The sequence below is a fragment of the Pseudorasbora parva genome, chromosome 16 (assembly GCF_024679245.1).
Source record: "Pseudorasbora parva isolate DD20220531a chromosome 16, ASM2467924v1, whole genome shotgun sequence".
NCBI classification, from domain to species: domain Eukaryota; kingdom Metazoa; phylum Chordata; class Actinopteri; order Cypriniformes; family Gobionidae; genus Pseudorasbora; species Pseudorasbora parva.
Window position 1 is genome coordinate 33538175 of NC_090187.1, and position 250140 is coordinate 33788314.

Genomic DNA, 250140 nt, shown 5'->3' on the forward strand with positions numbered 1-250140 from the left:
TTACACCAATGATTTGATGATTGCACTAAGCCATATCACACTCTCTCGGTTCAACACTGACTTTTACTCGCATTTGCTGCTTTGAAACCTGGCTATGCTAAGAGTGTCCCCCTGATGATGCCATGATTTAGTTATTGTAAAGGCAATTTCATGATTTCAATAATCAAAAATCACTATTACCGCTGACAAACCCTGTCTTTTTGTTTAGAAAGGTGGGTGAACATTTTTTATACTAATAAATAATAAAAAAGCACATCCGTAACACACCGCACTGCCAAAGTATGCATTATAAAGAAAAACTATCGTATTAATCCCAAATTTTTGAACGACAGTGTATATACCATATGTCTGGTTTTATGAGTATGAGTGTGTGCATTTACCCTTTCACTGCAACAGGAGGCTGCTCAGCTTTGTTTTTATTAGTGTTTCTTTGTGCCGAGGGGGTTGGTGAGGGCGAGGAAGAGAAGGATCGCGATCTAGACAATGGAAAATAAACTGATTAATAAAGGTAAACATTCACAGTAAAAACCAGCCATTTATAAATGTGTTATAATGGATGTATTGAAAGTCATTAAAATAGCAAGACAAATCATCATATCTTGCCTAGAGCGGCTTCCACTGAAAGAGCTGTGCTGAGAGGAGTGACTTGAGTAGGAACTCATTGATGAAGACCGCGAACGAGATCGGGAACGGGAAGAGCCAGAACCCGTGAACGATGAGGACCGGGATGAAGACCTGGAAAATTGGAGTAGATAAATAAAAGCACCACCATTTAGCTTTGAGAAGTAGTTCACCCAAAAATGTATTTATTTATTTACTCACTCATTCCAAATCTGTATGACTGTTTGTTCAAAAACGATATTTCGAATTACATTTTGTCCATATAATAAAAAATCAGTGGGGTTCAAGCGTCTTTCATTGTATGTACAAAAAGAAAATCTAAATATATTGTATGTTCCAAAAGAAAAAGTCAGACATGTTTGGAACGACATGGGGTTAAATGTAAATGATAATTGACTATTAAAACTATTATCTTACCTAGATGAATTGGAAAGAGAAACTGAAGATCCAGAGGGCCTGTGTCGCCTACGGCCACGCGGAGGGGATCCCATGAGACCAGGTCTTCTCCTAGGGGATTTAGACCTGCGCCAGGGGTCCTTCCATTCATCTGGCCTCTTGGGCAGTGGGACCATCTCCTTCTTAGTTGGTGGCTCTAATGGCCCTCTGAAAAGAAAAGCAGAAAACATAGATTTAGATAGAATGCACCAATAGGATCTTTACCCTGGCAAACTCAAACACTTAACAAACACTTGAAGATGAATTAAGATGAAAAATCTTAATGAAAACCTGGTTGAATTTCCATATTCTCTGTCAAAGAAAAAAGCTGTCATTGACATGGTAAAGTTAACTTAGCACAGATTTGTCATCTCACTGAGACTCAAGAGAAGTATAAGTGTTCCTCAAGAAAATATCTGTTCCATTCCCTGAAAAACAATAGAAAACCCTCCAAAATAGGCATGCCAATGGTCATTAGGAAATAATACCATTATGTAAACAATATAGGTAATGTTATTATCAGATGGCAAACGTTACAGAGACTTCACCATGTTTAAGTGTTCACAGGGAAGTGGAGTTACAGTGATAAGACATTTCCAAATTGAATTATTACTTGTAAAATGACAGTAAACTCAAGACAGTTAAGCAAATGACAGTTAATAATGACAGTTTATCAAAGTCATTTTGGATGTACATGAAAGCAGCAGGCAGACTATATCCTCTTCGCTTTGGAAGCCATCCAACTATTCATCAGGAAGCAAGAGCTGCCAACAAGCTTCTCATAAGAAGCATCAAGTGTCTATTCATTCATTTTGGTTTATGGGACAGTCTTATGCAAGTCTGTGTAACAAAAAGTACATGTGAGACTTTCCCATTTCTTCCCCCAAAACAGACCTGGAAATCTAATTTAGTCAGCTATAATTCAAAAACAATTGATAATGTAGTATTTCATTTATTTTCATTTTTACATTTATGCATTTGGCAGATGCTTTTATCCAAAGCGACTTACATTGCATTCAAAGTACACATTTGTTTTGCATTATTGTCAGTTCTTGCTTTCCTTGGGAATCGTACCTTGGCGTTGCCAGCACCACGCTCTACTGGTTGAGCTACAGGAAAGGGCATTTATATCATTGGTAAACTTTAGCCAACTTAATTTAGTGCTCTAATGTCCCATGTGATTTTACTAATTAAATAATAACCACTGACCTTGCTATGTAATGTACCATGTCTATGGATGACACTGAAGCTAATGTAACATGTCTGAGTTTTAGTTGGCTACCATCCAAACACCGTACCAGAAAAGGGAGATTATATCAATGATATAAAACACTACTTCATATTTCCTGCACAATTCCTGCTCTGCAGACCAAATAAACATTAGTTTTCTGGCAACTAGATATCTATCTGTCAATCTTAAGTGTCTTTATTTCCCACAGAAGAGTGGGGAGATTTCCCCCTTGCTTCTGCTGAAAGAAATGAGAACCGTTAATAGTATTTCTAAGTTATGCCTTAATGTTTTTTGGTTACTAGCTAGTAGTTAGTAGGGTTAAGAATAAAAAAAACAATCGATTCATTAAGGCATAACTTAGAAATATTATTAAGGGTTCTCATTTCTTTCAGCAAAAGCACAGGGGGAATCTTCCCGCTCTTCTGAAGAACAACTTTTGTAACATTAATTAGCCTAATCTATATTTGTTTTAATTTAATTTTTTGCCCTTTGTTGGCACTAACTGCTCTAACAGCAACGTGTTACAGTGATAACTCATATTTTAAAATAATATTATCAAGTAGGCCTATTTTATTTTGGTCTGCAGCCTAATAAAAGTTAAATCAGACAGAAAAAAAATCAGTAGCTTAACTACACCAGTTCCTGAATAGTAATTTGAATAGTGTAGGTTACAGAATGAATAAACAAAAATGACAATTTGTGTAATTAAAAACTATTTTATTAATACTATTTAGTAGGGATGGAAAAATACAGTTAGTCTACGGTTCAATACATACCTCTGTTTTTAACCAAAGGTTTTTCGGTTCTTTTTTTTGTTGCTATTCTATTCTTAGGCGACAGGAACAGAAAAAGGTTAAGCAGAAAATGTTTTTATTGCAATACTCTTTCTTTATTTTACATAAAAGACTTGAAAACCCTTACTTAAACTTAAATCTTCACTTAAAAAACCTTTGCACACATTCCCAGTGTATTGTATAATATAAAATAAATATATATGAATATTTACAGTGGCAGCTCAGAGATGTACAGTAGCATTTAAGTATGAAATTGAATGAATGAATAAATGTAAGCTTAAATTAAAACTACATAAGCTTTTAATAAATGTTGTATTTTAAAGACTCTGTATTAAAGGGCTTTTTTATTAACATAATTTTAGAGGTGAACTGTACCTTTAAGGACAAGCGGTTCACTAGGCTGCGCTGCGGTCAATTGAAGACCCGCTCACATCTCATATGTAGACGCACGCGATTTTACTTTCACTTTAGATATAACCGACAGTGTTTATATGTTAACCTTGTGTGTGTTTGACAGAATTAGCGCAGTAAGATTGTCCAGTAATAACGTGTGTTTGAAAGAAGTTTAGTGCGCCTACAATGCAAAACAGTGCATGCACTGAACAGTCCGGCAAGGCTTTAAAACGCGGCTAACACCCCCAAACTTTAGTGCATTTGATTGGATATTTGCTCAAATCAGCATGTAGACTCACAGGTACACTCAGAAAGAGCTGAAATAAACTGAGAGGAATATTTCAAACGGAGGGAAATGGAAATAATTAATTAAATGCAAAACCAAAAAAAACGCAATTCACCAGCGCGTACTGAACCGTAAATGCCGTACCGAACAGTTCAATATTATATTGAGTATTGTGACATCCCAAAATCCCTAGTTTTATTGGAAACAGAAATTACGATGTTTTGAATATCCCATGCACACGTTCGAAGTTTCAAATGAAATGGAGAATTAAAAAAAACTTGACGTCATCGTATTGTGAAACACCGCCTCAACATAAGATAAGTACCAAAAACAATAAATAAAATGGATGAAACCTGCAACGGATGATTGTGTTTAAGGTGCATTTTAGGGGCGGCACAGTCCACAAAGCCCACGGTTCGGTTCGTATCATGGTTTTCCGTTCTGTACGGTTCTTGTTTTTTTGTTTTATTTATTTTATTTTACTTATTTATGTTGTTGATTGGTTTAAATCTGTAGCACTTTGATATTGTTTAATATAAAGTGCATTACAAATAAAGTGTTTTTATTATTATTACTACATGAATGAATGAAGCAACAAACTAATGTGAGTAAAAATGTTTTTTATATGTGATATTGAATTTGCTCAGTCTGTTTATTTTTTTTTTAAATAAGTACCAAAAACAATAAATAAAAAGGATGAAACCTGCAACGGATGATTGTGTTTTAGGTGCCTTTTAGGGGCGGCACGGTCCACAAAACCCACGGTTCGGTTCGTATCATGGTTTTCCGTTCTGTACGGTTCTTGTTTTTTTTCTTTTAATCCAGAAATGTACTTTAGCATATGATATATTAATTATCCACAATTTAGGATACAGTATTAAAAAAAATTGTGTTATATCATTCATAGCCTAATCATGCACAAACTGAACTTGACCATCTCTGAGGAAAGTGATATTTTGATACAGCAAGAGAGAAGACATTATTGACATGCTTTTCATTTATTTGCCAAAAAAAGGAGAATGTGTATTGCTATCTCTACAGGAACTTATGTGCCTTTTTAGCACACGAAGAATGAACTGAAGAATTAACCATATCCAGCGATTAGGAGGGCCAAATAATTAAAGAGACTCGTTTACTTCCGAGACTTCAGTGTGGCACGCCCATAAAAACGCCCGAGGATATAGGAGAAAGCCTCAAAACCAGGCTAGAAAATAGCCTATTACTTATCCATTATGATGTTTTTGAATGTAAAAAGCACGCAAATGTCATAAGTTGACCTCAGACAACAGTATATTATATATATATATATATATATATATATATATATATATATAAGCCTGTTCATGACACCTTTAAATTATAGTTTTTTTCTGAAAAAAAGAACGAGAAAAAAAAAAACACTGGGTTTGGGTAGACGATATAACCGGATATCGCAAATTTATCGCAAAGGCGATAATTGATCAAATATTTTTTACATATCGCCCAACCCTACTCTCCAATAATCCCATGTGGATGTTCAATTTCTATGGGTATACATAACTTGAGCTATGCTAAATCAGACAGTCAGAAAAGTTCACAACTGAGTTCCAGTCCATTAAAGTCAGCAAACTTTAGAGGTCACATCGCCTGACCAGCTGGCCCTCCAGTAATCCCATATACAAGTTTAATTTCTCTGGATATTCCAGCTCTACTTACACGAAAGCAGTTAGGGCAAAAAAGAAAGAATGGGAGTTTTTGAAAAAGTTGCTCATTAATCCTTGGGTTAATTGAAGATCATTACATTACAGCATTAGTTAAACTAAGGGCATTCCATATGTACACTTAAAAGTATGCCTTTAAATGACTAACATGATCTAGGTCTAGGAGCTGGAATGTCCTTCTGGATGACGTCAAAGTAAACAAACCTAAGGCAGACCAAGTATTGCAGAGTACCTAAAAATAGAACAGACTAGCAGAGCTATTTTTAGATGTGGAATCTGAGCTCACTTTCCTGTTTGCACGGGGAAAAAAAGGAAGAACTTTATTCCGTGAAGAAATACTTGCAGAGCGGTGACATGGTAAATCCCCATTTAAAAAAAAAAAATCTAATTAAAAAATAGGAGACAAATGATTAGTTTAAAATGTTTTAAGTCATACTTTATGTACATTTCACTAATATGCCTGAAGTAAAATGGCCTGTGAATGCTATTCATGAAGATTTCCAATCGACAATAAGGATAAAGTCTTTAGGACAAAACACCATTAAAGTCTAGAAATCGTAGTAAATGTATTCAAATGGAGACAAACACACACAAATTACATCCTGTATGTAAATTAAATGCATCTTCCCAGAGAAATCAAAGAAGAATCCTCACCACTAACTCAGAACCTCCAGAATGAGGTGCCAAGATGTTTATAAAAAGCAAATGCCCTTCTCCAAATTTCTCATTTGAGGCCCTAGGCAACAGATTCCTAACGAATGAGTAAAATATAAAAGTAAAGAGTTAAAAAGAACAATCACTCACACATTTATTCAAACTTATTAAATATTGCATATCATTGAAAAAATTAAATGTATTTAATCTTGTTGCTTTACATAAAAATAAAAAGGCAGTTACGTGCCACGCAATTGGCTACAATCCTTGGACCAGTGGGTTGACCTTACAATCTGATAGTGTTGCTCGATTATGGTAAAAATAATAATCATGATTACAGTTGCAAGAAAAAGTATGAACTGCTTGCAGAATCTGTGAAAATGTGAATGAACAAAATAAGAGCGATCATAAAAAATGCAAGTTATTTTTTATTTTGTTGCTCTAGAAGAAAACAAGATGCGTTAAGGAGCCGGGAGTAAAAAACGATTGAATTTGAAGATGAAGGTACATTTTATTTAATTTGTCTTCAGGACACATAAGCATATTCTGTTGCTTCTGAAGGGCAGTACTAAATTAAACATTTATATTTAAACAAAATTTAAGAATTGAAAATCATCCTGTTCAAAAGTTTTCACCCTCTGGCTCTTATGCAACGTTTCTCTTTCTGGCGCATCCGTGACTGTTTGAACAATTTTTAATAGTTGTGTTTGAGTCTCTTGATCATCCTCAGTGTGAAAAGATGGATCTCAAAATCATATAGTCACTGTTGGAAAGGGTTCAAATATGCAAAAGGTGCTGGAAATGCAGCAGGTTTATTAGGTTGTTGTCACTAAGAGCAGCACGGATCCAATATACTGTTACACACACATTTTCCTTCTCAACCGTTCACATTCACATAACCGACTGTGTTTATGAGGATACTTGACATAACGGCATTTCAAAATATTTGTGTGTAGGCTATTTGAGCGTTTAGGCTCCATCTTGGAGCGCACGCACAGGTGGCTGCCAAGGGAACAGCATCTTTGAGGCAACTCTGAGTCACAGCGCGCTCAAAACACAAAGGGAAGATATATCGACGAGTAGTGTATCTATCTAAGTATATATCGCAATATTTTATTGAGCCGTTTCTTTTAGCAGTTTAATATTTCAGTTACCGTTTGTGAAGAACAAAACAATCTAGTCCAGTGTTATGATCTGGTACAAAGTAACATGATTTACAGCAATGAACTCCAAGACAAAGTCCTTTTATGCAAAACCATAGACCGTTATCTTCAGATCAAGCATAACAGAAATATTGAATCATCTTGGAGTGTCATTGTTTAATCGAATGGCTTCACAACACTTACAATAATGTGCACGAAGCGTTGATGACGCTTTATGTTTTTATGCCTTTTGTGGGGCACTGGTCTTAACAATAACACAATATTATACGCACGGTATCGGATTTGGATTGGTCCTGTTAGACCAATACCCAATCCAGCAAATAATGGTGTATCAGAGCCGATACCGAGTATTGGATCGGTGCATCACTAATTTGGATGTTGTGTGTAAAAAAAAAAAGTTTGGCTAAGGTAGGAACGAAAGCACACCGCTGTGAAGGAAAAGGTGCGCTGGACGGAATGTCGACGCAGCACGATAATTGTTTCATCCTATCTTGTTTTCATAAATGTTGAGAGCCAAAATGGAAAAAAATAAAAATAAAAATCAACAACAATAAATGAATTGGCAGATGAATTGATTGAATGGCAGATGAATTGATTGCACCTAAAATGCAGACTATTGTTCATGCATTTATGCTATTCTGGTCAAATATTTTGATGAAATTAGACTCCTGCAGAGAACATGTAAATGTTTAGGAGTGACGTTATTGTATTCTTTTTCCTTTTCAAAGTAAACAACTTGCTTGTAACCCAACCTTGAGATGATGAAACTTTCAGGTCACACCTCTTTGAGCAAAGGATAAAGGTGTGCTGTACTAAAATCAGAATCGCACAGTAAGGAAGCATTAAGGAACAATGCAACAATGCAGATCGTCAGATCACACAGGCTGACATAAATAAGTTACCTACAATTCAAAGTCCAATTATACACTACCGATCAAAAGTGGGGTTGGTAAGAATTTGTAATGTTTTTGAAAATTCACTGGCGCTCAACAAGACTGCATTTAATTGATTGAAAATACAGTAAAAATAGTGTGAAATCACTACAATTTAAAATAGCCACTTTCTAATTTAAAATGCATTTTAAAACTGGATTTTCAGGATCATAAGTACAGTCTTCAGTGTCACATGATCCTTCAGAATTCGTTATTATATACGGATTTGGTGCTTGATAAAAATTTCTTATTATCGTTTTATATGTTAAAAACAATTGGCATTTATTTGAAACCACAGCATTTATTAGAAATCAATATATGTGGAACATTATAAAGGTCTTATGCCATGTTTGATCAATTCAGTGCTTTTTTTCTAAACAAAAGTATTATTTTACACAAACCCCCCCAGAATTGTAGGCTAGTTTTTAAACCATGTTATTACTTTACTCACAATTTGCATGCATAATACACTTTGTCAATGCATTGAGACGAATTGCAGCTCCAAAATATTATCTGGACTGTTTCTAAACGTGAGCATGTGCAAGAATCACCATAATATTTAATCATCGCTCCGTGTCAGAGAGTATGTGTCAAAAGGCCCCAGGTGTGCTTATCTCATCAAAATAAGCATGCTGTCATAAAGTGATGGAATTGTTCACTGACGTCTTTTCACTGGTGCCTTTCCAATAATCACTAACAGCTCTCTTTTTTTGTGTAAAATAATACACTGCAAAATGCCATTCAAAACAAAAGGAGAGAGACAAGACTTCTTGTTCATATGTGTGCAAATAATGTAATAAAACATCTGGAAAAGCAAAGGTGCAGGACTGTCCCAAGCATGGGGCCCAGTTAGAGAAGGGGTTTTCAAACTTTATGATGCCAAGGACCCCCAAATATGATGAACGTTTATGAGGGACCCCTTCATAAAATCTATTTATTCTGGACAAATATTTCCATTTATAGCTTCAAGACAAAATTTGTCTCATGAAATTGATCCCTGCAGAGAATGGTGGAGGAAATCATTGCATTGTTTCCTTATCACAGAAATCAGCTTGCTTTAACAACAAAGGTGTAACCTAACCTTCAGAAAATGATGAAACTTTCAGGTCACACCTCTGAGCAAGTTACAAAGGTGTGCTGTACTAAAATCAGACACACACAGTAAAACGCATTAAGGAACGATGTAACAATCCAGCTCGTCATATCACACAGGCTTACGTAAATAAATAAGTAACCTACAAGTACAACCTACAATTCAATGTACAATTATAAACTACCGATCAGACATACCGCTGTATCAGAGTAATATGCGCATGCATGGTGCTGGTTTATACTTGGAGCAGGAGTTGTGTGAAATGTGTCCGTAAAACCTGATATATGCTTGCTCCGCTCTGGATCTGGAACTGTGATCTGCATTGGCGGCATTGTTAAACTCATTGCGGCATTCCGTGCAGAAAACTCTCTCATACATGTTACGAAATTAAACAGTCATATCTTGCAGGTGCCGGAGGTGAAACTCCAGTTCTGACCTCACTGAGGGGAAAATACTAACTACAAACAACATTTTTGTGCTATACTGAGAAACATACAATTAAGAGATGCCTATATGAACGCAAAGTTCAAAGGCAGATGTGAACAAACACCACCGAACCGGTCTCGTCACATTTGAATTCTCTGCTGTGATGCGAAATGAGTCTATTCTTATGAATAATACAGAGAAACTGATGACCCCCAGCCAAAGCAGTAAATCACCACTCCGGATTAACACAACACATTCATGACGCTGGTTCACTTATTAGTAAACATGAGCGCTTTTCATTGATGTGCAACCTGTACATAACTGTTAAAAGACACAGTTAGTCTTATTGTTTACCATGTTTTAGCATGCCTAATATCAATTAAGCTTACTGCTGTGTGCACTTGTCTCATAGTAGCAGCAGACTGAACACAGGAGCATTATAACATAACTTTAAACACACTCAAATGTATACGATAAAACAGCGCATTACCCCCCATACACGACCAGAAGAAGTGGAAGCTGTCGTCTGTGACGACATAAAAGCACTGTGAAAACCAGGCATCATCAAGCTACACCTTTGTTTTAAATAATCGTTCTCTAGCGGTGAAAAATGGCATATTGTAGCTTTAACATTTAAAAAAAAAAGTTTCATGAACCTTTAAATAGATTTTTTAAAATAAATGTTAGAATCTTTAAATGACACTTTGATCAATTGAAAAGTATTAATTATTTATTCTTCTTTTTATATATATAACTACAAGCTTCCTGAAACCAAACTTTTGAACGGTAGTAGTAAAACTACCTGTCTGTACGGTGGCTAATTCTGGACATGAAGTCAATGCATAGACAAAAAAAGAGGAAAAATTAATTCTTATTACACCGTGACAAATTTTTACCCCAGAAAAATGGTTCCTAATAAGATGGTGATCAATGATGGTCAATAATGATGGTAATAAGACAGTCACCATTCATTAAGAAGAAGAATTTGGAATATGCCAGAAAAGTAAACCACAAAAGGTCTTCCATCTACATGTACATTTACTGACAGTGATCTAACTACATCAACAAGATCTATATACTATAAACAACCTCTCTGACAACAGTCATGTTTACAAAGAACAAATCTGAATGAAAACATCATATTTCATCACTTCATCCGTGTTATATCGATTTATCACCTTTGTGACGTACAATGATGAAACCTACAAAGACAACATGAAAAATGACGCAGAAGCACAATTCCAGTATTGCAAGAGCTGTCTGACAAAAACAAAGAAACAATATAACCAGTTTAACCATTCTATGCTAAAAATAGGACAACAAACAAGTTTGTGTTTTGATTGTTTTACCTCTATTTATTTTATTCTTGGCTTAGCATAGTTCCAGTTCCCTTTAAGCGTTTCTCTTTCTCCACAGGTGAAAACATGTTTAAGTACACAAGAAAACGTGACAGTGATAGTAAGCGTAGAGTACATCAGCGTGCAAAGTGGTTAAAACTGCCAAGTTAACAATCAATTGTGGAATGTCACATGCAGCGAATGATACAAATTAAGTAGAAGCAGAACAAAAGATCAATACATAAAAATGAAGGGGCGACACAGAGGAATATACCAGACACCGACACAATAGAAAAGAGAACCAGGATCAATTCCTCTTCTGGCCTCTCCACATGTTTGGACAATCCTAATTCCAAAAAACTACATTTCCATTTAAAAAACAAAAATCTCCAACATCAAGACATACTTCACAGTAAACATAATTATAAATAATTTGAATTATGACTGAATTTGAAAACGTTTTTATTAGGAAAAGCAGGTACTCTAATTGACAATTAACACTTTTTAATTGCAAAATGGATTTTTATACTGTAGGCCATGACACAACATTTTCGCAATTTTCTATTGACAGTTTTATCCTGCCAATATGTTATAGTTAATGTAATAATGCAATATTGTTAATGAAATTTATTTAAGATAATCTGAGAAAATTGGAAGTGTGTCAATATATTGGATCCGTGCATTTGGTCTTAAAGTGACAGCAGGCTATTATAAGCGCAGCTGTCAGTGTCATTAAAGGGACAGTTCATCCAAAAATGAAAATGTGATGTTTATCTGCTTACCCCCAGGGCATCCAAGATGTAGGTGTCAGGGGCTGTCATTTCTTAGAAAAATCTAACTTGAACGGATATCAAATATCAAGCTATGTATTTCAATATATTCGAATATCTGCAAGCCTACATTGGGTCATGGGCCTACGCTACAATAGGTTTAGAATGCCCTCTATTGGATGAGATGGCAAACAATAATAAAAACAAAATGGTCTAATCATAAGCACACTTTTGTCATTCTAATTAGAATAATTCCGATTGAAACATTTAGTGGACTGTTTACATGAGATGTTATCTAAACACATCTGGTGTTTGCATATGCTGACATTCAATTGGAATTGTTTTGTGACACGCGCAAAGTTTGTCTGCCGCATTAGAAATGTCGACGCTGTCCTCTCCAGCAGCTGGAATATGTTCACGCCTTCACGGAAGCCATAGCAACTCTCAACGGCCACAAGGACTTATTTACTCAAGAGCAGAGCATATTTAGTGAGCAATTACTTTTGTTCTTTACATTGTCATTATAAGTGATTACTGTCACTTTAAGAGATTTTCTGCTGTCACACATGATGAAGTCGCAGTTACAAAACGCGTGACTGTCCCCCACCTGCTCCTCTTGAGTTTTTTGGCAGGAGTGCCTTCCGTCTCTATCGTTAGTTACGTCCATCAACCGTCTCTGTTTTGTTTTTTCCCTGTGCTGTCACTCGTCATCTCACCTCACACACTAACCTTGCGACAACGGCCACCTACAGTACTGTAGGCTACTGCAGCTGGCAGTTATCGCGAGGCTACTTACAGAGCTCAGATTGGAAATGTTTAAGTTTTTTTTACTCCGGTTTTATTTTATTTTAATAACGCAGGTTAAAATACGGGAGATTTACGGCAAAATACGAATACGGGAGGACGGCGGGAAAGAAGGGTAAAATACAGGACTTTCCCGGCCAAAACAGGATACTTGACAGGTATGATAAAAGGCCCTAAAGACTTCGTTACAAAGCCCACCTAACTACAGTGGCTCTACAATAATTTTATGAAGCGACAAGAATAATTTTAGTGCGCAAAAAAACCCAAATAACAATTTATATAGTTATGGTCCGATTTCACAAAGTTTTGAATGTATAGGCATCATTGTATCGATTTATGATTCGGATCGTCGCCGATTGGAATCATGAATCGATACGCTGATTCATAACCGTTCGAAACTTTTTGAAATCGGCCTTTCACTATACAAGTCGCTAATTATTAATCATTACTTCCGTCGTGTAAAGTCAAAAACCCGGGTCAATCATAGATGCATAGATGCCTCATTCGACCGATCCGTACATGCACTAATGAGGATCTATATCTATATAGTGACCTTACTCGGCGGAAGTAATGGTGTTGGGAATACTAGATGAAATTCGTCTGATATGAGTTGGGAAGTTGACGATGAATCGATGATTGATTAATTGTCGAGAATACATTTTACAATCCTTTCAGCCCTTTCATTAGATTAAAAACCGCTCTCATTAATTTGGTGAGGAACATGCTGTTTTGAGCAGCAATTGCAGCATTGAGCAGCATTTGTCGTGCTGTTGGCTATAAAGCCACTGCTGTAGATGCATATTGCAGTATTAGGCTAACGATTAATCGATTTCTTGATCGTTAATTTAAACAACGATCGATCATGGGAATTTACATACATTGATTTCCCTAGATATGAGGTAAAAAAAAAAAATAGTTCGGTTTTTCACAGAAACTGATCGATTCGTGTCTTAAGACATCTATGTGTCGCCACAAGCCACAGGGTTTAATATGGATTCGTATGTCTATGTGTTTTTTATTCTCATATTGGCTCTCATAGAAAACACCCCATTGACATGCATTATACCAGCAATGGTTGGAGTTAAAAATCTACATTTGTGTTCTACTGAAGAAACAAAAAGAATTTGTGGGTGAACTATCCCTTTAATTTTAATCAAACAACAAAAGTGTATCAGTATAGTTTTATTTAATGTCATGTCAGCATCTGTGACTCTCTCAAACAACAAAAACTGACTGAATTAATTGAGTAGCTTTAATAAATATCAATGTATATTTATTCCATTGAGTGAACTACAGTGGCCCAGTAGTGCACAACACAACAAAATTCATAAATTCACAATATAATGAAAATCAAGCCACAGCACTAAGAAATCGAGCCACAACACAACAGAAATGCTTTTCAAAAAAGACATGTTCAGATTCTAAAGTTGTGTTCTGACTAGTGCACAACACAACTTTGGAATCTGAACATGTCTTTTAAAAATGCTAAAAGTAATTTTAATTAATACAAATTATACGTTTCAACCACTTGCCGGAATTGACAGACATTACCTTAGGCGACATGCATTCTCGAGTATAAATATGCAGCTATAATCCATGCAAGTGATCTTGAATTAGGGTTTTGAATAGGGATGAACAGGGTCACGATTTTCGAATATTGGATTAGTTGATTTAATTATAGAATATTGAATAGGTTGTGTGAATATCATCGTCCTGTATTTAGCTGTAACTTACATTACCTGTATGTTTTTGGTGCTGATGTGGTGGTGACTTGTTCATTTTAGGCTTCTCCTTTTTATATTTTAGATATTCTTTAATTAAAAGAAACCATGAGATGTGCTGCGCTGGTGGAAACAACACGAGACCACACGACTGTCAAGACTGGTTCGAATCCGCGCCAGAAGAAGCGGCGGGTTCCTTTAGCGCAGCTGCAAGAATTATGGCATTTTTACACCTGTTCAATTCGTTATCTCTGATCAGATGTAATTCGATTGTTAAAAGATCAGGAGTAAATGACTTTCTAAATTCTTTCTAGCCGGATTAATATCAGACCGCTAATACAAATAAATGATACTGTGCTGTTTAAGCATGAGCTGATGATGAATTAAATGCAGCTCATATCTGTTGCTTTTGTTGGCGTGAACTCTTTTAAATGTGCATATAGCGCGGGAATTGAAGATCAGATTTATATTCATTTATGGCAAGACATCCTGCCTTTTTGTTGTTGTTGTTTATTTGTAGATTGTAGGCCTATAGGCTATTTCGTTTGCGAGCAGCATCAGCCCATTCCTCAAAAACGTGTATTTAATGTGGTGGTGATAGTAAACATATAAACTAACATTGTTATATAAATGAAGTGTTTCATATCTATTGACTTTAGGCAGGACAAGTCAAGTGTTGATTTGAGAGACTAAACTGATCAAACATGAGATTAACTCACTGTCGGCCGCTGGCTTGTCACTTTTAAAAACAACATTTTTAATTTAACAAACAAAATCTAAAAAAAATCTAAATTATTAAATAAAGAAACTAAACAAATTATAATTTCTTTGACATTAAAAACAAAACTGAACTATTTTAGTGGCTGTAATAGTGTGTAATCTGAACACACACTATTACAGCCACAGTTCGAATAATAATTGAATAATTCCCATCAATCTTCGAATATTATTTTTGCTTGAAATGCCCATCCCTAGCTTTGACAGTGGCAGTTTTTTTTTTTTACCACCGTGGTGGTCTAGGGTTGTGGCGGTGAACGTGACAACCGTAGAGCGCCACCGTGGTGGTCGAGTAGCACCAGCGGTGGTCGGGCCAAAAATTTTTTTTTTGTATGTGAATGCGAATTACGCAGCTATTATGACAAGAGTGAATCCCCTGTGAACGACGTAAATTAGGATTTGGGAAAATAAATAAGAGATTCCATGTCCAGTAGAATAAAATGGAGTAAGCCTTTTGTATATCTATATTATCCACCCCTATTATCAGTTAGTCAAATGTATTGAGGTACAGTTTCAGTTATGAAATAGTGTTGCATTTCCATTATTGCCATTTCAAATTTCAATTTCCTTAAACGAATCAGTCAGTATCTTAAACCCTAACACAGTTAAGTAGAAATGACCCAACATTATGAAGACACACACGCACAAAAAAAAAAAACTTGCCTTGACAAATTCAGGTAAAGCCTAATACGGTGATCATGCACACCTTTCAACGTCACAGGGAGTTGCTCTTGTGAGCAAACAGAGTCGATCTAAGATCACACTCCTATCTTCACCACGCCTAGGAAATGGTTCACACAGTGAACATCCAGGTTTAATGATTTCCTTCCTTCATTCCTTTGACAAGCCAAAAAAATTCCCTTGTTTCATGATCACGTGCTTGCTACTATAATGAATGTTCACCATCATTTACGTCAGGTCCTTTTAATACGTAACAATAGATAAGACTTTCACCTGTGGTGCAGGTAATACAAAGCTATGTAGTAATTCCAAATTCATGCAACATTTTGCTAGTTGCAGAGGCTTGTTTCTACACTGTATTGACATATTTCATGAGGATATTAAATGAGAAAAATCCTACCTTGACTTACAAGACTTACAACATATACTGCACGTTACACAATTACACACAAGATTAAATTACTGCTAATCAGGAAACTGTAAAAAGAATCTGAATAATGAACATGAATGAATAACAAAAACATAGTTCTGTCTCAAATTCACACTATTTGTTAAGCTAATAAGGCCACTCAAAAAAATAAACAAACCCCCACACACACACAACATTTTTTCTGTAATTAATTGCAATTAAATCTCACCTAACGTTACAGTTTTTTATATTTTATGGTGTAATACTTTCACATTTAAATCTGTATCAGTAATATCAAAATACCATAGGAACAAAAAAGACTGCATATTTTAAATATTTTGTTTAATGGCATTTTTACTATGCATGAAGGTCAGTTTCACTGATACCAGTTCTGATACTGATGTCCCAATTACATGATTTTTTTCCTTCTTAATTATAGCCATTCAACATTACATATAATATAATTGAAAGCTATCAGTTCAAACACGTTGTGTTTAAACTAAACTTAAGCCGTGCCAATTTAAACATTCAAGAGCAAGATGCGAAAGTGAACACTGAGGAGATTTGCGTGTGCGCACTTATCTGTAGCCGCACAGACAGAGCATGGCAAATATTGCATTCTCTTTCAAGTCCTGTGCTTAAACGGACAAATTTACACACAAAAATGTGTCAACATGCCCGTCTTGGTGAGTAATCATAACGAACATAGTAGGTTATGTATTAAGTATGTGAATGTGACAGACAGGTATGTGCATCATTTCTTAAAGGGAAAGAAGCCTTTTCCTTCTGTCTGTTTTTAATGTTAATCCAACAACAAATGACAAAGAAATCACTCTCCACTTTTGACTGAATAGCTTTTTGTAACGTCAATAATGATCAATCCTTATTTAATTTACAGAGTAAATATTTGAATACACAATGTTATTTTAAATTTGATTACTTTATTACGTTTCTGTACAAGTACTATTTATATGCATCTTTGCATTTGTGCTGTTGCTTTTAATTATTTGTTCTTATTTTGTTTATTTTAGTTGCCAAACGTACTAATTACCCTGAACATAGAACATACAGAACCTTCACAAAACCCTGACCCTAAAACAGCGATACAAACCAAACTGTGAGTATTTAGCCCCTTTCCACCGCTATCTGACACATCCTATTTTCTTACAACTCTTTACGTTCATTTAACACAACTCATTAAAGAAGACTATTCTTACGAGGGTACTTGACAAAATGGAAATTGTGAAAGTGTGAAAGAACGGTGTGGTTGATAAACTTCGATAAAGGTTTATAAATTATATACTATATTATTATTATACACAGATAAGGCATAACATTATGATCACTTTCCTAATATTGTGACAGCTCGATTGAACGGAGATCTGGGGCATTTGGAGCCAAAGTCAAAAGCTCAAACCATTGCTGAACTTTTTTTGCTTTGTGGCAGGGCGTATTATCCTGCTGAAAGAGCCACAGCCACAAGGGAATACAGTTTCCCAAAAGGGTGTACATGGTCTGCAACAATGCTTAGGTCGGTGGTGCGTGTCAAACCGCCAGCTTGCCTTCTTCCCATAGTGCATCCTGGTGGCATGTGTTCCACAGGTCAGCGACACACAAGCACCCGGCCAGCAACAAGATGTAAAAAAAAACATGCTTTATTAGACCCGGCCACCTTCTTCATCGGTGTATTTATTTAAATATTATAATATTTGTCTCTGCATAGCGTTCAAAAAAGGAGAAAGTGTTTTAGCAACGAAAAATTAACCTTCAGTTTTAATTAACAAAAGGTAGTGTGTGGGTTCACGTTATCACTTTCAAATAAGCTCAGTGGAACTGAAACTTCATGCTTATAAATCAATGACACGGGGGAAAAAATTCAGATCATGTTTTTTTTCAAGTTCACATAAAAAAATGGGGAGAGTTACATCAGTTCCATGAAATTTTAGAAATTTGAGACAAATTCTTTGAACAGCATTCTTTGTCAAAGTCAAACAAAGTGTGATTCTCTTCTTACCCTGCCTGGTAATGACTCAATGCAAGTATCAAGGGACAGATTCTTGCATTTAACTCCCTTTGCGGAATTATGAGAAAGTGATTTACACAAGTGAGTCGGAAATTTGCTGTGTGGGATCTTGGCTTAATTAATGAAATGTGAATCTCTTTTTTCACCAGGAAAAGTGAGAGCAGATATGAAGCAGAAGGTCAAAGGAAGAGCACTGGTGTGTCCATGAGATACGAATCTCCAAGAAAATTTCCCATAAAGTGGTTATAATCAAATATGGAATCTGAGTCTGTGGTTAAGTGAGCACAGTGATAAAGAAATTATTGTGAGGGGGAAAAACAAACAAACTTGAAAAGACTATTGTTATAATGTCAGGAAATACCAAAATGCCTAAAGACTTAGAATGCGTATTCAATTGACAACTGCAACTTAGGACTGGGCGGTATATCGAGTTTGTACAATACAGCAATATATTTTTTATAGAAAATATGGACTGAGGCAATACCGTTTATAACGATATATAGTAGATTGATACGAACGCATCTGAAAAATAGCAGAGCGCAGAATGAGCTGATGCAGGGAAAGTGCACGATACAAATTGTCCTCAACATGACATGCTTTATATTAAGGGATTTAACATAACTGAATCTATTTGGATATAGTTAACATGTATAGTTTGAAGCAGCTAACCCTGTCAGATGCTCTGAGAGATAGGCTAATGTTACTTGTGCTGACTGACAGATAAATATTTGCGGTTTTTAATGTTTGAAATGTGGTGCTTTCCTCAGTGCATAACTTACATTTCACAGGTATATTCTCCATCTGTGTTAGAGAGTTATGCAAATATCTCAGGAGAGGAAGAGCCTTCTGCAGGTGAATCTCAGCTAAAGGCTTCCGTAACGAGTACAAGTAAGTATATTTTTATGAATGTGACATTTATAAAGGGGTAATACATATAAATATAGGCTAATATGCTTTTGTTTTTATTTTCATTTTTAGTTAAGTGAATTTAATAACAAAATTATTAATTTTGTTTTTAGATTGTAAACCCCCAAATTGCACATAATATATTGCATAGTCTACATTACATTCAGTGTATTTGTTTATAGCCTTCAATATCAACATTGTTTTTAGGACATCACTGGGCAGGATGTGAAATAAAATTGTTATTAAATTTAAAAAAAATGTTTTGTTTTTTTACATCCAAACAGAAAAACGTAGAAAATATACCAGCGATAATTTATGATGTACTTGCTCATACACATTTTGGGGAAAAATTAAATAATAATTACATCATGCACCTTTTATAAAGAATAATAAATACTATAAGAAATGTATGCTCATTACATATTATTTGTTTAAATTTAACACCATGTTAGCATCGAGGCTATTTACATGGCAAACAAGGTCAATATCTCAATCCCTCATTAAATACTGTAAAGTGTTAGAGTGTTTTTATTCTTTTGCACTTTTTTAACAGGATTTTCCAGGTAGTACTAATGTACAGACAGTGATATTAAAAGACAGGCAAGAAGATGAACACAACATAAGCGAAACAAGGTTTCTCGTCAACAATATATTGACCGTGTTCTGTATTCTGTATCTTATGGCATGCACAATTGTGATAGCGATCACAAAACACAAACAGTTCTCATGAACAACTCAATGCACAAGCACAACAGACCAAACTAATGACATATTACAATTATGATAAGATTAGAGTTATAGCAATTACAAAGCGCAAACCGTTCTCATGAACAATTTAATAGCACACGAGAACAACTGTCCAACTAACGACATATTACTATTATGACCGGATTAGAGAGTTATAGCGATCACAAAAACACAAACCGTTCTCATGACAACTCGATAGTAGCTATATAGATCATGAAAAGAGGAAAAAAACATATATTAGGAGCATAGTACCTTACTTCTCAGGCACATTTTGTGAGCTGATGCTTGAAACAGACAGTGAGGAGATTTAGATGCTCCATACGGTGTGGAAATGAACGGGTCTTTCTTTATAATCGCTGAAGTGAGCGACAATACGATTGCAAATGAACAAACAAGCGAACATGACGCATAAGCATATTCAAGCAAAAGCCAGCATATATTCATTCTCGGCTAATGCCCATCATGGGTGTTGTGTGTTTTGAATAATGGCGTGCACTGAGCCTCTCTTCTAACCATCATTATTAGACACGCCCCTTACCTTCTGATTGGCTACAAGTTTGTTATTGGACTCCGCTCGAGACCTAGTGCAGCAAACCAGTAGCTTATTCTGTTTTGTAAAACGGTTTTGATATAACACTTATCCCACCTTTAAGTGTGAAACCAGACCAACAATGCAGTCCAACATTTTGAATATTCCAATCTAATATGATTTCTGACCTGTAAGGTTGCCAGAATAATAATCTTACATGTAGGTTTGCTCAGACCGCAGCAAACCTACCCAGTGTGAAAGCACCCCACCCACCCCCAATCAACATGGAGTCTGGTGCACATTGTAGCTTATTTGAATAGAAGCTTGAAGAGACAATATGATCAACATGCAAAACAATAACCAGTTTGTGTCAATTACATTCGAATTTTATCCTACCACAACAACAGACCAGCATATAAAAAAGGGTTGATCACTCAATTTACAACACAACAGTCTTTGTGAATGATTGTATAGAACCCCCCCCCCCCCAAATGCAAATTATGCACTCGTTGCACCGGACTTCAAAAGAGACTAAAAACATATATATATATATATATCCCCAAAAGATGCATAGCAGCCAGGCAATCAAAGTGGAACAGGTTTTTAGTGCACAAAATGCATCAGAGGGTTTGTGACCCCTTCGTTATTAGACTTTGTTCCATCTAAGAAAGTAGGAGGCTTGAAACTGACCTGGGTGGCATGTTTGTGGGCGAACGTGGTTTGAGTGGCTTCTCTTTCTCATCCTTTTTCTCCCGTGGCTCTCTGGGAGGCCGCTCTCTCGGCCTTCCCTCCTTTTCGTCCCGTTTCAGACGATCTCTCTCCCATTCCTCCTTCCTTCGGCGGCTCTCTTTTTCCCGCTCCCGCTCTCTCTCCCTTTCCCGTTCTCTCTGCCTGCGCTCCCTCTCACGGTGGTCTCTCTCGTGCTCCCGTTCCCTCTCCCGGTGGCGCTCGCGTGGATCTCGCTCCCGTTCTCGGTCCTGAAGTACAAAAAGATAATGTTTTTTCAATTTTACAAATACAGGTACACAGCCCTCATGAATACTTAATTCTGCTCAAATGCAGCACAGAACTATTTTTGTATTATATATAATTTTGCTGTTAAATTTGACCAACACATCATATACATGCACACTGTGCCTATTTAAAAGATAAGTAACATTGCATGTTAGTTTTATGTTAAAACCCCCTAGGAAGAAATAACATAAGTAAAACAGATGAACACTACATCAGTATGTACTCACAGGGTAGTACGGCAGTGGGGTCTCTGTGTACTGCACTCTGAAATTCTCATACTGGCCTCCACGCCAAAAAGCTTCCATCTCATAATCGTAGTATGGGTCACCATATGGATCACTACCATAGAAACGGTTGTTAAAAATACAGTTGGGAAGAGGGTTTAAATGAAGTGAGGACTGGGGTGGGCGATATGACAAATCTTATATCATATGACGTAATTTTATTTTGCGATGACAAAATTTATATCACAATATAGTTGTTCTGCTTTAAATAAGTTATGATATAAAAAAGGAACCACTGAAATTTCATTATTCTTACCACCCTTTTCAATATATTTAAAAAAATGTAACTGTATTTTTATTTATTTTTCAAAAAAAAAAAGGTTTACATCATTAGGAAAAACAAAAGAAGACAAAACACAAAAAATAGAACAGGGGGTATACCTTTTGTTTTGGTGCAAGTCACCATTTTCAATATTTAAAAAACTAACACCAGCCTAAAAAAACTCAAGCTTACTGAAGACAAGTAAATACTGCACGCATCTCTCAGAGGGCGTAATGAAACAAGCTGTCTTTCGCTGCTTATTGCAAATCACCTGCTTTTAAACCACAATGATTACAAACACTTGTAAACAGTGTTAAACAGAAAACAGCTTTCGTGACTGCATAGAACAGCATTGTCAAATGAGCATAACTGCGATAGAGACGACGGTCTAAATTCTGTACCGGTTGGCAAATTTCTGCTGGTTAATTGGGTCTACTGGTATATCTCCTCCAACCAAGTAAAAATCAAGTGGGTTACACTTTGTATTGAAAGGAAGCATTTCATTTATAGTACTCACCCATATCCTGGATCTCTGAACTCAATATCACTGCAATGCAGAGAGAAAAAAAGGGTCCAAATTAGAGGACGGGTATATAGAGTACATGTCCATGAGCTTTGTTTTAATCAACAAGAATGCAAGTTAAAATTTACATGAATTTGTAAAGTAACATAATATATTTTAGGTGCAGAGACAAGCAATAATGTATTTTTTTTTGCCATTTGGAGTGGTCCTACAGTGTGATGTTTAAAAAAAGAAAATAATAAAAAATGTAAAATAATGAGCAAAACAATAGTTTTAGATGGGTAACAATTAACCATAGGTATTTCACATAAACTACCTCCATTAGGGCTGCAACGATTCATCGAGTAACTCGAGTTAATCGAATCAAAAAAATCTTTGAGGCAAAATCATCTGCCTCGACGCTTCGCTTAGTCCATTTAACTACACACAGATGATGCAGAAAGACATTTTTTGTGTAAGGACTCGGAGTATGAGCGGATTGCGGTTATATCCGCGGTTCAGGTGCATAAACATCCCAAACATTGCAGGTGGATGAGAGAAATCGTTAATATGTTGATTTTAATAAAGACGCGGAACTCTCATATCACGCTAAAACGCAATGAATGCGTGTCGTTCTTTAACTTTCGTTTTCAGCTCATGTCGAGATCAAAGACCGCAATGCGAGAGAGAGAGAGGGCGGGCGGGCATCAGCACTGGTAATATCATTTAATATCGCTGTTTTTAAATGAAGACAACTGTGTGTTGAGCTTCAGGATGCGACGCTGAACATTTAAGTTTCATTTGCGGCAGTTCACGCGTCAGCTGAGGATGGAGATACGAGCAACTCCAAACACATGAACTCGATGGAGTTTGCAGCTTTGCACATGGATCACCGTCATTGTGATGTGTGTGAAATCTTTAATGAGACTTTATATATCCTACTTGATAATATCTTCGAAATGCACCATTAGATGTTCTCAATACTAGGCGCAACAAATATCAGAACAAACTGTAACGCGCGTGTGTGTGTGTGTGTGTGTGTGATGAGCAGCGCTCGTGCTTTCAGAGCTCAGAGCTGCGTGCTTTCATTGATTTGTGTAATTTAAATATCACACTTTAATCATATTTATAGCTACTAACTTAAAACAAGCTGTGTTACAATGATGAATGATTAGCTCAAAAGATCAGCATGCGTGATGTACTTTAACTGAATTAAACATATCTCGCGTTTGATCACGTTCTAGCGGTTATTCCTCCGTGTGATGTATAGGTTGTCGACCCTGGTTTATGTAAATGTAATTTTGCCCAAATATTTTTTTTTGTTTTGTTTAGCAACCTACTTCAGTGTAGCTAATATGTGACGATAGCATCGCGCATTCGCGCTTAACACGGAGGATTTGAAGTTGTGACCACCTGATGCGGATGGATGGTTTGCTTCTAACAGCTGATTCGGTGACGATAGAGCTGATCCGCTCATCTCTTGCTCCAAGTTAACCTGTCCAATACATTTTGCTTCAGTAAAGGAGTAAATAAGATAGTAAATGCTTATGTCATGCCTGAGCTGAAGCTGATACATGAAAGTTAAGTTGCACAACATGAATACAATGTTTAGTTATTTATATTATTTATAGAATATTTATAGAATATTAGAATATTTATATTATATAGAATTTATAGAATATTTATATTATTTATATTGGCATTATTGTTATTTATATTACTACTATTTAGATTTATTGGTTGTAGGTTTAGTTTTAGATTGAACTATGTTTACCTTTTTAAAGTAATTTGAAATAGATTTTTATTTAATATAATATGGCAATTGTATGCATTAAAATTGTTTAGTTTCACAGTTATTAATGTATGCAATTTCAGCAATAAAACTTAATTTTTCTAAAAAGAAGACAAATTAGATGTTAATTTTAAGATACGCGTCTTAGTGTCTCTTATTGCTCTTTAATAAAGAAAAAGTAATTATTATCCGATTAATCGATTAATCGATCGATTAAGTGGTAGATTAATCGATTACAAAAAGAATCGATAGCTGCAGCCCTAACCTCCATATTAAATTTAAGAGTTAGTTCACCCAAAAATGAAAAACATTGTCATTTACTCACTCTCATGAAGATATTTTGAATAAAATTAAGAGATTTTGGTCCCCTGATTGACAGTCCACACAACTACCTCTTTGATGCTTCAAACTGTTCATAGAAAACATTAAACAAATCCATATAAATGTATTGGTTCATGTGAATGAAAGCCTAAATTCAAGCTTCATCATATAAAGCAATTGTGTCTCTGACTAAACCACTCAATTCATATGGATTTGTTTTTACAGTATCTTTAGGAACTTTTTGAAGCATCAAAGAGGTAGTTGTGTGTCCTGTCAATGGAGTTACAGAAATCCTTCAGATTTCATTCACATATCTTCATTTGCATTTCGAAGATGAACAAAAGTTGTTCAGGTTTGGAACAACACGAGTGCGAGTAAATGATGATAGAATTTACATTTTGGGGTAAACTAACCCTTTAATTAAGCAGAAGAAACTTATCAGTGACCATAACAAGTAGAAGAGATCACACTATTAAGTTATTTATAAGTTATGGTTTCTTACCCAGCATCTCTGATCTCTCTGGTTATACGATAGCCACGTTCCCTGAAGAAGTCATTTTCTTTGTCAAAATCTCTATCATCTTCACCTATGGTTACAGTAAAACGTTTTTCCTCAAAATCTGGTTCCTGCTCCTTACGGATGGTGGCTTTCTTCAACACCTAAAGGGAAAGTAGAGCTTCTGTAGTTGGAACAGTTTGATTCATCTGGAAACTTACCATGTCTTTCATGCATAATGAAAAAATATCTCTAGCATTAGAGTATCAAAACGTATATTATGTCATCTCAGTTACAAAGTTGACACAAAACCAGAACACACTAAGATTCATTTGCATGGAGGACTGTCAGTCAGGAAAAAAGCCGGTATATTACTTACCTAGACATGGTCCTTTTTACATTGTTGACTCTCAAAAAAAGTAAGGTGGTAAAAACCGTACCTCTTTGGCATGTCTAAGGCCTCTTTCCCAGGCACTCTCAACCGGAGGATCTATAGGAGGTGGAGGGGGAGGCAACTCTTCCACAGCAGGGGTTCCCTGGAAGACGATTCAAATGTTCAGTTGAAATTTAAACTTTGTTTTTTATTCAGGAAGAAACAAGATAGTAGAAAATTTATTAATTAAAAAGGATGCATACCCAGGGGTTAGCAGGCATGAGGGGATGTGGTCCTCCTCCTCCTGGAGGAGCTCCGTTAGGAGAGAAGGGGTCTGGCTTGGAGATGAGGGAGTAATTGCCTTTATCATTGACTCCTGGATGGATAAACCTACAGATCATGCCCCATGTGCAGTTACCTGTCAGAGACCAAAGAGAGGCCATTATGATATTTATTTGTATTTAATTTTTTTTAAATATTAACATCTAAACAGTCTGCTGCTTTGCAGGATTTTCTCTGCAGATACATTTGCTAATAGGAAAGATACAGTGTTCAATTGCTCCCCCTGCTGTTGTAATTTGGGCATACACAACAAAAATATACAAACAACAAAATGCAAATTACATGAATATCAAACTTAAACAACTTCCCTTGATGATAAAAGTCTTTCTATTATTACCTACATGAATAAAAAAAAACAGTCTATACTAAAAAAGTATGTCAAAGTTAGTTCAGATATCAGCTGAAAGACAAAAAACCATCAAATCTTTACTACCACAGAAGTGGCTCTCTTTAAACAAACGTCTAAAACGTGTGAACAGAATACCTAAAAAGTTCTCTTTTAGATCTCTTCTCTTCTCTTTCACGCTCGAACTGACAAAAACATACAATTATGCCAAAATTCATTTTGTGTCAAGTATCTTCGTATGTAAATTCTTAAATAAGTTAAGTGCTAAATGAATGCAAAGAGTTGAGAGAAAACAGGATGTGTCAGACTGGGTCAGATATGGGTCATGTACGTCCAGTCTTAAAGTGACAGCAGTCTAATAAACTTACTCTAGTCTGTGATTAATGTGAGGACTAGTCCACACTTGCAACTGACACCATTGCAACTGGAGTTTCTAAAAAAAGTTTGGTTTCGGTGTCTGGATACTGTGTTTGCACGTGGACGAACGGCCAAACCGCAAAGAAAAAGCTGCAATTTTGAAAATACCCGTGTTCATGTGGACAGGGCCTTAATCAAAGAAAATCACTCACTACTCGACTGAATAACATTTGTAGCTTTGTATTTTAAAGCCTATTAAATGTTAAAGTCAATAGCTTTCAATTACACTGTACTGCTGAATAGCTATAATTAATGACTAAAATTGAAAAAACTAAATCCATGTAATAGAGACATCAGTATCAGTGAGACTGGCCTTAATTCAGCAATGAATAGCCACGTTTCCACCATAGGAACTATACCCAGGAACTTTGGGTGGTACTTGGTGTGTTTTGAACGCAGGAACCAGGGTCTAATTGAAGTTCCGGGTAAATATTTCCCCCTCCAAACGGCCCTGCTCGCGAGGTAGTATTTTTTCAAAGTTCGGGAACTTTCAAGGGCGGGACTTGGGCGCTGAACATGCTGATTGGTTTAGCATTTTATTTCAACCGGCTTTTGCGAGGTTCGGCCTACGTTCTGTAAATATCAGTCTTGCTCTCTGTCTGATGGCGCGCGTTCCGTCTCAGCCATCTCACGTGCAATGTCCGTAATGAATGATAATAAAAAACATTGTCATTTTAAATCTAGCTTTACAAGCTTTCTGAATATGCTGCATATTTCTGAATCTGCATATTAGTGCTCTTTTCTGTCGTTGTTAATTACCTCTTTAGTAAACCTATACATAATCAGCAAAAGCAGCACAGCTTGAATCTCTTCCATACTCGTTATAAATTTTTTACAGTCTATTTTTCACCATGTAAACGACCTGACCGATTACTTTTAAGTGTGCGTCCTTACATGACGTGACAGCGCGCGCCGCACTCATGTTGACAAGAGAGGAAAGCTCATTTTTCTGAGGGGTAAACTTTATATTTCGTAAGTTATGAAGATATTGTTGGAATAATGACACAGCGAGGCAGTTTTTACTTTAACTGTGCTTCTGAGATCATTATTACACTTTACAACAAATAAATAGCTTATATAATACTGTATTAGTCCTGGTGGCCGTTAAGAGTTGCTATGGCTACAGTTAACACATTCCAGCCGGTGCAGAAAACAGTGTTGACATTTTTGATGCGGCAGACAAACTGCATGTGACAAAATGATTGCGATTGAAAGTCATCACATGTAAACACCAGATCGGTTTAGATAACGTCTCATGTAAACAGTCCACTAAATATTTCAATCAGTACGCAAAAATTATTACTGTCCGTCACTGACTTGGAGGAGCAGTCGCGCGCAGTCCTACATCACCGGACTAATTTGTCTAATCTTCACGGAACTTTAGATCGCGGTGGAAACGCAGCAGACAGCTGCAGGTCTGGGGGGGAGAAAATTTCCTGTAAAAAAGTTCCTGGTACAAATTGTTCCAAGGTTGTTGGTGCCAGATAGGCTGGCCTGAGTATTTCAGAAACTGCTGATCTACTGGGATATTCACACAAAATCATATTTAGGGTTTACAGACAATAGGCTGAAAAAGAAAAAAATATCCAGTGAGCGGCAGTTCTGGGGGGCGAAAATGCCTTGCCAGATGCCAGAGGAAAATGGTCAGGTTCAAGCTGATAGAGGGGCAACAGCAACTGAAATAACCTCTTGTATGCAGAAGAATATCTCTGAACAGCAGCAGAAGAACACACCTGTGTCTCTCCTGTCAGATAAGAACAGTAAACCGTGGCTACAATTCTCATAGGCTCAGCAAAATCGAAAAATAGAAGATTGGAAAAAACATTCTCTGATCTGATGAGTTTCGATTTCTGCTGCGAACATTCATATGGTAGATTCTCGACTTTGGTATAAACATGAAAGCCTTGTATCAACGGTTCAGGATGCGGGTGGTGTAAAGGTGTGGAGGACATTTTATTGGCAAACTTTGGGCCACTTCATTTGTCTTGCTATCGCCAGACCAAGCTTAATTTAAAATTGAACATTGGTCTGGGGAGTCTGCTGTGTATTTTCTACTGCACAAAAGGTGTAATAAACGAGCATTATTTGAATGACTCAATATGAAATTGGATAGTCCTTCAACCAATCAGGCCACAAGAGGTGTGATCAACAGACAATGACCCGTCGTTTCTCTATCCTTCATCGTGTTAAACCCCCCAATATTGCGCAAGGTGGATAAGCCAGTCTACGATTGGTTCCCGCAAAAGTGTAACAGAAGCAGAAGAAATGAATGTACAGGTTTCCAGACTGAGTTGCAGGGCAAAATCAAATCGCGGGCAGATCCAGCAGGGTTTACCCAGTCTACCCCTTCATACCAACTGAGCATCATTTAAAGGCTACTGCCTACCTGAGTATTGTTGCTGAACATGTCAATCCCTTTATGAGAACAGTATACCCATCTTATGATGGCTACTTCCAGCAGGATGTCAAAAAGCTCAAAATAATCAAATAAAACTTGTAAAAAAAAAACGAAAAACAAAGCGGAGCACCAGCTTAAAGTGCCATGCTAACACAAAAGCCACAAAAGCTACTAGCCGATTGTACACACTGGATTAACTGTGCAGAGGGACCAAACAGCAAAGCTTTATTTCCACCAAAGAAACAAGTCAGACGAGTCCCCAGCGCGAGGTTGTTTTAAACGACCCTTATTTTAATAGATATATCCAAGCCGCCACGTCATGCAGTCACACAGAGGTAATCATCGTGTTTAATTCGTCTTTCCTTCATTACATTTTTTTTTACTATATCATGAATTGATATTTTGCGATTGTCAAATATGCGGAAGTTAATGTGTCTTGTTGTTTAAACTGATCATGTTAGTTGATATAACACGTGATGAGTATATAATTCAGAGGATCTGTTGTCATCAAGTAAATTCATGAATTTTCCCCGAGATACATAGCAGGTGGCCAGTGAACATGGGAGAAGAACAAACTTTGTTTCATGCACAATGTGTATCTGATGTGAACAAAATATTTATTTAAATTATAATTGAAAGCATTATTATTACACCTTCCATATCAGTGTATGGCATACATCCGTCATTTTGTAAACTATACATGTCTTTATATAGGCTAGTAATTAATGTATATTTCTCTGAAAACTTAAAATAAACATTATGTGGTGGAATAGTGATGTATGAATAGTGATATATGAAAAGCAATGAGCGCCAGCCAAAGAGCAGAAGCATATTTGAATTTATCAGTGACGGAAACAAACCAAAATAAGAGCTTTTTTCAGGTGAAATGTAAAATTAGATGAATTATTAATAAGATGATTAAGATGAATACGCATGGATGACAGTTTGTGACAGTAAGAGTTCAGTTTATTCCCCTCACACTGCCATGGATTTTCACAAAGCAGAGGTCACCTTTCTTTAATTCCAAAAGGAGAGATTGACTTTTGTCGTTATTATTATTTTGTGCTGTATTATTTGGTTACTGTGTTATTTCTAGTTCAAAAGGTAACAAAAGTAACACTTTAAAATCTAAAGTGTTCATGTGATTTTTATAAATTGTTGTGAAATTAATGAATGCATAATAATCGTGAAACCGTGATTATTTATCAGACTATAAAATACCAACAATCTATAATTGTTGCATCCCTAGTTCTGAAGGCAAAACAGGTTCCAGTCCGGTACTAGCAAGGTGTACCTAACAAAGTGGCCAGTGAGTGAGCGAGTGTGTCTGTAATGCTGTTTTAGAAGATTTATAACCACTTCGAGAAAAGACATGAATGAAGAATTACCTTTCATGAAAAACCTGCAGATGGGTCGGGGTCTGATCTTTCTGTCCATGGGGTCCTTAACCTCCCCTTCTTCAAGGTCATCATCCTGACATGAACAGGAAAAAAAACCTCTTACAATAGCAAATAATAATGGCTGGTTATTGATGTTATTGTTTTAATACAAATTTAATACAAATACAAAAAAAAATGAGCAAGGATGTATTCAATTGATCAAAAGTGACAAGTGACTTGATCACAGTTACAAAATATTTCTTTATCAAATAATTCCTATTTTACGATATTTTTCATTAAAGAATCCTAAAAAAAAAAAGGTATCACCGTTTCCACAAAAATATTAAGCAGCACAACTGTTTACAACATTGATAAAAATAATCAATGTTTCCTGAGCACCAAATCAACATATTAAGACTAAATCAACATATTAAGACATATTAAGATTTCTGATGGTTTACAGGAAACAGAAGACTGGAGTAATGCTGATGAAAATTCAGCTGCCATCACAAGAATAAAGGACATTTTAAAATATATTAAAATAGAAAACAGTTATTTTAAATGGAAATAATATTTTCCAATATTAATGTTTTAAATGGATAATGAATAAATATTCATGATGGCTTTTTCAAAGAACATAAAAAAATCCAACTGCCCCCAAACTTTTTGAAGGGTAGTGTAAACATATTTTATTTACATATTATATCATTAGTATATTAGGTGACCACTTCATATTAAGAGTGGGGTGTCATTTCTTTGGATTCTAGAAAAAAAGATTTATTCAATGGCTCCTTCTACTGTTATGGTCAGGCCAAACAATCCACACACAAAAGAAATCTGTGCATTATGCAAAACAAACTACCGCAAATGTTGCATTAAAAACTCCCGCTACTGGTAAAGAATACAAAAGCTTCATCATGAAAAACATTAAAACTGTAATAATTGGCTATAGAGTGGTGAACTGAGACAGAACAGCTCCTACAATCAAATGATTTCAAAATACTTACATCTATCTCTCCCTCATCAATCTCCCCATCATCTTCCTCTTTCTTTTTATCACGGAACGAATCCCTCCTGCCTCCCTCCCTTGAGTCCTCAGATTTTCTCAGCGGTGTGTCTTTGTCTGGAGGCAGAATTGGTTTTCTTTCCTTTTTCTTCCGTCTCCTCTCCTCTTCTTCATCCTCCTCTTCCTCCTCTTCTCCATCCTCCCCAGCGGGACCCTTCTCTGCATCATCCTCCTCAGGAGCGGCGGCGCTAATCTCTTCTGGAACCTCCTCGTCATAATCCAGCTCATGTTCGTCCAGATCTCTGGATACAGAAGATTCATCCTTCAACTCATTCACTACAATCGCCTCCCTCCTCCGCCGCCGCCTCTCTTCTTCCTCATCCTCCTCTTCCTCAAGCTCTGCACGGCCAGGCTTGGTGGTTGCCTCATCCTCCTCATCCCGTTCCTCCTCGACTGGGGTGAAAGGTCGCTCGTGTTCTGGGCCGGGTGATTCAGGATCCGGTGATCTCGGCGTCTCAAGGATTTCTTCTTCCTCCTCCTCTTCCTCACGGCTAGCATTCTGCCTGCTTCCTCGCACCGTCAAACCAAGGTCTTGTTGGTGGACGTCTTCTCTCTCCTCCCTGTCTATCTTGTAGTCTTCCAAGTCTGAAACATCCTCTGGATCTTCTCCGACAGCAGCTACTCTGTCTCCAACCTCAAAATCTGAGTCTCCTCCTCCCTCCTGTACATCATTTTCATCGTCATTTAAAAGCTCACTGTCTGACACTCCCTTGTCTATGTCTGCTGGGGACTCGGGCGACTCCAGCAGCTCATTGTCAGAGAGACCCTTCTCCTCTTCCTCAGGAGATTGTGGGGACTGGGTTGGGCTCTCAGGCGTATCCATCAGCAAGAATGCTGAAGCAGACTATCAATAAAAGCAAACAGTTCATTAAACAAAAATACAAATGTATCAGACACATTCAAAACACTCTTCCTAAGTTAACAGATGATTTACCTTATACACTCTAAAGCAGACTTGCTAAAATAATACCTAACATATTAGTGGGTAGATATATAGGTAGAATCTAAACGTAACACAATGAACTATACCACAGCAAACGTTGACAAGAACACAGCAAGGGGCTGTGCTTACTAACACTACTGAAAAATGTTTTTTTTTTTTTTTTTTAATTAATATTAAATTGTTTTTAATATATGCTTTAAAATTATGTTATAAAACCTAAAACCATCCAACAAACAAACAAAAATAATGTCAGTGTTAATGCTTTGGCTATCTGACGGTTGACTTAATACTAAATATAAAACAATTTATAAACATTGAAATATTTATATTGTCAACATATCAAAAAACGTAATGTTTTAAAAGTTAGCTATCATTAGAATATACATTTAAAAAAAAAAAAAAACTACTGCGGTAGATATCCTCTATAGGCCTATACTAAACTGGCTTTCAGAATACTTCTGTCACTATATATTTTTGAATGACAGTTGTAGCTAACACAAAGTTAAATTAATCGTGTTATTTAGGTGAAACATTTTTACCATGATAATTTTATGCAAAGGCAGTCCTGCATGAATATAGCTTATTAAACGAATGCATTACCCTTCTAGTTCTTCCACAATAATAACACCTCTATATTAGCCTGCTAACGTAAAATAGCTTAACCGCATTCAAACTTTTAAAAACTTTCCATACCACACAAAGGCCAATCAATAATCATCTGGAACTTGTTTACCTTCTCAGACTTAAGGCAATGGATTCATGAGAGGGAGACCGACACGTCTTACTAGCCGCTTTATCTTTAACGGGAGAGCTCGTTGATGGCGATGCGGCTAACAGGCCCGAATCCTGCCCGCACACTAGAAAACGACACCATTTCCGACATTTCCCGAACGACCGCGCCGCTTAAACGCCGAGACTTGAGCTTAAATAACACATCCGATACTTTCTAAATCTAAATTCGCGAGTTACGGCGTTGCACGATGTTTCTTCGATGCACAATGGCTACTATCTCATGCAACAATAAAGCGTTCCCTCCAGCACAACACACGGACATCGCGTATTAAAACACATTCGGTCACCTTTCAAACCACAGAGTCTCGAGAGACAGGGTCTCAGTGTAGGGAGTCACCCGGTCTCTTTCCTTGGGGTGACTGTGTTCAAACAATGAACGATCTGTCTGGAATTCTTATTTTTCTCTACCGGAGAAATTCATAAACCCTGCACGACACAGTGAGAGCGGCCATTACCCAGACGTCATCAAAGCTCGACAAAAAAATGTTTTTTTCTTCTTCTTCATTGAATAGAACACAATTCACAAAGAAGTTATATAAAGGAAGAAATGATTAAACTAATACTTGGAAACAATGAAACATGTTAAGTATACAATACATAAATAAATATACTGACGCATAATATCATACAAACTGGAACAAAAAGTTATAAAATAAAATTAATTATATAAAAAGAGAAAAAATAGGTTTAAAGTCACCAAAAAAAAATTTTTCTTTCTAATATTGCAATATTTATTGTAAATGATGATTTATCTGTACACATCATTATTTTTTTCCACAAACAATTGATATTTAAAGTCACCATGAAAGCAAAAGTGACTATTCTTATTTGTTTGTATAAATATTGCAGTATTTATTAGCTATAAATTATTTACGTTTAATTATTATTATTATTAAATTATTATAAATGTATTATTATGAGGGCAGGCAAACCTGTTACTCAAGTTACAGGACCCAAAAATGTTCGTCCAAGCATTGCATTTGGTCCGAAAGCGTCCATATCCTGCCTGTCAACATGTATTTCCACACTGGTGTAGGTTGGGTGACCAGATGTCCTGAAAAATTTGGGACAGTCCAGAAATCTAAACTGTTGTCCCAAATCCCGAATCTGGCCCTAATTGTCCTGAAAATTATAGGCCTACTAAAGCAAAATATTGTGTAGTTATTGTCTGATAAACATTAAAAACTGTCTGCGAAGGTTGAGTCGTCCAGCAACTAGCCCCCACCGGCTGCTCATTGGTTGCAGCATATTTTTCTAAGTTCTAAAAAAATACCGTAGCCGGCTAGGCTAGTGTGAATAAAGGTCCTGTTTTCCCAGGACACGTCCTGTTTTCAGGTCCTGTCCTGGCCTTCCTGGATGGTGTTTTGAAAGTGATGAAAATGTCCTTCTTTTCATAATTTTCTATTGGGCCATTAAATTGACTGGCAGTTGAGTATTAGTTACAGTGTCGGCGCTCCTGATGCATTTGATGCATTAGGTGCATGATGCATTTGATTTGCATTAGTGTAACCCGCCCGTAACAAAGAAGAGGCTGCGTGCGGCGCCTGCCGTAGAAAAAGAGACAGTGCTTTCAAAGCTAGCTTGCTATTGCTAGCCGGTCCAAAATTGCCTGCCCTACCTTTAACACGCGGCTAGAGAAGAAAAGATTATTGCAACTTCCATTTCATGCCTTCAAGACATGAATTCATGTCTTGTTGACACAGTGGGTAAATTCAGGGCAATTGGGGACACTTTCTGCCATTGAGACATGGAAAAAATGTCCCAATCAACCTGAATTCACACCCTATATTGAAAATCGTTTTTATTTGGTAGGGACCCTACCAAATAGAAAAGATTTTCAAAATGTGTATGTGTGCATGTGTCTCTATCATGTGAGTGTACATCAGAACATTTTTCAAAAGTACTATTCATTTTTTTAGGGGTAGAGCTTGGTGTGCATATGATAGCCCGCATTGTGCCTCAAATCACTCTCAAGATACATGCACGGTGGGTTCTTCCACTAGGGGACGCTATTGTTATGAAGGCATCCAGTTAAGAAGACTTACAGTTAAAAGAGTGCATTTACAACAGTTTTAAAAGATTGCTGGGAATATAAAAAGAATGGAGGGAATAGTTTTGGATGGAAATATGAGCAATGGGTCAAGGAGTGTAATCTGAAGGATGAAGTTATCTGTCCTAATATACCACTACATGGTGTATCAGTATGGAATATTACAGAACCTGTTGTCGAAATGAGATTATTAGATGCCCGGGAAAAAGAAGAAGGGTATAGTAATAGTTTTGAAATCAGTGGTTTTATGAGAGAAACATTTCATTCTTTTGTACAGATTTATACAGATGGATCTAAAGACCCGGTGAGTCAGAAAGTGGGAATAGGAGTGTATATTCCCAGATTTAAATCCCAAATAAGTTTAAGATTAAGTGATAAACTATCTGTATATTCCACAGAATTAAGTGCTATAATAGTAGGATTGCAGTGGGTTGAACAGGTTAAACCAAATAGGGTTGTAATCTGCTCAGACTCTTCATCAGCTCTTAAAAGTATAAAGTCAACAAGAACTGACAGAGAAGACCTGATGGTGGAAATTTATACATTATTGTACAGAATGAAAGCAGAGGGTACAGTAATTTATTTCTGTTGGGTACCAGCACATATAGGGATAGTAGGGAATGAAAAGGCAGATCAATTAGCAAAAGAAGCATTAAATAAAAAATTGGTGGATATTAAGGTACCCCTGGGAAGAAGTGAGGTAAAATCAGTGATTAATAAGGAAATAATTAAAGTGTGGCAACAAAGATGGGAAAATAGTAGTACAGGCAGATGGTTTTATAATATTGAAAAATCAGTAAGGAAAAAGGAAAAGTCTTGTGGAAGACATAGAAAGGAAGAAGTTATGATATCTAGATTAAGGTTTGGGCATACAGGGTTAAACTCAACACTTGCAATAATGGGGAAGCATGGAAATGGTATGTGTGATGAATGTAATGTATTAGAAACAGTAGAACATGTGTTTTTTAAGTGTAATAAATATCATGATGATCGTAATAGTCTATTCAGCAATATAAAGACTAGACCAGTAAGTGTAGTGGACCTATTGGGAAAGGATTTGAGAGATAATCAGGTATATACGGCGGTTTTAACCTTCTTAAAGTGTACAGGATTAGAGCATAGGATATAGATTTAGTAGCCTGCTTTCATCCATCTCAGAGAGTGAGGAGCCCATTGTGGAAACTGGAGGAGCTGAACACGCAGCGTCAGTTAAAGCATGGGATCTTATCCTTTGGGGTGGGTGGAGCAATTAAACAATAAATACAGATACATCACCCATGCAATTAAATAAGTTATACAGTAGGTGGCGGTAATACTCCAACGGAGTGAACGGCCATATAACAAGAAGAAGAAGAAGAAGAAGAAGAGTGCATTTACTAGCGCTTCTATACAAGATCAGATTATTTGCTCGTCATGTCAAATACATATCAGTGCATTTTGTTTTCTCACCAGGGGTTTACAGCCGACGCTGCAAGAGAGCTGTTTTGATTCCACACTGAATGATGTCTGGTAAGAGACGCTTTATTCTCTATCTTGAGAAGTTATCGATATGTCAGTTTCCATAATACGTGAATTTTAAGTGATTTTCTTTCTGCCTAACTCAGTTCCTAAAAGTATTTTAAAGAAAATTTTATTAATATAATATTTTTATTTTTATTTATAAATTATGCAGTTTTAGCTTGTATTGTAAGTATTTTCTATGACAAAATGAGCTATGTTTACAATACCTAAAGTTCAATTCTATATCTATTATAATATATCGAACCTTTCATTTATTGTGATATAAAAAAACAGCATGTTTCTGAAAATAGATTTAGACGTTCACATAATCTTAAAGTCGCCAAAATGTTTTGCAAAATTGATGTTGCTTAAAAATGCGCGAAACTCTTGAGTTATTCGTTTTTACGACGTCAGTCGAGAACTATAATTATTTTCAGAGTATTAATGAAACATCTGCATTGCTGTTCATGCACAAATATGAGAGAGACGAGAACACTTGGCTGTCTACCTAAACCTAGTGTGCTCTCTACCTAAACAGCGTTTTTTTTTTATATGTATAGTGTTTTAGGAATGAGCCACACAATACTGTCTAGTTATGCAGTACAGGTTGTGAGACACAGACGTGTTTGCCTTAGAGCACTTTCTACTGATTTATGATTCTCGTAGTGAGACAGTCCATTAGGAGAGCTACAAATGTGAATGACAGCCCATTTCATAGCAGCATGCCTGACTCTCACCATGAATGAAAATCTCTGAATCAAGCTCAGACAGAGAGAGAAAAGGAAGAGCTCTCTTTATATATGTGACAGTGGGGTATTATAGTGATTCTGTTGAAAACCACTCTTTATTATTTACACATGCTAATAATAATTATTATTAAAATAGGACTTCATAATCTTTAGATTTTTCCCTTCCCTTCCCTTTCCCTTCAATGTCCCTCATGAAAATCATGTTTATATTTTATGTTATATTTTTTATAATTCTACAAAGACTGCATACTATGCATAGAGACACACGCATTTTGTGTTCCTCTTCAGTTGACATGCATGGGAAAACGCAGAGCTCCATATTTGCATTGCCGGAGCTGTAATAATGGAATATGAAATAGAGAAAGATGAAGTCCGAGCTGGGTTTTGCAGGGTTGGGAAGTCGTGATTGAGTTAAATTACTTTTCACATCGTGTCCACCTCAATTTATTAGGGAAGCCCCGAGAGGCAGTGCAATCTTATTTACAAGGCAAAGAGACAGCTGAAAAGAGCAACAGATGTCTGGATTTTTCAAGCTTCTGTGTACCACATTTTTGCCTCATTTACTGGCTTTAATGGATTTAATAACACTATTTTCATACTAGAATTAATGTTCAAATATGTTATCAAAGAATATTGTCTGGTAAACATTGTGTTCTTGCATTATGGTGCATACAAAAGAGATTTACAAAATTTGCAGTCTTTTGTGCAATATAGTTACTCTGAAAAAACGCTATTGAGATCATTTGTAAGATCATTCAATGCACAGAATAAAAACATAGAAGTTGCATTTGATTTAAATATGCTTGGTTATTAAACATGCCATTTGCCATAACAGCTGTGTAGCTTTAAGTCTCTATGTGATTTCCCCTTATCGCCGCGCACCACTTAAAATGTCTCATTTGAATAATTAAAAGCTTCTCATCCTGCCTCAATAATGTTCAGAGGAAGTCTCCTAAAATCCTTACCAGAGCAAGTGTAATGGGAATATTTGTAAAAAGAACAAATAGGAAGTCCGTGTTAGTCTGCATCATGTTATTTTAATATGTGATGCTCCCAGCTCGGTGTACTTCTACGTTCAGCCTTATCTTTTTGTTCCAGATGAAATGGACTGTTATTTAGCAATTAAAAGACTGCTATGAAATCCTTTTAACAGTGATTGAGACTTGCTTTTTCCCTGCTGACTTTTATTCTAGGGTGATCAATTGGATGGGCGATTGCATTAATGTGAGGGAAAAATTGACTCTGGATTTCAATGTGATGCTTTTATTAGAAGGATACTGTTACAGATTAACACAGAAGAAATAATTGGTTGCGGTCAGCAGAGGAACATCATTATGCGGTTGAAGCCAAGAAAATTAAACAAGATACTTAATAAGAGAAAAGAAAATCAATAAAAGCTGGAGCTGAATAGATATACACATTTCTCATACCTCCTTCAATGTTTTGAATATCAAACAGATTCTATTCTGCTTTCTTGCTTTACCATTAATTTGATTTCTGCCTGTTCCTTCACATCTTATATGTAAATATTCACACCAAGAGGACTAATCATGCCAGAAAATGTGAGCTCCAGAATGGACACTCCCACCAACATCTCCCTGGTGGGGCCTGGGGACGCTGTGTCCGAGTCCTTGGAGTATAAGACTGTATCTGTGTTCCTGGTGATGCTGGTGTGTGGCGTGGGCATAGTGGGAAATATCATGGTTGTGCTGGTGGTTCTTACCACACGACACATGCGTACACCCACCAACTGCTATCTGGTGAGCCTGGCAGTGGCGGACCTGATGGTTCTGGTGGCTGCGGGTCTGCCGAACATCTCCGAGAGCCTGATGGCCACCTGGGTGTACGGGCACGCTGGGTGCCTGGGCATCACCTACTTTCAGTACCTTGGCATTAACGCATCCTCCTGTTCAATCACGGCTTTCACTGTGGAGAGGTAAGACCTAAAATGAAATGAAGTATCATAAAACTGAATGAAAATTTTGAATATACTGTAAGTGAAATAATATGAAGATAACATGAAATGACCTTATGAGTATTGATAGTATTTGTGGCTTATTACAAATGGACTTTTTACATTTTTATTTTTATTTTTTTAATTTGATACTTTACTTAAAGACCCTGTTTCATAGAATTGCCTTTACAGGGACTGTATATATATATATATATATATATATATATATATATATATATATATATATATATATACAGATCAGCCATAACATTATGAGCAGGTGAAGAGAGTACCACTGATTATCATCAGTGGGTGGGATGTATTAGACAGCAAGTGAACATTTTATCCTCAAAGTTAATGTGTAAGAAGCTGGAAAAATTTGCAAGCATAAGAATTTGAGTAAGTTTGACATGGGCCAAATTGTGATTGCTAGACGATACTTTCAAAACTGCAGTTCTTCTGGCGTGTTCCCAGTCTGCAGTGGTCTTTAAAAGTGGTCCAAGGAAGGAACAGTGGTGAAGCCAAGGGTCATTGATGCATGTGGGGAACGAAGGCTGGCCTGTGTGGTCCAATCAAACAGATGAGCTACTGAAGCTCCATCTCAATACAGTGGTTCTACAATAATTTTATGAAGTAGCGAGAATAGTTTTTGCACGAAAAATAAAATAAAAACATTTATAGTGATGGACGATTTCAAACATCGCCTCGTAAAGCTTCGGAGCTTTATGAATCAGTGTATCGAATCAGCGGTTTGAATTGAGTATGAGGTCTCTGCGGAACAAGAGTGTGTGTTTTGTGGGTGTTTTTAAATTTGTGGGTGTTTTCAAATTGATGGGTGTTTATAAATCACACAATGAAAATTTTCCCCTTCAACCGACCCCAAAACCTAAACCCTACCCACACTGTGATGTGGGCAAATCAGGTAACACACTTGAAAACGTCCCTCTGTTTATGGCCACGCCCAACTAATGTGTTAACGCATATTACTAACCTGCAGAGACGTGATTTTTTTTCATTCATTAAGGTGCCCTAGAATGAAAAATTGAATAACCTTGCCATAGTGAAATAACAAGAGTTTAGTACAAGGACATCACATACAGTGAGTCTCAAACACCATTGCCTTCTCCTTCATATGTAAATCTTGTTTGTGAAAAACACCTCGAAAAAACAGGCTATTTTCAACATAACGCCACCTGTGACGCAATCGCTGAGATCCTTAATATGTACGCCCCCAACATTTGCATGTCAGCCAATGTTCATTGTCAGGTGGAACTACGCAGTGCACAGCCGTCGGGAGTTCAGCAGATAAACAAGCGTCACACGAGGATAGCGAAAACGGCAGATCGACAGAAATGTAATGTTCCAGGCTGTGCAGGGGATGTGAGGACTTTTCATAACCTTCCCACAGATAAACAATGTCAACAGTCGAGTTGATGTTTATTTACAATCAGATACCGCATTAATGAAATTTAAAGTTGCTTGTTTGCTCGGCCCATTTTGAGGAGGATTCGCTTAGCGTCTAAAACTGTAAGTAGCAAGCAGTAAGTAGTGACTTAATCCAATTCTTGACTGTTTTAATTTAATTTAATTTTAATTTAAACCCATTTCGGATTAAATTGAATGTTTCTTAGTAAGACAACATTAATGATAATATCCCCTGTGTTGTCTAGATCTAACGCAAGATGCTAGTAATGGAAACACCAAGTAGCTCACATAACAGTTTGTCAAATGACAAAGGTTAATATTATTTCCTGTCAGTGTTGTCATAAAATACAACAGTAGATACGTATATGTCGATCCCTTTTGACGGATTGAAATCTAAATGAGCCTATATTTCATTATTAAAACATAACTCAGAAACTAACTGCATTTACTACTACTGTTTAGTTGCTTACAGATCGCTCACTCGAGCCTTGTAGCGAACGTCACCTTCTCCTCCATCTAAGTTGAAACGATAGTCATTTGACAAGGCATCTAGTCAATTTGTTAAATAAATATACATTTTTGAGAACTGAAGTATGCTTATTTTGCAGCGGTTGAGTAGTAAACATGACATTTACTATTTTGAGTGGCTTCTACATTACTTAGTTTTGCTAAATAAATCAACTTTTAAATCAGTATTCTACTGTCAAACTGTAACGTTACTGTAAACAACATATTACGCGATACCCTTCAGTTCAGGATTTAAAGTTGAGAAGCTATCATTGTAAAATCATTGTCATGACGGATGGTATAACGTTAGATGTGTTAGCTGTCATTGAGCAGCAGTGCAGTGAAACAGCCAATCAGAGCAGAACTCTGCATTAATATTAATGACCCTTCCAAATAAGGCAAAAACAGAGCATTACATCCTAGGGACAATTTCTAGGGTTGTAAATGGACCTATAAAACGGTATCTACTAGACAATTTTGACCTTAAATAAGCCACATACCCTCTATTTAGATATCTTAAAGGTTGCCTAGAATGATTTGAAACAATATGTTAAATTGTTCTCTGAGGCCTCAGGAAGATGTGTTTTGAAATTGGTCATCACTATATAAGTCATTATTTAGGTTTTTTTTGGGGGCACAAAAACTATTTTCGTCACTTCATAAAATTATTGTAGAACCACTATAGGGAGATGGGCTTTGTAACGACTTCTTTAGCACCTTTTATGGGTCTTGAGAGAAGAAATGACATTGTGGCCAATGGAGGCCTTTCTGAGCCTTCAGATTTCAACAAAAATATCTCCATTTGTGTGATGAAGATGAACAGAGGTCTTATTGGTCTGGAACGGCATGAGGGTGAGTTATTATTAATGACAGAATTTTCCTTTTTGTGTGACCTAACCCTTTAATGCTGGTTCTGGTAGAAAGGTGTCATACACAGTGTATTGCAGTTTGTTGTGTATGGGGCTGCAGAACCACAGCCCAATCTAGGTACCCATGCTGACCCCTGTCCACTGTTAAAAAAGTGCCAACAGTGGGCAAGTGAGCATCAGAACTGGACCATGGAGAAATGGAAGAAGGTGGCCTGGTCTGATGAATCATGTTTTCTCTTACACCAATACGATGGCCGGGTCAGTGTGCATCGCTTACCTGGGGAACACATGGCACCAGGATGCACTATGGGAAGAAGGAAAGCCGGCAGAGCTTAGCCTAAGCTTTGTTGCAGACAATGTACACCCTTTAATGGAATCTGTATTCCCTGGTGGCTGTGGCTTCTTTCAGCAGGATAATGCACCCTGCCACAAAGTAAAAATGGTTCAAGAATGGTTTGAGGAGCACAACGAGTTTGAGGTGTTGATTTGGCCTCCAAATTCCCAGATCTCAATCCAATCAAGCATCTGTGGGATGCGCTGAACAAACAAGTCTGATCCATGGGGGCACCACCTTGCAGGACTTAAAGGATCTCCTGCCAACATCTTGGTGCCAGATACCACAGCACACCTTCAGGGGTCTAGTGGAGTCCATGCCTAGACAGGTCAGGGCTGTTTTGATAGTAAAAGGGGGACCTACACAATATTAAGAAGGTGGTTATAATGTTATGCCCGATCGGTGTAAATAAAGGCATCTAGTTAGACTATAGTATTACAAATTATTTTCTTTATTTCATGCATCAGATGGCACCATTATGCCATTCAATGGATTTTAAATAGGCCTACCCTTGCTCTATTTTAGAATTTAAATACTGTTAATTGAAAATAGTATTAAATATTGTTCTAATATTTGTATTATTTTATATAGAAATTAATAATTTAGAAGTGAATATTGTCTAATACCATTAAATATACCAAATACCAAATATTAAAGAATAAGTATTACTGAAACAAAATATAGTGGATTACTTATAGTACATTACCTTTCTTTGGTCTGTTTTGACCGACATGTGTGCCCACTAAAAGAAAAATAGGCCTACCAGAGGGTTTAATATATTTAATCACCTAATAACATTTCTATTATCTCTTTGTTCCACAGATACATTGCTATATGTCACCCAATGAGGGCACAAACCATCTGCACTGTCTCCAGAGCCAAACGCATCATTGCCGGGGTGTGGGTTTTCACCTGTGTCTACTGTATGCTCTGGCTCTTCCTGGTGGACATCCAGGTGAACTCTGACGGCCGTGTGCAGTGTGGCTACCGCGTCTCTCGAGACCTCTATCTGCCCATTTACCTTATAGACTTCGCCATCTTCTACGTTATCCCGCTGCTTCTGGCCATTGCCCTCTATGGTCTCATCGCCCGAATCCTTTACCTGAATCCTCTGCCCCACCCACCAGACTCGGGCACCATAACCGCCCCCACTCTCAGGAGGAGCTGCAAAGAACCGGCAGATGCAAAAGCAGGTCGTCAGGGACGGCCAAAGAGTGCGCTTTCCTCCCGGAAACAGGTAGGTGTGTGTGTGTGTGTGTGTGTGTGTGTCTGCATAAGTTTGTTTTTAGACAATTCTGCATTTTTGATATCCACTGAGATTGCAGTCGAGGCCAAACAAGGGGCAGTTCTCTTCTCCTGTACCATGCCTTATGATTATTATCTCTTTTTTTTGTGGAAAGGTCAGTTCTGCTTTTTTTCTGAGAATAATGTTTCACTATACTAAATGTCAGTTTGTGGTTAGAAGAGTGTGTTGATATTTTATTGATGCAGCTTAAAATAGTGTTTAAAAATAACATTTATTTGGTAACATTTTAAAAAATTAAGTCAAGATTTTTATTAAATTTTTTGATGGCATTTTAATTTGTACAAGCCAAAGTGCCTAACTTTGCATAGTTAAAAAAAGAGACAATCATTTAAAACCTAATTGTCATTGGTGGCTATCTTATACTTAAAATAGCATCAGCGTGTGGCGTCCTGCATGCAACAACAAGCACAGCACAATTCTTTGTGTCCGATTAGTGAACAGGATTCCTAGCCACCGATTATTTTTTTATGATTCGGTCGAAATGATTCACTGCTTCAAATTCGCTCATGAATCAGGTTTAAACCAGATCTTTAGGAGTTGTTATTAAATGGATAGTTCACCCCCATTTAAAATAACTTCTTCAATCCCCAATCTTCATTACTTACTCTCTCTGAGTTTATTTCTTCTGTTAAACACAAAAGAAGACATTGTAAAGAATGTCAGTAACCAGATAGTTGACAGCACCATTGACTTCCATAGTAGGGGAAAAAATACTATGGAAGTGAATGAGTTTTTCTGTTTACCGACATTCTTTAAAATATCCTTTTTGTGTTCAACAGAAGAAAGAAACTCATACGGGTTTTGAACAACTTGAGGTTTCATTTTTGGACTATTCCTTTAAGTTCATAACTGGATGTCCATGAGTCATTTTTCTCATGGGTCCACACCTGGATGTCCATGAGTCATTTTTCAGCTATGTCCAATGAACCAGAAACCATACTGTGATGTATAGTTCTTTCCAAGACTTACAGCAATCTATTTATTGGCTTGTTTATATGACAATGGTTAATTTAAGATGCAGAGTTTTCTGCAGTGAGCTTGGTCCAATATTGTACATTTGAACTGAGTGTAAGAAAAGTCTGTTTGGGTGATACACTTTTTACTGATAGCATCAAAATGGAATTTATACTAAATGTGTGTGTCTGAAACTCTGTATAGCCTACAGCACAATAATATATCTGCACACCTACTTTTGTGCAAACAAACTCATACTGTATATGGATGCAGACCAAACATCTGAGCCCAATTTTTTATGATGTGAAAGGGTAGATAATGGCCGAATATCATCATAAAGCAGATCATTAGGATCTATCTCATCTGAAGAGAGGCATTAGGGGCTATCAGGGTCCAGTTTTGGGTCTACATTACCATCACTGCATATCTATGTTGTGACACTGGAATAATGGGCTCTGTGACCATATACAAATACAGATATGACCTATGCCATGCAAGCAATGAAATTTTGTTTTTTTTATGGTTTTTACTGGTTTTATAGTTTTGTTTTTTTATATTGCATGATATACAGATACTTATTAGTCCAGAGACTTTTTTGATAGTTTAGACCTAATTTGGAGTGTTAGACAGGGGAAAACAGATATTATGATGAAATTCGAGCCATTCTATGACTTTACGTGCACATCATGTGTCCCTGTGTTTACCGCAAGTACACTTACAAAAAGTAAAAAATGACATGATCAATAAGTTATGACAACATATGTTTAACTTCAAAATAATGTAAGCCATTTTAAACATATATTTTTTAAAGTTATTCAAGATTCAACTCACTTTTAAGTCAGTTTAATGTAATTTAAGTTGAAATGACTTATACAGCCAAGTTGATTGTAAACTAAAAATGTATTTAAAAAAATTAAAGGGACCGTTCACCCAAAAATAAAAAATTAGCCCATGATTTACTCACCCTCAAGCCATCACAGGTGTATATGACATTTCTTTTTCAGACAAATACAATCGGAATTCTATTAAAAAATATCCGGGCTAATCCAAGCATTATAATGGCAGTGAATGGGAGCCCAAAATTAATGCCAAAAAAAAGTGCATCCATCTATTATAAAAGTAATCCACATGGCTTTAGGTGGTTAATAAAGGACTTCTAAAGGGAAGCAATAGGTTTGTGTAAGACAAATGCCCATATTTTAAAGGTGGTCTGCCGGAAGCTAGATATTTTACTTTATAACGTGTTAACCCATCAATTTACTTCAGAAGGCCTTTTTTAACCCCCCAGAACCATGTGGATTACTTTTATAATGGATGGATACACTTTTTTGTTTTTGGGCTGCAATTATAAAGCATGGAAGAGCCGTTTTTTTTAGTATAACTCCGATTGTATTTGTCTGAAAGAAGAATGGCATATACACCTAGGATGGCTTGAGGGTGAGTAAATCATGGGCTAATTTTCAGTTTTGGGTGAAATAATTTTAAGGTGGCAAGTTTCTTTTACAGTCATGCCAAGTTCTTGGCGTCATGAAAGTGGCATGCTATATTTATATATCTTCATGTTATTTGTCAACTACCTAGATCAGTGTTATTTTAGCATCATTTTTGAGTTTTGAATTAGTTTTAAAATTGGTTAAAAAATATTTTTATTTTAATTTAGTAATTAATAATTTATTGCTATTTTTGGTCGTTTGTTTCTTTAAATATGTCTAGAAATGCTGCAATGGCAACTATAGCAATTTTTTTAAATAAATGTAGTTTTTTTAATATATATTTTCTTTTACTTCAGTTAGCTTTTATTTTAGTTCACTATAGTAAATAGATATACAGATATATTATTCATTGTAGTCCTGAGACTTTAATGATATTATTTTTGAGTTTATTTGGGGTGTCAAAAAGGTGAAACCAGAAATTCAGACCATTCGGTGACCTTATGTGCACGACGTGTCCCTGCGACTCCGTATACCGTGAGTGCTCTTATGTGGAGACGCTTGCGTGCGCCTCAGATCAAAATCTTGAAGATTCAAGAGGGCCCCACTCAAGTGGAACATTTGCATAATATGATTTGTGATGTTCACTCAAGTATGCTTAATACTCCTAGAGATTATGCTCTTTGAGGTTATAAGAGCGGCTCCCTTTCTTTCGCTTTTGTACCTCGGTTGCGCCGCACCTCCAGCCCTTTGATCACTTCATCTGCAAATTTCATAAAGTTCAATACGCTTCAAGATGCCTGTACCACCGCAGTGGTTTAGTGAAGTTATCTCTCCTATGAATCTGATAAAGTCATCACTACAGTAGAGGCTCCCCTTAATTTAACCTAATCATGAGTAGCAGCCGGCTTTGTTTGTGCTGTGTTAAGACCTTGTTTTCCATTGATAAGCAATCACAATAACCAGATATTCCAAATACATATTCAAATTGTCACTGCCAGTCATGCAGTCATTATCTCCTGCTTTGTTAATTAAATGAGCTCCTCCCAGCCTCACACAGCTTCAATTAGATGCTTTGTTGTGCAGACAATTTTGTCATTATTATTGAAAGTCTCCGTCACCGGTTGTCTATTTTCAGCGTGAGACAATAAGTAAGCTCGAACCCCAGAGGACTCCCAGTGAATGTTAATGGGAGGAATTTTGATAGTTATTTGTCGCTTGAACTAAGTGAGGAGACACTAGGGAGGACTGCTTTTTCTTTGACAGTCAAAACATGGTGTGGATATATTCCAACCTTCTCACAGGGGCTTAACAGTGTCTGTTACTGACACAAAGATGATATTTGACTGTGTCTCTGCCTTGTTGTCTCTCTCACTTGTCATGCCGTTTCAATAATGTAATATGTAATGGTTTATTTTTGAGATCTAGATAAGGATGAATTAATTTTTAAATGTAATTCAAAGCACTCTGTCTAAGCATTTTCTCTAAATAATATCTGTAAATATACTGTACACAGAGATGGAAATCATGCATCATTTTTATTGATAATGTGCATGTGTGTTCCTGCATTGAATGCGTAAATATATATTTTCTTTTGATCAACTGAACTTTGCTGCTGCAAATTCTTATAACTTAAATGTGTAACATTACCATGGTAACATTATCTAGCTAACTAACATTGATATGTGAAAATTATTATTAGATTACACAGTTTTCCAGTAGCTATGTATATTTATGAGTTACATTATGGCTAGCATTATGGCTATTATTTGTTTTAGCTTGTTTTTCTGTCCTAAAACATAACATTTATTAAACAATATATAAATATGTATCTTTGTTATACATTATATAATCACAGTATATTATCATTTTAAAGTGTATCTTATTCTACCAAAGAATAAGTATAAATTATTTTCTGTATAAGTATGAATACAGAAAAACGGTAATTTGTAATGGATTTTTAGCAGCCATTACTCCGGTCATCTTCAGTGTCACACAATCCTCCATAAATCATCCTAACATGCTAATTTGATGCTCAAGAAACATTACTTATTATTTTCAGCCATGAAAACAGTTGTACTGATTAATGTCTGTTGTGGAAACCATGACGAAAAGAAAGTTCAAAAGAACAGCATTTATTTCCTGACTTTAAATTTTGGAACATTATTGTAAAAATAATAGAATACAAATAAAAAGAACAGAATAAAAAATGGATGAAACCACTTTTCTCTTTCTGCCTTTTGTCTGTCGCCGTTTAAAAACAAACACAGTCTGTGAAATCTCAGGATTTTTAATCTTGTTATACGAACACTGTAACTTGTTACAAGAAAATATTCAAGACTCAAATGATTAAAAGAAACTATTCAAAGGACTAAGGTTAAATTGGCACATGAACATCTGTTCACACTATTAACAACTTCCTGTTAATGGCATGGAAAAACAGCTTGTTAAAAAATGGTACAATATGTGACCACGAGGAACGTGCTTGACATTATGGTTAGAAATACTGGAAAGGAAGTCTTCTGAATTCAAAAGCTTTGAGTGATCAAAAGGTATTAAAGGGATAATTCAACCAAAAATGAAAATGATGTCATCATTTACTTGCCTTCAAGTTAAATCTTAACCTGTATGAATTTCGTTTGGAACAACTTGACTGAGTAAATGAAGTTCATTTTTGGGTAAACGATCCCTTTAAAGGTGCAATATGTAGGATTTTTGCAGTAAAATATCCAAAAACCACCAGGCCATTGTTATATATATTTTTTTCATTTGAGTTCGTACAATATCCCAAATCCAACTATTAAATTTGGAGAAAATTGCTTTTTTAACCAAGGAACCGGGATGTGTGAGGGATTTGCCTGTCAATTGTGTCATATCTGCGTTACCCTCGGTTTACGGTTTTATTCTGCAGAAACGCTTTACTCTTGTCAGTGTGAACAAGTGTCACAGCAGCCGCTGAGCAAACGCACAGAGTAACATCAGAACATTATTTTAAACTCACTTAAATGTATCTAATATGGTAAACAGAGCTGTTTTTCCTTATACTCATGACTGGAAAAGCAGAAATGATGGCGGTGACTGTGTCCCATCATAATAAAAGTCCCGCTGCTCGTGAGCCATGTGTTAAGTAACAAGCGCTCCAGCGGCCTTGCTCAACTCCACAACACTCGGTCCTGCTCTGCCACATACTACAGTAACGTTAATAACCGCATCCATGAACATGCTTTCTGCCTGAGTCCTATCCCGATCCTTTTCCAACGGCTGTGAGGATTCTGAGCTCAAACTTGGCGTCATGAAGCTACGCCTTTGTTTTGAATAGGCGTCCTCTGGCGGACAGAAAAGTTACAAAATGCAGCTTTAAGAATTTGCGTTTAAACTTTAAACTTATTAACATTGTTGTACATGGGATTATAAAAACTTCAAATAACCAATTTTATAATTTCTCACCTCTTTAGGTCACTAAGATGCTGGCGGTGGTGGTCGTGCTCTTCGCCCTGCTCTGGATGCCGTACAGGACCCTGGTTCTCATTAACTCCTTTGTGCGCACGCCATACCTGGACGACTGGTTCCTGCTCTTCTGCAGGATCTGCATTTACGCCAACAGTGCAATCAACCCTGTAGTTTACAACCTGATGTCCCAGAAGTTTCGATCGGCCTTCCGCGGGCTGTACCGCTGCCATAGGGAAGATGTGCACCAGCGGACACTGTCCATGCTCCACAGCCTAGGAAGAGACCCCCGAATTTGCAGCAACACCAACGGCACCAGAGACACACCTACGAGAATCAGTTCAGTCACCCCTGAGCAGAACGAAAACAAAGGCATGGAGAACAAGAAAAATATGGACAAGCTAATTTGCGATAGTGTTAAAAATGAAATTGTTCCAAGCATCAACAAAAATGCAGTTGAAAACTGCAACATAGAGAAATTGAACACCTCAGTAGACAAGGAGATGCCTACAGTGGAGAACGTGGACATGAGCAAGATTAATGATAATGGGAGAATAATGGAGGAAAGCACTAATGCTACTCAGGATATTATCGCTGACATGAGCAACACAGAGCAGACACGGCTAGCCTGCGGTGAATTCAAATCTGCGCTGGGAGAAGCTGAACAGAATGACACAGAGCTAAATCACAGCACTGTATAGACCACTCCACTATATATGTATATATTTCGTTGAAGTGGCAGGGTTGATCAGTAGAGCCTGGTTGTTCATTTTCAAACCAGATCTTGAAATCGGGACCTTGATGTTATAACAGGCGCAATCCTCTCTCTAGTGGAGGTGGTCATACTGTAGCCCCTCTCTCCTCATCATTTACAAGTGGAACCATTTGGCTGTAAGCATCAGCATCTTTTGCCTCCTAGTACTAGAGCTCCAGCTAGGGTTACTTGATTAAAAATAATATCATATTGCGATTATTTTGACAAATTATTTAACAAATAATTTTGATCTTATATTACTGCTGCTACATCACCCATCAAAAAAAGACTGGAATACGCTACACAACTTCTGAACAGCTTTTAAACACTGGAGCATAATTTTGCCAACTTGTACTTTCAACAGACTTTTAAGTTGTTTGGAACACAGCAAAGTCCTGGAGAAACATGCGCCGCATTGCTAGGAGACACGTGACAAATGCAAACGATATGTGCTCTATCTTCCGATAGACTAGATAGAATCATAATCTGAAGCTAAACAATAGTCCGAGCCTATATCATATGCTTTTGATTTGATGGGAAATCTGGGAAATCAAACTGCCCATACTCTGCAGACAAGCTTAACTTTTCCAGACTGCAAATCAGGCCAAAGATCTGGACAAACGTGTAGTATATTCCAGCCTTGAACTGTTGCTCCTAGACAGCAACGTGATTACTGTGAAATTAAAATGGGGAGCTTTGATTAAAGGGATAGTTTACTCAAAAAGGAAAATTATTTACTTACCCTCATGTTGTTCTCAACCTGTATGAATTTCTTACTTCTGTGGAACATAAAAGAAGATATTTTGAAGTATTGTTTTATTCCGTTTTAGTCCATACAATGAAAGTTCAATGAAAGGGTCCGAAACCACAAATGGTATAGTATAGACTAAAAAAAAAAAAAATTCCTGCTGCAAATATAAACAATTACTCTTTAAAGTCATTATGAAATGGAAATTAATCATATCTATTTTCTGAATGCATCTTATTGTGAATGATTCCTCCATGGCCTTTTAATCAAAATGTCTAACTCAATCCTCCAATGAAATGACTTCTTTTCTCTGGGGATGTTTGCTAGACTTCTCCAATCATTTAATCAGCCTAAACCCCGCCCCTTTCTTACAACTGACTGCAAGATGGCAAGATCTGCTTTCATCCAATCAAAAACAAACATGTTTCCCTTTTTCGATAATCTTTTTCAATTGTATCTAGGTTACCATAAGTAAGTAATGAAATGTTGCAACTTTAAGGGTGTTCACACTTGAGTCCTCTTTAAAAGCACCAAATTCTTTCAGTTGACCCAAAAGTGAACCGAGTGAAAAAAAGACTGCAGTCAAAACATTGGGGCTCCTTCACTGAAACTACATATTTAATTAAAGAAATCGCAGCCTTTTAGTAATCACACAAGGCCATATCGCAATTTTGACTTTAATTTAATTACTTGTGCAGCTTTAGCTCCCGGATGCATCTTCTCTCAACAAAAAACTTTTTTCCCCACTTTGTGTCTTCAAGCACAGCAATATAAGAAACAAACAAACCCCATCCTGCTTTTAAAGCACTGAAGCTAAGTTTTCCCATAAAAACATCCAGGATGCTATGGGGCATAAGATCCATTTAAAATGCTTTCATCCAACAATAAGCCCAAAGCGCCATGACACATTTGTGTTTTCCCACAGCCAGCACAAGACATTTGCCATTGCTGGATGAATTCCATAGTATGTGGAGATGTAATGCCTCGCCATTTGTTCCAGCCCCAAGTAAACAGAGACGGTTCTGTGTGCCCAGCGGTACGTCTGAGCTTTTTAGACCCCATTTACAACCTTGTGGAAGACGAGCAGAGTCAGGCATCCTTTTGTCAGGTGCAGTTATTCACCTTTTTATGTGGAGCGCAAGGAACACCTTTCACACAGAGCAGAGCCGATGTTTTTCTGTTGAAGCAAGCAGACAGTTGTAACCATAAATCATCTATTAACAGAACACATCCTTCCTGGAGGAGAGCCGTGGTGGAGCTGAAGAGTATTCTAAAAGCCCTTTGCTGTTTAGCAAGCGCTATTACACCTCATATTTATGCTGAGACATTTAACACTGGTGTAATTATCTGTTATGATTCATAATTTTCGGACACTGTCATAATTTTGTTAGTTGAAATGTGAACCCTGTGTTGTTATTTTAGTACGACATTAAGTCTTAATGCATTGTTGTTGCTTTGGAGAAGAATGCAGCTCCTCACTGAAGCACCATTTGAATATGAATATGAGCCGTGCAGACTACAATTGAATTTCTGATATATTCTGCATCTGTTTTGCATTTCTTCATATCATCAGTGTAAAGAGACATTTGAATGAACAAAGGTATAATGCTTAGCCTATGAGTTTTTAGACTACACTTGTCTCTTTTCCATAATGTTTTACAATTGTTAATTGCTGCGGTCTTGTTTCTGTGCCAGCAGTGGATTTCCTGTGTGTACTGATGTTGCGTTCACTCCATGTTGTAATAGAGTGATACAGGTATGACGTCTTTTTTTGTAGGCCAACCGGCAGTTAGCATTGCACTGATTCCCTCGAGAAAAACCCAAAAGGATTTTCCCATAGGCTAACAAAAGATTATGATACACGTATTTTTTTGTCCATCAAGATAATTATCACAGACAAACATGACTTTTATACATTTTTAAAGGGTAATTTCACACAAAAATGAAAATTCTGTCATTAATTACTCACCCTCATGTCGTTCGACACCCGTAAGATCTCCGTTGATCTTCGAAACACAAATGAAGATATTTTTGTTGAAATCTGAAGACTCCATTTGCCACAATGTCATTTCCTCTCTCAGGACCCATAAAAGGCACTGAAGACGTCGTTACAAAGCCCATCTCACTACAGTGGCTCTACAATCATTTTATGAAGCCCCAAGAACAGTTTTTGTGCGTAAAAAAAACTAAATGACGACTGAATTTTTCAGTTGGCCAAATTGAATTTCTGTGAATTGTATTCGGCCAACTGAAATTTTTTGATTTGATCAGTCACTAGAAAATGTTCAATTGGAGACCTGAATTTTGTTAACAGTGTAGTGGTGGGTGATTTCAAAACACCGCTTCATGAAGCTTTGAAACGTTATGAATCAGTGTATCGAATCAGCGGTTTGGATCCCCAAAGTCGATGAATCGATATGCTGATTCATTAAGCTCAGAGGCTTCAGGAAGAGATGTTTTGAAATCGGTCATCACTATATAAGTTGTTATTCATAAAACTATTGTAGAGCCACTGTAGTGAGACGGACTTTGTAATGATGTCTTTAGTGACTTTTATGGGTCTTGAGAGAGGAAATGACATTGTGGCCAATGGAGGCCTTTAACCTTCCTACCTCTGTGCTTTAGACAGCTTTTTCAGTTTTTACCTCAAAACATTTTCCTAGAACATTTAAGTTAGAATAGTTTATAAGAGCACATTAATGAGCATAATGAGGCAAATAAAATTTGTAAACATGTACTGAGTTTACCTTTTCAGCGTGATGATGTTTAATCTCCTCGACAGACTCTAGAGTGTGGTAATACTGATGTATTTTATGTCGTTAAATGAAACATGAAAGTGTCTTGAACTTGTGTTCTCCACATACCTTATTTCAGCCATTTAACCAAAACCCCAAAACACATTGACTTTGGGACGAGGGAACCGGAAGTGCTAAAATGCTAACTCGCTTCCGTGTTTTTTGCCTACAAATTGATGTCATAATTGCACCACTGAATTATCGTAAATAAGAGATGACAACACGTGACGCTATAGACCTACTTGGAGCTGTTCACGTCCTCGGTTTCTGACTTGTACATTTCTCTTGTCCTATTAATAAATCTGCAGTGGTCGCATGGTACAAGTCGTATATCTCGAAAATTACGAGTCTAAAGTTGTACTTACAAGTTCTGCGAACATGTGACTGCTTTTTACAAGAATTGTAATTACGACATGGCGTAAACGCATCTTCCCTTGCCCTGCATCCTATCCACCCTAAAAAGTATTAAAAATTACTAATATCACATACTATTTAGGATGGATAGTATGCACTTTGAGATGCAGGCTGAGGCTTGGTGTTGCAGAAGTCATTTCCATTTTGGGTGCCTAGAAAGCTTAATATTAGCTGCTATAAATAATCTGTTGTGGAACCCATGGTTGATATTGTGTACTGCGATATGAAGCTTCTATTTGCTTTTGATTTTAAGCCCGTTCCGTGTTTGCTCAGACTGTGATTGCCGAGTAAAAATCAGAGTAATGTGAAAGTGATCTGTGAGCATGTTCAGTTTTCTGCTTATTTTTAAAAACAGATAAAAACATGCATATGAAATCTTACTCATTTCTGGTTTCATTTGGCATCCTATGTGAAAATTAAAGCTAGATACAAGTGCAGAATTTTAATGAGTTGTTGATTTATTCGTGTTGATGCTGCCAAATGTCCTGAAGGGGAAAAAATGACTGGTTGAAGAAAGTCAAGTAAAGATAATTTCACATTGCATGGGATCTTGAGCAATCAATAGCAACACTGCACTATGCAGCAGGTGTAATCATTTACATATGGGTCAATGACAAATAAGGATGATAAAAAATAGAAATGTTAACCATGTTTAAAACAAAAGTTTGACATTTTGTATTTGTAGTCACACATTTTTTATCTTATTTCCATCTCTTTGACTTTTACTTCATGACTAAAAAAGTAATGACCTTGACACTCAAGAGAATCTAATTTTATGGTTTTCTTGTCACATGACCACAAAATAACACTACTACAATCTGACTGATTTAGCAGACACGTTTTTCAGACATTAATGGCATTTTAAACTACCAAACTTAAAAAGAATTTAAGGTTTCCATCACTTGAAGTTGAAAAGGATATTGATAAACAAATGTACATCATTCAAAAGGTGCGTTTTTTTATTATTTTTGAATTAAAATAACTGGACTAACCCACGTAGAACCAAAGAGACATTTTTTCTATTATAAAACATTTGTATAGTTTTCTTGTAGTCTCTGTCAGTGGATTGCACAGCAATTGGTGCACTTTTAGTGTGGCGTCCTTGTGGGACATGAGCTATTGGGTGTGTATAGTTTCCACCTATAAAGGTCAGCACACACTCAAACACACATGCTCTCCAAATGCTTCACATTCTCCCTTGTCCAATCGATATGCAAAAGAGGCATATATTCTAACATTTCTAGAATGCAAAAATAGCAACCATATGATAATGTTTGGCTCAACATGGAAAGCTTTGCAGGTAGCTTGGCAGCTGGTTGCTAAGGTTACATTCTTTTTCACTTCACTTTTGCTTGATTAGATTGGAGGATTGTAGCCGGGGAAGATAAGACGCCCCTGAGAATGGATTTCCGGCCAGGTGCAGTGGTGCCAATCCTGGTGTTGATAAGCCATCTTTTCAAAACTGAGGTGTCATTCAACAAGATGAGGCTGCGTGAGAGTCGTGTTCATCAGCGGCCCTCGCCTTTTCCACCATGTGCCCTTGGCCTTCCAAATGCTCAATATTAAAAACTTAATAACATATATCCATTATGAGAGTTAGATCTAAATCGTTTTTTTTTTCTTTTCCTGTGCCATCTTTTGTTCATTCGGTTCGTGAATCACCCACTTATGAGTAACTGTCAAAAGTCATTTCCATAGAGAGCTGAAAACAGATTTTCTCTCTAAGAGAGAGTGGCGGGAAGGCGAGCCGAAGTGTTGTGCCTTGACGGAGAAGATGGACAGATAAAATTAGATGAGTTCCTCAGAACGGGAAGCAGAAACACTTCATCAGATTTGCTTATCACCGTCTTCTTCTCATTTCAGCTCTCTCTTCTTTTTTTGTGTCTTTCCGATGGCATTAGTTCACAGATCCAGCTGATGATGTCAGACACCCGTGAACGAATCCTTTCATCACTGAAAGCCACTGTCGAAGACAGACACTTTCTCTTGCAAGGGCTATGATCTTGACTGCCCACTGCCCATTATATTACATTCATTTTTGTTTGTGAGTCTTGTAAACTATAGAAAGAGAGTGCTATATCCTCCTGGGACCCAGGAATAGTCTCATAATAATGTCTCAGTTTTAACATTCAGGGCTTTTCAGGGATACCAAATGTTTGGAAGTTTCAAAATCTCCTTGGTCTTTAAAAATGTCTGACATTAGTGATCAAATGTAGCACTCTTATATTTTAATTTTTAAATCTGACTAATTTTCAAATTGCTTGCCATAAATAAACATCTCAGGAAAATGTTATGGGGTTTCTAGTCAAAATATGACTTTCTGTTACAAAACAGGGCATTGATTTCATACACGTCCACTGTAGAGGACACCAGGACTTTAATCATGCAGGCATTTTGGGAGACACAGGTGAATAGGATATCAATATTCCTATGAAATATTAGATATTATTATGAAAATGTTGCCAGTTATTACTCCCATACGCTTCTTTTGTCACTTTAATATGCAAATTAATTTGCAGATGCATTGTATCGAAAGGCACTACCCATTTATAGACATTTAATTTTTTTATACAACTGGTGTCACTACAATAGACATAGCATATCATATATGAAATAAATTTATAAATACATTTTTTTGCTTCATTTGTTTCAAAGTTAATGGCATGAAAAATATTAAAATCACAAAACAAAAAATCTGGTTCTCATGAGGATATATTTTGCTTTCAAGATAAATTGGTAATATCAAAATAAAGTTCAATCTATACCATGAATTCTTAATACACATTGTTATGTTTCAATTCATAAATGTGTTGTTTTAATGAAAAGATGAGTTAAAAAGATAAGAAAAGCTTTAAAGTAAGTGCAAGTTTTCCTCCTACTATTTCATACATTTAGTGTAATGTCAGGCAGTTAGTTTTAAATGGGCAATTTGTCTGTTCAACCGCACTAAGGAGGTGAGAAAAAGCCTGACATTTAATATATATATATATATATATATATATATATATATATATATATATATATATATATATATATATATATATATATATATATATATATATATATATATATAAAATTAAAATAAAGATCTTTTTGGACTGACTTTTTTTTAAAGCAGCGCAGTCCTACTCCATAAATCGTTTTGAAATGAAAAATCTTCTTATCTTGCAAAACACATCACTTATTTACTGCAAATTAAGTACTTAATATTCTGCCAGTCAAATACAGATGAATCACGTTTTTTAATAATCGTGTCTTTCGTGCTTTAAAAAATTGAATATAATCATTTATATAATGAGGAAGGAGAAGCTATACGTTTTATAGTGGTCTTATGTGCCGGATGTGCCTGCTTTTATATACAGTTCGATAAACAAGAAGTTACCACAATAGTCCATTCTTCCTAACCAACAAAAATAGAACAAAGTCACAACAACATAATGTCATCTTTGATTCAATGTTTTTGAACGAATCGGTTGCGTGACTGATTCAACACTATTACACAGGCTGACAAACAGTGCTAACTGTATTGTTTCTCTTAGTAGACTCATAAAAAGACATTAGACTAATCAGAACTTTCCTAAAAGTGATTTAGACATTCATGAGAAATAAAAGTGACATTTTCAGCCCTTTTCTAAAGTATGAAACATGCCCTTTTAAAAATGACTCACACTTTTACATCACAGCAAGCCTGATAACCTGTATTTTTTTTTTTTTGTCTAACCGTCAAAAACATAAGGAAAGAACCAAAGAAAATGAAATCTATGATTTAGTTTGGTGCTCTTTCAAAGAAACCATATCTGTAGACTGGGGTATCACATGTTCTTGCTCTCACTAAAGTCTTTGCCCTGTCAGATTGCTCGTATCTTTCGGTAGAAAAGCTCAGGATTTGGTGGAAGATCAGACTGTGAGGATAAGCTCTCAGCTAACCATGACACAGATGAAATGATCAAATCTTAGCAAAGGGATAAAGGAGTGAAAGAGAGAATTGTTGAGCTAAAAGTGTCACACACAGAGACATCACACAATAAAGGTATTCGATCTCAGTCTAAAAAGGTTCAATTGCTACAGTGAACTGTTGTGACTTCATCTAACAAATGGGTAACCTTTGCTTTCTTTTTATACCCTTCCATTCACTAGTGATTTAAACATACTGTATTCAATTAATATAAATAAGTAGAGTTTAAGGAACACTGCTTCTATTTAGAATTTTACTCAAAATAGAGGAATTTTTATTTAAATATTCCTTATTCATTTGATGTCATAAGTTGTCTTCATCCAGTGAAAATGCTTTTATTTTGCAGTTTTGCTTATGTTACAATTTTTTCAGTGCAAATTAGCATTTCAATTTTAAAGAAAACCATAAATATTCTTAATTCTTAAATATTCAGTATTGCATTATTTTTGTGGTAACACTTCACAATAAGGTTCCATTTGTCAACATTAGCATGCATTGGTTACCATGAACTATTAAACCACACTTCTACAGCATTTATAAATCTTTTTTTCTTTGTAATGCATTATTAAAATTAAAAGTTGTGTTTATTAACATTGGTTAATGCAGTGTGAAGTAACATGAACAAATAATGAACAGCTGTGTTTTGTTTTTATGGATAGACAAATACAGTAACAAATGTTGCTCATGGTTAGTTCAACCTTATTGTAAAGTGTTTTTCAATCTGTGTTATTGTTCATTTCAACATTTACTAATAACACATTAAAATCAAATCATATTATTTCATGAGCTTGACAACTAACAATGAATAGTTGTATTTTTATTAACTAATTTAGATTAATAAATGTATAGGTTATTGTTATAGTTAATGCATTAACTACTGTTAAACGAATTAGTGTAAAATTACAGTATATTCCAGGTTAATAATTGCAAAAATTTATGTAAACAAACAAATATCATATTGTATTTTTAGTGTATACTTTAAAGGTACCAAGCATGCAGTGCAGCATGAAAATGTTATGCTGTAGAGTTTCTTGATTCTTGTTGGTTTTATATGTGCTGCTGAACCTATTTTTGGTTCACTTTTACTGTAAACCCTAACAAAATAATTAATTGGTTTGAGTACAGCCAACTCAAATTAAACAAATTAGTCTATTTTTTAGAAAGTTCTATTATTTAGAACTTTTTCTTTTGAGTTCACAAAACTGACGGCAGCGTTTACAGTGGGGGTTTAGTTTCAGAACAGATAGTATATTAATGGTCCCGTTCTTCGCGTGTTTTTGAAGCTTTGATTATGTTCACAGTGTGCAATATAACATGAGTTCATGTTTCGTGTGTAAAAAAACAGTATTTTTCACACAATTTACTTATCTGTACAGCGCTGTTTCCTCTGTCCTAAAAATGGCCTGATGATTTCCTTGTTCTATGAATTCCCTCCTTCAGAAATACATAACGAGTTCTGATTGGGCCAGCGCTTCCCGTGTTGTGATTGGACAGCAGCTTAGCGCACTTTGCCCGGAAAGGTCCCGCCTCTTTAAATACTGTACTCATTCAGCAAGTGTTATGCTATGCTAATGCTATCAAAGTATTGTGTTATCAATTAGCAAGATAGCATTTATTTAATTAGCCAGTTAAAGCTAGTCAAGTTTCTACTACTGAAATTTAAGTTGATTATTTTTATTTAAATGTGTTAATTAGCTTACTCAAATATTTGAAGTAAAAAACTATTAAAATGTGTTAGTACAAAATAAAAATCTGCAAGTTCTGTTTACTTAAACTTTATAAATAAGTTATACTTTAAAAAGAATAACTTTTTTACTTTGTAACCGTTTGCCAGCTTCAGGTTTACAGTCTATGTTGGTTTATTTTGTAATCTTCAGAGTTTATCTTTTTTAATTATTATTTGTTTAGTGTCACCATTTGCAGTGTCTGTGCTAAGGTGAGGCTGCAAGATGATGTCATTTTCAAAGATAGTTGCTTCACTATTGTAAAAGATCAATGTACAAACAGTTTTTAATTTGAAATAAGATACTGGTAAATCTTTATGCTATAATAACGCTAAAATAAATGTTGACTAACTTAAAATGTGCACTAACTTCTTGGCTAGACCACAAATTTGAAAATGAAAATATACAGGGTCCAAGACCCCAAGCAAATGGAACACTAATCACCCTTATGGTGAATTCAAAACAGTTACAGTACTAAACTATATCATTTCTTACAATGGCATGGTTAAAGACAACTTTATCATGTGAATTCACAGTAGAGCAGTAGAAGGATGTTAGCATAATTTTGCTGTTTATTAACAGTAATTCATAAGAAAATTACCCAGTATGCATTTATTCACTGTAAATTTCTGACTACCGTAATTTATTGTAAAATAATACTCTTTAAAATTCCTGGCAATTTTTACAGTGTAACATAAATGAAAGCTTTAGCATAAGTTCTGCCGGGAAGACTTAATTGTTACGTCGATTCTATCTATCCAATCTAATACTTGGGTATAAAAGATCGGTACTTACTCATGTTTGAGTTCACAGATGCTGACGCCCCAATTCACAGCCATCCTCCCCACCACCTCCAAGTCAAATCCTTCCCTACTCCACCCCACCACCACCAGGATGGTCCCTTCCATACCTCACGAGGGGGTCGGCTGAGCCTCTGCCTTCGTCTTCAGGCAGGATGTGCAGAGTCCGTACCCTCTGATTGCGAGCTACAGACGGGGCCTATGCCAAAGTACTTTATTGCTTGCTGGGTTGTTAATAAATGGATAATTGTCACAGTATTTATTCTCCCGAGTCTTTCTGGCAGAATTGGACCTTATTATGAAGCATTACCATTTATCTATTTATTTTTTAATATTTCCAAATCATGGTTAGTTAACTAATTGGACCTTATTGTACAGTGTTGTCCCATTTTATCTTTGTTTTTATATTTCAAATTCTAAATCTTAAGGTTAAACTGGAAAAACATCCCCCATTTTCATTTTGGACCCCAGGGTATGTAAGACTCTTAGACCAATTACAGCAGTGATGGTGTCTGTATAGGATTCTAAGGAGCTTTATGTTGAGAGTATTTCTCCTGTTCTCATTAGCTCCGAAGGCATTCCTGCCCTCCATTAACACTGTGTTTCATGCACAGTGTGTCAGTGTGAACAGGCTCTACAAGCCGCAGCTTAATTTGTCTTTTCCAGCCTCCGCAGGGTGCCGAAAGCCAGAGCTGCTTGGCCATGATACTACACCGATCACACAATGACTATGTTGCCTCTAAATCCGGTGTGTGTGGAGGCGTGTGGGTGTGTTGTTGTGATTAAACATATGTTCCTTCTACTGTGAGAAAAAAAAAAGAAAAAAAAAATCGACCTTTTAGACATTGATAATTTAACCCAGCCGAGGAGTTTGGCGTGAAGCGTGATTTATAACTTGATGCCAATGTGGAGGGTGATTACCTCTCCTGTTGTTTAGTGCTTGAGGCAGGGCAAAACTAATTTAATAAAAGAAATGCTGGTCAATCTTGTCTAATCAGTAATATTGATCAGTTCCCATAATTACAATCAAGGGGGAAAGCTTGCCTTTTTAGTATGTGGACGCAAGTACTTTACCTTCTGACCAAAGGTGTTCCATTCCCTAGGGCTCAAAATGATTCATACATTCAAAGAAACAAATTGCAATGCCAGCATTTGCTAAGCAGTTCACTGTTAACAGAGACGCCACCTCAGATTGCAGAGGGTAAAATGCCATTTTGTATACAACGCTCAACAAAAAAGCTCTTTTACAGTAATTCACACACACACACACACACACACACACACACACACACACACACACACACACACACACACACACGTTTGTTTTTGTGACATATGGGGACATTCCATAGGCATAATGGTTTTTATACTGTACAAACCGTATTTTCCATCCCCTTACACTGCCCCTGCCCCTAAACCTACCCATCACAGGAAACATTCTGCATTTTTACTTTCTCAAAAAACTCATCCTTTATGATTTATAAGCGTTTTGAAAAGTGGGGACATGGCCAATGTCCTCATATTTCACCCTCTCCTTGTAATACCTATGTCATACCCATGTCATTATACACATTTGAGTCATCATATGTCACAAAAACATGCCCACACACACACACACACACAGTGTTTCCATGTTTTATGGGGACTTTCGATATAGGCGTAATGGATTTTATACTGTACAAACTGTATTTTCTATCCCCTACACTGCCCCTGCCTTTAAACCTACCCATCACAGGAAACATTCTGCATTTTTACTTTCTCAAAAAAACTCCCTCTGTATGATTTATATGATGTTTCCTTCATGGGGACCAAAAAATGTCCCTACAAGGACAAGGATTACGGATATTGCCATCTTTGTGGGGACATTTTGTCCCCATAATGTAGGGATTACCAGCCCACACACACACACACTTACAGATTCTTTTGTGAATTTGGCTTATTGATGTATTTCATAGGCAAAGAAGTGAATGTTTATCGTTAGCTGTGTATCATTAGTTGTGTATCATTATCATTATCTCCCTGGGTGCCACAGTACTTGTGTGATGTCAAACCCCCGGATCTCTTGAAATCGGGCATGTGGGTTTCACAAGTTGCCGTTCGACTGCACTTTTCTAGGATGTTCCATCTTTCTGTGTTGATATAAAGTTGTAAAGACAATACAATCTTTCCTTTTACGTATGTAAAATGGTTTTGGAAATTGTGACTCAATTCTCAAATACTGTAGGCTAATAGACTACACACTATACCGTTTAAAAGTTTGGGGTCAGTAAGAGTTTTGCTCACCAGGCTGCAAATATTTTGTATGCCATTATATAATACTGTGAAGTATTATTTGTCACAAGTGCATCAGTCTTCCTTCACTGCTACACTCCCTCACTCACACTCTGGACTAGACTTCCCAGCATCCCTCCTGAATCTCACTCATTCAGCCATCAACCGCACACTGCCACCAATCACATTTTTTTTTATTTATGTAAAAGTTTTTGTTGCCGGGGGGCAGCAGTGGGTCAGTGGTTCCGGCTACAAATCGGAAGGTTGATGGTTCAATCCCCGGGTCCAAGTGTCCATGAGCAAGACATCTAAGCTGCTTGAAGAGCTTGATGGGGCCTTGCATGGCAGACCCCACTGTAGATGTATGAATGAGGGAATGAATGGTTGAATGTGAGGCAACATGTAAAGCGCTTTGGAGGCCACGGGTCTGTTGAAAGCACTATATAAATGCAATCCATTTACCATTTGATACATAACTGCCCTGAAACTGATCCAAACACAGCTTTTATTGGGGCCATCCAAATTTATAATCCATAAAACAGGCTGTTTGTATTAGCCCTCGCACGGTCGCTTGGGGCGGTACTTCCGCCTATGTTTAGCGAGACTGTTGGTAGCCCGATTTATTGTAATCCTTATTTTCTCAGTCTGTCAGAAGAGGCTGAAATGTTAGATGACATTTTGTGGTACAAATAATTGTTTTGGTCATTCTTCCAAGATGTAGTATCTGTAATTCCGAAGTACAGTATCCACACCAGTGCAGTGACAGCCTACACATATTACCGTGACGATGCACATCCCGCAACTAACTGCAATGCCAGGTTTCAAACAGAAATGGCAACAAAGAGGCAAAACTAACAGACTGCAGCCTTAAAGGGTTAGTTCACCCAATAATGAAATTGATGTCATTAATGACTCACCCTAATGTCGGGAAACATGAGTTCATGTTTCGCGTGTAAAAAAAACAAACAGTATTTTTCACACAATTTACTTATCTGTACAGCCTGTTGATTTCCTTGTTCTATGAAGTCCCTCCTTCAGAAATACGTGATGAGTTCCTGTGTTGTTATTGGACAGCAGTTTAGCGCACTTTGCCCAGAAAGGTCCCGCCTCTTACCATAACGGGGAGATGCAAGCGCTGAATGCGCGCTCTTCTCCACGTGGGAGAGCAACAAGACCACGGCCCCTATTTTGCGTGTTCTTGTTGGCGGAGGGTTAGTCAACAAACGGTTCTAGTGTCGTCATTACATCCCTGCACTTCCTGCTGTAGTCCAAACCGGCCGTTCGCTGTAGGCTTTGAAAGGGAACTTCTGTTAAATAAAATATCTCGCTTGGCATTGAACTTTGAGCTTTATAATTTTACAGGTATTATTTATGCTCTAACAGCAACATTACACACTAACTAAAGTTTGAAAGATGGAATCGCGAAGAACGGGACCTTTAAGATATTTTACATTTAGTCCGAGAACGTAAACTTAACACACAGCTAGAATAAATTTGAGTGTCTCCTTTCTGAATAATGTATTACTTTCTTTCTCTCTGACCCCAAACTTTTGAATGACAGTGTATTTCAAAGTTTAATCTGCTTAATTGGACGCTTCACTATATGGCCACAGCTGCTCATGGCCATTTTTAGAAAAAGGAACCAAATTTGTTATTTGGTGAACATCTTGTACTGTTTGCACTTGTACATAGGTCAGAAAATAACATGACCTCTCCTTTCATGGCAAACACAAGTGCACCTGCTTCTCTCTCAAAGGTAGTATCATTAGTAAAATAGCAATTGTTATAGCTGCTCACTTGTTTTTGAGCTCAAGGTCCACTTGTTTGATGTCCACACTTGAATGATCTGTTTTGGATTAACACGTTGATTACGCTGCTTGGATCACAATAACCACGTTGATGGCAAGACAATGAGTTGTATGGTAATTTTAAATAAAGTGTAGGAAGAATAAAGGACTGTGAGGGTGGGCTGAGAGCCTGTGTTTTTAAATGTGGAGGACACAAGCTTGGGAGATACATGTGCTTTGTCAGACAACAGACGGAGTATGGCACTTCAAACACACAGGCGCTTTAGGGAAGGCGCACATGCACAAATCCAGTACAGACAAACACAAAGAGCACTTCACATGCTCACATCAGTCGTATGATCTCATACTGTCTGATTATGCAGACATGTTCTCAGTACATTTGCAATAAAAAATATAAGGTACTGAAAGGAATTATTAAGTCTATAGCAATTAAATAACAATGTGGAATATATCGGTCTCCAGCAGACTAGCACTGAGAGCCCATGTAATATAGCAAAAGCATTAAAGGTTAAAAGCATGCTGCCTTTTCAGCTTCATAAAAAGACTATTAAAAAAATTATGAATTTGAATAGGCCTTCTAGAAGGAATAACACTTAGAAGAATATTTCCAAGCAGGAGTTTTGTGTGTGGACCAGACAAAATATTTAAAATATGAGATCAACTCTCGTAACCTAAAAGACAAGGAAGTGTCATTAAATATTAAACTTCGGCTGACAGACAAACAAGAAGCAATTTCAATTCTTCAAACCAACCAACCCAGGGACTTGGACACAAATTACAAAATGATATGTAGTTGTTTAGGAGTAATCTAAAAAAATATATAATATTCATCATATTAATCATATTAAAAAAAACAGTGCTGTTTAAAAAAAATGCTGGTTTAAAAGATTGAGTTATTGTGTGGAAAACGGCATGATTTATTCATTAGGTTGTTTTTGTCAAAGTAAGTTAGATGTGATTTCTGTCCACTTTCTGTTCCACACTGATTTAGCCACAAGTTGACAAACCGCAAGGGGTGGACAGATTGTGGGGGTGTTTATCGTCATGGCGATAGACAAGGTTACGTTAGTCACGGATTGTGTGCAGGTTAAGAAAACCCCATGTGACATTCTTCTACATGGAGTGACTTGAATGTCAGCCGTACTGTAAAGAGGTAATGTAAATGGCATTTTGTGAATGACAGCAGGTGTAAGAAGACTTCCAGTGCATTGATCATGGGAGATGTACTGACATTTGAGCGATACAAATTCAACTATTTGTGCTTCTGCCACTAAACAGATCAGAAGTAAACAAATACACATACACTAAACTGTAAAACCTGCATAGTGCATGGGACCTTGTGAAAGTAGCCATGGAAACAAGTCCAACCTTATATCCTCATGTAGTATTTCACATTTTATCTTTCAAAATGGAACATTTTGTCAGAGTAATTTTTTGTGGGTGTGATCAACTCATAAAGAATTAACTGAGTAAATAAAATGACTCACTTAAATAATTACTACTGTTAATAATTAAATTATAAAAAAAACAGTGCACTTTTTATAATATTCATACTTAATATATTCATATGCCACCATTAATTTTTAATCAGCAAAGAAAATGAATGTTGCGAAGCGGTGTGGAGAAAAAAAGGGTTTAGTGAATGAGGCCATCCCTTTGAGAGATGATGAAAATATCAAAACAAGTCAAGTGAGAGTAGTTGTGCATTGAGGAGGCTTGCTGGAAAGCTTCAGGGTTTAACATTGTGTGTAACTATTCAAAGGCAGTCACATGCCAGACTGGCTCTATGAATTAAACATGGACAAAACACTGGCACAAAGACAGCTGCATGCCCGTGGAGTGGCGATAACCACGTCTTGAGTTGGAGAACGACCTCCAGAGCCCTTTAGCAGAGCCAGACAGAGAAAAACATCCATCAGTGGTTGGAAGATTGCAGGAAGGATTCATGACAGCACATCAGCAGCTCCTGTTGAGCATTTCCTTCTGACCAAGTCTATAAAGGTGTTGCATGGAAGATTTATAGAAGATATTTATATAAAACATAGTGATATAACAGCAAAATAATCCACTGGGCGAGTCTGGGTTTGGAGGTTGCCAGGAGAACAGTACTTGGTGGAGGGGGGATTATGGTGTTATGTTTTTTTAAGGGGTTGGTTTTTGCCCCTAAGTTCTAGTGAAAGGTACTTTTAATGGTTCCACAAGACATTTTGGACAATTTCGAGCTCCCAAATTTGTGGGAAGTTTGGGGATTTGGGGATGGCCCCTTCCTGTTCCAACATGACTGCGCACCAGTGCACAAAACAAGGGCCATAAAGACATGGATGAGTGAGTTTGGTGTGGAGGAACTTAGCTGGAGTGAACTGAGTCCTGACCTTAACCCGATAGAACACCTTTGGGATAAATTAGAGCGGAGACTGCGAGGCCAGGCCTTCTCATCCAACATCAGTGCCTGACCTCACAAATGTGCTTCTAGAAGAATGGTCACAAATTCCCATAAACACACTTCTAAACCTTGTGGAAAGCCTTCCCAGAAGAGTGGAAGCTCTTTTAGCTGTAAAGGGTGGGCCGACTCCGTATTAAACCCTACGGATTAGGAATGTGATGTCATTAAAATGTATATGAATGTAAATTTGGCAATATTATGCAATATATTTTAGTGATATAGGCTATAGATTATATTATGATAATCCAAATTAGGCCTATACTGGATAATCTTACTGTACGTCTGCACAAAATAATAATGACTCGTTGACAGTGCACTCTAGCCTGGATGCCAGACGAATTTAGCCCCGCCCACAACATTTTTAGGACGGGCAGTTCGGTCTGGCATTGCTCCATAGAGACTGAGAGAAACTGTTCAGACCAATGAAATCATCAGGGCGGGCTTTAGACGATGACGGACAGATGATAAACAGTAACGTAATCATGCACGTCATCAAAGGGGCTTGGATTATATTTACTCGAATCCTAAACGGAGAGCTTGTTTTAAATGCATTCACCTTCCTAATTTCTCTCAAAGATGATGATCATGTTGGGTAAGTACTCTGTGTATCAATAAATTCTTTTTTTTACATTTTTTTTACAACACCCACACCGGCTAAGATCGTTTATTCCAGCGCGTGTTGCAGACAGGGTTGCCAAGTTTTTACAACAAAATCCACCAACTACTAGCCCTAAACAATAGCTTCTTGGGGGATTCTCCGGGGAAAAAATGGTGTTTGGGGGTAAAATGTGTGTTATTTTGACAAGATTGCCTGCTAAAATTCGCACTCATGGGTCTATATATCACATAATAGTCGCTTCAACCCTTGGACATAGAAAACAACCGCGGGGAAAAACGCGGACTTGGCAACACAGTGCAGTTGAGCTCTGTTGACATTTGACAATGCGTTGCTTCGTTGCTCTGATTGGTTGTAGGTTTATCCAATTGATGTCTTTCCTGGTTCGGTTGAAACACGCCTCATAATCACAGCCCAATGGAGCGATATCAGACTCATATTCTGACTAGAATTGAGTATGACCACGTCAGGCTAAGTGCACTCTGGAAAAGACTTGATTGTTGATTGTTAATCTCGACTAAAATGTAACTTATTTCTAAAGATGTGTTGTGATACTGTTTGCCTTGCTTGACTTTCAAACAATTCATTTTGGATCATGCTTTCTCATAAGACACACTGAACCCAGCATTTTTTAGTGTCTGGCACTTTTTGGGTATAGGGAACACGCACAATTTCTTGCATATATGGTTTGCAGGTATTCTCTATAGGTGTAATGGATTTTATAATGTACAAACTGTATATTACATACAGTTATATACAGTTTTTTATTATTTTATATATTATAAACTAATACAATTTCCTAAAATATAGTTAGGTATGTTTTTAAGCCATTTAGTTAACAAGGACACAGGAAGGGTCCTCATAAACCACATATACCTGTGCACACACACACAGACAGATGAGGTATGACTCACTGTTGTGAATCAGAATAATATCTTCTATAAGATCTACTGTATATGACTCATATCTGTGGGCAGCAAAGGTGTACAGTAGTTGTGTGTTCTTTATGAAACAAATGTTGCACACTTCTGGCGATTCCTGATGGGAAATTGATTAGCCTTTGCAGTGTGGCAGCAGGTAAATTGTCACACTTAATCTCACGGTTCAACTCTTCTCTGGAGGAAATCCTCCTTCTGGCCCCCAGGATATGCTGAGGTGAGAGGAGTGATTGATGGCTGTTGGGGAGCTCAGGGCACCTCAATTCAACTATAAGTAATCTTAGATCAATGACAACTATACTGTCAGTCAGCCTAAATTAGGTGTATTCTCTTCCTCTGTTTAGGTAAAAACTGGAGAGCCAAGCAGGTGGAAGTGTCAGAAATGTCTCAGAAATGGAAAACTACAGGCTAGTTCATAGAGCAGCACGAATAAAACCCCCCTGGGGTGAAAAGATTTACGAGTCTTTTAAATCAAAAGATTGTTTTACATGTCTGTGTGGTGTTTTTAATATGCTTTAGGAACCATGTGCAAATTTATCAGTCAACAAAACCATTGCTAAATATTTTCTCCTTAAACCTGCAGTGAACCAAGATCGTCTCAAAAACGTGGTTTGAAATCACCAGTGTCTCACATCACAAACATGTTGTAACCAAACATGTCAACGTGTGGTCGGGCTTTAGCATATCATTAACTACAAAGCACGGGTCTCAAGAAAAGCCAGGTTACACCAGTATATTTTTTTCAATTGATATAAAAAAGCGGGTAATATAGCGGGTGAATTATAGCTGATGTAGTATATTACGATGCACTCTCAGAAAATAAGGTACAGTGGAGGGACAATTTCGTTCCTTGGGGAACAACATGTATAACTGTACCTTTAAAGGTACACAATTGGTCCTTACAATTAAACCATTGTTTTTCTCAATTCGGTCCTAGTGAGCCGCTGCCCTGCAGTTTGGCTCCAACCCTTTAGAACATCCAACATCTTTAGAAGCTCTTATTGAGATTTAACAGGTTTAGATTTTCATTTAAAATGTTTGGTCACTATTATGGAGATCAGTGTTTCCTTTAATTGGGCAGTTTGACTTGGAATTTTATGTGAGTTTGTGGTTTTTGTTACAGTGTTAACAAAACACAATCTGTTCAAAACAAAATAAGCCATAAACAAAATGTATCATGAAGAATAATGTTTGACTAAACTCACTGAATAAAAATATTAATAAATAATATTCACCAACAATACTTAATTGCCACAGATCAGACATTTTGAATTCTGATTATTAAAAACATTCTGGGTGTGTGTGTGTGTGTGTGTGTGGGGGGGGGGGGGGGGGGGGTTTGGGGGGGTTTACATTTATAAAGAAACATGACAATGTATAAAATACTCCATTACCTTTTATCTTACACTATCGCGCCGTAGAAGCTGTTTTTGTAAAAATATGCTAACGATTGCATCATAACCAACGCGACTCTGTCGCACAGTTGACAAATTTTCGTATAGACCTGAGGAGACGCTCATAAGCAATCTTTTACTGTCTATGAGACAGTTGGGGGGACGTGGAGACAAAACGTCTGATAAAGTCAAGGGGTAAGAATGGGGAGAAGCCCACAGTGAGCCAAAAGCAACAGGACAAAACATTTAAACAACGCGATTCAGCTTTCACTTTCCACAACTACTAGAAGACTTACAACTGTCAGACAGGTTGCTCACGTCACATCTACGTCGTCAAGCTCAGTCTGAGCCTGCGCAGTTCGCTCAGCCATCAGGAAGTGAGTGCTTCTAATTGACCTCATTTTCCGCCGTTGAAGTCTATGGGATCGCTCTGTCCATTTATTTTACTGTTTATGGGTTTTACTGAGATGTCTCATCCCGTGCGAATTGCCCATCAATATTACACATGTCCTGAGGTAAAATTACTTTACCCCCATGCCCCTAGATAATATAATCCCATCCGAATAGGGCTTTAGTCTTTTCAACCACACAATTTCATTATTTCTGTTACAAATAGCTGTATTATCACAGAAGTACTGGGATAAAAGTTTATAGTTCAGAAATAATCACAGATGTCTATGGTAGCAATCGAAATAGAGCAAATCACCTTTTAAAAGTAACTTGGCACAACTGCATCTATTACATTGTTTTTCCCTTGGTGGCGACAAGTGACTTAAAAATGTATTTGTCATTGAATCATTCATTCAAGGAATTCGTTCAAAAATGCAGATTTTATCCAGTAATGAAACAAGCGATGTATTTATTAATTGAATCATTCGTTTAAACCAGATTTTAAAAAAAATATTTAATTCAGATTAATTAAACATTTTAAATAGACTGCAGCAATCAACACTTTGTCAGAATCTCATGATATTACATGATATTTAATCGAGTTGTCTGTTCAGAATTGTGATCTTTGTTTGAAGAAAACAATCGCAATTCTTAATTTAACCATACTAGTAAAGTCAAGTTGCCAAAAATTAAGTTGTAAACATTTGCTGACAGTTGAGAGGGGCAGAAAACACATCTGCCGGGCTCTGTCTCCATTTATCTGTGTGTACCAGGAGCTGGTGTGATAAAATGATGGCTCAGTGCCAACATCTGATGTTATTACCATCGTTTATGCTCTCTGGTTGTTTTTATGTTTGTATCGAGAGGTCAATCTGGCAGCACAGGTTTCATTTAAACATTTAGCGACACATCTCTACCCTCCCTGTTTAATGTGTACAGTGAGCCACTGAGCTAACATTCATTTTAAGTTTGTGTGGAGGCCTCTATGACTAAACAATGCAAGCATCCAAAAACACAGTTTGAAAATTAAAATGCAATGGCATTATACAAAAATGTTAAACTGCTTGTCATGTTAACCTCAAAACATCACCTACTTCTGGAATGAACTCTCCCCAGCAGCGTGTAATGCATCGTGCTCGTGAGTGGTTGTCATGCCAGCAGGTAGATGCCTTGTGGGAGATCATCAACTCTGTGGTGGGGCCCACCTCTCGCTGCTTCATACTGATCTTTAATTGCCCTGTAATTAAATTAAACCCTGACAGAGAGTCTACCCAGATTATCTGGGTCATGTGCAATTTTCTTCGTCTCTTTTGCTGTGTGCAATTGGCTCCAGTGAGCACTCAAGCGTGGATAAATATGATGGCAGCTCCTTCCACGTGAGCGGAATGTCCTGCATCTACAACACCTGCTTTTTAAGGACTCAGCCTGCCTGGGTTAAAGTGGGCCACTGAATAAAAAAGCAAGACATGGCTGGAAGAAAGAGAAAGAGGGTGTAAATATGTTGCATATACATGGTACTGATATAAAGACAGTTTTTGACCTTGAAGGAACACACTGTTTTTAGAAATAGGGCTTATTCCCCTTCTTTCCTACATTTAGATATGTGGGCAAATGCATTTTTGTCTCAGTGCATGCATTGTTTTATTTTGGCAGGGTCGGCGCTATCTTAGCTTAGCATAATGAATGGAATCCTATGTTGCCAGCTAGCATGTCCCGAGTAAAAGTGATCCAAAAAAACACAAAACACCTAATTACTTCTTGTGGCCTGCGTATTCACGAGTACAAATAATGATGCAGATTAAAGGGGGTCGCACCCCGGACGCAAAGCTTAGGGGTGCTCGGCGCCGTGTCTCAGGTATCTCACACCGGACGCGCACATTATATAGGCGTAAGCTCAATTTTGAATCAACCTCTGACAGAAGAGATGCACCATGAGTGTATCTTGTAGCACAGGGTGAAATCAGTATGTACATTAAAGGGGTACTTCAGCGCTGGGAAGATGAATCTGTATTTAAACTGGGTCATCAATGTAGTAGAAATGTGAAATTATTTTTGAATTTGGTGTCTTCTAGACTGAGAAAAGACAGAAAATATATTTTTGTCCCATGGGGATGAAAGACTACAATTCCCAGAATGCTTCGCTGCCCTGTGAGGCCATTCCCAACACCACCAGCTTCATTACTGTGACTGAGTTAGAGAAGACATTACAATTAAAAACTGAACGTGTGTGTTTAATATAATGAGTGAGTCACCGCGCGAGTGTCACAGCCCTGAGCACTAACTGCACGAGTGATGAGAGCTGAGGTAATCGCGACTACATTCGCGGCATTCATTCACAACGCGAGTTCAGTCTGGCGCGTTTCAGTTCATGCCTTTGCAAGCTTAACTTTCATAGAAATGAATTTGAGAAGTTAAAAGACTTACATTGCTCACCATAGCTCCGTTTAAATGATCCTGTCTGCAAGCTGAGCTCTCCCTGCAAGCTGAGTGTTATCGCCCATCCCCCATGCGCAGATTCAAAACATGCGGTAATAGCTCCCTCTGCTGGCTGTAGTCTTTAGCCTCTGGGCAAACATTCCTCCTATGATGCAAAAATCGTCATTTTGCATCATAGGAGGAATTTTTCCAGAAATAAAATGCATAAATCTCTCGTCTCAGGGAGATATGAGGGGGGAAAGCACAATAATTTGAATATACTCCAGGGTTTCTACTGATACAAAGCCATATGCTAATCGCTGAAGTAACCCTTTAACGATTTGAGGGAAATATAATATACATTTAATATGAAACCTTGAAATGGCGCGGCAGGATTTAGAACAACTTCCTGAGACGCCGCAGACAGGCGGCGAATGCCGCCACTGGTACACTCATTGAAAACAACGTGTTCAAATTTTAGAGACGTAGCACTGCGCGGTGCCCAGCTTCGCGCCTGGTGACTAGGTGATTTACTTGGGACTATATTATGGGGAAGCACAGGCGAAGCACTGCTACTTGGGCGCAGAGATATCACGTCTCTCATCCTCACGTCCTCTAGCTGTTGAGCGATTTCAATGTGTTGCGTGATATTTCTGCGCCCAAGTAGCAGTGCTTCGCCTGTGCTTCCCCATAATATAGTCCCATGTCAATATCTGCCTAGGAAATCGCCTAGTCTTAATCTGCATCGTTATTTGTACTCGTTGTGAATACGCAGGACACAAGAAGTAATTAGGAGGGGTTTTTTTGGATCATTTTTATTTGGGACATGCTAGCTGGCAACATAGGATTCCATTCATTATGCTAAGCTAGCAATGACCCTGCCAAACTAAAACAATGCATACACTGAGACAAAAATGCATTTGCCCACATAATTAAGAACTTGAGTAAGCCCTATTTCTAAAATCGGTAGAGTGTTTCTTTAAGTAAACTTATGTAAACCTTAAGTGTACCTATATGTAAAGTTGGGGGTGGACTAGTAAGAAACCACATAGCAACACCCTAGCATAGTGGCCTGTCATGCTACAATGTACTTATGCTGTGTTGAAAGCCATGTTATAACATCTTTTGTCAGTTGTATTTGTTTCAAAAATGAATACAAAACTTGTCCTAACTGAAAGAAAGTAAGATGACAAAAAGATTTAATCCAATATTTGGTGATAATACCATAACGAGAGATTTATAAGCTATTATTATTATATGCTAGTCATTTTTGACTGGGGACATCACAAGTGTGACAATTTTGTACAACATAAAAGAATTTCAAAACAAACTTCATGGTTAAACATTAAAGCACAGTAGTGCTTTTTCAATGAATTATGATAAAATGATCCACAATTACTGCTTTTTTCACTTAGAAAACAGAGGTGCATAAGCTCAGATTAATGAGGCCTATGATCAATCAGTTCCAAAAATAACACATACAAAACCTGTCCTTTCAAAACTTGTTGAAAGAAGACAAGTTTACAAAAAGTTTAAAGAGAACGAGAGATTTAAAAGCTTTTTTTTTTTTTTTGTAGGATGGTCATTTTTGACCAGGAACACACACTGTAAAAAATTTCACATGCTTTCAACTAATTATTATTTAGTAACTAGTTCCACTGATTTTTACGTCCACTCAATTTGTTTCTAGAAATTGTTACCGGAATTAATATTTTTTAATTGGCTCAAACTTGACAAAACTTTAAAAGTTTTAATTAGGGGCTTCATATTTAAACAGTTTTTATCATTAATAGATATTGCTGTGGAAATCATATAGCAAGGATAACAAAAAATTAAAAAGCATTGTATCTTCTGCATTTATATTTTAATTCTTAATTCTATAATTTTAATTATTTTGCACTTAGTCTGTTAATCTGAAAATTTTACTTTTATGTATTTTTGGTGCATTGTATATTGTATTTAAACATTCAGTGTTATATTTATCACAAAAAGAGGTCTTAAAGCTGTTATACTATGACATTATACTTTTTTTTGCAACTTATTTCAATATCGTGATAATACCGTACCGTGATAAAAGCTTCAGCAATTAATCACAACATGAAAAATTGATACCGGCACATGCCTAGTGCAGCTAGTAGTGTAGAAATGATATGTGGCATATAATAATATTAGTAGTTTATTGCATTGTTTTAAATCATGGACACAGTATCAGTGTCCATCTCTGTGAGCAAAGAAACTGTTACATACGGAGTGTGTGATGCACAAATGTATCACTGCATGATAGTTTACGATTGCACTCCTGAGGTTTCTGAAATAACTTAGTTCTTGTTGCATCTGTGCTCCTGCCAGGGGAAAAGAAACAGCTGTTAAAGTGACTTTTGCCATCAGATTTCTGTTCCAGAAGGATATTTCTCATAGACCTCTACAACAGGGGCAACCTCTGACCTCTACCCTTATGTTGTGTTCGGGTCATATTGACCCAGAGAGGATATTAGTAAATGTTATTGCATTGGACTAAAACTTACTGACTTTGCTCACACAGGGTATAACCACTACACATTTTTTTTTTAATGTTTTTAAAATTTGTTTTTGATAATGATTGGCCTACAAAAAATTGCTTTTAAATATCTCGTTGTCACCAAATATTGTATTTCAATCTTTTTGTCAACTTGTTTTCTTTCAATTAGCACAGGTTTTGTATTTCTTTTTGGAACTTACTGGTCTAGGCATCATCAATCTGAGCTTATGCACCTCAATTTTTGAGTGAAAAAAAAGCAGTAATTGGGGATAATTCTGTCAATATTCCATAAAATATGAAAAAGCTCTACTGTGCTTTAATGTTTAACGAGGAAGTTTGTTTTGAAATGTTTTAAAATTTTGTACAAAACCTACAATAAAATAGCTTAGAAATCATAATCACCAAATATTGGATTCAATCTTTTCTTTTAATTACATTGTAAACCTGAAACATTTTTAGACAATCAGTTACATCAAATTAAGAAATCTTAAGAAGTTAAAGTAAGCAGAACTTGCAGATTTTATTTTGTACTTTTTAATTGTTCTTAACTTCAAATATTTAAGTAAGCTAATTCATACATTTAAATTAAAATGATCAACTTAATTTTAGTAGTGGAAACTTGGCTAGCTTTAACTAGCTAATTCAATAAATGCTACCTTGCTAATTGGTAACACAAAACTTTGATAGCATTACTAAAGTACTAAATACTCATAAAAGTTCATCTGATTGAACTAAATTGTTTAATTTGAGTTGGCTCTACTCAAACCAGTTCATTATTTTCAATAAATTATCACAAAACAACATTCCCATTGTTTATGATACTACACGTGCTTTCAGAAATCTTGTTTCACTGTTGCATTTGAAATAATGGTGTAATGCTTTCTGATCTGTACTAAAATAACTGATTTATTTACATTCATGTCCATGTAATTTCTTCCATTGTAGCACAATAGGCCACTATTCAGAGTTTAAAATGTGTCACACCACTCTTTCAAACAGTGCAGACAAGAAAACAGCAATAAGAGCGATAAAACCATCAGTTTTCTGAGTGCTCTATTTTTGAATTGGACTCCAATTATGTTTCTCGCTCTCCACAGAAGATGACTCTCTCACTCAGTTTTGCTTTTCCGAATGGCCCTCAACATCCAACACCCCTTTCTGGCTCCATCAAATGGCTCAAAGAGATGCATGAAAAACAAATTCTGTGCATTTGAAAGAATAGAGAGGACATTGATTTGGGGATTGAGCTGCTTCAACTGAAAAGAGGAGAGACAAAGCATGTGCATTGAATGTGAGTTACTGAAAAGATGGAGGGAAATCGGGGACAGAGACAGCATGCTGATCGATGGATGGGAGAAAGAGAGAAAAAGAGACAGAGAGAGAAAGTGCCTATGATTAGGGGGAGAACAGCAGGTAGAGGGGGTGCCATTCTTTAGTTATCTGAGCGTCAGGGTCACGGAGGCTTTGAAAAATAACTGCACAAATGCACACATTCTGTAGCCCAGAATAGTGAGGTGAAAATGGCAATATAAACCAAATCATTCCTGAAAAATAAGCCTCATTGGGTCTTCCAACCAGAAGAAATGTTCACCTTTCTCAATTTCTTGGAAAAGACAAGCCCTAAACTCTCTCGTAGCACTATTATGGACAGAAAACATAGCTGTTAGCACTTGAGAACATGTCTCAATTTCCAAATGTCTGACATGTCTGCCAAAGTCTGCCTGACATAAAAACTGCAGCTTATGCTAAGAACATTTCTGTTTTTACTGCTTTAAATATACAGTTCCACCTAAAAATCTTGGGTTAAAAATATAATTTAAAATGGAAAATATACAAAGTTTTAGTATTTTAAGTAATTTTAAACAAAGAAACATTGTGATGGAAAGTGAATCAGAAATGTTTAATATTCTGCACTATTTTTAGGCCACTAATCTAAATAAGCAATTTAAAACATTGAGCTTCTTTGTACAAAAATGTGTGTGACGCACAATACTCTTTGGATTATTTGCGAACCATGCTTATCATCAGGTTTTACACCAATTTGAGGAGACATTTTACTTCAGTTAATATATTATTTCTGTTTTAATCAATATAGCAAAGCTGAATTTTCACTGGAATACTCCAGTCTTCAGTGTCACATGATCCTCCAGAAATCATTCAAATATGCTGATTTAGTGTTCAAGAAACGTATTATTATTATCCATGTTGAAAACAGTTGTGGTGGTTCATATTTTTGTGGAAACCATGATCATTTTTTCAGGATTCTTTGATAAACAGAGTGTTAAAAATTACAACATTTATTTGAAATATAAGCATATTAATGTCTTTACTGTCACTTTTAAATAATTTAATATACCCTTTCTGAATAAAAGTATTAATTTATTTCAAGAAAAAAACAATGACCCTAAACCTTAGATTGGTAGTGTATATCAGATGTTGTTTTTGTTGTTGTTGTGCGGATGAAATAATATATATGGAAAAAGTTTCACTGTAAAAACAAATGTAGGATCAAAAAGTCATTACAACATATGTTTTTACATTGCTTTAATAAGTTAAACAATTTTCAACTTTTACAACATTGAACTAATTTTAAAGATTTTTCAAAAAGATCAAATAAAAGTTGAAGTTCAAATTACTTAAACATCTAAGTGGATTGTACTTAAAAACATTTTAATTAAGGCAGCAACTTACACTGTAAAAAATGACATGTTCAATAAGTTATGACAGCATATGTTTTTACATTGTTTTAACTCATCAAAATAAGTTAAGCAATGCTAAACTTGTTTTTATTAGTTATACAAGATGTAACTCACTTTTTAAAGTCAGTTTAACATAATTTAAGTTGAAATAACTTAAACATCCAAGTCGATTCTACTGCAAAAGTTCAAAATTTGCCTTTTTTTTACAGTGTAGAGAATAGAATAGAACAAAATGGAAGCATCGTCACTTTTAGGACATTTTCGACCACATTGTATATGACATATTCGACTATATATTTACTTAATCTGATAGATGATAGACTGATAGACACAAAAGATGCAGAAAAGGTAGAAAGTTGTGATTTTCTGGAGACTACTCAAACCGAAAAAAATTGAATAACGTGATGAAAACTGATTATTGTGATTGGCAGGGTTATATATCCCTCCCATTTCTGTTATTTGTTATTCTCTCTGATAAACAATATTTGTATACAAAATGTTTGTGCAAATAGGAAATGTTGACTGACTCCTAAATGGAAAAAGGGAGGTAAAAAGAGAAGCTCATTTCGGTACTCTAGACAGGAATGCTTGGATTTACCAGTACCAGTACACATGGCAGATGTCCACAACACACAGTGTAAATCTGCAATGTCTCATGTTTTTCATTGCTATGTTCCCAAACTTGCCTACTGAAATTTACTGTCTAATACGGTGACATTAAATATCCTAAACGATAACTCAGAGCTCCAGTCAGCTGTAGTCTGCATAGTGAATGTCATAAAATACACTGCAGTCTAAAGAGTACTATTCTTTTTATGTTCTTGAAAGAATTTTTAACCTGGCATACACATAAAACACTATCACATTTCAATAATTTAAATACCTTAAATGATTGTTAGGCTGCATAACAATAGCCGGGAACACTTCCCATAACAGTTAACGTACTTGTTACATTGTAAGAGGAATAGCATCTACGCTGTTATTAGTCTGTCTGTCTCATTCGTAGTACCATTGTCAGCCAGATCTGGTCCATATCCAGACCAGATGGTGGACCTGCACCTAGAGGTGATCACAATAGCCCTGAATGTCAGCAGAGACCATGACAACTAGACGAGCCCTAGAGACAGACCACCTGTGAAGACCTCATCGACTAGACAGCCATCAGTATAATCCTCAGCAGATACCAAAGGAACCAGACAAATCCTCTGCACAGACCCATATGGCCAGCTTAAAGGGTCAGTTCACCCAAAAATGAAATTGATGTCATTAATGACTCAGCCTAATGTCGTTCCAAACCCGTAAGACCTCCGTTCATCTTCAGAACACAGTTAAAGATATTTAATATTTTAGTCCGAGAGCGGGCAAGTGTATACACACTATACTGTCCATGTCCAGAAAGGGAATAAAAACATCATCAAAGTAGTCCATATGTGACATCAGTTAGTTCATTAGAATCTCTTGAAGCATCGAAAATACATTTTGGTCCAAAAATAACAAAAATAATAAAAACGATTTTATTCAGCATCAGTCTTCTCTTCCGCATTTGTTATCAAACCTCAAATATAGATTCAAACGGCCATAAATCAGTGAATCGATCAATGATTCGGAATTTCGGATTGCCAATGCCACGTGATTTCAGCAGTTTGGCAGTTTGGCACGTGATCCAAACTGCTGAAATCATGTGACATTGGCGATCCGAATCATTTATTGATCCGAATCATTGGGGTGAACTAACCCTTTAAACTCCTCCTCTCACTGTATGCCAGAGTAATGTATCCCGATCTTCAAGCAGAAGGACCTGGATGAAATATGCTCCACAATTTCACTCACAATATGACTTGTGATGCAGTCTGGAATCAACCACACCATGTTTGTCTGACCAGAGGAGAAAGGGTCCCTCTGAGCCTGGTTTCTCCCGAGTTCCCCCCCTCCATTTCTCCTTTTTTAATGGTAGAGCATAGCAGTATTTACATCTGATGTGTCTCCTTAGCTCAGCTAAAATATATACAGGCTAGAGTAAAGCTACATTTGAAAATAATGAAGAAAGTCATTAAAAACCTACACTGTAAAAAGTAAAAAATAAATAAAAAATAAAACGGAAAATGTACTGGTAAAAACATTTTAATTAAGGCAGCAACTTAGAAAATAGAAAAGAACAAAATAGAAGCATCGTCACTTTTAGGACGTTTTGGACCACATTGTATTTGCAACCCATCTGATAGATGATAGACTGATAGACACAAAAGATGCAGAAAAGGTAGAAAGTTGTGATTTTCTGAAGACAACTCAAACCGAAAAAGTTGAATAACGTGATGCAAAATGATTATTGTGATTGGCAGGGTTATCCCTCCCATTTCTGTTATCTGAAATGCCAGTACATAATCCAGTAATTTTACGGAAATTTCTGTTAACCCTTAAAACACAAACTGATGCAATGTGTAATTCAAAATACAGGTAAAACATATGTAAAAAAAAAAGAAAACAATATGGAAAATTCTTTAATATTTATACAGTACAGTGTGCCCGATTTTTACAGACTTTTTTTATTTATTTATTTTTTACAGTGTACAACATCATTCCTGCAGATATAAAGACTTCCTGAAAAATCCTCACTGACAAAATTACAGGTCCAAGACTCCCGAGGGATCAGAAGTCAAACTCAGTATAGAAAGTATGTTCTTGAAACTTGAAAATGTCAAAGCGAACACAGGCAAACTTGAAGAGCTCGCTCCAAGAGGAAATCCTTGACCTCCTGAGCACTTTGCACTATTGCAGACAAAGAAACGGCTCTTTATTAATACTTATCTATTTAGAAAATCTGAACCCTCCTCTTCCAAAGACACTTTCAGATTGTGCAATACTCATTACATATATATTTTCATTGACTGTCATGCGTTTTATTCAGTAAAGTTCCTCAATTATTCATGCCAACCAGCTGACTCTTTTCCATACAATAGTAAGATGATCAGACTTTGGCAATCCGATTGGATAAAAAAATGTGTTGTTCAAAAGAAGAAACAAAAAAGATTCTGTTATCAGATTAAATCACAAAATCAAATCTTGGTTTTGATCTCGATTAAGTCATCAGTTTGTGTTGTTCAGAACTTTTCAGGGAGATTGAGATACCTTTCATCCAAAGAAATTAGGATTATCCTGATCCCAGCAGGAGAGGGACTACGGACGCACTGCTAAAATGGCTATGGCCAGCTTGACCCTACTTTAAGCTTCAAAACTGCTCTTCAGAATCCTATGGGTGACGTCACGGACCCTACATCCATATCTTTTTACAGTCTATGCTTATGATTTATAGGAATTAAAAAAAGGAGTGGGAAGATTTTTTACCATTATTGTCTGGTTGTGTACACACACACACACACACACACACACACACACACACACACACACACACACACACACACACACACACACACACACACACACACACACACACAACACACACACACACACACACACACACACACACACACATACACCATGTAAAAGGGAATTTTGAAAACTTTCTGTGGTTTTTTTTCTAGGCTTCATTGTGTTTATGGGGCACAATTGTCTTAATACTTCTGTATTTTTCTTATATTTAACCTTTATTCCACACCGCTGTCTCCACTGTCCTTTAAACGGCTCGTGTACTTCCTGCTTCGATTACTTCCATCCCTCCAAAAAACACAATGGTCTTAGATTGGTTAGATGGCCAAATGTAGTTTGATGTATTTTTATTGGCTGAAGTGCCAAGCACAAATTGTCCGGAAACGCCAAAGCCCTTACCATTACGGGCAGAAGTGACGTCTGCGGTGACTAGCAAGGGTTTATGATGTCACCAACCCGGGAAGAAGCTCGTTGTAGTCCAAACCGGCTATTTTTGTATAGGCAATTAACTGCTGTAACTTTCAAAGACAATATCTCCATGTGCATTGACCTTTCAGCACTAACTTTGCGGATACTGTTTATGGGCAAGCAGCAACATTACACACTAACTAAAGTTAAATAAGTGCAATCGCATGCAACCACCCCTTAATAAAACACTAAATGTGACCACACATTGGCTCCCTTCTGTTGTGCTTTACTAGCAGCCTATTGTGCAATGTAACCCCATAGCACTGGTAATCCAGATGTGGTCATCTGAAAAAGTGTATATCTGAATTAGGATTATCTACATTTTATTTTGCTTTGAAAAAACACAAGTAAGATGAGTTACCTAGTCCTGGATAGCAAAACATGGGATTTCCAAATCTAGATAAATTAATCATACAAATTTGAGACAATGTGAAGCTAAGTAACAGAATTTTCATTTTTGATTGGACCATCCCTTCAAATCAGCATCCATCATTTATATTAAAAAGGTTGCAAATACATGTTTCATGTGGCTTAACATCATGGACTAGCTGAGACCTCTTTCATAATTTCAAAGTATAAATCCATTACATGTTTTGGCCGAATGTCTCTAATATTGTAAAATGCATTTAAAAAACATGTTTGAGGACAAAAAGGAAACAGCAGAAGAAAAGTCTGAATCAGATAATAGATCCTCTCTAGAGCACATGAATGGATAGTTTCTAACACAGTGGTCTGTTGGGAGTCTAAAAAGCTTCCACAGTTTTTCAAAAAACATTTGACATGTATCTCCAAATGAATGTAGTTGCTTTCAAAACAATTAACATAGAAAACTAAACACACTCTTCTGTTGGAATATTCACTGCATAATGAAGCACTACATTTATTCTAGCAATGTATTTATCAAACTCTATACTACATCAACACTTCAAGTGTGTTCTCAACAGAGAGTTGAATTCAACAGAGCCAATTTCATTTGTCATTACTACAAATAGGTAGCCTAATTCTGTTACTTGCACTGACTAATAAGCAAAGTATGAGTGTTGTGCATACTTTGTGTCCTGACATATTACTAACTCCCTCTATAAACAACACAAAATACTGTGCACATGTTTCAGACTTGGTCTGAAAACGAGGTGTGTTTAGGCGCATTGTTGGTGCGTTGCTATTTTGAGGTATCTGAAAACAACTGCGCCATTGACCAACAAAAACCTGTTCTAAAGTCAATGGCGCAGTTGTTTTCAGTTGCCTCAAAATAGTAGCCTGGATGCCAGCCAAACTTAGCCCCGCCCACAAAAACTTTAGGTTGGTCAGTTTGGTCTGGCCTCGATCCATAGAGGAGTAATTATCTCCGAACAGAAACTGTTCGGACCAATTAAATCCTCAGGATGGGCTTTAGACGATGACGGACAGATGATCAACAGTAATGCACGTCATCAAAGGGGCTTGGATTATATTTGTTCGAATCCTAAACGGAGACCTTCTATATGCATTCACCTTCACAATTTCTCTCAGAAATGATGATCATGTTGGGTAAGTACTCTGTGTATCATTATATTATTTTATTTTTTTACAACACCGGCAAAGATCGTGTATTCCAGCTTGAGTTTTTACAACAAAACCCATGGAAGTATCGATTTTCAAGTGCATTGACTGGGAACTGATGTGCCTTTTTTGGAAGACTCAAATGACCTTTTTGAATGGGAAATTGCAACTGAAACAATTCAAAGTTTCTCTTTTTGGGGTTCACGTAAATGTAAATGATGACAGAATTTTCACTGACAGAACTGTTCCTTCAAGCCCCCTATCAGATTCAGCAAGAGACCAGCAAAAATACATTCATGACTGCTCAATTGTCTGAGGATGACAAGATCTGAGAGCCTTTGGTCCCTTTATTCTCATACACACTTTTAGACAGACAGTCAAAAAAAAAAAAAGAAAGAAAAAAAAGACACTTGACTACTTGTTTTACACATAAACTTATATTGACCTTTAGTGTTCAGATAGTGGTTGCTGAAGTGTGACGGACAAAATGACCAGTCAATGGCAGCTGCCTGCTGGGCCATTGAGCCGTTACCGCAGGCTTAGTCATTGGGGAAATAGTAGATGGAAAAAATAATTTCAAAATATAATAAAATCTGACACACGTCCAAACGACGACTGAACACTCAGCTCAGGAATACAAACGTGAAACAGAGGCAGGCAAAGGCTCGCTGATGGACAAGCAGGTCCACGGAGAGGCTAGTAATTTCAATAAAAGGAAGTATACACAAAATGCACAGACTTTATTTAGTCGAAATTATTTTTTATCAAGAGAAATCAGGAGAATGTTGCGGCTATTCTTTTGAGCCTTTGGGGAGCGGGCTTCCGTAATTACAAGCCAGATAATAACCTGTGTGATATTCTCAAATCGACTTTAATAATGTCTCGTGAGGGAGCGTTGATGAGCTGCAAATGTGCACAAAACTGATGGAGAAATTCCAGAGATGGAAACAGGGATGAAACGAAGCGACTATCAGTGAACTTTTCACACGAGGCCGTTCCCAGATTGCATGTCACTCTGTGCCTAATGAAAATGAGTTTTTATCTGTAAGAGCCTGGTTGTCATGGCCTCTTTTTTCTCTTCTCCTTTATGTTGTTAATTAGATATTCCACCAACATACTGCAGAGATGTCATTCCTAACGCCCCGCGTAACATGCTGGCGAGATGTTGGTCATGATTGTGACTCAATATATCGCAACTGTAAGGCTGCAGAATTAGACAGAAAAACATTAATTATGATAGGAGTCTTTCAGTGAAAATCAAAGCCACTGATAAAATGTACTGTCTGAACTCCTGGGTTGTCCAGTGAGTAATAAATTATGTATTTTTAAATAAAACATATTATTTAAATATATGTTTCTAACCCTAACCCTAACCTAACCCTATACATTATCACACACACACACACACACACACACACACACACACACACACACACACACACACACACACACACACACACACACACAGGTCTATGTGGTTTACAGGGACTCTCCATAGGCGTATTGGTTTTAATTCCATACATACTGTATTTTTTACCACCTAACACTGTCCCTGCCCCTAAACCTACCCATCACAGGAAACATTCTGCATTTTTACTTTCTCAAAAAAACATAATTTGGTATGTTTTTAAAGCTATTTGAAATATGCCACATAAACCACATTTATAGTGTAATACCAGTGTAATACCCATGCAGTTATACACATTTGTGTCCTCATAAACCACATAAACAGGCTCACACACACACACACACACGCACGCACGCACGCACGCACGCACGCACGCACACACACACACACACACATTGTTTCATCCCTGTTTCACTGTTTTTTGCTCCATCAGTTGTGCACATTTGCAGGTAATATTTATTTTTTAAATAAACTGAAATCATGTGACAAGTTTTAATAATTATTCACAGTATTGCTGTTTTGTTTTTTTTACTGTATTTATGACTAAATACCTCCTTGTTGAGCATAAAAGCCTAACCCTTTCAAAACCTTTAAAAAATCTTACTGACTAACTTCTATATAAAATGTAACAAAATAATATGTATATACTATAAAGAGTGTATTCAAATTCATATAAAATAATATATTTAAACCCATTATTAAATGATTAATTAAACCAGAGGTCACATTTGTCGGCTCCATACATCAAGTTTGTCTCATTTCAGAAAAGTAACCATTACTTTCTAACTCAGATCCATTGGAAGTAATCACACCTTACAAGAAACAACAATTTCATAATGGTTACTTTTATGAAAGGAGACATCCTCAATGACGAATGCGGTCGAGGGCACAGCCTTCAAAAACAGACAATTATTTTGTGTTTTTGAAGGAATTGGTAAAATGAACGATTCAATGACTCACTCATAAAGTCCGCCACCTACTGGCTATCAATGTAGCCTCCAAAAAACTAAAAATAAATCTATAGCACAAATGGACAGACAGGATTCAGATTCAAAGTGTGGAACTGTATAACTGTATAATAAAAAATATTATATAAAAAAGTATGAACAATTTTGTGATTGTGTATTTAGCAGCATTGCAGTACAATTACAAATATTTATAATCTATTTGTATCATGTATTCTTGATCTTTTCCACAGCTACTGCTCTGTTTTCTGTCATACAAACAGAGCCAAGAAACCGCATGGTGAAATCATTCCTGCCAGCATATACAGCTTCTGCATGTGACCTCGGGTCTCCGAACAAATATAACTTGGAGGAGGCGAGAGAGAGAGAGAGAGAGAGAGAGCGGAGTGGGGGAAATGAAAGAAAGTGTGCAAGAAAGAGAGAGGAAGCATCTGTCATGTCTTTAGCCAAGAATTTCTTTGAATTCAAAATGGAGTTCATAGGATTCCTGTTGAATTGCTCACTCGCCTAGAAGTGAAAGCACATCGTTTTAGAGCGTCATCATCCTTGAAGGCCAATGCAGTTTACCGTCAGCTAAATCTACACTTGAAGTGCTGATCATTCTCAGATTTGCGGTTCATGGCTGACTCATCTCCCCTCAATCAATCTTCACACATACACTCATCCTCCGTCTTCAAACCAATTCCAGACTATAAGGGCCTTTATGGTACAATTTAGTAGTGATTTATGTCAAACTCACGTTGCATTCAGCATTTTTCAACTGGGGCACATAATTTAGATCCAGAATTACATGGCCAAAATCGAGTCAGCAAGTGAATGAGAGTTATAGTGTTTTGATGTCCAAAAAGGGCAATGGCCAATTATCATTCTTGAAAAGACTTTGTTTTAGGTAGTCTGTGCCTGATTCATAAAAAAAGATTAATAGTTGATTACAGCTTCATGCAACACATATATATGCCTTTCCCTGTAAAAAATAAAATAAAATATATAAAATACTGGAAACAGAGACACCAGGGGCCTATACCATGAAGCCGGTTTAGCTGGCCAGATATGTTTAAGCTTAGTTTACACCAAATCTGGGTTTTAAGGACCAGTAAAGCGCTTTGGCTTTTAGCTGTGGTGACGATATGACTATAGACGGCGGATAAATGGCTATCCACCTGGAACTCATGGTAACCACGCCCTTAATTATGCAGAACTTTAAGGCTTTATATAACGTAATGAAAAAATCTCCCCCACTGGAGCCTGTCCCTAGAAGCCAGTTGATGAATTGCAGTTTACATTACTTCCGTATTGGCTTCAAGAGAGATCGTGGGAGGTTGCTGCTTGGTTCTGGATAAGAGATCTCAAACTGAAATTGGACCAGCAAAGTGCAAGATGAGCAAAAGTGATACACCTCTGATGCAATAAAGTCACTCCCCCTGTTGCTACTCCAAATTAAAGGTTACTACTAGCCTGGATGCCAGCGGAACTGATCCACAGCGTGTGATTGGCTGTTCACTTCTGATGTCACAGCTAAACTCCTAAACTCAGGACCAAAGCCTGAGTTGACAGAGAAAACTGATGAACAGCATCATGGGACCAACAAAGCCTGAAAAAATTGGTTTGGTTTTGTCAACTCGAAACTAATCCTGTAACCCTGAATATGTTAAACTACCATCATGGTACAGGCCCCAGCAACACTGTAATTCTGGTATGAATACTGTGAAATTGCTTTACAGTGTATTGCCATTTAAAAAAGAAATACAGCATTTTCCAGATTTTTTACTTTAAAGCTACACTGTGTGATATTTTCCCCCATCTAGCGGTGAAAAGGTATATGACCATCCAGTGAATAATAGTTTCTGTTCCTCTCAATTCTGATTTCGTTTTAACTCCTACTGAGGCCGATTTAGTCCAAGATTAACATGGCAATCCCCCTCTTCACATTTGACACGGTGCCATCGAGTGTTAAAACGCGAAAGGCGAAGCTTGAATTTACAGGTATGTCCCTCTTTGGCTAATGTACTTTCAAGATGGAGGAGCAACATGGCGACCAGCATTCGAACCCCTCACCCGTATGTATTTTCAATGGGATATTATGAACTTACGAGAATACTTTATTACTTGAAAGAAGTAAATATACATTAATGAGCACATATTCTTGAAAGAACTAAGTGTTTTTAGCTAAGAATAAACTAAAAAATTTACACAGTGTAGCTTTAAAATAAAATATCGGCAAGAGAGACACCAGCAATGCTGTGAAATTATTTACAGACTGTAATAAAAAGACATGCATTTATGTGATCATACTGTGGGTTAAAAACAAACCAGTAAGGGTCAACACAGCTCTAGGTCAAAAAGAAACCTTAAAGAAACACGTATATATTTTTTGAATAGGCTCATTTTAAAGGTTTAATAATTAGTAATCTTTACGAACAAATTTGACCCTCTTTTTTTCTCCCACCAACTAGCCTAGAACCATCAGGCCACCAAGAAATACACAGCCCGAAAGTCTGTAATAAACACTGAAAGTTAGGAATAAATTATGTATTACCTCTCTTGTTAATGTCTTTATAATCACTCACTTATAAGAACTCTCAAGTCAAGTGCCATTCCAGCTTTTTCAGTTTAGGGTTGGGCCGATAGACGATGCATTAAACATTTTAGGTGAGCAGAGCATTGATGATGCGGATCACACCACAAGCACTCAAGGTCGTTTGTGGTAATGATAATTCAGCGCTATATACTTTTAATATAGCCTACTCTAGTAGTATTATTTAAAGCCAAACATGCTTCATTCAAGCCCTTTCAGCTCTGTGTGCTTTCTCTCTTTCTCCACATTAAAGGAGCTTATGCAAACCCCCAATGTCATCATCCATCGCAATGTTTCACGTTTTGGTAGACATCGTATAGTTCAGTTCCAGCTTATCAGTCACCATTCGAGTGATTTGTGTGTGAGAGAATACACTTTGACTTCTGTTTCAGGGTATGTTTAGTTTACATGACGATGTACTAAACGGAAATAATGTCCTTTGCGTTTTTTACTTAGCCTACAGACGACACCGTTGTCAGAATGATTCCTATTCATAACACACGGGTCCACGAAAATGACTAAACCGCTGTATTATGCTGCCAGACCATGCTGCTATACCCCGTGTGTGGCAATAGTTGGCAATGTCACTTGTAGAAACACTCACTCTAATTACTTAACACGTAATACACATGCATATGGTCATTGTTTTTACACATTCGTGTTTTTTTAGTTTACACTGAGACGATAATGGTATCATATTCAAATACGTTTTATGTGACATCAGTTAGTTCATTAGAATCTCTTGAAGCATCCAAAATACATTTTGGTCCAAAAATAACAAAAACTACTTTATTTAGCATTGTCTTCCATCCTTAAATATAGATTCAAACGGTCATGAATCAGCGTATTGATTCATGATACGGATCGCTTGTCAAACTGCTGAAATCACGTGACATTGGCGATCCAAATCATGAATCAATACGCTGATTCATAACTCGTCAAATCTTTATTTGAGGATTGAACACAAACCCGGAAGAGAAGAAAATGCTGAAAATGCTGAAGTCGTAGTTGTTGTTATTTTTGGACCAAAACGTATTTTCGATGCTTCAAGAGATTCTAACGAACTAACTGATGTCACATATGGACGACTTTGATGATGTTTTTATTCCTTTTCTGGACATGGACCAGCCTGACGTGGTCATACTCAATTCTAGTCAGAATATGAGTCTGAAACTGCTCCATTGGGCTGTGCTTATGAGGCATGTTTCAACCGAACCAGGAAAGACCTCAATTGGACAGACCTACAACCAATCAGAGCAATGAAGCGACGTCAAAAGAGCTCAACTGCACTGTGTTGCCCATGGTGTTGCCAAGTCTGCGTTTTTTTCCCCGCGGGTTGTTTCTCTATGTCCGCTAGTTAAAGCGACTATTATGTGATATAAAGACCCATGAGTGTGAATTTTAGCAGGCAACCTTGCCCATTTTAACACACATTAACACACATTTTACCCCCAAACGCCATTTTTCCCCCGGAGAACCCCCCCGAGAAACTTTTGTTTAGGGCTAGTAGTTGGCGGGTTTAGTTGTAAAAACTTGGCAACCCTGTCTGCACGCGCGCTGGTATCAGGCTGGAATACACAATCTTTGCCGGTGTTGTAAAAAAAAAACATCATTTAATGATACACAGAGTACTTACCCAACATGATCATCATTTCTGAGAGAAATTGTGAAGGTGAATGCAGATAGAAACAAGCTCTTTGTTTAGGATTCGAACAAATATAATCCAAGCCCCTTTGATGACGTGCATGATTACGTTACTGTTTATCATCTGTCCATCATCGTCTAAAGCCCACCCTGAGGATTTAATTTGTACGAACAGTTAATAATTATATTAGGATAGAGGATAATTACTCCTCTATGGACCGAGGCCAGACCGAACTGCCCGACCTAAAAATGTTGTGGGCGGGGCTGAGTTCGGCTGGCATCCAGGCTAGACATGGACAGTAAAGTGTGCATACACTCAGATACGTTCTCGGACTAAATATAAAATATCTTAAACTGTTTTCTAAAGATGAACGGAGGTCTTACAGGTGTGGAATGACATTAGGGCGAGTCATTAATGACATCAATTTCACTTTTGGGTCAACTAACCCTTTAAGCTGGTCCTGAGCTGGTTATAAGTTAGTCCTGAGCTGGAGCTAGTTTCTTAGGACCAGCACTCGATCATGTTTTCAACAGGGCTGTCATGTAAAAAGATTTAGTTTCAGGGCACGTTTACCCGACACCCTCCCATCCTAACCCAATCTCCTATATTCACTGTGAAACACCCATTGGTTTTACTATTGCTATTACTAACAATGCACAAGCCCACGATGCATTGCATACTACAGTACAAAACCATAAAACATAAATATTAGTGCTGAAAATGGACAGTAAATTAACAGCAGTTGCTTTCAGTGCAAAATATACCCCAAAATGCAGGGTTTTCTATACGGCCCTTTTAATGTTTTAATGGAAACACTATGTTACTGTCAGAATTTGCCTGTTTTTTACAGCAATTTTTTACAGTGTTGGTATGACTCACTGCCATGGCAACAACATGGGAGAGAGAGGGGGGTGCATTTTCTGTATGGGAAAAGGGCAACTTACTGACATTAACGCTGATGATTTCATCAATTTCAGCATTGAGAGGATTAAAAACAGGTAATGAAAACATGCATACCAGGTAATATAACTGCAGGTGCCCTGTGTAGGAGTGAAGGTTTATACCACTGTACACACAATAATGAGACAAGTCATGATTATGAGTCACAGCTGAGAACGGACATGAGAGCTGAATTCACGTTGAAATAAATCAATGTCTTATGAAACTCCAGTAATATGACTAAAGCACTTTTTGAAAGTCCCCCCAGTAAAGTTCTCAGAAAAGAGGGCATTATGTTAATTTATTCACATAGTTTGGTATACCTTAAAAGGCTTCACAGTTTTCATTTAGTAGACACTTTTATCTATACATTTATTTATTTATTTTTACCATTCAGGAATATTTTTAATAGACAGATGGTGATGATAGCATGAAAATGTGCTTTTCGAAGTGAAGACTAAGCAAAGAATTCAAAGGCCGTAATGATAATCATCTTATCTATTACTGAATAAAGCATAATCAGCAGATGTAATATAAAGCAAGAACATAAGAAAGAAGAGAATCAGTTGCATTGTTCATGCGAGTTAATTGTATCAATTTAATCACAGCCATAAGTATTTAAGTGGCAACACTTTCAGTCTTTCCAGCCAGCTAGTTCGCATTTAACCCCGATTACTCACTCTGAAGAAGAGACTTCCTCACTGAAAGACGCTCTCATGTAACGTGAAGACCCCGAGGTCTTCTGAGACAGGGGAACTCAGCGGGCCTTGCTTAAGGCTGATAATTTTCCAATCAAGCAGTTCAAAGCATCTACTGTAGCTCTCAACTCAATTTTGGCTCAGGCCAAACCCCCCCCCCCATTTTCCCACATTTCTTTAGAGACATTTAACAACCTACACTGCTGTAATTGCTTTAAACATGTTTTCCTTCCTTGCACAATGGAAACATAATATTTGTTTATCAATATTTATTTTAAGAAAATGCACTGAAATACAGTTTTCTCAGCATTTACAGATATCTGTCAATAACAGCCACTCTACTAGCTCTCACTGCCATGACAATTTATGTGCAATAATTAATCACTAATGATATTCATGAAGGAAAAGAAAAAGAAAAAGAACTGTGAATAATGAGTTAACCTTTCAAAAATCATCCAGCCATCCGTCATAGGCTTTGGAAGGAACAGGATCTGCATACATTATATTGCAAATGAGCAATAAAGAACCCTGTATTATTTACCTCAAAATGCCTCTCTGTTTACTCAAGAGTGATCAAAGAATCCCAGGACAAAAATAAATTTGTTCAAAAATAATTTTCTTAATTCTTATAGAAACCGTAAAATGTTTGTATTTTCTCTTAATATTTGAGGTCTCTCAAGATCTCATTAAAGGTGATTATCATATTTAGCAGCATATAAAAAGTTTGAAAACCATTGCACTATAGATTAAAAAAAATGGCTGATAATATTGGAGAATTATATAGCCTGACAAAAAAGACATGTTTGGTCTGGAAACTCACCATTGACAGGGCTCAATCAGAGGGGCGGGATAAACGGTTGTCTTTCAAACTCCCTCTGCACGCGATAGGAGAGCGCTACAACCAACCAGAGCAACGAAGGTGAAACAGAGCTCGCTGACTGATTAAACATTCACCGTATCCGGTCGGCAAAACTCCGAACACATCTTCCCTTTTTAAGAATGACTTCAGTGCCATTCTTTGTTCTTTTCTCAGAGAAAAGCTTAACTCCAAAAAAGTCTTCCAGAGTCGCGGTCAAAGCTCATTCGAAAGACCGCCGTTCGTCATGCTATTACTGTCTTTACTAGAAGCACAAAAGCGCAACTCGCCTGTTGTCATTATGTTAAGCCCCGCCTACCGACTCTATACACAATATGATTGGCCCGAAGATAGTTTAGCGTTTGCAGCTCAGAAGTGTATTGAGAGTTGTTAGACGACACTCGAGGCAGATTAGATTTGCTGCCGCTAGGGTGCGTCGAGCTTTTTTTCTTCATTTATCGATTTCTATCTGCTTTTAATGAATACATGTAAAAAAAATCTTAGGCCTGGTTTCACAGACACTACTTAGATTAAAGGGTTAGTTCACCCAAAAATGAAAATTCTGTCATTACTTACTTACCCTAATGTCGTTCGACACCCGTAAGAACGCCGTTCATCTTCGGAACACAAATGAAGATATTTTTGTTGAAATCTGATGGCTCAGACAGGCCTTCATTGACACCAATGTCATTTCCTCTCTCAAGACCCATAAAAGACACTGAAGACGTCGTTACAAAGTCCATCTCACTACAGTGGTATGGAAGTAAAACGGTGCCACTGGATTTTGAATTCTAATTTTTAGCACTGAATTTTTTGACATCGAATTTTTAACACTGAATTTTATTTTGCATCTAAATCAGACTTTGAATTTTAAAAGCCATCGAATTTCTAGCTCTGTTTTTTTTTTGCCTATGACATTTTTTCAATGTTTAAAAAAAATTCAGTGTAAAAAGAAATTCAACGTCTCAAAAAATTCAGTGTAAAAAAATTAAACGTCTCAAAAGATTCAGTGCAAAAAAATTAAACGTCTCAAAAGATTCAGTGCAAAAAAATTCAACGTCTCAAAAGATTCAGTGCAAAAAAATTCAACGTCTCAAAAGATTCAGTGTAAAAAAATTCAGAGTCAACATCTAGGTAACCAAGGAGAAGCAATCGATTCCTGTATCAAATCATCCAACATCCAGCCAATCATTTACGCTCCATTGCTCATGTGTAAACTCACCGAAGCGCCATCGTGTGTGTTCTGAGCCATGCTGCTGAGCTCTGGAGCTCACCTGAAGTGAACTTCCCCGCCTTCCTGTTTCAGCGTCACATGAGCAATGGAGTGTAAATGATTGGCTGGATGTTGGATGATTTGATACAGGGATCGATTGCTTCTCCTTGGTTACCTAGATGTTGACTCTGAATATTTTTACACTGAATCTTTTGAGACATTAATTTTTTTTTTTACACTGAATCTTTTGAGACGTTGAATTTTTTTACACTGAATCTTTTGAGACGTTGAATTTTTTTACACTGAATTTTTTGAGACGTTGAATTTCTTTTTACACTGAATTTTTTTAAAACATTGAAAAAAAGTCATAGGCAAAAAAACAGAGCTAGAAATTCGATGGCTTTTAAAATTCAAAGTCTGATTTAGATGCAAAATAAAATTCAGTGTTAAAAATTCGATGTCAAAAAATTCAGTGCTAAAAATTAGAATTCAAAATCCAGTGGCACAGTTTTACTTCCATAATAGTGGCTCTACAATCATTTTATGAAGCGGTGAGAATAGTTTTTGTGCGCAAAACCCCCCGAAATAACAACTTATATAGTGATGGGCCGATTTCAAAACAAAGTTTGAAACGGTTATGAATCAGTGAATTGATTCATGATTCGGATCACATGTCAAACCGCCAAACTGCTGAAATGACGCGACTTTGGCGAGCCGATTCATGAAGTTACGCTGATTCGTAACCGTTCTAAGCTTTGTTTTGAAATCGACCCATCACTATACAAGTCGTTATTTTGTTGTTTATTTTGCGCACAAAAACTATTCTTGTCGCTTCATAAAATGATTGTAGAGCCACTGTAGTGAGATGGGCTTTGTAACGACGTCTTCAGTGTCTTTTATGGGTCTTGAGAGAGGAAATGACATTGGTGTTAATGAAGGCCTGTCTGAGCCATCAGATTTCAACAAAAATATCTTCATTTGTGTTCCGAAGATGAACGGGTGTCAAAACCACATTATAGTAAGTAATTAATGACAGAATTTCTTTTCCCGGGTGAACTAACCCTTTAAGCCAGGATTAGGCCTTAGTTCATTTAGGACATTTAAGTAGATTTTATAAATGTGCCTTAGAAAAAAACATTACTGGTGTGACAAAACAATGTCAAATCATGCAAATCATCATGGCACATATTTTTAAGATATGTCAGTGCAAGTTGCTTTCCGTTAAAATAGCTCAAACATGTCTGGGACCATTAAGCTCAAGCCTTGTCTGTGCAACCAGGGGTTAAAGTTTTAAACAGAAAAGGGCAGCACTGTCAAAGTTTCCTACATGCTTATTGGCTGTAGGAACATTCAACCCAAATTTAACAAGAATTTCACATATTCTGTTTATCCTTATTAGTCCTATTAACCATGAACTCTGAGGGCAAAGTTTAGCCATATTTATGATTAGCAACTACCCATCCTTTCGGAGGTGAGATCAGAGCTCTGTGATCCGTTAAATATAGCAACTCTGTGCCTCTAATTGCTCCATCATTTGAGAATCAAACCTGCTTCATAAAGCTCTGGACTAACAAGGTATTTTCTTCAAATGGCGGAAGGCAGACGTGTGTCTGGTACTGGGGTTGTCTGATTCAGGTCGAACTCTAGTTACGTTTTCAACACAAGAACACACATTACTCTAATCAACAATACACAGCCCCAAGCACTCACCAAAAGGCAATCGTAGGATTTTGTAGCACTTACCACCACTCATGATCAGTTAACGTCCACTTAAGTGCAATATTGACTGAGCACAACATACCATCTCCAGTCACCAGGGACTTGTCTCTGTCCGCTCTAGTTTAGCATCCTTTCCTGATTTGTCAAATGTTCTCCTGCTCGTACCGCTATATGAACCTCCTGATATGTGGTAAAATCCCACATTTGGAGCATGAAGTAGGAAGTCTAGGGTAAAACTAGTAAAATTTATCAGAAAAACCAATTTTCTGAGCCAATCACCTCATGCGATCAGCAGAATGTGAATGCATTTATGTGTAACGGAGGCCAGCTAGTAGTAGTTGCTGTGCGAGTAAACCTCACTCCTCTGACCTCAAGAGATGCTCTAGCGACTGACGCTAGAGGTTGAAGCCTTTAGCCTCCTTGTTAGAGCATCCGACTCTCATGCCGGCAGACCCGGGTTCGAGTCCTGGTCCGAACAGAAGGGGTTACATTGGTGCCGTGACCTGGATGGGAGTGAAGTTTAGGGGGGTGAGTGTAACAGAGGCCAGCTAGTAGAAGTTGCTGTGCGAGTAAACCTCACTCCTCTGACCTCAAGAGACGCTCTAGCGACTGACACTAGAGGTTGCAGCCTTTAGCCTCCTTGTTAGAGCATCCGACTCTCATGCCGGCGGATCCGGGTTCGAGTCCCCGTCCGAACAGAAGGGGTTACATATGCCTTGCTGGGAAAAACAACCAGATGCAATTAGCTGATTTTTGATGGTTTAGCAGGTATGTTTTGTTCAATGTAAAGCACTTTGAGTGCCTTGAAAAAGCGCTATATAAATGTAACATATTATTATTATTATTATTATTATTCAGCTGGTCATGGGTGGCCAAATGTTGAGTTTGCCCATGACATTTCTCTTTCAAAACAAGTTTTGCAGAAGCATTTTCTCCTAATATTTTGAGATCAAATGTTACAGGGTTTAAAGTCACTGGATGAATGTCTGACGACATCCTTAATCAAACATAATTGCGCCACACTTTTGCTGCATTCTTGTGCTTTGTTCCAAGAACAAGATGTTCTCTGATTTTTCCCATAACAGAAAAGTACTGAGAAAAGAGAAACCAGTGGCTAAAAATAGTTTGAACAATATAAAACTCCTTAAAATGGGATGTCAAAAAAGGTGCTTAGAAGATATATCATATAATATTGTGGAATTAAGGCTTTGAACAGAAAGTGAGAGCAAACAAATATGTGAAGCATTTAAGGAGCTACAATGTGTGATATCACGTGATATTTTAATTTAAGAAATTCAATATAATAACTCATTAAAATGTAACTGTAAAATTGGTTATTAAGCCGATAAAACAAAAACAAGTTTTCTAATTTATCTAATAATTTAGGCTACTAATAAACAGCAAATCGTGAAGACACCTATAGCAGGTTGAAGGTTTATACTAGAAATGTCAATGAAGTTGATCTCACTTTCTGATCAAACTGATACTGTGATATTTCCTCTTTAAAAAAATAATGTATCACCTTTCTGACATCACATGCTAAGTGATATTATTAAAAAAATATATATTACAAAAAGTATTTTGTCCACATGGTTTCTCTTGCAGTTTTTTCTTAGTACTTTTCTGTTATGTGAAAAAACAGTTAGCTTTGGATAAAAGCATCTGCTAAATGCATAATTGTAAATACAGTTGTGGTAAATATGAACAAAGATGGTTGTAAAAATAAATATGCAATGTTATCCTTTTGATCTTTTTTAAAATTTATTTTTAGATGCTTTCATTGAAGTAAAGTCTTCTCGTATAATGCCTGATCAGTTTGGAGAACTGAACAAAATCTCTTCTTCTATTCAGTTTTCCCCACTAATTGTCTATGGGGTTATGGTCATAGACTGGGACGGCCATGGCAGAAGCTTCCTTTTGTGTTGAGTGACACATTTGTGTACTGATTTTGATGTTTGTTTTGGACCATTTTCCTGATAGAAGATCCAACCACGGCCCATTATAAGATTTCTAGCCTTATAGGACATGGGTACTATTTATCCCTCCTTGCACCAAACACATTTGGTGGATTTTCTGCCAAAAAAAGCTATTTTTTTTGTTTAACCTGACCACAGATCAGGTCCCTTTTGAATTTCCAGTCGTATCTGACCACTGAATATGCTGGAGTTTGTTTTTGGATGAGCAAGAAGAATTTTTCTTCAAACCCTCCCAAATAACATGTGGTGATGTAGGGGCTGTTTGTTTTTTTGGCTTACTGACCTCAAGACTCAAACTTATCTCTGCAGTTCTCCATCTGTGATCTTTTGAGTCTTTGTCCACTCAAACTCTCTTCATCATCCTGCATTAGGACGACATAGACACGTGTTCTCTTCCAGGCAGATTCGTAACATGTTTAGTTGATTTGACCTTCTTAATTATTGCCCTGATGGTGGAAATGGGGATTGTCAATGCTTTAGCTATTTTGTTACAGCCACTTTATTTTGTAAAGCTCAACAATCTTTTGCTGCAATCAGGGTTTTACTAGCATGACAAGCAAGACCCACATCAAGATGTTTGGTCTGGAAACTCACCATTGACAGGGCTCAATCCTTTCAAACTCCCTCTGCACGGGATAGGATAGCGCAACCAACCAGAGCAACGAAGGTGAAACAGAGCTCGTTGATAGATTTAACATTCGCCGTATCCGGTCGGCAAAACTCAGAACACATCTTCCCTTTTTAAGAATGACTTCAGTGCCGTTCTTTGTCCTTTTCTCAGAGAAAAGCTTAACTCCCAAGTATTCCAGAGTCGCGGTCAAAGCTGATTCGAAAGACCGCCGTTCGTCAGTTTCTGTGTTTACTAGAAGCACGCAAACGCAACTCAGCCGTCGTCATTATGGCCCCGCCCACCGACTCTATACACACGATGTGATTGGCCCGGCAAGAGTTAGGCGAATACAGCTCAGAAGGGTATTGAGAGTTGCTAGACGACACTCGCGGGCAGATTAAATTTGCTGCCGCTAGGGTGCGTCTAGATTTCTAGGCTAGGGTTTTACTCATTCTGATGGAGGATTAAGAGAATTTGGCCTTTGTGTTTCCTCATATTTATACTCATCATATAATATACATCCATCATTCCATCCTTTCAGCTGAAAAGTACCAAAATCTCTTCAAAAACAGACCAGCTAAACCAGCAAAGATCAGTCATAGCTAGACAATTTCAGATATATTACTCATAAAAAATGTTTAGGGTTGCCAATAATTATGGCTAACATGTTTTGGAGAAAAGCATTTGTTTTCTAATGTGATTTACGACCCCTTGAAATTATTTTACTTAATTGAAAGGTTCGATTTTTCGCACATTTTTAGATAAAAGATTGAAAGGATAAAAATTGCAATTTTATTTTTTATAGCCATCTTTGATCATATTTACCAGGGGTGCCAATAATTCAGATCACAATTGTATAAGGTTGTACTTAAATTCTCTTAACTTATAGCACACATTCCCAGTACCCCAGTACTATCATAGTGTGACAAAAAAAAAGATATCTAGCTGAGTGTGAGAGTCAGAGGTGTTCTTAAAAGTTTGTGTTGGCCTAATGAGGAATGCTCTGAGGAAAGAGTGACTCACAAATGCCCCAGACGGTGGTCAGACACTTTGACCTTGCCAGTATCTGTTTGAACACAACATTTCTTTTATACTTGCACCTGATTTTGCCTCTTCTTTCTCACTTTGTCAATTGCTGTGAGACCAGAGGGTCAAGGTTTGGCCTTTCAAATCTTGCACATCTGGGGGCCTATACATGATTGGTTGTATCTTTTTCTGAGAGATGAATCATCTGGTCAGGATAGTGGCTCCTAAAGAGACAATCATTAAAACCAACATCGTAAGATGTTTGAAAGAAAGGCCTACTCACCTCTCATGTAGACTGTCTCTCATCTTAATAAAGCATACCCTCTGCATCACTAATAGACATGGACTTTAATGTCGGCCTGCAGAAAATACATCTAGAACAGAGGAAAAATTTGATAACAAGGGAGAGGTCAGGACTAGGTAGACTGTATATTCAGATCTCTCCTGTGAAGATCAGATCATTAGTTTATCAATTTAGAGGGGTAAGACACCTGAGGAGTTGATTGCATTTTTGTAGTAGGCTATAACATATTCATCCATAACGTTCATACGCTTCTTGTTATAACAGCTCTTTGAACATTGTGGGTATGCTGCTTGAAAGCATTCATAAGAAAGGATCGTCAGCTATGTGACTCTGATAAAGAACAGCTCATTATGATTGTTGACTATTGGATAAGGAGCTGATTGTAATTCTTTAGTGGTATGTGTGTGTGTGTGTGTGTGTGTGTGTGTGTGTGTGTGTGTGTGTGTGTGTGTGTGTGTGTGTGTGTGTGTGTGTGTGTGTGTGTGTGTGTGTGTGTGTGTGTGTGTGTGTGTGTCAGTCTTTAGCGCTAACTCTCTGTCTTCTCATAATACCAAATAATCATCTCAGTAATGATTAACAAACCTTTAGAGAGTTCTACATCTCTGATGATTCATTGTTGCAAATAAAACCACCCTCAAAGTATTTATACACACACATACATCATTTAAAATAGCAGCTCCTCATAATTCATACCTCATAATTCATACATTCAAGCTACAGTACAGGTTTGAAATATATATTTAAACTACAAGCTAACACAGATTAGCTAACATTAACAATTATTTTTATTTTATTTTTGCAATCATGGCAATTTAGTAGATATTTATAGGACACAAAAATGATCTCAACTAGGCACATCAAAGATGCTAAGGACTTTGTTTACAGTCAACATTAGAAAACACCATGATTTTAGGTGCTATTAATTGACTAGTCTCATTTAATGAAATATTAAATTGATTTGTAAAATGATTCTCTAGCTGTTTCCACCGCAGGACCTTTCCCCAGCCCAGGACTTCGGGGTGGTACTCTGTGTGTTTTGGACCACAGGGACTGGGTTCTAAATGAAGTTCCGGATAAATATTTCCCCCTCAAAAATGGCCCTGCTCACGAGGTAGTACTTTTTTAAAGTTCAGGAACTTTCAGGGGTGGGACTTGGGCGCTGAACATGCTGATTGGTTGTTCATGCAGCGTTTTGATTGGTTTACTCGACGCAGCATTTCAACCACTATTTTCAAAAGTCTGTTGCATTGTGTGCAGTAAGAGTTATATATAACAGTACATGGTAAAAAAATAAAGAAAGTATAATAATACTTAAACATTAAAGGGTTACTTCAGCGATTAGCATTAAACTTTATATCAGCAGAAACCTGGGACTATTGAATGATTGTGCTCCCCAACTTGGCTTTATCAAACAAACACAATGATTTATTTGTCATCCACCAGCGATTGATTGGAATATTATTTTTGTATTACTTGGCCTGCCCGATCGGTGGATATAAGTTTGAAATGCGCCACACACACACACACACACACACACACACACACACACACACACACACACACACACACACACACACACACACACACACAAAGATGTTTTGCTCACATAAGTGTGTTGCACCATTCCTGTTAGATCCAATATAGAAGGCACAGTGTTGTGTTTTAATCTCAATATGTCTGCAAATCCAGTACCTAAGACAAACAATCTTGCAGTTTACAAACAATTTTGCAGTTAAATGAAGCAAGCACGCGTACAATGTCTTCTCTATGGGAGCTGGAACTTAAAAATAAATGAAGTATCCCACATTCCTAATATTAGTATACGAAGAAAGCTTATGCTGTGACTGAGCTCTTCCAAAACCAAGAAAAGCGCAATATCTTGCAATCTTCTTTGGCATTTTTAGTGCTGCTGGCTAGTGCGATCTGAAGAGCTCCACGAATCGGTGGGGCGGGGCTACTGAATTAGACATGCTTGTTATTCTGTAGAGGACCACACGATGATGTCAAGGTGTGGCTTATTCTGAGATTGGCCGTTTTAATGGGCCTGCTTTTCTTTGACTAACAAGGAAGTTTTCAGCTCTGAAACTTTAATGATATTCTATTATTACCATTTTCTTATATTACCGTATACGGGCCCGTTGAATGCTTGAATCTGATTGGCTGATGAACATTCTGAGGTAATTATTTTCTGGGACGCACAGCAAACGTACTTCCAGGCAGCTCTCTTGACCGCATTTTAGTTACATATTACTTTGCATAGTTAACAGTAATAATGGAAATTACAGGACTAAAAAAAACAACATAAAGCAACTTAAAGGGTACACGTGGCATTTTTTCCACTAGTGATCTAATAACAGCTCTGTTTAGAGACACATAATTCACACAAAGCTCTCTCTATAGCTCTCTCTCTCTCTCTCTCTCTCTCTCTCTCTCTCTCTCTCTCTCTCTCTCTCTCTCTCTCTCTCTCTCTCTCTCTCTCTCTCTCTCTCTCTCTCTCTCTCTCTCTCTCTCTCTCTCTCTCTCTCTCTCTCTCTCTCTCTCTCTCTCTCTCTAATAACTAGATTAATAACTGCAGTAGAATGCTATCAATGGCTCAAGCCTCCGCTACCAGCTTTAAAACGACGTTTCGGAACCAGCCGTTGGATGAGACGCAGAAGAAACAGTTCTACTCACAATAGCGATTTAAGTACAAGAACCGGACGAATCCCTTTAAATATATAATCGGATAATGCCTAGAGGTGTGGTAAACGTAGAGTATAAGCGGAATAATTGACTCCGGGCCATTGAATTAGTGTGTGCATTATTTTTCTACACTGTAAATTTTTTTTTTTTTTAAAGTTACCTGGTTGCCTTAACATTTTGAGTTCATTGGAATTACAAATTTGAGTTAATACAATGAACATTTTTTGACTCGACAAACTTTATTAAAATATTATTGAAAGATTTTGTAAGCATATTGGGTAATTGTGTGTTTTATTTTTAATGACGCAGTGAAACATGCCAAATAGTGCTATTTTCATGATTTATCAAAAATTTTATGTGGTTCAAATACAAATATATTTTGAGTTTCTATTTATTAAACTAATTTCTTTCATTGTATCAACTCGAAACTTTAATTTCAATAAACTCACAATTTTAAGGCAACCAGGTTTACTTACTTACAACAACAAATGTTTACAGTGCAATAATTCAATGGCCTGTTGTCAATTATTCCTTACTTATATTATTCTTATATTACCTTTTATATATCAAAAGCTCAAGGGAAAGTTGATGATCACTCATTAAATTCATCCCCCTTTAAAATTACTGATTTAATTAGTGATTTGCTCTGACAAACTACCTGCTAAAGTACATAAATGTTCAGTAGAAAAACAAGCACCAGCAGGATTTTAAAATGTTGATACCAACTTGGTATCGAAGTATCAGTTCTTGTGACATTCCTAGTTAGTTGCTAACTTTTTGGGAAACTTCCACATTCATGGAGATGGACTCTCACAAGTCTCACGCTGCGCTTGCAGTCCTTGCTCCACCGTTCTCTTCCTTTCAGGAAGAAACAGTGGAGTCGTGGGGCCGAGCAGATCCCGGTGCTGTTTTCCCGCAAAGACCAGCCCAACTGAAGTCAGAGCCTGAGGTCAGACAGCACCAAGCACTACCCCAACCCAATGTGAAGAGGGGAATCCAGAATCCTGCCAAGGCGAATGGAGGCGCTGTGTTTGTTGCCAGTGTGAGTTTACCCCGCAAGACATGTAGTTCCCAAGCACACCCAAACAGTTCACTGCTGTTATAGCATATCAAAACACTCTCCAATTTGTCCACAGATCCACCAGTTTGAGGAGGAGGTCCAAACTTTGGTCCAAGGCAGCCAAGATTGTGTCCTCTGGTGTGCTTATTAGCAAAGGATGCCATAAAAAAGTTCCAGCAGCCCAATGCGAGTCAGGCTTTTATAACTGCTACTTTCTCATACCAAAGAAAGATGGCAGTGTCAGGCCCATCCTCAATCTGAGAAGTCTAAACCGCACTTTATTGAGAAGGCCATTCAAAATTTTGACATTGAAGCAAATCCTCTGGGTAATTTGTCCTAGGGGTTGGTTCTTATCAGTTTAGACTCTCTCTGGCACCTCGCACATTTATGAAGGGTGTGGATGTGGGCGGCTCTCTCCGACAGGGAGTGTGCATCCTGAATAATCTCGCTGACTGGCTTGTTTTGGTTCGGCCAGGTTCACGCTGGAATGCTCTCTGAAAGTCAGCGGCTTATGGCATTATTCAATGTTGAGGTCTCACTTTCCCTCAAAACATTTCAGAGGCTGCTGGGTCAAAGCCTGCTTCCCACCACACGCCTGTTACTTGGGACAACTCAATCTCAAGGTGACCTGCCTGCACCAGGGGGGCCATGTCCTCTACTCAAGCTGGTGAGGCGCCTTCTCCTATGGGCACAGCACAGCCTCTGTTCGGTGGAGGTAGTGCAAGTGCCAAATAGACTGAACCAAGGGGTGGACATGTTGTCCTGGAACAGAGTATCTACAGGGGAATGGAGATCCCACCCCCCAGACTGTTCAGATGATCTGGAGGGTCTTCGGGCAAGTGGAGGCCAACCAATCTGCCGCTGAAAAAGAAACTCTGACTGCCAAATATGCTTCTCAAGGGAGAAGGATGCCCTAGCACACGAGTGACCCAGCTCACGTCTGTATGCCTTCCCCCTGGTAGCTCTGCTCCCTCAGGTCTTCAGTAGAATCAGGGAGGACAGATGCTGGGTCCTTCTAGTGGCTTCACTTTGGCAGAACTAACCTTGGTTTCCGAGATGGTGCAGCTGCTGTCAGCAGCCCCTCGGTAGTACCCCTTGACCTGCAGCACATGCGGCCCTTAAAAAATTGGCTCAAAGTCTGCATCCCACCACACGCCTGTTGCCTGGGACCACTCAATGGTGCAGCTGCTATCCGCAGTCCTTTAGTCAATCGCACTGTGTAGGGACCTCCTTTCCCAGGTAAAGGGACGATTTGGCACCCCAACCCAAATTCCAGATTCTCCATCTATGTCCTCCTGAATGGAGTTTCTGTGTCTTCCCCAGAGGTTTATGAACACGATTTCAGAGGCCAAAGCACTTTCTACTAGGCATCCCTATGCCCTTAAGTGGTCTTTCTTTACTTCCTGGTGCATAGCCAGAAAAATAGACCCTTCCTCTTGCAACGTTTATTAAACCCTGACATTTTTACAAGAGTTGCTGGAGTGCTAGCCGAGGCGCTAAATTTGTTGAATCACTACTTTTAGTTACTCTCCAACACTGTGAGATAATTTACCTTTAATCTAAGAGACCTACAAGAGAATAAGTGTAAAGAAAATGCAAGAAAGGCTGGATAATGATCTATTGTTGTTGTTGTTGTTGTTTTTGCTGAAACAACATTTGAGGAGCATTTCCATGGGCATAGATATGATCTCCACTATTGCTGTCAGCCCTATATTATGAAAGTGAAAAAACTCTGATGAAATAAGAGATGAGCTCAGCCAAGGCCAGGGGAGGTTGCAGAAAAAGATCTATCACTTGATGTGTTTCGGGGATGCCAAAGTGGAGAGATATCTGCTTTGGGTACTTTAGGTAAGGCAACATCATGACACATTATTGAAAAGCCATTCAGAAAATGTGAAACCGACCCGAGAATACACAACATCTGAAATGACATTCATTGACTTTATCTGCATTGCCAGCTGTCACACTAAAGGCTATGCCATTTTACAGCATTCAAACAACTAAAATACAAGCAGCACTAGATACTTAAAGCATGAATTATGACCACCTGAAGATAATCTGACCTTCATAAACAAGCACTTGATTACATGTGCCACTTGATTAGAATCATCAATGTCTGTTACATGCTGTGCTAAATTGCATTCTCGCACTACAGAAATTTTGTTTTCATATTTCTTTATTGATTGGTGTATTTTGCACAGACAGACTATATTTTCATTCTTTGTCTCCTTTCCTAAGGAGATCTATATGGGTCAGAACTACGATAAATGGTGAATACGTTTGAATGTTAAATGAGATTTAAAAGCACTGCTACAAGGAAAAACATGTCAGGTTCTTTGTAATTGTCTCTAAAGAGGAGACCTCAGAGTCATTATTTTCTAACCCCCTTTATTCTGTTTTCCTGGACATGCTTGACTACAGACGAATCAAGTTCAATATATTTATTTATATTTTATGTAAGGTTGCATGCATGCACCACTTGGAATTAGTAAACAAAGACCATTGGCTTCACTTGGTGAAAAGAGAACATTTTAACCCTTTAAGAATGTATGAATATAGAGTATACATACTACTTATGTAAACTACTTTTGGATTATAAACTATAACTATAAATAAAAAATGGAGAGGAATTTTACACTATGAATGGAGTCAAGGACGGCTCCAGTTCAAATCCTCCCCCTGTGCTTCTGCAAGTCAAGAATATGCTAAATAACTCAATTCCTACAGGAACTGTGCACCATTATGCAGAAATGGATTTGAACTATTCAACAAAACCTTTTCATTAAATATCATTCATTATGACCATGAAAACTGAAAGGTAAAATAGTGCTTAGCTCCCTCAGGACACAAGTTAAAGAAACATCCTTAAAACTCATTTTGATGCGACTCAGTTTGTGAAAAGTGCCTTTGTTCCTCCTCGCAGCTTCACCAACAAGTGACAGTATAGGCTCAGTTGATGACGAAATGAAAGCACCAAGTCTTGAAAAGATATGAGCTGTCAAGAGGGCACAGCGAAATGTTATTTCTCTTTTCTTATTGTAGAGAGTGGGTAACGAAGTCACAATGAAGATTAATCCACAGGTACAGGCATCCAACTGTCTTTTTAAAGAGCGGGGCGGAATAGCCTTGATACTCAAGGCAAGAAAGCTTCACTTTATTCAGATAATTACAGCTTGGTTTTAATGCGTGTGCTCTAAAAGCATGATGCTTCTGGAATGGCTGCATGGGCAGTACCTTTAAATCAAGAAGGCTTGAATTGAAAACCACCACCACAATAATGGCCAAAGTGAGGGGGGGAAATGGAAAATAATTCACCTTGTACAACAACCTTCAGTCTGTGAAATATTGATGTGAACTTGTTTGTAGGCTGTCTGTAGTGTAGAACAGAACATCATTACAATTCTAATACATGCTTTCTGTTAGCAGGAAATTGCAGGCATGACGACTGCATTAGGAAGATACCCCAAAGATGTGTTATTTTGTGTATTAAAAAATAGCACTAATGTCAATATTTCAATGGCCTTTAGTTGTTCATGATTTCTGTGCTTTTCCATACAGCGAAAGTGGATGGATTTGTCTAATGCTAACTCCTAAAAAACAATTATGCATGGCAAAAGGTAATATTTATAGTAAATGAATGGCCTGGTTTAACAGACAGGTTTTAGATTAAGCCAGGATTAAGCCTTAGTTCAATTACGACATATAAAGAAACACATCGAATTTTTTGGGATTTTAGCTTATTCATCATATCCCCCAAAGATAGACCAGTCCATAAATACCATTCTCATCTCCGTGCGTGCCATAACTGTCTGGTGCACCAACCGCTAGCCTAGCTTAGCACAAAGACTGGAGGCAAATGGCTCCATCTAGCCTACTGCTCAATAAGGGACAAAATAATGACATTTTCCTATTTACATGTTGTCACGTGTATAGTTACATTGTGTACTAAGACCCATGAGAAAAAAAGTTGCGATTTTCCAGGCCGATGTGGCTAGGAACTATACTCTCATTGCTGCGTAATAATCAAGGAACTCTGCTGCGGTACCATGGGTGCAGCGGCGCAATGATATTACGCATCGCCTGAAAATAGTTCCCAGCAAGCTCTCTGTGCAAGCAGGTTGTCACGTTGGTTATGTTAACGGAAGTTAGCCTATTTTCAGGCGACTGCATAATATCATTGTGACTTTTTGAGCAGTATGCTAGATGGAGCCTAGTGTTGTAGTCAAGACCACCTAAACCAAGACCAAGTCGAGACCAAGACTTTGTTGGGTTGAGACCAAGACCAAGACAGGACCAGCACACCCTAAATTCATCTTAAAGATCCATATCTACTGTTTGAGAAATTACTAATATTTAATGAATAAATATAATTAGAATAATATGACCCAATAGCGCTGTTACCAATCAAATATCTGACAATAAAATGAATGGCACAGAAGTTGCATTTTAATTGGTACAATTACACCTTCATAAATAATGTTAAGATTAATTTGACATTAAAACTTTTAACATTCACTGAATTATTTATTTAAACGATTTGTTGAAAGCAGCAGATTAGATAAAACGTTGCCAAATTGGCAAAAACGTTTTTATAAATCAATATGATTTGCAATCACACTTATATTCATGGAAACAGCTCTCTTGCTCTTGTGAAATTGCGTAATTATATTCTATGTTATATATATTAAAAAACTATCTCAGAACTCTTTGGCCATTTATATACATTTTGGCCATTTTTGAGACAAAGCTGCATTGCTTTTGAACCTGGCAGCACAGTAACAAGATAAATCACATTACAAACAAGTTATTGATTGCATTTTAAGTTTTACATCTAATCACATGAATAATGTTAAATCAGACAATGCACCAGCAATTTAGTCTTATCCTTGCAGTTGTGGTCTTGAGATAAAATCCTGAGTCCTCTAAGTCCGAGACAGAGTACAAATGCAGTGGGGACAAAGACAAGACCTTCAAAAAATGATCTCAAATGATCCGGTGTCAAGTACTACAACACTAATGGAGCCATTTACCTCCAGTCTTTGTGTTAAGCTAGGCTAGCGGGGGAGTGCTTCAGACAGAGTTATGGCACGCACCGAGATAAAAATGGTATGTATGGACTTATCTAACTCTGGGAGATACGATGAATAAGCTAAAGTCCCAAAAAGTCAGAATGTTCCTTTAAGTAGCTTTTATAAATGTGCCTTAGAAGAAAAAAAAACACAAAAAACTGGTGTGCAACCAGAGACGAAACTGGCACAGACATACTGTAACTTAAGATATGTCCTTTTAGTTAATACAGCACAAATATGCATTTTAGTCTGGGACTAGCTTAAGCCTTGTGAACCAGATGAACATGTCTGAAATTATAGGCTTACACATTAAAGCAAAGATTTAGAAGACTTGGAAAGGGTCTTTTGTTTGCTTTCGGGGAGCTTGACAGTAGAAAAACACCACTTCAGTTGTATGGAAAAAAGCACTTTGGATGTTCTTCTAAAATAAATATTTTCTTTAGTGTTTCACTAAACAAAGAACAAGATACAGTGCTTGAATGACATGAGGGATAGTAAATGGCATAATCTAAACAGTTCATTATACAGTTCTCACATTCACACATAAAATAAAATGTCCCACCTTTATGAACATTCTGTGTCAATGGTTAAAGGGTTAGTTCACCCAAAAATGAAATTGATGTCATTAATGACTCACCCTTATGTCGTTCCTCACCCGTAAGACCTCTGTTCATCATCGGAACACAGTTTAAGATTTTATATTTTAGTCCCACAGCATATGCAGTCTATGCCCACTTTACTGTCCATGTCCAGAAAGGGAATAAAAACATCATCAAAGTCGTCCATATGTGACATCAGTTAGTTCATTAGAATCTCTTGAAGCATCGAAAATACATTTTTAGTCCAAAAATATAAAAAACTATGAATTTATTCAGCATTGTCCTCTCTTCCCGTGTTTCTCCAAAAAGATTCAAACGGTTAATGAATCAGTGAATCGATCAATGATTCGGGTCGCCAATGTCACGTGGTTTCAGCAGTTTGGCGGTTTGACGCGATCTGAATTGCTGAAATCACGTGACATTGGCGACCCGAATCATTGATCGATTCACTGATTCATTAACCGTTTGAATCTTTTTGGAGAAACACGGGAAGAGAGGACAATGCTGAATAAAATCAGTTTTTGATATTTTTGGACCAAAATGTATTTTAATGAGATTCTAATCAACCAACTGATGTCACATATGGACGACTTTGATGATGTTTTTATTCTCTTTCTGGACATGGACAGTAAAGTGGGCATTGACTGCATATGCTCTGGGACTAAAATATAAAATATCTTAAACTGTGTTCCGATGATGAACAGAGGTCTTACGGTGTAAGGTGTGGAATGACATTAGGGTGAGACATTAATGACATCAATTTCATTTTTGGGTGAACTAACCCTTTAAGCCAAAGGGGAATATAAACGTCTCGTCATAAGAAAATGCTATGCAAAGTTCCCAGAATGCACAACGTGTGTTGCATCATAGTTTACAAACTACTTGGAGAGAGAAGAGTACGACAAGTTCTCTTGCACTTTGAATGTCCTTCTGGACTCTTTATTTCCCATGCATAGTTTGGACAAGTGTGTAGTGGAACTTTTTGTAGCTGAAATTAAAAACCAAAAAAAAACCCAAAGAAAAAGGTTGACATTCATTATTTTTCCATCAACATTTTTAATTATTCACAAAGTATTTTAATTACCTTTCACTTGTGTTAGAACGTTCTAAATTCACGAGTAAGTCCTTCGGGGATAAGTTTGGACAAGAAAAAGTGCTGTAAAAACATAAATACATACAAAAAAGCTTCTAAAACTAAAACATTCAGCATTTTTGTACAACACAGTGCAATAGAAAAGGGATCTGGAAAGGTAAAAGGTTCTCAGCACTGGTCTTTTGGACTTGCGAGAGTCGCTAAACGATAAAACAATGGAATTGTAAACGCCCCTGTGTTTATGACGGTTCAGCACCGTTTCAAACCACAACATTAGAGAGAAATTTGAAACTTTTCTCACTTGCACGCAGTCTTGCGTGTTCCTGTTCTTACCACAGAGATGACTGAGGTTTTTTCTTTTTTTTTTGTAACACAGGAAATGGGAAAACACCACTTGTAACATACACAAAGTCCACATAGTGGGGAGAGTGACGAGCATCGTGGACATAAGTGACCCGTTGTTTCAGACATAGTGACGAGAGTCTTTGTTAAGGCTTTGCCAAGGTAGCCTGCACAGAAGGATAGATTGCATGACGCTGTTCTTTTCAACATACACGCACATGTAGAGGAGCATAAAACGTCACTGAGTCATCATTGAGAATGCAAAACCAAAAGAGAAACAGAGTAAACGAGAGAAGGACAAGAGTGACACTGCGTCGCCAGTTTAAGAAAGAAGCAATACAAGCAATGAGTCAGTTTCCAATTCTCTTGCTTTCAGTGGCCTTCAACATTATTCAACAGTGTGCAAGACATTGATATGAATCTTTTCTATGCTATACTTCATTTTAAGGTTAAAAAGAAAAAGAAAAAAGACCAAACAAACATGCCTTTCTTTGCATGTCCATGACAGTTTGTCAGAGTACAGATGGCACTTTTTCAGTAGGTCATAAGGGTTTTGGATTTGAAGCAGTGAAGGTTTTGTGTCAGGGACAAAGTCATGGTGAGCTGGTGACTAGAGACAGAACAAACATGTTACACTGTTTAAAATCCAAACCCTAAAACCCTACGACAGTCCTTAGATCTGAAATGCAAATCCATCTGCTGGGAAATGTCTGTCTGGGAGCCAAGACCAAATACTGAGACAGTATAGCTGTCTTCTCCCGTACTAGACCAACACTTACATAATTACTTCTAAAGTCCAATTGATCAATGCAAAAAGGTCGGATATGACACAAACCAAGAAAATACACCACGCTGAAGATTGAAATGGTTCCTTTTAACAGTATGAAAACAAAAAAAGTATTTCTTTAAAAAGAAACTAGGTAGTATTTAACTCACATGAAATGCATTAGGAATCAAATGGTAAATAGTTTCTTCACATTTTTCTTTCATCTTAAACTGGTAACCAGGTAACACCAATTTCAACGGGGTTACTCAGTTTTTACTCCATTTTTTTGAGTCAGTGTATTGACAAAAATATGCAGACTGGGTTCTATAGAGACCTCCACTAGGGGTCAGAATTTACCTCAAATCAGCAATTTAGAACAAAAAACAAAAATGGCTCAGACAAACAATCTTTTACAAATATACAACGCCATCATTGATTAGAAGGAACATAAAAACACAGGAGTGATTAAAACCCCATTTTCAAAGCTAATTAAAGGGTTACTTTCCATCAGCAGATTTCTAAACTCAAGAGGTGAAATGAGAAGTCTGCAGGGATGTGGGAATAGGTCAGTGGGGCACATTCTGTGTGCAGGTAGTCTTAGTGTGATTAAAAACTTGACCCATAACATGTAATAAGTTACCATAGTAACAACACCAGATAACATGATCGGCATGGAGACCTCAGTATCTGGCTAGTAACAGTCCTGCTATCATGCTCTGTCCAGATCAGGTCGGGCAGTGCCGTGATTGGCACTTCTATGCATGAGAGGAATGGCAGAATTGACTAGGTGGAGGGCTCACTTGACGTGTTCGGCACTGTGAGAGGAACAGTAGTATTTTTTGTGTGCAATGAAAGTGGAGAGGCTGCTGAATTTGATGTTACACAGCCGGCAGTAGCGCGTGTTCCCATTCTGCAGGGGTGAGGTGAGGGGTGTTTTAGGCATGCATGGAGTTGTGAGGGTGTGGCTTACAGCAAGGACCGCCTTTTCAGGGAGGAGTGTGGACAAGGGGGTGTGGCCTAGCTGCCCAACCTCTCTTAGCGCTTCAGGCACAGGTGATACAGTTACTCCTGTCGGGGAGAGGGCAGGGGGTGCGGCTTTTGGAGAACCAGACCCCACAGACTGGGATTCTAGTGGGCTTCCGTTAAGTACAGGTGAGGAAGGAGAGGTTGCTTCCAACTTGATGCTCCGGCCATTCAAACTGTCCTTACGGGGCCGAGGGCTTCGTTTAGGAGGGGTTAGAGGAGCTCCTTCCCGAGGGCTAAGGCTAGGACTGGGACTGACTCCGGCGGACTGCGCCTCGAGATGTTGCTGTAGTGTGAGCACCAGACCATGAGTCGTTTTAAAATGCTCCATCAGATCACAGGTCAGCAGTTTGTTGGGAGGGCAGTAGGGACACACTACTGGGGAGGTGCTCGGGGTCTTTGCTCCCTGCACCTGTGGAGGGGTGGATTCAGAGCCAAGCAAGGTAGATGGATGCGCAACCACTGCAGTTTTACCTGTCTGAAGCCCTTTGGGATCAGGGTGCAGGTCCACAGCTCGGTTCTTCGGCGAAGTGGAAGTTGGTCTCTTTAGCCGGCTAAGCTGCTCCATAGTTTGCGGTTGCAGGGTAGTTGCTGGGCAATAGTAGGTCTTGTGGGCTAGGTAGTTCTCGATGCTGTTGAAGCTAATGCTGCAGGCTGTGCACTTGTGGTAGTCAGTAAGGGGCAGAGCGGGAATGCTGCCTCCACTCTGGCTTTCTCTTAGTCTGGGTCTTTTACTCAAGTCGATGGGTCCATCGCCCTCAGGACTTGAGCTTTGTGTTGGTGTGGACACTTGGGAAGGGCCCTCTTGTTTCACCCCCAGACTTGTTGCTGCTGGCGAAGCAGTGGCATTAGCCAAAGCCTCGGTTTGAGCCATGTGGATCTCATACATCTTTTTGCGTTTGCGTGTGCGGATAGGTTGGGGAAGGAAGGCGGTCTTGCCAGAATGGGGCCGCTGGTTGGAGGGATCGTGTCTCGAGGCGCAGTAGAATCGCTTGTGGACAATGTAATTATCATGACGACTGAAACGAATGTTGCAGGCCTGGCAGAAGGTGCGGGTGGGATCGTCGTCTGGGTCTTCAGCGGAGCCACTAGGACTTTGGCTACCCTCGCTGGCCTGCCCACCCCCAGGTCCCTCTCCCTCCGAGGACGACGAGCAGGTGACATCTTTGATCCCTGGTTCCTCACTTTTCACCTCCACTAACTTGGGCTCAGAGGCTGTGCCACCTGTTGCAGTGTCGGGATAGCTGGGAGAGGCCGAAGCTGCACGACTGACCGGTCTAGCCTGGGGGGAAGCAGCATGGGCAGAAGGAGGAGCAGCAGCAGTGACCGCCCCTTCCTTCATCACACCAGCTGCCTCTCCTTGCTGATGCCTGCTGGAGCAGTAAAGCCTTTTGTGGACGTAGAAGTTGTTGATGTTGTTGAAGGTGATGTCACATTCAAAGCAAGTGGCTCCCTTTTGAACGCTGGCAGGAGAACCTGGTGGATAGAAGTTCTGCTGTCCGGCCGCTGGTCCTTGTCCCTGTTTAAGCCTACTGTGTACCATTTCAGACATCTTAGCCAGAATCTCAGACGCTTGTGGCATTATGGCAGCCTCAGAATTGAACATGTACTGTGGTAAGAACATCGCCCCTCCAGATAGAACCGAACCCCCTGTTTCAGGATGTGTGGGACTGGAACCTGGGGTGGGACTGGCCGGCTCTGTCTTAACGGCCACCACCGTGGGGCTCTTAGGTGAAGTAGACAGAGATGAGCTTGCTTCCAGAGCATTAACTTGAGGACTGACCGCCTGTTCTTCTTCCTTTGCATCGTTTTCATAGTCAGAACGTGGCTCCTCTTTAATGTTAAGTTGGTTGAGAGGACTGCAGTCTTGAGAGGCCGAGCTGCCATTAGCTCCTGGGCTGGAAGAGTCAGGTCGGGGCACACAGGCAGCAAGTTCCCTGTCTTGCACTTCTGGGAGCTCAGAAGAAGGAGGACTGCTCTGGCGGGGTGTGGGGCTCCTCTCAGCTGGAACCCTCACTTCCAGGTGTGTGTGGACATGCTGCTGAAGCAGGGCAGGTGTGTCAGCGGAGTAGCCACACACTTGACATTTCAGAACAATGCCAGAGTCTCCTGGACTCAAGCCTGTCACAAAGAAAAAAATGACAGACATCAGGTACAGGAAGACTATTTTAAGTCTTATGATTAAGAATACTTATGTCTTAAATATTTTTAGACTCTTATTTTTATTTCTGAAAATGTTTCAGAGACAGTGTATATATATATATATATATATATATAAACAATACAACATATATTGTACATTATTGCATTATTTATTATACTTACTTACTTACTACATAATTATAGTGTACTTACAATGTAGTTACCAAAGAAAGTACTGGTAATATAAGCTAACGACATGGTTTAAGGTTAGGTTTAGGGTTAGTGCCTAGTTATAACCCAGTTATTGCAATTGTTATAAGTACATAGTATGTAAATGCAGAATAGGACTGCAAAATAAAGTGCAACCAAATTATACATTAAAATTAAAAGTAATTATGAATTAAAAGTATAAATTATATTTGTTCCATGTTAATTTGCATTGGATTTCTTTGTGATCTGCAGGGTTCAGATATTAGAGCTGTTACCTCCAGCCAGTGGTAGTTTGGGAGAGTACACCTCACTCTGAGAGCCAGGCTGGCAAACCATGTGACTAGTGACCAGGTGGCTATACAGGATGTCTCGTGTTGTGGAGATGAAACCACAGCCATGACACACACCATTCTGTGTGTCTGTGTGAACCTTCAAGTGTCGCTCGCAGTTCGCCTTTGTGGTGAAAGCCGACAGGCAAATCAAACACACAAATGGACGCTCTCCTGGAGACACATTAACAGACACACACATATTTACTTACTAATCCGACATAAATGACACTTTACTAAAACATTGTTAATACTTATGTCTTACCGCTGTGTGTTCTCATGTGGATCTCTAGAGAGCTGGCACTGGGGCAGCTTTTGTTGCACTGCGGGAAGGGACACAGCCTCTCGTTAGGGTAAGAATCTTTTGGCTTGTCCTGTGGAGGTGAGGCAGCAGTCTGCTGCTTCTGGCGGCTTGCGCAGTAGTACATAAGATGGGCCTGAAGATTCCTCTCACTTCTGTACCAGATCCCACAGTCTTTGCAAGGGAAAATGTCTTCTGCACACACAAACACGCACAAAATACAACTAGTAAGAAAAAAGGAATCAACTGATTATCCTTTCAAGATTCAGGAATAGTTCATCACAGAGGATGTTTACTGAAGAGTATCTATTAATTTCATGATGTTCCATATTTTTTTGCTTTGTGTGTACATTATAAAAGACAAAAGATGGATTATAGAAATAATTAGAAAATATCTGGATAATAGCTATAACAATGTTTTCCTGACATGTTATTTATCCGATTTACTCTGCAAGCCCACTTTTAACTGATATCCTTCATGCATTTAACCATATGTGAGATGTTTAATGTTTAGTAATACACCCATATTATATATATATATATATATATATATATATATATATATATATATATATATATATATATATATATATATATATATATATATATATATATATATATATATATATAAAACGCACAAACAAAATACACAAACATTTCTAAATCAGAGAAAGCAATCAGAATTATTCCATCATCTCCACGGCAACGGGCACACCGAATTTGTGATGTGCGCAAATGTGTGTGCACGTAATCGGGCAGATCTGGTGTCAGGGCACATGTTGAACAGGCTATATTTGATAACAACCGTCACATCCCAATTATCCCGTCTACTCGCTGCCCAGCTAATGCGGTGGGAAGCGCAAAGTTGGGCTGATCATGTTTTACCCTTTAGCCTTATTTACAGTGATTCATGTCTTCATCATGGCATGTCCATGTCCACTCCTACTCCTCGTGCAGTTAAGCTGATGTAGCCGAGAGGGCTGTACCTGCCAATTAACTCCTCCACTGTCGGACCTGACACAACAATGCCACCTACTGGCGATGGGCATAAATGGCAAGCACCTTAAAGGTGAAGTCTTGTCCTTTTTCAATGTTAAAAGACATTGCCATTGCAAAATTGTATGAAAATTATCACTATTTTTGCAGTTTTGTTGGACGAATCATTTTATGATAGTTTTATCTGTTGTGTATTAATTGTGCAACATCCAGAAACTTTAAAGATGCAAATAAATATGCATTAGTCTCATTCCCAAATGAAATGCACAATGACTTTTAATTATCATTTAAGTAAAATTTAAATCAGTCACTTTTGTTCAATGTAATACATCCTTGCTGAATAAAATCTTAAATAAAATATTTGAATAAAATAAAAACTCACCCGACATATACTGTGCTACTGAATGATTACCATGTTCACATACCATGGTATTACTATTTAGTTTTATGGTATTTCATATTGCCATGTTATAGTGCCAAATAATATCATGGAGCTTTCTGTGGAAGTAGAAAAGACCCCCCTGACAATTGGTTTGAATCTATTACGCATCACGGTTTACGCACATATGCAAAAACACTACCCACCATCCCTCTATCGCAGATGTAAACACGCTCATAAAAATGTCAGAAACTGCTACATGTTGTGTTTATCAGCAAGCAGTGACTCACTATTAACGACAGCAGTTGCTAAGATGGCAGCCATGCCAGCCTGTTGTGGGAGGAGTTGGATCTCAGAGTGAAGAGCAGCGGGATACGCAAGCTCCTCCTTCACTCGCACACCGTGGGTCTGAGTCGCTGCCGACTGATCCGCCGTGGAGCAGGAAAGTGTTGCCAGAAGTGCATCTCCACTGGACAGCTCCTGTGTCAACTTACAAAATAACGCTCCTCCTGGAAAACAAACTGTCATGTTAGACTCTCTATCAAATACTGTAGTGAATGTGAGAGGTCTATATGTTTTTGAGTCATACCCTGACTGTAGATGGTGCAGTTCGACTCGCTGAGGCTTGAGGTCACAGGAATTCTTCTGAGCCAGCAGTCTGCCTCCTCACACTCCAGAGACATTACAGGGCTCTAAACACACAAAAGGGAAAGAGAAACAAGGTCAGCTTGTTATTCTAAAATAACAGAGATAGAGATAGAGCAGGATTCAGTGGGACACTTACAGAAGATCGAACACAGAGGACATACAAAATACCCTATTATATTAGTCCTTTATTAAATATTCAGTGTCCTGAACTGTCTTTTTTAATTTTATTATACTGTTGTCTGAGGTAAACTTATGATGTTCGCATGGTTTTTACATTCAAAAACAATAAAATGAATAAATAATAGGCAATTTTCTACCCTGGTTTTGAGGCTCTCCTGCATGCTCTGTTTTGATGGGCGTGCTGGACTGAACACTTGGAAGTAAATACCCACTGCTATGATTGGATAAGATTAGCATATTATGAGCTTTAGCTGCACTGTCAGTACATGTGGGATTTTTTTAAAGCATGTGGAGAAACAGCAACCGGAATGATTTCTCTCTCATCCACCTACCATTGATTGGAATGTTTTTTTTTTTATTACTTGACCCGCCCGATTGGTGGATGAAACACACACACACGTCTGTTGCAGAGAGCATTATCAAAACTTCCGCGGTTGTATTTTTCCTTCAAATATCATGTCAAGAGAGTGAACAAAGCTTAGTTATTTTACTATTTAAGATAGCCCGTCGACAGGCCGGTGATACATTTTTTTGATACAAATGTGGTTGGTGATACAAATGTGCAATGTCTGACCCACATGAGCTGGATAATCATTAAAAATAAAGTTTATCCATGCATTCATAATATTGAAATCCGAATAAAGCTTGTGCGGTATGTTTATTGCTTAGAAGTTCGATCCGGTTTAGCTCTATGTAGGCCTATGTCATGACATGTCAGTGGTTAGATCTATAGAATCTGGCGTGGTTCATCTTATGTTGTATTCTATGACGACGTCAAGGTGTGGCATATTCTGAGATCGATAAAAGGTTTTTCTTTTACTTAGTTTTCAGCTCTGAAAGTTACAGGATATTCTTATATTACAAGACCAATTCATGACCCCATTAAAATAAACGCTATTTATGCTTAAGATTTCTCATTTCCTCTCGAAATTAAGAGTTCCCTTGGTATTAATTATACGTATGAAATGACTTTGTCACCATGCAATTATATGTCAATATGCTGGAATATCTAATACAGTACTTTCCTAAAATGATTTTCTTTAAACACTTTAAACTGAATCCTGAAATAAAGTAATTTTATATGTAATATGTAAAATAGACAATTAACTTATAAACATAAAATTGATCAACAATTATATTAAAGAAATTTATATTAACTGCCAAATATATATTTAGGCTTTCCTTAAAAATAGACAACAATTATTCTGCAGCATAGTACACAGCCTTAAGGTTGTACCACTGCTAATTTATGTGCTTGATCTTCTCTGTTCTTATATTTTCAGCTGCCTATTCACTACAAAACGGCTTTTGAATGGCACTTTCCAAGAAAAGAAAAAACACCAGTTTATCTTTGAAAGACACAATGACTTTTCCCCCAGCTTAATACATGGTTTTATGTTATGTTCAAAGAAATACAAAAAGCACACAAACATTTAATTCTTTCTTCCTGATACCATGCCATTAAAATTCAGCATCCACCAGCATACCCCTTTCATTCACAGCACTTTTTCACCATTTTGCTATGTTACAGCCTTATCCCAAAATGGATTAAATTAATTATTTTTTTCTCAGTTCTACAAACAATACCTCATAATGACAACGCAAAATAAAGTTTTATTAAAAATAAAAAAACCAAAAACTCACATGTACATAAGTATTCAAAGCCTTTGCCATGACACTCAAAAATGAGCTCAGGTGTTCCTATTTCCACTGATTATCCTTGAGATGTTCTACAACTTGACTGGAGTCCACCTGAGGTAAATTCAGTTGATTGGACTTGATTTGGAAAGGCACACACAACTGTCTACATAAGGTTCCACAGCTAAAAATGCATTTCAGAGCACAAAACAAAGCCATGAAGTCCAAGGAATTATCTGTATCTCCGAGACATGCTTGTATCGAGGCACAGATCTGGTGAAGGGTACAGACATATTTCTGCATCATTGTGAACTTCAATGCTGCAGAAATATGTCTGTACCGTTCCTAGAGCTGGCTGCCAGGTCAAACTAAACCATCGGGGGGAAAAGGGCCTTAGTCAGGGAGGTGACCAAGAATCTGATTGTCACTGACAGAACTCCAGCATTTCTCTGTGGAGAAAAGGGAAACTTCCAGAAGAACAACTATCTCTGTAGCACTCCACCAATCAGGCCTGTATGGTAGAGTGGCCAGATGGCACATGACAGCCCATCTGGAGTTTGCCAAAAGGCACCTAAAGGACTCTCAGACCATGAGAAAGAAAATTCTCTAATCAGATGATACAAAGATTAAACTCTTTGGCCTGAATGGCAAGCATCATGTCTGGAGGAAACCAGGCACCGATCATCACCTGGCAAATACCATCCCTACAGTGAAGCATGGTGGTGGCAGCATCATGCTGTGGGGATGTTTTTCAGCGGCAGGAACTGGGAGACTAGTCAGGATTGAGGTAAAGTTGAATGCAGCAATGTACAGAGACATCCTGGATGAAAACCTGCTCCAGAGTGCTCTGGATCTCCGACTGGGGTGAAGGTTCAACTTCCAACAGGACAATAACCCTAAGCACACAGCCAAATAACAAAGGAGTGGCTATGGGACAACTCTGTGAATGTCCTTGAGAGGCCCAGCCAGAGCCCAGACTCGAACCCTCATCCAACCTGATGGAGCATGAGAGGTCCTGAATAAAAAAATGGGAAAAACTGGCCAAAAATAGGTGTTCCAAGCTTGTACACAAATTTCTTTCACATTGTCATTATGGGGTATGGTTAGTAAAATTTTTTAAAAAAATGGAATAAGTCTGTAACACAGTGCTTCACTTTTTACAGACATACACCATACATAATAATTTAACTTCTGATCACAATTATTAAAATCGATACAAATATATAGTGCTGTCAATGAATAAAAAAAAAATGTAATCAGTTTAAATCACACTTTTGTTGTGTGATTAATCGTGATAATTCATTTTTTTGATGCATGCCATAATGAAATTAAGCATTATGTTTAACATATCCTTTTTTTTCTTTATTTGCTATATCTAGCAAAGTGAACAATCAGATTGAAGGGTGATTTTTGCAAATTTCAAAAACCCTGGAGACTAAAAAAAGACACCAAATAACCAAATGATGCATAAGTGCATATACTTATAATACATTTATGAACACCAAAGCACCCATAAAAAGCATTACAGAACAATTCAGTGTATAGTATGTGTACAGATCAACAACAAAGTAAATTAACCGCCTTGAATTGACTGCATAAAAACTATGATTATTAAACACAGCAACATAGACATGACAAATCAAACATGATCCTGAATGGTTTTGGAAACAATGCGAATGTACTGAAATGTGTCTGTACAGTGATCAACAGCGCACACATACATGGTTTCGTTGTTCGTGCAACGTGCATCAATATAACCCCGACTCTCAGGGGCTTACTTTACAACACCTGCACGTCTCTAAAATTGCGCTCTTCAGAAAGAAAATTACAGAATATGACAACGCTCGTGTTTTAAAGCAAAGCACACACGGGAATGAATAATTCACTAAAAACTCGAGTCTCTAGTCTCTCTGATTTCTCTGATGCAATCAGCCTGGCTCTCACTAATAGCGCTGTTTTGGACTGATTGTTTGAATGAACTCGATTACTAGATCACTGAAAACTCTCCCAGAGTTTTACGGTTTAAAGTGGTCTGATCACAAGAAACAGAATCTGGTTGAAGGGTTAGAATAATAGAATGTCCCCCGTCTCCTACCTATGTGAGAAAAGAAGTGTAGGGGGAGAACCCCAGAAAAAAATGTCACAGCAGTTGGGAAGGAGATATGATATCATGCGGGTATACTGAATTTTCAGTAAACTTAACGAAGTATGCAAAGTTGGAAGTGTGGATTGACAGGTGGCAAATATCCTAAGAAACACACCTGGACTCTCCTACACAGTCATTTCATTGTTCAGTTAAAAACATACGATACATACGATAATAGGTTTAAACCCTTAACTGTCGCCCCCCTTCTTGAGAATAGTCATGAAAATGCACTATCCAAACTTAAAGGGCTGTAATTCATGAATGCTTTGGAATATAGACTTAAGTTTGGTATAAATTCTATAAATATTAAATTATAGAAAAGTTATGGAAGTTTAAATTTATTGAAAATGAAAAATACAGTACTAAACATTATTTATTTTATATAAAATAAACATTTTACAATTTTTTTTACTCTAAAATTACTACAAAGTCAAAGCCATATGTCTAACCAAATTGTGTTCCAAATTTGAAGTTGATATCACAAAAATTGAAGTCCCCATGAAATTTTGTTTAGGCGCTATACCAAAAATAGCCACCGGGTGTCATTCAATTTCCATTGATTGTTTATTTGATGTATTTTCCTGTAAATTTCTGTCCAAATATCACTTCCATCATAAAACAGTCACCAAATATGGAACATTGAGACTCAGACTCAAATGATATGTTTTGTCAAGAAATTATGTTTTGTCAAGATAAGAAAAGATTTTCATTACAAAGTAGTTAAAGGTTACAACTGCTGTTATGATGTTTTTTTTTTGTTTGTTTTTTGAGGGGCACTCTCGTCATAAATGACTATTTTACTGTCATCATGTAATTTTTATCATAAAACAATGGACACATATCTCTTCAGGAGTGTTAGTGTTTGTCATGATTATAATTAGGATTTAAGTGAAATATAATGAAGTTAACGTAGGCGTCCCGTATACAGGACGGTGACAGTTAAGGGGTTAATGGAAAATTAACCCCTTATCAATACCAGATTTAACAGGAATTCTCTGTCACTATGAGCAGAAACGGTAACAAAGTATATCCAAATTCAACCACAATAAAGGCATTATATATGGTGCTGATAATAGGCTGTATTATTTGCGTATGACTGATTCATTCCACTAGGTGGCAGCATTTCTGCAGGCCAAGTTCATTAATAAGAAGATTCCCACTCCTTCATTCACTGCGCTACACTCAGTTAAAGACATGCCTTTGGGGAGACTAGTCCTTATATCCATGACATGCTACCAAATCAACTTTAAAGACAGGAGAAAATGAAAAGACATTAGTTCAGTTGTGTAAAGGAGGATAAAAAGCCACCAGTCGAGAGGATGAGGGGAAGAGATGGGCCGCAGAGGAGGACAGCTGAAGGGTTTCTTTCTAATTCTGTCTGTTCTTGCCTGAAGATACGGTCCGTATTGTATTTCATGGGGAACTAGTGCTGATAAGGAGATAGGGCTCCTTTTGTTTTAATTTGAAACCCAATGCTGGAGCCGTCTGTGGCATAAGTGCTGCGTGCTTCTGCTAATTTGTTTCAGACTCATTTAACACGACTCGACTTTAAGCTTCACAAAAGGAGAGGGCAGCCTGGTCAGCCCTCGCCTTTGACAAAACACTTCCAGACAAACGCGCTCTCTAATTAAACACACACACACACATATTGACACACAGACAGATCCTCACACGCAGATGCACATTGGGAGTAAGTGAAGATGTAAATGGTTATGACCTATTGTGAATAGCGAACAAGAACCGGTTCAAAACGATCAAGGCAAACAAACACAGCAGGTCTTTATTTTAACTGGGCTAAATAAAGGATATCTGTGGCAAAGTGACCTGACACATTACTAGGGGGAAAAATAACTCAAGGGACCATCAAAGTTCTGGTCACATCCAAGCATAGAATTTTCTTCCAAATCAATATTACCATCATACCAAAGCACAATGTGATTTTAATTCTTAGAAGGATCATGACGTTTACTGAATTACGTGGCTTGCGTGGATTCAAGTCTACAAAAGTAACATCTGCTGAGACTTCTGATGGTCTTTACCCAGTTTGGAAATGTCATAATTTCCCAAATTCATCTTGAGAAGGTAAAGTTTGTGCCGTTCATGGTGTTCTAGCATTGTGTTACATAAAAGTATGATGCAAAATGGACTTAAAAGTCTATAAAACAATTGAGTGTTGCTTCTCAAGTAGACATTTAACTAGAAGAATGATTTGTATTTTTAGAGCACTGGCCAGAAATGTGAAAATGTCAGGTCATCAATTAGTATTGTGCAGTATTAAAAAAAAAAAAAGGAATTGTGTGGTTCGATGCAAAATATATTCCACAGACACGTCATCACATGGAGTTCTGAAGAGAGAGAGAGAGAGAGAGAGAAAACATTTCTTTTGGTTTCCAAGAATTATTATATTTTTTTAAGCGACATTTTATTTAAACTTAATTTCCCACACCAGGAACATACATCAAAACTCCCATGGTTTCCAAGATCATTTCTCATTCACCCATATTACTTGCATCATTGAGTGTCATATAATAAAGTTACCAGCCAAATTGAGAGTTTGCAAAGCCATTTTTCCCCATTTGAGTATCGATTTTTGATCCAGCTTAAGTGTATAATACCATTTGTAAATCATGTTTAAGTTGAAACCAAAAGTTAAAGATTGGGCAGACTAAAAATGTTAAAGCTAATAAAAAAAAGACACATTCTTATAGTAACAGGCCTGAAACGCAGGTGACATGAAGACATGCCACTGTTCAGCATGTGTGGCTGAAAGACGGTGTGGCGAAAAACAGAACTACTGTGAAGGAGTATCGGCACACGTTTTAGAGTGTAACCCTGGTGTTGGTGAATATACCCCCCACCCCCTCACGCACAAGGAACTAGGGTACTTTGAGAATGGCTCTTTAAGCCCCACTGAGTGCGGAGCTTTGAGGAACAGTCTAAGCCCCCTCGTCCGAGCCCTGCTCCCTCATGAATATTAATGACGACGGCCGTGCTTTAATCTGCCTGATCCCCGCACTGCTGCCGCCGCCCTGATAGCGAATCTAATTATTTGGTCTGATATTAACCAGCCCCCTCCCTCTCTCCTCCTTACACACGCACACGCCATCTGGAAAAGAGGTGGATGCACCTTTCCACGCACACAAACACACACTTGTGCACCACCATCATACCACAACACCTTAAACACTCTCTCACAGTCGAGCCTGGTGCGTGCCACGTTATCGTTCTTAAAAACGCCATCCTCTCGCTCTGATAAAAGTTGAATGCAAATGATTCTTGGACGATTTTCCTTTCTCATTTTTGTCTCCTTTCGGTGGGGAAAAAAATCTTTCGTCGTCTCCTTTAAAGGGCTGTGACCCTACAGTATGACCCCCTCGAGTCAAATCCATCCAGGTTTACAGAGCCAATTAAAACCCATCAAACTGACTGAACTCATCTTCCTGCGGCCAAAGGACAGGCTGGTCTGTCAGACATTCTTAGATTCTTAGACATTCTCCATATGCTTCACATGTAAATGTTTAACGCATTAAACAGCGTGCAAATACACTAAAACCGATGCTCATTATGATAGCGTAGAACAAGGTTTTAAAAGGTGTTTGCTCAAGATATGACATTATGTATCTCACAATGTGTTATTCTGCAGTGGTGTGTGATGCAATACAAGCACGAAGAGAAATAAAAGCCTTGGGTGCCGTGGACTGACAGTGCAAGTCATAAAATAGCCATTGTTAAATGAGGTGCCCACTAAGTGTTAATCGACTCAATTTACTGAGATTACTGAAGAAAAATAATTGGTTGACTTAGCCATATTGGATATAAGAGGGGAAATATAATTTAAAACTAAAGTTCAACAAAAATATGACAAAATAGAGATTCAATCATAGTGTGTTTGTATTTTTGTGCTGTAAGTGAAAGAGCTAAGCAGCAGTAAACCAGACTCTTTTGCTAGCGGGCTAACTAGCACATTTAAACAATACAGTTCAAAAGTTTGGTCCCATTTTATATTAGGTGGCCTTAACTACTATATACTTATATCAAAAAATAAGTACAGTGTAGCTATTGTGTTCATATTGCATTGCAAAACACTTGCTGTTATTGAGGTGGGATACGGGTAAGTTAGGTAAGTTATTAAAAATGTAACTACAGAAATTAATTACATGCAGGTCATTTTTAAAAGGCAAGTACAAAACATGTATGTACACAATAAGTGCATTGTATTAAATGATTAATTAAAATGTTGATACATAGTAGTTAAGGTCACCTAATAATGTGGGTCAGTAAGTTATGTTTCTGAAATAAGTTTATTATATGCTCATCACCAAAGCACCATTTGTTTAATCAAAAACTGTAATATTGTCAAATATTATTGCAATTTAATGAATAATTTAATATTTGAGGGTAAACCTGAATTTTTAGGATCATTATTCGAGTCTTCGGTGACCTTTAGAAATCATTCTAATATGCTGATCTAGAGCTCAATAAACATTTCTTCTTATTATTATTATTAATATTCAAAACAGTTGTTACTTAATATTTTTGTGAAAACTAATACGTTTTCAGGATTCTTTAATAGAAAGTTCAAAAGAACAGCATTTAATTGAAATAGAAATCTTTTCTAACAATATAAATGTCTTTACGGATATGTTTAATGCTCGCTTGCTGAATAAAAGTAATCATTTCTTTAAAAATAAGAATAATCTCTGATATCCACAACATTAACTTAAGATAAGGAAACGAACTTGACTAAGTTACATGCTAGTCAGAGTGTGTAAATTAACACGTACCTTATTGAGCGTAACATCCTAAACAGTCTCTAAAACAGAACACGAACACAAGCCTCTAAAAAAATTAAATAAAAACCAAAAAAAAAACATAAAACAAGATCGTAACCCGGAACTCTGTGTCCTTATTCTGACATAAATGACATTTAATGAATTATACAGTATCCTACATCAAGCCTGCTGGAATTCTTGTGGGCCCCTTTAATCATTTCCACATTTCACACCAACACTCACATCTCTGATTGAACTAAAATGTTATTTGGAATCAAATGATATGCCACAGTACGGATACAACACAATTAAACAAAATTAACGGATGTGTTCGTCAAAAGAAAAACTTCTACGACTAAAATGAAAAACGAACTCTGCTCTCACTATGTTTTTTCAGTACCGGTCCTCTCTACCTCTCTCTCATTTTTCTGCGTTTTACTCCAGCGTTATCTTCTTCTGTTCCTGTTTCTCTACTATCTCCACCTTTATCCCTCTCCTCATCTGTCCATATCCCTCTTTTCATGCTCCGCCACACTCTTTGTCTCCATCTCCTTCTCGCTATCTATTCCTCTCCATATCTCTCCACACATCCCTTTCTCACTTTTCCAACCCCTTCTCCCAATCCTATCCCTCTGTCTATCCCTCTCTCTATCTGCTTTCCACAGGAAATGGTTTCTTTCCCAAAAGGGGGGGTAGAAAAAAGGGGTTCATACTGTCCCAAACAAAGAGGTCAGTGTGTGAATCCTCCAAAAATACAGAGAAGAAAAGGAAGGGCGATAACAATCAGAGACCTTCTCTCATCCGCCTCTCTCACACACATATCCTTTTTTACCCTCTCCTTTTCTCCATCTTTCTCTTTTTTCAGTCTTCATTCGCACACATCTAACCGAAAGCACTTGCACACATGTATTCCTATGCATGAGCCCAAAGCAAACAGCAGCACATCTCTGCATACACATCCCTCCAAGAAAACAGCATCCAGGTGAGATGAGCAGCATGCAAATGACATGTAAAAATGGGAAACTGTGATACTTAAAAAGGTGCGATAAGAGATTTGAAAATGAGGCACTCTTGGAAAGCGGGCTCCTGATCTGCCGGTGATCGGGCTCGGAGATAGAGGAAGGTTTCCTCTCTCCACTCCCCACCCATCCTATCTCTCGCTCTGTCGTTTTCTCCACCATAAAGCCTGCAAATCTAAGTACATGACGATCAAACGTTAACTGTACGTCTTTTACACATATCTGAAGTGATGAGTGTTGCTGCTTCCCACAAAAAAATATTTGTATTTATCAGTATTTGTGAGTGTGTGCGTGTGCGTGCGTGCCTGTGTGTATTTAAAACATACATACATACACACACACCTATACACACACACACACATACACACACACACACAGCCAAAAGTTTTGGGACGTCTGCCTTTACATGGACATGAACTGTAATGACATCCCATTCTTAATCCGTAGGGTTTAATATGGAGATGGCCCACCCTTTGCAGCTATAACAGTTCCAACTCTTCTGGGAATGCTTTCGACAAGGTTTAGCAGTGTGTTTATGGGATTTTTTTTACCATTATTCTACCATTTGTGAGGTCAGGCACTGATGTTGGATGAGAAGGCCTGATTCGTAGTTGCCACTCCAATTCATCCCAAAAGTGCTCTATAGGGTTGAGGCCAGTCAAATTCCTTCACACAGAAAAAGTTGTTTTGTGCACTGGAGCGTAGTCAATAAGTTGGGTACATGAAATTGTCCAAATGTTTGGTAGGCATTAAGAGTTTCTTTCACTGGAACTAAGAGTACAAGAACAACCCCTGAAAAACAACCCCACACCATAATCAACCCTCCACCAAACTTTTCACTTGGCACATTGCAGTCAGACAAGTACCGTTTCTTCTGGCAACCACCAAACCCAGACTCGTCCATCGGATTGCCAGACAGAACCCAAGTCATCACTCCAGAGAACATGTCTCCACTGCTCTAGAGTCCAGTGGTGGCATGCTTTACACCCCTGCATCTGACGCTTTGCATTGCACTTGGTGATGTAAGGATTGGATGCAGCTGCTCGGCCATGGAAACCCATTCCATGAAGCTGTCTACGCACTGGTCTTACGCTAATCTGAAGGCCACACAATGTTTGGAGGTCTGTAGCTATTGACTCGGCAGAAAGTTGACGACTTTTGCGCACTGTGAGCCTCAGCATGTGCTGACCCCGCGGTGTGATTTTACGTGGCCATACCACTTCGTGGCTGAGTTGCTGTTGTTCCAAATTGCTTCCACTTTGTTATAATACCACTAACAGTTGACTGTGGAATATTTAGTAGAAGGAAATTTCACAAATGGACTTATTGGACAGATGGCATCCTATCACGGTACCGTGCTTGAATTCACTGAGCCCCTGAGAGCGACCCATTCTTTCACAAATGTTTGTCGAAGCAGTCTGCATGACTAGGTGCTTGATTTTATTCACCTGAATTCCGTTATTTGGGGGGCCCTATACTTTTGGCAATATAGTGTATTTATGTATGTATATATGTAATATACATACATTTATACATAGTTACATACACACAAATTGGGGATAAAAAAAAAAAACTTATGTAGCAAGTGCGCATTCAATTTACAATATTACAACGATTTCCATCTCAAATAAATAATACTCTTTTGAACTTCTATTCATCAAAGAATTCTGAAAAAAGAAAAGAAAACATTAGACAGCAAAACTGTCTTAAACATTGAAAACAATAAGAAACATTTCTTGAGCACCAGTTATTGCTGCTGAAAACTCAGTTTTGCCATCACAGGAATACATTGTTTTTAAATCTATTAATCAGTTATTTTAAATTGTAAAATTTCCAAACATTCCTTTTTTTTTTTTATTAAAAAAAGACTTAAATTAAAAAAATCTTACTTACAAACGTACTTACAGTGCATTCAGTTGAGAAGAAAAAAATCCTTAGTTTTCAGAGATATTATCTTCAACTCCTTTTAATACGTTGGTTTTAGTAGGTATTAAGATGTTATGAGAAGCTTCGCTTAACATCCAAATGCCTACGAATTCTGTATTTTGATTATGACTTTGAGTGGACTTTTTTTATATTTTTATATACATCTTTAATTTAAAAAGCAGTAGGAAAAATTATATATTTTCTAAAAAGTTGAATCCAATATTTTTTATTATTATTAATATTTAAACTGTTATTCATAAACAAGACTTTTGTAATTGTTAACAAAAAAACCCACATCTTTTTTTACACCAGTTTTGTTAAATTCAAATTTTCAGCACTATTTAAATCAGTTTCTCCTTTTGATGTTCCAACCTACGGTATTCCGCTAAATTTCTGCACTTCTATGGGCGGAGAGCAGAGTGGTCCACAGGTGCCAATGTGTGATGCTCTCAATTGGACTCCCATTTGAAGCTTGAGTTGCTTTCCCTTTTATCATTATGCAGATAATTGAGAGGGCTAATAATTAAGGGTATTCATGCATTCCTTTCAGGGAAAAGCATGTGTAGCGAGGGGTAACTCTCTGAGATCACTCCAGTGACAGATGTAGATAAACCAGAGATTGGGATGAGGGTAAACAAACCCTGTTGGTGCGAGAAAGAAGGGTGGGCGAGAGAGGAAAAAGAGAAAGATGAAGAGCGCTCACCTTCACGTGTCCTTTGTGGGGTGGCAGAGAGGGGGGAGAGTGGGGCTCCCCCCCAAAAAGTGGGCTGGAGAGCAGTGGGTGGCGGGGCTTATCTGAGCAGTTCTCCTGGAGAGATTATTGGGGGATTAGTTGGGACGCTTGTTTCTAAAACATGATGAAAAGGCGCTCGGTGCATGATAACGCTTTGAACTCCCCACCCGCAACCATCGTACCTTCGGGCGGCGTTCCACAAAATAACAGGAGAGGCGAAGTGGAAAGAACAATGGCGACGTGGTAGTGGAAGTCGTACTGCACTTGTTTGCAACTAGCGCATGTTTTTTTATCCAACAAAAGTCTGACTGACAGTTCTGCTCATGCCAACATCAAAAGTAGGCTAATCATGTTTACAGTATATGAATACATTGAGATGGCAAGCGTATTGTAATATAACGTATTAAATCTTGCATTATAATATAATAGTTTACAGTTCAAAAAGACAAATATTTTAAATTGTCATAAAGACTATGTTTACAGTTTTTTGGATCAAATAAATTCAGCCTTGGTGAGCATAATTGAATAATTTCAAAAACATTTTGCAACAGTAGTGTAGTTTAAAACACTATACAATATGCATAATATTATATAAAATCTAGATCTATAAATCTGATAATATTAAGTGAAGAAAAAAAACCACAACAAATGTTCTACCCAAAATTATACAGTGATCCTAAAAAGTATTAGAACACTTCAGTCCCACTTAATGTCTGAATGAGATTGCATTAAAAAACAAAATAAATTATGCTAGAGCTAACAATTCAGTCAATTCAACAATTCTTGGTTTATCATGTAATCCAAAAGACATTCATGCATTTAAAGTGTCCACATACATTTTAGGTCTTCTCTTGCTTTGTACATATCTATCACAAAACAGGTGTGCGTAACGGCACTTTTAAAACGGAAACGTTTAAGGTACCAGAAATAATGAATGCATGTTTATGGAAAGTGTCAATCACCCAAAACTCCTAGAAAACGATGAAATCAGAAAACTGTATGAAGACACCTGAACACAAAGAGATGACTTCAGTCTTGGAGTTAGACATTTAAATAGATAAAATATGTTATTGTGGTTTTGGTAAATATGCAAATTGAAAGATTTACATAAAACAGACCGCTCAAAGTGATAATCAATACAAAATAACTTGTTGGAACCTGTTAGAGAAGCTTCTCTTAACATCTTAACACCTAAATTCCTCATGCACACAGTAAAAATAAATAGCAGAATAGTGGACTAAACGTCAGTCGACGAGAAGAGGCTAGAAAAAAAACTAAATAAATGAATAAAAAAAAGAAATGTGCACTATTATTATTTTCAAATCCAAGTGTTTGTGCGGAGTGTGGAAGCTAAAGGATAGCATGTTTAACTGCATGACATGGAGGTGCCATTGTGATTTTTTCATGATAACAGAAGAAACAACTTAAAATACTCTGCCATTTATGATTACATTTTATAATTACATTAATTACATTTATTTTTATATGTGTCAACTCAAAAAAACAAGTAATGAAAACAAACAGGATGTGCTTTCTGCCGTCTCGATCTCCATGAACTGGAGCTCGTCACACAAATGAACCGAAACTCAGCGTGTATTTGGCTCAGAGACATGAGAGATATGTCTATAGAAAGCTTGACATGTCTTTCTTTAAATGAACCAATTTGAAAAGAAAACAAATACTCTGATTATGTAATCCATATGAAATGTGCATCTCTCTAAAGGCGCGTTCACTACTGCGGAGATTATGTCAGCATCGTCAACTTAGTCATTGCACCCAACACTGACTCAGAAAACACTAGTTTATTGAGAAACCATTCAAATGTCTCCTTGCTAATTTTTCTGAAACATTCACTAGAACTACTTTTTGCAGCACTCATGTGTTCGCATGAGTGTGGAAAGGGTTATTTATTCCAGCGCAGCATATATTTAAGTAACTAAATTAATATAAACATGCAATTAGTCGACAAATGGCTTAAATGAATGACTACTAGTCGACTAGAAAAATATTCAGGAGCAGCCCAACAAATTATGAATAGGAGTACTCCTGTATGACCAAACCAATACAATTCAGTATGAAAGATTATTTTCTACGAAATACAATATCATGCTTTACTTCAACTAATTTACAAATAGTCCAATTTGCTTTAACCCAACCCATTTCATGTTTCGCACTGTCTCAGATTAAACTCTAGGACAGAGAAATATACAAACACAGTCGTGACAGGACGGACACGGACCCTGCCGCCCAGTGACCCCAACAGCTCCAGACTCAGGAGGATGTGGAGGGACGGCGAGAGATGCCGTAGGAATGTGAGATTCGACACACTATCTCAGCCAGATACACACTCCTTCAACGAAGAGATAGCGGAGCGAGAGCAAACGCGAATGTGAAAGTTCTGAGCCGAAAATCATCAACAAAGCCCTGCCTCGATAACGAGATTTTTTTTAAAGAGGGAGAGAGAGAGAGAAAGAGAGAGAGAGAGAGAGAGGAAGGGAGAGAGATTAGGAGGAGGTGAAGGAAAGGTGCAGGGAGGGGAGGGAGCGCGGGGTGCATGGCCTTAGAAATTCTCATAATAAATGAAATCTTAGAAATGAGAGCCTATCAAGTAGAAATCAATCACTGGGGTTTGTTGTCCAAGAGGATGGCGCCATGCTGAGATAAAAGAGAAGCGTCCGTCTGGGGGGTGGGGGGGTGGGATCTAGCCAATCTCGTGCAGGAACGGCCGAGCGCAGTTCATGGGGAAAAAAAAGATGACACTCGCTCAAGACCTGCACTCCATTTGCATACACCCATACTCCCATGGATTACTCCTTACATTGAATCAGAGCAAAGCAGACATCCGCCCATTCATCCTTCATTTAATAGGTTAGCGCCAAGGGGGGTGAATGATAAAGTCAATCCATTATACCTAATACACAAGACTGTTAACTGACTACCTACTCTTGAATTAAACTAGTTTGGAAAAATTGCAACATTTTGTATGCATCCATCTTCCATGGAAAGAGGCCAAGTTAGGAACTTTGCATGCTTGTAAAAGTGTGTACTGGTCTATGGCCAAAAAAAAAGACTGCTATTACCAACTCCAATTTGGTAATAACATGTTATTGTCTTCTAACTGTAATGTTAAGAGTTATGACAAAACAGAGGTGAGATGGGGATCTTAACCAAATATCCTCATGACATGATCAATGGCCCCTTCATATCACTCTTACCTCATTGGCAGGTCCATCTTTGGTCTCTCCTGATTGGATGCTGCCAGAAAACGGACCCCACACGGTGTCACCTGACAGGTCCCTGAGGGCCAAGACCTTGAAGTCATCAGCACTGCCGCTTAGCAGAAGATCATCTGTTTACACACAGCGGGAGAAAGACTGTAAATATGTGTTTGTCATTGCTCATACTTAAAGGAATGGTTCTCCCAACAATTAAAATGATGTCATAAATCATTTACTCATAGCTTTACTCATTTTGAAGAATGTCGGTAACCAAACTGTTGACTTCCAGTAAATGGAGCGCAATCAACTGTTTGGTTACCAACATTATGCAAAATATCTTATTTTTGTGTCCAGCAGAAGAAAGAAATGTATACAGGTTTGGGTTTTTGCTGAGTAAATGATGACAGAACTTTTTTTTTTGGGGTGAACTATTCCCTATTAAGAAGGGAGGCACTGATATTACAATTCTAGCTGATAAGCTGATAATTATTTTCATGTTAAGGAAGATAACCGATAAATGGTTGCCATTAAAATTTTGTCTAAATAAAAAAAGAAATAAACACTAAAAAACAATAATTGCAATTAAAACAATAATTAAAAAACAAAAAATGTGACCAATAGACATCACAAAGGTATAATGTAGTGAATGAAAAAGTTTTTAGCTTTCCAAAAAAAAGCTTTACAGTGTTATTGTAAATATAGTGCTACAGATTAACTTTCAGTGAGAATTATATAATGCCAAAGATAAATCTATGTATCTAGGTAAATGTAAAAAAATGACAATTTAAAAATGTTTCTAAAAATCAACTTTAAGTGAGCATTAGATAATGATAAAGGCATATATTTTATAAAATTCAATATATCCTTTTTAAACTTCAAAAACATTATGATAAATAATTAAACAATAATAATAAATAAATAAATAATGGAACAGGTGAAAAAGATCTCACAGGAAGGATCTGAGCCATATCTAGGAGCCAAAATGACTTGGAGGCTGGCTATTTTGACTTGACTGGGCCAGTAAGCAACAACCTAGCAACCAAAAACCTTATCCTTACGCAGTCAATTCAAAAACAGACTACCAAGTCTAGTACCACTAGGGGGAGTTTGGCGCTCACCGAGCAGTGACACTGGACCAAAACAGGGACAACTTCTGTACTTCCTATTAGAGATAAGTGCAGTGTGATGGGAGTCAAGGCTTTGGCGAGTCACAAACGCAGGCCTAACACAGGAACAAACACAGGCTCCACAAATAGAGATATGACACATTTGACACAAAACCCAGCTGTTCACTCAACCTAGTATTTATGTTTTATAATATACAGTTATTAGAAAAGCTGTTCCGCACATGCCCTCACTACAGATGGTAACTTTAAAAGTAGAGTCGCTAGAGAGGCCGACCTGTGGTGGTGCTCCGGTCCATTCCAGCATCTTCATCCCAGTGCGGCTCTGTTTAACCACCCCCTCCCTTTAGCCCCCCCACCATCCTCGCTTTTGGGGGTCGGGCTAAAGCGCTGGGGCCGATAAGAGTGTTTGTCTAACACTCTCCATGTCAAAACACTCATCTATCTTCTCTGTATCTATCCCCACCAGAGAACAACAGACAGACGCTGATAAAATGGCTTTCCCACAGCCAAGACGTGGAGCGGGGGAGGGCGTGAGGGAGAGAGAGGGCAACGGGAGCGAGAGAGAAGGGTACATAGGTGCAATGGGACGGATGCTGGACAGAAACACGTCACCGAGTGAGGAAGAGACTTACCAGAAAATGTAATTCAGGGTTTTGTCCTGAGCCCAGTACTGACAATAAATCCAAAATGAATGCAAATAAACAGTTTGTAATATTAACTTATTTATTCATAAAATAGAATATAATAACTGTCAGGACAAACCATAAAACAGTTCTGAGAACTGTGTTTTATATAGTGGAATGTGTATTATTTTTCACTGAGTGACTTGATTGAAAAGTTAGTAATGAAAAGATTTTTTTTTGTCTATAAAGCTCTATGCTGGGAAGAAAAATGCTGTGATTCAAAACCTTTGACACTCTTCACAGGAGCGCTTTAAAGCAGCTGGCTATCAGCGGGTATCGGTACAGGAAAACAGCAGGTATTGTCACATTAACTTATCAAATATCTTTGGTGGGACAAAAGGAGCTGTCAGAATATTTTTAATGCAGGGAAAACTTGTCTCAAAGGCAGTATTAAATGATTAGTTATAAATCAGTCATTGGTGGGTTTGGTTTGTTATTAATGAGTGGCTGGGCCTCTATCAGCAGTCTGAAGTCCAGTGTCATACATCCGCAGCACAGAGTCAATGACTCCTATCTATTGCATGTCTTCTTATCTAAGCCCAGAATCAGTACCCACCCTGACCTCTAACATGACCCAATCTTATCACTACAGCAGCCATTATTACCAATATATCACTGGCATAATTCCTACATAAGCAATTCCTCAGCAGATGGTGACTGCCAACAGGTAGATTTTCAAGAGTAAACTCTCAGTTCAAGTCTGAATTAGTCAATCCAACTGAAAACGATCCAGGTTAACAACAACAAGCAAGCAAGCAAACAAACAAACAAAACAACAAGACGTTTTTAATTTTTTAAGTGACAATTAAGCCCATTTTACTCATAATCCTCAATACCAGATTTTGCCAGTTTGTTTTTGCAATTTCTATTACTCTCAAAAGGTGATTCTCCATAGAATCCATACAAAATTCATTTAAAAGCAATGACTAAAAACTTTTAGATAAAACTTTGTAAAAATAAATAAATAATTAAGCCAAATATATCTAATAAATAATTCATTTAATACATACTTCTACTAATAATAATTATATGATTTTAAATTAATAAACAATTATTAGAATATATTTTTTTTAATCAATTTAAAAAAAAATCATCGCACACCTGCAGGTAATCGATAGGTGCATAAGAAAGGTGCACACCAAGAGGGAGGGGAAGTTTAAAAAAAATATTTAAAAAAATAATGATGATCATGGATAAACAAGTCTTTTTTTTGCATTATTCCATAAAAAAGGGATTATCCATTTTGATTTCACAGTGATTCTAAGTACACAGTTCTGCCACACTTTTCCATCAAGCTAATTGTTTTCAGGGCCTCTGCTGGACAATTTACAACCCTAACCCTTGTGAGCAACCTAAACACCTCCTCTCTAAAGACCAAGTCATCTTATCTTTAAAACCCTACCATTTTCCCACACAATACTCTGACACAATTGTGACGCTGCCTTTGTGTTGGGCCATAGCAACTCCCCTACAATAACCCCATCAACCTTATCGATAGCGCTGCGTGACCGGTTCCCAAAAATGTACGTCACCCTTATCGATAGTGATGAGTCCACACAGCTCTTATCAATAGCTCTACACACTGGCAGTGTCCACACAGAGCCTTATCAATATGCCTCCCTCTGCAGACACCAAAGCGGCCAGTGTGCAATATAAAAAAAAAAGAAAAATCACCCCATCATTAAAACAACACCATCAGACAAAACACAAAAAGAACGAAAGAAAGGAGGAATTCAGCTGCATAACATAGAAGGAAACGTTCTTCAAAAGAGCAATTCGAGCAGCAAGTGTGGTAAACACCCTGAAGGCAACGCGAATCACTCTTCAAGGGTGGGAGTTGAGCAACCCACAGTTATCACAGCCACACACTTCCTTTGCAGGAGGATTCACCTTAACTCAACACTACCAAATCAAATCTGTGGGATCCAAAATGTCCTTCTTATAACGACAAATTCTCAAGGAACATGTTTGTGCTTTCTTCTTATATCACTTGCATGCATGTACTGTATTCATGACAGTGTTGTTGACAGATATTTGGGGTAAATCTATGAGTCAGACAGATGAATGCTGGTTATAAAAATATTCAAACTGCCAGAAAAGAGACAAGTAATTAATACTGTCACAGATTCCAGTGAAAGGCAGTTACTTATGGGCTGTGGCCTCTGGGAGTAGTAATACACACGCACGCACGCACACACACACACACACACAGAGGGGGTTTGAATAAACAGTTGCAGAATTACATCACGCAGATATCCCAGACTTTGCAATCGAGTTGCAATCATTACCTGCTGCCGTATTACTATTATTTTTACATTATTACTACTATCATAGTTAATCTGATGCTAAAACAACTAGGGATGCACAGTATAGGTACCATAACAGTGAAGGACGATATTCAATATATTTTGCCTAATTGTGCATGTGTCAATTCCCTATTTTTCCCTACATTTATAGGTCACCTTTGCCATCACCTAAAATGCACTTAAATCTTTAAAGGTCCCGTTCTTCGCAATCCCATCTTTCAAACTTTAGTTAGTGTGTAATGTTGCTGTTTGAGCATAAATATACCTGTAAAATTATAAAGCTCAAAGTTCAACGGAAAGCGAGATATTTTATTTAACAAAAGTTTCCTTTCAAAGCCTACAGCGAACGGCCGGTTTGGACTACAGCAGGAAGTGCAGGGATGTAATGACGTCACTAGAACCAAAAAAGGGGGCGTGGTCTTGTTGCTCTCCTACGTGGAGAAGTCCCCGTTATGGTAAGAGGCGGGACCTTTCCGGGCAGCGTGCGCTAAGCTGCTGTCCAATCACAACACGGGAAGCGCTGGTCCAATCAGAACTCGTTACGTGTTTCTGAAGGAGGGACTTCATAGAACAAGGAAATCATCAGGCCGTTTTTAGGACAGAGGAAACAGCGCTGTACAGATAAGACAATTGTGTGAAAAATACTGAGTTTTTACACGCGAAACATGAACTCATGTTATATTGCACACTGTAAACATAATCAAAGCTTCAAAAAACAGGACCTTTAAAAATCACTAATAAAGTAATCATTTTATAATCTTGTGATAAATTCACTAGTAGCATTTAAAATGATTGATTTTAGTTATTTAGTTAACAGAATATAATTCTAATATCAGCCAACATTAGACATAACATGAGAAGGCTATTAAATATTAATGATATCCACCAGAATTTGAACATCAATGCATCACTAAAAACAATACATGCAATTAAATGCAAGTGAATTCTCCTCTTAATATTTTTTGATATTCGACTGGTAACGGCCTCATAATTTCCTTATTACCGTTAATCTTATCAGACATGTTCCTGAAAAAACAAAAAACACTCAATATGATTCCAACACAAACAAGTATCCTCATATTCTCTTAACAGCAACATTGAGTGAGTTCATCTTTTAAAGCTCCAGTGACTCCTCTTTATTGGTTAAAAAAAAAAGAAAGAGCACGTAGTTATCCAGTCGGGCCCTATTCAGGTTTCCGTGGCTCTTTGGGCTTCTCTATCAGGACTAATTGATTTTTAAAAAGACTATTGTTGATATCAAATGAGCAGATCGCTCCGCGGTCATTGATTTTTTGACACAGTACAACAGGAAATCTTTATCGGAACCACACTCCGACCCTACGCTAATAGGTGGGGTTTAACCTCTGCTGAATGACAAATCCTACACTTTCCTAACCCATAGAGAATAAAAATAGAGTGTGTAAGCGTGTTTGTCAGCGAGCATGTGTGTAGCACTAGTAGAAGAGTGGCTATTCTGTAGTTCATCAGTAGTGATCAACAACCTGCACATACACACACACACACGCACAAAACGTCCCTGATAACTCACCCAAGCGTCTGTGGGTCAAAGAGTTCGGTTGAGAAGATACAAATTTCCAGGATAGGCATCGTATATTCAGCACTGCATCATTTCCATTTTACCCTTCTTTTGCTGGGTAGAGATAAGACACCTGCGTTCGCCACTCTCATCAGATGAGCTTCAACAGAACTTTATCATTGACATTTACTACTGTTTACACAACTAATTTCTCTTAACTGTACTTCTGAACTTTTATCTGACCAACACAAGGCCTGGAGAAGAGCTGATGCCAAACAGCCAATATGCAAAGGGGTAGGGAGGATGAACTATGCTCAAATAGAAAGCGTTCCACATCTCTGCAAAGATGTGGCTTTGAAGACACACGCCTGGAGAAACAAATAAAGACTTTGAGCTTTATGTTAGATTCCACTATGGAGAAAAATTTGATGTGCTGAAGAGAGTTTATAGTAGAAATGAGAGGGAAAAAATGCAGGTCTCATGGGCACAATGAGAAATATATTTAAATGAGTGCTTTCAAATGATTAATTGTGAATAATTGCATCCAAAATAAAAGTTTGTGTTTACATAATATATGTGTGTTTACTGTGTATAATTATTATGTATTATATAAATTATATAAATATATATACATGCAAATATTTCTTAAATATATGCAAGTATGTGTGTGTATTCAAATATACATAATTATACACAGTACACACACATACATTACATAAACACACTTTTATTTTGGATGCGATTAATCACGATTAATTCTTTGACAGCACTCATTTAAATCTAATGTTTGACAAGATCATTTAACCAGAAGCAAGGAACCGGATAGACACAAAACAAAACCATTGGGTAAATAATTAATTGATACTTCAACTTTAGCCCACCTAAAGCATCCACTCACCTACATCAAAAAGGAGCGACAAGTACGTCTTTATGAGGTGATGTCAAAAGAAAAGGAACAGGAAGTTTGAGTGGAACATACTGAAGGGTTGTTCTGTATTTTAAGGGGTCGAGTTTTTGGAGAGCTTTTGATTGGACAAAAATCTGTGTAGTGCAGGATGAAGCATCGGTTTTTGTAGTCCGTTTTCCTATACAAGAAACAATGTAAATATTAAATGTGCATATTATATCTGCTAAAAAGCCTACATCTAGATTAGCTTCATGACTAATAGAAACAAAATTTAGATTTCATGGGATTTTTAAATGACACTTAACAGGTAATACGTTGCTTTACAAGAACAGTTTTGTGTTTAATTCTCGCCCTTAACGCTGCGGTTTTAATTAATTTATACATTTGACTGTCTCCTGGTTAAGAGACCATATAGATGCTCTATAATCTTCTGTATGACTGCAGGCCTGATCTTGTGTGTGTGCGTTTTCAACTGCTTTTCCTTGTCTTCCACCACCGTTACCCTTTCACAAATTGAAAGTGAGGACCTTCCAGAAACTCGTCCTGATAATCACACATAAATTAATTAGAAAATGTTTCTTGACATTCTCGCTGCATAGACAGGGGAAAAGACTCCGGGAAAAGCCATCAAATTAATTGTACGGTATGTGACTTTGATAATTAATTCAATAATTATTTCATGTCTACTTTAGCAACTCCTTCTGGCTGGGAAAAAAAGGGACATTTTGATGATAGCGGCGTAAGGATTTAGATTCCGAAAGGAAAATGTGTGAAATTACACTGAAATACAGGGGTGAGAGAATTAAAAACGCTAAAAACACGACTAGCAAACACACATTTGGTCAGCATTTAAAATGCATGAATAATCACTGCTTTCAATAAAATATCCAAATAAACAAGCGGAATCTGCAAACAAAGGATGCTTTGCACAAAACATTTTTCAAGCAATTTTAATTAATTGCTTTAAAGTTAAACCAACCAACTCCAAGGTGATCAAAATGTATTTTTGTGAAATGTTTTGCTTCAAAAGTGTGCTTTTCAAAAATCCAATTCGGCTTAATAGTTCATCTTTTTTTTATTTTTTATGTATGACCAAACTTAAACTCAAACAAATATTTAATTTAATTGAATTTAATCCAACCATCAATCTAATATTAATGCAAAACAGCAAAGCAGCAATAGCTGCCCGTTTCTTCATAAGTGCCTATAAAATATTTCTGACTTATTTAAACATGTTTAACTTTTTACAAGGCAGAAGGCACAAGTGACAGATGCAAGCGGCACATAGAAAAAGCGAGGCCTGGCGGAGTAAAGATATAGGGCAGGAGGGAGGAAGGACAAACTGAAATGCGGGGCAGAGAAAGAGAGACAGGAAGCGGCAGGAAAGCGCAGGCATCTGATAGGGCTGGTAATCGGCGTGGCAGTGTCCCGTCTGCAGCCGCCAGTTCGTGGGCCACATGGAGCAGCTGGGGAGATAGCAGCAGGGGACGGCAGTGAGAAATGTTCCTCCAGATTAAAGCCCACACCTCTCAATCATCAACGGGGTAAGAGAGTGACAGACAGAAAGGGAAGAGTATGTTCTTAATTACAGATAAATGCCCCTTCCTACACAGTCAATCATCATCGTGTGAGCCGTACAACACAGGGAAACGCTCACTTATTTTCACACACGGTCCGTCTAAACATAAATTGTTTCAGCCGGAGAGTTTTCATGTGACGTGTATTAGGTTGCCGTTGAGCTCCGTTTAACCACAAGTGTGGGACACAATTAAGTTCCAGCAATCTGCAGGTGTGTGGGATGCGCGCCAACACCCACAACAAATGAAAGACAATAAAAAAAATACAAAGCGACAAACTTAGCACACATTTGTTACTGTTAATTTATGATATAAGCTTCAACTGAATCGACTATAGCCCATCAGATATAATGATTCTTGGAAAAAGAAAAGAAAAAAACACGCATGCACTCATTTTTTCTTTTTCTTTTTAAGGGGGGGGGGGGGGGGGGGGGGGATTGGCACCAGTGGCTGTGCTGGTTCACCATAACCAAAGTGAGAAAGAAAACATTTCTTAATTAATTAAAAGGCATGATTATCCAGTAGTAGGGATGCCATTCTTAAAGAGATTGTTCACCCAATAATAAAATAATTGTCATCATTTACTCACTCACAAGTTGTTTCAAACCTGTATGAATTTCTTCCTTGTGCTGAACAGAAAATATATTTTGAAGAATAACCGAACAGTTGACGGACCCTCTTGACTTCCACAAAATGGGATGGAAAAAAAAATACTATGGAAGTCAATGGGTTCTATCAACATTCTTCAAAATATTTTCTTTTGTGTTCAACAGAAGAACGAAATTCATACAGGTTGAGGGTGAGTAAATGATGACAATTTTTATTTCTGATTGATAACCCAGAAATTCCAGATGTTAAAATCAGGTAACACTTTACAATAAGGCCATGAAACGGAAGTTGCAAAAGTCTTTTCTTCCCTGTTGTGACGTATAGCCAAGTGAAACGGCTTTTTGAACAAAAACAAAAAAATGTAGGGCGGGACTTGATTTTGTTGTGTCCATTGGGAAGTTGTTGGATGGTTGTGGTTTTGCTATTGTTGTGATCTCATGTGAGTGACAGGTTGTCACATCAGTAAACATGTCATCAGGGTAGAGATGTTGCAGCAAGTGGGAAGGAAAGTTATTTTGATTAAAGATTACAAGGGCATTTAATAGAAAAAAATATCTAGGATAAATCATTTATAGCTAACAAATATGCAATATTTCATTAAAAAAGAATGGTACATTTTGATTTCATGGTGACTTTAACATTAATTTATTTAAAGCCACAATATCTAATTTTTGCCGCAAGAGGTTGCTTATTCAAAACAAAGGTGTAGCTTGATGATGCCTTGATTGACGGAACTTTTATTATGTCACAGGCGATGGTTTCTACAAAATAAAATGTGTCTATGTCCTGGCTAAAATTGCTTATCTCTCTGGATTTGAACATTCTTGGAAGCATTTGAGATAATATAAGTACACTGGTCAACAAAATATAAAACACTGTTCTAGTGGTTTTGGGATATTTTAATCCAAAAATCGTACATATTGTGCCTTTAAAGGGAGCGTGAGATGACAGCAAAGATAATCTAAATGTAAAAATGAGAACTGAGCGTGCAGTTAAATATCCGATACATAACCAATATAAACAGATACAGATAATTTACAATTCCCGCGTCAGGTCAGGAATGCTGGGAACACGCTGTGCTGGGATAAGAGGGTGACGTGGGGAAGTGAGAGCGACTGAGAAGGGAAGTTAACGGTCTGACGCTGGTCCCGCTCTGCTCAGCCTCAGATAACAGCTTTGCCCGAGTCCCTCGTAGTGCAGCACAACCACAGCCGGATCTCAGGAAGAAATAATGTAAGATTGCAAAAGAAGGCAAGATAATCAGCATAACTGAAAACCATCAAGCTCGCAGGCTGTCATTCTGATACATCTACACTGCCAATACATTCTCGCCGACACAGGAATGAAAAAAACACACATTAAGTTTGGTACATTGGCAAAATAACAGGTGCTTTCGTACAATGGCACTTCAGATGTAACTCTTAAAACACCTGGCATCATGTTTTTTTCCCCATTGGACTTGTTACAACATTAAACTTAATGGTTTCACACAGCTCTCTCTCTCTCTCTCTCTCTCTCTCTCTCTCTGTGTGTGTGTGTGTGTGTGTGTGTGGAGGGAAGACTGAAAATTGAATTAGCTTATCATAGACTTACAAATAATGTGGTTTTCTTTTGTGATGTATGGTGGTTTAATGAGGTACTGTGTACAGTATTAAGTGATATGCTTATTGTGAATTTGTAAAGTATTTGTTATTTTGACATTTTTAATAATTGTCAGTAATGTAATATGGTGTAAGGTTCATAGAGTAAAAAAGTGCTTGTGAAACCTCTCTCTCTCTCTCTAAATTCTCTCTAAAAATGTATACAACATGCTGAAGATTAATAATCAGTACAATTACAGATCTGCTTTAAGTTTTTTATGGTTAGTATTTCTTTTGTACTTTTATGTGTAACCCAAATAAGCTTAACCACACTAGCCACATGACTGACAGCATGTCAAGATTATTAGCATGTTTAGGCTGAGCTGAATTTGTCTGGAAAGATACCAACAAAGCGGTTTCAGGTTTCCAATAAATGTTGCTCCCAAAACACAAATCAAGAAATAAAGAGACCAAATTAAGAGATACAGCAGGATATAGGTCTAGCAAAGCATCAGTGCCACCAATGCCCTTCCATTGAGAGTCAGCAGATCAAAATAAACTTGTGAATGAATCTTTTGAATTAACTTTGAAATGCGGAGCACAATTGGATATTATATCCATATACACTGCAGCGCTATGATCTAAGCTTCCTCATTCAGCAGCGAAACAATGGGTCCAGGAATGAGATTGAATGACTCGCCAGTGAATTTCACTCCTGCAGTCGGGTGTTGTAGACGCGTCTGATAAAACCTCAGACTGCAGGCACTTTTGTCTCCCTGAGAACAATATAAATATGTTTAACACGGACTACCACACTCTACTCTGTATAACAATAAATTCAACTCACTTGTTTGAACAGTAATATTGAGTTTTCTACGTATAGGTTCATCTGATTTCAAGCTGATATGAGAGTATTTTATTGTGAAAAGTATAACCACTGTGGCACTATCAAAAACCGATACTCAGCATCACACTCAGTCTAAAGCTGTGTGTCCACCAAAGCGTTTTTTTCCCTGAGGCTAGAGTATATTTGTAATTGTTTTTAATGGGAGTAGTGCGTTTCTAGAACGCCAGCAGCATGATTCTGCGGAGCACTCTGCGTTTTCTACCAGTCGCTGAGAGTTGTTCAGAGAATGTTCAGTTATGGATAAAACACAGAGCTCATAACTGTCACATTTAACCCAGTCATCCAATCACGGTGGAGGAGGGGCGGGACAAATACCACACTGACCAATGACAACAACAAGCACGTCTTCATCCAAAACTAGAGCCAGAGTAAGTACGTTACATTGTCTCAACATTTTTATATCCAGAAACAAACTATTTAATTAATCATGGTTAAAAAACATTGGAGTTGTTAATATTTTATATTGTAATAATTTCACAGTTACGCTACAAATTAATGTAGAAACAACTTAAAGACAGTACTTTTTTATATATTTGTTGTAGGGGTGACCCCGAATAGTCGAAGATTCGATGCGTCGATATGCTGTGCTGAATTCGACCACCGATCTCACGGTCGAATCTTCGCAGGTGTTAAGCAGGCGTGGCGCAGAGCTTTATGTGCGGTGTGCGACCCCTTTAAGGGTGCTGGGCCGGGCCGCGCCTTTAAAACTCAAACACATTCAATGAGTGTACACACACACACACACCGGTGGCGGCATTCTGTGCCAGTCCGAGGCCCCGCCTGTCCGAGTCCTGTCCGAAGTTGTTTAAAATCCTGCCACGCCACAGAGCACCATTTCAAGGTTTTAAATTACATTTTCCCTCAAATTGTCAATGTATACTGCTTTCACCATGTACGAGATCATGCAGCTCTTCTGTCAGAAGTCGATTCAAAATTGAGTTAGCACGTATATAATGTGCGTGTCTGGTGTGAGATCCTGAGATCTTCGTGTGCGGTGTGCCTTTAGGCACAATCGGCTTAGGAACATGCATGTAAACGCACTGAAAGTTCTCTTTTCCTCTCTAGGTAGGTCATTTTTTTAGGTTTATTTTTTTAATTTTTTTAGTAGACTAGTATCGTGCCCCTCCCAACCCATTATCACACACAGATGATTCGACTATCGGTCGACCATAGAAAGATTCGACAATTCTGATTCGAATCTGTAAATCCTTAGTCGAGGACACCTTTAATTTGTTGTAATGGCATCCTTTTATAAATGAAGGCCAGTATCACTGATGCTAATACTGCTACTGATGTCTCAATGAAATAGATTTTTTTAAACATTAATGATAGACATTCAACATTACAGTATAACTGAAAGTTATAATTTCTACATTTCATTGTTAGACATACACAGAAATTGAATCAAGTTATCAAGTTATCGAACTGTATGTATGTATGTATGTATATATATATATATATATATATATATATATATATATATATATATATATATATATATATATATATATATATATATATATATATATATATATATATATATATATATATATATATATATATATATATATATATATATATACACACACACACATGTCCAATATGTGCATGTGTTTGCAGGAACATTTCATGACATTGGACTGACATCCACAAATACATTTCTATTTCAATTTAGTTCCACTCTCTCACTCTTTCTGAGCTGTGCTGATATGTTTTTAATTTTCCAGCGCTCAGGACTCTTCAGGAGGTCTATGCAGATTTTCCTGCTTCTCTGCTGACGCTGTAAAACCTGGCCAACACCTCGGCACCTATCAGCGTCCGCGCAGCCCTCTCGTCAATGCCAGTTCCAGCACCCGCAAATAATTTATCAGCATTTAAATGCCACTGATAATATGCACACGCTGCTCCCTCCGATCCCTTATAATTAAATATGATAAAATCCCACCACACCAGGTAAATAATAATAATCATTATTATCATTGCCATTATAATGCTTTATTGGAGTAATTTGAATAACTTGTGTGGATAAGGAATGCTGGTGGGGAGGGAATGCTGGCCCAGCAGGAACGTTATATGCGGAGCTAGTTTAGTCAAGGTCCTATTCCATCCTGTGAAATGCTAAAAAAGAACGCAAGATGGAGAGAGAGAGGGAGAGAGAGAAAGGAAGAGGGGGAGAAAGGGGAAAAGGAGCAACGGTCCGCCAGCTAGAAGGGATTACTGTGACGGCCATTTGCATATCAAGAATTTTAAGCAGAGAGGAAAATATCAAACCCTCCAGCCAGCAAGGTCATTTTGAAGATAATTTTTTTTTCTTCATAATTTATTTTGCATATCATGCAGCAGGACACGTTATAGATTAAAAAGCTGCTTTGGCATATCAACCCATTCCTGACACTTCTGCCTCACCACTGCCTATCAATTCATTCAACAGAACCCCACCCTGAAAAATATTCTATAAAGATATAGAAGCAATTAACAAATAAGCAGGAATTTTCCACGGACGTTACGTATGGATGCTTTAAAGGATGGATAGACCACCCGTGCAAATTAAATTGCAGACTGTGTCGAATTGCGATGTGCGCTATCCTTTTATAATATGGCGAATTAAAAAAATAACAATACTCCTATTTTTGAGTGACAATTCTAAATAATACACTAAAAGGCTCATATATTGAATTATTATTCATTTTAGACAGTACCCTTTATAAAATCTTGCACAGTAAAATGAGAATTTTAAAGCTTCAAAACTGATAAGGAATATATAAATAAGCATACTTGTTTATTTATGGCCTATGTTCTATTTCTATCTCTGTATCTATGAGATTTGTGTATGCATATACAATAAATATAAACTGACATATAAACTGATAAGAATGACATTGGATGAGAACCTGCCAGCTGAGAACTTTCAGGAAACATAAGGTCAATGTACGAAAGGTCACACAGAGATAGAAAACAGAGAAATAGCCAGTACAAAATGACGAAAACACTGCATAGTGACGGGAAAATATGCAGAACTCATGGGTTTTGCTGCCAGTGCAAATCCATACCGCACATCACCTAACGCCCACAAGAAAAAGTAAAACAGGATGTGACATCATCAGAAAAGGCCCAGTCCTCTCTCTGGTCTGGTCCAGAACTCTGCTAATGACAACAATGCAAGCACCGCACGAAAAACAGTTTTCCATAGAACTGAACGTTCAGCTCCCAAAGGATTATGCGAAAAAGAGGCAACATGCAAAAAACGAACGCATGAACACTGCGAACCCTGCAGCTCCCGTCCTGATGCTGAGGGGCCAAAACAACAAGAAACAAGGAAGAATTGCATGTCTGCATTCTGCAGGGGGGTGTTAGTGGGGATGGAGAGACTAGTGGTGGGATGTGGGGTGGTGTGAGGGGGGTCATGATGATAAGGGAAAAATTCAGACTGGTCAAAGTTTCCTTTTTGCCAATCGTGCTCCTGATAAAGGCAGCGCCTGCTCCAGTACTGATAGAAGGCCTATCTCTCTCCTGCTCCCCCTTCTTTATTTCCCTCTCTCTCTCTCCTACTCTTTCTCTCCCCCTCTTCCTCATTCTCCTGGCAGTTAGTTTGCAAAGGGTGGGGGTGGGGGGGGGGGAAAGCCTATCGCACTCACATCGCCGGGGCTGTCATCAAGCGGCAACCGCACAGCAATTAATATCACTCCAATTACTGTTAAAAGGACAGGCTGGAACAGGACGATAATAAACACATCCTTGACGTGAAAAATTAAAACACACACATGCATGCGGGGAGACACACATATTTAGGCGATTTCTAAATATTCAAGATAAAGAAAATGCCTTGCATATTGAATCATGTCATACTCTACTAGATCCCCACTATCGCTATAAGCTGTACTGCTCAGCTGTGTGGTCCTGAGAGAAAAAGATGGAGAAAAATGATAGTAAAAGCCTTATCCAGGCTAATATTAAAGACTACCAATTTGTTTTTTAGTCAGTGTGGTAAAATGTTCTTAGGATGTCTTCGATTGTATACCACCAGTTTGAAAAACACCCTAGAGGTTGAAGAATACTCATTATCACACTTTTGAGTCTTTACCAGGGTGACTGTCATGGCAACCACTCTATTCCTGTTAAAAAAAAACTGTTTAAACTAACCTAAGCTAAGCTGGTCTTCATCCGTTTTACTGGTCTCCACCTAAAAGAGGGGCTAAACACCTTTAAAACCAGCAAGAAACCAGCTAAGACGTACTATCTCTAGGCTGGTCTAAGATGCGTTTGGTTGTTTTTTTCCCAGCAGGAATGGCAGTGGTTCTCAACTGGTTTTGCTTTAGGACCCTGTTTGAAGATGAAGTGGGAACTCAATAGAGGACCAAAATTATTTATCATAAAAACAAATGTCCTTGAATTCAAACAAAGTTATTAATAACTTATCAAACCTCAAATTACATTTTACACACTTTCTTTTTTGTTAAAAAAAATATTTATTATAAATCATTATAAATATAATAAGTGCATATAAGTGTTGTCAAATCGATTAAATTGCATTCAAAAAAAAAGTTTGTGTTCACATAATATATGCGTGTACTGTGTATAATTATTATGTATATAGAAAATACACTCATTCATCTATATATTTAAGAAATATATTTATAAATATTTTATATATAAATATAAGACATTTTTCTTAAATATAAATGTGTGTATTTATATATACATATTAATTATAAACCGTATACACAACTTATATTTTTCATGTGCTTAATCATGATTAATCGATTTGATATTGATTATATATATATATATATATATATATATATATATATATATATATATATATATATATATATATATATGCTGTATTTGTATGAAGTATTTTCATCAGTAATATGAAGTAATATAAATTATATTACTTCATCTTTATCATATATGAATATAAATGTGTATATATATATATATATATATATATATATATATATATATATATATATATATATATATATATAAATTATATTACTTCATATTTATCATGTAAATACAGCAAAATGTTTAATATTTTCATGTATGTCACCGTTGTCACGTTTACCATATTTAAATTATGTCCTTTACATTTGAGCGAGGAATTAACCTGCATGTTTTCTTCTATTGTTAGCTGCTTTGTACCACATATAAACATGAAGTGTGATAAAACTTGCTTGTGAATCCATTTGCTATCCAGCTTGTGAATTCATTTGCACTGGTTATCTGACTGCAAATCAGGGCCTGCTGCCTGAGAGGGACAAGTCCCAACTCTCACAGACACTATTACAACATTTCTGAGACATTGTGTGGTCAATAAATGCACTAAAGTTTTTTTCTGAGTTAACAATCATGCATTTACATGACAACTTGATTTGACCCTGGAGTTAAAGCATTGTTTAAGCATTTGTTTAAGGCTCCATGGGATACAGATTTAAAAGTTTATCTGAAGTCTCACGTGTACCGCACGTGTGATGTCACGGGTTGCTGTGGGCCAGCGCATCGCTGAGAAAAAAAGTGTACAGTAGATTCACCCCGCAAAGAGATATGAGAATGACAGTACTTTCTATCAAATTTACGAGTAGTTCAGACTGAATCATTTCTGGTTTTGAACATGTATCTTGATAAAGTCGTGGTTTATATTGTTTCATTGCTGCCAAGCTGACAGTATGACTATGGCTTGCCCTTCCTGAGGAGCCAGTGACTCATGCATCAGTTAAACACTCCTGAAGGAGGGACAGATAGAGACTGACCTGGGCCGTTCCACTGGGGTTCCCCTTCCCCATCTGCCTCTTCCTCCTCCTCATCTTCTGAACAGCGTTTCAGTCCTTTCTCATCCTCCTCGCCCTCATCCGGCACCGCCAGGGACTCGTGAGTTCTTGGCTCTGTCAAAACCAGTGGAACAATTTAATGACAGGCAATTAATACACACATTAATCACACAGTCTGAAAACAATGGGAGTTTACGTTGTGCGACATTTAGATTTTTGTACTGCTTTCTTTTCTTTTTTTTTCAGCCAGCTAATTGTATACTATCTCTTATTTAATCGGTAAATGCTTCTGCGATTTTCAAGTAAATTGTCACCGATGCTAATGGGAAGCTTAACACAGAAATTATTTATTAGCATGAAATTGTATTTTGCACTCTTTACTTTTTTATTTTTTTACTTTTTTATTGTGTTCCAAAATCCAAATGAATATAATATTTATTACACAAACAGACACAGACAGACACACACACACGTCTGGTTCACTATAATGTTTACATTACTCTCCATAGCCGTAATGGTTTTTATACCGTACAAACTGTACATTCTATCCCCCTACACTGCCCCTAAACCTACCCATCACAGGAAACATTCGGCATTTTTACTTTCTCAAAAAAACATCCTGTATGATGTATAAGCCTTTTGAAAAATGGGGACTGCTGCTGGTCCCCACAATGTATATAAACATGGACACACACACACACACACACACACACACGCTAAAAAGATTGGGATCTTTTATACTCAATAGGATATATTTAATCAAAAACAAAGTAAAAAAGTGATATTGTGAGATGTTTTTATAATGCAAGATGACTTTTCTATTGAATATATTTTAAAATGTATTCCTGTGATTGCAAAGCTTATCAATGTTGTCTTACGCCCGTTTAAGACATACTCCGTCTGCAGTGCGTATGCGGTGCATATTTTTTTCAATGCCCATCTTAACAGATTACAGCTTTCACACTGCACGCAGATGCGGTCCGTCAGTCCGTTCCAGGAGCGGTGCGTATACAGCAGTGCGGCGATCGTTTCCGTACCGAGTTTATTTTTATGCTGTTCTGCACAGCTGCATTAAAGTGACAGAACATTATTCGCAATAAAATAAACATGCACTGAAGCAAGAATCTAGTAATTTCACCACAGATGCATATAATTTAAAATATACTCTTGTTTCAAAGTCACCACATGGCTTTTTTTCTCAAGTAAAGCAACGAAACGACACCTTACTGGCATTTAGGTAAAAAAAAGTGCAATAATGGACAGCACTAGTCCTTTCTTGAAGGTGGAAAACAAAGTTCTTTATGACCTGCAGGAGTTCTTTAAAAGGGTTTAAAAACGAAAGAAAAGACGAGAGTCTGCTGTTTTTGAAAAGCCTATTGTAAGTTTCTAATTTAAAATGTTAGTGATTTTAGGCTATAACCTATGTTTAAATGTTTGCCACTTGTGTGAGCTAAATCTAAAGTACTAGGCTATATAAATATGAATTAATGAATTGAATAAAATGTTGTTTAAATGTAGTACGTTAACCTGACTTCTATGAAAGACTGAACAAAGAGAATTGCGATTCTGACGAGCCATGTTCAGTAACAACTTTTGGATTTTAAATAAAAAATAATGAATAAATGTTGTGTTTGTGGTATGTAACAGCGGATCAGTTGCGGACTGCAAACGCAGCATATGTGAAAGCACAACAGGGCGTGCGGATCCTGTACCGCATACGCAACGCAGCACGCACCGCATACACACTGCAGACGGAGTATGCGTGATGCGTGAAACGGGCGATAGTTGTGCTACTTAATATTTTTCTGAAAACTAAATTTTTTAAGGATTTTTTGATAAAGTTTAAAAGGGTGGTGTTATCTGAAAAATACATAATATCTAAAAGTATAAATACATCATTGTTGAAAAAAAGTATTAATTTCTTTTTTTTAAATTGTGCTTGTTTTATATCAAATAAAATAAATATTAAACCTATTAACATTTTCATAAAAAATTGTTATTTATAACTTGCATTTAGCATGTGATGCTTACGCCGAATCCCGAGTCTCTGTTTAAAATGATTATTTCTACAATTCTCTTTACTACTCAACTAATGAGTGTGGTGGCCTCGCTCTGATGATCAAAAGTGGTTGACAGAGAGGCCTGTGTGATTCAGCAACAACATCTTAGGATAAACCCGACCCATGCACTTTTGATTTACCAAGCGAGAATTGGAAACCCCTGCCAACAGACGGCCAGCGTCTTCCTTTTATTAAGGCCGATCTTTTTCATCAGTGTGAAAGAGAGTACAGATCTCCCAGACATTGATGCCAATGATTACTAATTCTCTTTGATCAACGTGATCACCTTGCTGATAGCGGCCTCTCTTTCGGTTGGTTGCCAGTGTAACAAGTATGAGTTAATTGACATGACTTCTTGTCCTCTTCTCTCCCACACTCCACTTTTCTTCCCTCTCCCCTTCCCCAACTCCCTCCCTTTCACCCCACCTCGATTACAGCTCATCTGTGGTGCACAAAGGGCATGTTTACCCTTGCATTCCCGTGGCGATAAACAGCGATAACTGCCGATCGATACCGGCCATAAAAGTGACGCGGTCAGAGCTGCTGTTATTAATGCAACAGGTTGGAGATTAGATCTTCATCGTCAAATAAATCACACGTGCACACGCCCTTCTCGTCAGCCCCGACAATTCCACCCAGACCCAACCGCCATTCTCAGCCCGTCCCAGAGCATGCCGTCCCGTGACGCGCCTGCCTCCCCGCCTAAGAAGCCCTATTATTTTCAGCGATAAATCACATTGAATGGCACATTGATTTTATCCTGCAGCGCTCAGCGTGGGGAGAGGAGCTGGAGCCACAGTTATTGCATTTAATATTATCAATATAATCTCCCATATCATCTGAGCAGAGACGACAGGTATCAGGAATAGAGGGCGGGGTGGATGGGTGCTGCCACCATCCTGGCTCCCCGACAGTCTCCTTAGTCTACCAGCACATGCAAACACACACATACTGACACACGCAATCACCCCGTCGCCAACCCAACAACCTCCTTTCATCTGATAACAGCAACTTCCCTTGTCACACCTGGAGGGCAAAGTCGCCCAACTTGCTCCATTCTTGCTGGCTGGCCTCATTTGTTAGAGTCCATTTTCTGTAAGTTCTTTCTCCATTACAGATCATCATGGCAGGGTCAAGTTCTTTTCTTGTAAGGTGCACAGGGCTCAACTACATCATCTCTGAGGCCAACATGGCACCCAAAGTGAGGCTAGCTGGTTGTACAGGCTAAGATGTTTCCATCCAGTTAAATATTTCAGCCTTGGTGAAACCGTAAGCCAGATCAAGCCCGCGATCAGACCTCCTCACCAGGTTTGAGATAACAAAAGGTGTTCTGGAACACGGAGCCATCTTTGCTTAAGGTTTATCAGCTTCTCTGCTGATATGGATGATGACTTCACCGTCAGATCTTCCCTCGGATCAGACTGACCCTTTCGCATGGAAACCAGCGGCCGCTTGCCATTAATGATTATTAAAAGGGGGTATTTTCATTTATATTTATTTTTTACAGGTGGTTATCGACAGTGTGCGGCCTGTGACTGGTTGAGTGTTTTTCTGAAGCAGTTATCAGTTGGTTATCGCCTGTCTTTTTTCTCTCCCAGATGGTGGATAAGGGAGCTTGCCTTTATTAGCCACTGCTGGCCTGATAAAGACCTGGTATTGATCGCAGGTTGAAAGAGCAGGTTCGTCAAACACGACTGATTTACAGAGGCTGATAATAGCAGCACCGGGCAACACTGGAGCCCCGAGGGGTGGGGGCGAGATGGATAGAGGAAAAAGAGAGCTAAAGAAACACGTTAACGTAGACCCTCTTTTCACACCGGAAAATAGGAGGATGACAAACATCACCTCAAACGCAAACTTGCGAATGCCACATAGTCACATGTCTAAGCGCACACACAAACAAAACAGGACAATCTCTAAACTAGTCACGATTAGCACCTGACAGAATTTCCATGCGTTTATCAAAAGCAGCCAACGAACCGGCTCTTATCTCCTCAGTCCCCAATTTCACAAGAACAGGAATTTTCCAGATTACAAAAAAAGAGGAAAAACTGAAATCTTGACTAAGAATGTGACTTAAATATCTTACGGCTGGAAAAACAGACAAGCAATATACATCCATGTCTGCAAATCTTGATTGTTTTACATCATTTAAGAAGTTTAAAGAAAAATGTGTTTGTATAAGTCTATAAAAGAGTATAACCTTTTGAGGAACTAAACCAGGTATTAAAACAATAATGTTAAATTATGATGGACAGAGGACATTTGATTAAATGAAGCTTTCTGCCTCATTCAGCAAGCGTTTCCTTTTCCTGAACAAAACCGGTATTTCAAAAAGTAGTAGTCCTGTCACACTTTACACTCTTTAGTCATTCCCAACCAGTATGCTGTTATTTTTTCCCCATAGAACCTACAAAACTGAATTTTTGAAGAATCTTCACATTGCTTATCATACAATGACAGTTCATAGTGACCACATCAAGCTTTAAAAAAGACACAAAAATTATAAAATGACACTTTTAAACACTATAAAAGTGTACAACTATAAAACATAACATATATTTAATACATGATGTCAGGTTGGACATTACCGGCAGAAAATATCAACATCTCTAACATGTTCATTAATATTAGAAAGCTAAAGTGGATTTTCTGTGCAAAATTTCAGCCTTTACTTTACACACGCTCACATGGTTTCAGAATTTAATAGACTTATGGTTTTTTTGACTGTGTTTTTTTCTTTGTCCTCTTTGGAGCTTGATGTGATTGTTCTGAATACGATGAAAAATATAATTTTTTAACAAAATCCACCGAAAACGGCAACTATGCTTAGAACAACGAGTGAATTTCAATTGTGTCCTTTAACTATCCCTAAAGGAAGCCGTTTTTTGGAATCAGAAGTGAGATGTCTAATACTGTTATCAATAGGCATCAGTGTTAAAAAAGTTTCATCACAAAACAATACAGGTTATGTCAGATTGCAAACACGGTGTGGGGAACACATGCGTTGTTTTACCTTCGTTATAAAGTGGTGTAAATGAAGGTGGACTTGAACCGTCACACTCTGCAGAGTCCTCCTGGTCTGAAGCTCCGCCCTCCTCGCCGGACATGCTTACATCGTCAGATGGATCTTCACCTCCATTAAGATCCCCAATAGAGCCTGCAGAGAAAAACACAGAGAGCGGTCATAAAAAGAGGAGCAATATAAAATAAAAGTCATCTGACATTGAAAGGCCTTTTAAAAGATCCCATATCATGCCAAAGCCTCAATTGAGAAGCTTTAGATAATGTGAATATACCCTGTTGATATCTTAAAGGAAGTAGGGTGTTCTGTAAATAAAAAGTGATAAAGTGCATGATTAAGAAAGAAAATTCCTATTCATTTCAAACCTTCTTGCTACAAGCCTTTTACGGTTTTAATTGGTTGGAAATCCCAGAGCTTCAGACCACAAGGAAGTAAATGAACACGGCGTGTGTTGTATCACTGGCCAGGGTGATTAACTCATTTGTATAACTCAATACATTCCCAGTTGGCAGCGGTTGAACAAAACCTTACACTTTCCAAGCATGATGAGATAACCAACCATTGGTGTTTAAAACCACCTATTTAATTAGTTGATCTTTATATGTATACATATATATATCCTTTTCAGAGGCAGCAGCAGCAGTAGTAGTAATAGTAGTCAAACTATTTTTTGACATGAAATCTGTTCTAAATGATCTCAGAGAGAACTTTTCTTGTATGGCTTGTTCCCTCTAAAGTAAATGAATGCAATACATGACAGACTAGGGCTGCTGTAGTGGACACCACAGCGGTTTGCATGTTAATTCAACCCTCGCCGACCGTATTGTTATTCTAATGAGGTTTAAGATGAGCAAAACTACAGTGCTGAGAAGAATCGCATAAATTCATCAAACACGTTTTCACTAACGTTTGCTAACCTCAACAAGGACACCCACTATATTTTGCATCTGCATCCAAGCAAAATTACCAGGGGTTGGAAAATCGGATTTTACCACAGGTTTTGGTCAATTAATTTTCATTAAGTTGTGATGAACAGAGAAGGGATTGTTCGGAGCTAAAGCCGTGACTGGAGGCGTATATATTTACACTTCCTAGAACAAAGAGGCCTATAATCTATACAAAGCACACAACAATACCCGTGAATAAAGAGCCTTGTAGAAAAAGGCAAAGGCAATTTTTCTAATTCTGTTAATTTCACTTCCAAAGCAATTAAAACGTGGCGGAGATAATGCTTGGAAACAATCGCTCCCTGACAAAGTGTTTCTGTCTTTGTAAATGAAACATCTTTAGGCTAATTTCGACTTCCACGCCTGCATGGTTCACTGTAATTTCAGATAAAATTAACACACTTAGATTTGGACCTTAGTAATAAAGGACGCGGGAGAGAAAAGTAAAAAAGATCGATCCCATACGCCATATTTTTAGAATGTAGTCTGGGCATTGCTAGATCTAATTTTCTATATCTGTGGCGACATTTTCATACAATTAATTTTCCTTTAATCATAATTGTACAAAGGGGCTCCTCTGTTTAAAATTCCAATTACATTTCGTGTTTAAATGTAAGTCTGAATTATGATTTTCTTTCCTATTACCGCTCTGGTTAAATGAATAAATCGCCGCATCACTGCTTACAGACATCAAATGGCGCGGAAAAAAGTCTCTGCTCTCCCTCTTCATCTTAAGCAAGGAATAATACGCATCTTTCACACAACCGGCGACAGAAAAAGGGCTGTCTACACTCGGTAGACAACTTTGTTTGCCATAAATTTAATGAAAAAAATCTGGAACTGTCTGATATACAGTGAGATAAAAGCCTGAGATTGGACGTCTTAAACTAGTACATTTATAATATAATAAAACAATCATTTAAGATTTAAAACAAATGTTATGACGTAAAATATAAATTATAATAAAATTGTTTAAATGATAAAAAAGCCAACTTTTCCCAATCCAAGCCAATTGTAAAAGCCCCTATTTTGTCTATTATAAAGCAAAAAAAAGATGAGCTGAAAGAAATACACTTTTGAGTTCTAACTGGCACTCGAACAGACAGAACAAAGTGAGAAAGCTGATGAAGGCGGAGGAGATAGGCTTTATTAAGCAGCCCCCGTCCACATCAAACCAGTGTGCTTAGCGGCAGTGATTAAACCAAGAGACAACACATCAAACCTGAGCCCTGATTAAACGAACAAACTTCCTCACCCTCACGTTAATCACCACATTACCAAACAGCCCAAACACAGTGGGGGAAAAAAAGAACGCTGCTTGTATCTGGAAATCAGGGAATTGTGAAGAAAGATACTTCGAGGACAACAGTGAGCCTTTGGTGGGAGTCTGCGCGTGTGCGTGCGCGTGTGTGTGCGTGCTTGTTCATGGAAGGACTGCGGTACCTGCAGTACTTATAATTTCAAGCACAAGTGGCTACACACATTGATCAGAGCCAAGGGCATTAACACGCTCTTAGTAATTAGATGGATCCAAGGGTCAGACCGGATTCCAGGCACTTGAAAGCACAGCATCCCACATAAATCAAAGGAGGCTTGAGGATTTGCTTAAATGTATCATTTAAGTACTGAAACGCTGGATGGGAAGACTGATCAGTTTATATACAGACAGGTAAAAGCAGCTATTGATCCGCGAGCTGAAAATGCACTGAAATGATTGATAAGCCAGTCGAGTGCTGCGACAGAGGCCTGGCTGGACGGGACTCGTGTCACCGGCGTCGCTGGAGCCGTAGATAAGCTGGGAGCCCCTGGGCTTGCGGACCCACAGGCAGGACCTCTGCGGTCACACCGCCGTACAGGAGTGGACTTTCACTTGCTTTGCCAAGACTCGCTCAATCGCCGTTTCTGCCAACACAGCATATGTGTGAAATGAGGTAGTGAATAGCACTCGTGTTCATTCAATAAAACGGAGTAACTTCATCCACACAAGGCCAAAGAGTCTTGTCATTGACAAGACACCATTCACAACTAGAAACAGGAATCGGTGTTGTATTATTAATCATTGTACTAAATTAACAGGTTCATTGTAGTCTCTAGGCCACATGCCATCCTTGTTTTGATAAGCTCCTTTTAAAGCAGTAAGTGTGCTTTAATACATCGGATGTTGTTAATTAAATCACAGTTATGCAGTTGAAGGCCATAGAGCAAACTTGCACCAAAGACTTCCATCGCATTTCTGTACATGGGTGGTAATCATTAAATATGTAAAAACAAAATGACTAGCAGTGTGACATGCTATATTCCATCATTTTGCTGAGGATTCTTGCTAAATTATGATGCATTATATTTGTTGCTTTTATTAGATCACATATGGAAGATTTTTACTGTCACATTGCAGGACTGTTTAAAAATATCTATTAAAAGTTAATAAAAATAAAATAATAATATATATATATATAACTATTTTTAATTACCTTTTAGATTTATTTACCTTTATTAGATTATATAGCTTAAAGAGATTTACATTTATTCACCCTCATGTCGTTCAAAACCAGTATGAGTTTCTTTCTTCTGTTGAGCACAAAATATGATATTTTAAAGAATAGTAGTAAGTAACCAGACAGATGTAGCACTTCCATAGCAGGAAAAAAAAATACTTTGGAAGTTAGGTTACCGTCAACTGTCTGGGTTCAACAGAAGAAAGAAACTGATAAAAGATTATTAAATGGTGCCAAATGTAAATTTTGGGGTGAAATATCCCTTTACCTTCTATTTGAAAGGATAGTTCGTCATCATAATTTATTCAATTATTTTTAATGCTGTTCCAAAGCGATATGAATTTCTTCTGTGCAGCACAAGATTTGAATGAATGTCATTCACAAAATTTTACCACACAGTATGGTCACCATTCACTTTCATTGGACAACAGCAGTTTGGAAATTCTTCTGTAAATAACTTCTTTTGCATTCCCCGGAGGAAGTCATAAACACCTGTAATATTCCTTTAAAATGTAAACTGAAATATTAAAGAGACAGAGAGTTAAAAAAAAAAAAAAAAAAAAAAAACTCCCCCACCATAATATATATTTACTCAATATCTTTTGTATTTGCCAAAGCATGAACATAGAGTAAGAACGCCCGCCAAACAAAGAAGAAGAATTATCAAAACTCTTAAGACAGAGCACGAGCACAGAACAAATAATATAGTTATACTTGACGAGGCTCGTTAATAATGAAATAAAAAGAGTAAACAGCGCAGGAAGATACTGTTCTCATTTCCATCAGTCAAATCACACGAGTGAGTGATTATAATACTTATGATAATGACTGATTATTGTACGGTGATAATGTGTGGTGACGGTATTCATGTGCGCTGGGCATCGGAGCACTTCAAACGGCCCTGACTGATCCTCGCCGTGGATTTGTCAGCAGGTTGTCAAACATCAAACAGTCGTGAGCCCAGGACACTGCAAAGAGGCACATTTTAAAGGCATCCCTCGATTTCCTTATCTTCTTTTCTCACTCTACGCTTCCTTTTCTGCTTTTTACATCCCTCCATCATGTTACTGTCTGCACCTTTTCTCTGCCTCTCTCTCGCCTGCGCAAGCTCTTTCCTTTCCCCATTACTCTCTCCTTTCTTTCACTCTTCATCTCTCTCTCTCTCTCTCTCTCTCTCTCTCTCTCTCTCCACACAGAGTGACTGGGAGCGTCACTCTGTGTGGATAGCTGCGAGCCGTTCCCGGTTATCGCCTCCTGCAGACTCTACCGGTCTGATCTGTCTCCTCTTCATTAAGCAAATACGCCGACGTGGAAATGAAAACATAATAGCTATTTGATTTCCAGCGAGATATTTTGCATATTGGTTCGGAGCTGATAGTGGAATTTCATCAAGTCATTTTTTTTTTCATGCTTTAAAAACTGAATTACTGAGCTGGGCGGCTTCGGCAGGATTTCTTTACATTGCTGGGAAGAGGGAAGGAGAAGAAGAAGAAAAAAAACAGAAACGGCAGCAGCAGTTCCCCAGGAAGACTACTTAAACGATTAAATATCCCCCATTCCCCTTTTTCTCCTTTTGATAACAGGGAGGGAAAATTTAAAGAATTCACAGTGCTTTAGGTTCAACTATACTAATCAGAGATAGAGAGAAGAAAATTAACTCCTTAATGAGCAGGAGCTGTCTGCCAGATAATGGTCAAGGAGAGGCGATAGGGCTGGAGACTGAATGAGAAAGAAAGAATGGAGGAATAAAAACAGAGATGGATTCACCGAACAGGGGAGAGATCAGATTTTACCCCTGCTCTGGAAATTGTTCTTTGTGTCCACAGAGGGCAGGTGCGATTGTCGGCAACGATATCTCTAAGGTTACATGCTAGTCGAGTCGCCACAGAGATGAATGGTGCATCTGAGGGTATTTCTCATGCCCCTTTGAGAGAAAAACTACCCCTGCAAGTACAGATCAACAAGCCCGCTCTCACCAATTTATCAGAGCCTTCCTGTAGAGGGAAAAAAGCCCAGACAAAATATGTCTGACGTCTATTTTCTGTGTTGGAACAATTGCACTGATACAGTTCTCTTAAAACATATAAAAGTTATATTTAGGGGGGAAAGTACAGCACATTTTAAGTTATTGCATAATATTGAGGCTCAAAAATACACATGAAAGAAGTGCTGCATGCGGGGAGCTCACATCTTTTGACCAACTAATTTCCATGACTTTTCTAGGCATTACTGGATAATTGTTTTTAATTATTTAAAAGAAATTGTTAGGAAATTTCAGCCAATTAAATATTTTAGAGCTAAGCATATATTCACTATAAAAGTTACCATATTTATGGCTTTTACAGGCCAGTTTTAATATCGCATGTTGGTTTTCCATAACCATGGATTTAAAACACTTTTTTTTAACACTTTTATGGATTTAAAAAAAATGAATCATATACTGTGTAGACAGGACATGTAATCGGGGCACGGAATCAGAAAAACAACTTGTTGCCAAATTTTCAGAAGATGTGCAAATACCGCTCAAAAGTTTGGAGTCAATAATTAGGGTCATGTTTTTTTGTTTTGTTTTTTACGAAGAAAAAAATATACATTTCATTCAGCAAGATTTAATTGATCAAAAGTGACAGTTTAAAGACATTTATTATGCTACAGAAGACTTCTATTCCAAATAAATACCTTTCTTTTCGAGAATCCTATAAAATTTTCCACTAAAATATAAAAGCGCAAACATCCTTGAGCACCAAATCAGCATATTAGAATGATTTCTGAAGGATTGTGTGATTTAAGTAATAGAGTAATGGCTGCTGAAAATTTAGGAATGCATTACATTTTAAAATATTATCATATTTTATACACATATTTTTATTTAAATATTTAAGCCTTGCTGAGAATAAGAGACATATCCACACGAAAAATGTACCGACCCCAAACGTTTTAACGGTAATGTACGTTTACCATATAATTCTCAATAACCTAAAAATAAGACTAGAAAAGTCAAAACGCTTTCTGAGAAATATGAGCACTCTTAAGCCCCTTTTCCTGGAGAGGTGAGAAGGTGCATTATCCCTCTTGAGAGAGAGTGCTAAACACCCCACGACTTGTACTACATCACACACACACACACACACACACACACATACACACACACACGTCTCACACCAAGCCACTTCTCTGCTTCACCCCTCCAACCTTCCTCCCATCACTACAACAGCAGAAATAGACTAAACAGATCATACGTGCGAGTACACGGACTCATATCCGAGCATGTGCGCCTGTGTTTGTTTGCAGAGTGTAGGAAAGAGGGGGCGTGTAAGTATTTATGTGAGAGAATGATTGAAAAAGAAAAGCTGGCAAGTGAGAGAAACAGAAGAGTGAAAGGAAATGAATACTCAAAAAAAGCAGAAAAAAAGCTTGCTGATGTGGTTGCCAGAATTATTATGTAAAAATACAATGTAAAGATATTTACAGAGCAACCTGTACATTTTACAATTAAACTACCTTTTCACTGTAATTTTTTTTGTTAGTTTAACTTAAAGTAATGAAGGAAATTGGTTAATAAATAGAAGCTCAAAATATTATTGTATCTGAACCACATAAAAAAAATTGATAAATCATGAAAATAGCACAATTTGGCATGTTTCACTGCATCATCACAAATAAAACACACAATTACCAATATGCTTACAAAATCTGTAAATAATATTTGAATAAAGGTTGTCGATTCTCAAAAATGTTCATTGTATTAATTTTTAATTTAAATGAACTCAAAATGTTAAGGCAACCAGGTAGTTTTTTTTACAGCGTGCTTACTTAGCAAGGCCATGCTGCTAGTAAAATATCATTTGTACTTTTGACATGTACTGACATCCAACATAAACCCAGGGAGTAAAGAGAAAACCACATGATTTTTGAGTTAGCTTTTTTCGCAAACTGAGGTAAATACTAAAATACTATGCGTCATGCACACAAATACAAAACAATGCAATGAACTTTAATTCACCAACATAAGATGCAACATAAAACCCCTAATGTACATAATGTTGGCCAGAGAAAAACTGGTCCCCAGACTGAGCTTGGTTTCTCCCAAGATTTTTTTTTCTCTATTCTATCACCTGATGGAATTTGGGTTCCTTCCTGTCGCCTCTAGCTTGTTTAGTAGGGGGACACTCAATATTCAATAATATCATTGTTCTGACTGTACTGACGCTGTTGTAGGAGAACTGAACTGAGCTGAACGATGACAATATTTTTTGCTGAACTGCTTATTAGATGAACTAATGACCTAATTTGATAATTGATGATCTTTACAACAGAACTGACTTCGACTGAACAACAGCCGAAATGCATTATTTTCCTGTTTGAAACGATCTGTATTGTATAAAGCGCTATATAAATAAAGGTGGCTTGTACATAACTGAAAAAAGGAAGAAACTTTTTTATAAATTTAAAATCAATCAAAATGTCAGTGGGACTTCTGGGAATGCCAGTTTATGTCTGTAAATTAAGATGATTTGTACTTTTTACTTTTAAAAAACGATATATGTCCGTTTCACAGACAATGATTAAGCTAGTCCCAGACTAAAATGCATGTTTGAGCTGTTTTAACTGAAACAACTTGGACTGGCATATCTTGAAATATGACAGAGCCATTGTTTTGTAACAAAATGCACACCAGTAATGTTTTTTTTCTCCTAAGGAACATTCAAAAAAGCTGCTTGAATGTCCTAATTGAACTAAGGCCTAATCCTGGTTTAATCCAAGACTATGTCTGTGAAACCGGGCCTTACAGTTTTTCTCTGTATATGGTAAAGAAATGTACTGTTAACCAATTAACAGCTTTTTACTGTCGCATTTTTACCGTTAAAATTATAATAATTTTTACATTGAAGGATGCAGAGGAGCCTTTTCTGCTGGAGGTCAGAAAAGAAGTCTAGAAAAGAGAGTGTGCGCATTATGTGTGAAATGCCCATTGCTAAGATTGAACATGTGTGTGCCTTCTCAATAGCCTTGCAAGTTGTTCGTGGGGAAAGACAGATACGGATGGATGAAATAAGTAGTTGATTCAGCCGCCCCTCCTCCCCGGGAATCTTGGATGGTGGGAAAGTTGAAATCTGCTGCTATTTTCTATCTTTTATCAGGCAGCTTATCTTCTGGCTCTTGTCTGCGTGCCTGGCTTCGATAGTCCAGGGTCTCCACTCCGGCTGCCTGGCAACTTCACTCCCCCCAGTTCAATCTCTCCTCCTCTCTCCTCACGCCACGCTCACCCCACCTTACAGCAAGTGCAGGAGGAGCAAAGTGGAAAAACTTCTGTTTATGATTAAAAGCGGAAATCTTCAAAAGAACTGAGGATGGACAAAGAGGTTCTAAAACCGAGATAGTTGACTTCCAAAACAGCATTAAAGGGCTAAGATGGCCGGCCGGAAAGCAGAGATAAATTAAGGCCTTCATGCCAAACATATGTGCATATTTCAATGCAAATGAATACAAATATTATTTGCAAATAGTTCAAAATGTTTATTTCCCAACTAGAATTAGATCTAGAATTTCCTTCACCGTTTCTATAGGCTTTATTATAAAAATGGTAATCAGCATTAAAAAAAAGAATCTGTCAACATATGGCCACCGCATTATCATGCTTATTTATCTGACACGGATTTTGACACTTCTTCTTTTATATGAAGTACCCCTCCCCCGTCACCCAAATGGAGGTTTAGATCAATACGGGAATGTATGTATGTGCATTTGAAGCTAAAGAGTCTCCAAGCTGCATCAAGCTCTCAGTCTATTCAAAAGGGTCAGGGCAACAGCTGCCGAGACGCGTCTAATGGAATAATGAGCATCAGTGCAAACAGACCCGTGGGGTTACTCAGGGGTCAGAACCTGTTAACACATATACAAGTGTAATACAGGCAGGCAGGCACACACACTCTGTTTGTGTACATTCATGTTAAAGATTACTTCCAAATTCTGCATTAAATAGAAGTTAAGCTCTATCTTGACTTGTCTGATAGATATACAATATTATACACTTACAATGTTTTAATCATTAAACTGCACCTTTGACTTATATTACAAGTTTATTTCTGTTAGGGGTGGGCGATACACCGGTAGAGTAGAGATTGCAGTAAGAATTTGTCAACCGGTAGATATGTTTCAGTCGCGGTTATGCACTTACGTGAAATGCTCCGTTATCATTAAAGCTTATCATTTGCATGCGTATTTAAGCATTGCTGTTTAAAAACAAGTGATTTTAAACTGTTAAAAGTGCAATATGCAGCAATGGTGGTGGTTTCTAAGAGATGCGCATTAAGCTGTTGCTCAGAGATTGTGAGTATTGAAGTTCTTTGGCCACCTAATTGAGCTTGAACGGTCAAATACACACTTATGTGTCAAAATGCCTGTCTTATTCTCGTAATAGGGCTGAACGATATGGACAAAATTTCATATCTCGATTTTCATGCCAGATATCTCGATATCGATACAATACGCGTGTTGACTACGACAACAGATCCGATTCCCAGTACTGCGTCTGTGGCACAAACTAACACGGCGGCGCCCATCGCGCATACAGCTCAACTAACGCGATGGTTATAAAGGTGTTTAAACAACAACAAACTTCCACTTGCATGTATTTGACATTCGGAATATCAGATATTTCATGCCATGGCTAACACATTTGTGAATATTCTGAATAAAAAAGGAAAAATGGCATAAAAGCAGATCATCATTCATTCAGCGCTGTTGCGGCTGCGGTGTGTCATGTGACAAGCAACAACGCGTCACCATGGAAACGCCACCCCCTCGTAAAACTGATGTTTGTTGTGACTGCCAGAGTTGTATGCAGGGCGAGCGCGGGCAGGGGAAATCTATATCGTTGCTTTTTTCGATAGTAATATCTTGAAAAGTTCATATCTAGATATAGATACAATAACCATATATCGTTTAGCCCTACCTTGTAAACACATTTATGTCTTAAATTAGATGAATGTCGTTTATGTCTTAAATTAAACGAAGGAAGCAAACGTATCAGTATATTAGATCAGTGCATTCGGTCTTAAAGTGACAGCAGCCTAATACACCTGCTGCTGTCTGTCATTAATGTTAATCAAACAACATATTACAGAGAAAAAAAGAGAAAGAAAAAAAATTACTCGCTCCTGACTGACTCACTTTTCACTTCACTTTTTAGTGATATTGAAATTGGTGATGAGAGATATAAAAACCTTATTCAAAGCAAAAATTACTTTATTGTGATGGCCAATGCCGATTTTAGAGCAGGGTGGCCAATAGCCGATATACGCATTTATACATGTATGTGAAATAAAATGACTCTTATCTTGATATAAGACTGGGGTTATATCGCCATATATCGCTCATAATTCTATAATTCTTTTCACTGTAAAAATAACTAAAGCCATATAAAAGACCTTAATACTGTGACACTCACCTCATCAAATACTGAACAAGGTAAAAGAGACTCCCATAGTACTAGCAAACGGCCTCTCAAAGACATTGTTGCATTGTTATCAAACCCTAACTTGATTGATATGAGCTGTCCTTGGATAAGCCTGAGGCAATATTCAGACACATTCTTTTCCCATGAAAACTCCTTCAATTAAAGCAGCATGAGCCAACAAAAGAAACAAGTGCAGATTAAATTAAAAATCAAAAGTATACATTAATATCAGTCGGCGTAACCTTCCAGACAGTATGAATGTTTGCACATACTCATTGTTTGCGTGTTTTATACTATATCTTACAGCGAATGTGTCAGTGAGAGAATGCAACAGCAAGGCGGATGGGTTGAAAGAGTAGAGGGAGGATGAGAGCGATCCCTCTTAAGACTCATCTTCACCCAGAACGCTTCTGAGACTCTTCAGAGGAAAAGGGAGAGGCAGCCATCGCGACGGTATGTGGAGGAGACGCCTCTCATCCTCCTCTCCCCTCCCTCTTTTCGCCGTTCCATCATGCCCTTCACTTTCTGCCCTGACAGAACGCTGCAGATTCATCGTCATCCCCTAACTAGAGACTATTCTCATTCTTCACACAAATATTCTCACACACACAGACATGCACACGGCCTTCACTGTTTATCCAGTCTCTGACCCTGAGATCTGGGCTTCAATAAGACATTAGTTGTTCAGATCTTTTAGCTCCCCCGTACAGACACATCCCCAGCTGTTCCAGTCCAGAGTAAAGACTAAACATGGTAGATCACACACACACACACACACACCAGAGGCTGGAGCACTCGACCACAAGCTGTCCTTAAGTAGACCATTACAACATTTTACTTCTGCATTTGAAAGCCAGTTGTCTAAAGTGGCATTCTTACACTTTATTACACATCTAATATCCTGCACAGCTTAAGTGATGCCAGTGGAAAGGGAAAGACATTTCAGAAGAAAAGCAAGTTAATAGATTCTGATAAATTATTAGGAATTTTTGTGACAATGTGCACTGCTGAATCACTCACGAACATGAATCTGCATTAAGAATATAAACAGGATCCATTTGTATTTCATGTTATAAGTATTGCTGGGCAATCAATTAATCGCCCCCCAAAATATATATAACATAATATAAATATAACATTATTCTTAAATATATACATTCATGTGTGTGTATTTATATATACCATAGACTGTAAAAAAATATGGATGTAGTGTCCGTGACGTCACCCATTGGATTCCGATAAACCGTTCTGAAGCTTAAAGTAGAGACGAGCTGGCCGTTGCCATCTAGCAAGCGCGTCATCGCGAGTCACTCCCGGATAAAAGAAAATGGGCAAAAAGGCGGGATGTGGGCGGAGCTTAGGTGACGCAATGACTATAGACGGCGGATAAATGGCTATCCACCTGTAACCATGTCCTTAATTATGCAGAACTTTAAGGCCCCCCCCCCCCACCCCAAAATTAAGTTTTTTTTAAAACTTAATTTCTATTCATCAAAGAATCCTGATAAAAATCATAGTTTTCACAAAAATGTTAAGCAGAACAACAGCTTTTAATTAATTGGTTTATAATAATAATAAATGTTTCTAGAGCACCAAATCAGCATAATAGAATGGCTTATTAAAATGGCTGAAAATTCATAGTTGCCTCATAGGAATAAATTACTTTATATAACACCATAATTTTAAACTGTAATATTATTTCACATTTTACTGTTTTTACTGTATTTTTTTATCAAATAAATGCAGCCTTATAGCCCAAGAGATTTCTTTCAAAATAAATAAATAAAAATTAATGATACATGATATGAGATTATTATGAAATATTATTATTATTAATATTATTAAGACAATTATATGAAATATTATATCTTACAACTATATATTAGAGCTATATTATATACAAGTATTATAGATTAATTTATATATGAATTATATTATATTATGTAGCCTATAAATATTATGTTATATATAAAATATTATATATCTTACGATCCCAATCTTATGACTTTGGAATGGTAATATACACTTAAACTAATGCATGTATGAGTATTTTTGTAGTGCAAGTGTGTATATGTGTACATTTCTTCTCAACTCCTTGTCAAGAGGCAGAGAAAAGCCCTTTATGGCTCTTGTATAATTGTTATGACTTAATCACCATAAAAGCACATAAAAACAGACAGCATAGTTGAGCTACTGACCAGGAGCTGAAGTAGACAGACAGAGGTTTACTTCACACACACACACACACACACACGTTTGTTTTTGTGACATATGGGGACATTCCATAGGCGTAATGGTTTTTATACTGAACACACCGTATTTTCTATCCCCCAACACTGCCCCTGCCGATAAACCTACCCATCACAGGAAACATTCTGCATTTTTACTCTCTAAAACAAACTCATCCTGTATGATTCATAGGCATTTTACACACCTCACACACACACACACACACACACCCCTAAACAATCCTCTGCTTTTGATTGATGGTTTGTATTAATCACTTAATGATTTAAATATTTTCTTGATTTTCTAAATATAAGCTATAAGGGACATCAAATGAATTTGTTCTTTTCCTAGACAAAGTTCTGAAAGTTCCGCAAGCTTGCAGAAAAAAAAAAAAATCCATGTGTTTTTGTCCATAGAGTAGAGGTCAATACTAACCAGAACAGTTTGGTTAAATATTAACATCTCTAAAATATCTTTCTTTGAGTTCTTTGGAAGAAAGGTTTGGTATGACATGATGAGAGTGAGTCAGAGTTTCATTTTTGGGTGAATGAACCCTTTAAAAGGCAAGAATAAAATGTCAACTGAGGCTGCTCAAACCCACCAAAAACTGTTGTACAAGAACCTCATCTGAAAGAATTCACAAGCTAGACAAAAGACTTTTGTTCAAATGCATTCGCATTATTCAGCTGTGGTCAGATGTACATGTATGCATGCGCCACATCTGAGGTACAGGCACACAAAAACATATCTGCATGATAGTAGAGAAGGAAAGAGGCAGGATTTGCTGTTGAAATGTTATCTTTCGCCATTGTCGCACAGGCAGAAAATAAAAAAGTAAATAAAAATACAGCGATGTGTGAGGGTGGCAAAGATAAGTATGCCGAACGCAGAGTGGGGGTGTTGAGGGCAGATGAAGTAGGTATGTTAAACCATCTCACAGCTGGCAGCAGAAAAGAAAGGGGGTATTTTCAAGAGGCAGGGCATCCCTGAAGCCCTCAGTGCCTTCGATAACATCCACGCTGCGAGAGAAAGAGAGAGAGCAGTACAGAAGGGGGAAGAAGAGATGGAGGGAGACGAGGGAACGCAGCCCGGGAAAGATACGCACAGAGATGCCGTTTGTGAAAGGAAGTATCACCACCCCTCGAACGCAAAAGTCACAACGGGATTTCTGATGGGAAAAATGTGTTCTTTTCAGATGAGAGGAAGATAGAGGGAGCACAGCCAAATGTCAACGATGATAAATGAAGGAGTGCACAGAAACATCAGCATACTCTGATGTGCATGTCTAAGACGCGAACAAACAGAACATGTCTGTTTGCTCTCTTTAACAAAAATGTACAACGATAAAAGTTGCACACAAAGAACAGAAAAGTCACAGATTTGAAGGGATAGTTTAACTAAAACTAAACACATACCCAAGACCTGCATTACTCTGAGTTGAAAGCATGAAGAAAAACTTTCTATACCATTGCCATATGATAGCTTTGCATAACAAACAGACAACAACTTAAACCTGCAATTTATGAATTATTCAGATAATAGTCATAGTCAGTGATTGATGAACAAATCATCCAGACCAGTAGGGATGAGCACGAGAGTACTTGGACAAGAAAGTGACAAAAATATATGCATCGATTTTTTCTTCTTGGTTATTGTGACATTTTGGGCGATACCTAAGCTCTGGTTGGTTATAGGGCTGGGTTTCGATTCAAATTTCAAGAATCGATTCGATTCCGATTCTCAAGATCGTGAATCGATTATCATTATTCAATTCGATCTGATCCGATCCGATCTTCAAGATTTAGATAAGTGTTTTTGAAGAAAGCATTTTTTTCCAGCTGTTACCTGAATTACAGGACTGTAGTTATGCAACATATTGATACTATTATTAGACATTCAACTGCAAATTAATGGAGTATTGATGGTTGTAAAGAACATTCCCCCTTCCAGGCTGCTCTAGTCAGCGAACAAGGCAGTCATGACAACTTCCTTGGCAGTAAGAGCGCACTGCAGTGAGAACGGCTGCGTTCTTCAGCACGGCGATGGCGACATAACGTTAGTGATGAGAGCTTCGGCTTGAGTTTGTTTATCTACTCCAGTATTCTCTGTTCATGGCGTTTCTGGAGTTTTCAAAGCTGCCATGTTCATTGTTTTAATGTCCTTCCACCTCGCGAACGCATGCGTGAATTCGATGACGCTGCAAATTAAAATTCACGGGGAAAATGTAGGCCCAATAATGAATTGATCCTCTGAGTTACGGATCGATCTTTAGAAATTAATATGAAAATTGATTCAGAATTGGTGAATCGATTTTTTCAACACAGCCCTAGCTGGTTAGCGTTAGGACAGCATGCCCCAGACTAGTGGTCAGCCGATATGGTTTTTATAATGGCCAATGCCAATATTAGAAAGCAGGGTGGCCAATAGCCGACATACAGCATTATTATTATTATTATATATATATACACATATATACATATATACATACACACACACACACACATATATTAAAGGGCTGTCTCAATTGCACAATCCTTCCAGTGCACTGAAACTTTCGCTCCCTAAAAATTCTCACTTTGCACCGCAAAAGCCAGGGAGCATCGATGCTCACAATGCTCCCTTAACGGAAGTTCTGAAGCGCAAAACTTAAATCACGTGAGCCAACTCACTACACATGACAACTGATAATGACATGCTATATGTGTTTTTAAAAATAGAAACAATAATTGTATTATATTTTACAATACACTCTAAAAACAATCCAAGTTGGGTTGAAAATGGAAAAACCCAGCAATTAGGTTGTTTTAACCCAGAGGTTGGGTTAAATGTTCACTTAAAACAACCCAATTGCTAGGTTAAAACAACCCAATTGCTAGGTTAAAACAACTCAATTGCTGGGTTAAAACAACTCAATTGCTGGGTTAAAACAACTCAATCGCTAGGTTAAAAGAACCCAGCCGCTAAGTTGTCCATTATCAACCCAACTAACCCAGCATTTTTGTATTTTGAGTGTAAACATATATCATTGGGCAAGTAATGAACACAATCTAGCTAGCATTTATCATTTTTTTAAGGCTGAAATGTTGCACTTATAGTTAACAAGTATCAATGTACTTTAAATAACATTGCAAGTAAATGTCAGAAAGATATCAGCTCTGCAGTTGTTCATAAATACCAGTAATGATGTTGTACAATGAGGACGTTGTCAAGTCGCAATGAGGAGTCATTAGTGTCCCAGTGATCCAGCGTCCTTACCAGCGCCATGTTAAAATTCCCAACTTTACAGCAGAAAAACACACGTTTACAGCCTGGTACAAATTGTGGTTTTGGCCTATACAGCTAATTTTGACCTGCATGACAGCTGTGAAGGGGGTGAATTTTATTATAACTCATTCGTTTACGTTATATAAAGCCTTAAAGTTCTGCATAATTAAGGGCGTGTTTACTTTGAGTGACAGGTGGATAGCCATTTATCCGCCATCTATAGTCATTGTGTCACATAAGCTCCGCCCACATCCCGCCTTTTTGCCCATTTTCTGTTATCCGGGAGTGACACGCAATGACTCGATCGCAAGATGGCAACGCCCAGCTCGTCTCTACTTTAAGCTTCAGAACGGCATATCACAATCCTATGGGTGACGTCATGGACACAATGTCCATATTTTTTTACAGTCTGTTAGTGAAAGTCATCATTAATTGACAACGCTTTGAAGAAACGCCAACAGGAGTGAGGATATATCATTTCACTTGATTCAATAGGGGGAGGCTTGTCCACTGACCCCATGGACGTCGCTGTTCCAGACTTTAGACGGACTTGACAATAGCGTGTAATTTAAACCACTGCCACCTGCTGCTGCCCATAACTGCTTGTTTAGAATATGTAATCCTCTGTAAGATTTCATAATAATGAAGGTCAGAGGTGAAACAACCACGCCCACATCACCATCAGAGGTCACTCGCAAGTTGTTAGTATTACTTTTATGTTGTATAGCCTAGGCCTATATCTGATTAATGTCATATATAGGATGCGTTTGGTTGAGTTTATTAAACCGCTAGAAAAGCTCTTCAGTTTACCAGTGTTCATTCACTCTTCAGCGTCAGCTCAAACGGCAATGCCCGACATCGACTATGATTAGGTTATCTGAGACAGTCATATTTCTTTGAGATGTTTCTTTTTCAAAAACATTGATGAATAATTATCCAGCAGAGTTATTTTTTCTAGTCTTGGATTAGAAAACACGCAAGCCGTCTGGAATCACTTGATAAAGTAGATGAAAGTACAGCACCAATCTGCCATATGCATAACATTATAATGAGAACACTATAGAATGTTTTTGTGGTTTTTGTGTAGAATTATTTGTGCTTTAGTTGCCAGTTTCAGTGCATTGTTACTGGAAGAGCACATCCACAATAGGGAATTACACATTCTGGTTAGCAAATATGCTCCCTTGAATTTGCATCTTATTTTAATGTAAATGTTGTGTATCTAGAATACCTGATTAATGCCATATAGGATGTCACATAGACCTATTTGTGTTTGTACAGCGATGACGATGAAGTGTTTTGTGGGCGGAGCCTACCTGGTGACAGAAAAATGACAGTTCTTCAGCAGCACTCTGTGAAAGCCATGTAATAAAACAATAAAAAAGGTTATTTCGGGTTTATACCTTACAATTTAGGGGGGTTTTTTTCTTGCATTTTCAAGTTTATATTTCACAATTCTAAGACGAAATAACAGAATTTCAGGATACAAACTCGATATCCTGTCTTTTTCTCCTCAGAATTGTGATATCAGCTCGCCATTGCAAGTAAAAAAGTCATAATTGTGAGATAGGCCTACACGTTTAAATATTACCTATACAAAACAGAGGTTTAAATATTATTTCATGATGCAAATGTTTATAGAATTACTGGTATTTATTCACTCTTCAGCTTTACCAATAAACAGCGAAAACATTGAATTATTGATAATCTAGCAGTTATTTTTCTAGTCATATTTTCATATTTTGATAGACATATTTTCAACGTAAACTTGCGTAACTGTGAATTAATTTCAAAGAAAATAAACATTATAACCATAATGGACAAGCCCGCCCCCAGTACTCGTTTTTGAGAGTGTACTCAAAATGAAAGAATGACAAAAATGCCAATCCCTAATCAACAGATTCATCCAAAGAATCCAACTCAAACAAACCATTAACTTCCTAATCATTCCGAATTTACATTCACTATTACAAAGAATGTCCAAAATGTTCAAAAATCCACTTCTAGTACTCAAATGGAAGAAATAAAGTCATACTGTTTTGACACAATGGGTAAATGACGGAATCTTCCTGTCTAGTGAACTGCTATGAGTTACAGCTGGATCAATGAGTCATGAACAAATCATTCACGCTAGTTCTGTGAACTGCATCAACAGACTCAAACCAAACAATTATTCAATAATTTACTTCCATTCCATTCAAAAACTCACTCTCAGTACTAAACCAGTAGAAAGAAATGCATGCAGTTGTGAAACGGTGACAGAATCTTCATTTTTGGGTGAAGTATTGCTTTAACATTATGTGTGCGGATGCACGTACACAAACACCTACCATTAATTAGCGTCGTTATCTCCACAGCCTCACTAAATCTAATTACAACTGGTTTGTCATTAACCGCGAATGATGGTAAGGAAACATTAATGAGTGGGACTCGCTTCAGAAGAACACTGGTAAGCCAACTAAATGAAATCGTCACTTTAGTTTGGGTCAATAGTTCAGTGGCTACAAAGCCAGTTCAGTGGCTCTCAAGCAGGGGAACAGAACGTCTTGTCGCCTCCAAACAGAACTCTGTTGTCAGCATGTTAGGTTTTGGTTTCACAAAAATTATACTAATACAGCAAATATATGATGATGACTTGCTTGAACTGATAAAGGTCGCACCATTAGTGTGAGGCATTAATGGTATTTACGCTAGGTCTTGTTATAAATCAAAGCTAGCAAGTAAAGGCTTTTCTAAAAGTAAAAACAACTCTCTAGCTAAGCTAGCCTAGCACAAACGTTGTTTATCAGTAGTATTAAGTGCAATTTGTGAATTAGCAGGGTTAATGGACATTACAGAAAGCCGAGGCCCATCTCATCTGATGTGTGCCAGGATGAGGTGTGTCTGCGTGTGTATGTGGATGACTACAGATAATTTTAATATCAGGCTGGTGTGGATTGCTGATAGTGTTTTAAGGCAGGGCCCTGTGGACTGAGCACTGGTAGTACCTATCTGTAATTAGTAACCATTCTCTATCGCTGATAAGATAAACTCACCCTGACCTTTTCCATTTGGTCGCCATGGTAACGGACCCTCTACCCCCCCTCTTGATATTATTTTAGTGATTAAACAGCAAATAGCAGGGAGATGGAAGAAACCGATAGGGATGATTAATAATGGTGTTTGGTTGAAGTGAATGTATGTGAGCGTGTGTGTGAAGGGGCCGCTGGTGTCAGAGGAGTGTGAATAGGCTTGGCTTGGCTTTTTCGCGGTGAATAATGGAAATTTAAGATGAGGCAATAGGAAATAAAAGCATGGGGTGAGAGCGATAGATGTCTCGTTTCTTTCTTTTCCCTTTTTTCCCCCGCGAAACGCTTTCAATGGGAAGAGAATATTAATGTGTCTGTCTGTCTCCTCCCTCCCCAGCCAAGTCCTTTACCCACAATTCCCTCACTCATCATTCAATTCGTAAGACTTCCTATTAAATGTGAGGACATGGAACAATCCATAACGGCAGTTTGGAACACAAGTATGAAATTTATTCCACACCATAACTAGATTTTGCATGACGGCAGTAGGGTGAAGGCCTTTCATTCCTTGACTTCGTAACCATCAAATATGAATGCTAAAGATGCACTGATAAAAAGTCTGGCCGATACAGATAAGCCTGCAAGTATTGCCTAGTTATGACCAATAACTGATAAATGGCTGAATAAATTAGTATAATTTAATAAAATAACAAAACAAATATGTAATACAAGTGAATTTGAGCATCACAACATTATAAAATACTGACTGTAATATGCATAGTCATTTTGAGATGTATGTATACACTGTCAATAAAAAACTGTATTACATGTAAAATTATATATTGTCAATATATATAATGACATTTAAATGGAGTTTGTTTTATTGTAAAAGATGCAAATGTTCAATTTGAATTTGAATAGATTTTCTGGTCAGTTAGAAGATAGTGATCAACAATCAACTTTATGAAAAAGAAATATTTGCATATATAAAAAATTTATGAAATTCTTATCAAAAATTATAATCTATTCATGTATTTATTTATATTTATATATAATAAATGCCATAGAATAAATGCATATAGATATATTAAAAAATTAAATATAAATGTAGCTTGTTTTGCAGTAAATGACAAAATAGAATATATACAAATAAACTAGAACAATATCAAAGACATTTAAATACTTGAATTATTATTGATTTTCTGGTAAGTTAAAAGACTTACTTTATTAAAATAATAAAAAAAGGATAAAAAATATTTTTTTAAATAGAACCTGGAATATAATAGAAACAAAGTTATTCGTTTACGTTATATTGCTTTTTTTTAAATCCACACTAAAACTAATAAATACACACTTCAGTTTCTAGGCAGGGCCGAGGCTTCTCTCAGCAACCTCTGAGAGTGCATTTGCATAAAAAGGAAAGAGCAACTGTGCATGCAAACCGGGCCCAGTTGACTGAAAGGTCACAGGGCGAACAAGAGCAGGGCTTGACAGCTCGTATCAGGCAGATCTCTGTTCTGATAGGCACTAAGGGACACCTTCCCGAACTACGGCCAGGGGAGAGATCATGGACCTCACACAAACTCTGACAATCTGGCGACACTGCCGTAGATTCATGCGATAGCTCACCTTCTGTCGGACACAGGCCTGTATGACTACACTGACATCTCTACAACCACTGACCTAAGCCGCTCTCTGGAATGTGGCTGTCATCAAGGATTTTAGGCAATCTGATGCAGGTTAGCCATTCCAAGATATTTCAGACAGACTTTCCGCCATATCTGCGGAAAGGAATTCCTGGCCTCTTAGAATGGATAATGGATCCCACACTACTTCCAGTGATTTGAGATCTGACAGAAGAAACTGAAGAACGCCCATGTCCAAATGAAGATCCCCAATAAATCTAGTGCTTTTTGAAAATGACAGAAACAGACGCTCGTTGTGTGTACTGCAATGCTAAAGTAAGCGTTCTTAAAACAGGGCCACAGGACACACACACACACACACACTTGCACTGTAAGTCTGCTCTATTGCTTGAGTAAGCGAATTAGCCTCAGCGATGGCTGAGGAGGCAGTAAGGCGACAGAAAAAAGGGATAATCTTTTATCTCTCAACCCTCCCCAATGATTTTTATAGTCCATATCACTTCCCTGACAGTTGATGTTCCACTTTTCTTTTTCATTATTTATTTATCTATTTTTGCTTTGTGTGAATTCAGCTAAAATACTTCTAAAGCTCTTAATGGTGCTATCGGGAGCCGAGATCTGCTGCCATGCGCTGCTTTTCATTGGAGATACTTGCCGGGCCGACCCTAAAGAAACGGGACATTATCAAATGTCTAACGAGACTGACACGGCCAATTATTGACAAATTATTCCTTCAGAGCGCGCCCGACTCCCTTGATGAGCAAAGACTTCCTTGATGAGCGCGTAGTCCCCCCTCTGTCCTCTGGGCCCGGGGACTGACGCCTATCAGATTCTATTAAACGCTCTGCACTTCTGCGAACAAAGCTACTCGCGCCCTGCGTCACATTAGCTTCCATTATATGCTCATGAACTTTGTCGTGATCACAATGGTATACCCGTCTTTAAAGAGCTTTTAAGACCGAAAACTCCTTTCTATTTATCAGTAGACTCAAATATGACTTTGCACGAGGAGGGAACGAGAGGCGTGCTCTTATTAAGGTCCGTCGAGGTCTAATTCAGCAGACAGTGGGAAAATTCACCAAGAATTAACTGTTTCTACTATTAGCGGCGTTTATCTGCACCCACTTTTGTGTGGTATTTGTGCCTGATCGACTTGAAAAATTTCACCACTGTATAACCAAAGCACATAGAAACGAGGTGTGTTTGCAATGACAATAATGGCAATTAATTCCTTTACATACCAATTTTGCAACTATAGGGATTCAACGATATTAAAATTCTGGCCAAACGTTAAAAAAAAGAAGAAATTGTATGTTATGTAGGGTTAGGTACCATTTGAATTTTAACGATTCCGAAATCAGTTCTGCTTATAAATTTCTTTAGCAAATAAGATTCTTATCGACTCCAATAAGATTTAAAAAAAATAAAAAAAAATAAAAAAACGTAGATATCATTCACATTTATTCTAAGACTTATATCAAAATATCTCATTGTGGCTGAATAACATGTACAAAACTATGTATAATGGCCTTCAACTCCCCTGTCTGTTCACATAAGGAAGGGATTGTTTTGAAAGCGGCACCGGAATGATTCTCTCGATCACAGGGCTCATAACCGTCTTTATCAAACAAACACGATTTATTTCTCATCCTACCACGACTGATTGGAATATTATTTGTGTATTACATGGCCTACCCGATCGGTGGTTATAAGCATGAACTGTGCGCGCGCACACGTGCGCACGGCCCTTAAAACGTCAAGTCAAGAGAGTGACCAGCGCAGATCAAGAAAGGAATGTTATTTCACTATTTGAGATTCACCGGCCTGTCGACGGGCTTACGCTTTGGTAGCCCGTCTGGAAAACACATAGCCCTGGGACGTTGGGCTTTGCGAGCCGTGGCCCATACATGTCTGAGTCCAGCGTGCTAAAGGTATGTTCTGTTAGACACATACACATAATCAAAATGATCTATAACAATGCAATACTTTCACATATAAAAAAACTGGTTTTACTCACATAAGTGTGTTGCACCATTCCTGTCGGATCCAGTATAGAAGGCACAGCATTATGTTTTAATCTCAATATGTCTGCAAATCAAGCATCGAACTGAGACGTTTGATACAAACCATTCCGTGGTGAAATGAAGCAAACACACGTATAATGTCTTTCCAACGTGAGCTGGAACTTCATTAAAAAAATAAAGTTCAACCACACATTCCTAATATTATGATCCGAAGGAATCTTATGCAGCGACTGTGCTCTTCCACAACCAGGAAAAGCGCAATATCTTGCCATCTTCTTCGGGATGTTTATTTTTTATGCTAGCTAGCATGATCTGAACAGTTCCATGAGTCAGTGGGCGGGGCTACTGAATTAGACGTGCCTATGGGCGGTGTTCCGCAACAGCTGACGTCAAGATGCGCACACAATTGTTTTCTGGGCCTGGCGTCTATAAAAGCTTTTCTTTGACTAACAAGCTTGTTTATGACCTTTTATATATCAAAAGCGCAAGGGAAAGTTTATTTCTCAATTCATCAGCCCTTTAAGTGGGTGTTAGATAATAACAAAGATAATCTAAAGGTAAAATTGAGGACATGAGCATCACATTTTAAGTTCCAATATAAATAAATAGAAAAATAAAGTCCATTTACAGGCTGTTAACCAATAAGGAACTATTACCACTATTTAAACTGGATTGAAGGTGATTGGTGAATAACACAGAGGTTTTGATGTTGATGAAATGACGTACATCTCTCTCAAGACTGAGCTGAGCTATTTTTGTTAAACCACAACAAATCTCGAGTAAAGACTCAGAAAAGCTATTAGCCTGAAATTTGAACTCTAAGCACTTAATATCTGTCAGGAAAATAATGCTTTATCGGCTATTTGCACTGTGCACTTCTAAGTACTGAGCTCTTATCAAATGCATCGTCATCAGGGGACTTTGAGGCATGATACGGACTGATAGATGTGAGCAACTGATGTGCTGGCTTTAGGCAGAGAGGTCACTGGAAAGATGGGCCAGAGGACAGAACCAAGGCAGGACAAGCTGTGCATTTGGTCTGGGTCCAGTTCCGCAGTTCTTATTGGGACTGGAGTCTGGATACGAGAAGCTGGTTCTTCACAAGCTCAAAATAATTAGTTAGTTAAATGACAGAGGACAACAAAGCAGTCACTCCAGATGACATCCAGCTGTCCTCTGTAAACTTTCTCATGAGGGAAGCGACTGTACTAGTTTATTAGAGGCAGAGATAAGCACTTTCAATCTGCAGCTAAGACAGCAATGCTAAGACAGCAACTTTATCATCAAGATAGAGTGATATAGGAGAAATTTAAATTAGGGCTTGGTGAAATAGCTAAAACAATTACATTTTATTTGTTTTTTCAGCCTTCAATTGATACTGAAAGTATTCTCAATATTTATAATTTACACTCTAAATTAAACATTTTAAATGATTTTTTTACGTTCTAAATAAAAAAAATGTAAATTATTTTTTATCATATCAAACTATTTAATCTTTAAGTAGATTAAGAAAGTTCAATGCAAGTACTAAATACAAGAAAAATAAATCTGGACAAAATAATCAAGAAATGTTGTCTAATGCATTTTTCACATTTATAAAAAATGTATTTTCCATGCACAAACATATCAGTAAATAAAATAAATGGTTTTGCCTATAAATATTTTTACTTTATAAAATATATATATATAAAAAAAAACTTGAATGCCTCAAAAACTATTTAAATATTTTAAAAATATTTAAATTAGAAAAAATAAGACATTTGTCCAAAAAAGTACCTACTATTTATTTTGGATTGATACAGTGTAATATAAATATTCATACAATTTGCAATGTGGCTTAAAAGGAACACTCCACTGTATTTAGAAATAGGGCTTATTCAACTTCTTTCCTACATTTAGATATGTGGGGAAATGCATTTTTGTCTCAGTGCATGCATTGTTTTATCTTAGCTTAGCATAATGAATGGAATCAAATGTTGCCAGTTAGCATGTCCCGAGTAAAAGTGATCCAAAAAAAACCCATGCCTAATTACTTCTTGTGTCCTGCGTATTCACACAGAGTACAAATAGCGATGCAGATTAAGACTAGGTGATTTCCTAGGCAGATATTGATTTGGGACTATATTATGAGGAAGCACAGGCGAAGCACTGCTACTTGGGCGCAGAGATATAGTCATATATCATAGAGATATACTTCCCCATAATATAGTCCCAGGTCAACATCTGCCTAGGAAATCGCCTAGTCTTAATCTGCATCGCTATTTGTACTCATTGTGAACATGCAGGCCACAAGAAGTAATTTCCCGTAATAAAGTTGTTGTTTTTTATCACTTTTACTCGGGGCATCCTAACTGGCAACATAGGATTCCATTCATTATGCTAAGCTAAGCTAGCGGCGACCCTGCCAAACTAAAACATTATGCATTAACTAAATGCATTTGCCCACATATCTAAATGTAGGAAAGATGTTGAATAAGCCCTATTTCTAAAACGGTGGAGTGTTACTTTAAGAGTCCACCACTGCATAAATGTATGTGCATTTAAAAGTCGGGATGTTTGAACTGAAAGAAGGAAGGGGAAAAATAAAGACGAAAGTGAGAATGTCTGCACAATAACTGGGTTTTGACCTCTAACCTTACGACTGGTGCGGGGTGCCAACATTTTCCTTTCTCCCTCCGCTTTCATGTGCGGCCCCCTTCATGGTCTCTGCCAAGTCCACATCCTCTCTAACGAGGGTGTAGTTTCTTAACATTCATCATCGCTGAACTCTGAAACTTTATCAGCTCCGGAGCACGGCGCCATGGCCCCGGCCCGGCTCGCTCCAGCTCTCAGATAGGGCCGATAACACACTGATAGATTACAGCAGATTGTTTTACTTCAGGGGACACTGCTGCCTCTAATACTAATACTTCGACAAGACTCACCGCTTATGGAGGGAGAACAGAAAGAGGGAGGGATAGACAGCACAAAGAGGAAAGGGCAAAGGAGCCAAGTGTGTACGTGTGCGCGTGTGTGTGCGTGCGCGAGTAAGGGATATTCACGAGGAGATTGTGATCAAAATGGGCTCTAACAGTAGCACAGGTTTAAAATGACAGTTTTCGTAGAGATTATACATTCCTTTCACTCCACAATCTGATTTAATAATGCTCAATATCACAGAAACTCAAATGCTGCATATTGCCTTTGTGTGCAACTTGGAAATCTCAACATTAAAAAGTGCTGAAGTCTGTTTCAGACATTGACGGGAAGTTATACAGTAAGTCCATCTGGCATGTATTGCACAGCAAAATAGCAATCGCTGCCTGAAATGGCCAGATCCGAGTCGATGTTGGATGACACAAAAAAGTAGATCACAAAGTCCACGCACATTTTCAGCAAATTTTTCCGTCATCTTAAAAAACACCATTATCTATCATGCAGTTATTTCAATGAGTGGGCTTTTTTTTCCACAATGCGCAATTTCGCCCAGTCATTTACATTATCTCGAAATGTTCTCTATCTCTATCTAAAGTGGGCAGTTCTCAGTCAGGAGAAGCTGCAAAAAGTGAGTAATTAAAATGAAAAACAATCATGCGAATGGTTTACTTTGTTAAAACATCCCCTTTTGTTGCATAAAAATGAGTGAGCCATTAAACAAGGAAAAATGCCAAATAGACAAGACATTGTGATGGAGATGCACCTCCATAAAAAAAGTACATTTCATACTTTTAATGTATGCACTTTTTATTATACATGTACGTGCATAATCGCAAACTAAAATATACACATGAATCTTCTCACACAGAGGCCGCTCTCACACACAACAGCCTGAGGCACAAAGACAAGAGGAAATCTGAAGCGTCCGGGCGGGCGCAGGGCTGGAGTACCACCTGACCTTCGGCTAAAAAAACAGGGTCAAGTGTAAATCACAAGGACTCCACAGAAAGACTCCTGACTGGACCATACTCACATGCCAGATAAATCCAGAAGATATAGGGTCATGTATTGAAAGAAAATCCGCAGATTAATGATTTCTGAAGGATCGTGTGACACTGAAGACTGGAGTAATGATGCTGAAAAATCACCTGTCATCACAGGAATAAATAACATTTTATATTTCAAATATATTTAAATTAGTGCTGTTTAAGATGTGATTATATTATGTTATTATAATGTGTGTTATTTTAAGACTTATTAATAATATTTCAAAATAGTAAATTTTTACTGCATTTATGACCAAGTAAATGGAACTATAGTGAGCATAAGAGATTTTAATTATTATTATTATTTTCTCTGATCGGAATGAACTATAGCTGTATGGATGGCAAGGGCTGTATGACAATTAATCCAAAAAAAGGAAGCGAAAAAAACTGTTTGGATTTTGGATGAACTGTCCCTTTAAGACACACCCATGTTTAGAAGAGTCATAATACAACGGTCAAAGAGAAAAAATTATTAGCCAGGTAATAAATTACTAAGCTGTTGAACTGAGCCCACCAAAACGGGTTTATAAATGTCAAGCAAAGTCAATTACATGTAACGCCCCGTTCCTTCTCTTTTTGCTGGAAGTGAACTGTGCTGCACCCTAACGATCAGCCAATCAGCTGTCCTCGACAACGGCAGACGCCTGTCGCCCACCACAACACGCCTGTCCACTGTGTCTGGTCTCTTTATTTGGGTCAGACTGAGTTTAGCCTTATCAGAGGCCAGCAGCTCTAAAAATACTGAGGTGTGTGTGTGTGTGTGTGTGTGTGTGTGTGTGTGTGTGTGTGTGTGTGTGTGTGTGTGTGTGTGTGTGTGTGTGTGTGTGTGTGTGTGTGTGTGTGTGTGTGTGTGTGTGTCTAGAAACAGACCAGAAAGGGTTAACACGGGCCCAATCACTCACTCTTTGACAGATATAGAGAGTACCAGTCACACAAACTGATCTTTTCACTCTTCCCTCATAAAATAATAATCCTGCAAAACAACTGCCATCAGAAAAAGCTTAATAGCCCCGTATATTCTTAATTTTTGCATCACCCGCTTTATCAGCAGGCCCCATGAATAATCCGTACGGTAATTTCTTTTCTTTCTCCCTTTTTGTTCCTGGCATTTTGGTTGAGAGAGATAAGGCATAAAAAACAACAGAAGGGCTAAGAGAGTGAAAAAGACAGATAGATAACATTGATATCAACTCCTACACAACACAGTCATTCCGTTATCAGAGCTTTTTATCATGCTTTCGTTATTTTTTCTTCTTCTTCGCCTCCACTCCCTGTTCTTTGTAGCCCAACTGAAAAATAGGTCTACTGCCCTTAAAAATCTAGGCATGGTTTTGGTATCAAATTAACCTTATGCAGGCTTTTTACAGGCTTGCTAATGTGAATAATTCAGCACTCAGGGATACATGGCTGAAGAGATTGCGCGAGCGCAGCTATATCAGAGGGAACGTCAAGATTTTGGGAGCAAAAGCCAATCGCAAACTTTTTACATTTCCCATTTATTAAAAAACATTGTTTCCTAGACCAAATGATGTGCGGCGAAAAAGGACGCAAACTAATCATTTCTGCCTAACATGCTCAAACTCCCACAGAAAGTAAAAAGGTCTCTCTAATCTATCAAGGTCAGTTACAGTGCCCTGAACAAATACCGCATTGTTTAAGAGAGCAGTTTAAGTGAGCTCTCTATGTAAGCAGAGAACGGACGCTTGGACAGAAAGACAGGAAGATAGAAGGACAGATAGTCAGTTAGACGGTACAACAGACAGAATTTTAATGCCAATCACCTCAAACTTCCGGTATTAAGGGATCGAAAAGCTATGAAATGAAGAGAAACATACTGTCAGGGTAATGCTTTACTAAATATGTTAATATGTTTTATTAAGAGGTCAATAAAGATTTTATGTAAGGTTTTAACAGGTGAACAAACTCATTTCAGTGAAGATAATAAATGTTCATTGGTCGATGCGATCAAAATCTTACATCATGAAATGATATTACGATATAGTTTTTTTTTGCTTTAAATAAGGTTTTTATATTATCAACCTTTTTGATAGCATTTAAATTTTATAATTGTCAACGGTTTCAATAAAATAGCAAAAAACTAAAACTAGCCTAACTAAGAAAATAAATGTTTGATTAACGTTAATTACACGTACGGTAGCAGGTACTGTTTATTAGACTGCTGTCGCTTTAAGACTAAATGCACAGACCCAATATACTGATACACATTAGTTTTCTTTCTCAACTGTTTTAAGTTTACTTAGGTCATAAATGACTGTGCACAAGCAAATTATAAGCTTCCGTGACGGCACAGCACAGAAACCCAGCGTGAGCGTAATAGCGATCAAGGCTATAATCTAAAATTGGTATATTGCCTACTCTTACACACTTCTGTTTGGTGTTGTCAAAAGAACCGACTTCGGTACCTAGTCAGTACTGAATTTGTAAAAATGTGATGCTTTGAGCGGAATCAAACACCTCTTAATGGTCATTTTTCTCAGAAGCTGTTGGCTAAATGGCTCTTAGAATGGTAAGAAACGATTATAGTTGTGTTTCCACTTGAGCCTGGTATGGCACGGCATGATTACAAACCATTCTCGGCCCGGGAATTCTCAGCACGGTTGTCTAACCTGGTAGATTCCGTGAGGTGAACTCGCCACTCAGAATTGGTCGCTTGTCTGTTGCCTGGCTACCAGTGTGCTTCGCTGCAGCTGGATAAGCTCTATTTGAGCAACGCAAACACAAATTAATTAAAGGAAGTGTATGTAAGATTGTGGCCAAAACTGGTACTGCAATCACTTTTTCCTCTCCCCCTCTCCCTGACTCTAAATTGCCAGATAGTCTGCAGGATCCTGCAGGAACGTTTGTAGATCTGCAGCTTTGGTAACTAGAGCAGATCTGGCAACCCAGACGCTGAAACACTACTGACTTCGTGATTGGTAGATAGGTGGAGGGTGGAGCTTCAGGCCAAAACACAACATGTCAACATCAACATCTGTTGAGGGCTGCAACAACAACTTTTAAAATCACAATATATTTAGCCGGACTACTGTTGTCAGTGATATAAGTATTTGAAATTAACATGATTTCTTAATGTCTAGTGACATATCAGGGCCATTTTATGATTAATTGAAATACATTTCTTACATACAGTTCCTTTAAATTAAAAGAAAAATGTAAAAAATAGGAACCGTTCTAGCTGGCCTGGATCAGCACGGAATATAACCGTTACGCAACGAGAACCGTTCGGCCCGACATATCCGTTGAGCGTGTGAGCACAATGACCAGTCAGAAGTGTTTACGATTCCGCTCAACAGTGCTCAAAGCGTCACAATTTTTTTAATTTCAGCATTGAAGTCAGTACTTTCGACAACACTACTACTGTTCGAAGGTTTGGGGGTTTTATTTCCGAAAGAAATTAATACTTTTATTCAGCAAGGATGCATTAAACTGATCAAAAATATTTTTTTTACATTGATATATTATTTTTTTGTTCAAATAAATGCTTTTTTTTAATCAAAGAATAGAAAAAGCTACTGTTTTAAAAAAAAAATATTAGGAAGCACAGTTGTTTTCAACACTGATGAGAAATGGTTCTTGAGCAACAAATCAGCATATTAGATGAATTTCCTTAATTTTCTTAATTTCAAGGAGAATGTGACACTGAAAGAGAGGAGTAACGATGCTGAAAATTCAGCTTTGCCAACACAATAATGAATTATATTAAAAGAGAAAACACTTATTTTAAATTGCAATAATATTTACAATAGTTAATGTTGTATTTTTGATCAATAATTATTTTAAAAGATATTGATTTATTGATAAAATGGTACATTGATTTTTTTTACACCAAACTTTTCTGCACACACCAGTTTGAAAATGTACTGTAATACATTAATCTACAAAGATTAACTAAAGATAACCAGGCGTTGCACAGAAACGTGTAAATAAGATCAAATCACTAAAAATGCGACCTAAACCAACAAAAACAACATCCCTCAACTCATCAGCATAAATATTACGTGTTATATTAGACATCCTGGATTGCTTACATATAAAAACACATGTGCATGACATCATCACTTGTGGGCAGGGCAAGAAGAACCCTCGGATTTGAGGTGCGCCACTAGATTGCATCATTAAATGACACACGAGTCTGACATCAGCAATGTGATCCAGGAAGTGTAAGGAAAATCCACAGCTTACAACTGGACGGGTGGAAAACACAGCTGAGAAACAAGGAGGAAGTGACAGAGCGGACATGGTTTACTGTACACAAAAGGATGTAATCGGTTTGATCAGCACGGTATCTCTGTGGAGCAATCGCTGATTAAAAAAAGCACCCTGGAAGAGCGTGTTATTGGAGATGGGAGGTCATCTGCAACGATAGGGCTGCCCACGCGCTACCTGGCTACTTCCTCCACTCGCTGTGGGAAATCAGTGGTCGAGCGGCCGCTAGCCCGTTTCCATGAATATTCACAGCGGTTGGGTGACCCGGTGTTTCCGAGCCAGAGCATTTAGGCGGTGCTTGTTTATGCAGATGGCGATGTGATTGCGCGTCGTAGAGTGTCAGTCGACAAGATTCCAAATGTAATAGTCCCTGAGAGGCACTTGAATGGAGTCATTCCCCCATCACACCCCGAGTGCTCCCCCGCCCTCCAAAACTTTCTTATTAACCGCACCATCTCGCCATCTCTCCCACATTCCCCTCCTTCCCCATTCCTCCTCTCTCCTTCTCAAATAAACCTACAAAGAAAGAGAAATTAACAGAAGAGGCGTTTTTCTCCCTGCCACCCCTCTCCTTTCTAGAGAGTGAGAGAAACTGAAGGAGAAGGGGAGAGAAAGCGATAGAGACAGAGGAAAGGAGCAAAAGAGAAAAAGGGAGAGAAAAAAAACATAATTTATCTGTGTATTATCAAGAAAGGCAGACACTTTAATCAGTCAGCTATGAAGTCAGTATTTCCATTCTTATCTGTTGCAGGAGTGGAAATGGAGAGCAGATAGTGTGCTGGGAGCCCATCGGTGGGCAGGAATGATAATGGGAGAGAGAGGGCTGGCTATTGGACCGCTGTGTCAGCTCTATCTGCACCCATTATCAAGGGCCTTATCGGCGCTGCCATCAGCCAAGCTGTAATGGGGCCAGTTCAACTTTCCACATTATCATACCGCTAAGACCTGGTTCAGTGAGGCTAGAGGTCTGACTGGAGACAGGGGGAGAAGGGGAGGGAGGGGGGTTACAGAGAGACAGTTGTTGGGGGGGGATGAAGAGCGGGTCGGGGGGGAAAGAGCGAGATAGCGGTAGATATCGAGGACGAGAGAGAGACGAGTAATGGAAAGCAGCCCAGAGATGAAGGGGGAGAGATGGAGGAGGGGCTTACTTGAAAGGGTTGGGAAGTCAGAACTTTGATTGACAGAATGAAACTCTGGGTAAAAAGTAAGGTGAGGTTATGAAGGCCTAGAGGAGTAAAGTCCGCTGATTGATGATTTTACACCACCTATCACCTATACCATCATATAATGGTCTCTCTTACGATAATATTTTCATTGTGATTGTCTACAGAGATAGCACGCTGAGGGGGACGGGGCAGGACTTTGATTGACAGGTTGAGTAGTACTCTTGACTTTCAGACTGCGCTCTGGGTAAACAAGAGAACGGGTGACGTCCAAAAGTCCACAATAATGAATTCGCATTGACTACTGCCTATATGTACTACTAAGTCTTATCATGTAATCATCATGATAATGATATTTGTGATTGCTTAAAAAGATAAGACCCTGTGGACGATGACCTTTGACAGGCAAGATTTAATTTTAGATAGTGTTCATTGGAATTGTTTCACAATAAAAGATTCAATGAAAGTCATAGACCAAACAATAAATTCCTAAACTGCACTTGTGGAGCACTAACTGACCCATTCCAACCCTAAGGTTTATAAACACAATCTTCCTGATCTTCTAGTTACTATGAATGCTCATCTACTTACTGTAAGCAATGCAGATGATTACATTAAAATAAAAAAGCCAATATTCAAATTCTATACCGTTTTGTCTATTTAATGGAGGGGGGGCAATAGAAACTAAAATAAATTATTGAAATGCTATAAGTGAATTTAAACAAATAATATATATATAAATATTAAATTTGTAAATTTGTTCATATCAGTTGACCCTATGTTGATAATTACCACAACATATGACAAATCTTTCTTTCAAGTTTAAAGGCAGATTTTTGCTGTTAAAGGGATAGTTCACCCAAAAATTTACATTTGAAGTTTATCTGCTTACCCCCAGGGCATCCAAGATGTAGGTGTGTTTGTTTCTCCTACCATTTTTAACTCCAGCCGTTGCACTGTGCCAGTCGTAATGCATGTCAATGGTAGCACATGAGAGTATGATAACAATGAGAGTTAAAAAAAAAAACATACACATACGAATCCATATTAAACCCTGTGGCTCGCCATGACACATTGATGCCTTATGACACAAAACGATCGGTTTGTGCGAGAAACCAAACAGTATTTATAATTTTTTACCTCGAATGTGATCCATGTACAACAGCCTTGAGCGTGCCTCACTTGCCGGAAGTCATCGCACATGTACATAGTGTAAAAAATTATATAAAAGTTTGGTTTCTCGCACAAAACCGTTGTTTCGTGTCTTAAGACATCAACGGGTCGTCACAAGCCGCAGGGTTTAATATGTGGATTCGTATGTGTGTGGTTTTTTTACTCTCACAGCTCTCATACTCTCAACTGTTACCATTGACATGCATTAAACGACTGACGGACTGCAACAGTTGGAGTTAAAAATCTTCATGTGTTCTACTGAAGAAAAAAACACACCTACATCTTTAATTTCCTGGGGTAAGCAGATAAACATCACATTTTCATTTTTGGGTGAACTATCCCTTTAATAGTATTTTTTTGCATGTGCCAGTAACAGATGATATTGTTTCACGTCATGTCTCATGAAAGTGTGTTGCCTGATTTTGATGGCACATATCTTTGGCACGGTTTGCAGTGCAGGCTGCAATATTTTTTAATATTGGTTTGCTATTAATATTAATAATGATAATAATTATTATTTGTTACATTTATATAGCACTTTTTCGGGGTCTACAAAGCGTTTTACATGGAAGGGGGAATCTCCTCAACCTCCTCAACAAACAGTAACATCTGTAAAAATAACAATTTTAAATGTTACAATTTAAATATTCTTTATTAAAATGAACCATTGGTCTTCCATAGTAGCATAAATTTAGATCATGTTAAGCACACATAAAGCCATGCATATAGGACATCACTACCATGCTAAAATGTAATTATTTGGTTTCTATGGTATTTGTATGAAAAAACAGGAGCCTACATTTAGTATAAATGCACAAACGCTTTAGCTTAAAGCTGCACTATGTAATTTTTTTGCCCGCTAGAGGGCGCCTATTCAAAACAAAGGTGTAGTTTGATGACGCCGAGTTTGAGCGCAGAATCTTGGGACATGTGGTCTTTACCTCAATGCCAGTGGAAAAGAATCAGGATAGGACTCATGTTCATAGATGCGGTTATTAATGTTATTGTAGTAAGAAGCAGAGCAGGACAGTGTTGTGGAGCCGAGCAAGGCCGCTGGAGCAATTGTCATGCAACACATGGCTCGTGAGCACCGGGACTTTTATTATGACGGGACACAATCACAGGGTCATTTCCGCTTTTCCAGTCATGAGCTGTAACTGTATTAACGCAGGTCTGTTTGTCATATTAGATACAATAAAGCGTGTTTAAAATTATGTTAAAATGATTTTATGTTGAAATGATGTTTAAACTGATGACGTTACTCTGTGCGTTTGCTCAGCGGCTGCTGTGACACTTGTTCACACTGCTAAGAGTAAAGCGTTTCTGCAGAATAAAACCAGAAACCGAGAGTAACGCAGATATGATGCAATTGACAGGCAACGTCCACAGACGTCCCAGCTCCTTTGTTAAAATAGCAATTTTCTCACAACTCACAAATAGTCGGAAACATTTGGAATATTGTAAGAACTGGCCTAGTGGTTTTAGGAAATTTTACTGCAAAAATACTACATAGAGCATCTTTAAATCACAAAAAAACATAACTGCATCATGGTGCAGTGTTTGTTTGTCAGCGCTGTTTCATCTGGCTTTAAACTAGTTTAAATCACTGATACATTTGTGTTCTTCACTAAATTCAAGTGATTCTCACTGGATCTCACAACACTGTTTAGTGGTCGTCTGATCGAGCAAATAACAAATACATCGCGCAACCCTGGCTATTTATGTTGTAAGAAATGCTGAGTATTTATGTTATTTATATGATTTTATAGTATGCCTTGCGGAAAGGGTGTGAAACAAATAATCTAATAAGATAAGTGTTTGCAACTTGCTAAAGGGTCACAATAAGAGTCAATGAAGGGGCAAAAGAGAAAAAAAAGAGGAAGTGAGAAAGCCATGACTAGAAATAGTAAAGAAGAAAAAACATGGCAAAGTCAAGCCATCCATTGCAACGACAACCTCTACGTAGTCTTCCATGTCACTGGGTTAGGCTATATTTGCCATTTAAAAGGATGCAAAAGGCAAAAACACATTGTACACTGTTAAACAGGAATAATTTAGGTTCACGGGAATTTGGCTAGGTGTCTGACAAGATCACATATGTGACCCTGGACCACAAAACCAGTCATAAGGTACATTTTTTAAAATTTATATATTTAAAGGTCCCGTTCTTCGCGTGTTTTCGAAGCTTTGATTATGTTTACAGTGTGCAATATAACATGAGTTGTTTCCTCTGTCCTAAAAACGGCCTGATGACTTCCTTGTTCTATGAAGTCCCTCCTTCAGAAACACGTAACGAGTTCTGATTGGGCCAGCGCTTCCAGTGTTGTGATTGGACAGCAGCTTAGCGCTCTTCGCCCAGAAAGGTCCCGCCTCTTACCATAACGGGGAGATGCAAGCACTGAATGCGCGCTCTTCTCCACGTGGGAGAGCAACAAGACCACACCCCCGATGTTGCGTGTACTTGTGGGTGGAGGGTTAGTCAACAAACGGTTCTAGTGACGTCATTCCTGAAGGAAGTGCAGGGGTGTAGTCCAAACCGGCCGTTCGCTGTAGGCTTTGAAAGGAAACTTCAGTTAAATAAAATATCTCGCTTGGCATTGAACTTTGAGCTTTATAATTTTACAGGTATTATTTATGCTCTAACAGCAACATTACACACTAACTAAAGTTTGAAAGATGGAATCGCGAAGAACGGGACCTTTAAAGATTTATACATCATCTGAAATTTAAATAAATAAGCTTTCCATTGACGTATTGTTTGTTAGTATAGGACAATATTTGGCAACAATTTGAAGCCGAAATCTGAGGGTGCAAAAAAAATCTAAATATTAAGAAAATAAAGTGTCCACAAGAAGTCCATAGAAAAATATCTTCATGGAACATTATCTTTACTTAATATCCTAATGATTTTTTGCATAAAAGAAAAGTTGATCATTTTGACCCATACGATGTATTTTTGGCTATTGCCACAAATATACCTGTGCGACTTCTGACTGGTTTTGTGGTCCAGAGTCACATATGGATATTAGCTACATTTACAACATGTCTGACTCTGAGCATCTGCATTATTTTATGAGGCTAACAGAAGCTGAAAAAGGTTGGAGGCAGGTCTTTGGCGGTCTCCCTTCTCTTTCTAGAGCAGGCCAAGTGGAGTGTGTGAGAGCAGAAAGAGGAGCCACTCTGGTCTAGACCACCTCTGTTCAGGGGTGCCTCCCTGGAGGCGGACTAACCTCTCCTCTTTCTGGGGCCTTTGTCCCTGCTGCCCTTCTGTGCTTATCTCTTCTCTTTCCGCCTCTCCTTATGAAACATGCCCGGTGTTCCCTTCCCACAAGAGCCTCCTGCCTGGCATATAACACCCAAGCCTGAGCTCTCTGCATGGTGAGCAATAGGGATATTCATGACAGCATTATTTTTTAACATTGTACAACAGGCCAGTGGTAGTTTACTGTAGAGATGTTATAACAACACATATTCAAACCTGACTACTCAATGGGTTGTTTAATCAAATAATTGACTATTCTGTCCTACATAATTCGAATAATTAAGGGTCTACAAACCAATCAGATGCGTTTAAAAATATATATATAATAAATAAGATTTTATATATACACACTACCAGTCAATAGATTTAGAAGAGTAGGATTTTTAAAATGTTTTTAAAGAAGTCTCTTCTGCTCACCAAGGCTGCATTCATGTTATTAGAAATACAAAAAAGCAACCAAAAATAACTGTTTTCTTTTTTAATATATTTTAAAATTTCATTTATTGTGATGGCAAACCTGAATTTTGAGCATCATTACTTCAGTCTTCGGTGTCACATGATTCTTCAGAAATTATTCTAATATGATGATTTACTCCTCAAGAAACCTGTATGGTTATTATCAATGTTGAAACAGTTGTGTAAAAAATTTGTTTGGATTTTTGATTAATAGAAAGTTCAAAAGAACAGTATTTATCTGAAATAAAAAGCTTTTATAAGTAACATAGTACTACCATTTAAATGTTTTGGGTCAGTAAGATTTTTTTTTTTTAATTATCATTATTTTTTTTACATTGGGGGGTTTGTATATATATTATATATATATATATATATATATATATTATATATATATATAGTTAACTATAAAGTATAGCATACAATATTATGTATTCAGTCTATTTTAAAATTTAAATGGTTATTGTAAATTGTAATAATAGGCTATTTCACAACATTTTGTTGAAAGAAATACAGCCTTGTTGAACACAGGATACTTCTTTCAAAAGCATAAAAAACACAATTATTCCAAACTGAACTGGCTAAACAATTAAACCATTTAAGACTATCAGCAAAATCTAAAACAGGTTAACTGGTCAGTTATTGAACTAATCGACCTTTGTGACCCATCCCAGCTCATTAATCAAAGTCATTAATCCCCAAGTATCTTATTTTAAAGTCTGTTTGACGTTTATACGTGTAAAATGAAGCACACACATTACACATAAATAGTAAAAACCTGACCTTGTGAATTTGATTACACTTAGCAATAGATTTGGCTCTTGGCAGCCATAACAAGCAGGCCAGTGAGGACTGTTTCTGTCCCAGAGTGTATATTTTACACTCTGAGACAGAAACTCACCTGAATGCCATTGGGATGTGACCAACAGATTTAATCTTAGGCCTTATGGTTCAAACAAATACACCCATCTGAACTGTTTGCATAAAGCCCCCTTGAGATATGTGCTTCGATCCTTCTAAAGGGAGGGAAACCGTATATAGTGTCACTCTTGAACTGTATGTCCTTAGCCCTACATCAAATTGATGGCCCACACCCCCTACTATGCCAATTAAGCACATCAAATAAAGAACATGACATCAAACCTCGAGCGTGGAAATCAGCCAATCTAATCAACCCTGTTAGCCGTGATCCACATCAAATATGGCTCCTCCACATCGGACAAATTATCATATCTCCATTCTCCTTAAGACGCAACTCATTAACTCCAACCAAAAAGCACAGAAAACTCTATTACACCAGCCTTCTGGAGGAAAAAAAAAAATCTCCCTCCTGCGATGGCAAATCTCACCTCCGCCGTTCCTATCAAAACGGCACATAAAAATAAGTCCTCTTCATAAGATGCTATGTGATAACAGTGCATTAAAAGATTACTGCCCTGTTCCCATCTTGTTTTTAATTGCATTGGGGCCAGAGGCTACGGGATCCTTAATAACACATTAATATTTTATTCTCATCCACCGCTCCACAATCACATGCAACTGCAGCAGTTTAAGACTTTATGCTTGTCTCTACATTTGGCGGGGCTGGGGGGGGTGGGTCTTACAACTTTTATGGCACCCGACGGGAGTTGTGCTGCTGAGAAAGATGGCACACCGAGTCCTGGAACTCTGACAGCACTGTAGAAGGTGACATCTTTAAGTATCATTTACATATATTTACATATTATGAGCTAAACAAATAAAATAAAAAACGTGGTTGACTTGATAGTTCAGTTGCAAATATTAGATTGTATAAGAGACAAAATAGGAGATTAAGACAGTTTAAATACACCCGCTGGGACGTTACATTTCTGCTTTACACAACCACTTTATATTCACTTTTCTAACTTCTATGAGCCTACATAACAAAAGAAGAAGTGAGGATTTAGAAGTGCCAATGGGTCAATGAGGGATCAGTTATCATAACTCACTTGACTTCCCCTGGCGTAAACATTAGGAAAGAGCAATAATTCATCAAAACACCTAAAAGCTTTTCCTTTCACTGTGGCCACCACCAGACATTTCCTAAACAGTAAATTCAAATCCACAGAACTTCTTTTTTACATCATTTGCAGTCCACATATTGCAAACTCTCTCATCCAATCAGGAGAGCTCATGGGCTGAACCAATCAGAACATCAACCAGCTGTATTGTACAATCCACATACTACACAAAACTCTAATAAATAAGTAGTGACAAATATAACATGACTATTTAGATTAAATAATCCATTTTCTATGAATGCTATATTTGTGTTTTAGATTTTAAAAAAACTTGAGGTTTCAGCAAGTTTGTGATTGAGATCTATGTCGTCTCAAGAAAACAAGGATACATAAAAAAAAATCCTTACATCAACAGATTATGAGATGATGTCTGTTGGCTTACAAGAGTGTGGTCAACCTAGATACACAGCATCATATACTAACATAAAACAACATATCACAGTCATTAGACTAGGTCTGTTACCTGTAGAAATCATTCATCAGAAATAAATTATTGTGCAATAACAAAGTTATTATTATGTCCTCATCTACTCAAGACATCTCAACTAGCATTGGCCACCGATATGCTTTGTTTTTAAAGAAATTATCTTTACTCAGCAAGAATGCATTTACCTGAACAAACATGACAGTAAGGACATCTATAATGTTCATAAATATATTTTTTTCCTGATAAAAGCTTTTTAAAACTGATAATAATGAGAAATGTTTTTGAGCACCAAGTCAGCCTATTAGAATGATATCTGAAAGATCATGTAACATTTTGAAATATATAAAAATTGTGTCAGTGTATAATATTATAATTATAAATGATTGGCTTCGTCTTCATTCTACCATATAATATTAAAGGCTTAATTCACTCAAAAATTAACATTGTGTCATTAATTTCTCGCCCTTTTGTCTTTTCAAACCCACAAGACTTTTTGAAATCTGAGAACTTTCTCACTGACAGTTATGCAACTAGCACTTCAAACACTTCATATAGAGATTGTGGATTATGGGTTATTGGTGCTTTAGTCTAAATTTTCTAAAGAAACGTAATCGTTTGATATGATGAACTAATTTAGTATTTTATTCACATACATCTATCAGCAAACATATACAGAAGTTCAACCAAACTGCTTGACGCACGAGAACAAATCTCATTGGTTCTCGCGTAAGCTCAAACGAGCTGCATAACACACAAGAATGAACCTCATTGGTTCTCACGCGTCAAGCGAACATGCTTTGGCTTCCCTGCCTAAATTCAATTTGTTCATCATATAAAGTGATCGAGTCTCTTTAGAAAATTTTGGCCAAAACTCCTCGATTCATATACGCCCTAATCTATTCATGAACTTTTTGAAGTGTCTATTGAGGGACGGAAATCTCAAGATTTTATCAAAAAGATCTTCATTTGTGTTCTGAAGATGAACGAAAGTCTTATGAGTTAGGAACGACGTGAGGGGGAGAAATTAATGATAGAATTTACATTTTTGGGTGAACTATCCCTTTAAGCACAATTAAATAATCATTAAAAGCAGGAATTTGAATACCTTAACAACCTTGCCCTAAATATTTTCAGATCCTAGAAACATGATCATCATATTTAATCAAATTCAATAAAGTCATCCTTGGCTTTGCAACACATTATAAAAACTTTACGACTTTCTCACAGTGTTCACTGCACCCACTATCACTCAGCATCTAATATCTCACTGCAAATCAACATTTCAGCCATACTGCTGACGCCACATTCTTGTTTCCTTTCGCAAGGCGTAGCGCTGAATACTTTTTTTCACTGTTTTTCACCAAAACAGATTAACATCGATGAAGCGAAAAAAAGAAAGAAAAAAAACCCCTGCATCTTAATGCTATCTAACACAAGATCTACAGTGAGTAATATGTGGAATTAGTTTTAATTAAATTAATCAACTACAATGGTTGTTAGGAGAAAACACAAGGGTGGGAACTGAGAGAGGGTGGGGAAAAATGCATTCACACCTATCATCTAATTATACAACAACATTAATCACATTAAGGCTGGAACTGATTGCCAGGGTCCGGGCCCTGCTGTTCTTACGTGTAGCTTTGTTATTGCAGCAAAGCCTCAGCTCCTGCCTGCTCTGTGCTGATAACAACTCTTATCGCACTTGGCGATCTCTATCTATACCGGAGATCAGGCCCCAGGCTTTATCAAAAGTTCACATCGAGCTAAAAGCAGAACAAAGAAGGAAAACACACAAGCAAAACCACCACCACGCAACGGAGTGTGTGTGTATGTGTGAAAATATGTGTACGAAAGCCTGTGATCTTTCATTCTTTTCAGTATTTTTGGCCGAGTATTAAACTAGCCCTCGGGTCAAATGACCCCGAGACGCTGAACCTGACAGCAGCGAAAGCTCTGAGAATGGTTTCAACAAAAACAGGAAGAGATCCCATCAGTTGTCCACACTTTCAAAAGTGCAAGCCCAAGGTACAGGAGGTGGTAACTCAAACAAGTGCATTGTCTGGCCCCAGCTTCTCAAACATCCTCCGGCCGCTGACGCCAAATTCTGGGAGCTCGTGAATAATTCATGCCGACCTCTGAGCCCTTTGAATGATGTCACTCGGCTGTTATCTGTGAGAATCTCCTCTGTTATCTCCCAATCATCTCAACGGCTCTCTTATCGGGCCCTGGCATCTCACTGAGGCAGCTGCTTTTAAAACGCAACATACATCCATCTACCGTTTCTGTATTCCTGCCTCTCTCCCCCAGCCCTTATCAGCCCTGCCATCCTACTCTCCCCTTATCTGCTTTTCTCCTCTCTCTTTTTTTTAACTTATCTAGAGATACACCCAGCCAGTCCCAAACAACAACACAAACATGACAAAGATGAGAATGCTTCAGCCAAATGTAATTATAATCCCAATTTCCTCACACCCCCCTCGACGTTGGCTCTATCTCCACAGAGATCGCCGTCTACCTATCTTGTCTCCCATCTCAACCGCCAAAATATAAGCCCTGGGCTGTGGCCCCGCTAGGCCGTGAGCTAATCTCGCCATCAGGGAGGGATGAATAATCTATCAGCACGATCTTCACCATTGGGAGGGTGACGCACAAAAGGCACACAAAAATATTTCCTCTCAACATAGACTTCCATGATACCGGATACCTCTTTTAGAGGGGCCAGGATTGTAATCCTTCCAGTAAGAGTGTAACAAAACAATGCAATCGCACGTTTATTAGATCATACCCAGTCGTCTTGACGTTTACATATGCAAAGAGATAAAGAGGGCCGATGTGATGTTCACATGCGCTCCAGAGTTTCGAGCCGGGGGGGATTTCACGGCTAATCGAAGATACTTTTCCACCATCTTCATTGGTCTGACGAGTTGTGTAAAACATCCGCTACAACTGGCCTGAAGTAGTCGCAGCTGCCTCTAGGTAAGAATATGAGTTCTGTAATAACCAACCAGAGATAGCTTTATATCAGATAAGACATCTCAATTAAGAGGACGACTTCATGGGTCAGCAGGTCACTGGCATTGTCACTGGCCAACGTGCTCGTATAACTCTCCAGTCACTTAAACAAACCTTGATACCGGCCGTTTACACTCAGTGGTATATGCTAATGCTGCCTTATCAGACCATTTTTCTTTCCTATTCAAGAGTCGCTTTCTGCCTTTGAATCGCATTAATATTTATTTTTTTTGAGCAGCCCTTTCAAACTCAACCTCCAAGATATTGCTACTGTGCTTATCGGCTGAAAGCATCTCTTCTGGATGAAGAACTGAAACAGCGCCTGGCACCAGAGCAAAACGACTTTTCAGCACTGTTGGTTCTTTTCAGAGAAAGAGAGGGAGAGGCAGGGGTCAATGAATTTGATTTTTACTTTAGGATTTTATTGACCACAACACGTTGATGGTTACTTCGACCAAAAACTTCAGTCACCTTCATGACGTTCCAAACCTGTATGACTTTCTTTCACCAGTGGATGTCAAAAAAAAAAAATCTCCCGGTTGCTCTTTTCCAATAAAGATGTCAAGCCTCAAAAAGAATGTTACAATCATAAAGTATAATAAAATACTAGCACACGGAGTCTGAAGACCTAATTATTGCTTTGGTGAGTTACTCGCTATTAATATTCCTTTTCACAAAACTGTTAAACGACTGGAACTGGATCAATACGTCTGTACTCAAGAATCTAATCAGTTTGATTCATGAACAAACAATTCTGATTGGTTTCATGATCAACGATTTCATAGACAGTTAAACAAAACAAACATTGATACTTTTCTCAGGAAAGTGACAAGAACAGTTTATGGCTTGGAATATAGAGCTTGAGTTATGGGTTATCATTTTGCATCGTTCTAAAGGCTTTACATCTTCAGCCACCATTCATTGTCACTGTAAGGAAAAGAGCAACCAAGACATTCTTCAAAATGTATCATTTTTGTGTTCCACAGAACAAGGTTTGGAGCAACATGAGGGAGTGCAAATAATGACATAATGTAGTATCTTGCATACAATCATAAAAATGCCATTGAAAGTCAAGCTAATGTGTGCCTGAACATTATCGGGTTAAAATGGATAGATGAAAAAAAAGATCCAATTATAACCCACTATCATGTGGAGAGATCAGCTGGGCGCGCTATCTGACGTCTCATTTTTGGAAAGAGAACTGAAAAGCCGGAGGAAAATGCAACAGCAGCCTCGGTGCAGCCACAGACAGAAAACAAATAAAAGATCCAATTTTAATCCTTATCTCGACTGGGATCGGATCGCTGTTTATCTGAACTCATATCGTCTTTTTCAGAGAACAGTGACGTTTCCACAACAGTATTAAACAGGAAGCCACGGTTACACTTCGGTTGAAGCAGACGAAAGCACTTTTACAAATGAAAAAGTTAAATAAAACGGGTTTAAAAACAATAATCTCAACTGGGTTTGAAAAATTAAGCGCGAGTTTGTTCAGCGCCGTTCACGTGAGGCGCGCTTTTACAAAATGAGCTGCGCGTCTTAAATGCTTCTGGGGTTACTATGGCAATTGTAACTAAATGTAGCCTTTTCTAGTCTTGAAACCATTAAAACTCGGATTATTTGAACTGACCGATCGCACGTGTAAAGTGTGCCATCTGTCTCGTGTTAATAGAAAGATCTTGTCAGTTTCCACGAAATCGAATATATCCCGTCACATGAATAATGTCACACACTTTTTTTTTTACAACGAGTCATCATTCACAACAGCAGCACCGGCACTAGTGAAACTTTAAACGCTTACGTTTGATCTGCCGGGGCTTGCTCTGCTTTCTTCGAGACATGCTTATTCCGTCGTTCCTGCTCAGTTTGCGGCAAAAGCGATCAGTCCACCGGGGAGACTAGCAGTAACAGCAGCACTGGATCACAGCTCTCTGCCCGGCCGGAGACACCCGCATGACCTGTACTTTGATATTCGGAGCCGAAAGAGCTACCTGTGGCCGAGTGAGCCTTAGTTACTTTTCGACGTCTTCCCAGATTAGCGATCTATCCTCTTCGTTAGCCACAACAAACTCTGCCGGTGTAGCCCTGACAGCGCATATGCCGCTGGAGAAAACTAAACCTGTAGCTTTTAATGATTTGTTTATGTCTACTCCGGTGAAGCACAGGAGAGAGCGCAGTTCTCAGCGGGGCTAGATCGACACATGAAACAGCGGCGCTGATATGTTGTGACACGCCTCCGTCACGCCCCTTGCGTATGATGCCATGCCGCACGCTCCTCACTGCGCCCGCGCTCTCAAACAACTCTCCATCCCCATAACACCGCACTTCCAACAGTGCAAGGCAGGAAATATATATGTATGCATGCCTCGTTTGCATACTTAATAATTTTCTTAGTTTTTAAACATTCTATTTATTTACCACAACAAATTTTTAATAACAGTAATTATTAGGCTATATCTGTCTTGCTTTATCTATTTTTTTATATTCCCAATAATAATGATGATGATGAATTTATTATAATTTATATTTACGATAATATTAATTGTATATGATATTTTTTATTATTTGTTTACACAATATTTTAATTAATTTAATAATAGTATTATATAATTAATATTATAAAATGTATTATAATAAATTATATTATTATTATGAATATGACAAATTATTATACTTAAGTAATTTATTACAAATATTAAGATACATTTAATTATTATTATTATTTAATTAATATTATATAATGTATAAATATTAATTATATTATATGTAATATAATGTATATTAATTATAAAATGTTTTATAAAAATATAAAAAACATTTATCATTAATTAAATAACAGTATTATTATTAAATATAATATAATAAATTCATGATATGAACATGACTAAAATATTATAGAGTATTAATATTAGTTTGTTTAACAATTTGAATAATATTATTGAACTAATATTATAAATAATAATAATTAAGCATTCTATTTTATTATTATTTATGTCCTTGTCGTAATTTATTATGTAAAGATAACACTTGCCTATATTTCATAAAATGTTTTATATTTAGCTTTCTTTTGCAATTCCACCTCATACAGGAATCACGTAGACTACTATTCTATTCTACGTGTCTACTGTAAATAGGATCGTGACTAGCATCTCTAAGTAAAATGCTGAATGGTGGTTACTGAAATAGCTACAAAAAGTTACTGAAATAGCTGTCAATCATGGCATAATAAAAAAGGGGGGGAAGAAAAGTGAGAATAGTGCTACTGTTCTTAGCAGCACATATGCTGACAGTGTGGCCTCCTCAAAAACTCACTGCTTCCATCTAGTGACCAACAAAAAAAAGCTTATCTTATCCTTCACAGTAGAGGCCACCATGGTTGTAGTGAGATGACTTATTATACACAATAACATCTGAACATAAGTCAAGTAGCCTACATCAACTGTGTCATTTGCAGCTACAGCTATTCAACAAAAATAATAATAAGAGACTATATTAGAATAGTAAAATAAAGACAAATGAATTATTTGACAAAATAATAAACTTGAGCAATGGCTTGCAAGGCAGCGTTTTGTGCATGAAGGCACCTCACGAAACTGATTTCGGACAGACTTCTAAGGCAGTGTAACAGTTTAATGGTCTACAGCAAAATAGAGAGAGCTTTGGTGAGAATTAAACACAGATTTAATTACTACATTAGTAATTTCTCGCTAGAAATGACATCAGAAGTGGAAAATATTGGTTAAAAACATACATTTACACACAAACTGACCAGCAAACGGAACTTTCTGAAATTTCCATCTTATTTTCCAAGCTCGACTGTCACTGAATGGAAAGCACAGAAGGATACATGTATGCTGCCTTCAAAAATCGATCAAGTGAAGCAAACATTAGATTCGGACATTGCTTGATGCCTTCCTGCCTTAAAATGTGTCCTCCGAAGGCAGCAATTTCCAGTTCGCTGTTTCGATACACCGGTTCATAACGTTCAAAGCTTCACGAAGCGGTGTTTTGAACTCGGCCATCATTAAGTTGTTATTTTGTTTTTGTTTTGTTTTTTGCACGAAAACTATTCTCGTCGCTTCATAAAATGATCGCAGAACCGCTGTAGTGAGATTGACTTTAATGGGTCTTGAGAGAGAAAATTACATTGATGCCAATGGAGGCCTTTCCATCAGAGTTCTACAAAAATATCTTAATTTGTGCTCCAAAGATGAACGGAGGTCTTTCCGGTCTGGAATGGCATGAGGGTGAGTAATTAAAGGGGTACTTCAGCACTGGAAAGATGAATCTGTATTTAAAGGGATACTTCACCGCTTTTTCCTATTAAACTATGTTATTCCCTTAACTAAAACCAGTTGACGCATACCTCTCTTGTCTGAGTGCCTGCTCTTAATCTCTCTGACGTGCGATGACGATCTGATAGCATTTAACTTAGCCCACTAAGCCCAGTTCATTCACTATGGTACCAAACAGAGATCAAGTTAGAAGTAGAAGACATTTTTACTGCGCCGAGCCAAAGTATTCTCAAAAGTGCTATTCCGCCATACAGTATAGTTCTCCTTTTTAATCCGATTAGAGAAGTGCCACATTTTATTTTGTCACCATACTTGATCGTTCAACTATTCGTGTTACTGTATTTAAATAGGGAAAGTTGGAGGTGTTTGGTACTTCTAATTTGATCTCTGTTTGGTACCATAGTGAATGAACTGGGCTTAGTGGGGTAAGCTAAATGCTATCAGAATGTCACCGTAGTCAAAGTGTTTAAGTGCATGCACTGAGAGAGGTATGTATCAACTCGTTTTAGTTAAAGCCGCACTTGGCTACTTTTGCTCTCGGGGTCCCCCTACAGTTTGGAAAAAATAATGTCCTCAACTACTGTCGTAAGAGCTGTCCTCCTACAACAGGGGATGCCATCGCGCGTGCATTTGTTGACATGACAACCCTGATAGCCCTGAACTAGTGATGCGCGGTTCGTCTCATAACCCGCGGACCCCGTATGTCTATTTAATGGTCGCGGGTGCGCGGCGTGTTGTAAAAATATATACAGTGGTGCGGTGCGGGCCAAATAACTTCATAAAAGCGTCCCGCGGGTCGGTGCAGCACTAACAGTTCCCCTGAAAACGGCAAGAGGAGTTCTTCTGGCGTCGCGTGTGAAATGTCTTCATCCCAGGTAACGTTACAGTCAGTGGCATGTTTCAGCATGTCATATGAATATAATTTCATGGGTTTTATTTTTTTCAAACGCCAAATAATCACGATGCTCACGTTTACAAGCCAGCGTCATTATAGTAGTCTATTGGTTATCGTTTTACAGAATCTATATGATACTTCAGTTCAATGTTTGAGTGGTAGCTCACCGTAACAAGCAGGACAGCATCGGTCGGGCACGCCTCCTTCAGCTCACGCCGACGAGCAAACCCTGGTCACATTTTGATCCTTGTCCTGCCTTTAATCCCATCATTTTTTCATTTCCTCTAATTGCTTTCCTCCAACAAAACCTTTTCTTTCTTATTTGTCTCTGCTGCTTCGGACATGACTATATTATCCGACGAACAAAGTTGGGCTCGCACGTCCGAATGTAAGGAAGTGTGTGTGTTGGTGGAAGTGACGTATATGCCGTAAAGCAGTCGAATTTTGTAGTTCTTTTCTTTTTCTCGGGTTACTACCCGAAACCCGAAGTTTAAAAGTACGATTAAAAACGATACAGACCCCATCAGGCTATGGCAGACGTGTCATTCAACCTATTGTAAGTCGATTTATCATCACAAGAGTCTTAAAAAATATATTATGAAGGTTGAAAAGTTACCTAGTGCTGCTTTAAGGGAATAACATAGTTTAATATGAAAAAGCGGTGAAGTAACCCTTTAAACTGGGTCATTAATGTTGTAGAAATGTGAAAATATTTTTGAATTTGGTGCCTTCTATACTGAGAAAAGACAGAAAATGTATTTTTGTCTCATGGGGATGAAAGACAACAATTCCCAGACTGCGTCGCTGCCCTGTGAGGCCTCTCCCAAAGCCACTGCTACTGAATCACTTGACACTACAATTAAAAACTGAACGTGTCTGTTCAATATAACTTGTTTTAGCCGCTGAGTAAGAGTGACAAACGCAGCAGGAGTAAGATTACATTACACATCATGATCAATGAGCTGAGGTAAGAGTGCTCATGATGAGAGCTGAGGTAAACGCGGCAGTAACGTTAGTTCTCAGCGCGTGTTCAGTCTGGCGCATTTTCAGTTCAAGCCTTTGGAAGCTTAACTTTTAATAGGAATTAATTTGAGAAGTTAAAACACTTACTTTGCTCCGCCGGCAGCACCGTTTACATGAATGCCTGCAGCTGTGAGTGCGATCTCCATCCCCCATTTGCGGGTTGAAAACATGTGGAAATGGCTCCCCAGGGACGTGCACAGGGGGGTTGCTCAGGTTGCCCGGGCAACTGCCCATATGCCCTTCTCGACTCACGTTGCCCTTCCGAGGTGGAAAAAAATAAATAAAAAAATCGTACAATGGATGCAGAATTTCACGTAGGCCTAGATACAAAAAAAAAAAAAAATCGCAAAGCCTCGTTCACTTCCATATTCGGGTACCCGTCCGAAAGTGAAAGTCAATCAATTGCTTGGGGCAACGAGCTGGCCTGGGGCCTCAAGACAGCGACAGGTTAAGAATAAAATGCAACGACAAACTGCTTGAGCGCCCCTTTGATAGTCAATGCAGTAAAGTGCAATGACACTGTTATCGGAATCCCCCTCAAGAGGGCCCTCTCAGTCGTCGCTGACAACAGCCACCCAACCAGGCAATCTCTGCTGCCGGCAAAATACAAAACCTCCTCGGCGACCATGAAGCGGAATTATGCTTTAGGAAGCCAGAAAAGAAAAAAGAGAAAAAACAAGATAGTGGTAAGTGATAAATTACACTATATAAAATAGCTTTATTTGTACAAAAATGGTGTAAGTTTGCAGCAGGTAGGCTAGCAAAAATATGTTTATGTTAGCTAACGTTACCTGCCTGGCAAATGCTGCTTGTAACGAACAGTTAGTGCAACTTTTTTTTCAAACGGATGGAATACGGTTACTTACTGTAATATGTTTTTTTTTAACGGGATAAGGAAGACGCAGATCTGTTCCAGAATAACTGTTTATCGTATTTAATGACATAAAATTGCTATAGCTTTGTAATAGGTTTTGATGAAAGTGGCAAAGCATGCTATACTAACTATTTTTATGCTATGCATAAATAACCTGGAATAGTTAATATAGCATTAACTATTATTATAAACATTATTTAACCAGAAAGAGGCAGAGGAACATGATTTTTTTTTCATAGCTTATCTTAATGTGCTAGTGTCGGGATATATGGTAGTAACAGTTTATGCAAATATGATATTATTTTTATAAGTTACCAATGGATCTTGAACAGTTACTTTATTCGGTGTGGCAATTTTTACACTGTTGCATTTTGAAGTACAGTATCAGGACAACCCACATGTTTTACTGTTACTGTTTATTAACTATTTAACAGGTATTATAGTCATCTGTTGCAACTTCATAATAACCATCCAGATAATGTTTATAGACAGTTTACAAACCAACTAGTAACCCTTAACAAAGTGTTAGGAATATTTGGTCTGTCTATCTATGTAATGTTTATAGATGTTTTAAAAATGGTTTCTTAAAGTTTTACAAACATTTTTTAATCATTACCCGTTTAGCTGTAGAAAGTTAGCCATGTCCATTTTGCTTGGGGCCCCCAAAATCCTTCTATCCACCTTGGCTGAGCCTGCATGAGCGGCACTAGAAGGAGATTGTCGTCGTTGTCGGGTGAGACTTAACGTTGTCGGAAAGGTATGACAAATGGACGATCATAAACTGTTGATGGCAGTTAAATTAATATTGTCTTTTTTTATTAGACTATTGATATTGACTGGTTTAAGTTCTTTATTGGTATAGGCAAGGGAAATGGCCTCAAACGCACCAAAATGCAGGAAATCACATCTACGAAATAAAAAAAATTCTTGGGAAGAAACCCCCAGACCCCCCTGCAAAAAAATAGCCCCACCTATAATATTTTTCCTGAGCAGAACATAAATACCACTAGGGGGCATTGAAATAATAATGATAATGGCAATAACAATAATATGTAATTGGACAGATCATGAGGGGTGGGGGTGGGGTGGGTGGTTTCGGTTGGGGGGGGGTCCCTTTTTTAGGTCAGAGCAACTGCCCCTCAAAAATCCTGTGCACGTCCCTGCTCCCTCTGCTGGCTGTAGTCTTTAGCCTCTGGCCAAAATGTTTACAGATGACGCAAATTGATGATATTTGCGTCACCGGGGTAATTTTTCCAGAAATAAAATGTATAAATCTCTCGTCTTAGGGGGATATGATATGAGGGGGGGGGGGGGGGGAACAAGATCATACGAATATACTCTGAAGTCAAATGCTAATCGCTGAAGTAACCCTTTAATGACAGAATTTTCATTTTTGGGTGAATTAACCCTTTAAAATGACATGTTCCAAAAGTACTGATACACACAATTAAGTAATTTAAATAAACAGCCCTATGCACTGTTGGTTTGCATAAACATTACATTTATGGCAACAATGAATGGATTTTAAATGAACAAAAAGTGCTGGTTGAGTGACATACATACATGACATGTATCTTCTAACACGCACTGTTACACTAGGGCTATTCAAATCTTGCCCTGGAGGGGCAATGCACTTCAGAGTTTAGCTCCAACCCTGATCAAACACACACACACACACACCTGTGATTTTCTAATGATCCTGAAGACATTGATTAGCATGCTCAGATGTGTCTGAGGTTGGAGCTAAACTGCAGCGCATTGCTCATCCACGGCAAGATTTGAATAGCCCTGCACTACATGTTCAAATAAAATTGACAAGAAAAGTTGACAAACCTCACTGTCATGTTTTATGTTTGTTCTCATTCATGTCTGTAGTCTTGTGTTTTGCTGTCAGTATGTTGATCGGTTCTGTCATCCTCATTTCCCCTGCCTGTTTGTCACCATAGGTTTGAACTGAGTTTCAGTTCAGGTGTGTTTCATTAATTAGTCTCATTAGTTCCTCTTGTTTGCTGTGTATTTAAGCCTTCTGTTTGCTGTTCCTTGTTTAGCATTATTTCAGTTTTCTATGTTTGCACAGTTTCTTGTTTAAGTATTGGATTAAAGTCTCCTGTTGTTCCTCCTTTGTTGTGTGTTTGATTATACAGCCACCTAATCTGTGACACTCACATTTTAGTCTTTAAACCATTTTTTTAAGAAAGGGGATTAATCAAAATGACAAATGATTATAGTTATTTGAAGTACTTTTGACATTTTTAATGCATATATATATATATATATATATATATATATATATATATATATATATATATAATTATTTTCTCATCTTTTTAACATAAAAAATTAGATAGATAATACAAGACAAACAATCAATGAAAATGCCTTGTTGATGCTAGAGGTCAGAGGAGAATGGACCGACTGATTCAAGCTGAAAGAAGAGCAACTTTGACTGAAATAACCACTCGTTACAACCAAGGCAGCAAAACATTTGTGAAGCAACAACACGCACAACCTTGAGGCGGATGGGCTACAACAGCAGAAGACCCCACCGGGTACCACTCATCTCCACTACAAATAGGAAAAAGAGGCTACAATTTGCACAAGCTCATAAAAATTGGACAGTTGAAGACTGGAAAAATGTTGCCTGGTCAGATGAGTCTCGATTTCTGTTGAGACATTCAGATGGTAGAGTCAGAATTTGGCGTAAACAGAATGAGAACATGGATCCATCATGCCTTGTTACCACTGTGCAGGCTGGTGGTGGTGGTGTAATGGTGTGGGGGATGTTTTCTTGGCACAGTTTAGGGCCCTTAGTGCCAAATGGGCATCGTTTAAATGCCACGGCCTAACTGAGTATTGTTTCTGACCATGTTCATCCCTTTATGACCACCATGTACCCATCCTCTAATAGCTTCCAGCAGGATAATGCACCATGTCACAAAGCTCGAATCGTTTCAAATTGGTTTCTTGAACATGACAATGAGTTCACTGTACTAAAATGGCCCCCACAGTCACCAGATCTCAACCCAATAGAGCATCTTTGGGATGTGGTGAAATGGGAGCTTCGTGCCCTGGATGCATGCATCCCACAAATTTCCATCAACTGCAAGATGCTATCCTATCAATATGGGCCAACATTTCTAAAAAATGCTTTCAGCACCATTTTTGAATCAATGCCACGTAGAATTAAGGCAGTTCTGAAGGCAAAAGGGGGGTCAAACACAGTAGTATGGTGTTCCTAATAATCCTTTAGGTGAGTGTGTGTATATATATATATATATATATATATATATATATATATATATATATATATATATATATGAGCATGAGCTGATAAAATCCAGACTGATTTACTGCAACCCTTGGTATTTAACAGTAATTCTGTATGATATAAAATGTATAGAGTGCATAAAAATTTGATTCGATTTTTATGGAAATGTCATACTAACCATTTCATCTACAGTTCCTTCTCAAAAAAATAGCATATGTGATAAAAGTTCATTATTTTTCATAATGTAATGATAAAAATTAAACTTTCATATTTTTTAGATTCATTGCACACCAACTGAAATATGTAAGGTCTTTTATTGTTTTAATACTGATGATTTTGGCATACAGCTCATGAAAATCCAAAATTCTCAAAAAATTAGCATATCATGAAAAGGTTCTCTAAACGAGCTATTAACCTAATCATCTGAATCAACGAATTAACTCTAAACACCTGCAAAAGATTCCTGAGGCTTTCAAAAACTCCCAGCCTGGTTCATTACTCAAAACCGCAATCATGGGTAAGACTGCCGACCTGACTGCTGTCCAGAAGGCCATCACTGACACCCTCAAGCGAGAGGTTAAGACACAGAAAGAAATTTCTGAACGAATAGGCTGTTCCCAGAGTGCTGTATCAAGGCACCTCAGTGAGAAGTCTGTGGGAAGGAAAAAGTTTGGCAAAAAACGCTGCACAACGAAAAGAGGTGACCGGACCCTGAGGAATATTGTGGAGAAGGACCGATTCCAGACCTTGGGGGACCTGCGGAAGCAGTGGACTGAGTCTGGAGTAGAAACATCCAGAGCCACCGTGCACAGGCGTGTGCAGGAAATGGGCTACAGGTGCCGCATTAACCAAGGTCAAGCCACTTTGGGCTACAGAGAAGCAGCACTGGACTGTTGCTCAGTGGTCCAAAGTACTTTTTTTGGATGAAAGCAAATTTTGCATGTCATTCGGAAATCAAGGTGCCAGAGTCTGGAGGAAGACTGGGGAGAAGGAAATGCCAAAATGCCTGAAGTCCAGTGTCAAGTACCCACAGTCAGTGATGGTCTGGGGTGCCATGTCAGCTGCTGGTGTTGGTCCACTGTATTTTATCAAGGGCAGGGTCAATGCAGCTAGCTATCAGGAGATTTTGGAGCACTTCATGCTTCCATCTGCTGAAAAGCTTTATGGAGATGAAGATTTTGTTTTTCAGCACGACCTGGCACCTGCTCACAGTGCCAAAACCACTGGTAAATGGTTTACTGACTGTGGTATTACTGTGCTCAATTGGCCTGTCAACGCTCCTGACCTGAACCCCATAGAGAATCTGTGGGATATTGTGAAGAGAAAGTTGAGACGCAAGACCCAACACTCTGGATGAGCTTAAGGCCGCTATCGAAGCATCCTGGGCCTCCAGAACACCTCAGCAGTGCCACAGGCTGATCGCCTCCATGCCACGCCGCACTGAAGCAGTCATTTCTGCAAAAGCATTCCCCACCAAGTATTGAGTGCATAACTGAACATAATTATTTGAAGGTTGACTTTTTTTGTATTAAAAACACTTTTCTTTTATTGGTCGGATGAAATATGCGACTTGTTTGAGATAGGAATTTTGGGTTTTCATGAGCTGTATGCCAAAATCATCAGTATTAAAACAATAAAAGACTTGAAATATTTCAGTTGGTGTGCAATGAATCTAAAATATATGAAAGTTTAATTTTTATCATTACATTATGGAAAATAATGAACTTTTATCACATATGCTAATTTTTTGAGAAGGACCTGTATAAGCTCTACCCCCACGCCTAACCTCCCTCCCCTATTTCTAAACCAATGCCTCTCGAGCTTGAATGCAGTCTTTATGTTACCCACCCAGACCTTGGGTTGAGGGTCATTAACCGTTGTGCCAGTTAGTCAAACAACTGTTTATAAAAAATAAAAAACAGACACCAAAAAAAAGCGCTTGTCACTATAAAACAGCTTTTAACGCTGTAACCTTCGAGTTTTCTTTGAAGCTTTGTCCATTAAACCAGAAAAACATGATTTATTTGACACTTTTATTACTATCTGTATTAAGACACACTTAATTATAATTTTGACAGAAGAATTTACTGTGGTGGCAAATTAAATTATCCATATGGGAGAATGGCTTAGAATGAAAATGATTTGTTATGTCTGTGTGTGTGTGTGTGTGTGTGTGTGTCAATTTTATGACTTTCCTTTGATACATTGATTAATTTGATATGTTTGGTCCACTTCATTCTAACAAATATGTCAGGAGATACTAGAGATACAATACAATTCTTAACTAATAATTAATATATACACAGGGATTTTTTTTTATTTTGTATTTTTTGCAGTAGCGGCTGTTTACACAGGTTATTTGTTTTTGGGGGTAAGGGGCAGGATCAGATTAAAGGGCAGTATGTTGTAATCGAGCCTGTTTTTTGAGGTCTTCATAAGAGGTCTGACTCTTAGTCTTTAACGAAAGAACAGCTATGATAAAAGAAGTTTTGCTCTGTCTAGGCTTTGCCCTGGCCCCTGTTTGGACAGCTCCTGTGACAGGCAAGTATTTCATCTTATTATATTGCTTTTTAAAGAATATTGAAAATTATACATTAAAAAAAATTAGTATTTAATTTAATGATCCATTTGCTTGATTTTTGAAGAAGAATTGTAAGTGTGTGTATGTGTGTGTATGTATATATATATATATATATATATATATATATATATATATATATATATATATATATATATATATATATATATATATATATACCAATTAGGCATAACATTATGACCACCTAGTAATGTGTTGGTCCCCCTTCCGATGCCCTTCAAGGCATGGACCCCACTAGACCCCTGATGTTGTGCTGTGGTATCTGACACCAAGATGTTAGCATTTATTTTAGTCTATTTGATCGGACCACACAGGCAAGCACGTACATGCATCAATGAGCCTTGTCCGCTAATGACCATGTTGCTGGCTCACCACTGTTCCTTCCTTGGACCACTTTTGATAAGATACTAGGGGTGTAACGGCACACGTTTTCGGCACAGGCTTCCGGTACGGTGCACATGTATAGGCTACCAAGCGGTACAGAATGCAATCTTCAACAGTTAACAGTGTGTGTGTGTGTGTGTGTGTGTGTGTGTGTGTGTGTGTGTGTGTGTGTGTGTGTGTGTGTGTGTGTGTGTGTGTGTGTGTGTGTGTGTGTGTGTGTGTGTGTGTGTTTCAAATCTCTGTTTGTTTGTGTATGTGCAGACTCTGGACCGGTTGTTGTTCTGAAGCATGGCAGTGTCCGTGGGCAATATATGAAAGTTAAAGGCTCTGAAAAGGTGGTGGAGCAATATTTGGGCATTCCTTTTGCACAGCCACCTGTTGGTCCACTCCGCCTGGCTGCACCTAATCCTGTACAAGGATGGGAGGGCATAAGAAACGCCACTCAGCACCCCCTCATGTGAGTACAGCTATATAATCATAAAAGTAACTTAAATGAATAAGTCTTCTTCTACTATACATGTGACAAATGAGTTAGATCAAAAGTAGTCAAATTATATTGCGTGCAATGTGTAATGTAACAGACTACATTACAATTTTCTTCAGCAATTTGTATTCTGTAATGGACTACAGTAATATGTAAATTTCTTATTTACCACTATTGGGCGGGAAATATGACACGTATGCCAACATTTGCACGTGGAGGGATAATCACTGCCACATAACAATAGCAAAAGAGGCGTATGTGAGGTGAGGTGTGGTGCCCACTTGAAAACCCAGTGAAGTCAATAGGTCTGAATCATTCAGCTCTGCCACCAGATGAAGATGTCTGAGGGAAGCGACTTCAATGCGAGGTACCCACATAAAGAGCAGGACGTAACTCCTGCCAAGTGTGGTGGTTGCGATATACCCTATCGTTTGGAGACATTCGACACAATCTATTCTTATTGTTACACAGCCTGTTTTATTAAGTTAGGAGGATCTATAAATACTATTAAAACAGTATGATTATATAACAGATTCACCAGCACATTCACGAGGAACACGCTTCTTGTGTTTATCACTCCATGTGCCATAGGTTGCCAACTCAATGTGAATAGGATAAAAAAAAACGAATATATATCACCATTCTTCCCCGTTGATTGAAACATTAATAATTTTTTTGTATTACAAGTTTTCTAAAATGTTATGTTTAAATATGCAAATGTGGTGTCATCTAATTAAATATGCACTAATTGGCATACATTTCTAGAACAAAAATCTGAACATTGAATAAAGCCTTTCAGGGTCAACTTTTTTAGCGATAAAATATTGTATAAATGATATATGAACAAACCCTTCTGTAAAAAAAACCCTTCAGAATATAGATAAAACTAAAGCTTTCTGACACATTTTCTGACTCATTTTTCTGACTCATTTCAACTCATTCAAAAAAAAAAACTAATTTTCAGAAAACTACCTTTAAAAATATGCATGTTCGCTGTAATTTAAATCTAGAGACTCAAATACATAAAGTGCTATAAAAGATATACCTATAAAAGTCTATTTGGGGTGTTTTTTTACCAATATTCTGGAAAAACAAAAAACAAAAAAATACACTTTTTATGCATTAGATTTGACATGCATGAAAACAATAATATTCTTTTTGCCTGTAGTGTCGAGTCATTTCTTAACTCAGATTTCAGTTGAGCCCCACCTACTGTATGTACAATCTTCTCTTGCTGCATTATAGGTGCCTTCAAAACCCAGATATTGTGCCGCTGGTATCAAAGGCCTTGAAGTTGGATTTCACCCCCATGGGAGTCTCAGAAGACTGTTTGTATCTGAACGTTTACACTCCTTCTCAAAGATCAGAATCAGAAAAACTTTCAGTGCGTACTCCTCTAAACTAGAGGGCAGCACTTATGAATTCACAATAGAGGTTCCCTATTATAATTTATTTATACTTTTCCTAACCCCTCTGACATAAGCAATGTGTGACAGGTAATGGTTTGGATTCATGGAGGGGCCCTGGTCATGGGTGGAGCTTCCATGTTTGACGGATCCTCATTGGCGGCCTATGAGAACATAGTTGTGGTGGTCATCCAGTACCGACTTGGAATGTTAGGGTACTTCAGGTATTACTCATGCAGTTTGTCCCTTTAAGAATGACAAAATTTGTTAGCTTACTGAAGACTCCGCTTCTTCTGGGCGGGTTATAATCAAATGTGATTTTTAGCACAGGTGATAAGTTTGCACAAGGAAACTGGGGCTTCCTAGACCAGATTGCAGCTTTACAGTGGGTGCAGCAAAACATTGAGGGTTTTGGAGGAGACCCCCAGTCTGTCACCATCGCAGGGGAGTCTGCAGGAGGAATCAGTGCCTCTTTTCTAGTCAGTCAGTGTTTGTAATGCAACATTATCTTTCTCTGTCACAGTTTATTGTGCTACCTTCTTTTTAATGATGTACCTGATATAGATAAATAGACAGACAGACAGACAGACAGACAGACAGACAGACAGACAGACTGACTGACTGACTGACTGACTGACTGACTGACTGACTGACAGACAGACAGACAGACAGACAGACAGACAGACAGACAGACAGACAGACAGACAGACAGACAGACAGACAGACAGACAGACAGATAGATAGATAGATAGATAGATAGATAGATAGATAGATAGATAGATAGATAGATAGATAGATAGATAGATAGATAGAATCATATGAGTTTTGATCAGTGTTTAGAAAGCATAATAAAATGGTAAGTTCTTTGTGGCACTTTGGCCTTCCTCTCGGCCACACTTTGGAAATGGGACAATACGTGCAAAAGATTACCCAAAAATAGATTCTCTGTAAAATTCTGTGCAAGGGTTATTTGTGTTCTAAAGATGTATTTTTTTTTTACTTTTAGACATTGTCACCAATGGCCAAGGGTCTGTTTCACCGAGCCATCTTTCAGAGTGGGGTAGCAACCACGATTGGTTACACCATCAAAGATCCAGTGATGTTTTCCAACGTATGTATAACAAATAGAGGAATCAATGTATTTGGGATAGTTTGCCCAAATATGAAACTTCTGTCATCATTTACTCGCCCTGAAATTGTTTCAAACCTTTAGGAATTTCTTTCTTCTGCTGGACACAATAGAAGTTATTTTGAAGAATATGTAGTTGATGGACCTCATTGACTTCCATAGAATGGGAAAAAAATACTGTGGAAGTCAATGGGGCCCATTAACTGATTGGTTACCAACATTCTTAAAAATATAATCTTTTGTGTTCAGCAGAAGATAGAAATTCATAGAGGTTTGGAACAAGTGTGTAAATGATTACAAAATGTCCCTTTTGGGTGAACTATATCCCTTTGATGGGATAGTTCACTTTAAAATGAAAATTCTGTCATAATTTACTCGCCCTCAAGTTGTTTCAAACCTGTGTGAATTTTTTTTATTCAGCTGAACACAAGGGAAGATTTTTTTGAAGAATCTCAGTAACAAACCAGTTAACTGGAAACCATTGACTTCCATAGCAAAAATTTTTTAAAATACTAGTGAAGTCAATGGCTCCAGTTAACTGTTTGGTTACTGACATTCTTCGAAAAATCTTCCCTTGTGTTCAGCTGAAGAAATAAATTCACACAGGTTTGAAACAACTTGAGGGTGAGTAAAGGATGACAGAATTTTCGTTTTAAAGTTTAAGGGAATCTGTAGAGTTATGCCAGATAATATCAATTAAATGTTAGAGCCTTGTTAAGGTCAGTTCAGCTTATTTTTTTATGTTTATTTTTTCATTTCCTGAAGACAATTTGGTTGCACAACAATACCCAAATGCAATAACAGGAAATCTTCTCAGAACTTTGGCTAATGCTAGCACATACACATAATTTATACAATGTTCATGGAACTTTTTTTAAACTTTTCATTATAATCTTTTTGACCAGGTGGTAGCAAATGTTACTGAGTGTGACTTCAGCTCTGCTGAAGTGCTGGTCAGATGCATAAAAGAACTGACTGAGGAACAGATCATTAATGCAGCTAAAAAGGTGGGAACAGAATTTAGAGATATTTTGGGATATTTTGGTGTATAAATATACAGATTGAAGAGAGAATTATTTTCTAAGACCAAGTGTTTTCCTTAGAAACACATTTTTCCCGGAGCGGCAGTTGATGGGGTGTTTCTTAAAGATTCAGCAGAGGAGATACTAAAGAGCAAAGACTTTCAGAAAGTTCCAATTCTTATTGGGACAACAAATCATGAATTTGGATGGATACTCGCTCAGGTAAATATCATACCATTTTTGAGTGGAGTAGTACAATGAAACAAAAGGCCTATGAACCTTTATGGCCATTATGAAAAACAACAATAAACAATACACGGTGCTGAACAGGATGTGCTCTTTTTAAATAATATTATTATTATTTCAGGCCTTGGTCTCAAAAGAATGGGTAAAAGGGATGGACGCAAAATCAGTGAAAGCAATTTTGGACGCTGTTAACAAAGCCGGTGTAAAGCTCAACTTCTTCCCAGATTATGTCTAGTGATTTATAACTAATTTGTTGGTATTTGTCTCACTCTAGTGGACATAGCACAAAGTAACATTTAGAATGTATGTAAGCTTTCTCTCTGTCATCATAGACATCAGGAGCCAATGAAATCATTGTAGAAGAGTACTTGAAAGATGCTAAAACCCCCGAGGACATTCGTGACGCATTTACTGAGATGATGGGGGATATGTTTATGGTGTTACCCTCCATTGCGGTTGCATCTTACCACAGAGGTTGGTTGCAATGCAATATTACTGGCAAAATTTCACCTCCAGTGAACTTTCACTGTTGGTTGGCTTTATTATTTGCCAACACCCTATGTTATAACTTCACAGCTGCTGGAGTGCCTGTGTACATGTATGAGTTCCAGCACAGTCCCAGTATATTTAAAGAGCTCAGACCCAGTTTTGTGAAGGCTGACCATGCTGATGACGTTGGATTTGTGTTTGGGGCCTGCTTTTGGGATGGCCATATCAAAACTGTAGGTAAGCAGATCTAAGACATTATTTACCCAGATGAATTATTATGATATTGGACAGTTTACTGTGGCAGGGGTTTGAAACTGCAAATGGTTGTGGTGAAGAAATTATGTAGTTAACTCTTTATCATCCACAGAAACACCCAGTGAGGAGGAAAACCAACTATGCAGAACGGTCATGGGATACTGGGCTAACTTTATTCGTACTGGGTTAGTATACAGAAGCTGGACAGAGTAGTATGATCTCTTACTGATTATCCCTTATTCATTAAATGGATATTTTATTTCTACAGCTCACCAAATGGGCCCGATCTGGTGCATTGGCCTGTATATGACCAGTCTAATAAATACATGAACCTGGGATTGCAGCAGACTGAGGGACAGGGTCTGAAAATGGGCAAGCTGCTCTTTTTCCATGACGAATTGCCTAAAAAACTTGCTGCACTCCACACAGCCTAATTAGTTATTACACTAATAAACATATGCTGTGCATAAATGATTATTTTTGTCTCCATACAGTGCAGTTGTTCCCAGAGAAACCTTTTGCACTTGATATAGATTTCCGCAAGCATTTCAGTTTTTCTCTTCTATTGGTATCAATATCGTTAACAAAAGTATATTAAAGTATATAAGTATATATAAATCCTTTGAAGATGTGTTTGAATGTGAAATTAAAATTAATGTACAAAACTGTTCTTGCATTAAGATGGAAACTGTAGGCTAATACATTCATGAAAAATACATTTATATATGAAATCCAGTAACATATATGTGTAAAAAAAGATCATAAAGTAAAAAATGTTTTCACATTTAATATTTATAATGTATAAATATATAGGCTACTTATTGTATTAGTATTTATTGTAGGCTATATTTTTATTTGTTTCCGTATTAATCATTTAATTGTTTTGAAGCAAAAATGTATAACGAATAAGCTCGTGTGTGCAATTGTTTCTATGACATTCAAAAGTTTGCTACATCTCTGGAATACACACAAAAATGCTGAACAAGCCGCGAACAGTAAAAAATGCGCAGTGTGCAGTCACGTGTCATCATGGCTACGTCACTGGATTCCCCCATCCGCTACTGATATTCGCGCATGCGCACACTCAGACTATTTCATAGCAGCCTGTACATCGATCGTACGCGCTGGGAAGACGAAGCTCCAGCTGGAACATCCAGGGTAAGTGTCATCTACTAACAAGAGTTTATCAGGGGGCTTGGCGTTAACACTCGAACCATATGTGCTGTCGTGTCCATCACCATGACATTTCTTATGTGCGAAGCTCGAACAGGACATTACAAGAAATGTTCTATCATTATTTATAATCATTACATTGCAGGCAGAAACGCGTATACATAACGTTACATATATGCGCGAGCCATTATATAATGCAATTAGTGACAGAATAAACGACACTTCCCTACGTACTTCAAGATTTTTCCGCTTTCCTTACCTCATGTAAGTGCCATATGATTACACAGCGTTGTTTACAATAAGGAGGTGGAGTAGAGGTTTCATTTTGCAAGAGTAAACTGAGCCATAGAGTGCTAGTATAAAGAAAGTATGAATGATAAAAGAACATGGCTATGTCTCAACCTAGTGAGCTGCCTATCCAGACAGCATTTTTATAATGCCTGGTTATTGTATTTCATCAGTCTCTCAAGGCTCAAGCAACCAGAGCTGCAGCCTAATGCATTTTGGGATATTAAATTAGTGCTAATGAAAATGTGCACTTGTTGTGGAGGCTAAAAATAGTGCCGTTTTGACTGTAGGAAATGTTTCTGATGAAGCCTGTGAGTTGTCTTTTGATAAGCTGGTATTTTGACAGGTGCTATTTTAAGACACTAAACTAAAAGAAAAGGTCTAAAGCACTGGAGCAGAAGTGCAGTTGTTTTCAATGGAGAAATCCCTCTGACTATTCAACAGCATGGAATCTAGTTCCTTCTCACTTTCTTAAAGGGTTAGTTCACCCAAAAATGAAATTTCTTCCATTAATGAATGACTCACCCCAATGTCGTTCCACACCCCTAAGACCTCTGTTCATCCTTGGAACACAGTTTAAGATATTTTAGGTTTAGTCCGAGGCCTTTCTGTCCTTTGAATGTAAGTGAATGCCCACTTGCTGTCCACGTCCAGAAGGTAATGAAAACATCCTCAAAGTAGTCCATATGGGACATCAGTTGGTTAGTTAGACTCTTTTGAAGCGTCGACAGTACATTTTGGTCCAAAAATAACAAAAAATACGAATTTATTCAGCATTGTCTTCTCTTCCGTGTTCCACAAATAAAGAATCAAACGGTTGCGAATCAGCAGATTGATTCGTGATTCATATCGCCAATGTCACATGATTTCAGCAGTTTTTCAGTTTGACACGTGGATCCGAATCTTGAATCATGACCGTTTGATTCTTTATTTGTGGAACAGTCATTAATGGAAGAAATTTCATTTTTGGGTGAACTAACCCTTTAAGATTTCTATTTCCGTTTACTGTCTAGTAACGTTACTGTATTAGCTGGTATGGCACTCGACTCCCACGGTATTTCAATGTGTTGTGAATAATTGCTTTGTCTTTAAAAATGATACACTTAAATACTATATGGTACTTTTTTGGCATTAATGGCACAATATGTAAGATTTTTTTAGATTAAACTATTCAAAAACCACTAGAACAACGCTATTTATTTTGTTGACTTGTGAACTTATTCCAAATTGTTCTAAGAGTGTTTATAAGTAAAAATAAGCAATAAATAATTTTTAATAAGCAATTTTAATATGGACCGTGTCCATGCGTCACCTATGAATGACATTATGTTATCCTCAATTTCTGGTTTTATTTTGTAGAAACCATGGAAACGCTAAATAATGTGTTTTATTAGACAGATTAGCAACTGTTTGGATTCATTCATTGATAGAAAACTAATTATTGTTATACAGCTCAACGCAGTTAGTCTTATTGTTTAAATCTTGTTTTCTTAATTTACTGTGAATACCATGTTTTACCATGCCTAGTATTGATCTAGCGCACTGAAACTTGCATGTGTCTCATAGTAGCCGCCGAGCGAACACACAGAGTAGCATTATGACATAACTTTCAACACGCACAAATGTATGTAATGTGATAACAGCACTGCATTACCCTACATACACATGACCGGAAAAAAAGCTACGCATTTCCTTTGAATAAGGAACCTCTAGTGGCGAAGCATTACATATTGTGGCTTTAAGTCCTATTCAACAGCATCAGGAGCAGTCAGAAACCTGGCATCCATGCTTGACTGCAGGCCTCATGAACATGACTGCATATTTTTAAACTCTAGTGGCCTGAGATAAGAGTGCTCTTGTTTCCAGTCAAGCCAAGGATCATTTTTCTTGTCCTATTCAAGCGCAGGCCATTGATGAAAAGCTCACTGTTAGAAGCAATTTCCAGTCTTTGTGCTCTTTGCTGTGTCTCAGTAAAAGGGTAATTTTATGTGACTTTTATTGAATCTGATGCTCTCTGGTTAGAAGCATTGATCCATTTAGACTTTGTTTATGTGTTTGATTGGGCGGCATCAGTCAGCAGCTAGCTGATCAAGCTCTGTGCATGAATGACAGTCTTAGGTTCACAGTGTCCGATACAGTGACAGATATAAGTAAGGTTTCCTTTGAGGAAATAGCAGGGCATGTTGCGTAATGATGGAAATGAAACCACCACAAATGAACCACTCTGTGGCCTTTTCACATCAGACAGTCTCTCACCATTAATACATGATAACGATTTCTGAGATTTCCTTTGGTAACTAAATATTACTCTCCTGCATGATTAATAATTATTATCTTCCCTTTACTCTTTGGCTCTATACCAACATGCAATCTGAATAAGTCTTTATATTTGCATTTTGCTTGTAAGGCTAAATTATTTAATTAAGTGGTTCTCAAATGGTTGAATACAGGTCAGTTCTGATGGAATTGAATACATTTAAATGTTTGCTTTAAAAACAAAAACAAAAAAACATTTTTGTTTGCTTTTGAGTGATAATTGTGGTACTAATCACCATTTTATGTTTAATGTAACATCTGGGTTTTGACACAAAATGAACTGAAAGCCACTGTTCTAGCTCACTAGTTTTCTGGGTTTTTTTGACCGACTTGACCTTGCACACAAGCCAACCCAATATCTCCGTCCCTGAGACATTCATCACACATGTAATTATCTTTCTCTCTGCACCGCTGACTCTGATATCACTGCAGTGCTTTGGTAACCCTAACCCATTCAGTCTCTTAAACCAGTGGACCTGCTCTCTCACCCACACCCACTCATCTGTGTCCCATCACTCTGACAGCAGAACCTTTGCACTGTGCCCCGGGGCATGCGATGAAGAGGCATTTTGTTGCACGGATGGATGGATGGATGGATGGAGTAGAAAGAGGGGGAAGTGCTCCAGCGCAGGGAGGAAGGAATATTGCAGAATGTTCATTTACCCTCGAATGCTAAGATTTATGAAGCAGCCATGTGTAGGAGTTTCGTAGTTATCATTAAAAGAAATCACTAGATGCTCGTGGAGCATGATTAAATTAAGTGATTGCTCTTGACGTTTACATTTTGTGGCATTTTTATGAACATTTTGGTTTGTACTAGTATTTAATTAGTTATATTACCAACTACCACATGCTTTTGCAATTAATAAACCATGATATAACCTATATACCAGTTACTGTAAGGTTTTCTTCATATTGCTCACACCAAAAGTTGTTTTTTCCGCCTTGTGCCTCTTAATGATAAGTGTGAAAAAGAGGCTGGCGCAGTTGACACGATCTCTGACTCTGGTCACAGCGTGTGTGTGTGTGCACTTGTGAGTGCGTATGCCAGCCAAGTCACGCTCCTCCAGCTCTGCATTACATAACCATCCTCTCTGCCCTATTGCATTTCTCAGGGAATGTAGTTTCTGGCCTTGTAAAAATTATTCCAGTATAGAATGAATGATTGCATATCAACTTCTACATGCAGAGTTCATTCAGTTTTTCTTCAGGTTGACATCCAGAAGCTGCTGTTTAAAAAATATGTGGTAGCATTGCAAGGTCCACTGCATCTTAAGGCTGGATCACACTGGTAATCACAGTGTGTGGATAATGTTAACCAATAGCCGAATAACTACTTTTTATGATCCGATCTGTTCCTTATTAAGTTTTTTCTTCTTCTCATCTGGTTTCTGAATTTAACACTAACCATTAGTGTCTGTTGGGGCAAAGTGAACTAGCCTTTCATTTGGGAAGGAAACGTGTCACTCGTCTTCAGTGGTATGAGAAGCAGATGGTATTTTCACAAAGGCAAGAAAACTTGATTAAACTTTATCCATAATATCAAAAAAACAAGCATTACCATATTTGATGGGGCATCTTTTTTATACTGGTTTGCATGATATTTTATTTTATTTTATTTTATTTTATTTTATTTTATTTTTTATTTTATTTTATTTTATTTTATTTTATTTTATTTTATTTTATTTTATTTTATTTTATTTTATTTTATTTTATTTTATTTTATTTTATTTTATTTGAAGAATGACATCATTGGGGCTTTATGCTTCGTCTGGTGCTTCATAGAAACACGCTTTTACACTGAGATTCTGTGCAATGGATTTCATAATCTAACATCATATTAACTGGCTCTGACAGACTCTGCATTGCCTCATGCTGTGGCCAGTCTGTATAAACACAGCTGCAAGGAAGTTTATGACAAAAGAGGATGTTAAAGTACCCTCACCGTAATGTTACACTTCATGAAAAAGTTTTGAATAGTTGAATATAAATATATAAATGTTAATAGGAGTGTGTGTGTGTGTGTGTGTGTGTGTGTGTGTGTGTGTGTGTACAATAATTTTATATAATAAATATAAAAACAACATTTTATATATATATTAAAAATTAATAAATTTTATTCTGCAAGTATGCATTAAATTGATTTTAAAAAGTGATTTGTAAAGACCTGTATAATGTTACAAAATATTTCCATTCCAAATAAATCTGGCTCTTTTGAACTTTCTATTCTAAATAAAAACAATTAAGATAAACATATTAAGCACAAACAACTGTTTTCAATATTGATAATTAGAAATTTGAATTTCTTGAGCACCAAATCAGCATATTGGAATCATTTCTGAAGGATCATGTGACACTAAAGACTGGAGGAATGATGCTGAAAATTCAGCTTTGCTATCAATGGATAAATTATTTCAGTTGTATATATATATATATATATATATATATATATATATATATATAATGTTGTATATATAAATTAGGTATAATAAATTACACACACCTAAAGGATTATTAGGAACACCTGTTCAATTTCTCATCAACCAATCACATGGCAGTTGCTTCAATGCATTTAGGGGTGTGGTCCTGGTCAAGACAATGTCCTGAACTCCAAACTGAATGTCAGAATGGGAAAGAAAGGTGATTTGAGCAATTTTGAGCGTGGCATGGTTGTTGGTGCCAGACGAGCCGGTCTCAATATTTAACAATCTGCTCAGTCCTGTGGGCGAAAATGCCTTGTTGATGTTAGAGGTCAGAGGAGAATGGGCCAACTGGTTTATGCTGAGAGAAGAGCAACTTTGACTGAAATAACCACTCGTTACAACCGAGGTATGCAGCAGAGCATTTGTGAAGCCACAACACACACAACCTTGAGGCGGATAGGCTACAACAGCAGAAGACCCCACCGGGTACCACATCTCCACTACAAATAGGAAAAAGAAGCTACAATTCGCACGAGCTCATCAAAATTGGACAGTTGAAGACTAGAAAAATGTTGCTTGGTCAGATGAGTCTCGATTTCTGTTGAGACATTCAGATGGTAGAGTCAGAATTTGGCGTAAACAGAATGAGAACATGGATCCATCATGCCCTGTTACCACTGTGCAGGCTGTTGCTGTTGGTGGTGGTGTAATGGTGTGGGGATGTTTTCTTGGCACACTTTAGGCCTCTTAGTGCCAATTTGGCATCGTTTTAATGCCACGGCCTACCTGAGCATTGTTTCTGACCATGTCCATCCCTTTATGACCACCATGTACCCATCCTTTGATGGCTACTTCCAGCAGGATAATGCACCATGTCACAAAGCTTGAATCATTTCAAATTGGTTTCTTGAACATGACAATGAGTTCACTGTACTAAAATGGCCCCCACAGTCACCAGATCTCAACCCAATAGAGCATCTTTGGGATGTGGTGGAACAGGAGCTTCGTGCCCTGGATCTGCATCCCACAAATCTCCATCAACTGCAAGATGCTATCCTATTAATATGGGTCAACATTTCTAAAGGATGCTTTCAGTACCTTGTTGAATCAATGGCACGTAGAATTAAAGGACAACTCCGGTGAGAAATGAACCTGGGGTAATTAACAGATGGTTACAGAGTAGATCGTTCGCTGGGATGCGTTTTCTTGAAAATCTAATGTAAAGAGTTTTATCTCTAAAAACAGATTAGCTTATAACACTAGTCTATGGGGCACAGGGTAGACACAGGGTGGTAAAATTAAATCGCTAGTTAATACCACTAACAAGGCTCAAAATAGCCTCACACTAACACGGTAGCATAATGAGGGTCCCTACATGCAAACCGAAGCATTGAGAACTTTGTAAGAGTACAAACAGTTTAATAAGAAGATACGTTGTAAACATAGTGCCTTACGCGTTCACGGACAGGCACCATTTCGAAAAACAGTCTCGATGAATCGATCTACGAGCGCTGTTCTAAGTGAGCTGGTCGATAGGAATTAAGTTTGTGAAATGTAATAACATGGACATTTTTATTTTTATTTATTTATTTTCTCTGTTGTGTTCAGTGTTTTCTTCCGGAAACAACGGACCATATGAGATTCCAAGTCACAGTTCTTCACTTAGCAGAGCTCTCGTCGCTCGATGAGTCGAGACTGTTTTCCAAGATGGCGCCTGTCTGTGAACGCGTAATGCACTATGTTTAAAAAGTGTCTTCTTATTAAACTGTTTGTACTCTTACAAAGTTCTCAATGCTTCGGTTTGCATGTTGGGACCCTCATTATGCTACTGTGTTAGTGTGGGGCTATTTTTAGCCTTGTTAGTGGTATTAACTAGCGATTTAATTTCACTACTCTGTCCCCCATAGACTAGTGTTACAGCTAATCTGTTTTTAAAGATAAAACTCTTTACATTCGATTTCCATGAAAACGCATCCCAGAGAACGATCTACTCTGTAACCATCTGTTAATTACCCCTAGGTTCATTTCTCACCGGAGTTGTCCTTTAAGTTCTGAAGGCGAAAGGGGGTCAAACAGTATTAGTATGGGGTTCCTAATAATTCTTTAGGTGAGTGTAGTATAATATACAAGATATTTGTTTAAAATATTAAATATTTTACTATTTAAAATATTTAAATTTGTTTTGTTTTTTGTTTTTTTAGATCCTCCTGTGAAATTCTGAAGCTACAAACGGCTGTATCACCCGTGGGTTTTTGAGCTGACATCATCATATCTCACCTAGTGACTGAATTACCCCCATAACAAAGCATGGAGGGGGCTGTGGTGGACAACCTCATAGACTTTGATTCTCCCCCAGAAGGGACAGTGCCACCTGTTCTTGGACCTTCCACTGGGGGGGACTTTTTCTCCTCCGAGCCTCTCGTCCCTGAGCCTGCGAGCGACGCCACCATGGAGCCAATTCTACCAGAGCCCATGGCCCCCACACACACTTCCCACGGAGAAGAAGACAGTGATGCTACTGAATCTGCCGACAGTGAGAACGAGGGCTCAGAATCGCCATCGCACCCGTCGAGCACGCGGCGGTCCTCATCTTGCTCCAGTCACAGCACTGAGGACGCAGAGGAGACGGAGATACGAGCGTTTATGAAAACCTATGTGGCAAAGCTCTTCCATGGAAGGTGACTACAGTTTAAAGGAATGCTTTATACCAAGAACACAAAAAGATTTTTCACAGAATGTTCATGTTGCTCTTTTCATTAACTACAGTGGCCAGTGGATATCAAACTCCAGAAAGTACAAAACAAAGCACCATAAAAGTACTTGTGTGCTATAGTCTAAGTTATCTGAGGCCTTATGATAATTTTGTTTAAGGAACCAAGCAAAAGTTTTTATCTACTGAGAATTTCTGCCATAGCTCTCAAATCTCATTCACACCAGATCAGACACAACACTACTGATAAGACGCACTTAAATTTCAGTCTATTCCTCTGTCAAAGCTATTGTTTAGCTTTAGAAGGCTTAAAATATCATGTTTGAATTACATAGGCTGCTTTTATGGGGCTTTTTGTCCTTGTTGGAGCTTGACAGCCAGTTGTCACAGTGTACTTTTGTTATATTGAAAATCTACTTTTGTTCTCTACGGAAATAAGGAAGTCACGGGTTTGGAACTACTTGAGGATGAGTAAACGATAACAGAATAAAAAAAAAAAGTTAAACTATTCCCTTGAAAGAGGAAGAAACTTATTGAATTACACTGAATTACAGTCCCATATCTACTGATGCATGTATTTGCATTTGTTCCTGTTTCAAGTATGCTCTCACTCTCCCTTTGTCTTTCTCTTCCTGACACTACTGGTTCCTTTTATTATTTTTCCCTCTCTCAGGGAGGACTTTGATCAGGAGGAGAAGGCTCACTTTGGAGAGTTGTGCACTGGAGAGAACGGGAAAGGCAGGGACTGGTTCTCCAAATATGTCAGTGCGCAGGTATGAGAGGTGCACCGCTGATCAGTCATGAAAACAATCATTGCATGACTTCTTTTCCAATTACATTTTTACATTTATGATTCATGGTGATACATTTTGGGGGATAGTTTAGACCTGTTTCTCACATTCTGCACCAGAGAGGTTATTACTAACTAAACCTTAAAATATTGAAAATTATTTTAATAATTAAAATAAGGCTGCTATAGAATATAAATATTGTGGTGAAAAACTCAACTTAAACATAAAAAACATACAAAAATCTAGGCAACTAACTGTGTAAGTATAAGTTAATATAATTTAAAAAATAATTAAAGGTTAAGCGAAACTAAGGGTCCCTTTACACGACACCTTTTTCAACTAAAAATGTGAAAACATTAAGGCCTGAAAATGCAAACTTGTGAGAACAGGTTTCCAAGTGCATATTTTTGAAAATTATATCGTTATCATCTCCATGTAAACTGTGATTTTGTGAAAGTGATGACGTCATGTTCTTGCATATGTTCAGTCTATAAGAGATGTGTTCAGTCTATAGGAGCATAGTGTTTCTTTACAAAGTGACAACAACAACTACTTTTCGCAGATCCGTGTGAACAGTGAATGTTTTGACACAATATATATATATATAATATATATATATATATATAAAATGTATATGTGTATATGTGTGTGTGAATGGTGCATATTCCTTTCTGGGTCCCTATTTAACGGGTTACTGTGAGTGCAGTTGCACAATGTCTCAAAAAACAGCACTTTTTGCTGTGTCATACTAAACATAAGAGGACACATGTTGCAAATGAACTGCAAACCTATTTAGCAACACACTTTTTTGCAATATAGGATTTTATGGAGCAACACAAAATAATGGTGTGAACTACACACCCATTGCTTGAGAAATGTGTTTGAAATAATTCGACTACTTGGCAGTTAAAATGACCAAAACACAGTAGGGATGCACAATATACCATATATGGTCATCATCAGCCAATATTAAAGTTAATCGTTAATAACTCTAAATATTTAATAAAACTGCTCAATGTAACTTTAGCAAACCTCAAATTAAATGATTTCAGGTTTTTTATTTGATTTGAATTATTTAGTCGACAATAATCTCTTATTTTAATAATTGCCCATTTATTGGTTATCTGAAAATAAATATCGGCCATCATTTTCCTAAAATGCACATCTCTATAAACGTCAAGGACGGACGGTCCATATAGACGCTGTGTACAGATCACTTTATGAAAGCTCAAGAAAACTCATGCAATTGAATACATATGCATAAACAAACACAATTTTGATGATAACCGTGTGATGTGTTTGCAGCGCTGCCACTCCAAATGTGTGAGCGAACAGACTTTCTACAGGCTGGTGCAGTCCTTCGCTGTTGTTTTATTTGAGTAAGTACATCAGCGATAATATCTTGGGTTTATGTTTGACATTACATGGAAGCCACAACACTTCACCAGTTTTCTGTAGAACTCCTGGTGAGTCCGTAGCTGTGTTCAAAATCTCCCCTATACCCTCATTCAATATTATTCGCCATTAGTTCACTAACATAGTTGCTTTGAAGGAGTGAATGAATTACAGAATGAATGACAATAATTTGGACACTTGAGTGCGCCGGAAGGGCGGTCGCTTTTGTGTAGTTTGTGCTTGCTGCTTAATAATCATTTGAAACTTGGCAAACTGGCATCTCCAGTAGTAATTAAAACATTTATCTTGACTCTGTCATGGAAACTAGCATGTATAAACCTTAATTAAACAATTTATACCTGTATGATATTATGCTGTACCCACATTGGACCAGTGTTTTGAAAAATGGATGGATAAATTATTCAGCCACTGGCACCACCCTTACAGTGCATTATGGGTCTTTTCTAGCCGTTGAGTGTACATAAATTGTACACTCGTTATTGTGGGATTGAATGAGTGCACTTAATGTCCACTATGGTTTTGGACATCACTATGTCCAAAGGGCTGTCCCCTCAAATAGTGCCTTATTTAAGGGTAAAGGGGGGCGATTTCGGACACGGCAGTGTTTTTTGGCGTCTGATGCACATGTGACCCAGATTTTATTGATTGACAGATGTCACCAGGTGGATGATTATGGTCCAGCCAAACACCTAATGACCATGTGCTTCACATATTACTACATGGGTAAGAAAGTTCACCTTTAATATAAATCATACCATGTGGAATGTAAGAATCTGAAAAGGAAACGTCCAGACCTCCTGGCACTGCGTCTTTCGGACAAATTGGACAATGGCATTTTAATGTGTTTTTTGATCTGGTATAAAAACTGTGGATTGGGGAAACATGGGTGTACACTACAGTTCAAAAGTTTGGACCAGTATTTTTTTGTTTGTTTTTAATTATTTTATTTAGCAAGAATGTATTACATTTATAATTTTACAAAAAGATTATATTTCAAATATAGAAAATTCAGCTTTGCCATTACAGAAATAAACTACATTTAAAAAGGTATTAAAAAAACTAACCTTTTTCTTATTGAAAGAGTATAGACGGATCTATTATATGCATTATATTCAATGCTAATAAAGATTTAAATCCATGTCATGGATGTTGAGACTTCATGACTCTTTAAATCGAAATCTAATCTTGTGGTGCCTAAAGAATCTAATATACAAGTACACCTGCCTAATGTGTGACTGCCTAGTATGACTTCTCAATTAATTTAATTTACATTTTGTGTGTGTGTGTGTAACAGGTAAGTCCCAGCTGTCTCCCACAGAGCTGTTAGAGAGGCCCAGCGGGGGGATCGACTCGTACCTGCGCACTGGAAAGGTCTGGCTCACTGGGAAGAAGGATATCGCAGAGCGACTGCTCAAAAACACCTCGGCTAAGACTGACGTTAAAGGATTCTTTGGGGGTCTGGAGAGCAAACTGAGAGGACCCTTGGGCCGAAAGAATGAGTGAGTGATTTTCTGTCATTGCTATTAATAACACTTTTAATTAATAAAGCTTCTGCTGCTCACAAAGTCATCATGTCCTGTCCTCCTCAGAGACGCAGATAGACCTGTTGAACAGAAGGGCAAAACTACCGGTAAAGTAGTTCACTATGTACCATCCCTGTGTTTTCAAGCAGGGGTTATTTAATTCCCTCTTCTCACCTGTGGTAACCTCTTATTGTGCCATTGCCAGTTTTTAGATATCTCACTTAGGGTTTTCTGTGTTGTGGGGGTGAGACTTAGTGGTTAAGAATCTGGGTTGGTTACCCAAACCATTCATTAGCTAGCACCAGTATGCTGTTCAGCAAGACACCTAAACCACATGGAATATTCTCTGTAGACTTGTGTAGGTGCTTCAGTTATTAACTGTGCTTATCTCTGCTTGTGTACCCTGTAGTTTCTCCCCCTCTCTCCCCGGATAGAAAAGAAGAGGAGAAAATTTACCTGTACACACACCTAAAGCAGCAGCCCATTTGGTAGGTTGTCAATGATCTTTCTTTCCCCACAAAATTGCTGAAATGAAGCTGAAGTATGTGAAATGTGTGGAATATTATGTTATTTACAATTCATTGTTTATGGATTGCATTTGTGGCATACTGTCAATGTTTACCAAAAATTAGTTTCAAACATCTGTTTGTTTTAGACATATTCTTCAGATTCAAAGAATTTGCCAGAATCATGTTTAATGTCAGAATAAAAAAAGAAAGAAATTGGTTTTATTATTATCATTGTAAAATTACAGTAATGAGTAATTCTTTGTAAAATCACAACAATTGTATTCTCATTACGGAATGTTCTTCCTCTGCCCATCAGAAATGCACCAACATTAGGTCATTTTAAAAAGTTGATTAAGACACATTTGTTTAAGACATTGACATGCTGTTTTGTTTTTATTTTACTGTAGCGCTTTGGGTTTAAGAAAAGTGCATTATAAATAAAATGTATTTATTATTATTTTTATTATTATTATTATTATTATTATTATAATTATTATAATTATTATTATTATTATTATTATTATTACAGTAAACCAGTAACAAGAAATTTGAGACGATATATTTTTTTAATTGTGACTGTAGATTATTTTTTAAACCATTGATTATTTTGTCATTGAGATTATTAAAATCACATTTATTTAGTTTTTTTTATTACATTTTACAATTTAAATAATAAATAATATTTTTTTTTCGTTACAGTATATTAGGAAGAGAAATACTTCATTGTCATGAAAATTGCCAGCAGCAGACATTGCCAGCAGCCATGTCACCCTGTAGCCCAAGACTGGTTTCCCACTGAAGCTAAGCAGGGCTGAGCCTGGTCAGTACCTGGATGGAAGACCAACTGGGAAAACCAGGTTGCTGCTGGTAGAGGTGTTAGTGAGGCCAGCAGGGGGCGCTCACCCTGTGGTCTGTGTGGGTCCTAACGCCCCAGTATAGTGATGGGGACACTATTCTGTCAAAGAGCACCGTCTTTCGGATGAGACGTTAAACCGAGGTCCTGACTCTTTGTGGTCATTAAAAATCCCATGGCACTTCTCGTAAAAGAGTAGGGGTGTAACCCCAGTGTCCTGGCCAGATTCCCTTGATTGGCCCTTACCAATCATGGCCTCCTAATTATCCCCATCCACTGAATTGGCTCTATCACCCTCTCTCCTCTCCACCTATCGCTGGTGTGTGGTGAGCGCACTGGCGCCGTTGTACTGTGGCTGCCGTCGCATCATCCAAGTGGATGCTGCACACTGGTGGTGGTTGAGGAGAGACCCCTGACATGAGTGCGAAGCGCTTTGGGTGTACAGTTGTACATTTGAAAGCGCTATATAAATGCCTCATTGATTCATTCATGAAAATGACAGAATGTTTAAAATCTTTATTTTTAAATCTTTAAAATCATTCTAAAATGTTTTCATTTATGGCATTTTAATATTTAAAAATGTTGTTTATTCACAATAATTTCTTTAGTCTTCAGTGTCACATGATCCTTCAGAAATCATTCACATATGTTTATTTGTGCTCAAGAAACATTTTTTTTTATTATTGTCAATGTCAAAAATAGTTGTGCTGCTTAATATGTTTTGTAGAAATTGATGCAATTATTAAAATAGGATCAAATTAATTTACTGCAACAAATAGTACTATAATATTAAAGTATTTTACATTTAAAGTAATATTCATTTTGTGCATTTCAGTAATGGGAATTAGGCAGAGAAATACTTACCGTAATTGTAAATAATGACAGACTGTCACATTACCACAGAAATTTTTTTAGGTTTGTAAACCAAAAGAAAACTCACAATGTAAGCCTATCAGGGGCGGGTTCAGGCACAATGTCATATCATTTGTCACAGATGCTAATGTTGGTTTGCTTGTATCTGTTTCCATTCTCTCTTTTTTTTATTTTAAAGGCACACTCTGAGGTTTTGGAACGCAGCGTTTTTTGATGCCGTCCATTGTGAGAGAAATAAAAGATCCCCCACCACGAGGTGAGAGAGTGCAGGCTTTTTCAAAGTACTCTGTAATTCTTATTAATCCTAAAGAGCGTTTCTTTTCTCTGTCTCCTAATATGTCGTGCTATTAAACAAAACAGACTCTGCACAGCACCAAACGCACATGTTAGATTGCGTGTTTGTTTAGACTAAGTGTTTGTTTGTGTGTCTGTTAAAGCCAGAGGGAGAGACTGAGAGTTTACAGTGTGTTTGATAGATTGTTAGTGATGCTGAAATAAACTAGCTAGTAGTTTCAGCCGAGGTGCGTGACTGTGCCCGGTGCATATGACAGAGCTGCGGTGTATTTGCAGTGGAAATATCTGATGTCTGGATCCTGCAGCCTCTCTCTGTGCTCTTATGGTTTACTCTTCCACACTGCTCATCTGCTCATCATCCTCTCTTGTCTTTCTTTCTCTCTGTGGCTCTTTCTCTCTCTGTGTGTGTGCATGTGACTTTAACCCTTTTTCTCCCTGTGCCTTGCTGCCTCGCGCAGGCGGACGGCTGAGGAAGAGAAAGATGAAAGGTCTGTCCTTCATTCCGTCTGCTGCCCTGGACACTGCTAGACAGGAAAGGCTAAGAAAAGGGAGAGGGGGAAGATAGATCAGTTAGAATGAACTAAGAGTAAAAGATGAGCACTGAATAATTTGAGGGGAAAGTTAAAAGAGTTTAGGAAAATGATGATACACTGACAGAATTGGAACAGTATTTTAAATACTGTGTGCAAGGTTCTCACAACCAAAACTTGGAAATATCAGAGAATTTTGGTGATTTCAAGAACTAAAAAAATGATTAAACTAATAATGAATATAATGATTCAAATCTCAAAGCACAAATTTATATTTATTATACACTAACGTTTACATTTTAGTCTCTTATGCTCACCAAGGCTCAAAATATACAGTAATATATTATTACAATATAAAACAATTGTTTTCCATTTAGAATTTTTTTTAATATTATTTATTCCTAAATTTTAGCATCATTACTCCGTGTCTTCAGTGTCGTATGATCTTTCAGAAATTATTCTAATATGCTGATTTGTTGCTCAAGAAACAAATATTATTAATTATCAATGTTGAAAACAGTTGTGCTGCTTAATTTTTTTGGAAACCAAAATATATTTATATACCAATATGTATGTTTTGTGTTAATAACTGTATTTTAACTTTAGATCATTTTAATGAATTTTTGACCTCAAACTTTTGAACGGTAGTGTAAAATAAAATTCTATGAGATAAATATTTTTATATATATATAGTTATGCTCCACTAGAAATGTCATTCTTATCACAAGTGAATGGAAAATGTATGGAAACTTAAGGGTCAGATGAATTACTGCACTATAATTATCAGCGCTGGATCCAGTCAGGAAGCTGTGGAACATTCTGATAACATTTTCATCAGTACTCAAAGGAAACTTCACAGTGTTAGAGGTCGGCCAAGAAAATACTGACTCATGTCACATTGTCCTTTTTATTACGTTATCTACAATGCACAGCTTTGCTCTCAAAGACACAGTGGACCTTATTAATACTAAAATACTACTGGATTGTGACACAAAAATTAGTGTCATATCTGTTCTGACAAACATTGATAAACTATACACTTACTAAATTAGTATAGTGAAATAAATAGGCTCTTTTTAAACAGGACGAGAATGTGCTTTTTTTGTTGTTGTTGATTTCAAAAGCCTTGCATCCAATCAAACACAGTATTTTGGCACGGTATATCAACTTCATCTGGCCAGCATGGACAGGCTGCATGACATGCCCTCATTATCGAAAACAATAATATTAATACATTTCAATGTTTAACCAGGGACTTTTTTGTTTACTTGTGAACGATAAACAGTTTTGGGACTGTTTCGGGTCGCCATTTGATCTGTGTCCTGGAACCAGTTGAGAACCGCTGATTCGCTCTGACTTTTCTTCTTTGACGCACATTATTTTCTGTATCATTGCATGCATTCAGAGTGTGTTGTCTTCCTAGTGCCTATTCATTGCAATGTCAACCTCTAACCACTTGAACTGTTAGTGGTGTTTGCTAAGAGAAGTATCGCTATTACTAGTACTCACACTTGCTTTTTGGGGTTCATTCAGATCCCCAGCCGTAGGTATTAAACTTTGGCATGTATTACCTCCCACACTGTTTGTGCTACTGACATAAATGATTGCTCAAATCATTTGGCTTGTTGAAGGAAGGTGTGCTATTACCTTTATAAGTGTTTAAGATTTTCACCTGGCGGGTGATAAAACAGGCTATACAATTCTAAAGTTTTTTTCAGTAAGAGCTTATTTTTAGTAAAGGAACGTTTTGTACATAGGTAAAAAATGCATATTTGTTTGTTTGCCTGAGCTGTTTCTCATGGTTGTGAGCTGAATGCTGTGGTTGTGTGTTGCTCATATGCTTTTTATTATTTAAATTATTGTCATTTTTGTTTTGATTCATTGGGAATCATGGCTACAGCTGACTGCTCACTAACCCTTATTCTGAAATGTTTGTTGGATTTTGCATGAGCACCAATAATGTATGGCTAATACACATTTGTCCTTTTGTATGATTGTTGTTATATCTATTTAACTCTCAAACCACAGTATTCATTGTAATGTTTCAAATGTTTCCGAATGAACTTCTACATTATTATTGATTGTCTCTCATGCTTAAAGGGTTAGTGCACCCACAAATGGAAATTAACCCATGATTTATTCACCCTCAAGCTGTCCTAGGTGTATATGACATTCTTTTTTCAGACAAATACAAACTGAGTTATATTAAAATATGTCCTGGCTCTTCCAAGCATTATAATGGCAGTAAATGGTGCAACCATTCATTATAAAATAATCCACATAGTTCCGTGGAGTTAATAAAGGCATTCTTATTTGAATCAATGGTTTTCCAAAAAAAAAAAAAAAAAAAAAATCCACATAACACGTTATAAAGTAAGATATCTAGGTTCCAGCGAAAAAAGCGTAACTGGCGCAACGATGACATCGACGTTTTATTTAGATATTTTACGTTTTAAATATGGATATTTTTCTTACACAAGCCTAACAACTGAATTCATAAGGTTTTTATTAACCCCCAGAGCCGTGTGGATTACTTTTATAATGGACGAATGCACTTTTTGGGGGGGCTTCAAATTTTGGGTTCCCATTTACTAGACATTTTTAATAAAACTCTTATGGTATTTACCTGAAAGAAGAATGTCATATAAACCTAGGATAGCTTTAGGGTAAGTAAATTATGAGATGATTTTCATTTTCGGGTGAACTATTACTTTAATGATAGTCAGTGACCTCTGACCTTGACCTCCATATTTTTTTACCTTTTTAGAGAAAAGTGGTGTCATATGACCCAGGAAGAGAAAGACGATAGCTCCAGATTTAATGAGAACATCACCTTCGGTCAGCTGGGGTGAGTCTCATTTTATACAATATTGATACACACAAAAAAAATAAAAACTATATATATATATATATATATATATATATATATATATATATATATATATATATATATATATATATATATATATGTATATGTATATGTATATGTGTGTGTGTGTGTGTGTGTGTGTGTGTGTGTGTGTGTGTGTGTGTGTGTATGTTCATCATATGCTCACATATATTTGTTCTGTTTGTCTAGGACATTCACTCATAACATGGTGGCATTTGGACTGAGCAAGAAACTTTGCAATGACTTCCTGAAGAAGCAGGCAGTCATTGGAAATCTGAATGAAGGTAGTGTCATTTTTCCACATTAAATGTGTATTTATTTATTTTATTTGGGGTGAGTATTTTTTTAATGTTTTAAATTATGTCTCTTATGCTCGCCAAGGCTGTATTTATTTGATCAAAAATACAGTAAAAACTGTAATATTGGAAAATATGATTTAAAATAAGTTTACTTATTATTTAATAAATGTTTAAATGTAATTTATTCCTGTAGTGGCATAGCTAAATTTTTACCATTATTTACTCCAGTCTTCGGTGTCACGTGATCCTTCAGAAATCATTCTAATATGCTGACTTGGTGCTCAATTAACATTTCTTATTATTTTCAGTGTTGAAAACAGTGTCATTTTTGGGTTTTGTGTAATTAGATAGTTCAAAAGAAAATGTATGTATAATAGAAGCTTTTTGTGACTGTTTATAAATGTATTTAACTGTCGCAATTGAATCCATCACTGCTGAAAATATTAAGTGAAAATGTATATGATTCAAACTTTTTATTATCCTCTTACAGAGCAATACAAGCTGCTGTGTGATCACATTGAGCAGATGGCTGCCGAGTGAATATCCAAAATCATCTAAACTCTACCATCTAATTCAGTACATCCATTTGATCTCTAATAACCAGTATTCCACAAAAGCCAACACGTACAGATATCATGCAGCTAAAATGGCTGGCATAAATCAGCCATATCCCATGATGCTTCAGTGTCCTGCTGCAGTGTGGGAATGGTTCATTTTTGTCGAAACTGCAACATGTGACAAAATATGCACATATACTGGAATAGCAATATGGCTCACAGTTTTCAAGCATCATAAGACACGATATCTGTCATTATATATTATATGGAATTCATATTGTGTGACGTGAATAAGATGCAAAACATCCTCAGACCCAGACAGTTCAAGAAATTAGTTTCTTCCTTTGAAATCATATTAAAAGCTGTAGTACTGAAAGTGTCCTTTGAGCAAGTTCAATGACAAACAACGAACAAAAATACAGTCTAACAATATCAGTATTTCAATACAACAATATATATATAATAAATATAAAATATATCAACATGTTGTTCCAATCTATATTACTATATGTTCCCATCTATTGCACTTCTCTAGTTTTGTGCTCTTCCTGTATGGATAAATGGAGTATTATTAGTGTTTGTGACTACATGGACACTGGAACTATGTCTCTTCCCCTGTTCAAAGTGCCTTTAGTCCTTTATTAAGCAGTGATCTTCCCATTTTAGAGCGATCAAACCTTTGTCAGCATGCTGTTATCCTCCAATGACTCTCTGGGTAAGCACTCGTAAGTTTGTGCACCCTGCCAGTAAATGTGTTTGTGTTGTGTGGATAATGCTTGTGTTTTGTATCAGAGACAGTTAAAGAAAAGTATCATGCTGCAGCTGTTTGAGTGTGTGTCGTACAGTGTTGTGTCTTTAACGCATGGTATGCATGCATATGTTTTTTCACTGTTGTGCAATTACATTTAAAGCCAATAGAGGGCAATCATAACCCTCCGTTTCGACTGCTGAGGATCAGTGAAGGTGAATGTCAAGCGCTTGTTTTGAATCTAATGTCCTCTCAAATGAGGAAAAAAGAAAAGCTAATATATTTGGTTTGTAAATAGATTGTTTTGTTAACAGAATAATGAGGAATGGACTTTGGGGATTTATTTATTTGACGTCTGTATGTGTTGTACATGGGCGCATGGTTGTTCAAGAACTTGATCTGGTCTGGTCTTTGCATCTCTCAGATGATGTCGTTAATATTGTACTGTCTATGTAAATGAATGTTCATAGTAAGCTCTGTCGTCTGAATTGTAATTTTCCCAAGTGCCCTGAATTTCCTATTTAACATACCTGGAAACCGACGAGAGAGGTTTTGTCCTGTTTATTAAAAAAAAAAAAAAAAAAACGTGTAACTTTCTTGTCCTCTTTTTATCCTTTGAGTCATTCCAATGAAGTATGAAAGCCTCTTTAACAGAAATAAGAGCTATAACTTGAATTAAATTCTAATAATTAAACAAGAAAACATGTTTTGTTTGAAACATTTTGATCAGAAATGATGTTTTGATCAGTTTTTAATGTGATGTGTAAAGTTATTTATATATTTAAACATGAAATTATTTACTATTCTCTTAACTTGATATTTTGTGGGGGGAAAGAAAACGTAACTTTGATTTTGTGATTTTTATCCATTTTCTTTAGATGTATGCTACCAATCAACCAAGTTTGGGGTTGTTAAGATTATTTTTGTTTAAAAAAAAAAAAAAGTTTAAAAAAAAGTCAAATTTCAGTGTTGAGAACAGTTGTGCTGCTTTATATTTTTGTGGAAAACATGATGGATTTTTTCAGGATTCTTTAATGAATAAAAGGATTGGCATTTATTTGAAAAAGAAACAGAAAGGCCTTTACTGTCACTTTTGATCAATGCAATGCATTCTTCCTGAATAAAAGTATTAATTTATTTCAAAATGATACACACATATACCAGCCAGCAGTGTCCTGCCTATAGTGTTACACACCATCTTGTATTTTCAGCAGCATTATGCCATAATATAGAATAATAAAATAGTACACTTAGAATATAAGATTTATAAGATATAAGATCATGCTCTGCCTGACAACGTGTTGCTGAGTGTGCCCGTGCAGATTCAGCTCAATGTGGGAGTGTTTAAAGCTCCCCAGTGAAGAAAACTGCCAAATGGCTGCCATGGCTGGCTGTGTGTATAAATAAACAGCCGTCACACTGGCCTGCACTGATTGGACACACAGTAATGAGCTGTGAAAGGCCAAGCACTGGTGTCACACACTGAGAACTCTACTGCTAATTAATCCCAGACCCCATCAAACAATATAAACTCTCCTTATCTTCAACAGCTAGGGATTGATCACATCCTTCATCACTTTCTTACTTCCCTTCTTCTTTCATTTTCTTGGTCTTTCTTTGACTAATACATTTTTTTTTTGTCAGGAAATGGTGCAATTTGTGCCAGAAATGTTTAAAAAAAAATAATAAAATAAAAAATTTCAATATAATTTATTAGCGACATGGTGATTTTCAGCAGTTTCGGTTCCATTATATGGACAAAAAAATATTGATTTTATTGTCCTTTATTTAACCATAAAATAAACTCTTTTTAAAGGGAGAGTTCAACCCAAAGTTGTGTCATAATTTGCTCACCTATGTGTTGTTCCAAACTTTTTTCTGTAAAATATTTGAAAGAATGTTGGTACCAGACAGTGGATTGCACCCATTGACTTCCATAGTAGACAAACACTATGAAAGTCAATAAGTGTCGTCAACCGTCTGGTAACATGAGGACGAATGAATATAAATAAATAAATATACCAATGCTTCATTTTCCAAAATTCTATTATACAGCTCACAATGATGAGTTCTGAAATTACAATTTGTTTTAAATCTGAGAGCACCAGGATAAGTTTAAAAGGAACATCAAAGTTTTGTAAATGCAGATTTGCTGAACTTGAAAAAAAGTTGACCTCTTTTATTTGCATTTCAAGTCAAAGTCAAGCAAGAAAGCTTTTGTTGCCATTATCGGAAGCAGACAGTAATAAAGAAAATGTAATTTGAGTGCACTACAATAAATCACTGTGTCAGTAAAAATGAAAATGTTAAATCGAGATAATTAATATAGACAATAAAAAGTAGACAGCCCAGAACAGACCCCTGAGGAACACCCCTCATAATCTGGAAATGTGCAGATGAGTGACATTCCATTAGCACACCACTGTGTCCTGACTCATGTCAATTAAATCATTTAAAAAAAGTGTTATTAGACAGCCAATTGGAGTTGAAATTGTTTGATTATCAATATTCCTCAAAATATCTTTCGTGTTTAACAGAAGAAAGAAACTCATAGGTTAGGAATGACATGACGGGGAGTAAATGATGACACATTTTCATAAAAATTAAGGGCACGTTAACAACAAGGACAAAAACTAATAAGTGAATGCCTTTAGAGGCTGCAAATAAAATCTTATTTTCCAACCTCAGGCTGAAAGTACCAGGGCAGGGCTTTAAAATCCATAGAATGTCAATATTAAGATTAATATTTAATAATGAGATTAGAAATATGGGTTTTCAAATCACTACACTGTAAAAAAAAATATATATATATTGGTTTTTGTTGGTTTAACTTAATAAAGTAAGTAACCTGGTTGCCTTAAAATTTCGAGTTTATTGAAATTAAAAATTTGAGTTGATACAATGAAGGAAATATGTTTAATAAATAGAAACTCAAAATATTATTGTATCTGAACCACATAAAAAAATTGATAAATCATGAAAATAGCATTATTTGGCATGTTTCACTGCGTCATCAGAAATAAAACACACACAATTACCCAATATGCTTACAAAATATTTTAATTTTGAAAATAGGTTGTCGAATCTCAAAAAAAATTAATTGTAGTAACTCAAAATTTTAATTTCAATGAACTCAAAATTTTAAGGCAACCAGGTAACTTTTTTCTAAATAATTTTTTACAGTGTATTACTCCCTCACTGTAAAATAATTAAGTAATTTTTTAAGTACAATCAACTTGGATGTTTTAGTATTTTCAACTTAAATTACATTAAACTGACTAAAACGAGTTGAATCGTAGAACTTGATTCATATAAGAATTGCTTAATTTATTTTGATGAGTCAAAGCAATGTTAAAACATGTTGTCAAAACTTATTGATCATGTATATATGCCTAGAGCCTTATCAAGTTTTTTATTATTAACCCTGAAGCGCCTGATTCTGTTGCAGTTTCCAATTAATATCCTTTTAATAGACAACACAACATCTGGTAGCATCACTTAATTTTGGTTTGAAATATATTAAAGTAGAAAATATTTTAATATTAAAATATGAATTACTCAAAGATCATATTTTTTTGATATGATCATATATGTTTTGTGCCAACCTGTAACCCCTGTGTTTTAAGGGGCATGAAGATCCTGTAAGGGGGGGTGTAAAATGGAACACAAATGGCTCCGTTTCCTGACAATAAATCCTATGTTTATCCTTAATATCTCTGTCTATCCATTTTCAAACACAGAACCTCATAAACACACATATACATCCTCTCATGCCTCTCTGTTTAAATCCCTTTCTGTGTTAGTGTGTCTGTGATGTTTGGCTGGCCGGTTACAGTCAGTTGGAGTGGACCTCTGATGCTAGTGCACTTTTCAAACCCTCTTTGGGAGGCTAAACTGGAGTCAAATTTCTCTCCGTAGGTTAAGTGTGAACCAGACAGCTGGGTGGTCTGTGACAAGGGCCACAAACCCACACTAATGGGTCTTGGGAGTATTCAGACACGTACACACAACTGTAAAGATATGTGTAGACATGCATAGACACTTTCCTTCAGACGACATTTGGCTGGCACATCTGGCTCTTAGAAGCGATTGTTTTGAGGATGGCTTATGTTGCTTAAAAAGATCCCTCATTAAAAGAAGTGTGTGTAACACATGTAGGTCTTCATGATAATCCCACCAGCAGATAGTATGGCAGATTCAATGACCTTTATGAGTTTGCTTTCTTAGATAGAGTTACACAGAGCTACTAAAGTTGTGATGCATTTAACTTCATCTCCTCAGTTAATAGAATTTTATAGGTAATCCAAAAAAGTTGAAGAATTACATCTCCCATGTTTACTTTAATTGTATATCATAATGATCGAAGTGAGTCCAAAAGGCTGAGACCACTATGAAATTGATTGTTTTCCATTTTCTTGATTTAATTCACACCAGTTAGATCATAAAACTTGAGTCTAAAGAGAAATGTATATTAATTTTATGAATTTTGCGATAATCACCAGCCGACTGCATGTTACATGCCCAGCAAACACAGAACGTTCCCCTAATGTTATTTGGTTCCCGATTGAGAATCAAATCATAACATTCTAGGAATGTTCTTTTTAGGTTTTATACTTTACAACCATAAAATAACATTCCCAGAACGTTGCAGGGTCTTTATTTTTAAATAACCCAAAAATAACTTATAAAGAACGTTCCCTAATGTTTGGTTTTTTTTTGGTTATAGTTTTGCAAAAAACATCCCCACACCATTACACCACCACCACCAGCCTGCACAGAGGTAACAATGCATGATGGATCCATGTTCTCATTCTGTTTACGCCAAATTCTGACTCTACCATCTGAATGTCTCAACAGAAATAGAGACTCATCAGACCAGGCAACATTTTTCTAGTCTTCAACTGTCTAATTTTGGTGAGCTTGTGCAAACTGTAGCCTCTTTTTCCTATTTGTAGTGGAGATGAGGCGTACCCAGTGGTGTATTCTGCTGTTGTAGCCCATCCACCTGAAGGTTGTGTGTGTTGTGGCTTCACAAATGCTTTGCTGCATACCTCGGTTGTAACGAGTGGTTATTTCAGTCAAAGTTGCTCTTCTATCAGCTTGAATCAGTCGGCCCATTCTCCTCTGACCTCTAGCATCAACAAGGCATTTTCGCCTAGAGGACTGCCACATGCTGGATGTTTTTCCCCTTTCACATAATTCTTTATAAACCCTAGAAATGGTTGTGCGTGAAAATTCCAGTAACTGAGCAGATTGTGAAATACTCAGACCGGCCCGTCTGGCACCAACAACCATGCCACGCTCAAAACTGCTTAAATCACCTTTCTTTCCCATTCTGACATTCAGTTTGGAGTTCAGGAGATTGTCCTGACCACGACCACACACCTAAATGCATTGAATCAACTGCCATGTGATTGGTTTATTAGATAATTGCATTCATGAGCAATTGAACAGGTGTTCCTAATAATAGGTGAGTGTATATACATATATACATTCATACATGTACATATAAATAACATTTTACATATGTGGATATAAGTTTTTATCAAATAATTACTTATAATTAAAATAGATATGAGAGTAATTATTAATTGGGAAATATTTGATACACCAAATTGAAGAAAACAAGATATGGTTTGTATAATATTGAGTACTCAATAAATCCAACCCTACTGGTGCGCTGGATTGTGATTGATTGTTAGGGGAACGTTCTGGTAACGTTAGAATACCATTCTACAAACCAAAAACTAAGGGTTAGGGTTAGGTTCTTATTCCGTTAAGAAATGTTCCTGGCTAACTACAACAAACCTTATAGAAAAGAACGTTCAGGGAACCAAAAACCAGCATTCTGTTAGCTTATTTGGTGTCTATCACCAGATAAATAAAAACATGGATATGAAATATTCTGTAGAGTTCAAATTATTTTACAGTCTTACCTGCATGTTATCTCTATAGTCACCATGAAAGGAAGTTTGCTGTATTTTCCCCCTATTTTAATGTCTTCTTGAACAAGAAAAAATGTAGAGCGGGAATTGTCTAGCAACAAGATGAACACGGTAACAGTACACTAATATTAATACTTAGATCTACCTTGTTATATGAAACAATTAAGAGAGGGTGGTTGAGCGGTTATCGTTACTGTGGGCGATTGTGAATATTAGGACAAAAGTTGACAAATCAGAATAGATTATTCCTGAAAGTCTAAATTATAAATGCTATCAAAAAGCTATATAAATGAATAAATATACATAATAAAAAGCTGTATAACTTGGATTAGGCTAAATATTTTAGCGATAACATTAGTGTAGTTAACTGCCTCGTGCCAATTGTATTAAATAAAGAATTGTTTGACATCAACAGAAAATCCACTCAATAGTTGAAAAATGCAGGTAAACACGGAAGCACCTGAAAGACTGGAATGTCCTCAATGTATACGATTTTTTTTTGTATACAATGTATACGATTTCGTGGCTTAATGGGAATGCACAAGGATAAGGGTGGGCTATTGCAAAAATCGAGATAAAAAGTGTTCATTCAGCAGCTGTTAGTTAATTTAAATTCCTTGGTTTGAGTGAGCTAAACTGAAGGAAAACGACCATATCCAAGCCAGCTGGTGCATAATCCACTGAGATGATGGTTATATGTGCAATATTTAGTTTGGCCCATAGAACAACACTTGAGAGTTTATTTCTAAATGCCTCTTTGTTATTCCCTCAAAAATTGTATTTTCACGGTATGAGTCACATGAGTAATCATGTCAATTACTGTGCACGGCCATATGTGCGGGTGAGAGAGATATTTATTATGCTAACCTCCTATTACAGCTTCTCAGTCAGGCATCTGAAAAGATATGTAAACACACAATTATCAGTGAATATTTCATGACGTCATCCCCAATCAAAAAGCAAATTTTACATTTGATTCTAGAGCTGTGGGTGTCCATCTGTGTTTTTCATGTGTCAGTCGCTAATTTGGTTGACATGAGGATCACTCTTGCATCAACTGCAGTGTGTCTCACGAGGCTATGAGAACGCTTGTATTTGGTGTACTGCTCTGCTGAATCTCAGCTTTTAATGGCTGTAAGGAGGCAAAAAGGAAGTCAAATAAACATCTGATTGCTAAAATAAGCGTCAAACATTTACATGATGATATAAAAAAGTGTCTGTGGTAAAAATGTTCGTATGGAATGATAGGTAGTCTGGTTTACCTCAAGTCAAGGTTATTTGCATGTGGTGTGGATGTTGATGCTTGGCATGAAATGGGACTGAGAAATATGATTACGTCCTTAACTCGATATAATATTTAGGTCTAAAGATTTTGTCAGCAGTCTTTTATTTAACTGCTTTTATTCTTATTCATAATGTCTTATTTGCATTATAATCACAACATGTTCATTCATCTGGCTAGAGGAGAACTGCCCCCCTGCCTGAGACTGAGCCTCTCTCTCTCTCTCTCTCTCTCTCTCTCTCTCTCTCTCTCTCTCTCTCTCTCTCTCTCTCTCTCTCTCTCTCCTCACACACACACACGCACACACGCACGCACGCACGCACACACCTGTTTTATATGTTGAATGTAGTTTGGGTTCCTTGCACCGTCTGGCTTACTTAAATAGAGACACTTAATAATTAGCAAGATTATGGATTCAGGGTTCCTACACATTTTCCATTTTAAAATCCCATACTTTTCCAGACTCAAATGTAGATTTTCAGACCATATATAACATAAATGGTTAATACAGCATTATTGTCAGCTTTATATTTAGTATAGGGTACAGTCACATGTACATATTCTAGACTAGGTATTGCATGCACACAAAAGCTTTTCCATGTCCTCAATAAACTATTCATATGCGCACCGGATTTTGCGTTTTCTAGTTAATATAACCTATTTCCTTTGTGCATCACTGCCATCTTACAATGAAGAAAATGAGAGCATGATACACATGAATTAATAGAGATATATTTGCTCAAAATTTGGGTAGCACCTCTAATATTAAGGCCTAATGTCCAGTCAGAAAAAAAAACATGACAGGCCACAACAGGGCTGTGTGCATTGTCCTATTTTCCAAGTTCAAGGATCACGACAGATACCATTAAGAAAAGTGTTCAAAATGTGTCTTTTGTTTGGGCAGTGCATCATATTTTAAGGACTTAGGTCTGCTTTAACGCAGACTCTGGCCAAGAAACAGACTCCGGCCAAGAAACCACACCACGAAATGGGTTGATGGTGCAATAGGTGGCTCAGTGTGTAAGTTTAATAGTTTCTGTATATTTAAAATAAGTCTGTATATTTTTTTAAAATTACAAAGGTTTCTTTAGAGGTAGCCTAATACAGTGCTAAGAATATTGTGAGAAGAAATCCAAAACACTTATAACCTGCATTTTTGCATAATGCGCACCTTGAATTAATTTAGTGGTGTTTAAAAATCACTAAAGAATCACAGAACTGCTGCCACAAAAACACACACTTCTTGTATAATACATTTAATTTTCAATTTCATTCAAGAAACCCTGTTGATTTAAAGGTGCCCTAGAATGAAAAATGTAATTAACCTAGCCATAGTTAAATAAAAAGAGTTAGGAACATGGACATCACATACAGTGAGTCTCAAACACCATTGCCTCCTACTTCATATGTAAATCTTGTTTGTGAAAGACACCACGGAAAAACAGGCTATTTTCAACATAACGCCACCTGTGATGCAATCGCTGGGATCCTTAATATGTATGCCCCCAACATTTGCATGGCAGCCAATGTTCATTGTCAGGCAGAACAGCACAGCCGAATTATCGGGAGTTCAGCAGATAAACAAGCGTCACGCGAGGATAGCGAAAACGGCAGATCATGGAAATTAATGTCATGTGCAGGCTGTGCAGGGGATGTGAGGACTTCATACCCTTCCCACAGATAAAACATGTTAATAGTCATGGTTTATGTTTATTTACAATCGGATACCTCAACAATTTAATTCAAAGTTGTTTGTTTGCGCGGCCCATTTCACCACAGAGAGTATTTCTAACCTGGGGCAATATCAAGCAGGATTCGCTCAGCGTCTAAAACTGAAGAAAGGGCCAATTCCAACCATATTCCTGCAAACAGTAAGTAGTGATTTTTTTCCACTTCTTGACTGTCGAACCCATTTCTGATTAAACTGAAAATTTCTTAGTAAGACAACATTAATGATAATATCCCCTGTGTTGTCTAGATCTAACGCAAGATGCTAGTATTGGAAACTCCAAGTAGCTCACATAACAGTTTGTCAAATGAGGTTAATATTATTTCCTGCCAGTGTTGTCATAAAATACAACAGTAGATACGCATGTCGATCCCTTTTGATGGATTGAAATCTAAATCAGCCTATATTTCATTATTAAAACATAACTCAGAAACTAACTGCGTTTACTACTACTGTTTAGTTGCTTACAGATCGCTCACTCGAGCCTTGTAGCGAACGTCACCTTCTTCACCATCTAAGTTGAAACGATAGTCATTTGACAAGGCATCTAGTCAATTTGTTAAATAAATATACATTTTTGAGAATTGAAGTAGGCCTATGATTATTTTGCAGCGGGTGAGTAGTAAACATGAGTGGCTGATACATTACTTTGTTTGGCTAAATAAATCGACTTTTAAATCAGTACTCTACTGTCAAACTGTAACGTTACTGTAAACAACATATTTACGCGATACCCAGTTCAGTTCGTTATTCAAAGTTGAGAAATAAAATCATTGTCATGACGGATGGTATAACGTTAGATGTGTTAGCTGTCATTGAGCAGCAGTGCAGTGAAACAGCCAATCAGAGCAGAACTCTGCATTAATATTCATGACCCTTCCAAATAAGACAAAAACAGAGCATTACATCCTAGGGACAATTTCTAGGGTTGTAAATGGACCTATAAAACTGTGTCTGGATCCTTTTTAACCTTAAATAAGCCACATACCCTGTATTTAGATATCAGAGAACAATTTAAAATATTGTTTCAAATCATTCTAGGACACCTTTAACCAGACCGACACTATTGGATGAGAAGTGCAGTTAAGTGCAGCTGCTTTATAGCTGAATTGAACTCATTTCATAATTAATGTACTTTACAGTTATTGAACCGAATCGAATCAACACTGAACTGACTTCAGCTAAATAATGAAACTTTTGAGCAGCTTTACAGAATTCTCTTTGCGTCACTGAATCATTTTCATGTTTATCACTGACTATGAAATCTGCTTTGACAAAATTTGTATAAAGAACTATATAAATAAAGGTAAATACAGTTTATGTACTGTAAGGTTAAATAATAATATATTTTCTTATTATTATTTATTTGAGAATTTGTTCTTCTGCAGCCCTGTAGGTCAAATTTACTACGAGAAAATGTCTGTTTGTTCTAATTAAACACAGTGATTAGTTAACGGATAAAGGCGTCTCCTACTGCTATCTGCTCTGACTTGCAAATAGCGAAGTATAAAACTGAGGACCAGGAAACATAACTTGATTAGCAGTTAATGTTCCTCCCAGAGAGACCATCAATCTTCATCAGAGCCCCACCCCTTCCTCAGCGTTGAGAGCGTATTTGGACAACTGAGTTTGGTTTACGCTGGGAGTGAAAATATATAATAAACACACAGATTAAACTCTTTTGATGCCGGCGGCTTGAAATGGTATGATTTAGTGCCGCTTGGAGACCTGATTGCACATAAAACAAGGGCGATGACGCTTCTGCAGTATGGCTCCTTTTCTCTCATTCTTGGTTTGACCTCTGTCTGCTCTATCAGGCATTGTCAGTTCAATCTTAATGAGCCATTTGAGGAGGTCCAAGTTTAGAACCATGGTTGATAGACCTCTTCATGACTGGGCTCTTGGTAAATCGTTCATTACCAAAATAAAATAAATGCAATAAAAATGAATGATTGATTTAATTAATAAATAAATAAATAATTTCAGGTCAATCTTCTCACTTTATCTCCATTTATCCAAGTTTGTCATTAGGGGTTGGTCTTGGCATTTTAAAGTAAACACCCATCATAGTTATATACAGTGCATCCGGAAAGTATTCACATCGCTTCACTTTTTCCACATTTTATTATGTTTATAAGAACATCCCAAGCCTTATTCCAAAATGGATTAAATTCATATGGTTTTCTCTTAATTCTACAAACAATACCCCATAATGACATGACATGAAAGAAGTTTGTTTGAAGCTTTTTCTCAATACTTTGTTGAAGCACCTTTGGGTTTTTTTTTTTCCTTCAAACTCCATGTGGCATTTTACCGAGGGGTGGCTTCCGTCTGGCCACTCTACCATACCCTGTCAAAAAAATAAATAAAAAAAAAACAGTAAAATGTTTTACCTTTTAAGGTACAAGTGGCTGTCACTGGGGTAGTACCCTTAAGGGTACATTTTTGTACCTCTAAGTCAGGGGTATACAAGTTCAGTCCTAGAGAGCTGATGTCCTCCAGAGTTTAGCTCCAACCTTACTAAGCCTCCACAGTATAAAACTCATGGCTCCCAGCATGCATTGCAGCATTAAGTATGTCACAATTGTTGAGATTCATGTGCTGATTCTTGATCTGTGTGCATCTAAACGTTTCCTCCCTTAGAAATCTTTTAAAAATCCACATTTAAAACGTCTTAAAAACGTCTTAAAAAAGTATTGCTGGTGAACATTATTTATTAATATTTTTATTCAGTGATGAGTTTAGTCAAGCATTATTCTTCATGATACATTTTGTTTATGGCTTCTTTTGTTTTGAACAATGTAACACTAACAAAAAGTCAAACTGCCCAACTAAAGGAAACACTGATCACCATAACGGTAACCAAACTTTTTTTTAAATGGGAGTTCAAAATCTAAAAAAATCTAAATCTTAACCTGTTCATCAAGAGCTTCTATAGATGTCTTTGGAACCAAACTCTGCAAAACAGCAGCTCACTTGGACCGAACTGAGAAAAACAATGGTATAATTGTACACTAAGGACCAATTGTGTACCTTTAAATGTACAGTTATGCGTTTTGTTCCCCAAGGAACAAAATTGTACCTCCACTCTGTACCTTTTTGCAGCGATGATTGTTCTTCTTGAAGGTTCTCCTCTCTCCACAAAGAAACGCTGGAGCTCTGTCAGAGTGATCATCAGGTTCTTGGTCCCCTCCCTTTTTCAGAAGGCCCTTCTCGAATGATCGCTCAGGTTGACCGAGCGGCCAGCTCTAGGAAGATTCCTGGTGTTTCCAAACTTCTTCCATTTACGGATGATGTTTCTGTACCCTTCCCCAGATCTGTGCCTCAATACAATTCCTTGGACTTCACGGTTGGGTTTGTGCTCTGACATGCATTGTGGGACCTTATATAGACAGGTCTATGCCTTTCCAAATCATGTGAAATCTACAGAATTTACCTCAGGTGGACTCCAGTCAAGTTCTAGAAACATCTCAAGGATGATCAATGGAAACAGGAGCACCTGAGCTCCTGATTTTTGAGTGTCATGGAAAAAGGCTGTGAATACTTTTTTTCAATACATTTGCAAAGATTTCAAACAAACTTTCTCGTTGTCATTGTGTGGTATTGTTTGTAGAATTTTGAGGAAAATAAATAATTTAATCAATTTTGTAATAAGGCTGCAACATAAAATGTGGGAAAAGTGAAGCACTGTGAATAATTTGTGGATGCACTGTATATTGACGTATTAATGGTACATTGAACCCCTACATAATTTGACTGATATATTTACAATCATAAAAATCTACCAGTTCCACAAATAATCCTTTAAATTTGTTTAAAATCATTGCAAGGGAGTGAGAAGCCTTTCACTTGTGGTCTGAATCAACAATTTGTGGATCTGAATCAATAGGTTTTAGCAAAAAGAATGAGTAATGACTTTAACTCAGCCAAGCAGTATGTTAGTGTGACAGAAATGTGTTTTTTTAAATGGATGTTTATTAAATTCTGCTCTATGTGCCTTCATTTGGCACCTCTTACAGTAGAGCTCTTGTGGTCACGGCCACAGAAAGTCTATATTTCCAGTCAAAATAAATGAAAATGAGACCGCTCTCTGCTCTCGAGTGTGATTTTTGTACACTTTAAACACTTAGGAAGATAATCTTTCTTCTCATGTTTATTTTAATATAATGCTTGAGAAGGATCGAACACAAACTGAGAATAATGTAATGAAAAAAAAATACAAAATCACATCCAGCTCTGTGGTCCATCAGCTTCAAACTGTTGAGACAACATTTGCCTTCTGTGATACTTTTTTGTGGTTACCAAAAGATCTAAAAAAAGAAAAGAACAGCCAGATATCCATTAGTTAAGACATTTAGCTGTCCATCTGTATGACAACACTGGATCTTTGCAGAGATTAAAATGAAAATACTGATAAAACAGACCGTCCATCTTAACATGTCCACTTAACAATCTATGCATGTTAATAATGTGAGGTTGAATATTGTAACTACATTATAACACTAGAGGGCATAATTATCTTTAGCAATGTAAAGAGACAATGAGATGTTTATTTGTGTATGCACTTCATATATAGTCCTTAGTGTTAAACAATTTATTCCAGTTATTTGGGTGTAATGTAATAAAGCTGCATCGGTAAAGGTCATACTTAAAAGTCATGGAATAATTCATTTCCTATGAGGTGGATGGTGTCATGACGAAATTACGCTGAATATAAAAGAACATTCTTTTATAATCTTAAAGATCACCTTAGAGATAGCAGCGCTTGGTTATGA

The 250140-nt window shown here is 37.5% G+C and overlaps 5 protein-coding genes across 12 annotated transcripts in view; 3 read left to right on the forward strand and 2 right to left on the reverse strand.

The window, feature by feature from the left end:
- Positions 1–33619, reverse strand: part of zc3h18 (zinc finger CCCH-type containing 18) — a 43036-nt gene extending 9417 nt beyond the window's left edge. For 2 of the 3 annotated variants that reach the window (XM_067420397.1, XM_067420394.1), the window contains exons 1-12: positions 33447–33619; positions 31366–32268; positions 30368–30452; positions 25740–25894; positions 25544–25639; positions 25110–25267; positions 22510–22539; positions 21674–21785; positions 21123–21409; positions 1039–1224; positions 604–735; positions 381–476 (exon numbers count right to left, since the gene is read on the reverse strand). In XM_067420397.1, the coding sequence (XP_067276498.1) occupies positions 381–476; positions 604–735; positions 1039–1224; positions 21123–21409; positions 21674–21785; positions 22510–22539; positions 25110–25267; positions 25544–25639; positions 25740–25894; positions 30368–30452; positions 31366–32247 (2219 nt within the window). In that variant the 5' untranslated portion in view covers positions 32248–32268; positions 33447–33619. The other variant, XM_067420396.1, reaches the window with a different exon arrangement.
- A 2980-nt stretch (positions 33620–36599) lies between these two features.
- Positions 36600–53266, forward strand: trhr2 (thyrotropin releasing hormone receptor 2). 2 transcript variants are annotated; one of them, XM_067420400.1, is made up of 4 exons: positions 36600–36718; positions 38652–39394; positions 43370–43784; positions 49693–53266. In XM_067420400.1, exons 2-4 carry the CDS (start codon positions 39009–39011, stop codon positions 50383–50385), a joined length of 1494 nt encoding a protein of 497 aa, XP_067276501.1. In that variant the 5' UTR covers positions 36600–36718; positions 38652–39008; the 3' UTR covers positions 50386–53266. The 2 variants fall into 2 exon arrangements, with proteins under 2 accessions (XP_067276501.1, XP_067276500.1); XM_067420399.1 differs by having other exon boundaries at positions 36612–36718; positions 39001–39394.
- A 56874-nt stretch (positions 53267–110140) lies between these two features.
- Positions 110141–206904, reverse strand: zfpm1 (zinc finger protein, FOG family member 1). 3 transcript variants are annotated; one of them, XM_067420403.1, is made up of 9 exons: positions 206768–206904; positions 155046–155189; positions 149952–150083; positions 132963–133096; positions 117275–117377; positions 116976–117194; positions 115275–115505; positions 114956–115183; positions 110141–114449 (listed from the first exon to the last, which is right to left on the reverse strand). In XM_067420403.1, exons 2-9 carry the CDS (start codon positions 155137–155139, stop codon positions 112102–112104), a joined length of 3489 nt encoding a protein of 1162 aa, XP_067276504.1. In that variant the 5' UTR covers positions 155140–155189; positions 206768–206904; the 3' UTR covers positions 110141–112101. The 3 variants fall into 3 exon arrangements, with proteins under 3 accessions (XP_067276504.1, XP_067276503.1, XP_067276502.1); XM_067420402.1 differs by lacking the exon at positions 206768–206904 and adding an exon at positions 204148–204265; XM_067420401.1 differs by lacking the exon at positions 206768–206904 and adding an exon at positions 199649–200063.
- Positions 206905–210586: 3682 nt separating this feature from the next.
- LOC137043895 (cocaine esterase-like) lies at positions 210587–216693 on the forward strand. Its single transcript, XM_067420406.1, has 13 exons — positions 210587–210743; positions 211447–211642; positions 212915–213053; positions 213166–213299; positions 213401–213554; positions 214082–214186; positions 215110–215211; positions 215308–215448; positions 215594–215674; positions 215805–215946; positions 216049–216198; positions 216329–216401; positions 216485–216693. The coding sequence occupies exons 1-13, from the start codon at positions 210677–210679 to the stop codon at positions 216648–216650; spliced, it is 1650 nt and encodes a 549-aa protein (XP_067276507.1). The 5' UTR covers positions 210587–210676; the 3' UTR covers positions 216651–216693.
- A 424-nt stretch (positions 216694–217117) lies between these two features.
- kiaa0513 (KIAA0513 ortholog) lies at positions 217118–237010 on the forward strand. 3 transcript variants are annotated; one of them, XM_067420407.1, is made up of 13 exons: positions 217120–217374; positions 224618–225094; positions 225800–225899; positions 227223–227296; positions 227986–228056; positions 228628–228832; positions 228923–228963; positions 229266–229344; positions 231270–231347; positions 231844–231873; positions 234683–234763; positions 234995–235089; positions 235595–236959. In XM_067420407.1, the coding sequence occupies exons 2-13, from the start codon at positions 224724–224726 to the stop codon at positions 235642–235644; spliced, it is 1275 nt and encodes a 424-aa protein (XP_067276508.1). In that variant the 5' UTR covers positions 217120–217374; positions 224618–224723; the 3' UTR covers positions 235645–236959. The 3 variants fall into 3 exon arrangements, with proteins under 3 accessions (XP_067276510.1, XP_067276508.1, XP_067276509.1); XM_067420408.1 differs by lacking the exon at positions 217120–217374 and adding an exon at positions 224445–224523 and having other exon boundaries at positions 235595–237010; XM_067420409.1 differs by lacking the exon at positions 231844–231873 and having other exon boundaries at positions 217118–217374; positions 235595–236960.
- The last annotated feature ends 13130 nt before the right edge of the window (positions 237011–250140 follow it).

Excerpts from the sequence above, each read along its gene's own strand:
- trhr2 (XM_067420399.1), top strand. Across the intron at positions 39,395-43,369 it reads ACGGCTTTCACTGTGGAGAG|ATACATTGCTATATGTCACC; the intron begins GTAAGACCTAAA and ends TTTGTTCCACAG. Across the intron at positions 43,785-49,692 it reads CGCTTTCCTCCCGGAAACAG|GTCACTAAGATGCTGGCGGT; the intron begins GTAGGTGTGTGT and ends TCACCTCTTTAG.
- zfpm1 (XM_067420401.1), bottom strand. The coding sequence starts at position 199,688 with ATGTCTCGAAGAAAGCAGAGCAAGCCCCGGCAGATCAAAC. Across the intron at positions 150,084-155,045 it reads TACACCACTTTATAACGAAG|AGCCAAGAACTCACGAGTCC; the intron begins GTAAAACAACGC and ends TGGTTTTGACAG. Across the intron at positions 117,195-117,274 it reads CTGCACCATCTACAGTCAGG|GAGGAGCGTTATTTTGTAAG; the intron begins GTATGACTCAAA and ends TTTGTTTTCCAG.
- LOC137043895 (XM_067420406.1), top strand. The coding sequence starts at position 210,677 with ATGATAAAAGAAGTTTTGCTCTGTCTAGGCTTTGCCCTGGCCCCTGTT. Across the intron at positions 213,054-213,165 it reads CAGAATCAGAAAAACTTTCA|GTAATGGTTTGGATTCATGG; the intron begins GTGCGTACTCCT and ends AATGTGTGACAG. Across the intron at positions 215,675-215,804 it reads ACGCTGTTAACAAAGCCGGT|ACATCAGGAGCCAATGAAAT; the intron begins GTAAAGCTCAAC and ends CTGTCATCATAG.
- kiaa0513 (XM_067420407.1), top strand. The coding sequence starts at position 224,724 with ATGGAGGGGGCTGTGGTGGACAACCTCATAGACTTTGATTCTCCCCCA. Across the intron at positions 228,964-229,265 it reads ACAGAAGGGCAAAACTACCG|TTTCTCCCCCTCTCTCCCCG; the intron begins GTAAAGTAGTTC and ends TGTACCCTGTAG. Across the intron at positions 231,348-231,843 it reads AAAAGATCCCCCACCACGAG|GCGGACGGCTGAGGAAGAGA; the intron begins GTGAGAGAGTGC and ends TGCCTCGCGCAG.